Source organism: Cupressus sempervirens, chromosome 6 (genome assembly GCF_028749045.1).
Source record: "Cupressus sempervirens isolate cs-2001-9-10 chromosome 6, ASM2874904v1, whole genome shotgun sequence".
Taxonomy (NCBI): Eukaryota; Viridiplantae; Streptophyta; class Pinopsida; order Cupressales; family Cupressaceae; genus Cupressus; species Cupressus sempervirens.
In genome coordinates this window covers 354,812,560-355,100,917 of record NC_143123.1, presented here as the reverse complement: position 1 = coordinate 355,100,917, position 288,358 = coordinate 354,812,560, and positions in this window count along the sequence as shown.

The window sequence follows — 288,358 nt, the reverse complement described above, 5'->3', positions numbered from 1 at the left end:
CAAGGTTTCATAAAGACTTGCTTTGAAGTCTAAAATTTTATGTGAGGGTGGGGTTTAAAAAGATAGTTATGTTTATGTGTTAAGGTTTATTAGGTAAAGCTTAGGATAAACATAGATATGTTTTTAAATTTTTTATTTTTTATTTATTTTTTATTCATTTCTTTTTATTACATAATTCTCTTTTAAAATGTATCCAAAGATACTAAATGGGATCTTAAAAGGAATATTGATGCAAGAGCATCTTGGGTTGCCTTGTTATCCTACTCATTTTTTGTTCATTATATATGTTGATGCCAAGTTACTATAGTTCTAGTGGATGCCGAGTTAGTGTACCTCTAATGGATTTTGAGTTATTGTGGCTCTAATGTGTGCTAAGTTATTATAGCTCTAGTGGATGTCAAGATCCTATAGCAATCTAGTGTCAATCAAGTGTTCCTTCATGTGTCAAGATACCTAGTGTATGTTGAGTGTCTCTTCATGTGCTGAGTTACCTAGTGTATGTTGAGTGACCCTTCATGTGCCAAGTTTTCCTAATTTTAGGTTTAAGTATATTTTATTTTTGAAGTATAATTGTTCAAGTTTTGAAAATACACAACTCAAAGTTTTAGTTCTATTTTAGTTCAACTAGTTCAAGTTTCAGTTTGTAATGGATATATATAATAGTCTAATTTTTGGTTTTAGTTCAACTAGTTAACAACTAGTAGTGTTCCAATATAACCAGAGCTCCCAATATAGAAACTTAGGCTCTGATACTAGATGTAACACCCCACCAAGGGATCCAAAAGAATTAACCTAAAGCCTTACTAAGTTTTACCAAACATTTTTTTTAAAAGAAGGAATAACATACACTTCAAACATTAAGTAGTGGAAGCAATAACATATAGTCATAATTAAGCAAACAAAATAGATTGCATTCCTTAAGGATCCCAAGACGTTGAATCACATTTAAATATAATTAATACTAAGTCTAATAAATACCACATCCACAAGAAAGAATAATTCAAAGTCCAAAGTCCATATAATAATATACATTTGTTCTAAATGGCACTTGGCAATAAAATTTAGAATACTCAATCATCCACTGTACATGTCATAGGGTATGAAAGGCTAAAAGAATATACAATTATAAAAACAGAATTACATTATCCCATTCAGATCTATGATACAAAGTACAATATAATAAATGAAATAATCCATCATAAAGATATAACTATCCATCATAAAGATACAACCATCCATCATAATACACAAGAATATAATGAAAGGAAATGCAGACAAGGAAACTCTAGCCATGACATCTATAGACGGATCTCAATGGTAAGAGTAACAAGCACTACTACCTGACCACATGGTAACCCAAAAAGGCCCACTCCCACAATGCTAAGGAGATAGTCTCAAGTCCCAAATAGGATATCAATCCAAATATCAAAAGTACTCTCTAAGTCTAGGAAACCCTAAAAGTAATCTAACTCAAAGGTTCCAAGATAAATCAACATTTAGACCTAGCGGCACACAAAACACATAAGAAACCTACTATGTAAGTGGATAAGTGTCATCACAAGAATCAACACCAGAGTTACCCTAGCAATCTCTCAGGACCCCAACCCCATAGTGTTCCTATGTGGCACTAGAATCCTCTCATACTAACAATACAAGGTCACAACCAAGCATTCTCTCTACTCCCTTCCTCATCTATATTAGCACTCAAGGCATGGACAAGAACATACAAAGACTCTTATTAGGTTCATTTTACTCTCATTTAGTGTAGTGTTTTCACTTATTAAACAACTTACAATGGGTTACCCTGGTAACTACTTAGGGCCCCGACCTCCGTTGTGAGCCACTTCTTGACATTACATATAGATAACCTACCCTAAGCTTATGAAATCACAAATCAAAAAATCATAGTAAATCACCTTACTCCTATACAAGTGACTAGAAATCATCAAAAGATAAATCACAATACCCATCAGCTCTCTATTAGCATCTAGAAAGTATCCCAAAAAAATTGATTGAAGACTCAAAATGTTTAAGTCAAGTAGGTCATAACGCTCATCCTGTTATCCCATAATAACACTAAAAACAATAACCAAAAATATAAACAAAATCATCAAGGAGCATACCAATCACATTACCATGGTTGATTTTAAAAGATCAATCAACATAATACCACAATCACATAACTCTCAAGCCTTTGGTAGATGTCCTAAAATTGGTCAACACTCTAGTCAACCCAAACCAAAAACATAGACAACATACATACAACACAGTGTAGGTTTCATAGTTTGGTTTGATTTTAAAAATATATTATTGAGTTAAATGTAAGGTTTTAGTTTTCATTTGAATGTATATTCTAGGTAGATGAGATTCATAGTTTACCATACAATTTAACTCATTCATTTATTCAAATTAACTATAGAATTACCCACTACTAACATTATTCCCCTTTGAAAGTGATGAAATAGAATAACAAAAAAAAAACAACTAAGATGATTTTACTTATAATAATTTTTTAATATAAATCATTAATCAAATATGAAACCATAAAAGGATTGTTGAAAACCTTTTTTGTTTCTAACTTTATAATAGTTAATTTTTCATAACAAAGTCGCAGACTAACATTTGAACAATTCATTGAGAAGCTAAAAATAGAGTCATAGGCTAGCATCAAAAATGATTGAGAAGCCAAAAAATATTATTTTTATTGATTATATTTGAGATTGTACAATGTACATACTATTAATTCATAACATAGATATTTAAAATAGCTGATTAAATTAGCCTAATTTTACTATTTCCTAATTTTCATTAAAGGGCAAGGCCTAATCTAAAGAAAAACAAATATCTTTAAAATATTTTTTGGCCAAAGGGTAAGGGTCAAGGAAATAAGAAATAGGGAACCATAGGACAGGGAGGATTAGCAGGCTAAGGGCTTGAATCCTTCAATTACAAAAGTCTTCAGGCCCCTTTATGAGGAATCTCTTGGAGATGATAATATCACTAAATTCATGCAGCTATGTGAATTCGATGTCACACATAGAGACACCCCTCAAAGAATGGGACAAGGATGTCCCTCAGATAATAGATCCCTTGTACAACAAGGACAAGATCTATGAAAGACCCATTATGAATGCAAAAATTGGGCATGACGGGAACAATGATATTAAACATTAGGGTCAACATGTGGTTAAATTGACAAGTGAATGGATTAGGAAACCTTTTTGGATGAATCCAATTCCTCAAGCCCTACCTCTTCAAGCTACAACCTAACCAAAGAAAGGAAAAGGAATAAAGGTCACCATATCAACTTACCCTACCAAATCACTAGTGAAGCCAAAGATGGTACACTAGCATGACAAGGAGGTTGATTATTTTGAGACACAAAAGGGTAAGGGTAAGAAGATAATGGCATCCCCTAGAAGGAGAGAGAAAGAGGAAGTGGCTCAAGAAAAAATGGCTATTCAAGAAGAACAAGCTCAACAAGAGAAAGAACAGGTACAATAGGCACCAAAAAAAATTTTGCCACCTTGAGCCTAAGCAAAAGAAGACTCCCCATCAGTGCCCAAAAGAGCATGAATAGAGATGATGGTTGTGTATATACTAATATGTTAGCAAAGGAATACTAATATACCAAAAGAACAAAGCATTAACTAACAAAGATTAACATAACATATAAGAGAGACTAAAAGAGGAAACAACTCAAATGAGAATATGAGCCATGGAAGAGGCTCTCTCAATGAGATTGTTCTCTTGATTTGGGGATGAGTCTATTTGCTTAGATTTGGTATGTATGCTCAAGGTTCTCAAAATAGCTTCAATGGAGATGAATGGATAAGGGAAAATTGGTAGCTTTGTGAGCTCTCAATTTGGCATTATAAGGGTATGATTAAAAGGCTTTGTTTCTCAAACTAGCATTATAATTTTAGCTCAAAGGTTGTGATGAAATGGCTTGGGAGGGGATTCAATTTATAGGCTAAGGGCTTGAGGGATGGAGGGCTAAGATGCAAGGAGAGATGAAAGCTTAAGGAGGGCTAGGATGCACTCAAAGGGGAGCACATGGATTGTGCTTGTTTAGCACCAACCAGGGAGTGACACATGTCATAGGGTGAGTGGACGGAGGAAAGAGAAAGGATGAGTAAAAAAAGGAGGCTCAAGGGATAATATATTCATAAAGACCCTTCATAAATGGATTGTAAGAGTAATGAATGGTCTTGTAAGAGTCTTTATGGCTTATGGTTGGGATATTTTGGAGGGAGTTGAGATTGTTGACTTTGCTTGGCTTAGGAAAGTCTTAAGCTTACTTAGGAAATGTGACAAGGTTAGGGGGGGGATTAGAGATAGTTTAGGATTAGACTAAGCTTGTTAGAGATATGCAAGTGAATGGCATTCATGAGGGTGGGTGAGTTAGTGACTAAGCTTAGTTAGTATGGGTGGATGGGGTGGATTAGGCTAAATAGAGGATTAGGGATAGGTTAGGGGTTATTGAGGGCTTTATTTATCAAATAGATTTATTTAATAAATGGGGATTTTGGAATTAGATAGAAGAATAGGATTTAATTGATAAATGATAAGTTATTTGATTTATCAATTAGGACTATAGATGATTAATTAAATTAATCAGCTAGGGGATGGTAAAGGATTAAATAAATAGGAATTTAATTAATGATGCCTTTAGAGATAGCCAAATAGGATTACCAAAGCGGTGTAATCAAATTTAGGTGTCTACATTTTGCCCCTCTTTGACATAGTGTTGAGACAACATTATTTTAAAGAAGTTCGAATGAAGATGACATGAGGAAGATGTTTTAGCAACAAGGTTGTCCTAGTCTCAGATAAGAAGAGGAGAGACTAGATTTAGATGATGCCCCCTCAAGAAGGTGGTAGAGAGAGAAATGAGGCTTGATGACTTCTTGAAAAGCACCAAAAATTGAGATGAGCAAAGACACAGATTGGCAAAGAGAAGGGGCTGAATTAGCTCAAACTCTCACTATGAGAGAATGATAAAGGGAGGTATGATTCACCAAAGGAAGCAAGCTTAAGACATTCCAGGATTGGGGGGAGGAAAGAGCGGAGTGCTATAAAAAGGAATCCAGGATAGGGTGAGGGATGAGGGGATGACAAAGCTGATGCAATAGGATTTCAAAGAGTCAGATTAGCGGAAGATGAGTTTCAGAGATCCCTAGGACTAGGATTGTGGATCTCGAAAGATGAGGCTTGGTGGATTGATTGGATTGGTGGATCCCTAAGACTAGGATTGTGGTTCCCTAAGGCTAAAGGTGAAGATTGATTCAAAGAGATACTGATGCATATGCTGGGGTAGGAGAGACAGATGCTAGATATGGATGGGGGATAATGGAGATGAAGGGAATCCATTAAAGCTTTTTAAGCAGGGGGATACTTCAAAGAGAAGTACCACCATGTAGTTGAGTACTAGATTTTCTATAGGACTATTGGTTAATAGCCAAAGTTACCAAGAACATCAAGGATTTTTCACCAACGGTCCAGAGGACTGAAAAACTAACTCAAAACAAACATGTAAGGATTGCCCCAACATCACACATGAATCCCAGAGGAAGCAGCGTGGAACCGACACTGGGTAACCCACAAGCAGAAAAGAAAAACAAACAAAAGACCTGATCAAGACCTCACACTCAGATTGCCCCATTTGCAGCATACCATGATATGGAAGATCATGGCAACCTTGAGGAGGGAACAAAAATATTTCTTGGAAAAGATATTTCAAGACCCAAAAGGGAAGATTCCAAATCAAAAGAAATCAAAAATCTAAAAGAGAACTGTTTGCCAATGAAATGGGTAGGATGAGGTACTAACAGACCAAGAGCAGACATGAGGAAAGCTATATCCTATAAGGATCTATCAGAGGGTACCTAAGTTGATGGATCTGGATGAGTGATGTGTCTGACAAGCTGAACTAAGAAGGATAACACTTTGGTGACAGGAGCTCTAGCTAAAGGATGCATTAGAATAGCTAACCAAGGGTTGTGTGATGTGTGCAAGATGCTGATCAAGGATGAACTGACACAAAAGATGGATAGATACAATGGTACGAAGCTAAAGAGGATGTACAAGCTGACAGACCAAGATATGTTACAAATGTTCAATGTTGTTTTGGAAAAGATTGGATATACAAGCTATGATACAAGCATGCGATACAAGCATTAGATACAAGATTATTTACAAGCTATATAGGAACTTTGGATGATAAGATAGTGGGATAGCTCAAGTTGGTGCAAGATGCAGAAGCTAAGGATGAGGTGATAGTAGAAGATATGGATTTGGTAGGATGCATCCAACGATGATGATAAATGTGTGACCAAGGATGGGGACAATGCTAAGGTTGGTGGTAGCTGAGCTAATAGAAATTGCTAGAGTGAATGGCTAATGAGAGGATGACATTGGATTTGCATGAGGATACCCTAGAGTGAGATACCAATGACAAGGGAGGATGGACAAGACAAGATCTCCAAGGAATATAGTGCCCCTAGTCAGAAGATGACATGTGGAAGGAGGTCTTACGATGGATGTGATAGGATTTAAGCTAGGATGGCAAAGCTGAAGGCGCTAGGGAGATGGATGATAGCGAGGATGATGGGGTGAGTTTGCAAAAGATAAGTGGATAGTGATAGATAAAAGCTGGAGGATGAAAGATAGGTGGATAAATTGAAAGATGGAGCTAGATGGCAAGATGTGACCAAAAGAATGAGGATGATAGGCTAAGCTGGGGATGGCTGGATTACGCATGATGCTTGTTTGCCAAGTTTTCACCAGTGGACGCTTTATTTTTCTTTTCTTTTTTTGAATTTTTGACATTAGACTTAGCTGGAATGATTTTGGCTTTCTTTAGCTATTTTTCACTGGCTGTTGGAATGTTCAATTTTGTTGCTAGTTGTTGGTACACTAGATGTGTGATTTATGCAATAGATTGGATTAGATGGGATTGATGGTAGGAGATGGAGGGATGAAAAGGCTGGAAAGGAGCATGAGATGGGGATGCTTGCAAGATCAACATTGGCGCATGTTGGGATGGGTGTGAAAAGAGCATATGGGAGATAGATGGTAGATGCGGGCTTGATGGAGGATTTGTGGAAGCGTGCTTGGGGATATAGGCACCAAGGATGGAGTTAGGAGATGGGGGACACAAGTCACTGGATGGGGGATTAGCAATGGTGGATGCCATTATGCATTGGGTTTCAACTTGTTTCTTTGGGATCGACATGGTTTTGGATTTTCTTTTCATAGGCTTTTGCATTGTTTTGCATTCTTTGATTGAATTTTTCCTTTTTGGAGTATGTCTTTTAGAATAGACATATGATTGCCTAGGATGTGGATTTTCAGCTTTGTGCATTTTGAAGTTGGCATTCACATTGCTATGGTAAGCTTTGGGAAGATGGTTAGGGGAAGCCTTACGAGATGGAGAGGATATGTAGGAGCTTATAATTGGAGGATGATGGATAATAGGTAGAGAGGTGTGTCTTTGTTGATCCTGAATAGGAATGAAAGGAGTGGGATTTTTATGCTGGATGATAGGAGGATGGAGGATGGTAGATTTTGGGATATAGGGACCCAAAATAGATTTAGTGGATGAAGGGGGGATATGGTAAGTTGTTTTGGGTTGCAAAGATGGTGGAGGGGGGATGACATAACATTTCTTGAAGGAGTGATGGGAGGCTAGCATGGTGGGCCTGGAGATAGGCTTGCTTTGGGGATGGCATGTACCAACACTTTTAGATGGTGAGCCTTTGGATACATATCCAAGACCATGAAATCCTGGATTCTTTTGTGTAATAATAGGCTTTATGATTCCTTGCTCTTGCGGTCCTAAACCTTGACCTTGATAATGCCATCAATTGAGCATTTGAAGGAGCTAAGGAAACTTTTTTCTTATAGAAAATGGTAGAAGTGCTTTATTAGATGTACTGCAATGGGTAGATACTGTTATTAATTCTTCTGATGAGAGGAGGCCACCATGGATGAATGTAAGTGAACCAAGAGGGTAGATTATAGATGGTGGAATAGCTTGGATAGGTGGTAAGATGGAAGCATGGAGTGGAGGAGATGGTAGGATAGAATCTTGATTTAGTAGTAGAGGAGGTATGGCTTGAGGTTTTTGAGATGGAGGGGATGATGAATACACTATGGATGGAAGACATGGTATGATGATCTCTTCATTTATATTGTGGGGGATGTCAACATGCTTTTGGGTAGGATCTTGATAGGATTGGATTGGAGTGGATGGTGCAATAGGAGGTGAAGGAATGCATTCTTCAAAGGTAGCGAATGGATAGATAGGAGATTCGGTAGTGGAGATGGGTGAGTAGAAGATGGATGCAAAAGGGTCATTATGGGAGATTTGGGAAATGCTTAGAGGTGATGTGGATAGGATTTGGAGGGATTTGATAGGTGGTGGAGTTTTGATGCTTGTAAAAAGTGGAAAGATTTTAAGCAATTTGATGGATGGTATGGGGATGATAGCTATGGGAGATGGAGGTGATATTATATATGGGGAAGCTTCATCAATTACTACTTCACATGGTTGGATTAGATGGCATGGCTTATCGACTATTGGAGGCAGCTTTTCTTGTATTTTCTCTAGGACATTCCTTGGAGACTTATGTGTTGGAGGTGGAGGTGGAGGTGGATTGGTAGGAATAGATAGTGTGACGAAGGTGGAAGATTGGAAGCTTGGTGGATTGGGTGATGGAGGAGAAGCTGGGATATCAGATGGCATGACTAGATAGTTTGGAATAAATCTTGGATTTTGGGGCATGGTTGGCGAAAGGCTTCTAAGACTCTCAAGATACCCGTCATAGTCAATAAGATTTTCATCATCATTATAATAGGATGTAGCAAGAGAAAGGACAATATGACCAAACACATCATGATAGGTTTGGGATTTCATGTTTTGATGATGAGTTGGATGGGGATGGGGTCTTGCATATGGATGAACACGGAAGCTCATGGTTGGATTTGGATTAAGCATTGATTTTGGATTGGCTGATGAAAGATTTCTTAGGGAGAGTCAAAGCTACATGACAGACCTAAAGAGGATTGGCTAGAGATTTTTGGCTTTCCTGTGGATGGAAGACTTCAAGGGCATGCTGTCAAAAAGTAAGAGTTTTGCTTTCCTATGTGCAGGATTGGTGGCTATGTCAACTTGAGGATAGACTAATGATCCTATGGGCATGGCATGAGATTGACCACTTGTGGATCCCAAACTTTAGCTCAAGGTGATGAGGGATACAAGTGACAAAGTTGGATTACCCTAGACAATGCTCTGTCAGAGGGATAACCTTGGTGAGATTGGTTGATTTTGATGGATTGATTGGATAGCAAACTTTGGTAGAGTAACAACAACTCTGAAGGCTTGGGTGATTTTGGATTGGGTTGCTAGTTGGCTGGGGGGATGATTTGGATGGACTTTCTAATGAGGTAGTGACTACACTAAGTATGCCTTGAGCTGGGAGATGTTTTCTTTTCTGGGATTTTCACCGAAGTTGGCAAACATTCATTTCAAAAGCTATGAACAAGCAGACAAAAAGTTTGGAACAAGCACGTCAAACACACCAACATCCTAGGAAGCTTTCTACAAGGATGAAATTTGGTTTAGCTAGGGAGTCCTCAATATACCCAAGGTATGTGAGGCCCAAATCTATAGGTGAAACCAAAAAGATGTCATATAGCCGAGAGGAGCGGTAACCCACTTCTCCTCTTTCACTTCTCAAGGGTATAAAGTTCCTTGAGGCTTAGCCCTCATGTCAAAATCTTGATCCCAAGAGAGGTGTCTTTCAATTCACCTCCCGATTCTTATACTTTGTTGAAAAGCTGGAGTTGAGGTCATCCTAAGGGGTGATGAAATCCACAAGCAGACCTCCTAAAAAGTGTAAAACAAGACTACATACATGATCTTGGTTTTAAAAGACACGTGTTCATTCCAGTTGATGATTTAGATTTTGTAAGCTATGATTGAAGACACTTGTGATTATGGCATACAATGTTCATTCCAATTTGACAGTGTCGGCAACATAATGGAAATCGAGAGATCATGAACATAAGAAATGCAAGCATCATTGAAATGTGTCAAAACTACGCAATGTTCATTGATTTTTAAGCATTCAAGATTGAGTGAACTCTTTTTAAAGCCCAAAGATGAAGTGTTAGCAAGCCTAATGTGCATTCAAAGAATTTTTAAGTTAGAAGAATCACTAAAAACCTAAGTGAGTAGATTTTTATATTTGTAGAGCACTTAACACCCTCTTAGGTGGACCCATCCCCATAGATGGCACTGAGATTGCAACCAATGGTTAAATTGATGGGTGATTAAAGAGGGTGAATCCAATGAAAAACTCACTCAAAGCATTCTTATTTATTTTTATAACTTAGAAGATTACAAAAATGTGGATTTAAATTTTTTTTATGCCCAAAAATTGAAATGTGAGATATTGCAATGGTTAATTGATCTTTTTCATTCAAGATTGAGTTTGTTTGTTTTAAGCATGCATTCTAAGAAAGATTGATTTTAATCCATGGCATTCAAGATTATGTTTGAGCAATATTCATTAAAAAAAAAATGTGTTTAACGATGCAAGTTCATTTCAAGAAAAACCTAAAAAACATGATTAAGTTCATTGCTCCAACCTACAATGAGACAAAAAAGCAATTTGATTAGTCACCCAAAAACTTCCAAAAAGAAAGCTTAACTATGGGAAATTTTTTTTAACTTTTTTTGTTATTTTTCCTAGGCGTAAAAATGCATAGAAAAACCTCTACCCTATGAAACCACCAAAAGTTAAAATTTTATTTATACTCTTTTTTTTTTCTTTTCTTTAAAAAAAATAAAAAGTACAAAAATAGAGATGTTAAAACAGAAATGCAACAAAAACAAGCAAAGATGACAATTCATTAGGTGGAGATGCCAAACTACAAAGATGCTGAAATGTGAAGATGCCAATCTATGTAGATGACAGAGAAAAGGGCAAACATGACAGCTTAGTTTGGCAGTGCAGTTAATTGGAAAACAGACGGTGACCCCGATTTGCAGAGACGATAGTTGAGGTTAGCGACAGCGAAGACGATAAAAGACTAGAGGCGATAATAGAGGCGATAGAGTATCTGGCAGAGGCACTGATCTGCGGAGAAAATAGACAAGGATGCAGAGATGACAGTTTAGTGGCGGCACCGATAGCGAAAGACCAGGCAGAGATGCCAAACTTTAGAGACGTCAGTTTGGTTGTGGAGACGACAGAGTAGCTGACGTAGATGCCAATCTACAAAGATGACACTATGCAAAAAGAACTGAAATGCACAAATTTTTTTAATTTTTTGGTTATTTTTGGATTTTTGAGGGTATTTCTTCTTCCCAAGTGCACCCTTCAACTTGCAAAAATAAGTGAAACACCCTACAACTCACTCAAACAACAAGAAACATTAGATTGTTAGAAAAAACAACATATAGATAGAAATGGATGATTAAATGACCCATAGTGGGGTCCCATCGGGCATACCAAAATGTGTATACTAATATGTTAGCAAGAAACACTAATCTATTAAGAGAACAAAGCATCAACTAAAAATACTAATATAACCTTTAAGAGAGACAAAGAAGAAATCGACTCAAATGAGATTGTGAGCCATTAATAGGATCTATCAATAAGTTTGTTCTCTTGATTTAGGGATGAGTCTATTTGATAAGATTTGGGATATATGCTCAAGCTTCTCAAACTAGCTTCAATTGTGTTCTTTATAGATTTGGCTTGGGTGAATGGATTTGATGTAAAACTTGCTCTCAAAATGGCATTATAAGGGTATGATTAAAAGGCTTTATTTCTCAAACTAGCATTATAACTTTAGCTCAAAGGTTGTGATGAAATGGCTTGGGAGGGGATTCAATTTATAGGCTAAGGGCTTGAGGGATGGAGGGCTAAGATGCAAGGAGAGATGAAAGCCTAAGGAGGGCTAGGATGCACTCAAAGGGGAGCACATGGATTGTGCTTGTTTAGCACCAACTAGAGAGTGACACATGTCACAGGGTGAGTGGATGGAGGAAAGGGCAAGGATGAGTCAACAAAGAAGGCTCAAGGGATAATATCTTCATAAATACCCTTCATAAATGGCTTATAAGAGAAAGGAATAGGCTTGTAAGAGTCTTTATGGCTTATGGTTGGGATATTTTGGAGGGAGTTGAGATTGTTGAGTTTTGTTGGCTTAGGAAAGTCTTAAGCTTACTTAGGGAATGTGACAAGGTTAGGGGGGTGATTAGAGATGGTTTAGGATTAGACTAAGCTTGTTAGAGATATTCAAGTGGATGGCATTCATGAGGGTGGGTGAGTTAGTGACTAAGCTTAGTTAGTATGGGTGGATGGGGTGGATTAGGCTAAATAGAGGATTAGGAATAGGTTAGGGGTTATTGAGGGCTTTATTTATCAAATAGATTTATTTAATAAATGGATATTTTGGAATTAGATAGAAGAATAGGATTTAATTGATAAATGATAACTTATTTGATCTATCAATTAGGACTATAGATGATTAATTAAATTAATCAGCTAGGGGATGGCAAAGGATTAAATAAATAGGAATTTAATTAATGATGCCTTTAGAGATAGCTAAATAGGATTACCAAAGCAGTGTAATCAAATTTAGGCATCTACAAGTTGTAGATGTGAAGAGGAGACTAAAGAATAAGAGTAACCACTTGTCACAAATTCCAAGAAAAATCCCTAAGGTGGAAGATGAGGAGGAAGGGAAAAAAATTAAGTTTGTACCTTTGATTAAGAGAACTCACTCACCTACTATGGCTAAAGAAGGGAGGAGAAGAAGCTCAACTTAGACACCTTCTTCTATCCATAGGGAGCCCATCTAGGTTTAGACCTTTGAAGATGAGAAACATAAATAGATTATAGAAATGGAGGGCAAGGGGGTAGACATTTTTTACCTCTCAAACTTTGATTTCACATTTTTAGGCATCAAGATGGTAGGATAGAAAATATGGGACACCTTAGGAAGGATCCATTGGGGGAAGATTGGAGTCAACTACCTCTACTACCACAAGGACCTCTTGGCATTCCTCCCCCACTAGCACAAGGTATGCCAAAATTAATAGAACAAGGATGAGTGGCTCCACCTCCTCTGATGATTGAATTTGAAAGTCAAAATCTAGAAGAAGGAGAATATGTTACATAATGATGAACTATCCAAGGATAGATAGTAGGAGAAATGCAACAAGATCCTCTGCATACAAAGGCTAGGTCTCCAACCCAACATGATATAGAAACTCACTCTAGAGTTCTTCCTCAACATAAGAAGACTCTAGAGAAGAGTGATAAGGGAAAGGAACCTACAACAGAACCAAACTCTTTAGCACAATATATGTCATAAATTGGCATGACACCATCATGGTTGAAGAAGGAGGTTATGTTCAAACAAAAGAGATAGATGGAATTAAATGAACAAGATGAAATTTTTGAATTAATAAATGTAATCTGGAAACCTGGGCCACTTAAGGGTGATGTTAGAACAATTGCCTTCATAATGAATAATTAAGATCAAGACCTCTTGGCACACATTTTCATTCCACCTCCCCATCCAAACACTAAATAGTTGACTTTGAAGAACTATCACATGAAGGAGATCATAATGGGTAAGTCTATGGTGGATATTGTAAAGCTTTTGACTAACTAAATGAGGTAGTGGAGCCAATAGATTTTTTGTATCATGAGATTTCTCTTGCAAATGCATTGGAAAGGAGGTAGATGAGGCCACAAATGGATTCCTTTTTGGATGCTCTTCAGAAATGGCATCATGATTTTGAGGAAAGGGTAGTTCAAATAATACAAGGTAATTTGAACCTTTTGCACAACATCTAGACTAATATCGATAAATTGGTTGTCATTATTAACCATAATTTTGGGCTGATGGATGAGGTATGTACCTAAGCCAATGAATTGAAAGCACTGAAATCTATTACAATAAAAAGGTATTAGATGTTTATGGAAATATACTTGGTGGAGAAACTAGATAATTTAGATGATGGTATAGAGAAGATATCTTTTGGGAATAAAGTCATGGAAGGACCACATGAAGATATTTAGCAAATAAAGAATAAGACTCGAGAGAAATTTTTGGAAGCAATAAATAATACAACATCGCTAGCCTTGAGATATTTGAAGATGATTCAAACACTAAACTATCCTTAGTAAAAATAGTCGTTCAACAATTTAGGGACACATTTGAGACAACTTCATTAGAAGATGATATTAGACAAGCTTTCAAAATAGAAGAAGCATTATTAGAAATTGATTCTTAGCTTGAGGATTTTGTGGATATGAGGATAGAAGTGAGAAACTATCGAAAAGTAATTCGAAATAAGTATGATTCATTAGATTTACTAGAAGCTAAGGAAGTAACGGAGATAATAGACAAATTCGAAAAAAAGCATCTAGATATCATTTTGGTATAAAAGGGAAGAAAACTTCGATGTTGGAAATCAAGTTTTGATAGTTAGAAGAATTTTTGGATTTTTGAGTCTTGTCACCAAGATGAACTTTTCCAAGGTGCACTTTTTGAAGGTACACTTTTTGAGGGTGAACTTTTCCAAGGATCACTTTTTGAAGGTGCACTTTTTCAGAGGTGCACCAACAATTTTGAATAAGAAGCAATGCGCCGATAATTAACTATCAATTGCTATTTTAGATCATTCTATGCATCAAAAACACATTTTGATGGTGTTCAACTCCTAGAAACACCTAGAGAAGGTTAAGCTTCCATTTTTAGAGCTCTCAGTGACTCCTAGATCATCTCATGGCTTCTATCTTCTTATATCCTTCTTATTTTATTCTTTTAAGTCATGTAGAACCTCATACACCCATTAATTGATAAAAATAAGGGTGGAGACCTACTTAACACCATTTAGAGAGTTAGTTTGTATGTAAATAGACTTATTTTATTAGTTCTTTTAATATGAGTCATATTAGAATAGCTCTCACTCCTAAAACAAAAGGAGGAGAGGATCTATTTTAAATACATTGATGTAATATGTACTCTAAGCTATTATTTTGATGCAATAATAATGTTATTGTTGCTCTCATTTTGAGTGTAGTAACTCTTGTCAGAGTGTGTTATTTTTGTGAATGAATGTTCATGAATAATAGTTGAGCTAATGGTTTTTTTATGTTTTTATGATAATGTGGTCTTTTAGTTCTAATATTTTTCTTATGTTAACAAATTTTGTTGTTGTGACAAATTGGAGAAAGGATCAATATTGTTCTTGGATAGCATTTTATCTCATGTGAACACACTTTTTGTGGCCTCACAATTTGATGAAATGTGAAACATTTTTTGGCTATTATTGAAGTTCCTATCGAAAATTGCATTAGTGGAGTTGAGGATGTTTTACTCCTAATTTTAATGGTTTCCTACCAGATCATTTTGATAATAATTTGTAGACATGTTGTTACTCTAGCTTATATCCATTAGGAATTTCCCTTTCAATAATTTTATTTAGTTTCTTGTTACTTTATCTTCATTATTTTATTTTTAGAACATTCGGTTAAAATAGGAATTTGTATATTTGTATTTTTTAGAAATTTCATTCATCATAAAACATAAAATATAAAAATATATCTCTTTTGTGGTTTCAACAAAGTTCTGCAAATTGGTGGGTACAAGCAAAGGACTTCTTGTGAACATTCACATTTATCTTCAATTGAGTTACCTAGTAGGTTGTAAAATAGCCATCTGGAACCTTGGAGTTGGTCATTAATAAACTTTTCAAGAGAGAGATCTAAAAGGATTTATGTCATTAAGCATTGTGCAAAATAATTTCTCAACAAAGTATTCCATGCAAATTTTTAGTTCCTACAAAGGGAAAAATAGGAATATTTTCACATATTAGTTTCATGCCCAAAATAACAGGGAAAAGATACACAATTTTTTTTTTTAAATGTTAATAAGTCCACTATGTTGATACATGTTTTACTAAGGCTCACATGACAATTGGGGTTTGACATGATTCTAAATATTCATTTTACAAGTTAAATTATAGGTATGTTGAAATGTAGACATAGGCTTCCCTAACAATACCTCAATACATTACCTGAGGATTTATTACTCAAGGATGCATTAATGTTTCATTAAATCAAAGAAAGGAGGAAATACAATTTTCCAATCATAATATGAATTTCATCTTATTGTTAAGTTCATGATACAATTATAAAATGAGATACATTATTTATCCCTAATATAACATCCCCACTAACTAACTCATTTTACTTTTGAATCAAAATAATCAATTATTTAAAATAAAGTAACCATATAAAATTTAATTAGCATTAATACTTTTAAATCATAAACTAATTTTAAAAACTATTGTAACTATTATCCACTTACTAATTTCTAAAATAACATTACTTTCTACTTCTAACCCTTTTCAAATCTTCATTAAATATATATCAAATTAAATTAAAATAGACTAAAATAATACTTCATAAATACTAATTCTAATTACAAAAGAAAGTTAAATAAAACCAAACTTAAATTTTAATATATTATTATTAATTAAAACTAATTATAAATCTAAACACTTAACAATAAAAGTTTATCTAAGACTAAATAATACTAATTAACCAAAAATTAATATTAAAACATTTAAATAAAACTTACTACAACTATCTACAACTAACACCTAACTACACACATATTAACCACTCTACTAACCATATCCTAACAGATCCTAACACCTTAACCCCTTACCTATTATCTAACCTTACCCCCTTAACCCCATTATATTTTCCACAACCCCCTTTCCATGCTACCCTAGGCTCATGTGGACACCCCATACATGGGTCATGTTGCCCAAGGAAGATTGCAGGTGGGTGGGACTTGGAGTGTGTGGAGGGAAAGTCAAGGGTGGTAGATGTACATCTCCTCCCCTCTACCAACTTTAAATATGACCTCATTTTCAGTCAAACTCCCTCCACATGTCATCAGTAGATTGTTTAGAAGGTTTCACATGGACCTAGGCATGTACTGGTAGCCCCCAAGTGCAGACCCTGACCTTAGTATGCAAGGCTTCATAAAGACTTGCTTTGAAGTCTAAAATGTGATTGGAGGGTGGGTTTTAATAAGATAGTTCATTTTATTACATAATTCTCTTTTAAAATGTGTCCAAATATACTAAATGAGATCTTAGAAAGAATATTGATGTAGGAGAATCCTGAGTTGCCTTGTTATCCTATTCATTTTTTTTCATTCTACATGTTGATGTCAAGTTACTATAGCTCTAGTGGATGTCGAGTTACTGTAGCTTTAATGGATGCTAAGTTATTCTGGCTCTAATAGATGCCAAGCTATTGTAGCTTTAGTGGATGTTAAGTTATTATAGCAATCTAGTGTCGATTGAGTGTTCCTTCATGTGCCGAGTTACCCCTAAATCAAGTAGTTTAAAGTAACAAGGTAGCTGCCCTGCATCAATAGGAACAAATCATTGGAATATCAGATAAATGATGGACAGGATGATAGCAGGAGTAGAAACTCCAAATTAGTCACAAGCATGGTGACAGAGGGAGAAGACATCAAGAAGCCAAAGCTTATATTTTGCATGATAAAGATGCTAAATCTTTGGCATTTATGTCAAAGAGGGAGAAATATGTAGAAAAATGATCAATACAAAGCAAGAGGGAGATATATATGAAAGAGGGAGCTATAAGAGATTAGTAGTAAGGATGTAGCAGCCAAGAAAAGTAGCAGACAATGTATACAATCTTGGTGGTAACTAAGTTGATCAATTGATCAGTTTGGTTTGCCATCAATGCCAAAGAGGGAGATTGTTGGAAATGATTGAAAAGATCATGAGGGAGATTGATGTCAAACAATGGAACTGGTAAAGAATGTTCTCAATCATTGTTTTGTCATTAATATCAAACTTGCTACTTGCAGGAATGACAATTGCTTTAGTGATCCAAATACTATCAATTTGTTGGTTGATAAGGAGGAGGCAATTAATAAAGATGTAACTAGAACACCTATAGAAAGGTTGAAGTTATGATGTTACAATTAAGTACAAATATCAGCTAAGTCATTGATGAAAAAGTGTATTGATGACATACTCTAAGACACAGAAAATGGGCACACTGAAACATATCAAAGTGGTAAGGTTTTAGCTAAGACATTTGTAAAGCCTAACTAAGTAAAAAGGAAGCTGAGCAAGCTATTAAGTGTCGAACAGATTCCTAGTTGAAGCTGAGCAAGTTCAACTTCAAGTTCCGAGTAAACTTTAGATGCCGAGCAGATGCAAGTACCGAGTAAAATCAAGTGCCAAGAAAATACAAGTGCCGAGTAAAATCAAGTGATGAAAATAATCAAGCGCTGAGAAAATACAAGTGTCAAGTAACACAGAGGTTCTAAGCATCAGTAAAAAAATAGTGTCGAGTTGCTGCATTATTTCAAAAATTGAAGGTTTGCCAGAACTAAGCCAACAAGATTGTTATCTAGAATTTTGTGAATCAAATAGATGATCAGAATGATGAGCTGGTGGCACAGAACACCATGTAGAACATTTTTGGAGAATACAATTGGACTCTAGATGAATTTTTCTAGATAAAAGCAAGATATGGGGTAGATACATTGTATTCTACCTAATCCATTTGAAACCCTAAAGTTGGAAAGGTAGAATTGAGTAGCAAAGGAAAATTAGATTTCTATTTAAGGAGTCATAAGGTCATGAAGCAAAGTGAGAGAGGAGGTCAAGCATGAAAGCATAATTGCTGAAGGAGGTGCTAAAGAGAAAGAAAGCACATTCACTTCGCTTCAACAGATGACCACAGATATGGATGCATTGGTATGATGAGTAAGAAGACTCAAGGAGACGAACCTTGAGATGTCAAGCTATAAGAATTGAAGTGATTAAAAGCCAAGCAAAAGGACTGAACTAAAGAGTGATCTGAAATTTGCAAAGTATGTTGTAAGTTGTATCAGATCAACAATCCATTATTGTCACTCTCTAGCAATTGTAACAGATAGTTTAAATCCTATGGACTTAGGTTGGTTTAATATCCATGTTGTATATCCTTTAACAGGGTGACATTCCAAGTGAATGTTCTAAAGTCCTTTGATCAGGCCCATTCCTAATAGCATGGTGAAATCCTCTAACAAGGTCACATTTAATAGTGTGTTGTAAGCCTTTAACAGGGTAGGCTTTTAACAGGGCATCACTTTAGAAGAGTGAAAATCAAGTAGCATGTTACTGGTGGTTTTTCCCAAATTGGATTTCCACGTAAATCACTGTGTCATGTGTTGATCTTGCATGTTTTATTCCTGCATATTGATTTACTGTAATTTGCTAAGATGATTATTTTAAGCTTGTATGGATGAAAAGTTTATGGATTAATTATAAGAAGTGAAAAAGTATTATTAGGGCATTTGGACCTTGGATAACTAATTCACCCCCCCCCCCCCCTCTTAGTTATTCTAAAGAATTCTAACAATTCGATCGTGACATTTATGTTATGATCTTTTGTTGGGATGTATCCAGACCATTGTTCTGTCGACCTTTCTCTTATGTAATGTTTTAGAATAATCTATAAGGAACTTTGACAAGCACATATAGAGTGTTTAGACTTAGAGTTAGGGTAGTTTTTGAGGGATTTTGGAGTAGAATGTGAAATTTTGGAAAGTTTGTTGCATATTTATCTGGAGCTACAAACTTGATGTTGGATCTTTGATCTGGAATATATTTTTTATCTATCCATAACCCATAAGGCCTTATATTTGGGCATGTATGCTGATTATTTGATGAATGAACAAGTTTTTTCTTTTCTTCCTTCTTTGGTTGTTGTTCAGTGTATTGTGTTTCTGCTGTGTTAACTCATGAAAGGTGGTTCAAATAGCTAGATGTGCATTTGCCTTAGTTATTCATCCCTCCTTGTGTTAGGTGGTATCAAAGCTTGAGGTTCATCCTTGTGGTGATTGGATCATGTAGAACCTTGAGTGAATTGGGTTGTAGGGTTGCAGATCTATGAATTTGACCTATAACTTGTAGAGGGTTATGATCTTGTAGGAACCTGATTTGTAAAGATTGTTTGAGGTAGAGGAAATGTTAAAAATGTAATATTAAATACATTGAGACAAATTTCAGCCATATTAGATGCTATGAAGACATCCTAGAGGATAGGAGCACATCTAGATGATGTAAGTGATGATGAATTAGTAGCACCAAACTCTAATCTAGAACCTAAAGAAGACCAAGATGAAGCAAGGTTGTTGAGAATGTTGTTTAGGGAAAATTCAAAGCTTGTTGTAGAAGTTGTTCATTATGATTGAAAATTGGATACCAATGTTGTGTTGGATTGGATCTCAAATATGGAGAAGTTTTTTGAGTATGAAAACACTCTTAATAATAAGATGGTGAATATTGCAATTACTAGGTTTAAAGGTCCTACTTCACTATGGTGGGAGCATTTGCAAACTCATAGACAAAGGAGAGGAAAGGAGAAGATCAGAACTTGGCCAAAGATAGTGAATAAGGTAAAGAAAAAATTTCTTCCTATTGATTACCAAGTTAGCTTGCTAAGAACGATGCCAAATTTGAGACAAAGAGACATGAGTGTGAAGGAGTATACTGAGGAATTCAATAGATTGGAGAGGTAATTCTTATTCTAGAGGTGGTTTTCATGGTGATTGTTTTAGATGTGGTAAAGAGAGACATAGATCTTTTAAATGTAGATCCTTTGAAAGTAGACAAGGTAACATAAATGTTATGATTCAAGGAGATGATGAGGGTTCACCAAGTGGACCTAAGGCTGGAGAAAATCTAATGGTAAGAAGAACCTTATGTAATAAGGGAAGTGGTGAGGAACTTGTTTTAAGGAGAAGGCTTTTCAAGACAAGATGTAAGATGGATTGAAAATGCTACAAAGTGATCATTGACAGTGGAAGTTCTACAAATTTGGCATCATAAGAGTTGGTTACAAAGTTGCAATTGTAGAGGCTGAAGCATCCTAAACCCTATCATGTTTCATGGATCAAAGATGAGCACAAGATATTGGCAAGTCAAAAATGCCTTGTGAAGTTCAAGATTGAACATTACTTTGATGAAGTTTTGTGTGATATCATGCCTATGGATTTTTTTCATATTTTGTTGGGTAGACCTTGGCAATACAATAGATATGCTATGCATGATGGAAGATTGAATCAATATACTCTTTTGGTGAATAGGAAGAAGCAAATATATTTTCCTTTAATTAGAAGTCCAACTGAGCTTAATTTTACTGCTATAAAAATTTGTATGGTTAATGGGAAACAATTTGACAATGAAATGAAAAAGAGTCAAGTTTTTTTTTCTATAATTACAAAGAAACTAAGTTATGTCAACACTAACCAAGTGCTAAAAAATAGTGTTAACCGAGTGCCAATCAGTGGTGACCAAGAGATAGCTAGTAGTATTGATCGAGTACTAGAAGAAATTATAGAATTGTTGGATGAGTTTAAAGAGATTATTGTAGAGAATATACCTAATGGTTTACCTCTAATGAGAAGTATAAGTCACTTTATGGATTTGATTCCTGGAGCTAGTTTTTCAAACAAAGCACCATATAAATTTACACCTAGAAAGAATGAAGAACTTAATAGATAAGTGCATGAGTTATTGTCGAAAGGTTTGATCAAAGAAAGCTTGAGTCCTTGTGTTGTACCTATTGTATTAGCACCTAAAAAGAATGGAGAATGGAGAATGTGTACTAATTCTAGAGCTATTAACAAAACCATAGTAAAATATAGGTTTCCTATGCCAAGGATGGATGACATAATTGATTGTTTGAGTGGAGCAAAGTATTTTACAAAGATTGATTTGAAGAGTGGCTATTATTAGATTAGAATTAGAGAAGGTGATGAATGGAAGATTGCTTTCAAGACAAAAGATGGTTGGTATGAATGGTTGGTTATGCCTTTTGGTTTGACTAATGCACCTAATAATTTCATGAGGTTGATGAATTAAGTTCTAAAAAGATTCTTGGGTAAGTTTGTGATTTTTTATTTGAATGATATTTTGATATTCAATGAGACTAAGGTAGAACATCTTAAGCATATTAGACAAGTATTACAGAGGTTGAAAGAGGAAAAGTTTCTGATCAATCTAAAAAAGTGTTCTTTTATGCATGAGGAGATTATGTATTTGGGATTTGTGATTTTAGCTGATGGATTGAAGATGGATCCTTAGAAGGTTAAAGTAATTTTTGAATGGCCTACAACTAAAAATGTGGGTGAGGTAAGATCATTTCATGGTTTGGCTAGATTTTACAGAAAGTTTATAAATAATTTTAGTGTTTTTTGTAATGCTATGACTGAGATAATGAGGGGAGATAAAAAGGAATTCAAGCGGACACATGGAGCTGATAAGAGTTTTGAGACTTTGAAATAAAAGGTTGTTGAATTACTTGTATTGGCTTTGCCTAATGTCAAAAAAGTATTTTAAGCTGAATGTGATGCAAGTGGCAATGCAATCGGAGCTGTATTAAGTCAAGAAGGTAAACCTTTTTCTTTCTTTAGTGAAAAGTTGAATGATGCTGAAAGGAAGTATTCTATGTATGATCAAGAAATTTATGCTATTATTCAACCATTGAAGAAGTGGAGACATTATTTGATTCCTAAGGAGTTTGTGTTGTATACTAATCATAAAGCTTTACAATACTTGGGAAATCAACATAAATTGAATCAAAGACATATGAAGTGGGTTGAGTACTTGCAAAGTTTCACATTTTTAATTAAGCATAAGAGAGGAGTTACTAACAGAGTTGCTGATGTATTAAGTAGAAGACATTCTTTGTTGACTAAAATGAAGGGTGAATTTATTGGTTTTGATGAAATGAAAGAGTTGTATGATGCTGATCCTAATTTTTCTAAGGTGTGGAGAGAGTGCAGAGCACCAAATCTGACATATCACATAACTAAGTATGATGAGTATTTCATTCAAGAAGATATGTTGTTCAAAGGCATTCATTTGTGTATTCCTAGAAGTTCTATGAGGTCAAATCCAATTAAAGAAAAGCATAGTGGTGGATTGGCTAGAAATTTTTGAATTGATAAGACATTGAAATTTCTAAAGGATAAGTATTATTGGCCACAAATGTATAAGGATGTTTAAAAATTTGTAAAGAGTTGTGGAGATTGTCAAGTTGCAAAGGAGTAAGTCAAAATATTGGTTTGTATACACCTATTACTATTCCTGAGAAACCTTGGAGTGATGTCAGTATGGAATTTGTTCTTGGATTATCTAAGATAGTGAAGGGGTATGATTCTATATTTGTTGTGGTGGATAGATTTTTAAAGATGGCTCATTTTATACAATGTAAGAAGATGTTAGATGCTAAGCATGTTGTTAAACTTTTTTTTTAAAGATTGTGAGATTGCATAGTGTCATGCCCAAACTATGAGGGCAAAAACACAAATTTATTTTTTATTTTTTAAAAGTTATAATAATTAATTAAGTGCTCTAAGTTGAAATTATTGTGATAACCATTTAAATACAAGTTCTCTACATTACGTCTTAAGATAATAAACATGAGGATGATTACATCGTTAAGATTTTAGAACTTTTGTTATAAGATTGATATCGATAAATTTATGTTCTTACCTTTCTTATACCACACTATAGTTAAAATTATTTAAATTAAAAAGTGTAGATGACTCCGAGTTAGTTAGGTCAAAATATCTAAAAAAATAGAATCTACTTTAAACTTGTTTTAATTAGCCAATAACCTTTAAATTAATCTAATTAATACTCAAAAATAAAACTAGCTAACTATCTTTAAAATTTAAGCAACTTATCTACACCAATAACAAAACTAACTAAATTTAAAGAAAACTTTATTCCATAAGTAAAGCTTCTAATCTAGAAATATTTTAATACAAATAAAACAACACTAAACAAAATTTTATTAAACACTTAAAATTCTAAACTATCTAAAAAGATACTTAGTTAAAACTAAATACTATTTAACATTTCAACTATCTTAATAAAGAAACTAAAATTGCTAACATTAATTAAAATCTAATATTTTAAAAATATATAAATCAACAATACTACTCCCACTTATTAATTATATTAAAACCTAAAACTTATTATTATTCTCTTTTAAAACTTACTAATACTATTTACTTAACAATAAAAAAAAAGTAAGTTAATCAAACTAAATTACCCAACATCTAGCTTGACCCACTCCACAACTAACATATAATAACAACTTGAGATGATGTAACTCCATAATTTAAAACATTAATTGCATGATCTTAAACTAATAATTCTTTAAGACTTCCCTCCCATTCTTAACAAATTTTTAAAAACCTACTAACAAACTAACTATTGCTAACTCATAACATTAACAACAAACATTATTTGATAAATAAATAACACATGTTAATACTAATCTAACTCAATTAACTAACCACAACATTTAACATACCTAACTCTAACCTATACTAACCCATCCCAAACCATAACACTAACTCATAATCACAACCATCTAGGTATAATCACAACCATAGATATTTAAGATATTTAAGCTATAAAGGTTTTATAACTTAGGCATTTTAATAGATATCATTTACTTTTAATTTCTAAATTTAAACACAAAAATATTTTCAAAATATTCTCTATTTCAAATCAGGAATTATTACATTCTCTCATACAAACTCCAACATCCTGCAGGTGGATATTTGATAATTTGTCTTCTCTCTCTCTCTCTCTCTCTCTCTCTCTCTCTCTCTCTCTCTCTCTCTCTCTCTCTCTCTCTCTCTCTCTTTTGAAAATCATTGTATATTTCTTGGCAACTATATTTCAACAATAGGGTTATTCATTCTCTTATGAATTCTTGATTAATAATTTCCATGAACCTCAAATGCCATGCATTTCAATGAAACCCAAATTACCTCATATATTCATCTACATATTCATTTATCTGTCTATTATAGCTGATGGAGATCATAATTGAATAACATAGTAACTAAACTTATTTTAGGGAAATTGAGAAAATAAGAAGATTAGAATGATAATGTTCTATTCATTTAGAAGGGAGTATCAAACACACAAAGTTCTTTCCTCTATCATGTTTCAAATTTAAGTTTGGATATCTTGACATAATTCTTTCCTACATGTTCTTGCACATTTACTTTCAACACAACCAATCATGAGCTAAATCATTTCAAATTCAATGGAGATACCATACATTTACATGGATTTGAAATATCTCTCTCTATGGACCATATGAATGGAGAAAACACCACACTTTACAAATTGAATCTTGCATAATTGAACATCATCATTTTACCTTATCCTTGATATACATTCATATATTAGAAGAAGAAAAAAAAAATTCAAAACCTCAAGAGAAGCAAAATTACTCAATCACTTATTTTATTTACAACCTGATTCAAAGGCTCAGCTGGGAAAGGACCAGGAAGAAAACTCGGCTTCGTTGCCATTACAACAAACTTATTAAATACAATTTTCCATAGGATTTTAATCCCAAATTTTCAACAATCAAATAATTTCCTTCATGTCCCTTATCAAGGGATCTATATCATATTTTGCAACACATTGCTAAGATCATGGAGAGAATAGAATCTAATCAGGTGTCAACAAGCATGACTAAAAGACAAATCAAACATGCATATTCACACTAGGTTTTCACAATAGGATTCACAATGAATCAAAAACTAGGGAAAGGTGGATTCTTCCAACCAGGAGAAGTCAAGCACAATACCAAACAGATGCCCAATCGGGGCTATATACCAAGAACTTTCGTTCTTCCATTTCAACATACCATAATCATACAAGGTTTGTGCTGATAGGTAGGGGCCCATAACACCCTAGCCTTTCTCCCTCTTCTCATCCCGAGAAGAGACTCTACACTGGTTGGAGTCTGACTAAACAAACCTTTTTCAAAATTGGTCACTTCTGCCCTCTCCAAGGGTGAGTAATACCAAAACACCCATGCAAGAAAAATCTCAAAATTTCAAACACAAGCATGAAAGGAAATCATCCAAAATAACATGGTTTTCAAATCTTCCCAACATACCCACAAACATATAAACATTCAAACAACAACAAGGTAGCATAAGCATGAAACAAGAATGAAATCTGAGCAAAGGATATGAGAATTTCAACCTTCACAAAGAGCTAATGGCAATGAACAAGTTTGAGTAGAGTTTCCTTCTCCTTGCTTCAATCTTCAAGAACTCCTCTCTAAATCTAGAGATTGGGTAACACCCTCCACTAGTCCAAGAAAGCCCTCTAAACAAGCCTCCAACTCAACCACCCAAAAGGAGCAATAACTACTTCCACCCACTAGCAATTCTAGAAACTCCTAACTCAACCCACACTAGGGTTAAACACTAAGTGGAGGTGAGGTGAGGTGACTCAAGATAACTACTTGCAATTTTCACACAAAGGTAAAATGAGACTTTTTGAGTGATCTCAAATGTCAACAAAAGGGGCTTAGGGGTTGGAAAAGACCCCTAACCCATACCCATACCCCTTGGGTATAAAAATTTCATGTTTTAAGGCCTTAAGAATAGGTTTAGAGCCAAACAAAATTTAGGAATAATTAGGACCAACTAACAACTCAAGAAATGCAGATTAAGCACTAATCTAGATTAGGGTGACAAAACTCGATTAAGAACCAAATTAGCAAAAGATACTAACTTAATTTGACTTAGGTCCAAGGGTTACATAGGTAACCCTAACTAGCACGCTAAAGAGCACAAACAATTCACGAGTGTCAGGTGACACTAAAAGAACATAGTTACGAACATTAACATTCGCTGAACACATAAATAAAATACATACATCTCATAGTTAAAATACTTGAATTGCGAATAACAAGGTTTTCAAAATTAACACATAGAGATCAGTTCTATTCCTCCATCAGTTTCCTCGGCTAAAATATCTGTACACTCATTGCACACATCAGTTGTCCCAAAAATCACATGTACATATGTATATATACCTATCAGAAATTCACATAAATTGCAACATACATCAATCAGGGTTTCTTTTATCCTACTTATATCCTTAATCATAAAGATTCCAAAAATTAATGTGTTAATCCTACATTTTACTTAATTAATCGACATACATATACATAAAGCATTAAATGACGGACATCTCAAGTTGTGAGTATCAAAATGATAAAATAACAACTAAGGCTATGAAGGGTCAGGGCGAGGCCTCACATCCTCCCCTAGGCATGAACTTCCTCCTAGAGTTCATCAAAAGACAAGGGTATTGAGATCACATACGTGTTGCATCCTCCCAAGAAATTGTGACCTCTTCATAACATTCCCACTAGACCTTTACTTGGTCTAGCTCTCGACTTCGAGGAGCTAGGGTCTGTCAGGCAATAATAAGGATAGGCTCTAGAGCTAACTGGAAAACCAACTCTATTTGTAGCCCCAATATCTGTAGCCTAATGCTCAGCCTGGCAGTTGTCAACTGCTGCAAAAACTCTGTGGAACCTGCCCATGTCTCCAACTGTCAGCTTTGAAAAAGCCCCTCTCTGACCACTGGATGACTGTCCCTATGGACACTCTCTAGCTATATGAACCATGCCACCACAAGTATAGCATGGCCCTTAGGTAAAAGATCATGTATTTTGTGATCCAAACTGTTGTGGGCCCCCTGACCTGCTAGACCCACTATATCCACCCCTAGAAGATTGTTGAGTCTGTACTGACTGTGACTGTGGTGTATGTACTTCCTAATCCTACTGTAACTGCCACTGCTTGGGCTTGAAGCCCTGGTAACCTTGTGAGAGTTCCTGCTGAGACTATTGGCCCTTAAAGGACCTTGGTGTATAATTCTGATTCCCTTTCCAAGGGGGTTTTTGATGGGCAGAGTTTCGATTTTGAGACCGATCTTGTGATTCTTGTCTACCTCGAGTATCCTCTACCACTAGCGTTATCTCCACTACCTATCTGAAGGTGGTAGGGAAGGCTATCCGGACTGGTCCTTGAAGTGAGAAATTCAGCCCCATGATAAAATGATGTACCCATAGTTTCTCGTCCTTCATGTATTCCACATAAGGAAGGAGCTCGAGGAACCTGCTCTCATACTGTGCCACTGTAAGACGTCTCTGATAAAGAGAATGGAACTCCTCTATCTGTTTCTGTCAAAAATGCTCTAACAAGTACCTCTCTCAAAATCTTTCTAGGAATGATTCCCATGTGAGGGTATCCATCCTCACTCCACCTATGATCTCCTCCTGATGCCACCAATTGGAGGAATCCCCTCTCAACTGATGAACTGCTAGGCATGCCTTTAGATTACTGCCATAGGGTCATAATCCAAAGCACTGTTGTAGGCTCTGCAACCATGCCTCTACTACTATCCCCTTAGTGGAACCCATAAATAATGGTGGCCCAAGTCGAATCAATTCCCTGATATCATCTCCTATATGTCTAGGAGGTCTATCAAGTGGGGGTCTTCTCTGGTGTATTGACTGACCTTCATGCTCATCCTGCCCCTCTAACTGTCTTGGTGGGGGCCTCCTAGTCCTCTCTCTGCCTCTGGCCCACCTCCTCCAGGCCCCTCTACTTCCACTAATGGAATCTGCTGAACTCGCTGAACTATAGGTACTACTCTCTACTGAACACACCGATCAAAGTTTGAAGTGCATCTATAATGTCCTGGTTTGGGTTCGGTGGTGGAGGTGGAGGTGGTCCATCCTCCTGTCTCGCTCTACCACCTCTCACCTTATGACCTCTACCTCGTTGGTTGCTTTGAGTAACAGGAGGCATCCTACACAATTTAATGTTTAGATAAAGTTTCAGAAGTGTAAGGGTTTAAGGTTCCTAGTGTTGAAACACAAGCTCTAATACCAAAATGTCATGCCCAAACTACGAGGGCAAAAACATAAATCTTTTTTTTTTTTAATTATAATAATTAATTAAGTGCCCTAAGTTGAAATGATTGTGATAACCATTTAAGTACAAGTTCTCTACATTATGTCTTAAGATAATAAACATGAGGATGATTGCATCGTTAAGATTTTGAAACTTTTGTTATAAGATTGATATCGATAAACTTATGTTCTTACCTTTCTTATACCACACTATAGTTAAAATTATTTAAATTAAAAAGTGTAGATGACTTCAAGTTAGTTGGGTCAAAATATCTAAGCAAATAGAATCTACTTTAAACTTGTTTTAATTAGCCAATAACCTTTAAATTAAACTAATTAATACTCAAAAATAAAACTAGCTAACTATCTTTAAAATTTAACCAACTTATCTACACCAATAACAAAACTAACTAAATTTAAAGAAAACTTTATTCCATAAGTAAAGTTTCTAATCTAGAAATACTTTAATACAAATAAAACAACACTAAACAACATTTTATTAAACACTTAAAATTCTAAACTATCTCAAAAGATACTTAGTTAAAACTAAATACTATTTAACATTTCAACTATCTTAATAAAGCAACTAAAATTGCTAACATTAATTAAAATCTAATATTTTAAAAATATATAAATCAACAATACTACTCCCACTTATTAATTATATTAAAACCTAAAACTTATTATTATTCTCTTTTAAAACTTACTAATACTATTTACTTAACAAAAAAAAAAAAGTAAGTTAATCAAACTAAATTACCCAACATCTAGCTTGACCCACTCCACAACTAACATATAATAACAACTTGAGATGATGTAACTCCATAATTTAAAACATTAATTGCATGATCTTAAACTAATAATTCTTTAAGACTTCCCTCTCATTCTTAACAAATTTTAAAAAAGCTACTAACAAACTGACTATTGCTAACTTATAACATTAACAACTAACATTATTTGATAAATAAATAACACATGTTAATACTAATCTAACTCAATTAACTAACCACAATATTTAACATACCTAACTCTAACCTATACTAACCCATCCCAAACCATAACACTAACTCATAATCACAACCATCTAATCCTACCTTATTTCCTTGATACCTATACTAGGTTTGTGCTATCCACTCTCCCTTCCCTCATGGTGGCGCCCAACTACCACGTAGATAACCATCATGACCAAGTTTGCAGCGCTTCCCAAGTGTTTTCCAACTTGAACACTCTACCCGATGTGATATGGTGCACTGACCATGGTGGAGTGCAAGGATAATTTAAAAAAAATACTATTCAAGACTTGGCCAAACTCTTACTTCCCCCTGTGCTTTTCCCAAACGCATTGATCAGATGAGGCACTCTGCCCAAGAGTTCCCAGCACTAACCCGAATCTAACAAGAGAAGAGGCAACCAAAGATTGAAAAAGGTGGGAGAAAGTTTTGAACAAATTCTCTCTGACAAAGCATAAACAAAAAGTCACTTCTTAAGATTGCAAGGGCTACGAATTCTTATGGGGAAGCCAGGGTGATGTCACCCTAACATGCTAAAATCTACTAGCAAAAAAAAAAATCGTATCCTTCCTAAATAGCTCGTGCCAAGAAGGAAGTGGTAAATGCAAAAAAGTTTATTTGGTGGATGATAGATATTTAAGATATTTAATCTATAAAGGTTTTATAACTTAGGCATTTTACTAGATATCATTTAATTTTAATTTCTAAATTTAAACACAAAAAGATTTTTAGAATATTCTCCATTTCAAATCAAGAATTACCTCGTATATTCATCTACATATTCATTTATCTGTCTATTATAATTGATGGAGCTCATAATTGAATAACACAGTAATTAAACTTATCTTAGGGCAATTAAGAAAATAAGAAGATCAAAATGATAATGTTCTATTCATTTAGAAGGGAGTATCAAACACACAAAGTTCTTTCCTCTATCATGTTTCAAATTTAAGTTTGGATATCTTGACATAATTCTTTCCTACATGTTCTTGCACATTTACTTTCAACACAACCAATCATGAACTAAATCATTTCAAATTTAGTGGAGATACCATACATTTACATGGATTTGAAATATCTCTCTCTATGGCCCATATGAATGGATACAACACCAAACTTTACAAATTGAATCTTGCATAATTGAACATCGTCGTTTTACCTTATCCTTGATATACATTCATATATCAGAAGAAGAAAAAAAAAAATGAAAACCTCAAGAGAAGAAAAATTACTCAATCACTTATCTTATTTACAACCTGATTCAAAGGCTCAGCCAAGAAAGAACCAGGAAGAAAACCCGGCTTTGTTGCCATTACAAAAAACTTATTAAATACAATTTTCCATAGGATTTTAATCCCAAATTTTCAGCAATCAATTAATTTCCTTCATGTCCCTTATCAAGGGATCTATATCATATTTTGCAACACATTGCTAAGATCATGGAGAGAATAGAATCTGATCAGGTGTCAACAAGCATGACCAAAAGACAAATCAAACATGCATATTCATACTAGGTTTTTGCAATAGGATTCACAATGAATCAAAAACTAGGGAAAGTTGGATTCTTCCAACAAGGAGAAGTCAACCACAACACCAAGAAAATGCCCAATCGGGGCTATATACCAAGAACTTTCGTTCTTCCATTTCAACATACCATAATCATACAAGGTTTGTGCTGATAGGTAGGGGCCCATAACACCCTACCCTTTCTCCCTCTTCTCATCCTGAGAAGAGAATCTACACTGGTTGGAGTCTGACTAAATAGACCTTTCCCAAAATTGGTCACTTTTGCCCTCTCCAAGGGTTAGTAATACCAAAACGCCCATGCAAGAAAATCTCAAAATTTCAAACATAAACATGAAAGGAAATCATCCAAAATAACATGGTTCTCAAATCTTCCCAACATACGCACAAACATACAAACATTCAAACAACAACAAGGTAGCATAAGCATGAAACAAGAATGAAATCTGAACAAAGGATATGAGAATTTGAACCTTCACAAAGAGGTAATGGCAATGAACGAGTTTGAGTAGAGTTTCCTTCTCCTTGTTTCAATCCTCAAGAACTCCTCTCTAAATCTAGAGATTGGGTAACACCCTCCACTAGTCCAAGAAAGGCCTCTAAATAAGCCTCCAACTCAACCACCCAAAAGGAGCTATAACTACTTCCACCCACTAGCAATTCTAGAAACTCCTAACTCAACCCACACTAGGGTTAAACACTAAGTGGAGGTGAGGTGAGGTGAGTCAAGATAACTACTTGCAATTTTCGCACAAAGGTAAAATGTGACTTTTTGAGTGATCTCAAAAGTCAACAAAAGGAGCCTAGGGGTTGGAAAAGACCCCTAAACCATACCCATACCCCTTGGGTATAAAAATTTCATGTTTTAAGACCTTAGGAATAGGTTTAGAGCCAAACAAAAGTTAGGAATAATAAGGACCAACTAACAACTCAAGAAATGCAGATTAAGCACTAATCTAGATTAGAGTAGCAAAACTCAATTAAGAACCAAATTAGCAAAAGATACTAACTTAATCTGACTTAGGTCCAAGGGTTACACAACTAACCCTAACTAGCATGGTAAAGAGCACAAAAAATTCACGAGTGTCAAGTGACACTAAAAGAACATAGTTACGAACATTAACATTCACTGAACAGAGAAATAAAATACATACATCTCACAGTTATAATACTTGAATTACGAATAACAAGGTTTTCAAAATTAACACATAAAGATTAGTTCTATTCCTCTATCAGTTTCCTCAGCTAAAATATTTGTACACTCATTGCACACATCAGTAGTCCCAAAAATCATATGTACATATGTATATATACGTATCAAAAATTCACATAAATTGCAACATACAACAATAAGGGTTTCTTTCATCCTACTTATATCCTTAATCACAAAGATTCCAAAAATCAATGTGTTAATCCTACACTTTACTTAATTCATCAACATACATATACATAAAGCATTAAATGATGGACATCAAATTTCTGAAAATAACATCACACAACATGAAATAATATGATATGTTCAAGTATTTGGTAATGTCTCGACATCTCGAGTCGTGAGTATCAAAATGATAAAATAACAACTAAGGCTACGAAGGGTCAAGGCGAGGCCTCACATCCTCCCCTAGGCATGAACTTCCTCCTGGAGTTCATCAAAAGACAAGGGTATTGAGATCGCATACGTACTGCATCCTCCCAAAAAATTGTGAGCTCTTCGTAACATTCCCACTAGACCCTAACTTGGTCCAGCTCTCAACCTCGAGGAGCTAGGGTATGTCGAGAAATAATAAGGATAGGCTCTAGAGCTAACTTGTCAACCAACTCCATCTGTAGCCCCAATATTTGTAGCCTAATGCTCAGCCTAGCAGTTGTCAACCGCTATGAAAACTCTGTGGAACCTGCCCATGTCTCCAACTATTGGCTCTAAAAAAGCCCCTCTTTGACCACTGGATGACTGTCCTCTTACTCGTTTCTTTCTACAAACCTTGTTTATGTTGTCAAAATTAACATGACATAGCCTTTTGTGACATAAACAAATTCAATTCTTGTAATCAAACATGTATTCTCAATAGAACCCAAGAAAAATAAGTTACCTCTTGAATATTCACTAGTACCCATCAGATTTCTAGCATCATCATATATCTTCACTTTTTGGTTTTGAAATTCTAGTTAGTGACATGTGTTGTTCAGTTGAGCCATACTCAACATATTATTCTTTATTCCTTGTATCCAATATGCATTATCACATTTGATATTCTCATTCAAAATAATATAACCTTTTTCCTTTCATAGGGAACGGATCATCAATTCCAAGTTTAACATATTCACCATCATAGTGTTCTAGACTCTCAGATTTACCAATATCACTAGTCATATGGTGAGTGCAACCACTATCAATAATCCATAAATCATTTTTACTTACTTGAAAAATGAGAGTCTTCCTCCATTGCAATATACAAAACTTCCTCACCATCCTCTTGATTAGAAGTTTATTATTCAATGTCTTCATCTTCAACTATGTAACAAGCCTTCTTTCCTTTATCTTTGTAGTCTCTCTTTTGTCATTCCTTTCATGTTTTTTCTAGACATATATGTACATACAATGTGACCAACCTTTTTAAATTTAAATAAAATAAAAGATAGTTTACCTTTATACTTTCCTTCACCTCTCAGTAGCCTCTTAGACAATAGTACTTCAAGTTCTTCTTGGTCATTATCATCTGACTCATAATCACTGTCATTCGTAGTATGATGAGAACTCTTATATTTCCTTGAACTTCCAATAGTTAGAGATGTCTTAAATGCATATACAATCTTAGGAACTAAACAATAATCAAATTTATTCATCTCAAAATTAGCTAGTTTACCAACCAAAGCATCAAGAGTAATATTATTTCCAAGTATAGATCTCAACTCTTGAATAGAAGAAACTCTAATAGCATAGATAGGTAAAAGTGTTCTAATAACTTTTCCTACCACAACTTCATCACTTATGACTCCACCAACGACTTTGATAACATTAACAACTTCCTTGATTTAGTTATTTTTTTAAATAATGTTCTCACCTTCTTTCATTCTCATGTTGTCAAACTTACCTCTAAATTTTTTGAGCCTTTTCTCTTAGCACATTCTGATCTCCTCCATGGAAAAGTATTGATTTGCTCCACATATCCTTAGTAGTATCACAATAATTGATGTCACCAAAATCAAGATCATTCAAGGAAGAAGCAAGCTCTATCATTAGAGAATTGTGCTCTTTTTTCTCTCTCATCTGCATAATAGTCATAGGACGAGGGGGTGCTGCTAAGTATTGATTTTCTAGGTAGTACAATACACAGTTTCCAATTCTTGATAATGTATAGTCTCATTCTTCTTTGCAATGATGGAAATTTCTCCTTGTCATCTTCAATACCTCCCTCTTAGATATCTTTGGATCTTTAGCTTATGTATGTAAAGCTTGTTACTCCAACCACCAATGCTATGATACCAATTGTTTGATAACTAAGAGAGGGTGGGTAGAAAGTTATCCTAAGGCCCTTTAAAAAAATTCACCACTTTTATAACAACTTATACTTATCAATAATCAACTTATTAAACACGTTAACTTTATCAATATGTAAACTGATATTCTATCTATAACTTCCACTGAGTATCAACATCATTAACCAACTTACATAAATGATAAAATTTTAACATATAAAAGAAAATAACATGAAAAATATCCATAAACATATGAACACCAATATTTTAAACTTGAAAACCCAATTAGGGTAAAATTCACAAGGTACTAGTCCCCAAAATATATTTACTCTTATGAAGTGAGCTTGGTTAAGATCCAACCCTGTTAAAGGTTACAAGTATAGTGTTAGGGGTGACCCTATTAGGGTATTTTTACCAAATTTCATCTAGACCTTTTCACTCTTCAATAAGTGGCCTCTCTAAATGATTTTTAAACATTCAATGGAATATCACCATACAAATAGATTTAAAAATTAAGACTGTTAACACTTCACTTTGTTTCAACTTCGCACTCTAATTTACTTGACAGAATATTCTTTAGCACTTCACATTGACTTATCCATTAACTAGACAAATAATGAATTCCTTCTTGTATCTTCCTCTTATAAACATATTTTTGTTGCTTCAACTCCTTCATATATTTTTTTGATCAACCACAATCGTCGATTAATATTTTCCAACTCATATTCATTGAATTTAGATACACTTTGACCTCAAACTTTGAACTTCTCCTTAGATCACCATGTTGGAAATATTCAATATATGATAGGTTACTGAGAGGGGAGGGGTGAATCAGTAACATCAAAACTTTAAAACAATTTAGCACTTTAACCATATATACTATTCACCATTCATTCATCTAATCTATTGCATATATGAGAGAACAAACATTTATAACACATGTACACAGTGATTTGCAGACCCAGAAACCTTCCAAATAGAAAGTAAAACTGTGGTGGGGATGATACCCACAAAACTTCATTATTGCAGTAAGAAGTTGGCCTATTGAGGCTTACATTTACCACTTCTAGTGATCTTCCTGGTTAGGAGCACAAAGGACTACTAGGTCCACCTTGTTAGAGAATTTTACAAACATACACTGAAGTATGCACTCTATTAGGAGATTTATACAAAAGACTATTAAGTCTACCCTGTTAAAGGATTTACAAAATTGATTCACCCATTAGGATGAATTAGTGGATCTACTTACAAACTTGATTGCTGATTAGATCCTTGAAAGATAGATCACCTCTTGTGAGTAATGAATCTTTACTACTCCTTGTAGACCTTGCTGAATACTCTACTCTGCTAATGATTTGCTTTCATTCAAATATTTTCATATCCATTCCTTCACGTACATATCTGACTTGTAAATGATATATTACATTACATATATACCATTCCAATAATTACAATTGTAAATTCGGCTAAAACACAAGTGACCAAAACATTACTAAGTTGGCCAAACAGTAGAAAACTCAGGTTCTTCAAGCTAACTTGGTGACCTTTAGATACTTGGCATCCACTGCATTACTTGGCATCGCCATGCACTCCGTAGAAGTAGAGGCTCAGTCCATACTAACCACACAATGTAGCTTAAAACTCGATAACCATTGGAGACTCGATAGATATAGTGTCACTTGGTAAAAACTAGATCCTTCGTTTACCTTGATTTCACTTGATAAACACTATACTTCTGTTACTTGGTAAACACTACACTTCCATCACTCGATAAACATTGTGAAGCTTGGTGAACACTGTAAACTTGGTAGACACTGCTAGATTTTACATTCACTCAGGAGCTTCATGAATTTTGGTAAGTGATGAACCTACAAGGTAACCACGAAATGCTTGGTATACACTGTAGATGCTCGGTGTAAACTGCGAAGCTCGGATAACACTAGAATGCTCAGTGTGAATTGTGAACCTTGGTTAACACTAGAATGCTTGGTGGCTATACTGATGTAGATAAGTGTTGTCACTAATGGAAATAATAACTTAATGCCAACAATCTCCCCCTTTGGCATTAGTGACAAAACACTTATAAGCCAAAACATATGTACATAACTTGACTCAATGAATTTTGGCTCTTCAAAATTGATCTTTGTAGAACTATTGCATATACATTTCTATATATCTTCTTGATGACTTATAATTTATATATAAAGATTCTTATGTACACATGCTAACTCTATTGAGTGCTAACTACCCCTATCACTCATAGTGATAACTCTCCTCACTTATTAGGCTAAATCTCTCCCCCTTTTTGATAGTAATGCCAAAGGACTACATATATACAATTTATATGACTACACCAAAGTGAGATAGAAATTCTTGATATACCTTGAGGATGGTGGAAAATGTATTATCCCAAGTCTGTTGCAAGATTTTACAGGTGGAGAGAGAAATTTGAACTTCTACTAATAATTGGATCAAGTGATCAGCCACTAAGAAGTTCTGATCTTGGACCAATGTTTTGCAATGAGTAATATGTTTCTGCATTGTGTCCATGATAGGAAGGATCATGTTTTGGATGTCTATGAGTGTAGACCAGATCCTTGATTCCTCTTTCAATAGTCCTGCTTGTACATTTGCCAAATATCTAATTTTGGTGTGATGGGAGGTTGTACAAGAGGAGTCCACCTTTAGCTTGGAAGCACTTGATTGCATATCAATGTCAATCTTATTTAACTTATCCTTTATTTCTTTGGTAAAACTAGAAACATCACAAAGTTTGGCAAAAAGTGATGCTACATTATTAAATGAATTTTCAAAATTTCTTAAAAATGTTGAGAACTCAACTTGATTGATTGATATCTTTTGAGCAATATGCTCTAGCACCTTATTATCAAATTTCTTATCAGCTTTCTCAATAAGTTTGTCTTGTTTGGAAGAATCTTCATTAAATTTTTGTACAACCTCTTCTAACTAAATCAAAATGTGTTGAGTATAATCTACTTCAACATTTATAGCATCTGTAATTATATTCTTGGCATTTTTAATTATTCTATCTTCCTTATCCCTTTTTGATCTTAACTATTTTTGCGTAGCTTTCATCTCTACGAGGTGAGTGGCTAACCTCATCTCTTCAATGGTAGCATTATCATTGTCAATATTTGGAATCACTATCTCTTTATCTAAGTCAACGTCTTCTGCAATTTCCTTTCCAGTGATCAAAAGTTTTAATGGATGCTTTTGTTTGACTTTTGTGATGACTGGTTTGACCTTAGGAATAGACACAATAGTGGAGATAGAAGGGCTAGCAATGAAAACTGGGATAAGACTTGAGGATTGAATGCCAATAGAAGTACTAACCAGATCAAAAATTGAAACACTTCCCAAAAATGGTATTGCACTCAGTAGAGTACCCATAGTAGTATCTGAACTAAATGTAGTCGAAGTGGATATAGATGATGCTGATAGAAAAAAAATTGTAGAACTTACTAGAACTTGCTAGATGAAGTTCTTGGCACATCTATTTCAGATACCTAGAGCTAGGAGGAGGTTGGTGAAGATTGAGCAATTGATGTGACTATTGTGCTCACAATCTCACTTGCAAAAGCTATCTCCAAAGTAGATGTAACTGTCTTTGGTTGAGAGTGAGGAAGGGATGCAATAACTTTTGCTATAATTTTTACTGGATCTTCTTCATCTATTTCTTCCTCATGTGCTTCTTCCTCCTTGTCCTCTTCCTTTTTTTCTTCCATTAGTGCATGCAACTATCCTAGAGTAACTATGATGGATGGATTGCTATCAAAATCATCACTGTCACTGCTATCATCATCCTTGATTTTGACAGGGTCATCACTGGGCTTGTGTAGATGATAGATGTTCTTCCACATGTTTGGTACATCACTTACAACATGCTCAATGCCCTTAGTTAAAATCAAACATATGTAAAATCTAATCATCATTTTACCTTTATGGTTCTTCATTGCTACCTTTATGCTTGGTTCAGTAAGACTCGGTAGAAGATTCTTTAAGGATTTCTCATATATATCTTTGATCGTTTGGGTGGCTAACTCCCACCTAGGTTGTAATCTCTCCAATAGTTCTTTGGAGATTTGAGGGGCAAGCTAGTCTAGGGAGTATTTCTATTTTCCCATCTTATTCAGCACCAGTTCCTCAATTGGCATTGTCTCTGCATCTGTCCTTGTTTCAAATTCCAATGCATTGAAATTGGTGATGCTAGCTCCTTCTTCCAATTGTTTCAATCTTTCTTGGAAGGTCAGTTGGGGCTTGCTAAATGCTACTTCACCTTTGTTCTTACCTTTTTCTCACCTAGTGAAAATAGTTGTGGAGGCTTTGGTTGGCTTGGTAATGATTACCTTACCTTTCTTTTCAAATGGCTTTACCTTGTTCTCTATTTATTCCTCTCTATCTTTTGGTTCTTGCTTCTCTTCTTCATCTTCACCTTTTCCTTCAGTAAGCATAAGAGGGTCGGTTTCAGTTTTCAACTTGGCTATCTTACTCTTTCTTTTGCTTATAGCCTAGGGTAGCTTGATTTCAAGCTCAATTTTGGCCTTGGCTTCATCAAAGGTGCCAAAGGCAGGAAGCTTAGGATCTATAGGCTCATTTACCAGTGCTTCAATAATTTCCCTAGTTTCATCAAAATTAACTTCATAGGGAAGAGGTTTTACCCATACAACTTGGGGTCTGACTGCTTGAATGTACACTTTATCATAGTCAACCATGAAGCATACATCATTTTTGTAATCTTCAACAAGTTTTGGTGGAATTTGAAACCTATTATTCATCCATTCCTTGAAATCTTCAAAATAATTATCCATGATGCTATCAAAGTTTTCACCCATTTCTGCTACAAAGTCATTTATCTGATATAGAATAGGAATGTCTTTTCTACACACTAAAATTCCTTTTGATGGAAAGAATTTTTGAACATAGAAAAATAAACAAGTCAATAAGGAACCAGATTTGCAGGGACTAATCTTTGAATTCCTTATGCTATCCATGTTCTTGTTCAATTATTTCAACAATAACTCTGATAGGTAAAATTCAAGGTTCTTTTTCACAATTTTGAAAGCCAAATCCATAGCCTCACAGGGCACACTATTCAGACGACTGTAGCTATAAATTTTGTGGGAAATGACGTGAATGCCAAACCTTAATTCAATTTCAAAAATAGTGCTAACCTTTAAACCTCTCCCATCCCACTCAGCTAGGGTTTTCTTCTACAACTCCTCTCGACCTAGGGTTTTGATAGTTTTTGCTTTGCTGAGTATGGGGAGACAAATAATCTTATGAATCATCTTCTTGGTGATTAACACTAGCTACTCTAACCATAGTTTCCCATTGTGAACACGACTAAGTATGCACCTAATCCACTTAGTTTGAAAACTTCTTGGCATATGCGAGCTGTGGGTTAACCCTTTGGTCTCTAGTTGAGATGACATAGTGCTTGACAGGTTGTCATTCACTTGCTTGGTAGAAGCTTGCAACTCGATGATTGAATAAAACTTTTGTTGCTCCCAACGTACCTTGGCAAGGTCTTCAACTGACTTTTCTTGGTAGATGCAACTTAGCAACAGATACACTTTCTTTGATCCTTGTGTATCTAGAATATTGATTTGATCATTTTGCTTTCTTTTATTTTGGAACTGCTTGAGATATCACTAGAAGATGTAGTTCCATGTTCTCCTTTATGAATATAATTGGAAATGGTGGAGTCACCCACTTCTTGAGTGAGATTGCCATCATTTGAACTATCTTGCTCGGTAGCTTTTGGAATCCATTGTTGCCTCATCTACTTCTGAATGTTATCAGCTTTAGTTTTCTTTTCATCTTTGACTCTTCCTATGTTCATTTAGTTTTTAGCTATATGACCATGTTCAGTGCATGTATAACATCTTACAATAGTGTCCTCTTTCCTTAGGTGATGTCTTGCATAGATTATTCTAATATGTCCATATTCTCCACAATGATGACATCTACACTAGGTATTGTAGTCCCATCCAAATATTGCTTTAACAAGTTGTTCTACTGGATTGAATGATTTGGATCTACATTGTAATTTTTTGTGACCATGCTTCTTGCATTTGTGACAATTGCCTTCAAATTTCGGTTTCTCCTTGCATCCATTAGCTTTATGACCATGTGACTACAATTGTAGCATTTACCATTGAATTTAGCTTTTCCATTACTCCAAAATTTGTTTTATGTATGACTTAACTTACCACAGTGATTGCAAGTAGGTCTTTGATTCCTTTGGGCAACTTGTTTGGAGGTTTCTCCTTCTTCCTTATAACCAATTCGAACTTTACCTTTTTTTTTATGAAAATTCTTCTCACTTTGTTGATTTAATTGAGTCATGTTTGCTTGAGATTTCATCATTCTCTCATTGATTTGTTTTTCAGCATTTAGGTCATTTTCCAAACTTTCATTGATTTTTCCAGGCTTTCATTCTCAAATTTTAGATTCATAACTTCTTCATTTACATTAGATAGTTGATCTACAAGATCTTCATGCTGAAGGAATTGACTATTTCTTACCTCTAAGTCTTCATTCGCCTTGTTTCTATGTTCCAAAACTTTACATAGCCTGATTGATTGCATTTCTTGTTCTCTTTTAAGCTTTCTTAACTCTTCCTGCAGAGAGCCATTCTTTGTTAGGAGCTCCTTGATAGCCTCATTTGCTTCATTTGAGCTACTTGATGATAAAAGGTCTTCAATCTTCTCTTCAACATACTGATGGTCATTCATTTGTTTTACAAGTTCCTTCCTTCTCTTTAGGGATTGAGAAAGATGCTCCTTAGCTTCTTTGAGTTGAGCCATGGCCATTTCTAGATCTAGCTTTTCATTTTCAACAACTTTGTTAAGTCTAAATATCTCCATTGTCCTTGATCTTTGCTCAAGTTGTCAAGCTTTAACCTGAGAACCAAACTACTCTAATACCAATTGTTGGAAATATTCAAGATATGATAGGTTACTAAGAGTAGAGGGATGAATTAGTAATGTCAAAACTTTAAAACAATTCAGCACTTTAACCATATATACTATTAACCATTCATTCATCTAATCTACTACATATATGAGAGAACAAATATTTATAACACATGTACACAATGATTTGGTGACCTAGAAACCTTCCAAATAGAAAGTAAAATGGGGGTGGGGATGATACCCACAAAACTTTGTTACCACAATATGAAGTTGGCCTATTAAGGCTTACATTGACCACTTCTGGTGATCTACCTTGTTAGGAGCACAAAGGACTGCTAGGTCCACCTTGTTAGAGGATTTTACAAACATACACTAAAGTATGCACTCTGTTAGGAGATTTATACAAAAGACTATTAATTCTACCCTGTTAGAGGATTTACAAAATTGATTCACCTATTAGGATGAAATAATGGATCTACTTACAAACTTTATTGCTGATTAGATCCTTGAAAGATAGATCACCTCTTATGACTGATGAATCTTTACTGCTCCTTGTAGACCTTGTTGAATACTCTACTCTGCTGATGATTCACTTTCATTTAAATATTTTCATATCCATTCCTTCATAGAAATCTCTCACTTGTAAATGATATATTACATTACATATATACCATTCCAATAATCACAATTGCAAGGTCGGCTAAACACAAGTGAACGAAATATTACTGAGTTAGCCAAACAATAGAAAACTCGAGTTCTTCAAGCTGACTTGGTGACCTTCTGATACTTGGCATCCACTACATTACTCGATATCATCATGCACTCAGTAGAAGTAGAGGCTCGGTCCATACTAACCACACAACGTAGCTTGGAACTTGGTAACCATTGGAGACTCAGTAGATATAGTGTCACTCGATAAAAATTGGATCCTTTGTTTACCTTGATTTCACTCGATAACTTACACTATACTTTCGTTACTTGGTAAACACTGCACTTCCATCACTTGGTAAACACTATGAAGCTTGATGAACACTCTAAACTTGGTAGACACTGCTAGATTGCACATTCACTCGGTAGCTTCATGAATTCTTGATAAGTGATGAACCTACAAGGTAACCACTAAATGCTCAGTATACACCGTAGACACTCGGTGTAAATTGCGAAGCTCGATTAACACTAGAATGCTCGGTGTGAACTATGAAGCTTGGTTAACACTAGAATGCTCGGTTGCTATACTGATGTAGATAAGTGTTGTCACTAATGGCAATAATAAGTTAATGCCAACACACCAAACAAACTTAAAATCTCCATTATCAAATATTGTCTTAATTATTTTGACTGTTGATCTTGCTAAAAAAAATTGTCCTTATCTTAGAAACTTCTTGAACAATCCAAATATTCATACTATATTAGTCATTAATCAATCTTTCACAAACTATACTTTATTTTCCAAACAATGTTCTTGCATCTCAACCTTCTCCATACTTGATTAATATTGCATTTGGTTAATATTACACTTGTCCAGTCAACACTTGACTTTCTTGGTCAATACTGAATTACTTTTCTTTATGACTCCTTCATTTATTGACCACTCTAACTTTCTTCTACATCATCTCAACTCTCCATGAAATCATGTACAACAATCAAACTAACATCATATTGTCATAGACTGATCTATCAATTTTCCAATTAGGTTCTTAGATTATTGCAACTTACATAAATTAGTACTGTCAGATAGCTTGACATTAATGACAATATGATGACTGATCTAACTCTTCTACATATACTTTGTAGCTTGTTTCTGACCTTCATCTTCATTAGCTTCACTTTGTCATGCCCAAAACCTACAAGGCAAAAACACGACAAAAAAATTAAATTAAAAATTGAAGGAACCTTTATGTTATGCAATGGGGTCGGATGGTGTGATGTTAGTTAGATGAAATTTACATTTGCATTGAGTTGGGTTAATTTTTAAAAGGTAAACTATTATACTTAATGTGTATCCATTGCATTCTAAGGTTACGAGTTATGATGGGAATTTAGACATTGGTTGACTACTCTGAATTTCAATAAGAGAGGTAGGGTATACTTCAACTTTGTTAGTTAGTTTAATGTAGTTTTTTTGTAAGTTACATCCAAATTATGAGGTATGGTTATGTTGTTCTTAACCTAATGTATATCATGTTTCAAATACTTCTAAATTGCTTTTATAATTATTGTTACATATGTCTATTAACTAGCAATTAATCCTTGCATGGTGATGATGATTCATTAGTTTTCAATATCGAGTTTTGATACCCTATCTAATCATTAATTGATATCTTATAAAACTTACTAAATTATCATCTCATTACATCACTTCTAACCACAATTTATTGAAGAAATTCATTGCTTCCTAAGTTAACTTTTACACCAAATCAATTTCAAATCTATTTTACTTCTACTCCCTAATTTATTCCAATTTCCTAATTAAACCTTGGTATACTATATGTAAACATTAATTTACTTTTTGTTTAAAAAAAAATCCTTAATATAAATATACATTAAAATTTTCTTTAAAACCTAACTATCCCATTTTAAAATTTCCTAAGAATAATCAACACTAACCTACTACCCATCTACCTATCTTACTACCTTATCATGATAATTCATTTAAAATATCCTACCCATAATATACCATAGATTACATGTACTTACTATTTATTATTTTACCCTTTACATACTAATTTATATCCTATTTTACCTACCGCACATTTTCCTAAGTCTTAGCCCTCCTTTTTCCTAGCTACTTCCCCCCCCCCCCACCTCCTAAGTACCTATGTCCTAAGTACTACCCATGATTTACTTCTTTATAAGGAGATGTAAATCAGCATGGATTTAATATAAGCTAGCTCTTTAAATTAATGCCAAGGTAGGTGGGAGGTGTGGGAAGGGATAAGGGGGTACTAAGGAAGAGTAAAAATTTTAATTCTTCTTTTTTTGAAGGGTACTTGCAAATATTTAAGACCCCCTTGTCCCCTATATATATATATATATATATATATATATATATATATATATATCCTTTTTGTTTGTTCACCTTATAATTGATTTGCTAACATTGTACCTGGTCCCTTCATTTTGATTAACTTCTTGTAAGGCAATATTATTATGATGGGTATTGGTAGGAAAATGTTTATTTTATTTTGATAGTATTATTTTATTAACTGTATTTGAGGAGAGCCTTTTGTTTGAGTTGTCATACATTTTCCAGCAAGTGAATATGCACCTACAGGCCTCTTTTTTTATAGAGTTAAACCTTTTCTCTATGATTGTTTTAAAATTGAGTTGATGATATTTTAACATTGTATAATCCAATCCAATGCATATTCTATATCATAAATCTAATGATTGTGTACATAGAAATTACCTTATTTCTATCAAACTTAATTACAAGACACTTTTATATGAAACATAACTGAAATCTTTTGCATGCAACTTCAAGAAAAAAAAGTATTCAAATTTCATTAATGATTTCCACTTTATGACTATAACTAAATATGAATTACATTAACTATTGAATGCCTATTCTACATCTATATATAACTCAAGATTTATCATATAATACATCTAATTGTTTCTATGAGAATGGAGAATAATATGATACAAGAGATAATTTCCTTTCAATCTTACTAATTTATACAATGATGCTTAATCCTTTTCTCCAATACATTCGTAAGCAAGGTAATGAAACAACAACATCAATACAATGAAATCCTCTTTCATGATCGTCACAAAGCTTCCATCCAACACACTTGTCAAGCATAAGCATAGGGTGGTGAAATCACCATATCAAAATGTAGAACCATGGAGGCTCACCTCCCATCCTAGACCTCAAGGAGGCCACCCACTGAGCTTGGGGAATCAAGGCACAACTGGTTGCACACCTTCAAACTCACATATCATGCATAACCATAACAACACAACTCAACACAACACAACACAATACAATCCATCCCAAGGCTTGCACAAAGATTCAACAATAGAATCAAGAAATGGGGTGAAGGTGGGCTCTCCATGAGGAGAATGCCATATCCATGAATCATATATACTCACAATTTCTTCAAGGGTTAACAATGATTTTCCTTTTCATACACCTCCTTATACCTCCGAAGAATGCAAGTAATCATGAAGTCCATACTCCATTGAAACACATCAAATTCATCTCCACACATGGGAGAGTTTCTCAACTACATGGTTGAGCCCAACTAACCCCTTCACCCAAGCATCTCTTCCCTCACAAGGGTGAGTGATGCTTCACACCCATTTACACAAACAAGCAACAAAAACAAAGCAAGATTCAAGGAAAATATACACATAAACTTCCCACATTCAACAATACATACAACAAGATTCTTCACAAAGCATTCAAGGAAAAGATTCTTCCATTTTCGGATTTAATAAAAAAATGCATTCTTTTTGGGGTCTCCTTGGTCTTCTAGGCACTCTAGTGGTCAATTTTAGCCCCCTAACTTGAAGTATTATCATGGGTAAGATTTATTTTCATCACAAATACACTTTGGAGCTACTTTTTGGCCCTCATAATGCCAATTTCAAATTTCCTATGGTGGTAACCTTTGTTTCCCTTACTAAGTCAAGGCAATATGTCTAATTATTAATTAAGGATTTTAACTTGAGATAAGGTGGCCACATAATCCATCTTAAGAGAACATGTCATTTTCACATAACAAGTACAAGTGTCAAGTGACACACACAAAAATCACTACACAACACACATGACATGTTTTGAATCTACTCATGAAATACATACTACACACATACATCTCACATTTGCAAAATAAACACATCACAATGAGGTTTACAAATCTTCTAAAGATTCACCTTGGCAATGTCATATTAACATGTCTTTATACCTTGTTTCCCCGTTATGTTTCCATGGTTCCTTTCCTGCACACTAAACTCGAGCATTAGTAGACCAATGAAAAGTCACATATAAAATACATATGAAAGTAATGGTACATGATAATTCCATTATTCCGATTCTCCATCATTTGCTTATAAAGCATTTAATTATTAAACCTCAAAAATCTACATATTACTGACTTTCCCAACAAGATCAATTTAAGCATTTTGATTCACGTTATTTTTCCATTTTCTATCATAATAATGAAGTACTGACTAAATATCCATTAATTCATTGACTATGCCAATTAAGTTCTAATACATATCATAATGGAAAATCACAAGATAACTATCATCAGATAAGTAGCAAAATTTACTGTTCATCAAGTCTAAAAATAAATATATGTCAAGATATCTAGTCCTAAGTAACAAAATGAAAATATATTATCTATGTTATGATGGGTCGGGGTGAGGCCTCACACACTTCTATCCAACAATCTACCCTTTACTTTCATCAGCATTAATTGTGTCCAAAAATTTCTTTATAGAGTATCCTTGTAAAGAGCTAATGGTTTACCATAATGGAATAATTTACACCAAATAGATCTATTCCAACAGATGCTCCCGTCCTTCTCCATTAAATTGCTACCACCAATTTCCAGTGCTCTGAATCTTCCAAATGGGTATAAAAATATCAAACTAATGATTTTGATACCCACCCTTATTTAGCATGAGTAGCGACAAACCTAAAAATGTTGTTCCTAATAGGAATCGTCTAGGGCTCATCCCCTTGGCTTGCCATTGACAATCTATTTTGTAGCTAAGACAACCCTTTAAGTCCTCAAGTCCTTTAATCCTAGACTTGCTATTTCTCTACTTCTAGTGCAACAATCCCAACTAATAGCATGCCTCTTTGTATTGCCCTTTCCATCAAAATACAAGAAATATTGGTTATTTTGTTGCAAGAAATTGAACTATCCATGGATAAACAACCAGGATTAGAAGAAATAAATGGAGTAGGAGGGTAGTACCTTCTGATAAATCTAAATTCTAGTAGAAAGAGACATAAATCTATTGTTCAACTTATTGAGTTTCTTCTCAACTTTAATTCTTATCCAGTCCCACACATTCTTCAAATTGGGATTAACTACAAATGGGATGCCTAGATATTTGACCACGCGATTAGGAACCCCCCACTAAATAGAGAACTTACCATACCAAGATAGAAAATTCTCATCCCATATAAGGAGAATGGATTTAGATAGGAAACTTTACTACATGATGCTAAACAACATAGATCCAACTTTTTCATGAGATTTTTCTTGTTTTCTTCATTTAGACCAAACATAATAGTTGTGTCATCTATAAATTGTATATTCAAGGTCTCACTATTGTCTAGAAGGACTATTTCATCCACCTTGGGAGATATGGATTCATCTCTTAGAATATAAGTTTTTGTAATTACATATAGGGAAGGTGTCAGAGGACATCCTTGTCTAATAGATATGGAAAGAGAAAGTTATCCTAATCTAACATCATTGATCTTGATAGCAGCTACTATTTCATTCATAAGAGTAGAGACCATTTTATATAAGGTTGGAGGAAACACAATTCCTTCTAACATTGCAATAACAAAACTCCATTTAATCCTATCATAGGCCACTTCATAGTCTATCGACAACATATTACCACATTTTGACCTAGAGACTTGTCCTAATCCATAGATTCCCAAGAAGTAATGGGATTTTCCAAGATGCATCTATCTTTAAGAAAACCAATTTGAGAATGATTGATGATATTTGGGAGAGATTCTTCCATTTTGATCACCAACACTTTTTCCAAAATCTTATATGATACATTGAGAAGGGTGATTAGCCTTTAGTTCTTGATCAAAGTCTTGTCTTTGCCTTTTGGTAACAACTTAATTAGTCTAGGGTTAATGTCTAAATCCAAGGACTTATTGTTAATTTCTTCAGGTCATAAATCTATAGTAGCTCATCTCTAATCCATTCCAAATTTTTCTTGAAGAACTCCACATGAAGACCATCTAGTCTACATGCTTTATCATTACACATCTTGCATATAGCATTCCTAATCTCCTTAGCTAATATGTCTAGGCCCAACATTCCAACATCTTCCTCCAAGACCTTGGTTGGGATGAGCTCCTTGATATTACACTTAGCCTCATCTATACATCGGCCCTCATCTTCTAACTTAAAAAATCTAATATAGAAAGAAGCAAATGAAAATATGGTATCCTCCTAAGATCAAGAGTTGTCTCATCATCTATAATGAAATATATCATATCCTTGGTTTCCTTAGTTATAAGAGTTTTAAAGAAGAACTATGAATCCATATTCTAAGGGTTGAGATAATGGGTCATGTTCTTAACCTTAGTTATTTGGATCCTCTTTACTAAGCAATCTCCTTTGTGCTTCTCTGATATGTGACAAGAGATCTGTTGATTACATATCAGAAGGGTTGGACTACACTCCTAGTTCAACCTCCTAAAGGGAGGGTAAAAGGAACACCTCATCTTTCCTTGCATCCTTGGCCAACTTCTTACCTACCACTTTGAATACTAATCTCTAAGAAACCACATTCTACTTCCATCTCTCAATGGCACTCTCATGATTGGGAATCTTTTGATTGAACAATTTAATAACATATACTATAGCCAAAACATCATCCTCACACAGGAGAGAGGTATTAAGGTTGAATCCATGCTTACTCCTTCCTTCCATCACATTCAAGTATTTCTAAAATAAAATGAGTTGACAATAGGGTGGTCATCAAATAAAGAATATGAGATCACCTCTACACACCCACCCTTAGATCTATTAGGACAATAAAAAAGTCCTTGTTGATATAGAATCTATCCAACCTATTATACATTCTCTTGGAACCCTTCTGAAAATGGTGAACCAAATATGTTTAGTCTTAAAAAAATTTAAGACTTTTGGTTGTGAAAGGTTAGAATAATTGATTAATTAACACATATACTATTTTTAAATAATTAAAATTTTCATCTAATAGTGCATCATGTTTGTAGTGGCTCATGATACAACTAACTCAATTGGAGTTGAATAATGAGTTTTATAGTGTAGAAATGGTCAACTTATATTATGTGACATATAACCTATGATATCATGGACCATCACCATAGTTGGATAGTTTCTTTCAATGTATTTAGCAATAGGATTGAAATTTGAATTTTTTTTCCCTAATTTTATACAACATATTATAACTTCAAAATTGTTTAGATTATCTAAATTTATATGTTACAAAACTGTATATATAATCTTTTCAATTAACAATAAACCTATAAAGGATCTTCTAAATATAAATAACATATTATTAAATACAATAAATTATTCTCACTTGTAATGTGTATATAAGCCATTTTTTGACATTCTTATAAAAGTATAAATATTGTCAAAATATTGATTTTTTTAAATTTTTTAAATAATTTTTAATATGAAATATAATTTGAATTCATGCATTTAGAAAATTAATTTAGCAATTTCTAATTTTCTTTTGTCGTGATGCTACATGTTACTTTATTTTAGCAATTTTGATCTTGGTTTAAATATAAATTTTCTGCAGTTTGATTGTTTCATAGTATGTTAACTTTCTTATTTTGTCTGCACTACTGCTGCTGATGTTGAACATGGATGGTAACTTTCTTATTACTAAAGTTTGCATTTTTTTTAGGTTTGATTATTACTAAAGTTTTGATAAATATTTCTTTAATTTAAAATTTGATATAATTGATTTAATTCCCTTCTGATTGACTCAATCAATTTTCTCTTATAGGACCCCTTTTTTGGAGGAGTTCTCCATATTCATAATTTTTGGCAAGGTTTTAGGATTTGTTAAATTTTATTTCTCCTTGAAAATCTCTAAATTAATTTTATTTTGCACTAATGCTTTATCTATTGTTTGAATTTGTGGCTATAACTTAAGCTTTTATTAAACTACAACTAGGAGTGTTTTCATGATTTTTAAGTCTTGAATGGTATTAAACAACTAATTTAATTTTTAAATTGAACTATCTTTTGTAATCAATTTTCTCTATTCTTATGATGATAAATTATTAGTATTTAGTAGTTTTTTATTATTAGTATTTAGTAGTTATTTAATTTAACAATTCATATATTCATAATGGAAATATTGCTCATTGTACTTTTCTTGGTAAAATTTATACTACAAACAAAAAAAAATCTAAATTTTGAAACATTGATTATCATAACTTAACTATTACAATTTGACAAAAATCATACTTCAAACAATGTTTAAATTTTAAAATTAAATAGATAATTATTATGTGAATTTTTTTGTTATGTATATATTATTAAATTTTAATGATATTGATAATGTGTATATTTCAAAATAGTAATCACTTTGATTAATTATTTTGATTTTCTTCTTAACATTGTGTGTTTTCTTAACTATATGTTATTAATTTTTTTCAAAATTTAAAAGAAAATCACTTTCTATTCTTATTACAATTTACTATAAGGTAAGTACATGCCACTAGTGGCACTTGTTAACATGGTAATGAGTTTAGAACATGATTGTGCAATATTTTGTATTATTTCACATTTCTTGTCGATGCCTCTAGAATGTCTCACATACTTGTTGTGAGACTACAATCTCATCAAATGTATTATATTATAGTATGAGAAAATCCTAATAAAACTAAAAATTTCTCACTCATTACCAATATATAATATTTTGAAAAATAAATATTTATTATTTTCAACATTTTTTACTTTAATCCGTTTGCTTTTAATAATTTTATTTCTACACACCACTCGACATTTCAACTTCAAATATTGTAGACTTTATAATGAAGACAGACATGAAACGATTTCGTTTGATGATGACAATCATTTTCTTTCTCCTACTAATTTAGTATAGGATACAATTCACCGCTATACTGTGAAATGAGCTTGCCATGTCTTGTAATTAATCAGCGCACAAATATATAATTAACATTTTAGCATTTTATCACTTCCTCAAATGAGAGCAATCTACGTAAAATGACAAATAAAACCGCAATTCAAAATTTCATTCAACCATGAAAATTTCATCAAAATAAGAAAGTTGAAATTATATTTCTTGGTAAGTCGAATGTTGCAGCAACAGTGCAGACGAAAAATGCCATCTACATTCAACACAGAGGGAAACTTGTCATGAACAAAATAAGAAAGTTACCATACTATGAAACAATCAAACTACAGAAAATTTATATTTAAACCAAGATCAAATCTTTCTTGCAGCAACCCATTGCACAACCCAAAAAAATGGAAAAAGAGCAAGAAATTTCAAAGAGTAGAATGGCAATTGGTGAGATAATAATGAGAAGAATCGTGGATCCAACCAAGCATTTTATTAAAGAATATGCTGTAAAATGCTTCAACTTTGTCTCAAGGAAGTGCACATTTGAACAAGCAGTGGAGGAAGATGTGCAAGATGCAGAGCCACAATGGAGAAAAAAGGCAAGGACTGAAAAAAATGTCAGTTTTGCGCTGCAGCATGCAGAGCTATAACAAAAGAAAATGAGGAGGGAAGGAAAACATGTGCATTTTGCTTTAGAGAATGTAGAGCTAGAAAGGAAAGATAAAAATGCCAATTTTAAGAATAGAAAAACAAGTTAGTTTTGTCCTGCAATTGCATGGAATACAATTGCAGAACAAGAACAGGGGAAGCAGGGGCGAGAAATCGATGTTTCTACATCTGATCCTGTCAAAATTGCTAAAGATTACATGGCTGAGCTATCTCATGAGCATTTTGTGAAGAAGCCATTTCAAAGGCATCAAATTGCTGGAAACAGGCCTCAGTTTCTCAAGCATAGCAGCAATTTGTTTACAATTGCAGAGGACACCAATATAAATACCTCAGAATTGGGGAGGGCACCATTGTAATCTCCAATTGTAGGTGAAAGACGGGTGAGAATCTAAATTTCACAACATTTTTCTCAAGTTTTTTCTTTTTCTTTGATTTTGGTTTTACAGATTAATTGTTCACGATTCTCTTTGATTTCAATTTTTGTTTCTAGATTTGATTGTACTTGTTTTCTACAATCAATCTTTTGGATCACACTCTGTGATCCATCATCAAAATAAGAGAATTAACTCAGGATGATAGATGAGCTGCTGGTTATGATTTTCTCTACAGGCATTGAAAAGGAGGAGCAACTTAGAATTTGAAGACCCTTTAAGGATGACTCGACGAAGGATGGGCTCTTACACTTCATGGGGTAATTTTAGTTCATTTTTTTTTCAATTAGGCCAGTATATCACATATTCTTTATCACTTCAATCAAATGAATTATTTTTATCATTATATGTGAACAATTCTTAATCTAAATGAAATGCAAATTGATTGCAGTTAAGAAGAGACCAATGGAAAAGGAGAAGCAAAATGGTCCATGGGCATTTGATTTCAAAGTGCCACCACATTTGAAAGAAACATTTCAAAAAACTTTAGAGAACATGGAGAGTGTTCAATCACTTTCTAAGGAAAAGCCTATGACTGATTATTTTATTTGACATATCTGCGGTTCAATAAAAATTTCTAGATTTCTTCTTTATTTGGAATGCTAAAAATGAGAAGTTTTTCGTGATAGTAATAGCTCAAAAAATTTGTATCTTGAATTGCAAACATTGTTTCTATGAAGGTGCAAAACAAAAGAGATAATATTGAAGGAAGATCCATTGCTGATAGACAAAGTGAAGAATGGGGAATGACAACTAATGACACTGTTTATGATTCTGATGGATGGCCAAGTCATAAAGATGTGAAAGATCAAAAGAAAAATTAATACAGATTTGTACTTTTATTTATTAGCATTGAGGATTTTTGTTCTTTTGGAAGCTTTGTGATCAAATTCAAGTCATACCCATTTGAGATATCTTCAGAAAAAGCTCAGAGACATTGGGAGAAGTCACAATAGGTCAATTTGGTCTTGTGAGATAAGAAAATGAGCCTGATTAGAAAATTAGCTTTCCTATAAATTAGATCTTCTGAATCAAGCATGAAGACATATTCTGTGGAATTAATTTAATTTGGTCTCCTTATATAATCATCTCCAATTGATTAGTAATAAACTAATAAAATCCATACTACATTTGGCCAAGAAGTTAATCTAAAAAAGTTACTATGCAGAACCGATTATAAATTGGCTTTCATTTTCATAGAAGAGAATTAACCTTTCATTTCCAAATCATTCCTTCATTCTTAGACCTGATAGCATTAGCATTTTTTTTAAACTTTTAAAAGGGAGATCCTTTTAATATCAAACATTAAAACTATATTGTAAAATAATATTTAACTCATTTAGTAACAGATTCATGGAACCAATTTATATTCCCATCCATTCAAAGTGGATTTTAGTAAGCCAACTGATAATATCATAATATCAATTTCAAAAAAAGGAATTCCATACTCAATCGGATGAAATTATTGATAAACACTAGAATTGGCTCTAACCCATAATTGCCAGAAATAGTCTTACTATGTCCTTAGATATGGGTCGATACTATCTGGAAATAATATGAAATAAAATTAGAACTCTTAAACAATTCTGGATCAAATCTTGAATAGGCTAATTATAGAAATCTTAAAGTCGATACCATTCAATTCCCAAATTATATTTTTGGGATCTTTGAGGGTAAAAGAGAGTGATCAAATTCTAATTAAAATGGAATTGAAGTTGTGTGTTCTGTAACCAATTTTGGATCGGTCTCCATTCTAAAGTCCACAAAATTTTCAAGTCTCATCAAATCACAGATTAATTTTTAGAATTTGGATTGGTCCAAACCAAGTTTAGCTATTTATCCTTGGATTTTGATTTATCTAAACTGTTTAATAATCTCAGAAAGGAGAAACATATTGGAATAGACTTTTATGATTATGTTTTAAATAGAAAATTGATGATAAATTTGTGCATTTAGAGATGGGCATATACACAGTGTTCATATGCAATTTGTAATCTAGACTTGGTATTTAAATTGGTCAAATGATGAAAACGGGAACACAAGTTTGCAATTCGAAGTTACATTTTAAAACTTCCATAATTGTGCTCCAGTGCTTTGTCATGTCAATAAATATTATACTCACAATTTATGAAAATATATTTTAGGGTTTTCGGTTCCAACTGGTTGAAGAAATTATCTCTGTGCTTCAAATTTAGGGTTGTAGGTGCGAGTTTTTTTCACTGCTCATGGTAGTCCTCAAAAAAATTCTGGATAAACTATGTTAGTTTCGAAATCTGTTGTCAAGAATTTGTGTGGGGTTTCGTATGATTTTTAAAACCTATGATCTCTAGTTAGGGTTTCAAAATTTTGTTGTTTATTTTCTTGATTGATTTATTGGTTTAGATGTAATATTAGATTTTGGGTTCATTATAATCTAAGAAATTTAGTTTGTCTCTTTTCTTTACTTACTGATTCAGAGTTCTGAAATGTGCTTTCAAATTTGTATTGGCTAGTGGCCACTTTTTTTTTTTTTGACTTGATGGTTTTAATATATGTTTTATAATGTTGATGGTTTTAATATATGTTTTATAGTGTTTGGGAAAAATAATTGAGTGTTCCTCTTTTGTATGATTGATTAATTTTGTGGCTGTATAGCTTGTGTGTACAGGAATTCTTTCTAGATGGACTCATCTTTCTGGGTTCTGCATAAGAGAAGAAGGTCTAATTATAATATTTGTCATAGACCACTTTTCCTTCTGAAAATCTATTAAGAGAGATTAGTGAATACCCAAAATAAATCTTACTTTAAGCCATTCACTCATACACAGAGATACAAAAATAAATTGACAAAATCCTTACAATTTAAGATTTCTAGATATATCTTCCCTTCTATTGTTAATTTATACCACTTCAATTTCACAATGATAATTCCCTTCTTAATTAATTCATCCTTTTTATTTCTTGTACATTACTGATGGAGAACAATTTTTTAAAAATAAAATACTAAACTCTTACTTACTGATTGAAGTCTTCAATTTGGAAAAGAACTTTTTTCTATTTTTAAATTAAGCCTCAAATCAATAATAATTATGATAGTATAGTGTGAGTACAATAACATACCTTGGATTCCAGGCTCATTTATAGCATAGAAACTAAAATCACTTATTTTTCGAATATCCAATATCCATAAAACTTCCAATATCCATCTCATTATTCTTCTTGAAATCAATACCACTCTATCTCAAAAGTTCAATAGAATCATTGGCATACAGATCTACGTCAATGGTAAATTCTCTAAAATTGTATTACTAGATACGATACTTATTAGTTATCCATGTGGGAAGGTTTCCATCTTCATTCGAAAAGGGCAGGTCCAATTGAGTAAGCTTGAGCATATCAACACTAGTCTTTAAAGCTTGGTAATGATATTCTAAAGTAGGCTTAAAATTTCCTGTAGGTCTTACCAATATGCCTAGAAATTCTATATCCATGGCAACATAAGGATAATTGTCTACTATCTCCTAGATCAGAGCAATCTCCTTTTCTAAATTATCGACCCACGCCTCCCTAATTCTAGTTTCATCAGTTAAGTCAATTTTGAAGGGATATCATTTGATTGTGAACTCTAAAATCAAAAAAGTTATATTAATTATATCAATGGAATGTTTTAATATTTGGAAAATATTGAGAAAGTAAAATGTAGACAAATTGAATGAGATGAAAAAAAGGAAAATTGTGAGCAAGGAAAACAGTTTCTAAAAACTTAGGAAGAAAGAGAAAGGGAGCAAAATCTATAATTGTATTGCACATTGGTGTCTCGTTTTCCAAAATCTAACCTACATGAAACAAGACCATGGTTTCCAATTTTTGATTATGTTACTGAGCTGGAACGCCCACAAGATTGACTTCTCAGAAACTCTAAGTGTATTTCACATTGGCATCTTCTTTTGGTTGTTCTATGTTTTGAGACTTTCTATATGTTTCGATGATAGATGCTGATTTTCTTCTTTAAATTGTGGATAAGGAACGTCTGGTGGATTAATTAAGTATTTTAAAAAAATTGTTTATATTATTCTTCCATAATTATGCTGCAAAATAGAAAGCATACCCTGTTCTTTTGGTTGTTCTATGTTTTAAGACTTTCTATATGTTTTGGTGATAGATGCTGATTTTTTTCTTTAAATTGTGGATAAGGAATGTCTGGTGGATTAATTAAGTATTTTAAAAAAAAGATATGTTAAAAGATAAGGAACGTCTCATGGATTAATTAACCATTTTTTAATTTTTGTTTTTATAATTCTAAGTTATATTTCAATGAAGGAATAGATATATTAATAGATAAGGAACCTGTGGTGGATTAATTAACCATTTTAAATTTTTTTGTTTTTATTATTCCAAGTTATATTTCAATGAAGTAATAGATATGTTAAAAGATAAGGAACATCTGGTGGATTAATTAATCATTTTTAAGTTTTTGTTTCTATTATTGTAAGTTATATTTCAATGAAGTAATAGATATGTTAAAATCTTAATTCTTGGGAGGACATATAATATTATTCAAATTTTAGTTATGTTTTTAGATTTATGATTGCGTGAAAGTTTTTTTTTTGTCAAAGGACAAGAACAAAAGGGTTATTTTTTATATCAAGAAGCACAACACGAATATTTACTAGTTATCTATTAATATTTTGTGATTTTGCATATTTCAATTTCTATTATTACTAATATAATGTTATCTTTGTAGTCCATCAAAAAATTGTAAAATCAGATTTTAGATTCAACTCTACTCAAACTTAATAAATAATAATTAATCTGAATCAATTATACCCATCAAAATAAATTTGATAGTTTTAGACATATTAATTAAATATTTGAATTTTTTTGAATTGAAAACAAATAAATTCTCACAATTTATAAGATTGCTTCCAATATAGTTTATTTAAATAAAATTCAAATATATATATATATATATATATATATATATATATATATATATATATATATATATATATATATATATATATATATATATATATATATATATATATATATATATATATATATATATATATATATATATGATAGAAAATATATATTAAAAAAAAAATTTGTAAAAATTGGTTTGTAAAAAGAATTGAAAATTTATAATTACTATAGAGTGAAAAAAAAAAAAAGTCATCTAAGTTAAGAAAAAATAGTTATCTTAATTTTTTTCTATCATATGGAAATGCAACTACTTGTATCTATTGAAAATATGTGTTGATAGGATAGGTGATGGTGTTATATTCCTAATTAAGCTCTTGTTGGATCTAGAGGTTTGTTTTTTCCATTTATATTGTATTTGTTTAAATTTGTATGTTTTCAATATTATTTTTAAAATGATCTTTATATGTTCTAGTTATACATTGTGAAAGTTTGATTTTACAATTTTTATTAAATTATTTATGATTTTCATGAATCATCTAAAAACATGTGATATTGATAATTAAATGCAAAAGGGAATGGTACAAATGTAAGTATGTTTCATTCATGAATATTTAGTTTATTTAAAGTAAAAAATTTGACCATAACTATGAGTTAGAATGAGGGATCTTCAAAAAGTCCTAACATAAAGAACAAAAGAGAAAATACAAAAGTTAAAGGATAGTTAAAAAACATTCACATAAGATCAACAAGGAAAAAATAAATAGATATATAGATATATATACATATACATATGTATATATGTGTATGTGTATGTATGCATATATTTTAAATTATTTTTATTATGTTCTAAACAATAATGAGTTGTCCAAAATAGATATCACTTAATCTTTAATTTTTGTTATCTCAATATTTGAGTGGAAAAATAAAAAGTCTCACCTATTCTAGGACCGTCCAAATGTTGATCATTTCTCTTTATCTCTTGATAAATAGAATAAAATTAATCAAAAACCATACTCGTTTAACATAATATATATATGATATTCATAGAGAGAAATTATAATTAGAAATAAATTATTTACTACCATTCATATATCAACAGAGCCCCAAAAAATATTGTTTATCTTAGGAAAACCTATAAGATTAATGTTTGGTAAAGACTGGTCGGTCATTTAATACCTTTGGACATCCTTTCACAGTGATTCCATGGTCAGACAACATCATGTGTTTTACTTAAAATAGTAGACTGACTTCATTTAATTTGTCAACCCAGGAGCATAAACTTGAGAGGATGACTGCAAAGAGTATGCTCTAATTCTCCTTTAAGTCATTACAACTAAAGCAAAGGCAATGCTGAAGGAAATTTATGCTAGCAACTAAAAGAACAACTTAACTCGAAGCTTAAAAGTAATGCTGCAACAGTAAACCTATCTATGCACCTATGCTCTAGGAACAACTCACCGATTCTATCATCAATGGTTGCCGGAGCAACATACTTCTACTTTGCAAGGAAACAAACAAGGAAATGAAATCTACTCTAATGGAATAATTCACTCACCAAGTGGGCCCCCTTGGATGAGTAAAAAAAAAATATAATCAAGATAAAAGAAATAAACTTGAACTACTCATTCTATTCATTCATGGTGAAAAGATTACACTTAATAACAATATCACAATCTGCTGCTATGAAAATCAACTTCTTATTCTTCTTCAAAAATTGTGCTTAAAGCTACAACATATATTATTTAAAGTAAACTACAACTACTCCCTAACTCTAAAGTCACTCCATTAATGAGGATCAATTACAAACTCATAAGGTTTGAAATACAATCAACATTAATCAAGATTACATCCTCCAGGAATGTAGCAAGTTGTGGGAGCTACATTTGTGTGTTGTTCCAACAAAAAGCATAAAATGACTTGCTCCACTCATGATGGTTTAACAATATGGTTGGCTCTAACTTTAATGCTGAGGTGTTGACCCTTGAATATCTATGACAAGTACTTGAAAACCATTCAATGTGCACACAAATTCCACACACACACACATACACACACACATTTCATCATCAATATTAGAAAAGGTATAAGGTTCAAATTACAACTCTTGAAAATCCTATGGTTATAGGAGGAAAACTACCCAAGACATACCATAAATGGAGAAACATTTATTACCATGTAATATTACTTCATTATACCATTTTTGTGCATAGATTCAAGAAAATGTAGCATATTTGAACTATCCATACTTCTACTTCATGTCTTAACACACACACACACACACACACACACACATGCATAAACATAAGTTCATCTTCTTAAAACCAAAATGTCATGACTGTTTCTGCAAGATAACTTCTTAAAAATAAGATAAAAAGATCTTAAAACAATGGCCTTTTAGAGGCCCATCATTCCCCTCAATTGAGTTGTTGTTGGTCCTTAGCAACCATGAAGTTTCTGATTTTGGCCCGAACTCTCCAATCACTAGTTGTCCTCTCCCCTAGCTCATTCTTAACATAGTCAAAGTACCCATAATCTGCCTTGAACCTTCTTCATCACCAAACTTTGGTTGTCATGTCATGATCCTCTGCATTGTCATTTACTACTAGTAGTGGTTGTAGGATAATAGGGGGTTGATACCTTAATGGAAGCCAATATTTGCATTGATTCCTTCCCAAATCAATATACCACAGAATTCTAATAGTAGCAAGGGTTAAATTTTGATGAGAGTGGGGTTCTCTTATCTTTAGGTCATGTGGCATCCATGTCCACTATTTTCTTGAAGCAAGAATAGTTGTCTCAACATCTTGACAAGAGTGCTACTCCCAGTCTACAAAGGCTTGTTCTTTGACTTCAAGCATACTTTACTAACTCTAGCAAGGTTTCCTAGGATAGAAATCGAAACCCTAAATGTCTTTCTAGTGTCTTGAAATTTTGGTCTCATGAGAAAAGGGACTGTCATTTCTTTATTCCTATAAGGCTCAGCTTGATGTTCCCTACTTATTTCATTATGCATCAAAGACATCACTGCTCTCAACTGCACATCCCCTATATACAAGAGTGAGTTCCACTTTGTATAATTAGGTACTGCCAAATTATGGAGATACAACTCACATAGTAAGTTCTTTATTGGCATTGTAATAGATTGGAATGTGTCATAAAACTCATGTGGAGTTCAAATGGAGGGATTAAATCCTTCCACAATTCGAGTTAATTTGAAGTTCAATAGCTGCTCCTTGAGGAACAATGCATACATCGGCGATGGTGATCTACATTCCATTAATTTAGGAATCAATCCTATAACTTGTGCAGTCCTCCTTTTTAAAACGTCATTCTGGTCTATGCTCTATTTCAACTAATAGCTCTATTCATTAATAACATGTTTCAATTTTTATTTTTCTAGCTTCTATTGAGCTCTTTCCCATAACAACTATTGAAACAAATTGATTCCTGCAGACAAAGGTGTAGACAAATTGGGTGGTGGAAATGGTTCCTGGTTAAAACTGTCTATCCATTCAAAGGTCAAATGAGGAATTTTTTTCACACTTTATAGTGTGGAGTATTCTCCTTTGCTTATGACAATTATTGTCACCACATTCTCTTCCCTACTAGATTCAGCCACTGCTATGGCTAGTGTATCTAGTCCATCCTAATTGAGTTTTTCTATTACTTCCTCAACAATTTCTTGCCTAAATTTTTTATAGTCCTCGAAAGGAAGCTCTTCTAGATTATCATCAATTTCCTACATAATAGGGCTTTCTTAAAATTCCTCAGATGTTTTAGGTTCATCAGACTCCTTATCCTTATCAACAAGCACATAGTTAACACTAAGGTCAACTTCAGGTTGTGAAATCTGGTTATTGCACTCATTATCAGTGGCTACATTCTTTTGCAATTTTTCCTCCAAAGAAAATTCCTTCTCTACCCTAGAAGACTCTAGGTCAACCATTAGAATAGGGGTTTCAGTAACCCTACTTCCTTTAGAAAACCTCACACTTCATCTTGTAGGAGGTGTCAGTAGGCACAAAGAATTCTTTCACTTCCTCTTTCTTCTAGATATTTCTATAGTAGGTGCTTCAGGAGGTTTTTGTAAACTTGCTTCTTCTTATGAGTGGAGGGTTTCATTAACATTACTTTCATCATCAGCTTGTCATACTAATTTCTCTTCTTTGGGTCCCATAACTTTACCTTTTCTTTCTCTAATAGTCGACCTAGTCTTAACACACAATGGGGTCTTGGGGATCTAGTCTAGGACTAGAGGAAGAGGCTTCAGGAAAATTTTTAGTCTAGGGGATAACCTTACAAAAACTAGTAAATTTCAAATCCCTTTGTCCAACCCCTTGGCCTCTAGGGCCAACCAACCTAGGTTCTACCTCTTTTAACTAAAAAAACTCTTCCCATGTCCCAATTGATTTTTTGTTCAATTCTTTTTCCACAACTAATTTTATCAAGCAATGATGGGAGATAGATTGATCCTTTTCTGATTGGACTAAAGAAGCTTGCTTCTTAACAATGTTAAATAGGAATTTGGGAAGATTTACCTATCAATAATCATGTCATAGATGAGCCAAAATCTTGAAATGTAGGGCATGTAGATATTTGTAACAACCTTCACAAGTGAAGTATTGAATGATGAATGTTGTTGGCTAGATAAACTCCAAAGGCAATGATAATCTAGAGGTACCCTTCTTTCTTGTAAATGTCCAACGGAGGGTTAGAATGCACACTAAACTATGCCCTAGTCATTCGTAGGTCAAAATCTTTTGCCCTATTTTCTCCTTCCTTGGGTAACCCAATGACTTCGACTACCACATCTTTTGTAAATTAAATTTTGAGACCCTTAACCATTCCCAAGCCATCCTACATGGTTCTCAAGAGTTGAAGAGAACCCTCCTCATCAAATCCTATAAGACCGAGGTAGTAATCTAACCATCCTCTTCTCTGGAACATCTCGCAACTGGTCACATCACCCAACAAAACTTGATAATCAGTAGTTCATATCTCTAGAGACTTCCACCCATTGTCACTCATAGTAGAATTTTGATAGAATTATAGCATTTTCCATAGTTCAATAAAGGCAAGTTAACCAAATTTGTAATATTATGGCACCAAATACAAAAATTGACATACTGTCACTTTTTGGTTCATAAAGATTTTTAATGCATGCAATCTCATGATATTCTTCATTACATCTAGTCTCATAATTTTTTACTCATGTACAAGTCTGTCACCCCGAATACATTGCCAATTGTCATTAAAAGTTAAGCTCAACATTAATGTTCCTAACTCCCTTAATGACTCAATCATAGAAGGATATGTCATCAATATGTGATGATAGTCATATCATAAGACAGTAGCTTTTAAAGTTTACATGTGATTTGAAATTTTGAAAAATGAATATCGCGCCCCCCCCCCCCCCCCCTTTCCAACTAAGTATAGGCATGGGTCCCACCAGGATAGGATATATGCAAGAGTAATAAAGTTAAACAACAAAATTTTTTAATAAAGAGTGAGTAAAATAAAATATATGCAAGAGTATGCGGCACATACCTGGTAGGTGCTGCAAGAAAGTGTGTCAAAAAAGATCATCATAAATGATGGAGTGATGGGATAGAGTGGAATGATAGAAAGAGAGAGGGTGAGATGAAATATGAGGCTGGGAAAGTACTTTAAGAAATAAAATGTTTATTATGAAAATATTGAATGGAATCAAGAGCTAGTAGTAGTCAAGGTAGAAGACCCAAATTGCTCGGCTATAGGAATGAGTATATCTACGTTGTGCTGAAACTACTGCAAGAACTCCTTTCAACTGATTGGCTTTTTGTAGAGCTTGAGGTGATGCCAATTTACAAGTAACTTGAATCGAACATGATCAATACAAGAAAACTAGATGACTCCATTTGGAAATACAACAAAAAATTTATACAGTCTTAACTAATGAGTTTGAAAATTTCCTAGATTTTGTCGATACTTGGAATCATAAAGGAGGGACCAATATCCTATAGCAAACATTTTATCTTTGATAAACTTATCATGCCATTGTTTTTTGTTGATGTTGGATGAGTTTGGTGTTCTTCAATGTAGATTTGCACCATTCATCAAGACCATTTAAACTCAATATGTGGTCTTGTTATGCAATAGTGAGTACCATCCCAAGCTCCAAAGTAGTCCTCAATGTTTTATATTCAAATTCTATAGGCGTTACATATGACCTACCATAAAAATGCTCAAAAGGAGTAAAACCTATTGTAGATTTCTAGGTAGTTCTATAAGCCCAAAGAACTTTAGGAAGGCATGTGGTCCAATCCTTTCTATGGAGTGCTACTATTTTGGTGAGAATGGATTCTAGCTCCATGTTGGTAACTTCTACTTGGTCATTATTTTGCGAGTGGTAAGGTGATGATTTACCATGCTAAATAATATATTCTTTCATGAGAATAGCTATCAGATTACATGTAAACTGAGCTCCTTGATTAGATTTCAACTCCCTAGGAACTCTAAATTTTGTAAAGATGGATTCATACAAGAAATTTGCAATATTTTTATCCCTTGGGTGTTTCATGGATTCGGCCTCTGCCCACTTAGTTACATAATCAATGCAAACTAAGATATAGGATTTACCTTATGAAGAGGATTCAATAGGAGTGACAAAGTCAATCCCCCATTTATCAAAGGGTGCAACAACTGCTTGAGGCTATAGGGGCATTTCATTTGATTTAGTGGGTCTTCCCATATGTTGACACTTATCACATTTCTTAGTGTATCTAGTTGCATGCTTGTGTAAACTTAGCCAATAGTACCCAGTTCTCAATATTATAAAGGCTATCCTTTTGGCTAAAAAATGACCTCCACAAGGCTCATCATGACATGCCCTCAACATATCATATGTTTTATCTTCCCTTATGCACTGATACATTACTTGATCAGGTCTGGTATAAAACATAAATCCAATAATCCAAGAATAGTTAAAACACTTTTTAGAGAGTAACTTCCTTTCTTTGGCACAAAAGTGGGCTAGCATCTTTCTTGTGGTTAGGTAATTTGCAATATCTACATACCATGGATTTTGGGCGGATAATAGGAAAAGGTGTTCATCTAGAAAATTTTCATCAATGGTTGCAAGATCATCAAGGACATGCAATTGAGAAAGAAATTTAGCTACCATATTGGCTTTGTTAGGTTTATCTATTATCGTGATATCAAATTCTTGCATAAGTGACAACTAGCGAGCCAATCTTCCTAATATTGTAGGATTATTCATCAGATACTTTATAGTAGAGTGATTAGTACATGAACAAATATTGCATATCTAGTAATATAGTGCCTAAATTTATTCAGTGCATAAATAATTACATTATGACCTAGTAGCATTTCATCCTCCAAATTTTCATTCTCTAAATTTTCAATCATGGCATTATCATTATCAATTGGTACATTTTCATTCCCCAACTACACATATTCATTATCTAACTCTATAATTTCACCTTCGACCAATTCATCGTCAACTTGATGCACATTTAACATACCTTTCCTTTTCCTTCAATGATTTACCTTGTCCCTTTCCCTATATGCCACAATGTCTTCATTGGATGCCTTCCTTTTGCATTTAGCCTTTCGATGACTACTACTCCCCATTCAGATGACAATATCGAACACCTAATGATATAGTATCAAACATTTTTTGATTGTTTGGGCCCCAAAACATGAGTTTTCCCAAAACCTGTGAAAATGGCCCATAAAAAGTGATGTTGTCGAGTTTGCAGTGATAGGGAATATTTTTTGGAAAATCGTGCCAATTTAATCGGGTATCCGATCTAAGATCAGATACCCAATAATAAATCAGATATCCGATTTCAGATCAGATATCCGATATCAATGCCAAAATTTTGGAGGGAATTAAGGAGAATGTATGATGAGTAATATTATTTAGGATTATTATTATTAATATATATGATTATTATAATATGTTATTATTAAATATAATAATATATGTTATTATTATTATTATCTATAATTATAATAACTATATATATATATATATATTATTATAATATATAAATATAAATATTATATAATTATTATTTTTACTATATTATTGTTAAATATAATAGCATAATATATTATATATATTATATATATTATTATTATTATTAAATATAACAACATATATTATTATTGTTATTATTATTATTATGACCTATGATCCATTTAATTGGTTCTAAAATGCATCGAGAGGAGTCATAGGTTAACCTATGACCCTTATCGATGCATTTCATGATAGCGTATGTCCCTAGGGGCCCTAGGACCCCTAGAGATGCATGTGGTTGGTTCTAATGCATTGAGAGTGACTAATTTCATGAAAATGTATGTCCCTAGGGGCCCTAGGACCCCTAGGGATGAATTTGGTTGCTTCCAATGCGTCGAGAGTGGTTATAGGTTAACCTATGACCCCTCTCAATGCATTTCATGACAACCTATGTCCCTAGGGGCCCTAGGACCCCTACGGATGCATTTGGTTGTTTCTAATGCGTCGAGATTTCGATGCATTTCACAACAATGTATGTCCCTAGGGGCCCTAGGACCCCAAGAGACACATGTGGTTTGTTCTAATGCATCGAGAGGGGTCATAGGCTCTTTGATGAATTTCATGAAAACCTATGTCCCTAGGGGCCCTAGGACCTCTAGGGATGCATGTGATTCATTCTAATGCATTGAGAGGGTTCATAGGTTAACCTATGACCCCTCTCGATGCATTTCATGACAATGTATGTCCCTAGGGGCCCTACGACCCCTAAGGATGCATGTGGTTGGTTCTAGTATGTTGAGCGGGGTCATAGGTTAACCTATGATCTCTCTCGACACATTTCATGACAACGTATGTCCCTAGGGGTCTTAAGATCCCTAGGGATGCATGTGGTTGGTTCTAATGCATTGAGAGGGACATAGAGTAACCTATGACCCCTCTTGATGCATTTCACGACAATGTATGTCTCTGGGGCCCTATGACCCCTAGGGTTCGTTGATTCAAATGCATCAAGAGGGGTCATATGTTAACCTATGACCCCTCTCGACACATTTCATGACAACCTATGTCCCTAGGGGCCCTAGGACACCTAGGGATGCATGTGGTTGGTTCTAATGCATCAAGTGGTGTCATAGGTTAACCTATGACCCCTCTCGACACATTTCATAACAACATATGTCCCTAGGGGCCTTAAGACCCCCAGGAATGCATGTGGTTGGTTCTAATGCATCAAGAGGTGTCATAGTTTAACCTATGACCCCTCTCAATGCATTTCATGACAACGTATGCCCCTAGGGGCCCTAGAAACACTAGGACACATTTGGTTGGTTCCAGTGTGTCGAGAGGCGTCATAGGTTAACCTATGACCCCTCTTGAAACATTTCATGACAACGTATGTCCCTAGGGGCCCTAGGACCCCTAGGGACGTATGTGGTTCATTCTAATATTTCAAGAGGGTTGATAGGTTAACCTATGACCCCTCTCAATGTATTTTATGACAACGTATGTCCCTAGGAGCCCTAAAAACCCTAGGACACATTTGGTTGGTTCCAATGTGTCGAGAGGGGTCATAGGTTAACACATTTCATGACAACATATGTCCCTAGGGGCCCTAGGACCCCTAGGGACATATGTGGTTCATTCTAATATGTCGAGAGGGGTGATAGGTTAACCTATGACCCCTCTCAATGTATTTTATGACAACGTATGTCCCTAGGGGCCCTAGGACCCATAGGGATAGATGTGGTTGGTTCTAATGCATCGAGAGGGGTCATAGGTTAACCTATGATCCCTATGGATGGACTTCATGACAACATATGTCCCTAGGGGCCCTAAGACCCTTAGGGATGCATGTAGTTGGTTCTAATGCGTCAAGACCTCTTAACGCATTTAATGACAATGTATGTCCCTATGGGCCCTAGGACCCCTGGGGACGCATTGAGAATGCGTCGAAAGGGGTCATACATTAACCTATGACCCCTTTCAATGCATTTCATGACAATATTATATTTAATAATAATATAACACTGTATATATTAATATAATAATAATATATTATTAGATTATATAACAATAATAATCATATATGTTACTAGATTATAGATTTGATAATAATAATAACCATATACATTATTATTTATAATAATATTTATCATATATATTACTATATTATATTTATTTATAATAATAATTATTATATTTATAACTATATTAAATTTAATAATTATTATTATACATATTACTATATATAATAATAATTATAATCATATATAATAATAATAGTTAATAATAATAATCATAATCATAATCATATGTAATAATAATATTAATGTCCACATTTCCCCCAAATAAATTTCCCTCTAAAACTCTCTCAAGTTTCCCTCTCAAATTTCTCTCCAAAATTTCAATTGGAAAATTTCATTTCTCTCAAATTTTCCTCCCTCCAAAATTGCAATTGGAAAATCTTTCCTCTCAAATTTCCCTCCAAAATTGCAATTGGAAAACTTGCCGCGAACGGATACCGGATTTCATATTGGAAATCCAAAAGTTGTGTCACATTCTATGCTTCACCTACTATAAGGGAAAAAAAAATTAATTTGGTAAAGTTTTCAATTAGTTAAGGTGGTCAGACACGAGAGTTTTTTTTTCCAAATTTTTTTAGTGGAAAATTCATATTTAGTTATTTATTTGGAATAAAAATATCAAAAAATATGCATCACATCTGTGCATGAGTCTACTTTTTATATCTATAATTATATTTAAAAATATTATCATTTGATTTTGATTAAGGTGGTCAGACATACACCTACTTTTTATTTTTGCCTTGAAATTTTAATAGTACTGCATTAAAATCCAAACTTTTGACCAATCAAATGTTTTCTTCTCCAAATAAGGCCTAGTAGTTTAGAAACTACATTCAATTTCTTATAGATTATTTTCCTACAACTTTTTGATATAAAGTCCAAAACCACTTTAAAATTATGTGTCAAGTTGGCATAACCCTAATTTGCTTGTTTTTCACTGCCACTTAAGGCCATAGTTTGGTTGACCATGATCCTTCACATACCCTCACATAACATATGTAATGTAATGAAGGGCCTCCTTGTGAAACCTAACTACCAATGGTTTCAATTAAGGAATTCTAAGTTCAATAAAACACATTTACTAGATGTTGAATGTAGGAAAGGTGTGTTCATTGTTGTTACTTAGCTATGTATAGATAACAATAATACCTATAACATTGTTTAGTTTCATGACCTATACTTATCGAGTCCTTGCATTACATATACTATGTAAATTCTATTGGCATGCATATTTTGAAACATTTCAAGTCTAAATCAATTTATGCTCCTACATGTTTACATAAAATAAATAGTACCGATCTAAGATAATATACATGACATGTAACATCCAGTAATCACCCAATTAAATTATTATATGTCTTTAAGAAGTATATATGTGTAACATACATGTGGGTACATATATGAGACTACCACACACACACACACACATCGCACAACCTGAGGTGACTAACTGTACTTTATTTTTTTATTGATTATTACAAAATACATTGACTTAATAATAGCATTTATATACACTTATATACCTTCATATATATATATATATATATATATATATATATATATATATGTATGTATATATATATACATACATATATATATATATATACATACATATATATATATATATATATATGTATGTATATATATATGTATGTATATATATATGTATGTATATATATATATATGTATATATATATACATACATATATATATATATACATATATATCTATATATATATATATGTATGTATATATATATATACATACATATATATATATATGTATGTATATATATATATATATATATATATATATATATATATATATGTATATATATATATATATGAAGGTATATTAGTGTATATATACCTTATTATAAGTGTGTGTTTGTGTGTGTGTGTGTGTGTGTCTACATACACACACTTATAATAGGGTATATATACACTTATATCTCTTCTAAATCATTAAAAATCCTAAAGCCTAAAGTTATTGCATTCCCTTATCTATGAATATTAGTGACCTTAGAAGCATGAAATTCATCTTACCAAAACTGTACAAGACTAAATGTAGTTAAAGATAATCTAGGCAAAGTAAGGATTTTTGAATGCTTGGATTTCGAAGATCCTTGTGATTTAGTTTCATAGGAAGATTTTGTTTTAACTAGATACTCCTTTTATGTTTATCTAGATATATTTCTAATATTTTGATATGTATGTGGCTTTAAGAATCTCTATAATTAACAACTTTCAGTACTCTCTACTATATAAATTGTTTAACTTTACCATTAATATTTTATGATGTTACTTTTGTAATGGATAACTTTTGAATAATTTGTAGTTCCAAGTCACATCTATTAGCTAAGGTCATAAGTCTTATATAAAATTGTAATGAATTTATCAATTATCTTTGTTAATAAGATGTTTTATGTTCCCTTCCTTCTTTTCTCTATTACATAATTAGACTCAACACTCTCAACCTATTCATTACTTAGATCTATGTTTCCCTTCATGGGCTCTTCCTCTACTCCTAACTTTAGAAACTATATATGTATTAACATGAAATATTAAGATAAATATTATATATTTAATCTATTAAGTAGTATGAAGTTATTCTCATTAGTTATTATCTCTCAATTTAGATTAATAAAAGGCAGTTTAACATCTCATATATGTATACGATGAACTATTTGAAAATGTAACTCAAATCCTCCATAGCATATAAACTATAACTTCAAACTATATGAAGAAAGTATATCTTCTTTTTAGAATATTTATAATATTACTTAGGTTCCCTAATCAAAATTGACCTCATTGTCAAGGAAAATAGAGGTATGTCTATTCGTAACTATGGACAAGTAATATTTGTAAAATTTAGTTTAAATCTTGATTTATTTCATCAAGTACTACATATTTATAAATGCATTATTCTCTAACAAAGATTTGAGCCAGAGTTTAGTGTGCAAGAAAAAGATGTATCCCTTTGCCAAAGGAAATCCAACAAGTAGCAAGCACAAAGCACTAATTTAAAACAAATATTCTCTAATAGAAATAATTATAATCTATGTATATTAATCCCAAAATTTGGGAAAATATATTCTAAGAATGTATAAGAGAAGGCTTATATTATCCAAATAATCTCCAAAATTAGGATAAATGTACTCTAAAAATGTTTTTATAATTATATGTAAAGGAAGGAATGCCTTCCTAAATCCCCCTTTCCTAATAAGTGGCATATGTATTTTTAAGTAGACAGGACACTATCATCCCAAGCGAGACATGGGGTTTTCTTCCCCATTCTTTTCCCTTGATGCTTGCAATTTAAACACTTAGATGAAAATAATTAGGTAAAATATTTAAATTTATTTAAACTATGGCAATTGCCTTTTATTGATAAAAAAAATACAACTTGAAAAATGCTTTATTGTAAAATTAGAGCTTAATATTTTAAAATAAAGTTGAGTTAAATGACTTAACTAAATGAATTAATTATTAAACTATTTAATTGAGTCTCTTATTTTAGAAAACATGTTGAGTCTTCTATAAATGAGGGTTTTGGGTTATTATTTTGGATTATGTATACCATTTTGAAGAAGAATTTTTGGTGCAAATATTTGAGACTTATTTTGAAAGCTTGGATTTGGAGTTGTGTTTTTTGCTTTGTTTGTTATTTCTATACAATTGTGATTATAGGCAGGGTTTGGAAAACTCATGTTGATATTTTATTTGAAAAGATTGTCTACCTTGCATCTAAATTGGTTAATTTCCATTAAATCATGTTATTGGTTGATTTGGCTTTCCATGTTTACGACAAAATATTAGAGAACAAAAACCTTACTAGAAACCCTAAAGGAAAAAGAAAATTTTATCTCGTAGGGTATCAAATAATTAAAAAATGAGAAAAGCATGTTGGTATATATTTAGGAAATTTAATATTTTCCTTTGAATTTATTTTTTTAATTATTCTTTAATTTTTTTATTTTTTTTATTTTTTCCCCCAATTTGTAAAGTTGTTATTTATTTATTTTAAGAGTTTAAATAAATAAATAAATAAAGTGTATTTTTTAAGATTTATAGAAAGTATAAATTAAGTTTTTATGTAACTTTTTTTTAATTAATGAAAATTAAATTTTGATATTTATTAATGTAAATAAACTTAGAGCTTTATATTAAGTTTTGAATTTAAATAAATGTTCAAATTAGTTTAATATTTATTTAAATAGAATATAAATGGAGTTGTAAACAAAAGAAAGGATATTTAAATGAATAAATTATTCATTAGAGAGTTAATACTTTCTATTAATGAACTTTATTATACAAGGAGAATTAATTGAGACTTTACATTGTTAAATAGTTAAATGGATATGAAATATTAAAATGATATATTTTATAGTCAAGCTAAACCTTTGAAAATAAGTGAACTTTTATTCATTAAGAATATTTTATGTGAAATGCATGTGTTTATGTTGTCTTTGTAGTTGTTGGTTATTGTGGGATTTATGTTGGCTATAGTGGTTGTACATTGAGGCTTAGGGAGGGTTTATTATACTTCATTGTGGTTATGTTAAGTACTTTTTGTTAATGTTTCAGTCATGATTACTTTTTCTCAACCAATTTTCTAAGACCTATAATTTTATCCTTATGAGTGTGTTTTATGTAATTTTTTGAGGGTCAATCTTAGATTTGTTATATTATAGTTTAAGGACCCATATGTACTTATGAGAATTATGATTTGAGGACCAGATTTAGATTTTTCTAAATATAGATTTGAGGACCCATGTGTATTAATGAGAATTGTGGTTTTAGGACTAGTGTGTGTGTTCCAATTACCTTTGTAGTGCCTCTCCCATTTGTTTCTATGGGCAACATTTTATTAGCATGGTGCGACACAAAAATCTATCGCACACCCATTGAAACTTTGTCGTGCATCCCCTAATTCTATCACATGCTTTTTGGAGAAATATCAAGTGATACTGGAAAGTATCGTACCTCCTTATGAGAAATGTCATACAACACCCTAAAAGTGTTGAAAGTCTTTGGGAGAAGTATCGCCCAATCCCTGAAAGTGTCACCCTCCTTTAGAAATGTTGCGCAATACTTTTCTATGCTATATTAAAGTATCGCCTAATTTTTTTAAAAACCTATGCAAGCAGGCAGTAGGCACTTTTTTGTCTGGTTCAAACTTTTTGAGAGTTGATTTGGATACCCTCTTCGGTGTTCTTCAACCCTATAGTGTTTCTTTTTTATTTCTGTTGTGTGTGTTTCAATAGTCTGTCTGTTGGGGTTTAAAATATATTATTTTAAGTATAAGTTGACATATATTTAATTCTGTAATGTATATTTAATTCCTTATACTTAAGATATATTTTAATAGATGCGATGAATCTTTTGAGATAGGTTTCAGACCTCTCCGAGATAAGATAAAGATTCTGGGAAATTTTAGGGCTTAAAAAATGCAGACTTAGCCAAATTTTAGGATTCTGCATTCTCTGTTGAAGAGAAACCTCGTCGTCAAATCCTATAAGACTGAGGTAGTAATCTAACCATCTTCTTCTCTGGAACATCTCGCAACTAGTCACATCACCCAACAAAACTTGATAATCAACTGGTTCATATCTCTAGAGACTTCCACCCATTGTCACTCATAGTAGAATTTTGACAGAATTATAGTATTTTCCATAGTTCAATAAAGGCAAGTTAACAAAATTTGCAATATTATGGCACCAAATACAAAAATTGACATACTGTCACTTTGTGCTTCCTAAAGATTTTTAATGCATGCAATCTCATGATATTCTTCATTACATCTAGTCTCATAATTTTTTACTCATGTACAGGTTTGTCACCTCAAACATAATGCCAATTATCATTAAAAGTTAAGCTCAACATTAATTTCCTTAACTCCCTTAATGACTCAATCATAAAAGGATAGGTCATCAATATGTGATGATAGTCATATCATAAGATAATAGCTTTTAAAGTTTACATGTGATTTGAAATTTTGAAAAATGAATATTCCCCCCCCACCGCCCCCCCCCCCCACCCCTTCCAATTAAGTATAGGCATGGGTCCCACTACGATAGGATATATTCAAGAGTAATAAAGTTAAACAACACAAAATTTTAATAAAGAGTGAGTAAAATAAAATATATGCAAGAGTATGTGGCACATACTTGGTAGGTGCTACAAGAAAGTGTGCCGAAAAAGATCATCAAAAATGATGGAGTGATGGGATAGAGTGGAATGATAGAAAAGAGAGAGGGTGAGATGAAATATAAGGCTGGTAAAGTTCTTTAAGAAATAAAATGTTTATTATGAAAATATTCAATGGAATCAAGAGCTAGTAGTAGTCAAGGTAGAAAACCCAAATTGCTCGGCTATAGGAATGAGTTCATTTGCGTTGTGCTGAAACTACTGCAGGAACTCCTCACAACTGACTGGCTTTTTGTAGATCTTGAGGTGATGCCCATTGACAAGTAATATGAATCGAACATGATCAATAGAAGAAAACTAGACCACTCCATTTGGAAATATAGCAACGATTTTATACAGTCCTAACTAGTGAGTTTGAAACTTTCCTAGATTGTGCCGATACTTGGAAGCATAAAGGAGGGCCCAAACTCCTATAGAAAACATTTTATCTTTGATAAAATTATCATGCCATTTTTTTTCGCTGATGTTGGATGAGTTTGGTGTTGTTCAATGTAGATTTGTGCCATTCATCAAGACCATTTAAACTCAATATGCGGTATTTTTATGCAATAGTGAGTTCCATACCAAGCTCCAAAGTAGTCCTCAATGTTTTATATTCAAATTCTATAGGCATTACATCTGACCTACCATAAAAATGCTCAAAAGGAGTAAAACCTATTGTAGATATCTAGGTGGTTCTATAAGCCCAAAGAACTTTAGGAAGGCATGCGGTCCAATCCTTTCTATGGAGTGCTACTATTTTGGTGAGAATGGATTCTAACTCCCTGTTGGTAACTTCTACTTGGTCATTATCTTGCGAGTGGTAAGGTGATGATTTACCATGCTAAATAATATATTCTTTCATGAGAATAGCTATCAGGTTACATGTAAACTGAGCTCCTTAATTAGATGTCAACTCCCTAGGAACTCTCAATTGTGTAAAGATGAATTCATACAAGAACTTTGCAATATTTTTATCCCTTGGGTGTTTCATGGATTTGGCCTCTGCCCACTTAGTTACATAATCAATGCAAACTACGATATAGTATTTACCTTGTGAAGAGGATTCAATAGGAGTGAAAAATTCAATCCCCCATTTATCAAAGGGTGCAACAACTACTTGAGGCTACAGGGTCATTTCATTTGATTTAGTGGGTCTTCCCATATGTTGACACTTATCAGATTTCTTAGTGTATCTAGTTGCATCCTTGTGTAAATGTAGCCAATAGTACCCAGTTCTCAATATTATAAAGACTATACTTTTGGCTAAAAAATGACCTCCACAAGGCTCATCATGACATGCCCTCAAGATATCATATGTTTTATCTTCCCTTATGCACTGACACATTACTTGATCAGGTGTGGTATAAAACATAAATCCAACAATCCAAGAATAGTTAAAACACTTTTTAGAGAGTAACTTCCTTTCTTTGGCACAGAAGTGGGCTAGCATCTTTCTTGTGGTTAGGTAATTTGCAATATCTACATACCATGGATTTTGGGCAGATAATAGGAAAAGGTGTTCATCTAGAAAATTTTCATCAATGGTTGCAAGATCATCAAGGACATGCAATTGAGAAAGAAATTTAGCTACCATATTGGCCTTGTTAGGTTTATCTATTATTGTGATATCAAATTCTTGCATAAGTGACAACTAGTGACCAATCTTCCTAATATTGGAGTATTATTCATCAGATACTTTATAGCAAAGTGATTAGTATGAACAAATATTGCATATCTAGTAATATAGTGCCTAAATTTATTCAGTGCATAAATAATTACATTATGACCTAGTAGCATTTCATCCTCCAAATTTTCATTCTCTAAATTTTCAATCATGGCATTATCATTATCAATTGGTACATTTTCATTCCCCAACTGCACATATTCATTATCTGACTCTATAATTTCACCTTCAACCAATTCATCATCAACTTGACTCACCTTTAACATACTTTGTCTTTTCCTTCAATGATTTACCTTGTCCCTTTCCCTATATGCCACAATGTCTTCATTGGATACCTTCATTTTGTGTTTAGCCTTTTGATGACTACTGCTCCCCATTCAGATGACAATATCATACACCAAATGATATATTATCAAATATTTTTTGATCATTTGGGCCCCAAAACATGAGTTTTCCCAAAACCTATGAAAATGGCGCATAAAAAGCGATGTTGTTGAGTTTGCAGTGATAGGGAATATTTTTGGGAAAATCATATACATTTAATCGGGTATCCGATCTAAGATCAGATACCCAATAATAAATCAGATATCTAATTTCAGATCGGATATCCGATATCAATGCCAAAATTTTGGAGGGAATTAAGGGGAATGTATGATGAGTAATATTATTTAGGATTATTGTTATGTATTATATATTATTATGACCTATTATTATTAATATATGTGATTATTATATTATATTATTATTAAATATAATAATATATGTTATTATTATTATTATTATCTATAAATATAATAACTATATATATATATTATTATAATATATAAATATAAATATTATATTATTATTATTTTAAATATATTATTGTTAAATATAATAGCATAATAGATTATTATTATTATTATTATTAGTATTATTATTATTATTAAATATAACAACATATATTATTATTGTTATTATTATTATTATCACCTATGATCCATTTAATTGGTTCTAAAATGCATCGAGAGGAGTCATAGGTTAACCTATGACCCCTATTGATGCATTTCATGACAGGGTATGTCCCTAGGGGCCCTAGGACCCCTAGGGATGCATGTGGTTGTTTCTAATGCATTGAGAGTGACACATTTCATGAAAATGTATGTCCCTAGGGGCCCTAGGACCCCTAAGGACACATTTGGTTGCTTCCAATGCATCAAGAGTTGTTATAGGTTAACCTATGACCCCTCTCGATGCATTTCATGACAACCTATGTCCCTAGGGGCCCTAGAACCCCTAGGGATGCATTTGCTTGGTTCTAATGCATCAAGAGTTCGATGCATTTCATGACAACATATGTCCCTAGGGGCCCTAGGACCCCTAGGGATGCATTTGGTTGGTTCCAATATGTCAAGAGTGGTCATAGGTTAACCTATGACCCCTTTCGATGCATTTCATGACAACCTAGGTCCTTAGGGGCCCTAGGAACCCAAGAGACACATGTGGTTTGTTATAATGCATCGAGAGGGGTCATAGGCTCTTTGATGAATTTCATGACAACATATGTCCCTAGGGGCCCTAGGACCCCTAGGGATGTATTTGATTCATTCTAATGCATTGAGAGGGTTCATAGGTTAACCTATGACCCCTCTCGATGAATTTCATGACAACGTATGTCCCTAGGGGCCCTAGGACCCCTAAGGATGCATGTGGTTGGTTCTAGTATGTTGAGAGGGGTCATAGGTTTACGTATGATCCCTCTCGACACATTTCATGACAACGTATGTCCCTAGGGGTCTTAAGAGCCCTAGGAATGCATGTGGTTGGTTCTAATGTGTTGAGAGGGTCATAGAGTAACCTATGACCCCTCTTGATGCATTTCACAATGACGTATGTCTCTAGGGGCCCTATGACCCCTAGGGTTGGTTGGTTTCAATGCATCAAGAGGGGTCATAGGTTAACCTATGACCCCTCTCGACACATTTCATGACAACCTATGTCCCTAGGGGCCCTAGGACCCCTAGGGATGCATGTGGTTGGTTCTAATGCATCAAGAGGTGTCATAGGTTAACCTATGACCCCTCTCAATGCATTTTATGACAACATATGCCCCTATGGGCCCTAGAATCCCTAAGACACATTTGGTCGGTTCCAATGTGTCGAGAGGGGTCATAGGTTAACCTATGACCCCTCTCGACACATTTCATGACAATGTATGTCCCTAGGGGCCCTAGGACCCCTAGGGACATATGTGGTTCATTCTAATATGTTGAGAGGGGTGATAGGTTAACCTATGACCCCTCTCGATGTATTTTATGAGAACGTATGTCCCTTGGGGCCCTAGGACCCCTACGGATAGATGTGGTTGGTTCTAATGCATCAAGAGGGATCATAGGTTAACCTATGATCCCTCTGGATGCATTTCATGACAACATATGTCCCTAGGGGCCCTAAGACCCTTAGGGATGCATGTAGGTGGTTCTAATGCGTCGAGACCTCTCAACGCATTTAATGACAATGTATGTCCCTATGGGCCTTAGGACCCCTAGGGACCCATTGGGAATGCGTTGAAAGGGGTCATACATTAACCTTTGACCCCTTTCGATGCATTTCATGACAAGATTATATTTAATAATAATATAACACTATATATATTAATATAATAATAATATATTAGTATTAGATTATATAATAATATATTATTATTATTAGATTATATAACAATAATAATCATATATGTTACTAGATTATAGATTTGATAATAATAATAACCATATATATTATTATTTATAATAATATTTATCATATATATTACTATATTATATTTAGTTATAATTATTATGATTATATTTATACCTATATTAAATTTAATAATTATTATTATACATATTACTATATATAATAACAATTATAATCATATATAATAATAGTAGTTAATAATAATAATCATAATTATAATCATATGTAATAATAATATTAATGTCCCCATTTCCCCCAAATAAATTTCCCTCTAAAACCCTCTAAAGTTTCCCTCTCAAATTTCTCTCCAAAATTTCAATTGGAAAATTTCTTTTCTCTCAAATTTCCCTCCCTCCAAAATTGCAATTGGAAAATCTTTCCTCTCAAATTTCCCTCAAAAATTGCAATTGGAAAACTCATCGTGATCAAATACCAGATTTCATATCGAAAATCCAAAAGTTGTGTCACATTCTATGCTTCACCTAGTATAAGGGAAAAAGAAAATTAATTTGGTAAATTTTTCAATTAGTTAAGGTGGTCAGACACGAGAGTAGTAAGACATACACCTACTTTTTATTTTTGCCTTGAAATTTTCGTAGTACTGCATTAAAATCTAAACTTTTGACCAATCAAATATTTTCTTCTCCAAACAAGGCCTAGTAGTTTAGAAACTATATTCAATTTCTTATAGATTATTTTCTTACGACTTTTTGATATAAAGTCCAAAACCACTTTAAAATTATGTGTCAAGTTGGCATAACCCTGATTTGCTGGTTTTTCACTGCCACTTAAGGCCATAGTTTGGTTGACCATGATCCTTCACATACCCTCACATAACATACGTAATGTAATGAAGAGCCTCCTTGTGAAACCTACTTACCAATGGTTTCAATTAAGGAATTCTAAGTTCAATAAAAAACATTTAACAGATGTTGAATGTAGGAAAGGTGTGTTCATTGTTGTTACTTAGCTATGTATAGATAACAATAATACCTATAACATTGTTTAGTTTCATGACCTATACTTATCGAGTCCTTGCATTGCATATACTATGCAACTTCTATTGGCATGCATATTTTGAAACATTTCAAGTCTAAATCAATTTATGCTCCTACATGTTTACATAAAATAAATAGTACAGATCTAAGATAATATACATGACATATAACATCCAGTAATCACCCAATTAAATTATTATATGTCTTTAAGAAGTATATACGTGTAACATACATGTGGGTACATATATGAGACTACCACACACATGCACACACACATCACAAAATATTTTGAAAGCTTGGATTTGGAGTTGTGTTTTTTGCTTTATTTGTTATTTCTATTCAATTGTGATTATAGGCAGGGTTTGGAAAACTCATGTTGATATTTTATTTGAAAAGATTGTCTGCCTTGCATCTAAATTGGTTGATTTCCATTAAATCATGTTATTGGTTGATTTGGCTTTCCATGTTTACAACAAAATATTAGAAAACAAAAACCTTACTAGAAATCCTAAAGGAAAAATAATTAAAAAATGAGAAAAGCATGTTGGTATATATTTAGGAAATTTAATATTTTCCTTTGAATTTATCTTTTTAATTATTCTTTTATTTTTTATTTTTTTTTTAATTTTTTCCCCCAATTTGTAAAGTTATTATTTATTTATTTTAAGAGTTTAAATAAATAAATAAATAAAATGTATTTTTTAAGATTTATAAAAAGTATAAATTAAGTTTTAAAGTAAGTTTTATTTAGTTAATGAAAATTAAATTTTAATATTTATTAATGTAAATAAACTTAGAGCTTTATATTAAGTTTTGAATTTAAATAAATGTTCAAATTAGTTTAATATTTATTTAAATAGAATATAAATGGAGTTGAAAAAGAAAGAAAGGATATTTAAATGAATAAATTATTCATTAGAGAGTTAATACTTTCTATTAATGAACTTTATTATACAAGGAGAATTAATTGAGACTTTACATTGTTAAATAGTTAAATGGTTATGAAATATTAAAATGATATATTTTATAGTCACGCTAATCCTTTGAAAATAAGTGAACTTTTATTCACTAAGAATATTTTATGTGAAATGCATGTGTTTACATTGTCTTTGTAGTTGTTGGGTATTGTGGGATTTACGTTGGCTATAGTGGTTGTACATTGAGGCTTAGGGAGGGTATATTATACTTCATTGTGGTTATGTTAACTACTTTTTGTTAATGTTTCAATCATGATTACTTTTTCCCAACCAATTTTCTAAGACCTATAATTTTATCCTTATGAGAGTGTTTTATGTAATTGTTTGAGGGTCAATATTAGATTTGTTATATTGTAGTTTAAGGACCCATATGTACTAATGAGAATTATGATTTGAGGACCAGATTTAGATTTTTCTACATATAGATTTGAGGACCCATGTGTATTAATGAGAATTATGGTTTTATGACTAGTGTGTGTGTTCTAGTTACCTTTGTAGTGCCTCTCCCATTTGACTTTTGTAAGTCATTCTGATGGATGCAACCTTGTTGATCTTTTGTTGTGATGGATCATGATTGTGACCATGAGTGGTCTACACCGTTGAGGTTTTTGGATTTATGTTTATGTATCAGTTGATTTGATTATGCTTTGACTGATTTAGGAGATTGTGATATGATTTATGGTTCATTAAGGTTTCTGCCAGTGCTTACTGAGATCAATGAGGTATCATGAGGTTTTTCCATAATTCCCTTGAGATGTGTGCATAGATTGCACTATGTTCTATTACCATGCTACACTGGATTAGGTTCCTATAGCGGTGGTTAGTCATGTTTATGATTGTGTTCACTTATGTATTTTAAGTGCCTTTTCATGTTGTGTTAACAATCATTATTAAATGCTTAAATTATTGAAATGGATTGTTCATGTTGGATTATTTGGTTATGTGTTGCGGACATTTACCTTGTTATATTTTAATCTGAGAGATATCTATTACTTATGTGATGTTTTATATTTGAGAGGACCTGAGGGTCAGATGTTATACTTTGATTTCAATATCATAAATTTTAGACTACTATGTTGTTCAGTTGATCATATTGCATGATGATGCCTTTTTGAGATGAAACTGAGTTTTATGATGATATCTGGTTATCCGACATTTGGACATATCACTAATTATGTTATATGTTGGATTTAATCCTATGGTTATTTACTCCATTCCTGCATTGTTATGCTTTATGTGAACGTGAGTGATGTAAATATATTATTTTAATATAATTAAATAAATGGTTAAATTGGGTGATTTAATGCATTTATTGCTTTGACTATGTTATTATATGCAATTGCACTTGATTGTGTTGTTTAGTGTGCAAGATCTATATCCCTTGCAGTGACACATGGAGTTAGTGATTCAACCATTCATATTTTACCAATGTCATCCTTGTATGGTCGACATATCCTTATTTTAATTATTTTACTATCCCTTTTAATGATTATTAAATCTGAACTCATTTGCATTATGTGATTAGACCAGTAAGCATGTCTGTGCATTTAGAGGTTCGCATTGTCGCGAAAGTTGTTAAGGCAATTTATGTTTTTTTGGGTTTTCGAGCTTTTTAATTGATTTATATTAATTTTTGGTAGCTTTTTCGTAGATGAATTCTTATTTATAGGAATAGCCTATTTTCATTTGGGTCGATTCTGGGTTTAACTAGGTTGGTTGGTTATTTTCCCTAATTGATTATTCACTTGAAAAGTGAATAAATATCCAAAAAGAAATTTAATTCCTCACTTCTCACTTTTGAATTAGAAAGTTGGAGAGTAAAACCCAAAATCCTCTTCATGAGGATTTACTATTTTGTTCATTGTGGGAGCTACAGGCATAGGATCATCATGAGGTTGAGCTCATTGGATCCAACTCAGGAAAACCTTGGATTGCCACATTTTTTAGCTACTTCTGTGGGCTAGTTATTTTATGGTTTAGATTCTTGTTTTTCCCTTTTGGCTATGAGGTAGGGCTTTCTTGTTTTATTGTTTCTGCTTTTGTTTTTGGTAGCCATTTTTTTTAGGCTAAGAACTAGTGTTCCCCTCCATTTTTGTATGCTAATTCTACCCAGTTGGGAAGGTATGAACATTTCCCTATTTTTCGGGATGAGAGTTTGGGGTTTTATGCTATTATGCTGGCTATTTTTCCATACGGTGTCTAAAGTTGATTATTTTTGGATTTTTGGGGTTTTTGTGCCCAAAGGTCAAATGGGTTTTGATTTTGAAGTTTTCCAAATTTTGAGGTTTCTACCTCATTTTGCGTGCCACCCTATTTTCTTGAGTTTTCTTGGCACAATGTGGGTCATGGACCTTGATGATCCATTTGGATATTAGTCAGACCACTATTGCACTATTATGTTGCATTGGGGTGTATGTCGCATCCGTACTCCTAACACTATAGTTGGTTGAGTGATTTTATACCTGGTTTTATGGATTCTTTTGGACCTTTGTTTTTGTTTTGTGGACACTAGGATTCATGTAGAATCCATATTCTCAAATTGAGGCTAGTTGAGTGAGTTCATGATGTCAGGTTTTGTTGCATCATTGGGATTCGTGTAGAATCCATACTCCTAGATTGAGGCCAGTTGAGAGATTTCATGATGTATGGTTTTATTGGCTTTGGAATTCATGTAGAATCCATCCTTCTTATGTTGCTTTCAGTTGGGTGTTATCTTTCGCATTGTGTTCTCATCCTATCCTTGTGTTTTGATCTTTGTGATGGTGGTGCACCACACATGAGTACATGTGCATACATTTGTTGGGTGACTTGCAAGGCCCGATCTTCCATGGTACTTCCAGAAGTTATGATCATTGGGGTTGGGATGGGAGTATGCATGCCCACGGGCACTTGTCATACAATGAGCATGGGTAGGGTAGGGTAGCATATGGAGGAGGCTTCTATCTCACAGCCTGGTGTCATGATGCCATAGGGTCAACAGAGGAAGTTTTAAGTAAGTGATAACTAAATAAAATGTGTGAGTGTTAATAAAACTAAAGATAATAAAATAGTGCTTTAGTGTATGAGCCTTCTATTGAGGGAGTTGAATCTGCACAAATTTGAGCTTGGGCTTGTCGATGCCAAGTGACTCTCCATGATGTCATCCCCTACTTAGTAGCCTATTGAGTGTCTGACTAGGACTTGTACTCCTTGCATTGTCTTAAGTTCTTGGTTACAACCATCATACTATGTGGCATGAGTGTTAGCCATGGATGCTATTTTTGTGTGTTTGTGGTTGGATCATTATCTCCATCAGCATAGTGGGTGTGGACCTACAGGTGCCATGTGGTTTAGAGGTGTAGCTACCTTCACCATTACTAGGGACTGGTGTACAGAGATGATCTCTTATCCTAGTGCAACCATTGCTGGATGTTTTCACTTAATGCTTCGAGTTTCAGAGTATGCTTTCTTGTGATTTATGCTTTCATTAGAATGCTTGGATATCATGTTTAGCTAATGTTAGTTTATTTGATGCATTCCCATATTATAAATTTTAGCATATGACTAGATGATGTGAATTGTTGTATTGGATTATCTTATGCTTTACTACTAGCATGTTAGATTTCCTTATGCTTATATTGTAGCATTTTTTAGTAGTGACATCCCTATTACAATAGTACCAATGATTTGATCTATGGCTTGGGATGTTATGTGCAGGGGATGGCTAGGGCCCATGATAGTCTTATGATGCCATTGATGGTTGGGAAGAACCGCGTACTTAGTTGTTTTATCATTTCTGTTCATTGTGATGTTGCTTTCTGTATGTTCTTTACTGCTTTGATTTAGATGGATAGATGCTCCTCTTTCTTGTTCCTTGGAATATTGTTGATTATGCTCTTGAGTGTTTGCTCCTCTATCTATGTGGATTCGGTACTCCCGAGTGTGGAGGTTCTGAACTTAGTTTTTCTCTTCTTTTTTCCCCTGTTGTGTTTTCCTTAAGTGTTTTTCTGTTTCTATGGGCAATATTTTATCAGCATGGTGCGACACAAAAATTTATCGCACACCCATTGAAACTTTGTCGTGCATCCCCTGATTCTATCACATGCTTTTTGGAGAAATATCAGGTGATATTGGAAAGTATCACACCTCCTAATGAGAAATGTCGTACAACACCCTAAAAGTGTCGCATGCCTTTGGGAGAAGTATCGCCCAATCCCTAAAAGTGTCACCCTCCTTTAGAAATGTTGTGCAATACTTTTCTATGCTATATTAAAGTATCGCCTGATTTTTGTAAAAACCTATGCGGGCAGGCAGCGGGAACTTTTTGGTCTAGTTCAAACTTTTTGAGAGTTGATTTGGATACCCTCTTCGGTGTTCTTCAACCCTATAGTGTTGCTTTTTTATTTCTGTTGTGTGTGTTTTAGTAGTCTTTCTGTTGGGGTTTAAAATATATTGTTTTAAGTATAAGTTGATGTATATTTCATTCCTTAATGTATATTTAATTCCTTATACTTAAGATATATTTTAATAGATGCGATGAATCTTTTGAGATAGGTTTCAGACCTCTCCGAGATAAGATAAAGATTATGGGAAATTTGATGGCTTCAAAAATCTAGACTTAGCCAAATTTTAGGATTCTGCATTCTATCCCAGCTTGGTGTTTTGTTGATGTGTAGTCATTTCTTCGAGCCCTCATCTTGTGTGTGGTTGTTGTTGGGTTTTGTTTGCATGTGTTAGTTTGGTAGTGGCATTCAGAGATCTGTTGGTTGCTGAGATTGTGGTGAAGTCTTCTGTTGCAATCTTTGTGATCCTTGTATGATGTTGTCATGTGCATTCATGCTTGTAAAAAAAAAATATCTTGGCTTTTATTGAATCCTTGTTGCAAGGATCTTCGAGCAAGGCATTACAACCTTCATATGGACCATACTTGATAATTACATTGATCTAATTTATAACTATTTATGATTTATTAGATTAGGTTAATTTATCTAAGCATATACATGGTAGTGGCTTGTAATAAGCACCGATGCCCACAAGTGGCTACTAGGATCACTTATTGTAAGTAAGTTAATAAATCTATTAGGATAGGAGTATTAATAATACATATGCCTCACCCATGCCTAGCTACTTGATTAAGATCTTGACTATGATGGGAGTGGGAAAAGATACTTGATTAGGTCTTGCACAATTAGTATCCTTGTATGTATGAAAGGTTTATTGATGTCACATGTGTTCACTTTAGTATCAAGGTCTAGAGAGGATACCAAGATGAGACTCAAGGGTTAGATTTATGTGATGACACTTCCCTATATACATGTAAGATTTCCTACATGCGGTGTTGCCTTTGGATTAGCATGTACTAACTTTGCATTTGAGTATTGACTTTGAGATTAGATAAATTTTTAGGATTCCATCCTTGAACTTTGTGATTGTTTTATGGTTTAACATATGTGTGGAGTCTATGGTTATCTTCTTATTATAGAGGAAGTGGGCCTTTTTGGGTTCTATGAGGTCGGGTGGTATTGTGACCTTTATCAATGAGATATGTTCTAGATTCCTATTCTAGTGTTGGATGATCCTTGTAGAAGTTATGTTATCATGATTCATCTTTAGAGACTTGTTTTATCTTCTTATATTATTCTTGTATATTAATTTATGTATTGGTCATAAAAACTATGGTGTATCTATACTAAATTATCTATAACTCATGCCCTGTGACATGTGTCGTGGATGTAGAGTCTTTATGTGTTTCGATATTGTATCAATTTGATTTGGGATTCTCATACGTGGTGATGTTCTTATTGATTCATCTATATTAGGTGTAGTTGTATATATCATTTGTATTTAGTAGATTTTAATATATATGTAATTCTATGTTATGGAACCCTTGAGATTTGTAATCTATGTTTTGACTTGTAGTGTATGCACATGTTATCTTATTGTTTCTTACTTCCACATTATTTTACATTATTGTTTGTAAACTCCTAAGGAAAAAAAAAATCAATAAACTTAGTTTCACTATTTACGTTAATCTCTCTTTGGTTCCCTAGCGAGGTGTTATAAGGGACCCTTGTATATTTTTGTAGAAATTAACACCTTGTTTGATATTTACTAGGAAGGAAGTTAATGTCCTAATAGTTTCCAAAAAGAACCTAGGAAATAAATTACTTTGGGAATTTGAAATAATGTTAATAATTGTTATTCATTTGAAAAGATACAATCTAAGCAAGGCATTTGTAATTTTGATCAAGCATTCTAATGCAACTTGAGAAGGCATTCAAATTTGAGTAGGTATCTATTATATATGAAGTTATAATATAGCTAAAAAATAAGAAATACATAGAATTATTTATTTTTTGAAATGATAGAAATCAGTTGCTTCACTTATATAGTGTTGGTAAGTGATCTATTTGCCTAGTTGTGTAACAATGAATGGGATCTTATAAAACTTGAAAGGTCAAGCTTCTTGCAGATGTCATCTTCAAGAATGATGAGATTGAAGAAGAAGATGTAAAGGAATTAGATTTGTTGTTATCAGTACATTGCATAAGAAAATTCAATGGATTATTTCATTTATTTGGATGAGTTTTTGTGAATTGTATTATAGCAGAAAATAATGAAATCAAAGAAGAAAAGGAAGAAATAGTTGCAATTGATAGCAGTCTAGTAATAATAAAGATTAAGGAAAATTGTAGAATGATTATTATGTCTCCTCTCACTCGACTTCAAATTTGTAATAGATTTTCCATAAATATTTCAAAATGTATTCTTAATCCTATAAACTATAAATTCTGAGCCTTGTTTATGTAATAAGATGTATCATTAAAAATTTGTGCTAAAATTTTAGGGTTTATGTTTTATGGTTATATATTATATTCGGTTCAAAAATATTTTATTTTAATAGTACTCTAAATGTAGAGAGAACTAAAATTAAAAATATCTAAAGTAAATGATATGTTATATTGATTATATGTAATTTTTGTGAATATCATCCTTGCAAGAAAAAACATTTTGTGAAATGCAAATGATTGTTGTGAGAGAATGTGAAAAAGTACAACTTTAAAACATAGAACATGACTTTAAAAAATTTATGCAAATCTAATGTTATAGAATAATTAAAAATACCAATATGCATAAACAGATTTAGAAATTTTCATAGGATGAAATTTGGCTTTTTGTAAGAAGTTGTAGTTATTACAATTTATGAAGCCATGTTTGTTTAGAATATCTATTTTTAAACTGTTGTGAACGGTTTGCCACACACTCTGTTGGGAAAATTCTACTATGAAAAATCTATTTACCAATAGATTTTTGGTGACTCCTCTGGGGAGACTGAACAAGAAGATTGACAGTCACCTGTTATGAAGCATGATGGTGCTACCACATGAGAACATTTTTCTAGTTCTCCAACCAAACCTTGGTTTCCAAGACACCCAAGAAGATATTATTTCAGATTTGAACAATTTAGCCTAGAGGTGTAGATGAAGTGCTCAATAATACCATCTGGTGAATCAGTTCTTGAAGAAGAAGAAGAGTTTGAAGAAATCTTGCGAAGGGCTCCTATTGGTTAGAATTTTGTAGTTATAGAAATAATAGTAGTCATTCCAAGAAGAAATAGGAAAAATCTTGGTCAAATCCAAAACCAAGTGAACAATAATCAATAACATGATTAATAAAAGGTACCTTCCCTAGAACGAAGGTTGGTGACTCTATTTTAGAGATTGATAATTGACGACTCTTTGAAAGCAGCAACTCAGAATCATGGTTTGGTACAAAGGAAAAGTTTAAAGTGATAGTGATAGTGATAGTGATGATGAATACTTTTTGTATCCCAGAAATAGATTCCTAATGAGCCTCTGCAAGTTGAATTCTTGAAGAATTTCTATGGTGGCAAGAGGTTGGACCCTAAAATGGTTCATCCCCACTTACTTCGAGTTTTTCAAAAGATTGAAGAAGAGGATGGAAAGAATTATGGCTTTATTTTTCATGATCAAAAATCCTTTTTGGAAAAATATTCAGCGTATAGAGTTAAAGAAGGCTTTGCTGAAAAATTTACTTCATCTAAATCAACAATGAAGAATACTAAAAATGTCTCTCATGCACCTATATCTCAAAAAAATCAGATTGATCCTAAGCAGGCAAGCTTCTTGAAAAGTTTCTATGGTGGACAAAAACTAGACCCAGGAGGGATTCATCCATCTTTGCTCCGAACTTTGCAAAAAATAGATGAAGAAGATGGTAAAGATAATCATTTTTTCTCTCACAGACCCAAATAATTTTCGGAAGAAAGTTCCACATGTGAGCATAAGGAAGAACTTGATAAAAAAAGTGTTTCTTGTCAATCGAAAATGGATCTAGTGGTGGTTAAAAAAGGTGTCCCCATACTCGCACCTATTGCTCATCAAAGTCATACTTCCTTTGATCCCAGTCAGGTTGAATTTTTAAAAAGCTTCTATGGAAATGCACACCTAGATCCTAACAAAGTACATCCTTCTTTACTTCAAACATTATGAGAACTTGAGAAAGAAGACCCATGGAAGAATTATTTTCTTGATAGTAGAACATATTCCAATCAAAATATTAAAAAGGAGTCATCTAAATCTTCATGCTTGAAAGAAGACATGGATCCTATGTGTAATAAAGGAGATGGTCGAGAAAGAGAGGTTATAGGAGAAGAAGGGTTTTTAAATGTATCAAGACATGACTATGAAGATTTCAAAATCGAGGAGAAATTATTCAATCATCTCAATCCTAATGGGAAAGAAAAAGAAATATTCAAATCTCGGGAAACTACACAACATATGATTGAAGATGAGGAAAATGTGGATCAAGGTGAATTTCATACAACTTTTACTCCTTCTTGGTGCCTAGATGTTTTAGATGATGACTTCCTATGTGGATAAAATATTCCAAATCATCCTTTGATGACCATTCATGATGATGAATCTATTGATGACATCAATACATTAGTTGTCATGAGACAATCAGAAACCACTACCATTGATGGAGATAAAAGCAGCCATGAACTTCTACAAATATTTGCTTTCCCTGAGGAAATGGAGACCTTTACATTTGATGAATTTATGAACTTGTGATTAAACAGTCAATTGGTGAAAAAGTTAAAAATCAGCTTCTAGGAGAAGAAGATGAACCATGTAATCTTAATTCTTTATCATGCATGCCAACTTTCACAGTTCATGAAAATTGTCTTGGAGAAGAAATGATGATTCTAGAGGAGATAGATATCATTGAACATATTGAAGATGAAAGTGATATGGATATGAAGAGAAGTTCCCCTATTCCAATGAAAGTGAAATTAAATTCCTATGGATCATTCAAAGTTCAAGGAAATCCTCTTTTTGAGTCTTTTCATCAAATAGGAAATTCTATGCCAAATAACTTCTATGAGAAGAATAATCCTGATGAAGAAAGTAATGAGTTAGTAGGTGATCTCATGGAGGAATTTGAGGAAGGAAACTCTAATGATTATTTTATCCCAAGTTTGTGCTCAAAAGCTTTGGATGGTAACTTCCTCTATGGAGAAAGTGTTTACTTTAATCCTTTATTCTTAGAGAAAAGCATTTCTATTGATGATTCTCAAGTTGGTATTCAAAGACAAGGTTTGCTGGCCATAACTCCACAAGTTGCTTCACACCATAGATTAGATGAAGGCAATCCAATATGAGGTTTGATATCTTTGAGTCTTAGTCACCAAAAGGATCTTCAGAAGGAGAATTTTGATATTAATGGAAGGGAAATTGAAGTGATGACCAACCATGTTGACCGTGATATTAGTATAACTTCACCGTACTTAAGACTTCAAGACAATCTTTTGGAAGATAAGGAAGAAGAAATAGATCATGGGAAAATTCAATATAACATGGATGTGCATCCTAGTCGGAATAATTTTATAGAGGATTCAACCATGACCATTCCCATGGAAAAGAAGAGGGTTCTCCAAGCACAAGAGAAGATAAAAAATGCATTAAGAAACTTGAGAGCCTTATACTTCAACTCTTTCAAAATGAAGTCATCTATGACATGCAACATGAAGCATATTTGATTTTAAAGTCAGAGATTTTTGATGAAGCCTAGTTATTTAGATATGCTCTCTCATCCAGAGATGTGGGGTGTGCTATGAACTTTAGAGTTAGTATTCAAGTAGCACACTTATATTCGAACCCATGGAAGCTTAAGAATTGTCACATTTGGTGCACCATGGTATTTATTTTCCCTGCCCTGTGAATCGATTTGCATGATTATACGTTGAGTCACTAGAGGTAGGGAAACCTACCTTGTACATAGTCTAGTTAGGAAGGCTGCATACCAAGGGCCTCTCCAACTCTTGTGAACGGTTTGCCACACACTCCATTGGGCAAATTCTACTGTGACAAATTTGTTTACCAACACCACGTCAGTGAAAATTTGGAGTATTCATGATGCATGGATGGGAGCTCTGTATTCACAGGGATATGAAGTTCAAACTATTGCGTTGAGTGCTGATCTTTTCAATGATGGGTTGAGTTGTGGGGGTGTGTGTTGAATAATATTTATTCTTAATTTTAATGAAACGTAAAACATCTTTACAAAATTTGCATCTCAATTTTGAGAAGGCAAAAGAAACAGTTTCATTTTCTTTAATCTCACCTATTTGTGTTAGTTAAAGTTCTCCAAATTTATCTTACAAAGTCTAAGAATGTGTGAAGGAAGTATCATTTCTTTGGTTAAAGACTTCATAGTTTGAGTATTGTAGTATTATTATAATTATTATAAGGTTGAAATTTGACTATTTTTTGGGAAATAAAATTCTTCATGGAATGTTTTTATAAATTTCCTAGTTTGAGTAATGTAGTATTATTATAATATTCAAATTGTAGATTATAAGATATGTTATATCTAATAACTAGAATTTAACAAAAAAAAAATTAGAAAATTTTTAAGTTTTTTAAATTCTAATTATACAAATTAAAAAATATAATATTGATATATTGTTATCTTAAATCTTGAAATATTTTATACATTTAGAAATTTATTTTATCTTAAAATTTTCTTGGAATCCTTGGTAATTATTAAAATTTAAATTACATGACACATTTTCAGAGTTTTCATATTTTTTTGTCAAGAATAGTTGGAAAATATTTTAATGGTGTGTACAATGGTAAAACTTTAACAACTTTAATAGTTTTCCATAGTAATGAAAAAAGAGTGTTATCTATCAGACTTTGAAAATAATTTTATCAAATAACCAATTCAAAAATTGAGAAATGGTGTAGATAAAATCTTCTCATAAGGTGTGTCAAATTTGCATCTTAGTTAAAGTATATGTGTTCTAATTACTTCCTTATTATAATATTGGATTAAGTCTTGCCTTGATAATTCAAATTTAAGATGTACAACTTCAATTCAATAGTTCATATAATAATGAATGAATTCTAAAATTAAATTTTAATGGTTTTGGTTAAAAAGAATGCTTTATTTAGACTTCATTATTTATTATTAATGTTGTTTCATATTCTTATTATTTGTAGATGAGAACTTTGAAAAATTTAATAATTTAATACAAAAAATATATAAACTCATCATTTTTAATGAAAATAGAAATTTTTTTTTGACAAAGATGAGATGGTGAAAAATTAAATAGAAAATCTAAAGATAGAACATTTAGAATTAGAAGGAAATTACATATTACAACTTTACAAGTATGAATTGAAGAAACTAATGTAAAAGAGGGTTAGAATAAAAATACTTATATTTCCATCCAATCGTGAAACACTTTAACTTTGAAGTGAAAATACAAAATGGAGTGACTATTCTTAGTACTTACAAAAAAAATGCAAAGAAATTTTAAAGATTTTTCATTTTCACCCAAAATTCTAAGAGCTTTATTGTAGAGATATTTTTCATTGATGTGTGTCTATGTGTATGTGTGTGTGTGTGTGTGTGTGTGAGAGAGAGAGAGAGAGAGAGAGTTATATAGAGAGAAAATTAGAGAGGGGGGGTTAGAGTGTCAAAGAAATAATTAAATTGATACAAAGGGATATATGAAAGAAAATATAGATTAATAAATATTATTCTAATATTAGTACATAGTGTGCTCATGAAGAAGCCTTCTTACATCTTATATTTTATTTTTTGATTATGATATGTGATGCGGAATGAGATGGGGTTATAAAGGAGTAGATATATTCAAAGAAATAATTGAATAAAGACAAAAAAGATTATGTAGACATGCAAGAGGTTTTAGAGATGACATAGGACATAAATATACATAGAAAATTTGTTGGCAGCGTGTTTTTGTAAATGTCCAAAATGAAGAGAAAGCAATAGTAAAAGATAACATTAATCATTGATTAATTTTATTTTATATTCTAATGGGACTATTTTTTGCAAGCTAGTATTATTCTTAATGATCATTTGTTGAAGTTATCTCTTTGTCTCACTTTCCTCTCTAACTTTAATTTCTAAAATATATGTTTAACTAAGAGTAAAGAAAAACAATGCTTTCCATTTTGTGTGTAATGAATGACAACAATTCCTTGTGTTGTGGATTTCTAAGTTAAAGAAATCTTTAGATCAAATACTTCTACTTAAATAAAGTTGCACCAGATTATAGATAGTGGTAGGATAGAAAACACTATGGAAATAAGATACTAGATAAGTCAAGGCTTACAATAATTAGGCATCCATGTCCTTATAAAGTTTCATGGTTGCAAAAAGGTCAACAATTGTTGGTAAGTAAATAGGTTCATATTGATTTTCAGATTTTTGGAGATAACAATAGTGTTTAGAGTTTGACAAAGGTTTTTCATACTCTATGCAAAGTCAAATAGAAAAGTTAAAGATTTCAATTCCTCAGTCATTCTATGAAAATAGAATCCTATTCCACCATTTTAGATTTTTTCATATTCCCTTTGTAGTAAAACCCTACAAAATATTTATTCATATATTTTAATTTTATTTTGATAGATTTTGAATAAGATTAAGAAATAAGATTTATGAGTAATGATTAATTAAAATTATGGTTTTTTAGTTTTACTAATAGTTTAAGTTAGGGTACATGTCAATTAAATTCAAATAAGTCAACCTTTGATATGGTTAGAGAATTAAATGAAGAAAGAAGAGAGATAAAGAGGTGAAATTTTGGAAATGATAAGACATAGGGAGGGAAAAATAGTGAAAGAATGTGTGAAGGGAAAGATTAGAAACTAGAAGTTGGAGGGATATGAATAGAAAGAGGAGAGCGGGGAGATGAAGATATAGAATAAAGATATTTGAGGTGATAGATAGTATAAGATAGATACATATATAAGATCAAAGAGAAATTGAGAAAATATAATATAGATAGTGAGATCTAAATGGTAAAGAGAGGGGTAAGACAAGATAGAGATAGCAATAAAGGAAATGATAGGGAGGTAGATAGTAAGAATTTTCAAAATAGAGAGATATACAAATATAGAGTAAGATAGAGAGGAAGAGATTGATGAGAGTTAGAGGGATAGATAATTATAATGACAGGGTGAGGGAGACAGGGGAGAGTGACCAAGATGAATAAAATATAAGTAGTTGAAGTGTGTTATGGTCTCACAATGCACACCCCATTTTGAGTCACAAAATGGGGAATCCCTATTTTCAAAATAATCTTAGATCACCCAATTAGGTGCCTCAGTCATCTAGGACCCTCCTCTAGGTTTGCAATTAGGTAGTATCGTGCATGTGAAAAGGGGTAAAATCCAATTTTGGGGTTTTTTAAGTGTTGAAGTGTGCACTTGCACACATGTGCTTAGTGTGCACCTACACACTCACCTCCTTTAAAGGATGTGCACATGCACACTTTCTCATGTGTACACCCTCAGATGTGTGCACATCCACAAGTGTGCAACCTTGGAGGTGTAAATTAGAACCCTAGGTCTATAAATATCCCCCCCATGCTCTCTCTCTCTCTCTCTCTCTCTCTCTCTCTCTCTCTCCTCACTTTTCTTCTCTTCTCTTTCTCATCAATGCACCTATGCACCCTCTTATGCCCTACACGTCCACATCTCCAAACCTTCACATCACCAAACCTTTTACCTTTTCTAAGGTATGAACACCACCTATTGAGGTATGTACATACACATGTGCATACCCTCAATAGGTGCACATGTACACATCCTCAATAGGTGTGCATGTGTATAACTAAAAATTGACAAACCCTTTAAAGACATAGACAAACACATCTGCATGTGCGTAGGTGCACAATGTGAACAACTGTGCACACTGTTTTAAAATTGCAAATTTACAAGAACACTTGTGCACCTTGTGCACCTATGTAATTGTGTATTCTAGGAACTTAATGGGATTTTTGGTCTATTTTAGCCTATTTTGGGTTGGTTAGTTGTCAATCTGGGTCCCATCTAAGTGTCATCATGATTTTTATAACATTAAGATATTGGCATTCCTTCCTTTTTGCAAATATAATGGTGGCATCCTCATCCTCCATGGAAGCAAAGATGGCATCGAATTTGGTGGCTTTCATGTATCAAGGAGCATCGAAGAAATCCCAATTCCAAAATAAATACATGAATATCTAAGACACTAAATTGAGGCACACTGATTGGAACATATTTTTCATGTTGTGCAAGAACCATAAGGAGAAGTTAGGTATGGTTTCATCTCTAATCTAAAATGGGTTGATGGACATGGCTTCTCACCCAACATCAGTTCAATCATTTGAATTAATCATGACCTTAGCACATCACTACGTGCCTAAGGAGAAGGTCACCAAGAGTGTAATAGGAGAGATAGTCCTAGATCTCATGTCATAAAATATTGAGAAGGTCTTCCACCTTCCACAAATAGATCAATATCTTCAAATCTCCTATAAGGGTGTAGACAAGTGGTATAGGGAAGATTAAATAGAGGCCAAGGATTTGGTACAATCAAAGTACCTAATTGACAGAACACCCTCAGACTAAAGATTGGGGAAAGTTGATATGACAATATATGATTGATGATATTGGATACTCAATAGTTCTCGTGAGTAGAGCTGTGGACAAATGCCAAAAACCATCCATGAGGTGGAATATGAGGAGGATTGGAAAAAAATAAATTTGTACCTTTGAGTAAGAGAACTCGCTCAACTACTATGGTTGAAGAAGAGAGGAGAAGAAGTTCAACTTAGATACCTCCATCTATCCATAGGGAGCCCATCTAGGTTTAGACCTTTGAAGATGAGAAAAAAAAATAGATTTTAGAAATGGAGGGCAAGGGGGAAGAAAATTTTAACCTCTCAAACTTTGATTTTACGTCTGTAGGCATTGAGATGGTAGGACAAAAAATATGGGACACCCTTAGGAAGGAGCCATTGGGGTAAGATTGGAGTCAACTACCTCCACTACCACAAGGACCTCTTGGCATCCCCCCCGCCCCTGCCCCCCCCAACTAGCATAGGGTATGCCCAAATTAATAGATCAAGGATGAGTGGCTCCACCTCCTCTGGTGATTGAATCTAAATGTCAAAATCTAGAAGAAGGAGAATATGTTGAATGTCAATGAAGTATCCAAGGAAGCATAGATAGTAGAAGAAAGGAAATAAGATCCTCTACATACAAAGTCTAGGTCTCCAACCCAACATGATATAATAACTTGCTCTAGAGTTCTTCCTCAACATAAGAAGACTCTGGAGAAGAGCAATAAGGGAAAGGAACCTATAGCAGAACCAACCTCTATAGTACAATATATGTCATCAATGGGCATGAAATCATCATGGTTGATGAAGGAGGTTATGTTCAAAAAAAAGAGATAGATAGAATTAACCAAAAAAGAGGAAATTTTGGAATTAATAAAGGCAGAAACTAGAGCCACCTAAGGGTGATGTTAGAACACTTGCCTTCATAATGAATAATCAAGATCAAGACCTCCTGGCACACATTTTCATTTCACCTCCCCATCCATACATTGAAGAGTTTACTCTAAAGGACTATTATATGAAGGAGGTCATAATGGGTAAGCCTATGGTGGATATTTTAAAGCTCTTGATTACCTAAATGAGGTAGTGGAGCCAATAGACTTTGTGTATCTTGAGATTTCTCTAGAAAATGCATTGGAAATTAGGGAGATAGGGCCACAAATGGATTCCTTTTTGGATGCTTTTCAAAAATGGCATCACAGTTTGGAGGAAAGGGGAGTGCAAATAATACAAGGTAATTTGAACCTTTTGCACAACATCCAGACAAATGCTTACAAATTGGTTGTCGTTATTAACCATACTTTTGGGCTGATGGATGAGGTATGTACCTAGGCCAATGAATTGAAAGCACTCAAATCTATTAAAGGGAAAAAGTACTGGAAGTTTATGGAGATATAATTGGTGAAGGAACTAGATAATTTAGATGTCTGGATAGAGAAGATATCTTTTGGGAATAAAGTCATGGAAGGACTACACAAGGATATTCAAAAAATAAACAATAAGATTCGAGAGAAATTGTTGGAAGTGGATAAATAATACAACATTGCGAGCCTTGAGATTTTTGAAGGTGATTCAAAGACTAAACTGTCCTTAGTACAAATAGTAGTTCAACAATTTAAGTATAAATTTGAGAAAACTTCATCAGAAGATGATATTAGACAAGCTTTCAAAATAGAAGAAGCATTATTAGAAATTGATCCTTAGCTTGAGGATTTTATGGATATGAGGGTAGAAGTGATAAACTATTGACAAGTAATTTGAAATAAGTATGATCCATTAGATTTACTAGAGGCTAAGGAAGTAATGGAGATAATAAAGAAATTCAAAAGAAAGCATCCGAATATCATTTTGGTATAAAAGGGAAGAAAACCTGGATGTTGGAAATCAAGCTTTGATAGTTAGAAGAATTTTTGGATTTTTGGGTCCTGTCACCAAGGTGCACTTTTCCAAGGAGCACTTTTTGAAGGTAAACTTTTCCAAGGAGCACTTTTTTAAGGTGCACTTTTTTTAGAAGTGCGCCAACAATTTTGAATAAGAAGTAGTGCATCAATAGTTAACTTTCAGTTACTATTTTAGATTGTTCTATGCATCGAAAGCACATTTTGATGGTAGTTCAACTCCCATAAACACCTAGAGAATTTTAAGCTTCCATTTTTAGAGCTCTCAGTAACTCCTAGATCATCTCATTGCCTCTATCTTCTTATATCCTTCTTCTTTTATTCTTTTAAGTCATGTAGAAGCTCATACACCCAGTAATTGATAAAAACAAGGGTGGAAACTTGCTTAACACCATTTAGAGAGTTAGTTTGTAAGTAAATAGATTTATTTTATTAGTTCTTTTAGTATGAGTCATATTAGAAGAGCTCTCACTCCTTTAAAAAAAGGAGGGGAGGATCTTTTAAAAATACATAGATGTAATATGTACTCTAAGCTATTATTTTGATGCAATAATATATGTTATTATTGCTCTCTTTTTTAGTGTAGTAAATCTTGTTGGAGGGTGTTATTTTTTGTGAATGCATGTTCATGAATAATAGTGGAGCTAGTGGTTTTATTATGTTCTTATGATTGTGTGACCTTTTAGTTCTAATATTTTCCTTATGTTAACAAATTTTGTTGTTGTCACAAATTGGAGAAAGGATCAATATTGTTCTTGCATAGCATTTTATCTCATGTGAACTTTTTGTGGCCTTGTGATTTGATGAAATGTGAAACATCTTTTGGTTACTGTTGAAGTTCCTATAAAAAATTGTATATGTGGTGTTGAGGAGTGTTCCTCCAATTTGCAATGGTTTCCTACCAGATCCTTTTGATAATAATTTGCAGACATGTTGTTACTTTGGCTTATATCCATTACGAATTTCCTATTCAATAATTTTATTTAGTTTTTTGTTACTCTATCTTCATTATTTTATTTTTAGAACATTTGATTAAAATAGGAATTCATATAGTTACATTATTTAGAAATTAACAGAAAATACAAAAATATATCTCTTTTGTGGTTACATTTAAGCAAAGTTTTGCAGATTGGTGGGCACCAGCAAAGACCTCCTTGTGAACATTCACATTTATCTTCAATTGAGTTACCTAGCAGGTTGTAAAATAACCATCTAGAACCTTGGAGTTGGTCATTGATCAACTTTTCAAGAGAGAGATATGAAAGGATTTCTTTCATTAAGCATTGTGCAAAATGATCACTCAATAAAGTGTTCTCATGCAGATTTTTAGTTCCTACAAAGGGAAAAATAGGAATATTTTCCTATATTAATGTCATGCCCAAAATAATGTGGCTAAGATACACGTTTTATTTTTTAAAGGTCCATAAGTCCACTATGTTGATGCATGTTTGACTAAGGCTAACATGACAATTGGGGTTTGACATGATTCTATATATTCATTTTACAAGTTAAACTATAGGTATATTAAAATGTAGACATAGGCTTCCCTAACACTACCTTAATACATTACCTAAGGATTTATTACTCAAGGATGCATTAATGTTTCATCAAATCAAATAAAGCAGCAAATACAATTTTCCAATTGTAATATGAATTTCATCTTATTGTTAAGTTCATGATACAATTATAAAGTGAGATACATTATTTATCCCTAATATAACATCCCCACTAACTATCTTCACTAACTAACTCATTTCACTTTCAAATCAAAACAATCGATTATTTAAAATAAAGCAACCATATACAATTTAATTAAAAAGATCTAAAGCATTAATACTTTTAAGTCATAAACTAATTAAACAAACTATTGTGACTATTATCCACTAACTAATTTCTAAAATAACATTACTTTCTACTTCTAACCCTTTTTAAAGCTTTATTGAAAATATATCAAATTAAATTATAATAGGCTAAAATAATGCTTCATAAATACTAATTCTACTTACAAAAGAAAGTTAAATAAAAACAAACTTAAATTTTACTATATTACTATTAATTAAAACTAATTATAAATCTAAATACTTAACAATAAAAATTTATCTAAGACTAAATAATAATTACTAACCAAAAATTAATATTAAAACATTTAAATAAAACTTACTACAACTATCTACAACTAACACCTAACTAGATACATATTAACCATTCTACTAACCAAATCTTGACATATCCTGACACCTTAATCCCTTACCTATTGTCTAACCTTACCCCCTTAACCCCATTATATTTTCCACAGCCCCCTTTCCATGCTACCCTAGGCTCATGTGGACACCCCATACATGGGTCATATTGACCAAGGAAGATTGCAGGTGGGTGTGACTTGGAGTGTGTGGAGGGAAATTCAAGGGTGGCAGATGTACGTCTCCTCCCCTCTACTAGCTTTAAATATGACCTTGTTTATAATGTTGGACCCCCCCTTTCCTCAACCAGACTCCCTCCACATGTCATCAATAGATTGTTTAGAAGGTTTCACATGGACCTAGGCATGTACTAACAGCCACCAAGTATAAACCCTAATCTTAGTACGCAAGGTTTCATAAAGACTTGCTTTGAAGTATAAAATTTTATTGGAGGGTGGGGTTTAAAAAGATAGTTATGTTTATGTGTTAAAGTTTATTAGGTAGAGCTTAGGATAAACATAGATACGTTTTTAAATATTTTATTTTTTATTTATTTTTTATTCATTTCTTTTTATTACATAATTCTCTTTTAAAATGTATCCAAAGATACTAAATGGGATCTTAAAAGGAATATTGATGCAGGAGCATCTTGGGTTGCCTTGTTATCCTACTCATTTTTTGTTCATTATATATGTTGATGCCAAGTTACTATAGTTCTAGTGGATGCTGAGTTATTGTACCTCTAATGGATTTTGAGTTATTGTGGCTCTAATGTGTGCTAAGTTATTATAGCTCTAGTAGATGTCAAGATCCTATAGCAATCTAGTGTCAATCAAGTGTTCCTTCATGTGTCGAGATACCTAGTGTATGCTGAGTGTCTCTTCATGTGCTGAGTTACCTAGTGTATGTTGAGTGACCCTTCATGTGCCAAGTTTTCCTAATTTTAGGTTTAAGTATATTTTAGTTTTGAAGTATAATTGTTCAAGTTTTGAAAATATACAACTAAAAGTTTCAGTTCTATTTCAGTTCAACTAGTTCAAGTTTCATTTTGTAATGGATATATATAATAGTCTAATTTTTGGTTTTAGTTCAACTAGTTAACAACTAGTAGTGTTCCGATATAACTAGAGCTCCCAATATAGAAACTTAGGCTCTAATACTAGATGTAACACCCCACCAAGGGATCCAAAAGAATTAACCTAAAGTCTTACTAAGTTTTACCAAACATTTTTTTAAAAAGAAGGAATAGCATACACTTCAAACATTCAATAGTGGAAGCAATAACATATAGTCATAATTAAGCAAACAAAATAGATTGCATTCCTTAAGGATACCAAGATGTTGAATCACATTTAAATATAATTAATACTAAGTCTAATAAATACCACATCCACAAGAAAGAATAATTCAAAGTCCAAAGTCCATATAATAATATACATTTGTTCTAAATGGCACTTGGCAATAAAATTTAGAATACTCAATCATCCACTGTACATGTCATAGGGTATGAAAGGCTAAAAGAATATACAATTATAAAAATGGAATTAAATTATCCCATTCAGATCCATGATACAAAGTACAATATAATAAATGAAATCATCCATCATAAAGATATAACTATCCATCATAAAGATACAACCATCCATCATAATACACAAGAATAGAATGAAAGGAAATGCAGACAAGGAAACTCTAGCCATAACATCTATAGATGGATCTCAATGGTAAGAGTAACAAGCACTACTACCTGACCACATGGTAACCCAAAAAGGCCCACTCCCACCATGCTAAGGAGATAGTCTCAAGTCCCAAATAGGATATCAATCCAAATATCAAAAGTACTCTCTAAGTCTAGGAAACCCTAAAAGTAATCTAACTCAAAGGTTCCAAGATAAATCAACATCTAGACCTAGAGGCACACAAAACACATAGGAAACCTACTATGTAAGTGGATAAGTGTCATCACAAGAATCAACACCAGAGTTACCCTAGCAGTCTCTCAGGACCCCAACCCCCTAGTGTTCCTATGTGGCACTAGAATCCTCTCATACTAACAATACAAGGTCACAACCAAGCATTCTCTCTACTCTCGTCCTCATCTATATTAGCACTCAAGGCATGGACAAGAACATACAAAGACTCTTATTAGGTTCATTTTACTCTCATTTAGTGTAGTGTTTTCACTTATTAAACAACTTATAATGGGTTACCCTAGTAACTACTTAGGGCCTCGACCTCCATTGTGAGCCACTTCTTGACATTACATATAGATAGCCTACCCTAAGCTTATGAAATCACAAATCAAAAAATTATAGTAAATCACCTTACTCCTATACAAGTGACTAGAAATCATCAAAAGATAAATCGCAATACCCATCAGTTCTCTATTAGCATCCAGAAAGTATCCCAAAAATACTGATTGAAGACTCAAAATGTTTAAGTCAAGTAGGTCATAACGCTCATCCTGTTATCCCATTATAACACTAAAAACAATAACCAAAAATATAAACAAAATCATCAAGGAGCATACCAATCACATTACCATGGTTGAGTTTAAAATATCAATCAACATAATACCACAATCACAGAACTCTCAAGCCTTTGGTAGATGTCCTAAAATTGGTCAACACTCTAGTCAACCCAAACCAAAAACATAGACAACATGCATACAACATAGTGTAGGTTTCATAGTTTGGTTTGATTTTAAAAATATATTATTGAGTTAAATGTAAGGTTTTAGTTTTCATTTGAATGTATATTCTAGGTAGATGAGATTCATAGTTTACCATACAATTTAACTCATTCATTTATTCAAATTAACTATAGAATTACCCACTACTAACATTATTCCCCTTTGAAAGTGATGAAATAGATTAACAAAACAAAACAACTAAGATGATTTTACTTATAATAATTTTTTAATATAAATCATTAATCAAATATGAAACTATAAAAGGATTGTTGAAAACCTTTTTTGTTTCTAACTTTATAATAGTTGATTTTTCATAACAAAGTCGTAGACTAACATTTGAACAATTCATTGAGAAGCTAAAAATAGAGTCATAGGCTAGCATCAACAATGATTGAGAAGCCAAAAAATATTATTTTTATTGATTATATTTGAGATTTTACAATGTACATACTATTAATTCATAACATAAATATTCAAAATAGCTAATTAAATTAGCCTAATTTTACTATTTCCTAATTTTCATTAAAGGGCAAGGCCTAATCTGGAGAAAAACAAATATATTTAAAATATTTTTTTGGCCAAAGGGTAAGGGTCAAGGAAATAAGAAATAGGGAACCATAGGACAGGGAGGATTAGTAGGCTAAGGGCTTGAATCCTTCAGTTAGAAAGGTCTTCAAGCCCCTTAATGAGGAATCTCTTGGAGATGATAATATCACTAAATTCATGCAGCTATGTAAAGTCAATGTCACACATAGAGACACCCCTCATAGCATGGGACAAGGATGTCCCTCAAATAATAGATCCCTTGTACAACAAGGACAAGATCTATGAAAGACCCATTATGAATGCAAAAATTGGGCATGACGGGAACAATGATATTAAACATTGGGGTCGACATGTGGTTAAATTGACAAGTTAATGGATTAGAAAACCTTTTTGGATGGATCTAATTCCTCAAGCCCTACCTCTTCAAGCTACAAACTAACCAAAGAAAGGAAAAGGAACAAAGGTCACCATATCAAATTACCCTACCAAATCACTAGTGAAGCCAAAGATGGTACACTAGCATGACAAGGAGGTTGATTATTTTGAGACACAAAAGGGTAAGGGTAAGAAGATAATGGCATCCCCTAGAAGGAGAGAGAAAGAGGAAGTGGCTCAAGAAAAAATGGCTATTCAAGAAGAACAATCTCAAAAAGAGAAAGAATAGGTGCAATAGGCACCAAAAAAATTTTTGCCACCTTGAGCCTAAGCAAAAGAAGACTCCCCATCAGTGCCCAAAAGAGCATGAATAGAGATGATGGTTGTGTATATACTAATATGTTAGCAAAGGAATACTAATCTATCAAAAGAACAAAGAATTAACTAACAAAGATTAACATAACATATAAGAGAGACTAAAAGAGGAAACAACTCAAATGAGAATATGAGCCATGGAAGAGGCTCTCTCAATGAGATTGTTCTCTTGATTTGGGGATGAGTCTATTTGCTTAGATTTGGTATGTATGCTCAAGGTCTTCAAAATAGCTTCAATGGAGATGGATGGGTAAGGGAAAATTGGTAGCTTTGGGAGCTCTCAATTTGGCATTATAAGGGTATGATTAAAAGGCTTTGTTTCTCAAACTAGCATTATAATTTCAGCTCAAAGGTTGTGATGAAATGGCTTGGCAGGGGATTCAATTTATAGGCTAAGGGCTTGAGGGATGGAGGGCTAAAATGCAAGGAGAGATGAAAGCTTAAGGAGGGCTAGGATGCACTCAAAGGGGAGCACATGGATTGTGCTTGTTTAGCACCAACCAGGGAGTGACACATGTCATAGGGTGAGTGGACGGAGGAAAGAGCAAGGATGAGTCAACAAAGGAGGCTCAAGGGATAATATATTCATAAAGACCCTTCATAAATGGATTGTAAGAGCAATGAATGGGCTTGTAAGAGTCTTTATGGCTTATGGTTGGGATATTTTGGAGGGAGTTGAGATTGTTGACTTTGCTTGGCTTAGGAAAGTCTTAAGCTTACTTAGGGAATGTGACAAGGTTAGGGGGGGGATTAGAGATAGTTTAGGATTAGACTAAGCTTGTTAGAGATATGCAAGTGAATGGCATTCATGAGGGTGGGTGAGTTAGTGACTAAGCTTAGTTAGTATGGGTGGATGGGGTGGATTAGGCTAAATAGAGGATTAGGGATAGGTTAGGGGTTATTGAGGGCTTTATTTATCAAATAGATTTATTTAATAAATGAAGATTTTTGAATTAGTTAGAAGAATAGGATTTAATTGATAAATGATAAGTTATTTGATTTATCAATTAGGACTATAGATGATTAATTAAATTAATCAGCTAGGGGATGGTAAAGGATTAAATAAATAGGAATTTAATTAATGATTCCTTTAGAGATAGCCAAATAGGATTACCAAAGTGGTGTAATCAAATTTAGGTGTCTAAATTTTTCCCCTCTTTGACATAGTGTTGAGACAACATTATTTTAAAGAAGTTCGAATGAAGATGACATGAGGAAGATGTTTTAGCAACAAGGTTGTCCCAGTATCAGATAAGAAGAGGAGAGACTAGATTTAGATGATGCCCCCTCAAGAAGGTGGTAGAGAGAGAAATGAGGCTCGATGACTTCTTGAAAAGCACCAAAAATTGATATGAGGAAAGACACAGATTGGCAAAGAGAAGGGGCTGCATTAGCTCAAACTCTCACTATGAGAGAATGATAAAGGGAGGTCAGATTCACCAAAGGAAGCAAGCTTAAGACATTCCAGGATTGTGGGGAGGAAATAGTGGAGTGCTGTAAAAAGGAATCCAAGATAGGGTGAGGGATGAGGGGATGACAAAGCTGATGCAATAGGATTTCAAAGAGTCAGATTAGCGGAAGATGGGTTTCAGAGATCCCTAGGACTAGGATTGTGGATCTCGAAAGATGAGGCTTGGTGGATTGATTGGATTGGTGGATCCCTAAGACTAGGATTGTGGATCCCTAAGGCTAAAAGTGAAGATTGATTCAAAGAGATACTGATGCATATGCTGGGGTAGGAGAGACAGATGCTAGATATGGATGGGGGATAATGGAGATGAAGGGAATCCATTGAAGCTTTTTGAGTGGGGGGATACTTCAAAGAGAAGTACCACCATGTAGTTGAGTACTAGATTTTCTATAGGACTATTGGTTAATTTCCAAGGTTACCAAGAACATCAAGGCCTTTTCACCAATGGTCCATAGGACTAACAAAGTGACTCAAAACAAACACGTAAGGATTTCCCCAGCATCACACATGAATCCCAGAGGAAGCAGCATGGAAACGACACTTGGTAACCCACAAGCAGAAAAGAAAAACAAACAAAAGACCTGATCAAGACCTCACGCTCAGATTGCCCCATTTGCAGCATACCATGATATGGAAGATCATGGCAACCTTGAGGAGGGAACAAAAATATTTCTTGGAAAAGATATTTCAAGACCCAAAAGGGAAGATTCCAAATGAAAAGAAATCGAAAATCCAAAAGAGAACTGTTTGCCAATGAAATGGGTAGGACGAGGTACTAACAAACCAAGATCAGACATGAGGAAAGCTATATCCTATAAGGATCTATTGGAGGGTACCTAAGCTAATGGATCTGGATGAGTGATGTGTCTAGCAAGCTGAACTAAGAAGGATAACACTTTGGTGACAGGAGTTCTGGTTAAAGGATGTATTGGAATAGCTAACCAAGGGTTGTGTGATGTGTGAAAGATGTTGATCAAGGATGAATTGACACAAAAGTTGGATAGGTACAATGGTACAAATCTAAAGAGGATGTACAAGTTGATAGACCAAGATATGTTACAAATGTACAATGTTGTTTTGGACAAGATTGGATATACAAGCTATGATACAAGCGTGTGATAAAAGAATTAGATACAAGATTATTTACAAGCTGTATAGGAACTTTGGATGATAAGATAGTTGGATAGCTCAAGTTGGTGCAAGATGCAGAAGCTAAGGATGAGGTGATACTGGAAGATATGGATTTGGCAAGATGCATCCAACGATGATGATAAATGTGTGACCAAGGATGGGGACAATGCTAAGGTTGGTGGAAGCTGAGCTAATAGAAAGTGCTAGAGTGAATGACTAATGAGAGGATGACATTGGATTTGCATGAGGATAGCCTAGAGTGAGATACCAATGACAAGGGAGGATGGACAAGACAAGATCTCCAAGGAATACAGTGCCCCTAGTCAGAAGATGACATGTGGAAGGAGGTCTTACGATGGATGTGATAGGATTGGAGCTACGATGGAAAAGTTGAAGGCGCTAGGGAGATGGATGATAGCGAGGATGATGGGGTGAGGTTGCAGAAGATAAGTGGATAGTGATAGATAAAAGCTGGAGGATGAAAGATAGGTGGATAAATTGAAAGATGGAGCTAGATGGCAAGATGTGACAAAAAGAATGAGGATGATAGGCTAAGCTGGGGATGGCTGGATTATGCATGATGCTTGTTTGCCAAGTTTTCACCAATGGACGCTTTAATTTTCTTTTCTTTCTTTGATTTTTTGACATTAGACTTAGCTGGAATGATTTTGGCTTTCTTCAGCTATTTTTCACTTTTTTGGGATTTTTCACTGGCTGTTGGAATGTTCAATTTTGTTGCTAGTTGTTGGTACACTAGATGTGTGATTTATGCAATAGATTGGATTAGATGGGATTGATGGTAGGAGATGGAGGGATGAAAAGGCTAGAAAGGAGCATGAGATGGGGATGCTTGCAGGATCAACATTGGCACATGTTGGGACAGGTGTGAAAAGAGCATATGGGAGATAGATGGTAGATGCGGGCTTCATGGAGGATTTTTGGAAGCATGCTTGGGGATATAGGCACCCAAGATGGAGTTAGGAGATGGGGGACACAAGTCAATGGATGGGGGATTAGCAATGGTGGATGCCACAATGCATTGGGTTTCAACCTTTTTCTTTGGGATCGACATGGTTTTGGATTTTCTTTTCATAGGATTTTGCATTGTTTTGCATTCTTTGATTGGATTTTTTCTTTTTGGAGTATGTCTTTTAGAATAGACATATGATTGCCTAGGATGCGGATTTTTAGCTTTGTGCATTTTGAAGTTGGCATTCACATTGCTGTGGCAAGCTTTGGGAAGATGGTTAGGAGAAGCCTTGCGAGATGGAGAGGATATGTAGGAGCTTATAATTGGAGGATGATGGATAATAGGTAGAGAGGTGTGCCTTTGTTGATCCAGAATAGGAATGAAAGGAGTGGGATTTTTATGCTGGGTGATAAGAGGATGGAGGATGGTAGATTTTGGGACATAGGGACCCAAAATAGATTTAGCGGATGAAGGGGGGATATGGTAGGTTTTTTTGGGTTGCAAAGATGGTGGAGGGGGGATGACATAACATTTCTTGAAGGAGTGATGGGAGGCTAGCATGGTGGACCTGGAGATAGGCTTGCTTTGGGGATGGCATGTACCAACACTTTTAGATGGTGAGCCTTTGGATACATATCCAAGACCATGAAATCCTGGATTCTTTTGTGTAATAATAGGCTTTATGATTCCTTGCTCTTGTGGTCCTAAACCTTGACCTTGATAATGCCATTGATTGAGCATTTGAACGAGCTGAGAAAACTTTTTGGCTATAGAAAATGGTAGAAGTGCTTTATTAGATGTACTGCAATGGGGAAATACTGTTCTTAATTCTTTTGTTGAGAGGAGGCCACCATGGATGAATGTAAGTGAACCAAGAGGGTAGATTATAGATGGTGGAATAGCTTGGATAGGTGGTAAGATGGAAGCATGAAGTGGAGGAGATGGTAGGATATGATCTTAATTTAGCAGTAGAGGAGCTATGGCTTGAGGTTTTAGAGATGGAGGGGATGGTGACTGCACTATGGATGGAAGACATGGTATGATAATCTCTTCATTTATGCTTTGGGGGATGTCAACATGCTTTTGGGTAGGATCTTGATAGGATTGGATTGGAGTGGATGGTGCAATACGAGGTGAAGGGATGGATTCTTCAAAGGCAGCGGATGGATAGACGGGAGATTCAATAGTAGAGATGGGTGAGTAGAAGATGGATGCATAAGGGTCATTACGGGAGATTTGGGAAATGCTTGGAGGTGATGTGGATAGGATTTGGAGGGATTTGATAGGTGGTGGGGTTTTGATGCTTGTAGGAAGTGGAAAGATTTTAAGCAATTTGATGGATGGTATGGGGATGATAGCTATGGGAGACGGAGGTGATATTATAGATGGGGAAGCTTCATCACTAACTACTTCACATGGTTGGATTAGTTGACATGGCTTATCAGCAATTGGAGGTAGATTTTCTTGTATTTTCTCTAGGAGATTCCTTGGAGACTCGTGTGTTGGAGGTGGAGGTGGAGGTGGATTGATAGGAATAGCTAGTGTGATGGGGTTGGAAGATTGGAAGCTTGGTTGATTGGGTGATGGAGGAGAAGTTGGGATATCATATGGCATGACTAGATAGTTTGGAATAACTCTTGGATTTTGGGGGATGGTTTGTAGAAGGCTTCTAAGACTCTCAAGATACTTGTCATAGTCAACAAGATTTTCATCATCATTAGAATAGGATGTAGCAGGAGAAAGGACAATATGACCAAACACATCATGATAGGTTTGGGATTTCATGTTTTGATGATGAGTTGGATGGGGATGGGGTCTTGCATATGGATGAACACGGAAGCTCATGGTTGGATTTGGATTAAGCATTGATCTTGGATTGGCTGATGAAAGATTTCTTAGGGAGAGTCAAAGTTGCATGACAGACCTAAGGAGGATTGGCTGGAGATTTTTGGCTTTCCTGTGGATGGAAGACTTCAAGGGCATGCTGTCAAAAAGTGAGAGTTTTGCTTTCCTATGTGCAGGATTGGTGGCTGTGTCAACTTGAGGATAGACAAATGATCCTATGGACATGGCATGAGATTGACCACTTGTGGATCCCAAACTTTAGCTCAAGGTGATGAGGGATACAAGTGACAAAGTTGGATTACCCTAGACAATGCTCTATCAGAGGGATAACCTTGGTGAGATTGGTTGATTTGGATGGATTGATTGGATAGCAAACTTTGGTAGAGTAACAACAATTCTGAAGGCTTGGGTGATTTTGGATTGGGTTGCTAGCTGGCTGGGGGGATGATTTGGATGGACTTTCTAATGAAGCAGTGACTACACTAAGTATGCCTTGAGCTGGGAGATTTTTTCTTTTCTGGGATTTTGACCGAAGTTGGCAAACATTCATTTCAAAAGCTATGAACAAGCAGACAAAAAGTTTGGAACAAGCACATCAAACACACCAACATCCCAGGAAGCTTTCTACAAGGATGAAATTTGGTTCAGCTAGGGAGTCCTCGATATACCCAAGGTACGTGAGTCCCAAATTTGTAGATGAAACCAAAAAGATGTCATATAGCCGAGAGGAGCAGTAACCCACTTCTCCTCTTTCACTTCTCAAGGGTATAAAGTTCCTTGAGGCTTAGCCTGAGTGAAAAAATCTTGATCCCAAGAGAGGTGTCTTTCGATTCACCTCCTGATTCTTATACTCCACTGAAACGCTGGAGTTGAGGTCATCATAAGGGGTGATGAAATCCACAAGCAGGCCTCCTAAAAAGTGTAAAACAAGACTACATACATGATCTTGGTTTTAAAAGAAACACGTTCATTCCAATTGATGATTTAGATTTTGTAAGCTATGATTGAAGACACTTGTGATTATGGCATACAATTTTCATTCCAATTTGACAGTGTCATCAACATAATGAAAATCAAGAGATCGTGAACATAAGAAATGCAAGCGTCATTGAAATGTGTCAAAACCACACAATGTTCATTGATTTTTAAGCATTCAAGATTGAGTGAACTCTTTTTAAAGCCCAAATTTGAAGTGTTAGCGAGCCTAATGTGCATTCAAAGAATTTTTTAAGTTAGAAAAATCACTAAAAACCTAAGTGAGTAGAGTTTGATATTTTTAGAGCACTTAACACCCTCTTAGGTGGACCCATCCCCATAGATGGCACTAAGATTGCAACGAATGGTTAAATTGATGGGTGATTAAAGAGGGTGAGTCCAATGACAAACTCACTCAAAGCATTCTTATTTATTTTTATAACTTAGAAGATTACAAAAATGTGAATTTTAATGCCCAAAAATTGAAATATGAGATATTGCAATGGTTAATTGATCTTTTTCATTCAAGATTGAGTTTGTTTGTTTTAAGCATGCATTCTAAGAAAGATTGATTTTAATCCATGGAATTCAAGATTATGTTTGAGCAATATTCATTCAAAAAAAAATGTGTTTAACCATGCAAGTTCATTCCAAGAAAAACTTAAAAAACATGATTAAGTTCGTTGCTCCAACCTGCAATAAGACAAAAAAGCAATTTGATTAGTCACCCAAAATCTTCCAAAAGGAAAGCTTAACTATGGAAAAAAAAAATTTGAACTTTTTTTGTTATTTTTCCTAGGCCTAAAGATGCTTAGAAAAACCTCTACCCTATGAAACCACCAAAAGTTAAAATTTGATTTATACTCTTTTTTTTTTCTTTTTTCTTTTTTAAATAAAAAGTACAAAAATAGAGATGTTAAAACAGAAATGCAATAACAACAGGTGGAAATGATAGTTCATTAGGTGGAGACGCCAAACTATGAAGATGTTGAAATGCAAAGATGCCAATCTGCGTAGACGACAGAGAAAAGGGCAAAGATTACAGCTTAGCTTGGCAGTGCAGTTAATTGGAAAACAGATAGAGACGCTGATTTGTAGAGATGACAGTTGAGGTTAGCAGCGACAGAGATGACAAAGGACTAGAGGCAATGGCAGAGACGACAGAGTATCTGGCAGAGGCACTAATCTATGGAGAAAATAGACAAGGATGTGGAGATGACAGTTTAGTGGCAGCGCCGATAGCGAAAGACTAAGCGAAGACACCAAACTAAAGAGATGTCAGTTTGGTTGCAGAGACGACAGAGTAGCTAATGTAAATGCCAATTTGCAGAGACGAAACTGTGCAAAAAGAATTGAAATGTGCAGAATTTTTAAAATTTTTGGTTATTTTTGAATTTTTGAGGGTATTTCTTCTTCCCAAGTGCACCCTTCAACTTGCAAAAACAAGTGAAACACCATAAAACTCACTCAAACAACAAGAAACATTAGATTATTAGAAAAAACAACATATAGATAGAAATGGATGATTAAATGATCCATAGTGGGGTCCCACCGGTGTACCAAAATGTGTATACTAATATGTTAGCAAGAAACACTAATCTATTAAGAGAACAAAGCATCAACTAACAATACTAATATAACCTTTAAGAGAGACAAAGAAGAAACCAACTCAAATGAGAATGTGAGCCATTAATAGGCTCTCTCAATAAGTTTATTCTCTTGATTTAGGGATGAGTCTATTTGATAAGATTTGGGATGTATGCTCAAGCTTCTCAAACTAGCTTCAATGGTGTTCTTGATAGATTTTGGCTTGGGTGAATGGATTTGATGTAAAACCTACTCTCAAAATCGCATTATAAGGGTATGATTAAAAGGCTTTATTTCTCAAACTAGCATTATAACTTTAGCTCAAAGGTTGTGATGAAATGGCTTGGGAGGGGATTCAATTTATAGGCTAAGGGCTTGAGGGATGGAGGGCTAAGATGCAAGGAAAGATGAAAGCTTAAGGAGGGCTAGGATGCACTCAAAGGGGAGCACATGGATTGTGCTTGTTTAGCACCAACCAGAGAGTGACACATGTCACAGGGTGAGTGAATGGAGGAAAGGGAAAGGATGAGTCAACAAAGAAGGCTCAAGGGATACTATCTTCATAAAGACCCTTCAATACTGGCTTCTAAGAGCAATGAATGGGCTTGTAAGAGTCTTTATGGCTTATGGTTGGGATATTTTGGAGGGAGTTGAGATTGTTGACTTTGCTTGGCTTAGGAAAGTCTTAAGCTTACTTAGGGAATGTGACAAGGTTAGGGGGGTCATTAGAGATGGTTTAGGATTAGACTATGCTTGTTAGAGATATGCAAGTGGATGACATTCATGAGGGTGGGTGAGTTAGTGACTAAGCTTAGTTAGTATGGGTGGATGGGGTGGATTAGGCTAAATAGATGATTAGGAATAGGTTAGGGGTTATTGAGCGCTTTATTTATCAAATAGATTTATTTAATAAATGGAGATTTTGGAATTAGATAGAAGAATAGGATTTAATTGATAAATGATAAGTTATTTGATTTATCAATTAGGACTATAGATGATTAATTAAATTAATCAGCTAGGGGATGGCAAAGGATTAAATAAATAGGAATTTAATTAATGATGCCTTTAGAGATAGCTAAATAGGATTACCAAAGTAGTGTAATCAAATTTAGGCATCTACAGGTTGTAGATGTGAAGAGGAGACTAAAGAATAAGAGTAACCACTCGTCACAAATTCCAAAAAAAATCCCTAAGGTGGAAGATGAGGAGGAAGGGAAAAAAATTAAGTTTTTACCTTTGAGAAAGAGAACTCACTCACCTACTATGGCTAAAGAAGGGAGGAGAAGAAGCTCAACATAGACACCTTCTTCTATCCATAGGGAGCCTATCTAGGTTTAGACCTTTGAAGATGAGAAACATAAATAGATTATAGAGATTGATTGCAAGGGGGTAGACATTTTTTTACCTCTCAAACTTTGATTTCACATTTGTACGCATCAAGATGGTAGGATAGAAAATATGGGACACCTTAGGAAGGATCCATTGGGGGAAGATTGGAGTCAACTACCTCTACTACCAAAAGGACCTCTTGGCATTCCTCCCCCACTAGCACAAGGTATGCCAAAATTAATAGAACAAGGATGAGTGGCTCCACCTCCTCTGATGATTGAATCTAAAAGTCAAAATCTAGAAGAAGGAGAATATGTTGCATAACGATGAACTATCCAAGGATAGATAGTAGGAGAAATGCAACAAGATCCTTTGCATACAGAGGCTAGGTCTCCAACTCAACATGATATAGAAACTCACTCTAGAGTTCTTCCTCAACATAAGAAGACTCTAGAGAAGAGCGATAAGGAAAAGGAACCTACAACAAAACCAACCTCTTTAACGTAATATATGTCATCAATTGGCATGAAACCATCATGGTTGAAGAAGGAGGTTATGTTCAAAAAAAAAAGATAGATGGAATTAATTGAACAAGATGAAATTTTGGAATTAATAAAGGTAATCTGGAAACCTGAGCCACTTAAGGGTGATGTTAGAACAATTGCCTTCATAATAAATAATTAAGATCAAGACCTCTTGGCACATATTTACATTCCACCTCCCCATCCAAACACTAAATAGTTGACTCTGAAGAACTATCAGATGAAGGAGATCATAATGGGTAAGTCTATGGTGGATATTGTAAAGCTTTTGACTAACTAAATGAGGTAGTGGAGCCAATAGACTTTGTGTGTCATGAGATTTCTCTTGCAAATGCATTGGAAAGGAGGCAGACGAGGCCACAAATGGATTCCTTTTTGGATGCTCTTTAGAAATGGCATCATGATTTTGTGGAAAGGGTAGTGCAAATAATACAAGGTAATTTGAACCTTTTGCACAACATCTAGACTAATACCGATAAATTTCTTTTCATTATTAACCATAATTTTGGGCTGATGGATGAGGTATGTACATAGGCCAATGAATTGAAAGCACTCAAATCTATTACAGTGAAAAGGTACTAGATGTTTATGGAGATATACTTGGTGGAGAAACTAGATAATTTAGATGATTGGATAGAGAAGATATCTTTTGGGAATAAAGTCATGGAAGGACCACATGAAGATATTTAGCAAATAAAGAATAAGAATCAAGAGAAATTTTTGGAAGCAATAAATAATACAACATCGCTAGCCTTGAGATATTTGAAGATGATTCAAAGACTAAACTATCCTTAGTACAAATAGTCGTTCAACAATTTAGGGATACATTTGAGACAACTTCATCAGAAGATGATATTAGACAAGCTTTCAAAATAGAAGAAGCATTATTAGAAATTGATTCTTAGCTTGAGGATTTTGTGGATATGAGGATAGAAGTGAGAAACTATCAAAAAGTAATTCGAAATAAGTATGATTCATTAGATTTACTAGAAGCTAAGGAAGTAATGGGGATAATAGACAAATTCAAAAAAAAGCATCTAGATATCATTTTGGTATAAAAGGGAAGAAAACTTCGATGTTGGAAATCAAGTTTTGATAGTTAGAAGAATTTTTGGATTTTTGGGTCTTGTCACCAAGATGCACTTTTCCAAGGTGCACTTTTTGAAGGTACACTTTTTGAAGGTGAACTTTTCCAAGGATCACTTTTTGAAGGTGCACTTTTTCAGAGGTGCACCAACAATTTTGAATAAGAAGAAATGCGCCGATAGTTAACTATCAATTGCTATTTTAGATCATTCTATGCATCAAAAACACATTTTGATGGTGTTCAACTCCTAGAAACACCTAGAGAAGTTTAAGCTTCCATTTTTAGAGCTCTCAGTGACTCCTAGATCATCTCATGGCTTCTATCTTCTTATATCCTTCTTATTTTATTCTTTTAAGTCATGTAGAAGCTCATACACCCATTAATTGATAGAAACAAGGGTGGAGACCTACTTAACACCATTTAGAGAGTTAGTTTGTATGTAGATAGACTTATTTTATTAGTTCTTTTAATATGAGTCATATTAGAAGAGCTCTCACTCCTAAAACAAAAGGAGGAGAGGATCTATTTTAAATACATTGATGTAATATGTACTCTAAGCTATTATTTTGATGCAATAATATATGTTATTGTTGCTCTCATTTTGAGTGTAGTAATTCTTGTCAAAGTGTGTTATTTTTGTGAATGAATGTTCATGAATAATAGTGGACCTAGTGGGTTTTTTTATGTTTTTATGATAATGTGGTCTTTTAGTTCTAATATTTTTCTATGTTAACAAATTTTGTTGTTGTGACAAATTGGAGAAAGGATCAATATTGTTCTTGGATAGCATTTTATCTCATGTGAACACACTTTTTGTGGCCTCACAATTTGATGAAATATGAAACATTTTTTGGCTATTATTGAAGTTCCTATCGACAATTGCATTAGTGGAGTTGAGGATGTGTTACTCCTAATTTTAATGGTTTCCTACCAGATCCTTTCAATAATAATTTGTAGACATGTTGTTACTCTAGCTTATATCCATTAAGAATTTCCCTTTCAATAATTTTATTTAGTTTCTTGTTGCTTTATCTTCATTATTTTATTTTTAAAACATTCGGTTAAAATAGGAATTTGTATATTTGTATTGTTTAGAAATTTCATTCATCATAAAACATAAAATACAAAAATATATTTCTTTTGTGGTTTCAACAAAGTTGTGCAAATTGGTGGGTACAAGCAAAGTCCTCCTTGTGAACATTCACATTTATCTTCAATTGAGTTACCTAGTAGGTTGTAAAATACCCATCTCGAACCTTAGAGTTGGTCATTAATCAAATTTTCAAGAGAGAGATCTAAAAGGATTTATGTCATTAAGCATTGTGCAAAATAATTTCTCAACAAAGTATTCCATGCAAATTTTTAGTTCCTACAAAGGGAAAAATAGGAATATTTTGATATATTAGTGTCATGCCCAAAATAATAGGGAAAAGATACACAATTTTTTAATAAAAATGTTAATAAGTCCACTATGTTGATACATGTTTGACTAAGGCTCACATGACAATTGGGGTTTGACATGATTCTAAATATTCATTTTACAAGTTAAATTATAGGTATGTTGAAATGTAGACATAGGCTTTCCTAACAATACCTTAATACATTACCTAAGGATTTATTACTCAAGGATGCATTAATGTTTCATTAAATCAAATAAAGGAGCAAATACAATTTTCCAATCCTAATATGAATTTCATCTTATTGTTAAGTTCATGATACAATTATAAAGTGAGATGCATTATTTATCCCTAATATAACATCCCCACTAACTATCTTCACTAACTAACTCATTTTACTTTTGAATCAAAACAATCTATTATTTAAAATAAAGCAACCATATAAAATTTAATTAGAGATTAGTAGTAAGGATTCAGTAGCCAAGAAAAGTAGAAAACAATGTATACAATCTTGGTGGTAACTAAGTTGATCAATTGATCATTTTGGTTTGCCATCAATGCCAAAGAGGGAGATTGTTGGAAATGATTGAAAAGATCATGAGGGAGATTGATGTCAAACAATGGAATTGGTAAAGAATGTTCTCAATCATTGTTTTGTCATTGATATCAAACTTGCTACTTGCAGGAATGACAATTGCTTTAGTGATCCAAATACTATCAATTTGTTGGTTGATAAGGAGTAGGCAATCAATAAAGATGTAACTAGAACAGCTATAGAAAGGTTGAAGTTATGATGTTACAATGAAGTAAAAGGATTAGCTAAGTCACTGATGAAAAAGTGTATTGATGACATACTCTAAAACACAGAAAATGGGCACACTAAAACATATCAAAGATGTAAGGTTTTAGCTAAGACATTTGTAAAGCCTAACTAAGTAAAAAGGAAGCTGAGGAAGCTATTAAGTGTCCAACAGATTCCTAGTTGAAGCCGAGCAAGTTCAACTTCAAGTGCCGAGTGAACTTCAGATGCCGAGCAGATACAAGTGTCCAAGTTTTAGTTGGAAACACATTCCATAATAAAAATTCTTAGTACATATTAGTGATCCTTGAAAATGAACAGATCTTACTAATCAATTAGAAGAGCCAAGTGACTAGGAATCCTACCAAGAAAATACTTGAAGTATTTTTTGAAACTTGATTTTGAAAAATGGCTTGCCAAATAAGATCAAGTGCCAAGAAAATACAAGTGCCGAGGAAAATCAAGTGCCGAGAAGAATCAAGTGCTGAGAAAATACAAGTGCCGAGTAACACAGAGGTTCTGAGCATCAGTAAACCAATAGTGTCGAGTTACTACATTATTTCAAAAATTGAAGGTTTGCCAGAACTAAGCTGACAAGATTGTTATCTAGAATTTTGTGAATCAAATAGATGATAAGAATGATGAGCTAGTGGCACAAAACACCATGTAGAAAATTCTTGGAGAATACAACTGGACTCTAGATGAAGTTTTCTAGATAAAAGCAAGATATGGGGTAGATACATTGTATTCTACCTAATCCATTTGAAACCCTAAAGTTGGAAAGGGAGAATCGAGCAACAAAGGCAAATTAGATTTCTATTTAAGGAGTCATAAGGTCATGAAGCAAAGTGAGAGAGGAGGTCAAGCATGAAAGCATAATTGCTGAAGGAGGTGCTAAAGAGAAAGAAAGCACATTCACTTTGCTTCAACAGATGACCATAGATATGGATGCATTGGTATGATGAGTAAGAAGACTCAAGGAGACGCAGCTTGAGATGTCAAGCTATACGAATTGAAGTGATTAAAAGCCAAGAAAAAGGACTGAACTAAAGAGTAATCTGAAATTTCCAAAGTATGTTGTAAGTTGTATCAGATCAACAATCCATTATTGTCACTCTCTAGCAATTGTAACAAATATTTTAAATCCTATAGACTTAGGTTGGTTTAATAGCCATGTTGTAAATCCTTTAACAGGGTGACATTCCAAGTGAATGTTCTAAAGTCCTTTGATCAGGCCCATTCCTAACAGTATGGTGAAATCCTCTAACAAGGTCACATTTAATAGTGTGTTGTAAGTATTTAATAGGGACAGCTTTTAACAAGGCATCACTTTAGAAGAGTGAAAATCAAGTAGCATGTTACTGGTGGTTTTTCCCAAATTGGGTTTCCACGTAAATCACTGTGTCATGTGTTGATCTTGCATGTTTTATTCCTGCATATTGATTTACTGTAATTTACTAAGATGATTATTTTAAGCTTGTATGGATGAAAAGTTTATGGATTCATTATAAGAAGTGAAAAAGTATTATTAGGGCATTTGGACCTTGGATAACTGTTTCACCCCCCCGCTCTCAGTTATTCTAAAGAATTCTAACAATTCGATCGTGACATTTATGTTATGATCTTTTGTTGGGATGTATCTAGACCATTGTTTGGTCAAACTTTCTCTTATGTAATGTTTTAGAATAATCTATAAGGAATTTTTACAAGTACATATAGAGTGTTTAGACTTAGAGTTAGGGTAGTTTTTGAGGGATTTTGGAGTAGAATGTGAAATTTTGGAAAGTTTGTTGCATATTTATCTGGAGCTACAAACTTGATGTTGGATCTTTGATCTGGAATATATTTTTTATCTATCCATAACCTAGAAGGCCTTATATTTGGGCATGTATGCTGATTATTTGATGAATTAACAAGTGTTTTCTTTTCTTCCTTCTTTGGTTGTTGTTCAGTGTATTGTGTTTCTACTGTGTTAACTCATGAAAGGTGGTTGAGATAGCTAGATGTGCCTTTGGCCTTAGTTATTCATCCCTCCTTGTGTTAGGTGGTATCAAAGCTTGAGGTTCATCTTTGTGGTGATTGGATCATGTAGAACCTTGAGTGAATTGGGTTGTAGGGTTGCAAATCTATGAATTTGACCTATAACTTGTAGAGGGTTATGATCTTGTAGGAACTTGATTTGTAAAGATTGTTTGAGGTAGAGGAAATGTTTAAAATGTAATATTAAATACATTGAGACAAATTACAGCCATATTAGATGCTATGAAGACATCCTAGAGGATAGGAGCACATCTAGATGATGTAAGTGATGATGAATTAGTATCACCAAACTCTAATCTAGAACCTAAAGAAGACCAAGATGAAGCAAGGTTGTTGAGAATGTTGTTTAGGGAAAATTCAAAGCTTGTTGTAGAAGTTGTTCATTATGATTGAAAATTGGATACCAATTTTGTGTTGGATTGGATCTCAAACATGGAGAAGTTTTTTGAGTATGAAAACACTCTTAATAATAAGACGGTGAATATTGCAATTACTAGGTTTAAAGGTCATGCTTCACTATGGTGGGAGCATTTGCAAACTCATAGACAAAGGAGAGGAAAGGAGAAGATCAAAACTTGGCCAAAGATAGTGAATAAGGTAAAGAAAAAATTTCTTCCTATTGATTACCAAGTTAGCTTGCTAAGAACGATGCCAAATTTGAGACAAAGAGACATGAGTGTGAAGGAGTATACTGAGGAATTCAATAGATTGGAGAGGTAATTCTTATTCTAGAGGTGGTTTTCACGGTATTTTTTAAGATGTGGTAAAGAGAGACATAGATCTTTTAAATGTAGATCCTTTCAAAGTGGACAAGGTAACATAAATGTTATGATTCAAGGAGATGATGAGGGTTCACTAAGTGGACCTAAGGCTGGAGAAAATCTAATGGTAAGAAGAACCTTATGTAATAAGGGAAGTGGTGAGGAACTTGTTTTAAGGACAAGTCTTTTCAAAACAAGATGTAAGATGGATTGAAAATTCTACAAAGTGATCATTGATAATGGAAGTTCTACAAATTTGGCATCATAAGAGTTGGTTACAAAGTTGCAATTGTAGAGGCTGAAGCATCCTAAACCCTATCATGTTTCATGGATCAAAGATGAGCACAAGATATTGGCAAGTGAGCATTGCCTTGTGAATTTCAAGATTGAACATTACTTTGATGAAGTTTTTTGTTATATCATGCCTATGGAATTTGTCATATTTTGTTCGGTAGACCTTGGCAATACAATAGATATGCTATGCATGATGGAAGATTGAATCAATATACTCTTTTGGTGGATAGGAAGAAACAAATATATTTGCCTTGAATTAGGAGTCCAACTGAGCTTAATTATACTGCTGTAAAAATTTGTATGGTTAATGGGAAACAATTTGACAATGAAATGAAAAAGAGTCAAGTTTTTTTTTCTATAATTACAAAGAAACTAAGTTATGTCAACACTAACCAAGTGCTAAAAAATAGTGTTAACCGAGTGCCAATCAGTGGTGACCAAGGGATAGCTAGTAGTATTGATCGAGTACCAGAAGAAATTATAGAATTATTGAATGAGTTTAAAGAGATTATTGTAGAGAATATACCTAATGGTTTACATCTAATGAGAAGTATAAGTCACTTTATGGATTTGATTCATGGAGCTAGTTTTTCAAACAAAGCACCATATAAATTTACACCTACAAAGAATGAAGAACTTAATAGATAAGTGCATGAGTTATTGTCGAAAGTTTTGATCAGAGAAAGCTTGAGTCCTTGTGTTGTACCTATTGTATTAGCACCTAAAAAGAATGGAGAATGGAGAATGTGTACTAATTCTAGAGCTATTAAAAAAACCATAGTAAAATATAGGTTTCCTATGCCAAGGATGGATGACATAATTGATTGTTTGAGTGGAGCAAAGTATTTTACAAAGTTTGATTTGAAGAGTGGCTATTATTAGATTAGAATTAGAGAAGGTGATGAATGGAAGACTACTTTCAAGACAAAAGATGGTTTGTATGAATGGTTGGTTATGCCTTTTGGTTTGACTAATGCACCTAATACTTTCATGAGGTTGATGAATTAAGTTCTAAAAATGTTCTTGGGTAAGTTTGTGATTTTTTATTTGAATGATATTTTGATATTCAATGAGACTAAGGCAGAACATCTTAAGCATATTAGACAAGTATTACAGAGGTTGAAATAGGAAAAGTTTCTGATCAATCTAAAAAAGTGTTCTTTTATGCATGAGGAGATTATGTATTTGGGATTTCTGATTTCAGCTGATGGATTGAAGATGGATCCTTAGAAGGTTAAAGTAATTTTTGAATGGCCTACAGCTAAAAATGTGGGTGAGGTAAGAGAATTTCATGGTTTGGCTAGATTTTACAAAAAGTTTATAAATAATTTTAGTTTTTTTTGTAATACTATGACTGAGACAATGAGGGGAGATAAAAAGAAATTCAAGCGGACACATGGAGCTGATAAGAGCTTTGAGACTTTGAAATAAAAGGTTGTTGAATTACTTGTATTGGCTTTGCCTAATTTCAAAAAAGTATTTTAAGTTGAATGTGATGCAAGTGGTAATGCAATAGGAGCTGTATTAAGTCAAGAAGGTAAACCTTTTTCTTTCTTTAGTGAAAAGTTGAATGATACTGAAAGGAAGTATTCTATGTATGATCAAGAAATTTATGCTATTATTCAACAATTGAAGAAGTGGAGACATTATTTGATTCATAAGGAGTTTTTGTTGTATACTGATCATAAAGCTTTATAATACTTGGGAAATCAACATAAATTGAATCAAAGACATATGAAGTGGGTTGAGTACTTGCAAAGTTTCACATTTTCCATTAAGCATAAGAGTGGAGTTACTAACAGAGTTGCTGATGTATTAAGTAGAAGACGTTCTTTGTTGACTAAAATGAAGGGTGAATTTATTGGTTTTGATGAAATGAAAGAGTTGTATGATGCTGATCCTAATTTTTCTGAGGTGTGGAGAGAGTGCAAAGCACCAAATCTGACATATCACATAAGTAAGTATGATTAGTATTTCATTCAAGAAGATATGTTGTTCAGAGGCATTCATTTGTGTATTCCTAGAAGTTCTATGAGGTCAAATATAATTAAAGAAAAGCATAGTGGTGGATTAGCTAGACATTTTTGAATTGATAAGACATTGAAATTTCTAAAGGATAAGTATTATTGGCCACAAATGTATAAGGATGTTTAGAAATTTGTAAAGAGTTGTGGAGATTGTCAATTTGCAAAGGAGTAAGTCAAAATATTGGTTTGTATACACCTATTACTATTCCTGAGAAACCTTGAAGTGATGTCAGTATGGAATTTGTTCTTGGATTACCTAAGATAGTGAAGGGGTATGATTCTATATTTGTTGTGGTGGATAGATTTTTAAAGATGGCTCATTTTATACAATGTAATAAGATATTAGATGCTAAGCATGTTGTTAAACTTTTTTTTAAAAGATTGTGAGATTGCATAGTGTCATGCCCAAACTACGAGGGCAAAAACACAAATCTTTTTATTTTATTTTAAATTATAATAATTAATTAAGTGCTCTAAGTTGAAATGATTGTGATAACCATTTAAATACAGGTTCTCTACATTACGTCTTAAGATAATAAACATGAGGACGATTACATCGTTAAGATTTTAAAACTTTTGTTATAAGATTGATATCGATAAACTTATGTTCTTACCTTTCTTATACCACACTATAGTTAAAATTATTTAAATTAAAAAGTGTAGATGACTCCGAGTTAGTTGGGTTGAAATATCTAAGCAAATAGAATCTACTTTAAATTTTTTTTAATTAGCCAATAACCTTTAAATTAAACTAATTAATACTCAAAAATAAAACTAGCTAACTATCTTTAAAATTTAATCAACTTATCTACACCAATAACAAAACTAACTAAATTTAAAGAAAACTTTATTCCATAAGTAAAGCTTCTAATCTAGAAATACTTTAATACAAATAAAACAACACTAAAAAAAATTGTATTAAAAACTTAAAATTCTAAACTATCTAAAAACATACTTAGTTAAAACTAAATACTATTTAACATTTCAACTATCTTGATAAAGCAACTAAAATTGCTAACATTAATTAAAATCTAATATTTTAAAAATATATAAATCAACAATACTACTCCCACTTATTAATTATATTAAAACCTAAAACCTATTATTATTCTCTTTTAAAACTTACTAATACTATTTACTTAACAATAAAAAAAAAAGTAAGTTAATCAAACTAAATTACCCAACATCTAGCTTGACCCACTCCACAACTAACATATAATAACAACTTGAGATGATGTAACTCCATAATTTAAAACATTAATTGTATGATCTTAAAATAATAATTCTTTAAGACTTCCCTCCCATTCTTAACAAATTTTAAAAAAAACTACTAACAAAATGACTATTGCTAACTCATAACATTAACAACTAACATTATTTGATAAATAAATAATACATGTTAATACCAATATAACTCAATTAACTAACCACAACATTTAACATACCTAACTCTAACCTATACTAACCCATCCCAAACCATAACACTAACTCATAATCAAAACCATCTAATCCTACCTTATTTCCTTGATACCTATACTAGGTCTGCGCTATCCACTGTCCCTTTCCTCATGGTGGTGCCCAACTACCACATAGATAACCATCATGACCAAGTTTCAGCGCTTCCCATGTGTTTTCCAGGTTGAACACTCTACCCGAGGTGATATGGTACATTGACCAAGGTGGAGTGCAAGGATAATTTTAAAAAAATACTATGCAAGACTTGACCAAAAACTTACTTCCCCCTGTGCTTTTCCCAAATGCAATAACCAGATGAGGCGCTCTACCCAAGAGTTCCCAACACTAACTCAAATCTAACAAGAGAAGAGGCAACCAAAGATTGAAAAAGGTTGGAGAAAGTTTTGAACAAATTCTCTCTGACAAAGCATAAATAAAAAGTCACTTCTAAAGATTGCAAGGGCTACGAATTCTTATGGGGAAGCCAGGGTGATGTCAACCTGACAAGCTAAAATATACTAGCAAAAAAAACAAATTGTATCCTTCCTAAAGAGCTCGTGCCAAGAAGGAAGTGGTAAATGCAAAAAAGTTTATTTGGTGGATGATAGATATTTTAGATATTTAAGCTATAAAGGTTTTATAACTTAGGCATTTTACTAGATATCATTTACTTTTAATTTCTAAATTTAAGCACAAAAAGATTTTCGAAATATTCTCTGTTTCAAATCAAGAATTATTACATTCTCTCATACAAACTCCAGCATCTTGTAGGTGGATATTTGATAATTTGTCTTCTCTCTCTCTCTCTCTCTCTCTCTCTCTCTCTCTCTCTCTCTCTCTCTCTCTCTCTCTCTCTCTCTCTCTCTCTTTTGAAAATCATTGTATATTTCTTGGAAACAATATTTCAACAATAGGTGTATGCATTCTCTTATGAATTCCTAATTAATAATTTCCATGAACCTCAAATTCCATGCATTTCAATGAAACCCAAATTACCTCGTATATTCATCTACATATTCATTTATCTGTCTATTATAACTGATGGAGCTCATAATTGAATAACATAGTAACTAAACTTATCTTAGGGAAATTGAGAAAATAAGAATATCAGAATGATAATGTTCTATTCATTTAGAAGGGAGTATCAAACACACAAAGTTATTTCCTCTATCATGTTTCAAATTTAAGTTTGGATATCTTGACATAATTCTTTCCTACATTTTCTTGCACATTTACTTTCAACACAACCAATCATGAACTAAATCATTTCAAATTCAATGGAGATACCATACATTTACATGGATTTAAAATATCTCTCTCTATGGCCCATATGAATGGAGACAACACCACACTTTACAAATTGAATCTTGCATAATTGAACATCATCGTTTTACCTTATCCTCGATATACATTCATATATTAGAAGAAGAAAAAAGAAATACAAAAACCTCAAGAGAAGAAAAATTACTCAATCACTTATTTTATTTATAGCCTGATTCAAAGGCTCAGCCAGGAAAGAACTAGGAAGTAAACTCGGCTTCTTTGCCATTACAAAAAACTTATTAAATACAATTTTCCATAGGATTTTAATCCCGAATTTTCAACAATCAAATATTTTCCTTCATGTCCCTTATCAAGGGACCTATATCATATTCTACAACACATTGCTAAGATCATGGAGAGAATAGAATCTAATCAGGTGTCAACAAGCATGACCAAAAGACAAATCAAACATGCATATTCATACTAGGTTTTCACAATAGGATTCACAATGAATCAAAAACTAGGGAAAGGTGGATTCTTCAAACCAGGAGAATTCAAGCATAACACCAAATAGATGCCCAATCAGGGCTATTTACCAAGAACTTCCGTTCTTCCATTTCAACATACCATAATCATACAAGGTTTGTGCTGATAGGGAGGGGCCCATAACACCCTACCCTTTCTCCCTCTTCTCATCCTAAGAAGAGACTCTACACTGGTTGGAGTCTGACTAAACATACCTTTCCCAAAATTGGTCACTTCTGCCCTCTCCAAGGGTGAGTAATACCAAAACACCCATGCAAGAAAAATCTCAAAATTTCAAACATAAACATGAAAGGAAATCATCCAAAATAACATGGTTTTCAAATCTTCCCAACATACCCACAAACATACAAACATTCAAACAACAACAAGGTAGCATAAACATGAAACAAGAATGAAATCTGAACAAAGAATATGAGAATTCCAACCTTCACAAAGAGGTAATAGCAATGAACAAGTTTGAGTAGAGTTTCCTTCTCCTTGCTTCAATCTTCAAGAACTCCTCTCTAAATCTAGAGATTGGGTAACACCCTCCACTAGTCCAAGAAAGGCCCCTAAATAAGCCTCCAACTCAACCACCCAAAAGGAGCAATAACTACTTCCACCCACTAGCAATTCTAGAAACTCCTAACTCAACCCACACTAGGGTTAAACACTAAGTGGAGGTGAGGTGAGGTGACTCAAGATAACTACTTGCAATTTTCGCACAAAGGTAAAATGAGACTTTTTGAGTGATCCCAAAAGTCAACAAAAGGGGCTTAGGGGTTGGAAAAGACCCCTAACCCATACCCATACCCCTTGGGTATAAAAATTTCATGTTTTAAGGCCTTAGGAATAGGTTTAGAGCCAAACAAAAGTTAGGAATAATTAGGACCAACTAACAACTCAAGAAATGAAGATTAAGCACTAATTTGGATTAGGGTGACAAAACTTAATTAAGAACCAAATTAGCAAAAGATACTAACTTAATATGACTTACGTCCAAGGGTTACACATCTAACCCTAACTAGCATGCTAAAGAGCACAAAATTCACGAGTGTCAAGTGACACTAAAAGAACATAGTTACGAACATTAACATTCACTAAACACAAAAATAAAATGCATACATCTCATAGTTAAAATACTTTAATTACGAATAACAAGGTTTTCAAAATTAACACATAGAGATCTGTTCTATTCCTCCGTCAGTTTCCTTGGCTAAAATATCTGTACACTCATTGCACACATCAGTAGTCCCAAAAATCACATGTGCATATGTATATATAGGTATCAGAAATTCACATAAATTGCAACATACATCAATCAGGGTTTTTTTCATCCTACTTATATCCTTAATCATAAAGATTCCAAAAATCAATGTGTTAATCCTACATTTTACTTAATTCATCAACATACATATACATAAAGCATTAAATGACAGACATCAAATTTCTGAAAATAACATCACACAACATGAAATAATATGATATGTTGAAGTATCTGATAATGTCTCGACATCTCAAGTCATGAGTATCAAAATGATAAAATAACTAAGGCTATGAGGGGTCAGGGTGAGGCCTCACATCCTCCCCCCCTAGGCATGAACTTCCTCCTAGATTTCATCAAAAGACAAGGGTATTGAGATCTCATACATGCTGCATCCTCCCAAGAAATCATGTCCTCTTCGTAACATTCCCACTAGACCCTAACTTGGTTCAGCTCTCGACGTCGAGGAGCTAGGGTCTGTCGAGCAATAATAAGGATAGGCTCTAGAGCTAATTGGCCAAAAAACTCCATCTGTAGCCCCAATATATGTAGCCTAATGCTCAACCTGGCGGTTTTCAACCACTACAAAAACTCTATGGAGCCTGCCCATGTCTCCAACTGTCGGCTCTGAAAAAGCCCCTCTATGACCACTAGATGACTGACCCTGCGGACACTCTCTAGATATATGACCCATGCCACCATAAGTATAGCATGGCCCACAAGTATACATCACTAGATGAGTAAGACTTAGTTTTGAAACTTGACTTAGTCATTTTCCTAATTTAACATTGCTTACACATCACTTTATCAATTTTTGATAAGCTTAACAATCCTCTTACTCTTTTCTTACTACAAACCTTATTTATGTTGTCAAAATTAACATGACATAGCCTTTTGTGACATAGATAAACAAATTCAATTCTTGTAATAAAAAATGTATTCTCAATAGAACCCAAGAAAAATAAGCTACCTCTTGAATATTCACTAGTACCCATCAGATTTCTAGCATCATCATATATCTTCACTTTTTGGTTTTGAAATTCTAGTTAGTGACATGTGTTGTTCAGCTGAGCCATACTCAACATATTATTATTTATTCCTTGTATCCAATATGCATTATCACATTTGATCTTCTCATTCAAAATAATATAACCTTTTTCCTTTCATAGGGAATGGATCATCAATTCCAAGTTTAACATATTCACCATCATAGTGTTCTAGACTCTCAGATTTACCAATATCACTAGTCATATGGTGAGTGCAACCACTATCAATAATCCATAAATCATTTTTACTTACTTGAAAAATGAGAGTCTTCCTCCATTGCAATATACAAAACTTCCTCACCATCCTCTTGATTAGAAGTTTATTATTCAGTGTCTTTATCTTCAACTATGTAACAAGCCTTCTTTCCTTTATCTTTGTAGTCTCTCTTTTGTCATTCCTTCAATCTTTTTTCTAGACATATATGTACATGCAATGTGACCAACCTTGTTAAATTTAAATAAAATAAAAGATAGTCTAACTTTATACTTTCCTTCACCTCTCAGTAGCCTCTTAGACAATAGTACTTCAAGTTCTTCTTGTTCATTATCATCTGACTCATAATCACTGTCATTCTTAGTATGATGAGAACTCTTATCTTTCCTTGAACTTCCAATAGTTAGAGATGTCTTAAATGCATATACAATCTTAGGAACTAAACAATCATCAAATTTATTCATCTCAAAATTAGCTAGTTTACCAACCAAAGCATCAAGAGTAATATTATTTCCAGGTATAGATCTCAACTCTTGAATAGAAGAAACTCTAATAGCATAGATAGGTAAAAGTGTTCTAAGAACTTTTCTTACCACAACTTCATCACTTATGACTCCACCAAATGCTTTGAGAACATTAACAACTTCCTTGATTTAGTTATTTTTTTAAATAATGTTCTCACCTTCTTTCATTCTCATGTTGTCATTACCTCTAAATTTTTTAAGCCTTTTCTCTTAGCACATTCTGATCTCCTCCATGGAAAAGTATTGATTTTCCCCACATATCCTTAGTAGTATCACAATATTTGATGTCACCAAAATCAAGACCATTTAAAAAAGAATCAAGCTCTATCATTAGAGAATTGTGCTCTTTTTTTCCTCTCATCTGCATAATAGTCATAGGACAAGGGGGTGCTGCTAAGTATTGATTTTCTAGGTAGTACAATACACAATTTCCAATTCTAGATAATGTATAGTCTCATTGTTCTTTGCAATGATGGAAATTTCTCCTTGTTATCTTCAATACCTCTCTCTTAGACATCTTTGGATCTTTAGCTTAAGTATGTAAAGCTTGTTACTCCAACCACCAATGCTATGATACCAATTGTTCGATAACTAAGAGGGGGTGGGTAGAAAGTTATCCTAAGGCCCTTTAAAAAAATTCACCACTTTTATAACAATTTATACTTATCAATAATCAACTTAGTAAACACGTTAACTTTATCAATATGTAAATTGATATTCTATTTGTAACTTCCACTGAGTATCAACATCATTAACCAACTTACATAAATGATAAAATCTTAACATATAAAAGAAAATAACATGAAAAATATCCATAAACATATGAACACCAATATTTTAAACTTGGAAACCCAATTAGGGTAAAATCCACAAGGTACTAGTCCCCAAAATATATTTACTCTTATGAAGTGAGCTTGGTTAAGATCCAACCCTGTTAAAGGTTACAAGTACAGTGTTAGGGGTGACCCTATTAGGGTATTTTTACCAAATTTCATCTAGACCTTTTCACTCTTCAATAAGTAGCCTCTCTAAATTATTTTCAAACATTCAATGGAATATCACCATACAAATAGATTTAAAAATTAAGACTGTTAAGTCTAATTGGTTAGTCATTTTTTGCTACAATGGTTACAAAGCAAAAATCAAATGAACTATTAAAAATAACAACTCACTTTTTTTGATAAGATCTTCATTTTTCTCAATATCTCTTCTCATTTTTTGACCATCACAATAACACTTCACTTTGTTTCAACTTCGCACTCTGATTTACTTGATAGAATATTCTTTAGCACTTCCCATTGACTTATCTATTAACTAGACAAGTAATGAATTCCTTCTTGTATCTTCCTCTTATAGACATATTTTTGTTGCTTCAACCCCTTCATATATTTTTCCAGTCAACCACAATTGTCGATTAATATTTTCCAACTCATATTCATTGAATTTAGATACACTTTGACCTCAAACTTTGAACTTCTCCTTAGATCACCATGTTGGAAATATTCAAGATATGATAGGTTACTGAGAGGGGAGGGGTTACTGATAGGTCTCTGACTTGTAAATGATATATTACATTACATATATAACATTCCAATAATTACAATTGCAAGGTCAGCTAAAACACAAGTGACCAAAACATTACTAAGTTGGCGAAACAGTAGAAAACTTGAGTTCTTCAAGCTAACTTGGTGACCTTCTGATACTTGGCATCCACTGCATTACTCAGCATCGCCATGCACTCCGTAGAAGTAGAGGCTTAGTCCATACTAACCACAGAATGTAGCTTGGAACTTATTAACCATTGGAGACTTGGTAGATATAGTGTCACTTGGTAAATACTAGATCCTTCATTCACCTTGATTTCACTCAATAAACACTATACTTCCGTTACTTGGTAAACACTACACTTCCATCACTCGGTAAACATTGTGAAGCTTGGTGAACACTGTAAACTTGGTAGACACTACTAGATTTCACATTCACTCAAGAGCTTCATGAATTCTAGTAAGTGATGAACGTACAAGGTAACCACGAAATGCTCGGTATACACTGTAGATGCTCGGTGTAAACTGTGAAGCTCGATTAACACTAGAATGCTCGGTGTGAACTGCAAAGCTTGGTTAACACTAGAATGCTCGATGGCTATACTGATGTAGATAAGTGTTGTCACTAATGGAAATAATAACTTAATGCCAACAATATCCCCCTTTGGCATTAGTGACAAAACACTTATAAGCCAAAACATATGTACATAACTTGACTCAATGAATTTTGGCTCTTCAAAATTGATCTTTGTAGAACTTTTGCATATACATTTCTATATATCTTCTTGATGACTTATAATTTATATATAAAGATTCTTATGTACACATGCTAACTCTATTGAGTGCTAACTCCCCCTATCACTCATAATGATAACTCTCCTCACTTATTAGGCTAAATCTCTCCCCCTTTTTGACAGTAATGCCAAAGGACTACATATATACAATTTATATGACTACACCAAAGTGAGATAAAAATTCTTGATATACCTTGAGGATGGTGGAAAATGTATTATCCCAAGTCTGTTGCAAGATTTGATAGGTGGAGAGAGAAATTTGAACTTCTACTGATAATTTGATCAAGTGATTAGCCACTAAGAAGTTCTGATCTTGGACCAATGTTTTGCAATGAGTAATATGTTTCTACATTGTGTCCATGATAGGAAGGATCATGTTTTGGATGTCTATGAGTGTAGACCAGATCCTTGATTCCTCTCTCAACAGTCCTGCTTGTACATTTGCCAAATATCTAATTTTGGTGTGATGGGAGGTTGTACAACAAGAGTCCACCTTTAGCTTGGAAGCACTTGATTGCATATCAATGTCAATCTTATTTAACTTATCCTTTATTTCTTTGGTAAAACTAGAAACATCACAAAGTTTGGCAAAAAGTGATGCTGCGTTATTAAATGAATTTTCAAAATTTCTCAAAAATGTGGACAATTCAACTTGCTTGATTGCTATATTTTGAGCAATATGCTCTAGCACCTTATTATCAAATTTATTTTCAGCTTTCTCAATAAGTTTATCTTGTTTGGAAGAATCTTCATTAAATTTTTGTACAGCCTCTTCTAACTAAATAAAAATTTGTTGAGTAGAATCTACTTCAACATTTATAGCATCTGTAATTATATTCTTGGCATTTTCAATTATTCTATCTTCCTTATCCCTTTCTGATCTTAACTATTTCTGTGTAGCTTTCATCTCTATGAGGTGACTAGCTAACCTCATCTCTTCAATGGTAGCATTGTCATAGTCAATATTTGGAATCACTATCTCTATGTCTAAGTCAATGTCTTCTGTAATTTCCTTTCCAGTGATCAGAAGTTTTAATGGATGCTTTTGTTTGACTTTTGTGATGACTGGTTTGACCTTAGGAATAGACACAATAGTGGAGATAGAAGGGCTAGCAGTGAAAACTGGGATAAGACTTAAGGATTGAATGCCAATAGAAGTACTAACTAGATCAAAAATTGAAACACTTCCCAAAAATGGTATCGCACTCAGTAGAGTACCCATAGTAGTATCTGAACTGAATGGAGTCGAAGTGGATATAGATGATGCTGACAGAAACAAAACTGTAGAACTTACTGGAACTGACTGAGACAAAATTGTAGGACTTACTGTTACACTTACTGATGATGAAAGGGTTAAGAAGGCTGAATGGGTGGCTAAAGAAGTGATAGACAACTTAGTAGATGAAGTTCTTGGCACATCTATTTTAGATACCTAGAGCTGGGAGGAGGTTGGTGAAGATTGAGCAATTGATGTGACTATTGTGCTCACAATCTCACTTGCAAAAGCTATCTCCAAAATAGATGTAACTGTCTTTGGTGGATAGTGAGGAAGGGATGCAATAACTTCTGCTATAATTTTTACTGGATCTTCTTCATCTATTTCTTCCTCATGTGCTTCTTCCTCCTTGTCCTCTTCCTCTTTTTCTTCCATTAGTGCATGCAACTCTCCTCGAGTAACTGTGATGGATGGAGTGCAATCAAAATCATCACTGTCACTGCTATCATCATCCTTGATTTCAATAGGGTCATCACTGAGCTTGTGTAGATGATAGATGTTCTTCCACATGTTTTTTGCATCACTTACAACATGCTCAATGCCCTTAGTTAAAATCAAACATGTATAAAATCTAATCATCATTTTCCCTTTATGGTTCTTCATTGCTGCCTTTATGTTTGGTTTAGTAAGACTTGGTAGAAGATTCTTTAGGGATTTCTCATATATATATTTGGCCGTTTGGGTGGCTGACTCCCACCTAGCTTGCAATCTCTCCAATAGTTCTTTGGAGATTTGAGGGGCCAGCTAGTCTGGGGAGTATTTCCATTTTCCCATCTTATTGAGTACCAGTTCCTCAATTGGCATTTTCTCTGCATCTGTCCTTGTTTCAAATTCCAATGCCTTAAAATTTGTGATGCTAGATCCTTCTTCCAATTGTTTCAATCTTTCTTGGAAGGTCAGTTGGGGCTTGCTAAATACTACTTCACCTTTGTTCTTACCTTTTTCTCACCTAGTGAAATTAGTTTTGGAGGCTTTGGTTGGCTTGGTAATGATTACCTTACCTTTCTTTTCAAATGGCTCTACCTTGTTCTCTATTTCTTCCTCTCTATCTTCTGGTTCCTGCTCCTCTTCTTCATCTTCACCTTTTCCTTCAGTAAGCATAAGAGGGTCGGTTTCAATTTTCAACTTGGCTATCTTCCTCTTTCTTTTGCTTATAGCCTAGGGTAGCTTGATTTCAAGATCAATTTTGGCCTTGGCTTCATCAAAGGTGCCAAAGGCAAGAAGCTTAGGATCTATAGGCTCATTTACCAGTGCTTCAATAATGTCCCTAGTTTTATCAATATTAACTTCATAGGGAAGAGGTTTTACCCATACAACTTGGGGTCTGACTGCCTGAATGTACACTTTATCATAGTCAACCATGAAGCATACATCATCTTTGTAATATTCAACAAGTTTTGGTGGAATTTGAAACCTATTATTCATCCATTCCTTGAAATCTTCAAAATAATTATCCATGATGCTATCAAAGTTTTCACCCATTTCTGCTACAAACTGATTTATCTGATATAGAATAGGAATGTCTTTTCTCCACAATACAGTTCCTTTTGATGGAAAGAATTTTTGAACATAGAAAAATAAGCAAGTCAATAAGGAACCAAATTTGCAGTGATTAATCTTTGAATTCCTTATGCTGTCCATGTTCTTGTTCAATTATTTCAACAATAATTCTGACAGGTCAAATTCAAGGTTCTTTTTCACAATTTTGAAAGCCAAATCCATAGCCTCACAGGGCACACTATTCAAACGACTGGAGCTATGAATTTTGTGGGCAATGACATGAATTCCAAACCTTAATTCAATGTCAAAAATAGTGCTAACCTTTAAAATTCTTGAGATATCACTAGAAGATGTAGTTCCATATTCTCCTTTATGAATCTAATTGGAAATGGTGGAGTCACCCACTTCTTGAGTGACATTGCCATCATTTGAACTATCTTGCTCAGTAAATTTTGGAATCCATTGTTGCCTCATCTGCTTCGGAATGTTATCAGCTTTAATTTTCTTTTCGTCTTTGACTCTTCCTATGTTCATTTAGTTTTTAGCTATATGACTATGTTCAGTGCATGTATAACATCTTACAATAGTGTCCTTTTTCCTTAGGTGATGTCTTGCACAGTTTATACCAATATGTCCATATTCTCCACAATGATGACATCTACACTAGGTATTGTAGTCCCATCCAAATATTGCTTTAACAAGTTGTTCTACTGGATTGAATGATTTGGATCTGCATTATAATTCCTTGTGACCATGCTTCTTGCATTTGTGACAATTGCCTTCAAATTTTGGTTTCTCCTTGCATCCATTAGCTTTATGACCATGTGACTGCAATTCTAGCATTTACCATTGAATTTAGCTTTTCCATTACTCCAAAAAAAATTTGATGTATGACCTAACTTACCATAGTGATTGCAAGTAGGTCTTTGATTCCTTTGGGCACCTTGTTTGGAGGTTTCACCTTCTTCCTTATAACCAAGTCCAACTTTACCTTTTTGTTTATGAAATTTCTGCTCACTTTGTTGATTTAATTGAGTCATGTTTGCTTGAGATTTCATCATTCTCTCATTGATTTGTTTTTTGGCATTTAGGTCAATTTCCAAACTTTTATTGATTTGTCTTTCAGTGATTATATCATTCCTCAGGCTTTCATTCTCAAATTTTAGTTTCATAACTTCTTCATTTGCATTAGATAGTTGATCTACAAGATCTTCATGCTGAAGGAATTAATTATTTCTTACCTCTAAGTCTTCATTTGCCTTGTTTCTCTGTTCCAAAACTTCACATAGCCTGATTGATTGCATTTTTTGTTCTCTTTTAAGCTTTCTTAACTCTTCCTGCAGAGAGCCATTCTTTGTTAGGAGTTCCTTGATAGCCTCATTTGCTTTATTTGAGCTACTTGATGCTAAAAGGTCTTAAATCTTCTCTTCAACATACTGATGGTCATTCATTTGTTTTGCAAGTTCCTTCCTTCTCTTTAGGGATTGAGAAATATGCTCCTTAGCTTCTTTGAGTTGAGCCATGACCATTTCCAGATCTAGCTTTTCATTTTCAACAACTTTGTCAAGTCTAAATATCTCCATTGTCCTTGATCTTTGCTCAAGTTGTCAAGCTTTGTCCTGAGAACCAAACTGCTCTAATACCAATTGTTGGAAATATTCAAGATATGATAGGTTACTAAGAGGGGAGGGATGAATTAGTAATGTCAAAACTTTAAAACAATTTAGCACTTTAACCATATATACTATTCACCATTCATTCATCTAATCTACTGCATATACGAGAGAACAAACATTTATAACACATGTACACAGTGATTTGGTGACCTAGAAACCTTCCAAATAGAAAGTAAAATGGGGGTGGGGATGATACCCACAAAAATTTGTTACCGCAATATGAAGTTGGCCCGTTAAGGCTTACATTGACCACTTCTGGTGATCTACCTTGTTAGGAGCACAAAGGACTGCTAGGTCCACCTTGTTACAGGATTTTACAAACATACACTAAAGTATGCACTCTGTTAGGAGATTTATACAAAAGACTGTTAAGTCTACCCTATTAAAGGATTTACAAAATTGATTCTCCTATTAGGATGAAATAATGGATCTACTTACAAACTTGATTTCTAATTAGATCCTTGAAAGATAGATCACCTCTTATGACGGATGAATCTTTACTGCTCCTTGTAGACCTTGCTGAATACTCTACTATGCTAATGATTCACTTTCATTTAAATCTTTTCATATCCATTCCTTCACAGACATCTCTCACTTGTAAATGATATATTACATTACATATATACCATTCCAATAATTACAATTGCAAGGTCAGAAAAACACAAGTGAACAAAACATTACTGAGTTAGCCAAACAATAGAAAACTCAAGTTCTTCAAGCTGACTTGGTGACCTTCTGATACTCGGCATCCACTACATTACTCGATATTGTCATGCACTTAGTAGAAGTAGAGGCTCGGTCCATACTAACCACACAACGTAGCTTGGAACTCGGTAACCATTGGAGACTCAGTAGATATAGTGTTACTCGATAAAAATTGGATCCTTCGTTTACCTTGATTTCACTCGGTAAGTTACACTATACTTCCGTTACTTGGTAAACACTGCACTTCCATCACTTGGTAAACACTATGAAGCTTGATGAACACTCTAAACTTGGTAGACATTGCTAGATTGCACATTCACTTGGTAGCTTCATGAATTCTTGATAAGTGATGAACCTACAAGGTAACCACTAAATGCTCAGTATACACTGTAGAAACTTGGTGTAAATTGAGAAGCTCAATTAACACTAGAATGCTCGGTGTGAACTGTGAAGCTTGGTTAACACTAGAATGCTCGGTTGCTATACTGATGTAGATAAGTGTTGTCACTAATAGAAATAATAAGTTAATGCCAACACACCAAACACACTTAAAATCTCCCTTATCAAATATTGTCTTAATTATTTTGACTGTTGATCTTGCTAAAAAAAAATTTCCTTATCTTAGAAACTTCTTGAACAATCCAAATATTCATACTATATTAGTCATTAATCAATCTTTCACAAACTATACTTTATTTACCAAACAATGTTATTGCATCTCAACCTTCTCCATACTTGATTAATATTGCATTTCGTTAATATTACACTTGTCCAGTCAACACTTGACTTTCTTGGTCAATACTAAATTACTTCTCTTTATGAATTCTTCATTTATTGACCACTCTAACTTTCTTCTACATCATCTCAACTCTCCATGAAATCATCTACAACAATCAAACTGACATCATATTGTCATAGACTGATTTATCAATTTTCCAATTAGGTTCTTAGATGATTGCAACTTACATAAATTAGTACTATCAGATAGCTTGACATTAATGACAATATGATGACTGATCTAACTCTTCTACATATACTTTGTAGCTTGGTTATGACCTTCATCTTCATCAGCTTCACTTTGTCATGCCCAAAACCTACAAGGCAAAAACACCACAAAAAAAAAAAATTAAAAATTGAAGGAACCTTTATGTTATGCAATGGGGTCGGATGGTGTGACGTTAGTTAGATGAAATTTACATTTTCATTGAGTTGGGTTAATTTTTAAAAGGTAAACTATTATACTTAATGTGTATCCATTGCATTCTAAGGTTACGAGTTATGATGGGAATTTAGACATTGGTTGACTACTCTGAATTTCAATAAGAGAGGTAGGGTATACTTCAACTTTGTTAGTTAGTTTAATGTAGTTTTTTTGTAAGTTACATCCAAATTATGAGGTATGGTTATGTTGTTCTTAACCTAATGTATATCATGTTTCAAATACTTCTAAATTGCTTTCATAATTATTGTTACATATGTCTATTAACTAGCAATTAATCCTTGCATGGTGATGATGATTCATTAGTTTTCAATATGGACGTTTGATACCCTATCTAATCATTAATTCATATCTTATAAAACTTACTAAATTATCATCTCATTACATCACTTCTAACCACAATTTATTGAAGAAATTCATTGCTTCCTAAGTTAACTTTTACACCAAATCAATTTCAAATCTATTTTACTTCTACTCCCTAATTTATTCCAATTTCCTAATTAAACCTTGGTATACTATATGTAAACATTAATTTACTTTTTGTTTTAAAAAAAATCCTTAATATAAATATAAATTAACATTTCCTTTAAAACCTAACTATCCCATTTTAAAATTTCCTAAGAATAATCAACACTAACCTACTACCCATCTACCTATCTTACTACCTTATCATGATAATTCATTTAAAATATCCTACCCATAATATACCATAGATTACATGTACTTACTATTTATTATTTTACCCTTTACATACTAATTTATATCCTATTTTACCTACCCCACATTTTCCTAAGTCTTAGCCCTCCTTTTTCCTAGCTACTTTCCCCTCCCCCACCCCGCCCCCCCCTACCTCCTAAGTACCTATGTCCTAAGTACTACCCATGGTTTACTTCTCTTATAAGGAGATTTAAATCAGCATGGATTTAATATAAGCTAGCTCTTTAAATTAATGCCAAGGTAGGTGGGAGGTGTGGGAAGGGATGAGGGGGTACTAAGGAAGAGTAAAAATTTTAATTCTTCTTTTTTTGAAGGGTACTTGCAAATATTTAAGACCCCCTTGTCGCCTATCTATATATATATATATATATATATCCTTTTTGTTTGTTCACCTTATAATTGATTTGCTAACATTGTACCTGGTCCCTTCATTTTGATTAACTTCTTGTAAGACAATATTATTATGATGGGTATTGGTAGGAAAATGTTTATTTTATTCTGATTGTATTATTTTATTGACTGTATTTGAGGAGAGGCTTTTTTTTGAGTTGTCATAAATTTTCCAGCAAGTGAATATGCACCTACAAGCCTCTTTTTTTATAGAGTTAAACTTACTCTCTATGATTGTTTTAAAACTGAGTTGATGATATTTTAACATTGTATAATCCAATCCAATGCATATTCTATATAGTAAATCTAATGATTGTGTACATAGCAATTACCTTATTGCTATCAAACTTAATTACAAGATACTTTTATATGAAACATAACTGAAATCTTTTGCATGCAACTTCATGAAAAACAAGTATTCAAATTTCATTAATGATTTCCACTTTATGACTATAACTAAATATGAATTACATTAACTATTGAATGCCTATTCTACATCTATATATAACTCAAGATTGATCATATAATACATGTAATTGTTTCTATGAGAATGGAGAATAATATGATACAAGAGATAATTCCTTTCAATCTTACTAATTTATACAATGATGCTTAATCCTTTTCTCCAATACATTCGTAAGCAAGATAATGAAACAACAACATCAATACAATGAAATCCTCTTTCATGATCCTCTCAAAACTTCCATCCAACACACTTGTCAAGCATAAGCATAGGGTGGTGAAATCATCATATCAAAATATACACAATGGCAAGAACTTTTTACAATACATGGAGGATTCACAACCTCTGATGAGAACAATAACAATACTCTTACAAATACAAATAAATCACATAATAAGATGGAGCTTATTTCTCCATTTTCAACACAAATACAATAGTATCCTCCCTTCCTATGCAATGGAGAATCTTCAAGAACTCCAAAATTCCAAGGCCTTACTAAAACTTGCAATAAGAGACAAAATGTAGAACCATGGAGGCTCACCTCCCATCCTAGGCCTCAAGGAGGCCACCCACTGAGCTTGGGGAAACAAGGCACAACTTGTTGCACACCTTCAAACTCACATATCATGCATAACCATAACAACACAACTCAACACAACACAACACAATACAACCCATCCCAAGGCTTGCACAAAGATTCAACAATAGAATCAAAAAATGGGGTGAAGGTGGGCTCTCCATGAGGAGAATGCCATATCCTTGAATCATATATACTCACAATTTCTTCAAGGCTTAACAATGATTTTCCTTTTCATACACCTCCTTATACCTCCTAAGAATGCAAGTAATCATGAAGTCCATATGTCATTGAAACACATAAAATTCATCTCCACACATGGGAGAGTTTCTCAACTACATGGTTGAGCCCAACTAACCCCTTCACCCAAGCATCTCTTCCCTCCCAAGGGTGAGTGATGCTTCACACCCATTTACACAAACAAGCAACAAGAACAAAGCAAGATTCAAGGAAAATATACACATAAACTTCTCACATTCAACAATACATACAACAAGATTCTTCACAAAGCATTCAATGAAAAGATTCTTCCATTTTCGGATTTAATAAAAAAATGCATTCTTTTTGGGGTCTCCTTGGTCTTCTAGGCACTCTAGTGGTCAATTTTAGCCCCCTAACTTGAAGTATTATCATGGGTAAGGTTTATTTTCATCACAAATACACTTTGGAGCTACTTTTTGGCCCTCATAATGCCAATTTCAAATTTCCTATGGTGGTAACCTTTGTTTCCCTTACTAAGTCAAGGCAATATGTCTAAGTCTTAATTAAGAATTTTAACTTGAGATAAGGTGGCCACATAATCCATCTTAAGAGAACATGTCATTTTCACATAACATGTACAAGTGTCAAGTGACACACACAAAAATCACTACACAACACACATGACATGTTTTGAATCTACTCATGAAATACATACTACACACATACATCTCACATTTGCAAAATAAACACATCACAATGAGGTTTACAAATCTTCTAAAGATTCACCTTGGCAATGTCATATTAACATGTGTTTATACCTTGTTTCCTCATTATGTTTCCATGGTTCCTTTCCTACACACTAAACTCGAGCATTAGTAGACCAATGAAAAGTCACATATAAAATACATATGAAAGTAATGGTACATGATAATTCCATTATTCAATAATTTACATATAACACATTTCATAATTAACTTCCTATTCTCCATCATTTTCTTATAAAGCATTTAATTATTAAACCTCAAAAATCTACATATTACTGACTTTCCCAACAAGATCAATTTAAGCATTTTGAATAACGTTATTTTTCCATTTTCTATCATAATAATAAAGTACTGACTAAATATCCATTAATTCATTGACTATGCCAATTAAGTCCTAATACATATCATAATGGAAAATCACAAGGTAACTATCATAGGATAAGTAGCAAAATTTACTATTCATCAAGTCTAAAAATAAATATATGTCAAGATATCTAGTCCTAAGTAACAAAATGAAAATATAGTATCTATGTTATGATGGGTCAGGGTGAGGCCTCACACACTTCTATCCAACAATCTCCCCTTTACTTTCATCAGCATTAGTTGTGTCCAACAATTTCTTTATAGAGTATCCTTGTAAAGAGCTAATGGTTTACCATAATGGAATAAGTTACACCAAATAGATCTATTCCAATAGATGCTCCCATCCTTCTCCATTAAATTGCTACCACCAATTGCCAGTGCTCTGAATCTTCCAAATGGGTATAAAAATATCAAACTAATGATTTTGATACCCGCCCTTATTTAGCATGAGTAGCGACAAACCTAAAAATGTTGTTCCTAATAGGAATCGTCTAGGGCTCATCCCCTTGGCTTGCCATTGACAATCTATTTTGTAGCTAAGACAACCCTTTGAGTCCTCAAGTCCTTTAATTCTAGACTCACTATTTCTCTACTTCTAGTGCAACAATCCCAACTAATAGCATGCCTCTTTTTATTTCCCTTTCCATCAAAATACAAGAAATATTGGTTATTTTGTTGCAAGAAATTGAACTATCCATGGTTAAAGAACCAGGATTAGAAGAAATAAATGGAGTAGGAGGGTAGTACCTTCTGATAAATCTAAATTCTAGTAGAAAGAGACAGAAATCTATTGTTCCACTTATTGAGTTTCTTCTCAACTTTAATTCTTATCCAGTCCCACACATTCTTCAAATTGGGATTAACTACAAATGGGATGCCTAGATATTTGACCACGCGATTAGGAACCCCCCACTAAATAGAGAACTTACCATACCAAGATAGAAAATTCTCATCCCATATAAGGAGAATGGATTTAGATAGGAAACTTTACTACATGATGCTAAACAACATATATCCAACTTTTTCATGAGATTTTTCTTGTTTTCTTCATTTAGAACAAACATAATAGTTGTGTCATCTGTAAATTGTATATTCAAGGTCTCACTATTGTCTAGAAAGACTATTTCATCCACCTTGGGAGATATGGATTCATCTCTTAGAATATAAGTTTTTGTATACAAATAGGGAAGGTGTCAGAGGACATCCTTGTCTAGTAGATATGGAAAGAGAAAGTTATCCTGATCTAACATCATTGATCTTGATAGTGGCTACTATTTCATTCATAAGAGTAGAGACCATTTTATATAAGGTTGGAGGAAACACAATTCCTTCTAACATTGCAATAATAAAACTCCATTTAATCCTATCATAGGCCATTTCATATTCTATCAACAACATATTACCATATTTTGACCTAGAGAGTTGTCCTAATCCATAGATTCCCAAGAAGTAATGGGATTTTCCAAGATGCATCTATCTTTAAGAAAACCAATTTGAGAATGATTGATGATATTTGGGAGAGATTCTTCCATTTTGATCACCAACACTTTTTCCAAAATCTTATATGATACATTGAGAAGGTGATTAGCCTTTAGTTCTTGATCAAAGTCTTGTATTTGCCTTTTTGTAACAACTTAATTACCATCCACGTTCAAAATAAGAAAGTTACCATCCACGTTCAAAATCAGCAGCAGCAGTGCAGACAAAAAATGCCATGAACAAAATAAGAAAGTTACCATCCACGTTCAACACAGAGGGAAACTAGTCAGGAACAAAATAAGAAAGTTACCATACTATGAAACAATCAAACTACAAAAAATTTATACTTAAACCAAGATCAAACCTTTCTTGTAGCAACCCATCGCACAACCCAAAAAAAGGGAAAAAGAGCAGGAAATTTCAAAGAGTAGAATGGAAATTGGTGAGATAATAATGAGAAGAATCGTGGATCCAGCCAAGTGTTTTATTAAAGAATATGCTATAAAATGCTTCAACTTCATCTTGAGGAAGTGCACATTTGAACAAGCAGTGGAGGAAGATGTGCAAGATGCAGAGCCACAACAGAGAAAAAAGGCAAGGACTGTCAGTTTTGCGCTGTAGCATGTAGAGCCAGAACAAAAGAAAGTGAGGAGGGAAGGAAAACATGTTCGTTTTTCTTTAGAGCATGTAGAGCCAGAAAGGAAAGATAAAAATTCCAGTTTTAAGAACAAAAAAACAAGTCAGTTTTGTCCTGCAATTGCATGGAATGCAATTGCAGAACAAGAACAGGGGAAGCAGGGGCAAGAAATCGATGTTTCTACATCTGATTCTGTCAAAATTGCTAAAGATTACATGGCTGAACTATCTCATGAGCATTTTGTGAAGAAGCCATTTCAAAGGCATCAAATTGCTGGAAACAGGCCTCAGTTTCTCAAGCATAATAGCAATTTGTTTACAATTGCAGAGGACACCAATATAAATATCTCAGAATTGGGGAGGGCACCATTGCAATCTCCAATTGCAGGTGAAAGACGGGTGAGAATCTGAATTTCACAACATTTTTCTCAAATTTTTTCATTCTCTTTGATTTTGGTTTTACAGATTAATTGTTCACGATTCTCTCTGATTTCAATTTTTGTTTCTAGATTTGATTGTACTTGTTTTCTACAATCAATCTTTTGAATCACACTCTGTGATCCATCATCAAAATAAGAGAATTAACTCAAGATGATAGATGAGCTGCTGGTCATGATTTGCTCTGAAGGCATTGAAAAGGAGGAGGAGCTTAGAATCTGAAGACCCTTTAAGGAAGACTTGATGAAGGATGGGCTCTTACACTTCATGGGGTAATTTTAATTCATATAATTCAAAATTTGTAATTCTGTTTAGTTAAGTTTCAATCAAATGAATTCTTTATCATTACATAGGAATAAATCTTAATCTTCATAAAATGTAAACTGATTGCTGTTAACAAGAAACTAATGGACACAAACAAGAAGACTATTTTGCCAGCAATTGGACGGGGAGTGCCACAACAGTCGAAAGAAAATGCTCAAAAAATTTTAGAGCATGTGGAACAAGCTCAGTCATGTTTTAAGGAAAAGTCTCGAAGGTTGTACACTGATGATCTTCCAATTTTATCACAATCTTCAAAACCTTTGGATTTAACATTTAAAGGTAGGTGTGTCTTCTTCATCTATACAATTATTGACATATTTTTTAAAGGTAGGTGCATTTGAAGTTCATATGTACAATTACAGAGGACACTAATATGAATACACCCATAAACACCCTAGAATCTGAGAAGGTACCTCAACACTCTACAATTACAGGTGGAAGACAGGTGAGAATCCATGTTTGACAACATTTTGCCCAAAAATTTCTTTGATTCTCCTTAATTTTGGTTTTAGAGATTAACTATTTGTTTATGATCTATGGATATTAAAAAGAGGAGTGGATTCGAATTCAAAGATCTCTTAAGGGAGACCCAACAAAGAATGAGCTCGTTCACCTCATTGGGTAATTTTAGTTCATTTTTTTTTCAATTAGGCCAACAACTACATTCAACAATATATCACATATTCTTTATCACTTCAATCAAATGAATTATTTTTATCATTATATGTGAACAATTCTTAATCTAAATGAAATGCAAATTGATTGCAGTTAACAAGAGACCAATGGAAAAGGAGAAGCAAAATGTTCCATGGGCATTTGATTTTGAAGTGCCACCACATTTGAAAGAAACATTTCAAAAAACTTTAGAGAACGTGGAGAGTGTTCAATCACTTTCTAAGGAAAAGCCTATGACTGAGTTGAACTTGAAAGATCATCTTCAAATTTTAGAACGTTTGGCTTTCATATATAAAGGTAGATGCATCTCTTTCAGATATTCAATTATCAACATATGCTAAAATAAAGCTGCATATCACAGTTAAGAAGTGGAAAAAACAAATGTTTTGATTTTTTTTTGGCATTTGAACAAATTATACTTTATTTATTTTCTAATAATGTCTTTTTATTTAAAAATGTTTGTTTTCCACAATCTATAATTTATTTTGTATTGTTTCTAAATTTGATTTATTTACAATCATAGTCAATGATCATATTCAATTTTGCTTCTTGTTTGTTTGGCAGAAAACTTGAGTCTTGATTCAACTTCAATGGATATCTCTACATCAACTTTTATAGCACCTGCATCTACAACTTCGGAGGAGGAGGTAGCAAGACATTTGACTAGAGTACAACTTGAGTTAGGTCATTAGATTTTGGGAAAAATGTTTGAGAACTTGACCCCAATATCAAGTTCAAGTGAAAAGGCTACAAGACATTTGACTGAATTAAAATGTGAGCTAGGTCGTAACATTTTAGAAAATCTAGATGCAATTACATATTCTCTCAAAGAAAATTCTCAAGAAGCCATTGGATCTGGGAAAATTATAGAAGAAAATGTCAGACTTCCCTTGACAAATTCTCAGGAAGCAACTACATCCCATACAATTGAGGATATAGCTGTCCAACATTCTGATGTAAGTTTTGTTAAGGTAGATACAGCATTACATGTTCTAGATAGTGTTCTCTTGTTCTAGAAAAGATGAAAAATGTGATGTTCTAGTATTTTATTTTACATGTGCTGTTAAATAAAAAATCTAGATTTCTTCTTTATTTGGAATGCTGAAAATGAGAAGTTTTTCATGATAGTAATAGCTCAAAAAATTAGTATCTTGAATTGCAAACATTGTTGCTATACAGGTGCAAAACACAAGAGATAATATTGAAGGAAGATCCATTACTGACAGACAAAGTGAAGAATGGGGAATGACAACTGATGACACTATTTATGATTCTGATGGATGGCTAGTTCATAAAGATGTGAAAAATTAACAGCAAAATTAATATAGATTTGTATTGTTATTTATTAGCATTGAGGATTGTTGTTCTTTTGGAAGCTTTGTGATCAAATTCAAGTCATACCCATTTGAGATATCTTCAGTAAAAGCTCAGAGACATTGGCAGAAGTCACAACAAGTCAATTTGGTCTTGTGAGATAATATAGATTCACTCCAAAGGAGGACTGAATATGCAAATGTTGAAGATTAGTTACTTGAAAGTTTGTTGTTTCTACATCTCTGTGAGAAAATAGGGTTGTTAACAGTACTCAGAATTCCAAGTCTCGTTGCTTTGGAATCTTTGTGGGAAAGTTACAAAATTTTTGTAAGTATTTCAGAAGCCTAGTCTATGACAATAACAATGATAGAAATAGTTGTTTTTTTTATAGATTTTGCATAGTTTTAAATATGGAGACTAGGAAGCAATGCAAAATTAAAGAATAAGCATCAGCATATTATTAGCTATAAAGCTGAAGGACCCATTTGATTTAATGAACTGTTGTCACTCAAATCATACACTACAATAGCAAGTTGATATCTTAATTGATATTGCAAGCCTTTTGTTGTGGAATAAAACAAAACCTCAAATTAAAATTTATAAGAGGGACATCTATATGTCATCAGATCCAATGCATATATCCAAAGTTTATAATAACCAGATTATATTCAAATCCCATGGGTGTACAAACAAGCTTGTTTTTGGATTCACTAACTAAGCCAAAACTACTCAATCTTAACGTTAATGATAGAGACAAATGTGACCTCTCTAGAGACTATTCCTCATTTAATAAATTAATTTTTGGTGTTCAACAAATCAGAGTTAAAAGGAAGAATTGGGAAATTTTATTCTTTACATTTATGTGGTTTTAACTTACATACTCTTGGTCATGGTTAATTAGAAAAATTGAAGCGAGAAAATGCAAGACCTGTGAATTCTATATAAGAGTTCAAACAATAAAAATATTTTTTCATACCTAAATTATGTGTATTATATATCTGCCTATAGTATTTGCATTAGCAAAAGTACTTGTAGATGGATTTTCTGTGAATACATTTCCTTTTCTAATAATGTTAGTGGTGAAAATCTCCGCCAAAAGCTTAGTAGACAGATGGGCATCATACCTTATTCACCAGCTATTGTTATTGATCTTCCCCTAGTAATGAGAGGCCCAAGGCTCGGTAATCCCGTAGATGCATGTGTCTATAAAATTGGGAATCGCTAACTATCATAATTTGATAACCAAAAGGCTTCAATTTTTGCACCCTTCTTTATGTACGAGCCTTCTCTTGCATAGAAATCTTCAGAGCCTTCAATTGGACCAATGGAAACTATCCAACATTCATAGTGCCAAGAATTCTGTTAAAACTCGAACAACTCCTCCTAACAAACATAGGAAATAAATATAACATTCATAAATGAGAACAATAGTATTGGATGTCAAAAAAATCATTAATCACAGTTTAATGTTTAGCCTTGGCAATAGTTCTCTATGTTGGTAGAAACTAAAATTGTTACTTGCCATCATCTCTGACATCAAGTTCACATTTTGTGAAATCGGTGTTTTTTTTAATTGACCTCCGATGTTGTCAAAATGAAGAGAAATTCAAGTAAAACAATTATTGTGAAGAATCCATTGAATTTCAGAGCTTAAAGATATATACAGTGAATATATACCTATGAAATTCATTGCTCTGACAAGGCTTTTATAATCTAGACTTGGTATTTAAATTTGTCAAATGATGAAAACGAGTTTGCAATTCGAAGTTACATATGAAAACTTCCATAATTGTGCTCCAAAATAGAAAGCTTACCCTCTTCTTTTGGTTGTTATGTGTTTTAAGACTTTCTATATGTTTCAGTGATAGATGCTGATTTTCTTCTTTAAATTGTGGATAAGGAATGTCTGGTGGATTAATTAAGTACTTTTTAAAATTTTGTTTTTATTATTCTAAGTTATATTTCAATGAAGTAGTAGATATGTTAAAAGAGAAGGAACGTGTGGTGGATTAATTAACCATTTTTAAATTTTTGTTTTTATTATTCTAAGTTATATTTCAATGAAGTAATAGATATGTTAAAAGATAAGGAACCTGTGGTGGATTATTTAACCATTTTTAAATTTTTGTTTTTATTATTCCAATTTATATTTCAATGAAGTAATAGATATGTTAAAAGATAAGGAATATCTGGTGGATTAATTAATCATTTTTAAGTTTTTGTTTCTATTATTCTAAGTTATATTTCAATGAAGTAATAGATATGTTAAAATCTTAATTCTTGGGAGGACATATAATATTATTCAAATTTTAGTTATGTTTTTAGATTTACGATTGCGTGAAAGTTTCTGTTTTTTTTTTGTCAAAGGACAAGAACAAAAGGGTTATTTTTTATATCAAGAAGCATAACACGAATATTTACTAGTTATATCTTAATATTTTGTGATTTTGTATATTTCAATTTCTATTATTACTAATATAATGTTATATTTGTAGTCCATCAAAAAATTGTAAAATCAGATTTTAGATTCAACTCTACTCAAAATTAATAAATAATAATAATTAATCTCAATCAATAATGCCCATCAAAATAAATTTGATAGTTTTAGACATATTCATTCAATATTTGAATTTTTTTGAATTGAAAACAAATAAATTCTCACAATTCATAAGATTTTTTCCAATATTATTTTTGAATTCCATTGTGTAACTATTTTTGCAAAAAATAGTTTATTTAAATAAAATTCAAAAAGTAAAATAAAATATATATGATAGAAACTATATATTAAAAGAAACATTTGTAAAAATTGGTTTGTAAAAAGAATTGGAAATTTATAATTACTATAGAGTCACAAAAAAAAAAAAGTCATCTAAGTTAAGAAAAAATAGTTATCTTAATTTTTTTCTATCATAAATGGAAATGCAACTACTTGTATCTATTGAAAATATGTATTGATAGGATATGTGATGGTGTTAGATTCCTAATTAAGCTCTTGTTTGATCTAGAGGTTTGTTTTTTCCATTTATATTGTATTTGTTTAAATTTATATTGTTCAATATTATTTTTAAAATTATCTTTATAGGTTCTAGTTATACATTGTGAAAGTTTGATTTTACAATTTTTATTAAATTATTTATGATTTTCATGAATCATCTAAAAACATGTGATATTGATAATTAAATGGAAAAGGGAATGGTACAAATGTAAGTATGTTTGATTCATGAATATTTAGTTTATTTAAAGTAAAAAATTTAACCATAACTATGAGTTAGAATGAGGGATTTTCAAAAAGTCCTAACATAAAGAACAAAAGAGAAAATACAAAAGTTAAAGGATAGTTAAAAAACATTCACATAAGATCAGCAAGGAAAAAATAAAAGACAAGCAATAACCCTCTATCAAAACAATTAGGAATTGCAACATTCCACCACTTGAGGTAGCTTCAAGTAACTCTATACCCTACAAGCAGTATATCCTTACCTTCGATCAAAACATGACTACTTTGATTCTAAGACTTAAATCCAATGGAGAGGGAGGACCTTAAATTTCTCCTCATTGAGTTATCTTCTTATTCTCCTTAATCAAGGCCTTAAATAAGATCCCCTAGACCCTAAATAGTTGGGTTGATATTATTAAGGCATGCCTCTCTAACAAAAAATCCTTACCAAGCTCATTCCCTTATCTTTGCACAAGAAAATCGAAACCAAGAATGAAAATTTCAAAATGTGACTTTCAAGAAAAGTTGTCTTCCTTCCCATTGAGGGATGTTAAACTAAAATCTAAAGGAACAATGCCATCCTATTTATTTATATATGGAGATGATCGCTAGCCCTATACCCCTGAGAAACATGGATAAGCATGAAACAATTATTTTAGAAACTAAAGAGACCATATATTTGATTTATTAAACTTAAGCTCCCAACTTCAAAAATAATGTGATTAGAGAAGGAACCACCTTCTCCATGATATCCACAGGAGTGTAGAACTTTGAATGTGTGTGTGTGTGTGTGTGTGTGTGTGTGTGTGTGTGTGTGTGCACGCGCGCACACACATGTGCACATGTGTACACACACACACATATACATATGTATAGATATATAGATATATATACATATACATATGTATATATGTGTATGTGTATGTATATATATATATTTTTAATTATTTTTATTATGTTCTAAACAATAATGAGTTGTCCAAAATAGATATCACTTAATCTTTAATTTTTGTTATCTCAATATTTGAGTGGAAAAATAAAAAGTCTCCCCTAGTCTAGGACCATCCAAATGTTGATCATTTCTCTATATCTGTTGATAAATAGAATAAAATTAATCATAAACCATACCCCTTTAACATAATATATATATATGATATTCATAGAGAGAAATTATAATTAGAAATAAATTATTCACTACCATTCATATATCAATGGAGCCCCAAAAAATATTGTTTATCTTAGGAAAATCTATAAGATTAATGTTGGGTAAAGACTGGTCGATCACTTAATACCTTTGGAAATCCTTTCACAGTGATTCCATGGTCAAACAACATCATGTGTTTTACTTAAAATAGTAGACTGACTTCATTTAATTTGTCAACCCAAGAGCATAAACTTGAGAGGATGACTGCAAAGTGTATGCTCTAATTCTCCTTTAAGTCATTACAACTAAAGCAAAGGCAATGCTGAAGGAAATTTATGCTAGCAACTAAAATAACAACTTAACTCGAAGCTTAAAAGTAATGCTGCAACAGTAAACCTATCTATGCACCTATGCACTAGGAACAACTCACCGATTCTGTCATCAATGGTTGCAGGAGCAACATACTTCTACTTTGCAAGGAAACAAACAAAGAAATGGAATCTACTCTAATGGAATAATTCACTCACCAAGTGGGCCCCCTTGGATGAGTAAACAAAAAAGATAATCAAGATAAAAGAAATAAACTTGAACTACTCATTCTATTCATTCATGGTGAAAATATTACACTTAAAAACAATATTACAATCTTTTGCTATGAAAATCAACTTCTTATTCTTCTTCAAAAATTGTGCTTAAAGCTACAACATATATTATTTAAAGGAAACTACAACTACTCCCTAACTCTACAATCACTCTATTAATGAGGATCAATTACAAACTCATAAGGTTTGAAACAGAATCAACATTAATCAAGATTAAATCCTTCAGGAATGTAGCAAGTTGTGGGAGCTACATTTGTTTGTTGTTCCAACAAAAAGCATAAAATGACTTGCTCCACTCATGATGGTTTAACAATATGGTTGGCTCTAACTTTAATGCTGAGGTGTTGACCCTTGAATATCTATGACAAGTACTTGAAAACCATTCAATGTGCACACAAATTCCACACACACACACACACACACACACACACACACATATTTATTTATTTCATCATCAATATTAGAAAAGGTGTAAGGTTCAAATTACTACTCTTGCAAATCCTATGGTTATAGGAGGAAAACTACCCAAGACATCATAAATGGAGAAACAATTATCAACATGTAATATTACTTTATTATACCATTTTTGTGCTTAGATTCAAGAAAATGTAGCATATTTGAACTATCCATACTTCTACTTCATGTCTTAACACAGACACACACACACACACACACACACACACATAACATATGCATAAACATAAGTTCATCTTCTTAAAACCAAAATGTCATGACTGTTTCTACAAGATAACTTCTTAAAAATAAGATAAAAAGATATTAAAATAATGGCCTTTTAGAGGCCTATCATTCCCCCCAATTGAGTTGTTGTTGGTCCCTAGCAACCATGAAGTTTCTGATTTTGGCCCGAACTCTCCAATCACTAGTTGTCCTCTCCCCTAGCTCATTCTTAACATAGTCAGAGTACCCATAATCTTCCTTGAGCCTTCTTCATCACCGAACTTTGTTTGTCATGTCATGCTCCTCTGCATTGTTATTTACTACTAGTATTGGTTGTCGGATAATAGGGGGTTGACACCTTAATGGAAGCTAATATTTGCACCGATTCCTTCCCAAATCAATATACCATGGAATTCTAATCGTAGCAAGGGTTAAATTTTAATGAGAGTGGGGTTCTCTTATCTTCAGGTCATGTGGCATCCATGTCCACTATTTTCTTGAAGCAACAATAGTTGTCTCAACATCTTGATAGGAGTGCTACTCCCAGTCTACAAAGGCTTGTTCTCTGACTGAGCATACTTTACTAACTCCAGTAGGGTTTCCTAGGATAGAAATCCAAACCATAAATGTCTTTCTAGTGTCTTGAACTTTTGGTCTCATGAGAAAAGGGACTATCATTTCATTATTCCTATAAGGCTTAGCTTGATGTTCCCTACTTATTTCATTATGCATCTAAGACATCACTTCTCTCAACTGCACATCCCCTATATACAAGAGTGAGTTCCACTCTATATCATTAGGTACTGCCAAATTATGGAGATACAACCACATAATAAGTTCTTTAAAGGCATTTGAATAGATTGGAATGTGTTATAAAACTCACGTGGAGTTCAAATGGAGGGATTAAATCCTTCCACAATTCTTGTTAATTTGAAGTTCAATAGCTGCTCTTTGAGGAACAATGCATACACAGGCGATGGTGATCTGCATTCCATTAATTTAGGAATCAATCCTATAACTTGTTCAATCCTCCTTTTTAAAACTTAATTCTGGTCTGATCTCTATTTCAACTGATAGCTCTATTCATTAATAACATGTTTCAATTTTAATTTTTCTAGCTTGTATTGAGCTCTTTCCCATAACAACTATTGAAACAAATTGATTCCTACAAACAAAGGTGTAGACAAATTGGGTGGTGGAAATGGTTCCTGGTTAAAACTATCTATCCATTCAAAGGTCAAATGAGGAATTTTATTGACACTTTTTGGTGTGGAGCATTCTCCTTTTCTTGTGACAATTATTGTCACCGCATTCTCTTCCTTACTGGGTTTAGCCACTATTATGGCTAGTGTATCTAGTCCATCCTAATTGAGTTTTTCTATTACTTCCTCAACAATTTCTTGCCTAAATGTTTGATAGTCCTCGAAAGGAAGGTCTTTTGGATTCTCATCAATTTCCTACATAATAGGACTTTCTTCAAATTCTTTAGATGTTTCAAGTTCATCAGACTTCTTATCACTATCAACAAGCACATAGTTAACACTAAGGTCAACTTTAAGTTGTGAACTTTGATTATTGCACTCATTATCAATGGCTACATCCTTTTGCAATTTTTCCTCCAAAGAATTTTCCTTCTCTACCCTAGAAGACTCTAGGTCAACCATTAGAATAGGGGTTTCAGTAACCCTACTTCCTTCAGAAAGCCTCACACTTCATATTGTAGGAGGTGTCAACAAGCACAAAGAATTCTTTCATTTCCTCTTTCTTACAAATATTTCTATAGTAGGTGCTTCAGGAGGTTTTCGTAAACCTCCCTCTTCTTATAAGTGCAGGGTTTCATTAACATTACTTTTATCATCAGGTTGTCATACTAATTTCTCTTCTTCAAATCCCATAACTTTACCTTTGCTTTCCCTAATAGTAGACCTAGTCTTAACAGACGATGGGGTCTTGGGGGCACTAACAACTTCCCTATTTATTTTTTCTTTTTTCTAGAAACAAAGGTATTAGCTTTATAAATCCTCTTCTTAGCTAGTCTAGGACTTTCCAGAGGAAGAGGCTTCAAGAACATTTTCAGTCTAGGGGATAACCTTACAAAAACTAGTAAATGTCAAATCCCTTTGTCCAACCCCTTGGCCTCTAGGGCCGACCAACCTAGGCCCTCTACCTCTTTTAACTACAAAAACTCTTCCCATGTCCCAATTGATTGTTTGTTCAGTTCTCTTTTCAAAACTAATTTTATCAAACAATGATGGGAGATAGATTGATCCTTTTCTAATTGCACTAAAGAAGCTTGCTTCTTAACAATGTTAAATAGGAATTTGGGAAGATTTACCTATCAATAAACATGTCATTAAATTAACCTATTGACTTCGGCTACCAAATCTTTTGTAAATTAAATTCTGAGGCCCTTAACCATTCCAAAGCCATCCTACAGGGTGCTTAGAAATTGAAGAGAAACCTCCTCATCAAATCCTGTAAGACTGAGGTAGTAATCTAACCATCCTCTTCCCCAGAACATCTCGCAACTCATCACATCACCCAGCAAAACTAGATAATCAACTTGTTCATATCTCTAGAGACTTCCACCCATTGTTACTCATAGTAGAATTTTGATAGAATTATAGCATTTTTTAGAGTTCAATAAAGGTGAGTTAACAAAATTTTCAATATTATGGCACCAAATACAAAAATTGACATACTGTCACTTTGTGCTTCATAAAGATTTTTAATGCATGCAATCTCATGATATTCTTCCTTACATCTAGTCTCATAATTTTTTACTCATGTACAAGTATGTCTCCCCAAACACATTGCCAATTATCATTAAAAGTTAAGCTCAACATTAATGTCCTTGACTCCCTTAATGACTCAATCACAGAAGGATAGGTCATCAACATGTGATGATAGTCATATCATAAGACAATAGCTTGCTAAAGTTTACATGCGACTTGAAATTTTGAAAAATGAATATTACCCCCCCTCCAACTAAGTATAGGAATGGGTCCCACTAGGATAGGATATATGCAAGAGTAATAAAGTTAAACAACATATATTTTTAATAAAGAGTGAGTAAAATAAAATATATGCAAGAGTATGTGGCACATACCTTGTAGGTGCTGCAAGAAAGTGTGCCGAAAAAGATCATCAGAAATGATGGAGTGATGAGATAGAGTGGAATGATAGAAAAGAGAGAGGGTGAGATGAAATATAAGGTTGGGAAAGTACTTTAAGAAAGAAAATGTTTATTATAAAACTATTGAATGGAATCAAGAGCTAGTAGTAGTCAATAGAAGACGCAAATTGCTCGGCTGTAGGAATGAGTATATCTACGTTGTGTTGAAACTACTACAAGAACTCCTCACAAATGACTGGCTTTTTGTAGAGCTTGAGGTGATGCCCATTGACAAGTAACTTGAATTGACCATGATCAATAGAAGAAAATTGGAACACTCCATTTGAAAATACAACAACAATTTCATACAGTCCTAACTAGTGTGTTTGAAACTTTCCTGGATTGTGCTGATACTTGGAATCATAAAGGAGGGCCCAATCTAATATAGCAAACATTTTATCCTTGATAAAATTATCATGCCATTGTTTTCATTGATGTTGGATGAGTTTGGTGTTGTTCAATGTAGATTTGTGCCATTCATCAAGACCATTTAAACTCAGGATGTGGTCATGTTGTGCAATAGTGAGTTCCATACCAAGCTCCAGAGTAGTCATCAATGTTTTATATTCAAATTCTATAGGCATTACATCTGACCTACCATAAAAAAGCTTAAAAGGAGCAAAACTTATTTTAGATTTCTAGGTGGTTCTATAAGCCCAAAGAACTTTAGGAAGGCATGTGGTCCAATCCTCTCTATGGAGTGCTACTATTTTGGTGAGAATGGATTCCAGCTCCCTATTGGTAACTTCTACTTGGCCATTATCTTGCAGGTGGTAAGGTGATGATTTACCATGCTAAATAATATATTCTTTCATGAGAACAGCTATCAGGTTACATGTAAACTGAGCTCCTTGATCAGATGTCAACTCCATAGGAACTCTAAATTGTGTAAAGATGGATTCATACAAGAACTTTTCAATATTTTTATCCCTTGGGTGTTTCATGGGTTTGGCCTCTGCCCACATAGTTACATAATCAATGCAAACTACAATATAGGATTTACCTTGTGAAGAGGGTTCAATAGGAGTGACAAAATCAATCCCCCATTTATCAAAGGGTGCAACAACTACTTGAGGCTACAGGGGCATTTCATTTGATTTAGTGGGTCTTCCCATATGTTGACACTTATCACATTTCTTAGTGTATCTAGTTGCATCCTTGTGTAAACTTAGCCAATAGTACCCAGTTGTCAATATTATAAAGGCTATCCTTTTGGTTGAAAAATGACCTCCACAAGGCTCATCATGACATTCCCTCAAGATATCATATGTTTCATCTTCCCTTATGCACTGACACATTACTTGATCAGGTTTAGTATAAAACATAAATCCAACAATCCAAGAATAGTTAAAACACTTTTCAGAGAGTAACTTCCTTTCTTTGGCAGAGAAGTGAGCTATCATCTTTCTTGTGGTTAGGTAATTTTCAATATCTACATACCATGGATTTTGGGGCGATAATAGGAAAAGGTGTTCATCTGGAAAATTTTCATCAATGGTTGCAGGATCATTAGGGAAATGCAACTGAGAAAGAAATTTAGCTACCATATTGGCCTGGTTAGGTTTATCTATTATGGTGATATCAAATTCTTGCATAAGTAACAACTAGTGAGTCAATCTTCCTAATATTGCAGGATTATTCATCAGATACTTTATAGCAGAGTGATTAGTATGAACAAATATTGCATATCTTGTAATATAGTGCCTAAATTTATTCAGTGCATAAATAATTACATTATGACCTAGTCCTCCAAATTTTCATTCTCTAAATTTTCAATCCTGGCATTATCATTATCAATTGGTACATTTTCATTCCCTAACTACACATATTCATTACTTGACTCTATGATTTCACCTTTGACCAATTCATCATCAACTTGACTCACATTTAACATACCTTGTCTTTTCCTTCGATGATTTACCTTGTCCCTTTCCCTATATTCCGCAATGTCTTCATTGGATACCTTCCTTTTGCTTTTAGCCTTTCGATGACTACCGCTTCCCATTCAGATGACAATATCGAACACCTAATGATATATTATCAAACCTTTTTCAATTGTTTGGGCCCCAAAACATGAGTTTTCCCAAAACCCATGAAAATGGCCCACAACAAGTGATGTTGTCAGTTCTACAATGATAGGGAATATTTTTTGGAAAATCATGCCAGTTTAATTATAATAAATTAGATATCCAATTTCAAATTAGATATCCAATATCAATGCCAAAATTTTGGAGGGAATTAAGGGGAATGTATGATGAGTAACATTATTTAGGATTATTGTTATGTATTATATATTATTATGACCTATTATTATTATTAATATTTGTGATTATCATATTATATTATTATTAAATATAATAATATATGTTATTATTATTATTATCTATAAATATAATAATAATATATATATTATTATTATAATATATAAATATAATATATATATTAATATTATATTATTATTATTTTTAATATATTATTATTAAATATAATAACATAATATATTATATGTTATTATTATTATTAAATATAACAACATATATTATTATTGTTATTATTATTATTATGACCTATGATCCATTTAATTGGTTCTAAAATGCATCAAGAGGAGTCATAGGTTAACCTATGACCCTTATCAATGCATTTCATAATAGCTTATGTCCTTAGGGGCCCTAGGACCCCTAGGGATGCATGTGGTTGGTTCTAATGCATCAAGAGGGGTCATAGGTTAATCTATGACCCCTCTCGACACATTTCACAAAATGTATGTCCCTAGGGGCCCTAGGACCCCTAGGGACACATTTGGTTGGTTCCAATGCATCGAGAGCAATTATAGGTCAACCTATGACCCCTTTTGATGCATTTCATGACAACCTATCTCCCTAGGGGCCCTAGGAACCCTAGGGACACATTTGGTTGGTTCTAATGCATCGAGAGTTTGATGCATTTCATGACAATGTATGTCCTTAGGGGCCCTAGGACCTCTAGGGATGCATTTGGTTGGTTCTAATGTGTCAAGAGTGGTCAAAGGTTAACCTATTACCCCTTTCGATGCATTTCATGACAACCTATGTCCCTAGGGGCCCTAGGACCCCAAGGGACTCATGTGGTTTTTCTAATGCATCAAGGAGGCTCATAGGCTCTTGAAAAATTTCATGACAACCTATGTCCCTAGGGGCCCTAGGACCCCAAGGGATGCATGTGATTCATTCTAATGCATTGAGAGGGGTTGTAGGTTAACCTATGAGCCCTCTCGATGCATTTCATGACAATGTATGTCCCTAGGGGCCCTAGGACCCCTAGGGATGCACGTGTTTGGTTCTAATACATCGAGAGGGGTTATAGATTAACCTATGATCCCTCTCGATGCATTTCACAACAACGTATGTTCCTAGGGGCCATAGGAGCCCTAGGGACACATGTGGTTAGTTCTAATGCGTCAAGAGGGGTCATAGAGTAACTTATGACCCCTCTTGATGCATTTCATGACAACATATGTCTCTAGAGGCCCTATGACCCCTAAGGTTGGTTGGTTCCAATGCATCAAGAGGGGTCATAGATTAAGAGGGGTCATAGATTAACCTATGACCCTTCTCAATACATTTCATGACAACCTATGTCCCTAGGGGTCCTAAGACCCCTAGGGATGCATGTGGTTGGTTCTAATGAGTCAAGAGGTGTCATAGGTTAACCTATGGCCCCGCTTGACACATTTCATAACAATGTATGTCCCTAGGAGCCTTAGGACCCCTAGGAATACATGTGGTTGGTTCTAATGCATTGAGAGGGGTCATAGGTTAACCTATAACCCCTCTCAATGCATTGCATGACAACGTATGTCCCTAGGGGCCCTAGAACCCCTAGAGATGCATTTGGTTGGTTCAAATGTGTTGAGAGGGGTCATAGGTTAACGTATGACCCCTCTCAACACATTTCATGACAATGTATGTCCCTAGGGGCCCTAGGACCCCTAGGGACACATGTGGTTCATTCTAATGTGTCGAGAGGGGTGATAGGTTAACCTATGACCCCTCTCGATGTATTTTATGACAACGTATGTCCCTAGGGGCCCTAGGACCCCTAGGGATAGATGTGGTTGGTTCTAATGTATCAAGAGGGGTGATAGGTTAACCTATGATCCCTTTGGATGCATTTCATGACAACATATGTCCCTAGGGGCCCTAGGACCCCTAGGGATGCATGTCGTTGGTTCTAATGTGTCAAGAGGGGTCATAGGCTAACCTATGACACCTCTCAAGGCATTTCATGACAATGTATGTCCCTAGGGGCCCTAAGACCCCTAGGGATGCATTTGGTTAGTTCCAATGTGTTGAGAGGGGTCATATGTTAACCTATGACCCCTCTCGATGCATTAGAACAAACTACATTCATCCCTAGGGGTGACAACCTATGTCCTTAGGGGCCCTAAGACCCTTAGGGATGCATTTAGTTGGTTCTAATGTGTCGAGAGGGGTCATAGGTTAATGCATTTCATGACAATGTATGTCACTATGGGCCTTAGGACCCCTAGGGACCCATTGGGAATGCATCAAAAGGCGTCATATGTTAACCTATGACCCCTTTCGATGCATTTCATGACAAGATTATATTTAATAATAATATAATACTATATATTTTCATATAATAATAATATTTATCATATATATTACTATATTATATTTAGTTATAATAATAATTATATTTATAACTATATTAAATTTAATAATATTTATTATACATATTACTATATATATTAATAGTTATAATCATATATAATAGTAATAGTTAATAATAATCATAATCATAATCATAATCATATGCAATAATAATATTAATGTCCACATTTCCCCCAAATAAATTTCCCTCTAAAACCCTCTAAAGTTTCCCTCTCAAATTTCTCTCCAAAATTGCAATTGGAAAATTTCTTTTCTCTCAAATTTCCCTCCCTCCAAAATTGCAATTGGAAAATCTTTCCTCTCAAATTTGCCTTGAAAATTGCAATTCGAAAACTTGTTGTGATTGGATACCAGATTTCATATCGAGTATCCGATTACAAATTGGATACCCAATTTTATTTTGGTTATCCGATTAGGCTCGATATTTACCAAGCCTATTTGGTCAACCCAAAAAACATGTTTGAGAAGGGTTTCACTAACACTCAGACTTTCGGTAGCCATGTAAAAATGTTATTTTCATCGAAATTGAATGAAATGAAAAGGGTTTTTTTATAACACTCTTGAGATTCCATCGATATAATTGCTGTCAAATTTTGAGTTCGATAAGTATTTATTAGTTAATTTTCAATGAAGATGATTGTAAAGTGTTGATTGACATACTGATTGAAAAATAGCTATAACTTTCAAATGGTATAACATTTTTTAAATCCAAAAGTTGTGTCACATTCTATGCTTCACCTAGTATAAGGGAAAATAAATAAATTAATTTGGTAAAGTTTTCAATTAGTTAAGGTGGTCAGACACAAGAGTTTTTTTTTTTAAAATGTTTTAGTAGAAAATTCATATTTAGTTATTTATTTGGAATAAAAATACCCAAAAATATGCATCACATCCGGGCATGAGTCTACTTTTTATATTTATAATTATATTTAAAAATATTATTATTTAATTTTGATTAAGGTGGTCAGACATGCATCTACTTTTTATTTTTGCCCTAAAATTTTTGTAGTACTGCATTAAAATCCAAACTTTTGACCAACCAAATATTTTATTCTCCAAATAAGGCCTAGTAGTTTAGAAACTACATTCAATTTCTTATAGATTATTTTCTTACAACTTTTTGATATAAAATCCAAAACCACTTTAAAATTATGTGTCAAGTTGACATAACCCTGATTTGCTAGTTTTTCACTGCCACTTAAGGCCATAGTTTGGTTGACCATTATCCTGCACATACCCTCACATAACATATGTAATGTAATGAAGGGCCTCCTTGTGAAACCTACTTACCAATGGTTTCAATTAAGGAATTATAGGTTTAATAAAACACATTTACCAGATGTTGAATGTAGGAAAGGTGTGTTCATTATTGTTACTTAGCTATGTATAGATAACAATAATACCTATAACATTGTTTAGTTTCAAGACCTATGCTTACCAAGTCATTGCATTGCATATACTATGCAACTTCTATTGGCATGCATATTTTGAAACATTTCAAGTCTAAATCAATTTATGCTCCTACATGTTTACATAAAATAAATAGTATAGATCTAAGATAATATACATGACATGTAACATCCAGTAATCACCCAATTAAAATATTATGTCTTTAAGAAGTATATGTGTGTAACATACATATGGGTACATATATGAGACTACCACACAGACACAGACACACACACACACACACACACACACACACACACACATATACATATCGCAAAACATGGGGTGACTAATTGTACTTTATTTTTGTATCAATTATTAAAAAATACATTGACTTAATAATAGGGTATATATACACTTACATACCTTCACACACACACACACACACACACACACACACACACACACACACACACACACACACACACATATATATATATATATATATATATGAAGGCATATAAGTGAACATATACCCTATTATAAGTGTGTGTGTGTATATATATATATACACACACTTATAATAGGGTATATATACACTTATATCTCTTCTAAATCATTAAACATCCTAAAGCCTAAAGTTATTGCATTCCCTTATCTATGGATATTAGTGACCTTGGAAGCATGAAATTCATCTTACCAAAACTCTACAAGATTAAATGTAGTTAAAGATAATCTAGGCAAAGTAAGGATTTTTGAAGGCTTGGATTTCAAAGATCCCTATGATTTAGTTTCATAGGAAGATTTTGTTTTAACCAAATACTCCTTGTATGTTTATCTAGATATATTTCTAATATTTTTATATGTATGTGGCTTTAAGAATCTCTATAATTATCAAATTTTAGTACTCTCTACTATATGAATTGTTTAACTTTACCATTAATATTTTATGATGTTTTTTATTAGATAAATAGGTTTTATAGGGACCTTAAAACCCAAGAGTTAAAACAATAACAAGGCTAATAATAAGCCCAAGGCCTAGCCTAAAAAAAAAGATCATAGAAAATACTGGGAATAGAAACTACTTAGAAATGACAAAGGAAAAAGCCCAGACAAAAAGCCAAAAAATAGATTGAGACAAAAGAACATGCAATGGATTAGTCCTCATTCTTTCTCTCCAGGTCTTGCATGGCCTGAATAGCCTCATAGGCCATCTGGTTCTCCTCAGCTTCTTGCTAGTGTGCCCTTTGATCCTCCTAGTCCTGACCATTTTTGATGTTGTCCTTTGCAGTGTTAACCACTAGTCTAGATTTTTCCCTGACTTTTCCTTCCTCTTCTTCCTTCATAACTTTATCTTTGATCCAGCCAATTAAAGAAATAATGTTGTTGTTAATGGAGCTTAGCAGCGAAATCATCTAGTTCGAGAGATTATGATTGTAGATTTCAAGGTTTTTAATCCTTCTCTCTGCTAGACTAAGCCTCTCACCATTGTCATCTCTATTATAAAAATCCACTCCATTCCTGTTATCCTCCATATGACCCACCTGCTCTTTGACCTCCTCTAGCTCATGGAAAAGCCACTTGATTGATCTGAAGTTATCAATCATATTGTTGTGGGCATCGTTCAAGAGGTTCAGCCCAAATTCCCTTACATTATCCGAAATAGCCACAATCATTGGGTCTATAAGTTCTTCAAGCTGTGCCTCTTCTTGGTTTTCCACAAGGACCTGCGGGTTCATGGCCTCTCTAAAAATGCCCATTTTCAAGGTCCTAACATTACATTTTTTCCAAGCTTTCCTCTTGTCTTTAACCTACACCTCCCCACCCTTAGTCTCAGAATCCATTTTTTGCTCCTTAGGTTGGGCTTGAGTATGGATATGAGAAAGAGGCAGTGAAGACATATCCTATTCTTGCTGCAATCTCTCATCCTCTAGACCCTCCCTCTTGTGTTTCTTCCCTCCCCAATCTTCCTTATTTTCCTCCTGCATCTCCTTTTCCTCCTCTTTCATCTCCACATCCTCCTCATCATTGCCATCAACCTTCACATCCTTCATAGGTTGCTTCTGCCCATGAGCCCTAGGACTTTTCCTAATTGGGGTAATGGAAGAAGGTGAATGCTTGACCTGAAGGGTGATAATTTTATCAATGGAAGAAATCCTGCCATCCTTAGAGCTAAAGCTCTGAATATCATTCGAGTCTGAAGAGAAGCTAGAGCTTCTAGAGGTCACATTCTTAGTCTAAGGAGGAGCATTGCTTATATTCTGAGCCTTAAAGTGCTCACAAATGAGTAGAAAGAGCCCCTCATGTAGAGCGAGGTTATTAGTGGGCTTCTTTTTGAAGCTAACCACCACCTTGCTCATGAAAGTTAACAAGTAAAAAGGAAAAGAAATTTACAGCTGTGCCGAAAATGATTCAAAAGAACAAAGTGGTGGGTACAAGCCCGATCAAAGCTAGAGTCTAGAGTAATGTACTCGATTATAGCTCTTAGAACATACCTCCATAGTTTCTTCATGGTATCAAGAACATAGTACATGTCAATCTTCTTCAGGGCTTTTAGTTCCTCTATATCCTTCACAAAATCCTGCATAGCATTAGTTGAGAGCTTTTTGTCCCTGAAAAACTTAAAATCCTCAATCGAGATTTCAAAAATGGTCAATATCACCTCCTGAGTGATCATGAAATAAACCCCGTTCACCTTAACTCTGTCGTCCTTCCATGAACCAACCATACTCTTGGTCACCTCCTAATCAAAACCATACAATTTCACAATGTATCTAGTAATCCCGCCCTGATCCAGCTACTCCCAAACTTTTTTCGTACTCCTCCATTTCTCTATTTCACCAACCGGCTCCTTTTTGCACCTTTTGCCTACCATATCTACACTCTGTGCACCCTCAATTGTCATATGCACATTGAACTGTGACTGATAGGAACCTCTTTATTTGATCAAAATACAGAAAGAAATAACCTTTCTATTCCTCCTATTGTAGATGCAAAAAATGACCTGGAAAGCATGTTGAAAAGTCTATAATAAATTACAGCAATTACAATTTCCCATGCTACCTTGTTGGGAAGTACCCTTTCCCCTTGATCCATTCATACTCATAATTGCACATTGATCTTCTCCATACTTCCTTGGATCTTGTCTAGTTCAACCATGCTTTTGACATCCATAGGAAAAATATTTTCGAGATGCCAAGTCATAATTTGGTTTGCGCCAACCCTTATATTAGCAAACTTATCAGCAACCAAGTTAGCTTCCCAAAAAATATGAGTGACGTGGGCTCTACTAAATTTGGCAAGAGTCTCACAAGTCTCGTCAATAAGATTTCCAATCAACCATGATGGCTGAGAGTTTCCATTAATACAGTTTATAATGTTGTTTGAATCCCCTTCAAGCCAAAGGTTAGTAACTCTGATTTCAAATGCCAGTTTGACAACATTACACGCAGCATTTGCTTCCACAAAGTGGTTGGTTTGAAATCCAAATGATAGGGAAAAAGCCACAATACCATCACCATTTTCATTCCTTATTGTGTCTCCACTTCTTGAGGAGCCAGGATTTCCCTTGGATGCTCCGTCGAAGTTGGCTTTATGCCATCCTTCTAGGGGGAGAAACCATTTGGCTTCCTGTCTTTTCATCATTTTGTCTTTTGCCTTCTCCTTTTTTCTACCACCTAATTCTATATCTCCCTCTTTCCTTACTAAATAGTTTTTCTTAATGTTTGCAAATATTTTCTTTCCTATCACTATAGCCGGCTCCTCTTTATCTCTAAAGATTTTGTTATTTCTCTCCTTCCAGATGCTCCAACAAAAATGAGGCAAGATCTAGGAACTTAATTCCTACAAATCAGACCTATTGAACATGCATTTCCATTGACAAAAGAAATCTAGAAGGTTAAAAGGCACACACCAGCTGAAGCCCAAGTCTTGGGTTAGGAAAACCCAAACCTCCTTGGAGAAAGAGAAATGAATGAACAAATGATTGCTAGTCTCCATCTGATCTTTACATAACACACATCTGCTGAGCATAATATGACCTCTTTTAATGAGGTTATCTTGGGTGAGGATTTTTTCTTGTAGAGCCAACCAATAAAACATATTAATTTTTGGAATGAGGCTAGGAAGCCAAGCCCTTGACCGAGGAGGAATCTCATTTAATCTCCACATGGCTGAATACCTAGAGGCAACAGTATATAGCCCATTGGCATTATCTCCCCAAACCAATTCATCCCTCTTGTTATTTAGGGTCATAGAGTTTAGCATTATCATAATAGGATTAAGATCTTCAGAGATGATAGATAGGTCTATCAATCCCTGGTCATTCCTATAGTTACTAACTTTCTGCCCAAAATGGTTGATGCAGTCATTCACCCAGACCTCATAGTTGGGGTTTTTCATAATAGGGCCCTAAATAATCTAGCTATTAGACCAAAACTAGATATCCTCCCCATTTCCTAATTTTCAAGAGATTCTAGAATTTGCTAGGTCCCTGGCTTTTAAAAAACCATTCCAAACAATGGAACCTCTTGGGATATCTTCACTGAAGAGGGTAAACTATTTAGAGGGCCTCTTTATATACTCATAGTATCTCTCCATTCCCCTATGCTACTAGAGATATGCCATATTTTCTTAGCCAAAAGAGCCTTGTTGAGATGAGTAAGCTTCCTGACGTCTAGACTTCCATATTTCTTGGGGAGGCAAACTTTTTCCCAAGCAATGAGAGGATACATTTTATTCTTTTTAGCCCCCATCCATAAGAATTCTCTCTAAATTTTTTCCATCCTTTCAACAAATTTCCCAGGGATCACAAAAAGGCTCAAATCATAAATAGGCAAGTTGTGAAGGGTGGATTTAACTAGTTGGCATTTTCCAGCTTGGCTAAGAGAGGCCCCTTTCCAACCAACTAGCTTCTTATTGAATCTATCCATAATGTCATTCTAGAAAGAATTAGGAGGATTTGTGCCCAAAGGAAGCCCAAGATAGGTAGAGGGAAGCTTCCCCACACTACATCCCATAATTCTACAGATTTTCTTCTGTCTGTCCTCAAGAGTGTTGATATAGAAAACATAACTCTTTTCCCTATTGATGGACTGTCCTGACCCTCTGGAGTAGATATCCAACATTTCCTTCATTTCTTTTACCTCCTTAACAGAAGGCTCCCCTCCCATTATAGTATCATCAACAAATTGTTGATGCATAAAAGGGGCATTTTTAGAAGAAGGTTTAAAACCTTTGAATCTCCTTTCCTTATTATTCTTCTTTATAAGTCTGCCTATGCATTCTACCAAGATTATAAATAGAATAGGTGAGAGAGGATCCCCCTGACGAAGACCATGAGAAGGTTTGAAAAAATCGGAGAGCGATACATTGACTAAGATAGCAAGTGAGGATGTAGTAACGAGCTAAGAGATTAGCTTACAAGTTTTATCATCAAACCGAAAAGCCTTAAGCACCATATCTAGGAAAGACCAATCAACCTTGTCATAGGCTTTTGAGAGGTCCAGTTTAAGTAAAATCCCTTCCCTTTTTCTAGCTTCCATAGAGTGAATCACTTCATGCACCATCATTCTGGAGTCTAAAATTTGTCTGCTCGGGATAAAACCAATTTGATTTTGAGAAATAATCAAAGGGAGGAGTTTAAGAAACCTGGAAGTAAGAACCTTCAAAATGATCTTGTAAAAAGAATTGCAAAGACTAATTGGTCTAAACTTGTCCAAGGAATTGGCTCCAAGAACTTTAGGAATGAGAACTAAAAAAGTAGAGTTCATCTCCTTGAGAATGCTTCTAGCCCCAAAGAATTCCTGAATAGCCTTCACCACATCCTTCATCAAAACATGCCAAAAAAATTAGGAAAAGAAAGAAGGGAAACCATTAGGGCCAAGAGATTTATCTGCCAGTAGAGAGAAGAGAGCTTCTTCAACTTTCAAATCAGAGGGAATGGCTCGAAGTAGTTTATTATGGTGAGGAAGGATGATCTAAGGGATGTAGGAAACAATATAATCCTGATCCACTTTGGATAGCATAGGATCCCAAGACAATAGGGAGGAGAAGAAAGAAATAGCCTCAATTGAGATTTCCTCATCCTTGGTCAACGTTCCCTGACCTTTCTTTAAACCTATGATTCTATTATTAGCACGATGTTTTAGAGTAGTAAAATAAAAAAACTTTGTATTCTGGTCTCCCTCTTTGAGCCAGTTAACCCTTGATATTTGTCTCTAGAACTTCTCCTCTTTACTGATAATATTGTGTAAATTTGAAAGGATAGATAGCTCAGCCTCCCTGTTTAACTTGTCATACCCATCCTCCTGAATTGAGGCTTGGATAGAAGAAAGATTGTCAGACAGGACTTCCTTCCCAAAAAATATGTGGCCAAAATCAGACTTGTTCCAAGCTTTAACCATCCTTTTAACATTCCTTAGTTTTCTAGCTACCTTGTACATAGTTGTGCCTTCCACCTCAATACTCCACCAGAGCTTAATCTTGTCTAAAAGATCAGGGTGGGAGGTCCACTCACATCTATTGATTAGGGTGGTAGGTCCACTCACATCTATTGATCAGGGTGGGAGGTGCCTTAATTTTATGATGTTACTTTTGGTAATGGATAAATTTTGAATAATTTGTAGTTCCAAGTCACATCTATTAGCTAAGGTCATAAGTCTTATCTAAAATTGTAATGAATTTATCAATTATCTTTGTTAATAAGATGTTTTATGTTCCCTTCCTTCTTTTATCTATTACATAATTAGACTCAACACTCTAAACCTATTCATTACTTAGATCTATGTTTCCCTTCATGGGCTCTTCCTCTACTCCTAACTTTAGAAACTATATATGTATTAACATGAAATATTAAGATAAATATTATATATTTAATCTATTAAGTAGTATGAAGTTTTTCTCATTAGTTATTATCTCTCAACTTAGATTAATAAAAGGTAGTTTAAGATCTCATACATGTATACGATGAACTATTTGAAAATGTAACTCAAATCCTCCATAGGATGTAAACTATAACTTCAGACTATATGAAGAAGGTATATCTTCTTTTTAGAATATTCATAATATTACTTAGGTTTCCTAATCAAAAGTGACCTAATTGTCAAGGCAAATATAGATTAGTCTATTTGTAACTATGGCCAAGTAATATTTGTAAAATTTAGTTTAAATCTTAATTTATTTCATCAAGTACTACATATTTATAAATGCATTATTCTCTAACAAAGATTTGAGCCATAATTTAGTGCGCAAGAAAAAGATGTATCCCTTTGCCAAAGGAAATGCAACAAGTAGCAAGCAAAAAGTACTAATTTAAAGCAAATATTCTCTAATAGAAATAATTATAATCTATGTATATTAATCCCAAAATTTGGGAAAATATATTCTAAGCATGTATAAGAGAAGGCTTATATTATCCAAATAATCTCCAAAATTAGGATAAATGTACTCTAAACATGTTTTTATAATTATATGTATAGGAAGGTATGCCTTCCTAAAGACCCCTTTCCTAATAAGTGGCATATGTATTTTTTAGTAGAGAGGACACTATCATCCCAGGTGAGACATGGGGTTTTCTTCCCCATTATTTTCCCTTGATGCTTGCACTTTAAACACTCAGATGAAAATAATTATGTAAAATATTTAAATTTATTTAAACTATGGCAATTGCCTTTTATTGATAAAAAAATACAACTTGAAAAATGCTTTATTATAAAATTAGAGCTTAATATTTTAAAATAAAGTTCAGTTAAATGACTTAACTAAATGAATTAATTATTAAACTATTATTTTTTTCTATTTTTACATAATTGAGTCTCTTAATTTAGAAAACATGTCGAGTCTTCTATAAATGAGGGTTTTGGGTTATTATTTTGGATTATGTATATCATTTTGAAGAAGAATTTTCGGTGCAAATATTGGAGACTTATTTTGAAAGCTTGGATTTGGAGTTGTGTTTTTTGCTTTGTTTGTTATTTCTATTCAATTGTGATTACAAGCAGGGTTTGGAAAACTCATGTTGATATTTTATTTGAAAAGATTGTCTACCTTGGATCTGAATTGGTTGATTTCCATAAATCATGTTATTGGTTGATTTGGCTTTCCATGTTTACAACAAAATGTTAGAAAACAAAAACCTTACTAGAAACCCTAAAGGAAAAAGAAAATTTTATCTCGTAGGGTTTTAAATAATTAAAAAATGAGAAAAGCATGTTGGTATATATTTAGGAAATTTACTATTTTCCTTTGAATTTATTTTTTAAACTATTCTTTAATTATTTTTAATTTTTTAATTTTTTCCCACAAATTTATAAAGTTATTAATTATTTATTTTAAGAGTTTAAATAAATAAATAAATAAATAAATAAAATGTATTTTTTAAGATTTATAAAAAGTATAAATTTAGTTTTAAAGTTTTATTTAATTAATGAAAATTAAATTTTGATATTTATTAATGTAAATAAACTTAGACCTTTATATTAAGTTTTGAATTTTAAATAAATGTTCAAATTAGTTTAATATTTATTTAAATAGAATATAAATGAAGTTGCAAACAAAAGAAAGGATATTTAAATGAATAAATTATTCATTAGAGAGTTAATACTTTCTATTAATGAACTTTATTATACAAGGAGAATTAATTGAGACTTTATGTTGTTAAATAGTTAAATGGTTATGAAATATTAAAATGATATATTTTATAGTGAAGCGAAACCTTTGAAAATAAGTGAACTTTTATTCATTAAAAATATTTTATGTGAAATGCATGTGTTTACGTTGTCTTTGTAGTTGTTGGGTATTGTGGGATTTATGTTGGCTATAGTGGTTGTACATTGAGGCTTAGGGAGGGTCTATTATACTTCATTGTGGTTATGTTAAGTACTTTTTCCCAACCAATTTTCTAAGACCTATAATTTTATACTTATGAGAGTGTTTTATGTAATTGTTTGAGGGTTAGTCTTAGATTTGTTATATTGTAGTTTAAGGACCCATATGTACTTATGAGAATTATGATTTGAGGACTAGATTTAGATTTTTCCAAATATAGATTTGAGGACCCATGTGTATTAATGACAATTATGGTTTTAGGACTAGTGTGTGTGTTCCAGTTACCTTTGTAGTGATACCATTTGACTTATGTAAGTCATTATGATGGATGCAACCTTGTTCATCTTTTGTTGTGATGGATCATGATTGTGACCATGAGTGTTCTACATCATTGAGGTGTTTGGATTTATGTTTCTGTATTAGTTGTTTTGATTATGCTTTTACTGATTTAGGAGATTGTGATATGATTTATGGTTCATTGAGGTTTGTGCCAGTGCTTACCAGGATCAATGTGGTATCATGAGGTTGTTCCATGATTACTTTGAGATGTGTGCAAAGATTGTACTATGTTCTATTACCATGCTACACTGGACTAGGTTCCTGCAGCAGTGGTTAGTCATGTTTCTGACTGTGTTCACTTATGTATTTTAAGTGCTTTTTCATGTTGTGTTAAAAATCATTATTAAATGCTTAAATTATTGAAATGGATTGTTGATGTTGGATTATTTGGTTATGTGCTACAGAGATTTACCTCGTTATATTTTGATCTGAGAGATATCTATTTCTTATGTGATGTTTTATATTTGAGAGAACCTGAGGGTCAAATGTTATACTTTGATTTCAATATCATAGATTTTAGACTACTATGTTGTTCAGTTGATCATATTGCATGATGATGCCTTTTGAGATGACAGTGTGTTTTATGATGATATCTGGTTATCCGGCATTTGGACATATCACTGATTATGTTATGTGTTGGATTTAATGCTATGATTATTTACTCCATTCCTGCATTGTTATGCTTTATGAGAACATGAGTGATGTAAATATATTATTTTAATATAATTAAATAAATGGTTAAATTAGGTGATTTAATGCATTTATTACTTTAGCTATGTTATTATATGCAATTGCACTTGATCATGTTGTTTAGTGTGTAGGATCTATATCGCTGGTAGTGGCACATGGAGTTAGTGATTCAACCATTCATATTTTACCAATGTCATCCTTGTATGGTCAACATATCCTTATTTTAATTATTTTATTAAACTTTTTGGTGATTATTAAATCTAAACTCATTTGCATTATGTGATTAGACTAGTAAGCATGTCTCTGCATTTAGAGGTTTGCATTATCGCGAAAGTTGTTAAGGCAATTTATGTGTTTTTGGGTTTTCAGACTTTTTAATTGATTTATTTTAATTTCTAGCAGCTTTTCCATAGATGAATTCCTATTTATAGGAATAGCCTATTTTCATTTGGGTTGATTCGAGATTTAACTAGGTTGGTTGGTTATTTTCCCTAATCGATTATTCACTTGAAAAGTGAATAAATATCGAAAAAGAAATTTAATTCCTCACTTCTCACTTTTGAATTAGAAAGTTGGAGAGTAAAACCCAAAATCCTCTTCATGAGGATTTACTGTTTTATTCATTGTGGGAGCTACGGGCGTAGGATCATCATGAGGTTGAGCTTGTTGGATCTAGCTCGAGCAAAACTTGGATTGCCACAATTTTTAGCTACTTCTGCAAGCTATTTATTTTATGGTTTAGATTCTTGTTTTGCCCTTTTGGTTGTGAGGTAGGGCTTTCCTATTTTATTGTTTCTGCTCTATTTCTACTTTTATTTTTGGTAGCCATTTTTTTGGAGGCTAAAAACTAGTGTTCCCCTCCATTTTTGTATGCTAATTATACCCAGTTGGGTGGGTATGAACATTTCCCTATTTTTTGGGATGAGGGTTTGGGGTTTTACATCGTTATGCTAGCTATTTTTGCATACCGTACCTGAACTTGATTATTTTTGGATTTTTGGGGTTTTTATGTCCAAAGGCCAAATGGGTTTTGATTTTGAAGTTTTCCAAACTTTTGAGTTTTTACCTCATTTTGGGTGTCACCCTATTTTCTCAAATTTTCTTGGCACAATGTGGGTCGTGGACCTTGATGATCCTTTTGGATATCAGTCAGACCACTATTGCACTTTTATGTTGCATTGGGGTGCATGTCGTATCCATACTCATGACACTGTGGTTGATTGAGTGATTTTATACCTGGTTTTATGATTTCTTTTGGACCTTTGTTTTTGTTTCGTGGACACTAGGATTCATGTAGAATCCATACTCTCGGATTGAGGCTAGTTGAGTGAGTTCATGATGTTTGGTTTTATTGCATCATTGGGATTTGTGTAGAATTCATACTCCTAGATTGAGGCCAATTGAGTGATTTCATGATGCATAGTTTTATTAGCTTTGGGATTCATGTAGAATCCATGCTTCCGGTGTTGCTTTCAGTTGGGTGTTATATTTTACATTGTGTTCTCATCCTGTCCTTGTGTTTTGATCTTTGTGATGGTGGTGCACTGCACACAATTATGTGTGCATACATTTGTCAGGTAACTTGGGAGGCTCGATCTTCCATGGTACTTCTAGAAGTTATGATCATTGGGTTTGGGATGGGAGTATGCATGCCTACAAGAACTTGCTATAGGATGAGCATGGCTAGGGTAGGGTAGCATATGGAGGGGGCTTCTATCTCATAGCCTGGTGTCATGATGCCATAGGATTGGCAGAGGAAGTTTTAAGTAAGTGATGACTAAATAAAATGTGTGAGTGTTAATAAAACTAAAGATAATAAAATAGTGCTTTAGTGTATGAGCCTTCTATTGAGGGAGTTGAATCTACACAGTGTATGAGCCTTCCATTGAGGGAGTTGAATTTGCACAAATTTGAGCTTGGGCTTGTCGATACCAAATGACTCTCCATGATGTTAGCCCCTACTTAGTAGCCTATTGCATGTTTGACTAGGACCTATACTCCTTGCATTGTCTTAAGTTCTTGGTTACAACCATCATACTATCTGGCGTGAGTGTTAGCCATGGATGTTTTTTTTGTGTGTTTTTGGTTGGATCATTATCTCAATTAGCATAGTGGGTGTGGACCTATGGGTGCCATGTGGTTGGGAGGCATAGCTACCTTCACCACTACTAGGGACCAGTGTACAGAGACGATCTCTTATCCTAGTGCGATCATTACTGAATGTTTTCACTTGATGCTTTGGGTTCCAGAGTATGCTTTCTTGTGATTTATGCTTTCATTGGAATGCTTTAATATCATGTTTAGTTGATGTTAGTTCATTTGATGCAATCTCATATTATGATGTTTAGCATATGGCTAGATGATGTGAACTGTTGCACTGGATTATGTTATGCTTTACTACTAGCATGTTAGATTTCCTTATGCTTATATTGTAGCATGTTTTAGTAGTGACATCCGTATTACAATAGTACCAATGATCTAATAAATGGCTTGGGATGTTATGCACAAGGGATGGCTAGGGCCCACAATGGTCTTATGATGTCATTGACTGTTGGGAGGAGCCATGTACTTAGTTAGTTATTTTATCATTTCTATTCGCTCTGATGTTGCTTTCAGTACGTTCTTTACTACTTTGATTTAGATGGATAGATTTTCCTCTTTCTTGTTCCTTGGCATATTGTTGATTATGTTCTTGAGTGTTTTCTCCTCGATCTATGTGGATCCAGTACTCCCCAGTGTGGAGGTTCTAAACTCAGTTTTTCTCTATTTTTTCCCTATTGTGTTTTCCTTAAGTCTTTTTTTGTTTCTATGGGCAACATTTTATCAGAATGGTGCGACACAAAAAAGTATCGCATGCCCATTGAAACTTTGCCGTGCATCCCCTAATTCTATTGCACACTTTTTGGAGAGATATCATGTGATACTAGAAAGTATCGCACCTCCTTATGAGAAATGTTGTACGACACCCTAAAAGAGTTGCATGCCTTTGGGAGAAGTATCGACCAGTCCCTGAAAGTGTCACTCTCCTTCTTTAGAAATGTTGCGCAATACTTTTCTATGCTGTATTAAATTATTGCCTAATTTTTGTAAATCTCTTTAACTTTGAAGTGAAAACAAATAATGGAAATACTTTCACTTTGAAGTGAAAATACAAAATGGAGCGACTATTCTTAGTACTTACAAAAAAAATGCAAAGAAATTTTGAAGATTTTTCAATTTCACCCAAAATTGTAAGAGCTTTATTATAGAGATATTTTTCTTTTATGTGTGTCTATGTGTATGTGTGTGTGTGTGTGTGTGTGTGTGTGTGTGTGTGTGTGTGTGTGTGTGAGAGAGAGAGAGAGAGAGAGAGAGAGAGAGAGAGAGAGAGAGAGAGAAAGTTATATAGAGAGAAAATTAGAGAGGGGGAGTTAGAGTGTCAAAGAAATAATTAAATGGATACAAAGGGATATATGAAAGAAAATATAGATTAATAAAAATTATTCTAATATTAGTACATAGTGTGCTCATGAAGAAGACTTCTTACGTCTTATATTTTATTGTTTGATTATGATATGTGATGTGGAATGAGATGGGGTTATAAAGGAGTGGATAGATTCATAGAAATAATTGAATAAAGACAAAAATGATTATGTTGACATGCAAGAGATTTTAGAGATGACATTGGAGATACATAGAAAATTTGTTGGTAGTGTGTTTTTGTAAATGTCCAAAATGAAGAGAAAGCAATAGTAAAAGATAACATTAATCATTGATTAATTTTATTTTATATTCTAATGGGAATATTTTTTGCAAGCTAGTATTATTCTTAATGATCATTTGTTGAAGTTATCTCTTTGTCTCACTTTCCTCTCTAACTTTAATTTCTCAAATATATGGAGTAAAGAAAAACAATGCTTTTCATTTTGTGTGTAATGAATGACATCAATTCCTTGTTTTGTAGATTTCTAAGTTAAAGAAATCTTTAGTTCAAATACTTCTACTTAAATAAAGTTGCACCAGATTATAGATAGTGGTAGGATAGAAAACACTATGGAAATGAAATGCTAGATAAGTCAAGCCTTACAATTATTACGCATCCATGTCCTTATAAAGTTTCATGGTTGCAAAAACGTCAACAATTGTTGGTAAGTAAATAGGGTCATATTGATTTTCAGATTTTTAGAGATAACAATAGTGTTTAGAGTTTGACAAAGGTTTTTCATACTCTATGCAAAGTCAAATAGAAAAGCTAAAGATTTCAATTCCTCAATCATTCTATGAAAATAGAATCCTATTCCACCATTTCAGATTTTTTCATATTCCCCTTGTAGTAAAACCATACAAAATATTTATTCATATATTTTAATTTTATTTTTATAGATTTTGAATAAGATTAAGAAATAAGATTTATGAGTAATGATTAATTAAAATTATGGTTTTTTTAGTTTTACTAATAGTTTAAGTTAGGGTACGTGTCAATTAAATTCAAATAAGTCAACCTTTAATATGGTTAGAGAATTAAATGAAGAAAGAATAGAGATAAAGAGGTGAAATTTTGGAAATGATAAGACATAGGGAGGGAAAAATAGTGAAAGAATGTGTGGAGGGAAAGATATGGAAACTAGAAGTGGGAGGGATAGGAATAGAAAGAGGAGAGTGGGGAGATGAAGCTATAGAATAAAGATATTTGAGGTGATAGATAGTATAAGATAGATACATATATAAGATCAAAGAGAAATTGAGAAAATATAATATAGATAGTGAGAGTTGAATGGTAAAGAGAGGGGTAAGATAAGATAGAGATAGCAATAAAGGAAATGATAGGGAGGTAGATAGTGAAAAATTTCAAAATAGAGAGATATACAAATATAGAGTAAGATAGAGAAAAAGAGATTGATGAGAGTTAGAGGGATATATAATTATAATGACAAGGTGAGGGAGGCAAGGGAGAGTGACCAAGATGAATAAAATATAAGTAGTTGAAGTGTGTTATGGTCTCACAATGCACACCTCATTTTGAGTCACAAAATGGGGAACCCCTAATTTCAAAATAATCTTAGATCACCTAGTTACATGTCTCAGTTATCTAGGACCCTGCTCTAGGTTTGCAATTAGGTAGTATCGTCCATGTGAAAAGGGCTAAAATCCAATTTTGGGGTTTTTTAAGTGTTGAAGTTTTCACTTGCACACATGTGCTTAGTGTGCACTTACACACTCACCTCCTTTAAAGGATGTGCACATGCACACTTTCTCATGTGTGCACCCTCAAATGTGCACACGTCCACAAGAGTGAAACCTTGGAGGTGTACATTAGAACCCTAGGTCTATAAATATCCCCCCCATGCTCTCTCTCTCTCTCCTCACTTTTATTCTCTTCTCTTGCTCGTCAATGCACCTTTGCACCCTCTTATGCCTTGCACGTCCACATCTCCAAACCTTCACATCACCAAACCTTTTACCTTTTCTAAGGTATAAACACCACCTATTGAAGTACGCACATACACATGTGCATACCCTTAATAGGTGCACATGTAAACATCCTCAATAGGTGTGTATTTGTATACCTAAAAACTATCAAAACCCTTTAAAGACATAGAAAAACACATTTTCATGTGCATAGGTGCACAATGTGCACAACTGTGCATATTGTTTTAAAATTGCAAATTTACAAGAACACTTGTGCACCTTGTGCACCTATGCAATTGTGTATTCCAGGAACTTAATGGGATTTTTCATCTATTTTAGCCTATTTTGGGTTAGTTAGTTGTCAATTTGGGTCCCATCTAAGTGTTGTCATGGTTTTAATAACATCAAGATATTGATATTCCTTACTTTTTGCAGATATAATGGTGGCCTCCTTATCCTCCATGGAAGCAAAGATGGCACCGAATTTGGTGCTTTCAAGTATCAAGGAGCATCAAAGAAATCCCAATTCCAAAATAAATACATGGATATCTGAGACACTAAATTGGGGCACACTTATTGGAACATATTTTTCATGTTGTGCAACAACCATAAGGAGAAGTTAGGTATGGTTTCATCTCTAATCTGAAATGGGTTGATGGACATGGCTTCTCACCCAACATCAGTTCAATCATTTGAATTAATCATGACCTTAGCACATCACCACATGCCTAAGGAGAAGGTCATCAAGAGTGTAATAGGAGAGATAGTCCTAAATCTCATGTTGTAAAACATTGAGATGGTCTTCCACCTTCCACAAATAGATCAATACCTTCAAATCTCCTATAAGGGTGTAGACAAGTGGTATAGGGAAGATGAAATAGAGGCCAAGGATTTGGTACAATCAAAGTACCTAATTTATGGGACACCCTCAGACTGAAGAGTGGGGAAATTTGATAAGACACGTGGATATATGATTGATGATATTGGATACTCAATAGTTCTCTTGAGTATAGCTGTGGACCCTGCCGCATCAAGTCACTTGGAAACATGGATAGTACACTTTATAGAAACCATTAGGATGAGAAAGATGCCTATTGATTGGGCCATAATTCTCAATGAAAATTTTCATGAGTAATTGATCTTAATGAAGAATGAGCCCCATTTTTATATGATCTCATACATGGTGTATCTCTTGGCAACGAGGACTATGGGTTATTCGAGATTGTATAGAAATAGAAACATATAGGATGCAAATACTTTGCCTTATGTAGTATATCCATAGCTGGTAAACAAGAAGATCCCACTACAAAGTGTGGAATACAGGGTGGTTAATGATGGTTTCATATTTGTTAATATCAAGTTCATTGAGAGGGAATATGCAAATATGATGTGAGTAGAAGTTGTAACATGGATAACAGAGGTTGGTGCTTACTACATCTAGTTTAAGACCTTCAGATATCTCTAGGTAGTTGGTACTCTCTTGTGCCCAAAGAGGCTCATGTTATATCCATCTAAAAGGTTGATATTACTTGAAATAGTCTGACAAGTTACCTCTACATATGACAGGTAAGAAAAAACACAAGAAGACATGGGTGTGGTTGATCACTATCAAAGCCTTTGAGGTGAAGCAAAAGCAAGATATTGCTACATTTGATTCAAAATGGGATCACTATCCTCTTGAGGATTATCAAGCACCTCATCCATGGTTTCACAACATCGAGATGGTAAAACATTAGGTGGGGAAGAAATTTGTAAATGAAGAGGCCTTGGAAGTCCATTGGCTGAATGCAATAGATGACTATGATATTTGCATTAGGGACTATTGTAAAATGAACCTACAGCTAGCAAAAAAGTTGCTAAACATGCAGACAGCCCTCAAAGCATGGGACAAGGATGTCCCTAAGATAATAGATCCCTTGTGCAACAAGGACAAGATCTATGAAAGACCCATTACAAATATAGAAATTGGGTGTGAGGGGAATGATGATATTAATCATCAGGGTCAACATGTGGTTCAATTGACAAGTGAATGGATTAGGAAACCTTTTTGGATGGATACAATTCTTCAAGCCCTAACTCTTTAGGCTACAACCTAACCAAAGAAAGGAAAAGGACCGAAGGTCAACATACTAACTTACCCTACCAAATCACTAGTGAAGACAAAGATGGTACACTAGCATGAGAGGGAGGTTGATTGTTTTGAAACACAAAAGGGGAAGGGTAAGAAGATAAAGGTAGCCCCTAGAAGGAGAGAGAAAGAGGAAGTGGCACAAGAAAAATTAGGTATTCAAGAAGAACAAGCTCAACAACAGAAAGAAAAGGTGCAACAGGCACCAAAAAAAATTCTACCACCTCAAGCCTTAGAAAAAGAAGACTCCCCATTAGGGCCCAAAAGAGCCTGAATAGAGATGATGGTTTTAGGTGTGAAGAGGAGACTAAAGAAGAAGAGTAACCCCTTACCACAAATGCCAAAAACCATCCATGAGGTGGAAGATGAGAAGGAAGGGAAAAAATTAAATTTGTACCTTTGAGTAAGAGAACTCACTCAACTACTATGGTTGAAGAAGAGAGGAGAAGAATTTCAACTTAGATACCTCCATCTATCCATAGGGAGCCCATCTAGGTTTAGACCTTTGAAGATGAGAAACAAAAATAGATTGTAGAAATGGAGGGCAAGGGGGAAGAAAATTTTAACCTGTCAAACATTGATTTTACGTCTGTAGGCATCAAGATGGTAGGACAAAAAATATGGGACACCTTTAGGAAGGAGCCATTGAGGTAAGATTGGAGTCAACTACCTCCATTGCCACAAGGACCTCTTGGAATCCCTCCCCCACTAGCACAGGGTATGCCCAAATTAATAGATCAAGGATGAGTGGCTCCACCTCCTCTGATGATTGAATCTGAATGTCAAAATCTAGAAGAAGGAGAATATGTTGCATGTCAATGAAGTATCCAAGGAAGGATAGATAGTAGAAGAAAGGAAATAAGATCCTTTGCATATAGAGGATAGGTCTCCAAACCAACATGATATAGAAACTTGTTCTAGAGTTCTTCCTCAACATAAGAAGACTCTGGAGAAGAGCAATAAGGGAAAGGAAACTACATTAGAACCAACCTCTTTAGTACAATATATGTCATCAATGGGCATCAAACCATCATGGTTGAAGAAGGAGGTTATGTTCAAACAAAAGAGATAGATGGAATTAACTGAACAAGAGGAAATTTTTGAATTAATAAAGGCAACCTAGAAACTTGAGCCACTTAAGGGTGATGTTAAAACACTTGCCTTCATAATGAATAATCAATATCAAGACCTCTTGGCACACATTTCCATTCCACCTCCCCATCCATACATTGAAGAGTTGACTCTAAAGGACTATTATATGAAGGAGGTAATAATGGGTAAGCCTATGGTGGATATTTTAAAGCTCTTGATTATATAAATGAGGTAATGGAGCCAATAGACTTTGTAAAATGCATGGGAAAGTAGCGAGACAGGTTCACAAATGGATTCTTTTTTGGATGCTTTTTAGAAATGGCATCACAATTTGGAGGAAAGGGGAGTGCAAATAATACAAGGTAATTTGAACCTTTTACACAACATCCAAACAAATGCTTACAAATTGGTTGTTGTTATTAACCATAATTTTGGGATGATGGATGAGGTATGTACCTAGGCTAATGAAATGAAAGAACTCAAATCTATTAAAGGGAAAAGGTATTGGAAGCTTATGAAAATATACTTGGTGAAGGAACTAGATAATTTAGATGGCTGGATAGAGAAGATATATTTTGGGAATAAAGTCATGGAAGGACTACACAAAGATATTCAACAAATAAACAAAAAGACTCGAGAGAAATTTTTGGAAGTGGATAAATAATACAACATCGCTAGCCTAGAGATTTTTGAAGGTGATTCAAAGACTAAAATATCCTTAGTACAAATAGTAGTTCAACAATTTAAGGATACATTTGAGACAACTTCATTAGAAGATGATATTAGACAAGCTTTCAAAATAGAAGAAGCATTATTAGAAATTGATTCTTAGCTTGAGGATTTTTTGGATATGAGGATAAGAGTGAGAAACTATCGACAAGTAATTTGAAATAAGTATGATTCATTAGATTTACTAGAGGCTAAGGAAGTAATGGAGATAATAGAGAAATTGAAAAGAAAGCATTCGAATATCATTTTGGTATAAAAGGGAAGAAAACCTGGATGTTGGAAATCAAGTTTTGATAGTTAGAAGAATTTTTGGATTTTTGGGTCCTGTCACCAAGGTGCACTTTTCCAAGGAGCACTTTTTGAAGGTGCACTTTTTGAAGGTGAACTTTTCCAAGGAGCACTTTTTAAAGGTGCACTTTTTTCAGAGGTGCACCAACAATTTTGAATAAGAAGGAGTGCATCAATAGTTAACTTTCTGTTACTATTTGATATTGTTCTATGCATCGGAAGAACATTTTGATGGTAGTTCAATTCGCAAAAACACCTAGAGAAGTGCCCTTAGCTTTTTGACATATGACACAGCTTTCCACATACCTCCAAACATCAAGATTCATTCTAGGCCAGTAGTGAAACCTTGAAACAAGATCTTAGATTTTAGTAATCACAAAATGACCACTCAAAGCTCCATTATTATTTTATTGTATCAAATTCTCTCTAATAGAGCCTCTAGGAACACACAACTAATTCCCTTTGAAAAAAACATCACTTTGTAAAGTATATGCAACATACCTACTATGAAAATGTTTTTTTTATGTAGCACATACCTTATATATGTCAGCAAAGTCCTCATCATCTTCATACATCTCCTTGAAATTATCTATCCCCATGCTTTTCAACTAAATTTCTTGGAGAGTGAGTTCCCTTCTAGACAATGCATATGCCACCTTGTTTAGAACACCCTTCTTGTGCTTGATATTGAATGTATATTCTTGTAGGTATTAAACTCACTTCATGTGCTTGTGACTTAACTTCTCTTGTGAATTAAAGAAACTTAGTGCTTAATTGTCTGAATACACTATGAATTCCTTGGGAAGAAAATAATGCCTCCACTTTCTTAGAGCTTGGACCAATACATACATTTCTAGGTTATAGGATGAGTATTTCCTCTCGGCTTCGCTCAACTTTTCAGAATGAAAGGCTACTAGTTTTGCCTCTTATCTTAAAATAGTCCTAATTGTTCCATTGCTAGCATCACACTCAATAGTGAAAAGAAATTTAAATCTTGGTAACACTTAAATAGGTTGATTAGATGTCTTTTCCTTGAGTAACTCAAATCTCTTTTTAGCATGATCATTCATGTCAAGTTGTTCTAAGTGCCCACTCCTTGTCTTGCTATAAATTAGTTATCATCTAGATACACTACTACAAACTTTCCTATGTAGTCCTTGAGAACTTCATTCATGAATATCATGAATATGGAGGGGGCATTAGACAATCCAAATGGCATGACAAGTCATTCATACAACCCTTGATTGGTCTCTAAGTTTGTTTTCCAATCATCTCCTTAATGTATCCTTATTTGGTGATAACCTCTCTTCAGGTCTATCTTGCTATAGTACTTGGCTTCACTTAGACAGTCCATTAGGTCTTCAATCCTAGGAATAGGGAACCTATACCTAATGGTTATCTTATTTAGTGTCTCTTGAATCCAGCATACTACATGAATCCATCATACTATTTTGGATCATACTACATGATCCATCATCAGGATGCTAGAGTATCAACATCATTAATTGACTTACAAAAATGATAACAATTTTATCATATAAAAGAAAATAACATGAAAAACATCCATATACACATGAAAACCAATATTTTTATCATGGAAAACAAATTCGGGAAAAAACCACCGAGTACTCATCCTCAAAGTATTTTCAATCTTCTAAAGTGAGCCTAGTTAAGAGCCACACATGTTAAAGATTAAAAGTACACTGCTAGCTAGTGTGAGTCTGTTAGGAGATTTTCACCAAAGACCATTTATACCTTGTGACTCTTCAATAATTGGCCTCTCTAAAGGACTTACACATAGTCAGTGGAGTGTTACCATACAAATGGATTTAAAAATTGAGACTATTAAGTCCACTTGGTTAAGATATTTTCTGTTATAATGGTTAGAAAGTAATAGTCAAATAATTTGTTAAAATTAGAAACTCACTTTGCTTCATAATATCTTCATTCTACTCAATACTCTACTTTTCAACTACCCATCACATAAACACTTCACTTCACCTCAACTTCACACTCTGATATGCTTGGTAGAATCTTCTTCAACACTTCACATCAAATGGACCAACAATGAACTCATTCTTGTCTCTTTCTTATATAGATAGATTTTTCTACTTCACCTTCTTCACAAATTTTCCCACCTACCCACAATTATTAGTTAAATATTTTCCATCTTAGATTCATTGAACCTAGAAATGCTTTTACCTCAAACTTTGAACTTCTCCTTGAATCACCAAACATGCTTAAAATCTCCATCATTAGATCTTATCTTAATTATTATGGTCATTGTTCTTGCTAAAAAAATTCATCCTTATCTTAGAATTTTTTTCAAAAATATAGATCATTTCACTATGTCAATCTTTAATAAATATTTCACAAAGTATTCTTTATTTACTGAATAGTGATCTTCTTTTACTAACTTCCCCCATACTTGGTTAATAGTACACTTGGTTAACATTATGCTTGCTTGATTAACTCTTGACTTTCTTAATCAATACTAACTTACTTCTCTTTATAAATTCTTCATTTACTAACTACTCAAGCTTTCTTCAATATTATCTCAAGTCTATATTAAATCATGTAAAATAATCAAACCAACATTATACTATCATAGAATTATTCATGAGTTTCTCAATTAGGTTCTCATACTTAACATTACTTCTTCATCTTATGTTCATAATCTACTTTCCACTTCTCTATACAACATCACATCCTTTCGATGATTGCAACTTACATTAATTAATAGTTTCAAATAGCTCGAAATAAATCACAATATAACAACTAATCTAATTCTTCTACATATACTTTGCATCTCAATTCTTATCTTCATCTTCATTAGCTTCACTTCTATTCAAAAATCTCCCCTTTACTTTCACCAATATTAGTTGTGTCCAACAATCTCCCCCTTTGGCATTGATGGAAAAACATTATGAAACATATCATCCAATACCATACATCATCATCTTCTACAACAATTCATGAATTCTACCCCACTCGATCTTTCTTCTTTAACTCTGTTATGTTCTTTATCAGGTTCTGATCTAATTTTTTCTTCTACAACTTATATCTCCATTCAAAAAATTCTCTCTCTTTTCTTATATACTCCCCCTTAGGGTATATATCATTCAATTTTCAACATCTTCTTCTCTGGCAATAATCTTCTTCACTAATTAGCCCCCCTTTGAAAATAATTCTCCTTTATACTTTCTCCCCCCTTTACTCATTCTCTCCCACTTTTACAACAATGCTAAATGTAACAATAAGCTTCAGTTGGAAACTTATATACCTTGTATTTATACATTGTATCTTGCATGTATTGATCACTTCTGCTTCATTACATCCTCTTCACAAATTTAGGGCAGCCTTAAGAGTAAATTCCTGCATCATATTCACTTTTTAAGTATAGATTATTGTTCTCACCAATTCTAAAAAAACTAATTCTCATCAAATATGAATGTAATCTTTCATACCATGCTTAGGTTATGTGTTTCAATCCATATAGTGCCTTGTGTATCTTTCATACCATGTTCCTCTGATTTGGATCAACAAAAAATTATGTTTGTTCAATGTAGACTTCCTCTTCTAGTATTGCATTCAATAATCTAGACTTGATATCCATCTGAAAAAGTTTAAATCCCTTTAAAGGAACCTATACAATTAGTATCATCACTCCTTCTAGTCTAGAATGTTTCCCCACAATAAATTCCTTCTTCTTGTGCATATCCATTACAAACTAGTCTAGCATTATTTCTTGTTACTTCTCCATTTTCATTCAACATATTTCTAAAATTCCATTTAGTACCAATCACATTCTTGTTCTTGGGTGTTGGTACCAATGTCAATATATTGTTCTTATCTATTTTCTCAATCTTCTCATTCATAGCATTAATCCAGTCTTCATTCTCAAATGCATCCTTAATTTTTCTAGACTCAAACTCACAAATTAAGCATGTATTGTCTCTTAACTTACTTCCTTTCATCACTCCAACATCTTTATCTATAATAATCTATCTAGGTGAATGGTTCTTTCTAACATACTTTTCTAAAACTGGTTTGGTTCTATGTTCTCTGGTATTTTCTTCACTCAGTGTGTACTCAATAGGTTGCTTCGTAGTAGGTTGTTGTTTTTGAAGTATTTTTTTCTATCACTTGGTGACTTCTTTCTATTTCTCAATTAGTTTACTTGCTTCTCCTTCTTGAGCATAGAAAAATATTTTTTAATCTTCATGTTATTTTTTTCCTTCTTCATTTTTCCTTTTTGCAAACTCATCAATCCTCACATTTTCACTCTCAATCATTTTGTTAGTAGCCTTGTTCAAACATTTATATGCCTTAGTCATGGTGGAATATCCTAGGAATATACCTTCATCACCTTTAGAAACAAATTTCCTATTTTAAGCATCTTTCAAAATATAACACATACTTCCAAATATTTTAAAATAACTTACATTTACTGTATGCCCATACTAGAGTTTATAAGGTATCTTGTTTGTACCTTTCTTAAATTGTACTTTGTTTAGTGTGTAAAATACAATGCTAATTACCTCTCTCCACTATATTTATGCAACCTCCTTCTCAATTAATAGTGTTCTAGAAAAATTAAGAATGGGTCTATTTCTTCTTTGAACAATTTCATTCAATTGTGGTATCCTTGGGGATGATAATTATTCCATAATTTCATTCTCATTAGAAAAGTCAATAAATTCATCGAAAATGAATTCACCTCCTCTATTAGATCTCAAACATTTAATCTGTTTACCATTTTCTTTCTCAACTCTTTCCATATACCATTCGAATGTTTGAAATGTAACACTTTTTTCTTTCAAAAAATTAACACACGTCTTTCTTGAGAAATCATCAACAAATATGAAAATACTGATCACCATAGTAGCTTTGAACTTTCATAGGATCACATAGATCAGCATGAACCAATTTCAATACATCACTAGATGAGTAAGACTTAATTTTGAAACTTGACTTAGTCATTTTCCTAATTTAACATTGCTTACACATCACTTTATCAATTTTTCATAAGCTTAACAATCCTCTTACTCTTTTCTTTCTACAAACCTTGTTTATGTTGTCAAAATTAACATGACATAGCCTTTTGTGACATAGATAAACAAATTCAATTCTTGTAATCAAACATGTATTCTCAATAGAACCCAAGAAAAATAAGCTACCTCTTGAATATTCACTAGTACCCATCAGATTTCTAGCATCATCATGTATCTTCACTTTTTGGTTTCGAAATTCTAGTTAGTGACATGTGTTGTTCAGCTGAGCCATACTCAACATATTATTCTTTATTCCTTGTATCCAATATGAATTATCACATTTGATCTTCTCATTCAAAATAATATAACCTTTTCCTTTCATAGGGAATGGATCATCAATTCCAAGTTTAACATATTCACCATCATAGTGTTCTAGACTCTCAGATTTACCAATATCACTAGTCATATGGTGAGTGCAACCACTATCAATAATCCAAAAATCATTTTTACTTACTTGAAAAATGAGAGTCTTCCTCCATTGCAATATACAAAACTTCCTCACCATCCTCTTGATTAGAAGTTTATTATTCAATGTCTTCCTCTTCAACTAGGTAACAAACCTTCTTTCCTTTATCTTTGTAGTCTCTCTTTTGTCATTCCTTTCATCTTTTTTCTAGACATATATGTACATGCAATGTGACCAACCTTGTTAAATTTAAATAAAATAAAAGATAGTCTACCTTTATACTTTCCTTCACCTCTCAGTAGCCTCTTAAACAATAGTACTTCAAGTTCTTCTTGGTCATTATCATCTGACTCATAATCACTGTCATTCTTAGTATGATGAGAAATATTCTCTTTCCTTGAACTTCCAATAGTTAGATATTTCCTAAATGCATATAAAATCTTAGGAACTAAACAATCATCAATTTTATTCATCTCAAAATTAGTTATTTTATCAACCAAAGCATCAAGAGTAATATTATTTCCAGGTATAGATCTCAACTCTTGAATAGAAGAAACTCTAATAGCATAGATAGGTAAAAGTGTTCTAAGAACTTTTCTTACCAAAAATTCATCACTTATGACTCCACCAACTCCTTTGATAGCATTAACAACTTCCTTGATTTAGTTATTTTTTTTCATAATGTTCTCACCTTCTTTCATTCTCATGTTGTCAAACTTACCTATAAATTCTTTAAGCCTTTTCTCTTAGCACATTCTAATCTCCTCCATGGAAATCTATTGATTATCCCCACATATCCTTAGTATTATCACAATATTTGATGTCACCAAAATCAATATCATTCAAGGAAGAATCAAGCTCTATCATTAGAGAATTGTGCTCTTGTTTTTCTCTCATCTGCATAATAGTCATAGGATGAGGGGGTGCTGCTAAGTATTGATTTTCTAGGTAGTACAATACACAGTCTCCAATTCTAGATAATGTATAGTCTCATTATTCTTTGCAATGATGGAAATTTCTCCTTGTCATCTTCAATACCTCTCTCTTAGATATCTTTGGATCTTTAGCTTAAGTATGTAAAGCTTGTTACTCCAACCACCAATGCTATGATACCAATTGTTGGATAACTAAGGGGGGGTGGTTAGAAAGTTATCCTAAGGCCCTTTAAAAAAATTCACCACTTTTATAACAACTTATACTTATCAAAAATCAACTTAGTAAACACGTTAACTTTATCAATATGTAAACTAATATTCTATCTTTAACTTCCACTGAGTATCAACATCATTAACCAAATTACATAAATGATAAAAATTTAACATATAAAAGAAAATAACATGAAAAATATCCATAAACATATGAACACCAATATTTTAAACTTGGAAACTCAATTAGGGTAAAATCCACAAGGTACTAGTCCCCAAAATATATTTACTCTTAGGAAGTGAGCTTGGTTAAGATCCAACCCTGTTAAAGGTTACAAGTACAGTGTTAGGGGTGACCCTATTAGGGTATTTTTACCAAATTTCATCTAGACCTTTTCACTCTTCAATAGGTGGCCTCTCTAAATGATTTTCAAACATTCAATGGAATATCACCATACAAATAAATTTAAAAATCAAGACTGTTAAGTCTAATTGGTTAATCATTTTTTGCTACAATGGTTACAAAGCAAAAATCAAATGATCTATTAAAAATAACAACTCACTTTTTTTGATAAGATCTTCATTTTTCTCCATATCTCTTCTCATTGTTTGACCATCACAATAACACTTCACTTTGTTTCAACTTCACACTCTAATTTACTTGATAGAATATTCTTTAGCACTTCACATCAACTTGGCTACTAACTAGACAAGTAATGAATTCCTTCTTGTATCTTCCTCTTATAGACATATTTTTGTTGCTTCAACCCCTTCATATATTTTTCTGATCAACCACAATCGTCAATTAATATTTTCCAACTCATATTCATTTAATTTAGATACACTTTGACCTCAAACTTTGAACTTCTCCTTAGATCACCATGTTGGAAATATTCAAGATATGATAGGTTACTGAGAGGGTAGGGGTAAATCAATAACATTAAAACTTTAAAACAATTCAACACTTTAACCATATACACTATTCACCATTCATTCATCTAATCTACTACATATATGAGAGAACAAACATTTATAACACATGTACATGGTGATTTAGTGACCCAGAAACCTTCCAAATAGAAAGTAAAACTAGGGTGGGGATGATTCCCACAAAACTTCATTACTGCAGTAAGAAGTTGTCCTATTAAGGCATACATTGACCACTTTTGGTGATCTTCCTAGTTAGGAGCACAAAGGATTGCTAGGTGCACCTTTTTAGAGGATTTTACAAATATACACTAAAGTATGCACTATGTTAGGAGATTTATACAAAAGACTGTTAAGTCTACCTTGTTAAAGGACTTAAAAAATTGATTCACCTATTAGGATGAAATAGTGGATCTACTTACAAACTTGATTGTTGATTAGATCCTTGAAAGATAGATCACCTCTTATGACTAATGAATCTTTACTGCTCCTTGTAGACCTTGCTAAATACTCTAATCTGCTGATGATTTGGCCAAATAGTAGAAAAGTTAGTCTTATTAGATTTTTTAATTCTTTAATATAATAGTTTATAGGAAGTGATTTCTAGGGTTGGACTTAAATTGTAATGTTGTACGAATCTTTTCATATTCTAAGGTGGGGGGCCCATATGATTATTATACTGGATATATTTCATATCCATAGGCCTATGAGTGTGTACATGCATCAATCTAGTTGGATAAGTTTGGAGTGACCCAGTTCCCACATGTTAGGAATATTAAGTAGAAAGTACTTTTCATAAGCTTTATAGCTATATATATTATGATTATTTTTAATATGCTTTTTAATTATTGATATTTTCAAAGATTAGAATGCTTTCATTATTCATTATTAAATTTTTGATATGCTTTTTAATCTTCTTCTTCTTTTTTCCAAATTTGTGTTCAGGTTTGCAATCTCCATATGCTAGGTGGTAAGGCACTAGAGGATTGGTAGCCAGTGAGATCATCTGAAATGGGTCACATGCGTAGATCCATCTTAGATCATTCAAACAAAAGCTTTATAATGAACATACCAGAACTACTTAATCTCTATGTAGCTAACATTTTTGGTCAGGTTATTCTAAGCAAGAGAGTCTTTGAAAGAGAAGGAGACGAAGCCAATGAATTCAAGGACATGGTAGTTGAGCTCATGACAACTGGTGGTTGGGAGGCATAGCTACCTTCACCACTACTAGGGACCGATGTACAAAGACAATCTCTTATCCTAGTATGACCATTGTTGGATGTTTTCACTTGATGCTTCAGATTTCAAAATATGCTTTCTTATGATTTATGCTTTCATTAAAATGCTTGGATATCATGTTTAGCTGATGTTAGTTTATTTGATGCATTCCCATATTATGATGCTTAGCATATGACTAGATGATGTGAATTGTTGTATTGGATTATCTTATGCTTTACTACTAGCATGTTAGATTTCCTTATGCTTATATTGTAGCATGTTTTAGTAGTGACATCCCTATTACAATAGTACTGACAATTTGATCGATGGCTTGGGATGTTATGCACAGGGGATGGCTAGGGCCCATGATAGTCTTATGATGCCATTGATGGTTGGGAGGAACCATGTACTTAGTTGTTTTATCATTTCTGCTCACTATGATGTTTTTTTTAGTATGTTCTTTACTACTTTGATTTAGATGGTTAGATGTTCCTCTTTCTTATTCCTTGGCATATTGTTGATTATGCTCTTGAGTGTGTGCTCCTCAATCTATGTGGATCTGGTACTCCCTGGTGTGGAGGTTCTGAACTTAGTTTTTCTCTTCTTCTTTTGCCCTATTGTGTTTTACTTAAGTGTTTTTTTGTTTCTATGGGTGACATTTTATCGGCATGGTGCAATGCAAAAATGTATCACACGCCCATTGAAACTTTGTCATGCATCCCTTGATTCTATCACATGCCTTTTGGAGAAATATCACGTGATACTGAAAAGTATTGCACCTCCTTGTGAGAAATGTCATATGACACCCTAAAAGTGGTGCATGCCTTTGGGAGAAGTATGGCCCAGTCCCTGAAAGTGTCACCCTCCTTTAGAAATGTTGTGCAATACTTTTCTATGTTGTATTAAAGTATCACCTAATTTTTGTAAAAACCTGTGTGGGCGGGAAGCAAGCACTTTTTGATCTGGTTCAAAATTTTTGAGAGTTGATTTGGATACCCTCTTTGGTGTTCTTCAACCCTATGGTGTTGCTTTTTGATTTTTGTTGTGTGTGTTTCAGCAGTTTGTCTGTTGGGATTTAAAATATATCATTTTAAGTATAAGTTGATGTATATTTAATTCCTTAACATATATTTAATTCCTTATACTTAAGATATATTTTAATATATGTGACGAATCTTTTGAGATAGGTTTCAGACCTCTCTGAGATAAGATAAATATTTTAGGAAATTGCAGGGCTTCAAAAATGCAGACTTAGCCAAATTTTAGGATTCTGCATTCTATCCCAGCTTGGTATTTTGTTGATGTGTGGTCATTTCTTTGAGCCCTCATCCTGTGTGTGGTTTTTGTTGGCTTTTGTTTGCATGTGTTAGTTTGGTCGTGGCATTCAGAGATCTATTGGTTGTCGAGATTGTGGTGAAGTCTTCCGTTGCAATCTTTGTGATCCCTGTATGATGTTGTCATGTGCATTCATACTTGTAAAAACAAATATCTTGGCTTGTATTGAATCCTTGTTGCAAGGATCTCCGGGCAGGGCATTACAACCTTCATATGGAGCCATACTTGATTATTACTTTGATCTAATTTATGACTATTTATGATTTATTAGATTAGGGTAATTTAACTAAGCATATACATGGTAGTGGCTTTTCATAAGCATCGATGCCAACAAGTGGCTACTAGGATCACTTATTGTAAGTAAGTTAATAAATCTATTAGGATATGAGTATTAATAATACATGTGCCTCACCCATGCCTGGCTACTTGATTGAGATCTTGACTATGATGGGAGTGGGAAAAGATACTTGATTAGGTCTTGCACAATTAGTATCCTTGTATGTATGAGAGGTTTATTGATGTCACATGTGTTCACTTGAGTATCAAGGTCTAGAGAGGATACCAAGATGAGACTCAAGGGTTATATTTATGTGATGACACTTCCTTATATACATGTAGGGTTTCCTACATGTGGTGTTGCCTTTGGATTAGTGTGTACTAACTTTGCATTTGAGTATTGACTTTGAGATTAGATAAATTTTTAGGATTCCATCCTTGAACTTTGTGATTGGTTTATGCTTTAACATATGTGTGGAGTCTATGGTTATCTTCTTATTATAGAGGAAGTGGACCTTTTTGGGTTCTATGAGGTCGAGTGGTATTGTGACCTTTATCATTGAGATATGTTCTAGATTCCTATTCTAGTGTTGGATGATCCTTGTAGAAGTTATGTTATCATTATTCATCTTTAGAGACCATTTTTATCTTCTTATATTATTCTTGTATAATAATTTATGTATTGGTCATAAAACCTATGGTGTATTTATACTTTGATCTGTAACTCATGCCCTGTGACGTGTAGTGGACATAGAGTCTTTATGTGTTTCGATATTGTATCAATTAGATTTGGGATTCTCATATGTGGTGATGTTCTTATTGATTCATCTATATTAGGTATAGTTGTATATATCATTTGTATTTAGTAGATTTTAATATATATGTAATTCTATGTTATGGAACCCTTGAGATTTGTAATCTATGTTTTGACTTGTAGTGTATGCACATGTTATCTTATTGTTTCTCACTTCCACATCATTTTACATTATTTTTTGTAAACTCCTAAGGAAAAAAAAATTCAATAAGCTTAGTTTCACTATTTAGGTTAATCTCTCTTTGGTTCCCTAGCGAGGTGTTATAAGGGACCCTTGCATATTTTTGTAGAAATTAACACCTTTTCTGATATTTACCAGGAAGGAAGTTAATGCCGTAATAGTTTCCAAAAAGAACCTAGGAAATAAATTACTTTGGGAATTTGAAATAATGTTAATAATTTTTATTCATTTGAAAAGATACAATCTGAGCAAGGCATTTGTAATTTTGATGAGGTTGAAGAAGAAGATGGAAAGGAATTAGATTTGTTGTTATCAGTACATTGCATAAGAAAATTCAATGGATTATTTCATTTATTTGGATGAGTTTTTGTGAATTGTATTATAGGAGAAAATAATGAAATCAAAGAAGAAAAGGAAGAAATAGTTGCAATTGATAGCAGTCCAATAATGATAAAGATTAAGGAAAATTGTAGAATGATTATTATGTCTCCTCTCACTCGACTTCAAATTTGTAATAGATTTTCCATAAATATTTTGAAAAATGTATTCTTAATCCTATAAACTTTAAATTCTTAGCCTTTTTTATTTAATAAGATGTATCATTAAAAATTTCTACTAAAATTTTAGGGTTTATGATTTATGATTATATATTATATTTGGTTCAAAAACATAGTATTTTAATAGTACTCTAAATGTAGAGAGAACTAAAATTAAAAATATCTAAAGTAAATGATATGTTATATTGATTATACATAATTTTTGTGAATATCATCCTTGCAAGAAAAGACATTTTGTGAAATGCAAATGATTGTTGTGAGAGAATGTGAAAAAAAACATCTTTAAAACATAGAACATGACTTTAAAAAAATTATGCAAAAGTAATGTTATAGAATAATTAAAAATACCAATATATATAAATAGATTTAGATATTCTCATAGGATGAAATTTGGCTTTTTGTAAGCAGTTGTAGTTATTACAATTTATGAAGCCATGTTTCTTTAGAATATCTATTTTTAAACTTTACATTCAATTATCAGGTTCATGATGTTTATTAAGCCGATAGGTTTATTGGGTCAATAAGCACTGATGTGGATGTCAGTAAGGAGTTGAACCATAGATGATCGTCAATAAATATCCACGTCCATGAAAATTTGGAGTATTCACGATGCATGGAGGGGAGCTCTATATTCACAATGATATGGAGTACAAACCGTTGCGTTGAGTGTTGTTCTGTTCAATGATGGGTTGAGTTGAAGTATTATTATAATTATTATAAGGTTGAAATTTGACCTTTTTTTTTGAAATAAAATTCTCCAAGGAATGTTTTTATAAATATTTTATATATTTAGAAATTTATTTTATCTTAAAATTTTCTTGGAATCCTTGGTAATTATTAAAATTAAAATTAAATATGATGCATTTTTAGAGTTTTCATATTTTTTGTCGAGAATAAATGGAAAATATTTTAATGGTGTGTACAATCGTACAAATTTAACAACTTTAATAGTTTTCCATAGCAATGAAAAAAGAGTGTTATTTATCAAACTTTGAAAATAATTTTATCAAATAACCGATTCAAAAATTGAGAAATGGTGTAGATAAAATCTTCTCATAAGGTGTGTCAAATTTGCATCTTAGTTAAAGTATATGTGTTTTAATTACTTCCTTATTATAATATTTGGTTAAGTCTTACCTTAATAATTTAAATTTAAGATGTACGACTTCAATTCAATAGTTCATATAAGAATGAATGAATTCTAAAATTAAATTTTAATGGTTTTGGTTAAAAAGAATGCTCCATTTAGACTTCATTATTTATTATTAATGTTGTTTCATATTCTTATTATTTGTAGATGAGTACTTTGAAAAATTTAATAATTTAATACATAAAATATATAAACTCGTCATTTTTAATGGAAAAAGAAAGAAAATTTTAACAAAGATGAGATGGTTAAATAGAAAATCTAAAGATGGAACATTTAGAAATAGAAGGAAATTACATATTACAACTTTACAATTACGAATTGAAGAAAATAATGTAAAGGAGGGTCAGAATAAAAATACTTATATTTCCATCCAATCATGAAACACTATAACTTTGAAGTGAAAAAAAATAATAAAAATACTTTCAATTTGAAGTGAAAATACAAAATGGAGCAACTATTCTTAGTACTTACAAAAAAAATGGAAATAAATTTTGAAGATTTTTCATTTTTACCCAAAATTCTAAGAGCTGTAATGTAGAGATATTTTTCTTTTATGTGTGTGTGTGTGTGTGTGTGTGTGTGTGTGTGTGTGTGTGTGTGAGAGAGAGAGAGAGAGAGAGAGAGAGAGAGAGAGAGAGAGAGAGTGTTATATAGAGAGAAAATTAGAGAGGGGGAGTTAGAGTGTCAAAGAAATAATTAAATAGATACAAAGGGATATATGAAAGAAAATATAGATTAATAAAAATTATTCTAATATTAGTACATAGTGTTCTCATGAAGAAACCTTCTTATGTCTTATATTTTATTGTTTGATTATGATATGTGATGTGGAATGAGATGGGGTTATAAAGGAGTGGATAGATTCAAAGAAATAATTGAATAAAGACAAAAATGATTATGTAGACATGCAAGAGATTTTAGAGACGACATTGGACATAAATATACATAGAAAATTTGTTGGTAGTGTGTTTTTGTAAATGTCCAAAATGAAGAGAAAGCAATAGTAAAAGATAGCATTAATCATTGATTAATTTTATTTTATATTCTAATGGGACTATTTTTTGCAAGCTAGTATTATTCTTAATGATCATTTGTTGAAGTTATCTCTTTGTCTCACTTTCCTCTCTAACTTTAATTTCTCAAATATATGGAGTAAAGAAAAACAATGCTTTCCATTTTGTTTGTAATGAATGACATCAATTCCTTGTGTTGTAGATTTCTAAGTTAAAGAAATCTTTAGATCAAATACTTCTACTTAAATAAAGTTGCACCAGATTATTGATAGTGGTAGGATAGAAAACACTATGGAAATGAGATGCTAGATAAGTCAAGCCTTACAATAATTAGGCATCCTTGTCCTTATAAAGTTTCATGGTTGCAAAAAGGTCAACAATTGTTGTTAAGTAAATAGGGTCATATTGATTTTCAGATTTTTAGAGATAAAAATAGTGTTTAGAGTTTGACAAAGGTTTTTCATACTCTATGCAAAGTCAAATAGAAAAGCTAAAGATTTCAATTCCTCAATCATTCTATGAAAATAGAATCCTATTCCACCATTTCAGGATTTTTTTCATATTCCCCTTGTAGTAAAACACTACAAAATATTTATTCATATATTTTAATTTTATTTTGATAGATTTTGAATAAGATTAAGAAATAAGATTTATGAGTAATGATTAATTAAAATTACGGTTTTTGTAGTTTTAATAATAGTTTAAGTTAGGGTACATGTCAATTAAATTCAAATAAATCAACCTTTAATATGGTTAGAGAATTAAATGAAGAAAAAAGAGAGATAAAGAGGTTAAATTTTGGAAATGATAAGACATAGGGAGGGAAAAATAGTGAAAGAATGTGTGAAGGGAAAGATATATAAACTAGAAGTGGGAGGGATAGGAATAGAGAGAGGAGAGTGGGGAGATGAATATATAGAATAAAGATATTTGAGGTGATAGATAGTATAAGATAGATACATATATAAGATCAAAGAGAAATTGAGAAAATATAATATAGGTAGTGAGAGCTGAATGGTAAAGAGAGGGGTAAGACAAGATAGAGATAGCAATAAAGGAAATGATAGGGAGGTAGATAGTGAGAATTTGCAAAATAGAGAGATGTACAAATATAGAGTAAGATAGAGAGGAAGAGATTGATGAGAGTTAGAGGGATAGATAATTATAATGATAGGGTGTGGGAGGCAAGGGAGAGTGACCAAGATGAATAAAATATAAGTAATTGAAGTGTGTGATGGTCTCACAATGCACACCTCATTTTGAGTCACAAAATGGGGAACCCCTAATTTCAAAATAATCTTAGATCACCCAGTTAGGTACCTCAGTTATCTAGGACCCTCCTCTAGGTTTGCAATGAGGTAGTATCATGCATGTGAAAAGGGGTAAAATCCAAGTTTGGGGTTTTTTAAGTGTTGAAGTGTGCACTTGCACACATGTGCTTAGTGTGCACCTACACACTCACCTCCTTTCAAGGATGTGTACATGCACACTTTCTCATGTGTGCACCCTCAAATGTGCACACATCCACAAGTGTGCAACCTTTGAGGTGTACATTAGAACCCTAGGTCTATAAATATCCCCCCCATGCTCTCTCTCTCTCTCTCTCTCTCTCTCTCTCTCTCTCTCTCTCTCTCTCTCTCTCTCTCTCTCTCTCTCTCTCTCTCTCTCTCTCTCTCTCTCTCTCTCTCCCTCCTCACGTTTATTCTCTTCTCTTGCTCGTCAATGCACCTCTGCACCCTCTTATGCCCCACACGTCCACATCTCCAAACCTTCACATCACCAAACCTTTTACCTTTTCTAAGGTATAAACACCACCTATTGAGGTATGCACATACACATGTGCATACCCTTAATAGGTGCACATGTACACATCCTCATTAGGTGTGCATGTGTATACCTAAAAACTAAAAAAAACCCTTTAAAGACATAGGCAAACACATTTGCATGTGCATAGGTGCACAATGTGCACAACTGTGCACATTGTTTTAAAATTGTAAATTTACAAGAACACTTGTGCACCTTGTGCACCTATGCAATTGTGTATTCCAGGAACTTAATGGGATTTTTCGTCTATTTTAGCCTATTTTGGGTTAGTTAGTTGTCAATCTCTATCCCATCTAAGTGTCATCATGGTTTTTATAACATTCAAATATTTATATTCCTTCCTTTTTATAGATATAATGGTGGCATCCTTATCCTCCATGGAAGCAAAGATGGCATTGAATTTGGTGGCTTTCAAGTATCAAGGAGCATCAAAGAAATCCCAATTCCAAAATAAATACATGGATATCTGAGACACTAAATAGGGGCACACTTATTGGAACATATTTTTCATGTTGTGCAACAACCATAAGGAGAAGTTAGGTATGGTTTCATCTCTAATCTGAAATGGGTTGATGGACATGGCTTCTCACCAAACATTAGTTCAATCATTTGAATTAATCATGACCTTAGCACATCACCACATGCCTAAGCAAATGGTCATCAAGAGTGTAATAGGAGAGATAGTCCTAGATCTCATGTCGTAAAATATTGAAGTGGTCTTCCACCTTCCACAAATAGATCAATACCTTCAAATCTCCTATAAAGGTGTAGACAAGTGGTATAGGGAAGATGAAATAGAGGCCAAGGATTTTGTACAATCAAAGTACCTAATTTATAGGACACACTCAGACTAAAGAGTGGGGAAAGTTGATATGACACGTGGATATATGATTGATGATATTGGATACTCAATAGTTCTCTTGTGTACAGCTATGGACCTTGCTGTATCAAGTCACTTGGAAACATGGATGGTACACTTTATAGAAACCATTAGGATGGGAAAGATGCCTATTGATTGGGCCATAATTCTCAATGAAAATTTTCATGAGTAATTGATCTTAATGAACAATGACCCCCATTTTTATATGATCTCATACAAGGTGTATCTCTTGGCAGCAAGGACTATGGGTTATTCAGGATTGTATAGAAAGGGAAGAATATAGGATGCAAACACTTGGCCTTATGTAGTATATCCACAGTTAGTAAAAAAGAAGATCCCACTACAAAGTGTGGAATATAGGGTGGTTAATGATGGTTTCATATTTGTCAATATTAGGTTCATTGAGAGGGAATATGCAAAGATGATGTGAGTAGAAGTTGTAACATGGATAACAGAGGTTGGTGCTTACTACATCTAGTTTAAGACCTTCACATATCTCTAGGTAGTTGGTACTCTCTTTTGCCCAAAAAAGCTCTTGTGATATCCATTTTAAAGGTTGATATTACTTGAAATAGCCTGAAAACTTACCTCTACATATGATAGATAAGAAAAAACACAAGACATGGGTGTGGTTGATCACCATCAGAGCCTTTGAGGTGAAGCAAAAGCAAGATATTGCTACATTTGATTCAAAATGGGATCAATATCCTCTTGAGGATTATCAAGTACCTCGTCCATGTTTTGAAAACATCAAGATGGTACAACATTAGGTGGGAAAGAAATTTGTATATGAAGAGGCCTTGGAAGTCCATTGGCTGAATGCAATAGATGACTATGATATTTGCATTAGGGACTATTGTAAAATGAACCTACAGCTAGCCAAAAAGTTGCTAAACATGCAAAAACCCCTCAAAGCATGGGACAAGGATGTCCCAAAGATAATAGATCCCTTGTGCAACAAGGACAAGATCTATGAAAGACCCATTATAAATGCAGAAATTGGGTGTGAGGGAAATGATGATATTAATCATCAGCGTCAACATGTAGTTCAATTGACAAGTGAATGGATTAGGAAACCTTTTTGGATGGTTAAAATTCCTCAAGCCCTAACTCTTTAGGCTACAACCTAACCAAAGAAAGAAAAAGGAACAAAGGTCACCATACTAACTTACCCCACCAAATCACTAGTGAAGCCAAAGATGGTATGCTAGCATGAGAGGGAGGTTGATTGTTTTGAAACACAAAAGGGTAAGGGTAAGAAGATAAAGACAGCCCCTAGAAGGAGAGAGAAAGAGGAAGTGGCACAAGAAAAACTAGTTATTCAAGAAGAACAAGCTCAATAAGAGAAATAAAAGGTGCAACAGGCACCAAAAAAAATTCTACCACCTCAAGCCTTAGAAAAAGAAGACTCCCCATTACTACCCAAAAGAGCCTGAATAGAGATGATGGTTGTAGGTGTGAAGAGGAGACTAAAGAAGAAGAGTAACCCCTTACCACAAATGCCAAAAATCATCCATGAGGTGGAAGATGAGGAGGAAGGGAAAAAATTAAATTTGTACCTTTGAGTAAGAGAACTCACTCAACTACTATGGTTGAAGAAGAGAGGAGAAGAAGTTCAACTTAGATACCTCCATCTATCCATAGAGAGCCCATCTAGGTTTAGACCTTTGAAGATGAGAAACAAAAATAGTGTAGAAATGGAGGGAAAGGTGGAAGAAAATTTTAACCTGTCAAACTTTGATTTTATGTCTATAGGCATCGAGATGGTAGGACAAAAAATATGGGACACCTTTAGGAAGGAGCCATTGAGGTAAGATTGGAATCAACTACCTCCACTACCACAAGGACCTCTTGGAATCCCTCCCCCACTAGCACATGGTATGCCCAAATTAATAGATCAAGGATGAGTGGCTCCACCTCCTCAAATGATTGAATGTGAATGTCAAAATCTAGAAGAAGGAGAATATGTTGCATGTCGATGAAGTATCCATGGTAGGATAGATAGTAGAAGAAAGGCAATAAGATCCTCTTCATATAGAGGATAGGTCTCCAAACCAACATGATATAGAAACTTGTTCTAGAGTTCTTCCTCAACATAAGAAGACTCTAGAGAAGAGCAACAAGGGAAAGGAACCTACAACAGAACCAACCTCTTTAGTACAATATATGTCATCAATGGGCATCAAACATGGTTGAAGGAGGTTATGTTGAATCAAAAGAGATAGATGGAATTAACTAAACAAGAGGAAATTTTGGAATTAATAAAGGCAACCTAGAAACTTGAGCCACTTAAGGGTGATGTTAGAACACTTGCCTTCATAATGAATAATCAAGATCAAGACCTCTTGTCACACATTTTCATTCCACCTCCCCATCCATACATTGAAGAGTTGACTCTAAAGGACTATTAGATGAACGAGGTCATAATGGGTAAGCCTATGGTGGATATTTTAAAGCTCTTGATTACCTACATGAGGTAGTGGAGCCAATAGACTTTGTAAAATGCATTGGAAAGTAGAGAGATAGGGCCACAAATGGATTCCTTTTTGGATGCTTTTTAGAAATGGCATCACAATTTGGAGGAAAGGGGAGTGCAAATAATACAAGGTAATTTGAACCTTTTGCACAACATCCAAACAAATTCTTACAAATTGGTTGTTGTTATTAACCATAATTTTGGGATGATGGATGAGGTATGTACCTAGGGCAATGAATTGAAATCACTCAAATCTATTAAAGGGAAAAGGTATTGGAAGCTTATGGAAATATACTTGGTGAAGGAACTAGATAATTTAGATGGCTAGATAGAGAAGATATCTTTTGGGAATAAAGTCATGGAAGGACTACACGAAGATATTCAACAAATAAACAAAAAGACTCGAGAGAAATTTTTGGAAGTGGATAAATAATACAACATCAATAGCCTGGAGATTTTTGAAGGTGATTCAAAGACTAAAATATCCTTAGTACAAATAGTAGTTCAACAATTTAAGGATACATTTGAGACAACTTCATTAGAAGATGATATTAGACAAGTTTTCAAAATAGAAGAAGCATTATTAGAAATTGATTCTTAGCTTGAGGATTTTGTGGATATGAGGATAGAAGTGAGAAACTATCAACAAGTAATTTGAAATAAGTATGATTGATCAGATTTACTAGAGGCTAAGGAAGTAATGGAGATAATAGAGAAATTCAAAAGAAAGCATCTAAATATCATTTTGGTATAAAAGGGAAGAAAACCTGGATGTTAGAAATCAAGTTTTGATACTTAGAAGAATTTTTTGATTTTTGGGTCATGTCACCAAGGTGAACTTTTCCAAGGAGCACTTTTCCAAGGAGCACTTTTTTCAGAGGTGCACCAAGAATTTTGAATAAGTAGTGCATCAATAGTTAACTTTCAGTCACTATTTTAGATTGTTCTATGCATCAGAAGCACATTTTGATGGTAGATCAACTCCCAAAAACACCTAGAGAAGTGCCCTTAGCTTTTTGACATATGACACAACTTTCCACATACCTCCTAATATAAAGATTCATTCTAGGACAATAGTAAAACCTTGAAACAAGATCTTAGATTTTAGTAATCACAAAATGACCACTCAAAGCTCCATTAGTATTTTCTTGTATCAAATTCTGTCTAATAGAACCTCTAGGAACATACAACTAATTCCCTTTGAAAAAAAATCACTTTGTAAAGTATATTCAACATACGTACTATGAAAATGATTTTTGTATTCAGCACATACCTTATATATGTCAGCAAAGTCCTCATCATATACATACATATCCTTTAAATTATCTATCCTCATGCTTTTCAACTAAATTTCTTGGAGTGTGCATTCCCTTCTAGACAATGCATATGCCACCTTGTTTAGAACACCCTTCTTGTGCTTGATATTGAATGCATATTCTTGTAGATATTAAACTCACTTCATGTGCTTGTGACTTAACTTCTCTTGTGAATTAAAGAAACTTAGTGCTTAATTGTCTAAATACACTATGAATTCCTTGGGAAGAAAATAATGCCTCCACTTTCTTAGCGCTTGGACCAATACATACATTTCTAGGTCATAGGATGAGTATTTCCTCCTGGCTTCACTCAACTTTTCAGAATGAAAGGCTACTAGTTTTGCCTCTTGTCTTAAAATAGCCCTAATTGTTCCATTGCTAGCATCACACTCAATAGTGAAAAGAAATTTAAATCTTGGTAACACTTAAATAGGTTGAGTAGATATCTTTTCCTTGAGTAACTCAAAGCTCTTTTTAGCATGATCATTCATGTCAAGTTGTTCTAAGTGCCCACTCCTTGTCTTGCTATAAATTAGTTGTCATCTAGATACACTACTACAAACTTTCCTATGTAGTCCTTGAGAAGTTCATTCATGAGTCTCATGAATATGGAGGGGGCATTAGACAATCCAATTTTGAAGGACAAGCCATTCATACAACCCTTGATTTATCTTGAAGATTGTTTTCCAATCATCTCCTTAATGTATCCTTATTTGGCGATAACCTCTCTTCAAGTCTATCTTACTATAGTACTTGGCTTCACTTAGATAGTACATTAGGTCTTCAATCCTAGGAATAGGGAACCTATACCTAATGGTTATCCTATTTAGTGGCTCTTGAATCCATACAAATCCTCCAAGTTCCTCCTTTATTCGGTGCAATTATAGTAGGTATGACACATGGACTAATACTTTTCCTAATTAGGCCTTAGTTTAGGAGTTCTTGTATTTGTCTTTCTATTTCCTCATTTTGTAAATGTCCTATTAATCTCTTTCTCTACTTTTAATGGATACAAATGCTTTTATCAATCATATAAGCAAGTTACAGTAAATCAACATGCAAAGATCAACACATGACACAATGATTTACGTGGAAACCCAATTTGGAAAAAATCACTAGTAACATGCTACTTTATTCTCACTCTTCTGAAGTGATGCTATGTTAAAGGCTTACAACACACTGTTAAATGTGACCTTGTTAGAGGATTTCACCAAACTATTAGGAATGGGCCTGGTTAAAGTTCTTTAGAACATTCACTTGGAATGTCACAATGTTAAAGGATTTCTCTTATGGCTATTAAACCAACCTAAGTCCATAGGATTTAAACTTACTATTACAATTGCTAGAAAGTAATGATAATGGTCTTTTGATCTAATACAACTTCCAACATACTTTGCAGATTTTAGATTACACTTTTAGTTCAAACCTTATGCTTGGCTTCAATCACTTCAGCTCTGTCTGCTTGTCTTCCTCTCAAGCTTCGTCTCCTTGAGTCTTCTTACTCATTCTGCCAATACAATCATCCTTGTGGTTGTCTATCCAAACAAAGTTTATGTGCTTTTCTTCTCCTTAGTACCTTCTTCAGTACTTCATGCTTTTATGCTTGACCACTTCTCTCTCTCTATCCCCTCTTTTTCATTAACTTGTGTCTTCTTAAATAGAAAACTAATTTTCCTTTGCCACTCAATTCTCCCTCTCCAATTTTAGGGTTTCAAAATGGATTAGGTAGGATACAATGTATCTACCCCATATCTTGTTCTCTTCTAGAAACTTTGTCAGTTGTATCCTTAAAAATGTTCTACATGGTGTTTTGTGCCACCAGCTCATCATTCTTATCTTCCTTTTAATTTACAAATTTCTAGATAACAACCTTGTCGGCTTAGATCTGGAAAATCTTCAATTTCCAAAATAATGCAGCAACTCATCATTATTGAGTTACTGGTGCTCGGTACCTCTGTGTTACTCGGCACCTATACTTGCTCGGCACTTGATTCTGCTCGGCACTTGATTTTTCTCGACACTTGATCCTGCTCAGCACTTGATAAACTCTATGTCACTCAGCATCTGAACTTTCTCAGCATCTAAAGTTTAGTTGGCATCAACTAAGATTTTTCTCGGCTCTTACTAGCTTGCTCAACTAATTCTTTCTAATTTACTTAGTTGAGCTTTACAAAAAGACTTAGCTAAAGCCTTAAATCTTTGATATATTTCAGTGTGCCCATTCTTTGTATCTTATAGTATGTCATCAAATACACTTTTTCATTAATGGCTTAGCTGATCCTTGTACTTCATTACAACATCATAACTTCAACCTTTCTCTAGGTGTTCTAGTTACATCTTATTGATTGCCTCCTCCTTGACAATCAACAAATTGATAGTATTTGGATCACTAAAGCAATTGTTATTCCTGCAAGTAGCAAGTTTGACATCAATGACAAAACAATGATTGAGGACATTCTTTACCAGTTCCATATATTATTCCAACAACTTTACTTATGATCATTTCAATCATTTCCAAAAGAGTCATCTTGTAGGCTACTTTGTTAGGTAGGGTAGCTCCTAGAATAAAGTCTATCGTATGGCTTATATCTCTTTTAGGAGGTAAGATTGATGGTTGTCCATCACTTACAATACCTTGGTAAGCTTGTAGCATCCCTTGAAGGTGATTATGCCCTCTTAGTCTCCTTATCTTCATTTCTCTCCTTTGGTCTCCACACTAATGCAAAACCTACACCTTCACTTTCTTCCATGGTTTGTAGGAACTACTTTTCACTCACCATGAGAACATTTGGACTAGTTTCCTTTGCTTTAGCATCTTCCATCAATGATTATATTTTAAAATTCATATTTTACTTCTTAAAGGTATAGGAGTTCTTTCCTCCATCATGGATAGCTTGGAAATCAAATTTCCATGGTCTACCTAGGAGAAAATGACATGCATCCATAGGTAACACATCACATAAAACTTTATCCTTATACCTCCCAATTGAGAAATCCACCCATGCTTGTTCATTTACTAAAAAATTTTGGCCTTTTTTAAGCCATGTGATCTTATAAGGATTGGTGTGGGGTATCCTTATCAATTTTAGCTTATTGACTATTTCCTCTTACACACTATTGTTAGTAGACCCTAACTCAATAATGACTCTAGACACTTTTCCCATCATTTTGCACTTTATCCTAAATAAAGATCTTCTTTGGCTTAGTTCCTCCTTTACTAGCTCTTTGATCAAAGTTCTCCTCATCATGAGGTTCTCCCCTTCTTCTAAATTTAGTGGTACTTCAGCATGCTTGTCTATTGTATTTGACTCATCTTGAACTAGATTTGTCCTCTTTTCACATCCTTGTGATGAACTACTTTTCTCTGGACATCTATAAGTTGGGTGCCCCATTTGATTACAATGGTAACACTTCATAACAGAAAAGTAGTTTCCTCTTCCTCCTTGTCCACCACTTCTTCCTCTATAATTAGAGTTTCTTCCTCTATCACCTCTACTTGAGCTTCCTTCTTTTTGTTCATTGAATTTTACCTCACCTTGAGTCCTTGAATCTAAAACTTTTCTACCATAACCACCTCTTTTACCTCTATTGTCCTTTCTCTTAGCCTTACCTTTAGAGGTTTCTTGCTTCCTCTTACTTTTCTCTTCTATATTTAAGGCCATTTGATAGCATCGCCTAATGGTTTTGAAGTTCACTTGGGTCATCTCATCTTGAATGGACCATTTAAGGCCATTCAAGTACCTTACAATCTTAATGCTTTCCTCTTCAACTACCTCAGACCTCAAACATAATTTTTGAAATTCCTTGATTTATATTTGGACATCTAAATATTTTTGTCTAAGATTTTGTCTTCCCCTATGAAGCTGAATTTCATAGTCATGAAAAAGATAGTTTTCTTCACTTTGTTTACCATACCTTTCCATATAATAATAGGACCTTTTCCATCCTTTTCTCTCTTAGTTTTAACAAACTTCCACCAAGTAAGAGATGAAACTCTTAATATAGATGTGGCCACCAAAAATTTTTGTGCTTCAAAGATACTATCACATTCAAAATGGTTCTCAATGATGTCAATCTAGTCCACAATTGAATCTGGATCCATTTGTTAACTAAAAAGTGGTAATCCTTCTAGAGCTTTTCCACTCAATGCTTTTGATGCCTTTGAAAATGGTTCTTTAGGAAGAACAGGGTTAGGGGTTGGTGCTTCATCTTCCAACTCTAGTTCCTTCTCCTTTGCTTCTCTTTCTTCCTTTAGGTCAATTTTCTCTTTGACCCTATCATCTTTGTCTTGGACTTCACCCAAGGGTTGCTCTATTTGAGCTATTCTTTCCCTTAGTGGCTTGTTATCTTCTTCTTATTCTTCAACCTTCTTGGCTAACTCAATGTTAGTCACCATAGTTGTGTCTTCTACTATTCTACTTAGCATATTATCTCCCACTAATTATGTAGGCTAAAACATGAACCACAAGCCTAATCTAAATAGGCTCCAATAGCAATATGGTGTGTGTTCCAAGGGTTTCTTGCATTGCTCTTCAAGAGACCTAGTTATCCCTTCTTGGAACCTAGTACACCTAGGTTCCTAATTGGTTCATATGATTAATTAACACCAATCCAAACTAGTCTTCAAGAGTTTGATCCTTTGTTCTTCCCCTCAAAAGACTAACACACTAATTTTAGTATTCTTCTCCACCCACACTTAGAGGGTTCTAAGTGCAACTTGCTCTCTAACTTCATCCTTCTTTGTAGGATCATCCAATATAATGAGATCACTTCACTTTATTAAATTTTTGGCCATTTGGAAATATCTTTACACCTCTTCCTTAACAATTTCATGTTTTTGACTCAAGAAGCCTAATTAGGGCTAGTTCCAATTAGCCATAGTAATCCACTAATTCCTCTTTCTTGCAAAATGTCTCCAAAAAATAGAAAAATAGAATCTAGATTTGAACACATTTTTGGATTCCCTAAAATATTTTTTAGGTCTTAAAATCTAAGTTATCCATAGAGGTGATTCCTATTATGTAGGTCAAATAGGACTAAAAGGCCTATTTCCTAGGGATAGACCACAAACTTGTTTGGAAACTTACCTAAGTGGATTGGTAAGACCTCAATCTCTAGGATATGTCAAGGTATAACTATTCCCTTCCTATAATTGTACTTTTTTTGTACCTCCCATTCATTCCCTACACCTAAACATTGGTTTCAACACTTTTCAAACCTCTAACCAAGCCTTCCTAGCTTTCATAGGGCTTGAGTTTAAAAATATCTTCCCAAAATTTCACAACTCCAACTCCTATACATATGTACATTGATGAATCCCCTAACCATTCCTTCTACCCTTAGGTGTTTCCTATGGTTAGATTTCATGGGGGAGCCATTTCTTCACAGACTAGTTAACACGACTCCAATGAACAGTCTGCGTACAAAACAATTTACTAAAGCAACTAAACTAACTCTACATTCAAAGTAAAAAAAATGAAAAATACTTAAAACTAATCCTATTACATTAATTTAGTTCAATTTTTACTCCTTTAGTCCATATAGCATCACATAAGAAGAAAATGCTCAGTTTGTACTATTAATTACACTCACAATCACTATATTTCTTTTCAAAACTTCTTACAATGCCTCTACCCCTCAAGATTGAGCCTTTCATTAGTAATAGATGGCTTTTCCCTAGTTTTTAGTCAATCTTAATGGATTTTCCACCCTTCATTTTTATGGGATCCAAGGTAACCGACCTTTATTTACCTCTCTTCATTTTCCACTCTTCATTTTTAGGGGATCCTCTCTTCAGATATCTTTATTATTTCATTGATTTATTTTTCATATCTCAATTTATTTTTCAATTGACTATTTTATGATCTTTGGTTTGCAATCTCTTCCACCCTCCTACAAATTTCATGATTAGTTCTTAATAATTAATTGATTATGTCAATTTTATTGTATGTCAAGCTTTGTATTTTGATACCCCTTTCATCATGTCTTCTATCCATTTTCCTTGTATCTTTATCAACCATTGTCTTATCATCTTCAACTTATCTCTTTTTTTCCATTCTTTCACATAGCCTTACTGAGCACATTTCATATTCTCTCTTTAGTTCTCTTCTTGTCCAATAGATCCACTATTTTTGCATTATATTCACTAGATCTGCCTTCATCACATATGTCTCTAGTTCTTTCTTCCTAGTATTGTCTATCATTTTGTTGGATTTCCATCTCCTTCCTTCTCTTCAATGATTTCCTTAGTTCCTTCTTTCCAACCATTACTTGTTCTAATGCAATCTACAAATTAGGCTTCTAATTTTTAATCACTTTTCCTAGTTTGTAGGCATCCATCTCCAAGACTTTGACTCTCAAGTGGTTAGACTTCTTTCTTAGAGATCTAAACTCTGATACCAATTGTTGGAATCCTAATGTGAAAGTGATATGATGAGGGAGAGGGGGGGGGGGGGGGGGGGGAATCACAATCTCCTAAAGACTTTTACCACTTCACACATTAACCATAGTAAACATAATTAACCATACACCTCATTAAAATTAACCTTGTATGTAATCAGACATTACTTGACACAATATTTGGTAATGGAGAACCCCTCCAACATGAAGGTAAAATGTTAGTAGGGATGATTCCCACAAAACCTTCAAGACCCTATGAGGGGTCCACATTTCTAAAATCATACAAGACTATTAAGTTTACCTTTACGAAAGGAGTTAAACTTCACAACTAAGTGAGTACTCCCTTAAAGGATTTACTCTATTAAGAGATTTACCTGATATGCTAGTTTGAATGTAATGGTACTATGATCATTTTTTCTACATTGATTTATTTATAAAAGATATTATCTCTCCAATATCTAATCACCTCAATTTGACTACTTTGCAATATCTCCTCACTGTACTATTTTCTCACCTTTAGTACTTCAACACTTAATAAAGACTAATTCCACTCCATCTTTACATACATAATTCCTTGAACTCACAACCACATATTCAACTTTGAATACTTTCTTATAGAGTCATCTTAAGAATCTTCCATATTATAATCAATGATTTTCATTCATCCTTTTTATCACTTAAGATCTTCTATTTTTTTATTATAATTTTACACTACATAGGGATTAATGATATAGGATTATAGGTACAATCACCTCCTTGATCTTCACCTTGATCATAGAAATACATTACATATTTGACAAAATGCTTTACATAATACTTTTTTCCATTCCAAACTCATAAACATTAACTACATAGCTCAGCACATATAGCCTTTAATGTTTGATCATGCTTGATTCTTCTTACTATGTTTGGCTTAAACTATATTTCCTCTTTGAATCACTTAGCTCATGTGACACTTGGATTATATCATGTGTTACCTTATAAATAGCTCAACAATTATTAAATGGTTGATGACTATTATGTTCTTGACACATATTAAAGTTGTACACATTTTCTCTTTGTAGCTTGACCTATGTTGTGGCTCAGTGGTGGTGTTGACTGACCAACTCTACATTGTAAATGACTAAGTATTTTCACTAATAGACAATACCAATATTTCCTTTAGGTTTAAAATATATAACCACCTAGGTCTCCCTTTCTCTCAACCAATAAATCATAATATCTTTCCTCATCGTAAAAACTATTTCTCAAGTTCTACACCAGATTTCAGAGATTTGGGACCTATTTTGGGACCCCAAAGGAGTCTTGAGGGTTTTATGCCCTATTTGATTGGGATGTATGATTACCTTTTTGGTTTAATTAGGGACTCAATGCACCATTACTGAGGCCCTATTTTGGTTTCATTACCTAAGTCTTGTGTTTGGATTATTTTGAGGTATTAACTTCTAGGAAGGTTGACCTATAGGAGTAAGCTATTTTGAGCCCTTTATAAACCCATACAATTTGTCCATTTCTTATCTATAATCTCACTCATCCAATTTATCAAGAGATCAAGCCAAGCTTCTAAATTATCAAGCATTCTTAAAGAATTTAAGGAATTTCAGAAATTTCTTCATTAAAGATAAAGGATTCATGCATTAAAGCTTTTGAACGAGATTATGCTAGATCTTTCATTCCATTTTGAAAATTTGAGATCTCCCTTCATACATTCAAGATCTTTTGTTGCATATTTTCTACTCACCTCTCAAGATCTACATTCATCTATAGTCATTCCGAAGGACGATTTCAAGCATATTGATTAATGAAGGTCTCAGTTTCACTTTGATTTCCTTTTCTAGGGTTTTGAATTGATTCAAAGTTATTTCATCTACATACTTGATTACCTTCTAAATTCAAGAGCACATTCATAGATTTACATTACTTCATGTTAGATCTATCACTACTACTTGCTATCATTATATATTTATTTCAATTCAAAGTTAATTCAAAAATTGGTTTTGACTAAGACAAACCCTCCCCTCATCTCCCAAAAAAAAAAAAAAAACAAAACCATTTATTTGCAAGTTTCAAATCCTGGATTGGTGAACATGTTGTAGATTCAAATGCCCCTTTTTAGCTTTCTTCAGAACTGTGAAATCAAAATCAATGCCTAATATAGTTTTGCAAGGATATAGAGGTCACCCTTACAAATAAGGCCGTGGAGGTCACCCTTGTTAGATTGCCAAACAATTTATATATTTTATAGATATTTTTGTTTTCAGCCTAGATTAATGGAATTAGTGAATTTGGAGCTCATTTGGTAACCCATTTTCAAGTTTATATTTCATAGGGTATATCATCTTCCCCTTTTCCATTTTTATGCATTGGAAATAAATTTTTGAGTTATTCAATCCTTTAACATTAGGTTACACATTGACACTTCCTTTTGCATCAATCGAACCTAATTAAAGGCGTGGATCTTGATATAATTATTAAATGTCACTAATACATACATTTCTATCTTAAGAGAGAAATAAATGTAACTTAATGATAAAGTCAAGTTGACTTAATATTTTATTTATTTATTTATTCTAATAGTAAATCCCTAGACCGGGTGGCACTTAACAGTGCCTATATAAAATCCTAGCAAGGATAAGCTCCTACCTGGGCATACTTTAGAAGAGTACACAATTTTTCAGTAGTAATTCCTACCATGGGTTTCATCCAAGTTGGGTTTCCATGAGATAAAAATATATGTGTCAAGTGTTGCATTATTGTTTAGATGTGTTTACATATTTAATGATTTCATCTTCCTTTATTAAGCTTATGTTGTGATAAGGGTTCAGTGGTTGAAATATTGCATAATCAATTGATTACTAATTCTCCCCCCATCTTCTCAACAATCTGGCCCCTTAGGAGTAACATTCTTAGCTTCAACATCTTATAATGTCAAGTAATTCGTAGGAAAGATATACACTTAAGAAAACTAAAATTTTGTAACTAGATAAAAAATGTGAAACATAAGTAACAATTTATAAAACTATATATATCAAAGTTTGTAGATGTCACAATAAAGTATAAATAACCACAATAACAAAATAAGAGTCTTGTCCTGTGCTTCATGAAGTTTTAATATTACTTATTGAAAACTTTTGTAAAAATAAGGCTATAAAGCCCTCTTCAATTCTAGAGAAGAGGAAAGGGACTAGTTATGATTCCCACTCTAAGAGAATAAAGGTTGAAGAAGAGACTAGTAATAGCAAGAAGATTTTCAAATGGGAGAGGAGTAAGAAAAATGTTGAGGAAATTAAAGAATCTGAGAATTTTGATAATCATGAGAAAACAAAAATGGGGGAACTTAGTTCTAACTTGGATACTTACTCTAGGAGAAAAGGGGTCTCATCTAGTAAAGATAATGAAGAGGGAAGTAAAGATAGAAATATTGATTCAAATGTTAGGTTGGAAGCTCTTGGGGAGGATGAAGAAAAACTCACCCTTTTCATATGAAGAGTAATGCCAATGAGGAGAAAATAGAGGAGGATATTGGTAAGAAATTGAAGATAAAGGCCTTATCAGTAAGGAAAATAGCTAGAGAAAGGAAGAAAAGGAGGAGAGGATGGAGAGTATGGATATTAATATTGATACCCAGATTAAAACTATGACTAGTGTGGTTGGTTTTGAGCCTAGGGTTTTGGTTGATGGGAGGGATGACTCTTAGGATGCAAAAATTTCCTTTCTCCACACTGCTAAGCTTAAAGTGAAGACTTCCCTTTAGGGTGATTCTTGGTTGTATAAAGAAATAATGATTCTCAAGAAGAAATTGGGGGTTATGTAGAAAGAATTGGTTGTTGAACACACTAGGAGAGCTTAAATAGAAGTGCAATTTGGTAATATGCTTGAAAAGCTTAAAGAATATGAGTAGGAGCTTTGTTACATAATTAAGGAAAGTGGTCAAAAAATGGAATAGGTCACTTCTAGTCTATGTTTTGTGGTGGCTAGTTTGGATAAGAAGAGTAATGAGGAGATATTGTCTCTTGGTAATGCAGAGATGGGGAGTACAGGAGGACCCACTAAGAGAACTAGGTAGAGCATATGGAAAATGGTTGTTGAGGCTCTTGACGCTCCTTTTCTTACTCTGGGTAACATTATCTAGAGTACTACAAAAGTAGGTAAAGAGGTGGTGAACATTATCAAAGAGTTATTGTAGGTGTTGGTTGTGGAGCAGGTGTGTTAGTTGCTAGTCTAGGTGAGATTTTTGGTTTTTACCTTTTGCTTTCCAGCTTGTTTAAACTCTAGGTTCTAGGTCCTTGTAAAACCTAGTTTCTTTTTTTCATTTTAAACTTTTAGTTTTAGGTCCCTGGAAAACCTAGTTTTGATGTTTTAAACTTTAGGTTTCAGGTCCTTGTAAAACTTGGTGGTGTTTTAATGTTTATCTTTAGTTTTTTGTAAAGGTTTTTTTGACCCTTCAAAACTTGCTTTTACCATAATCTAAAACATAAATGATGATCCTAATATTTTCCCTTTTTAGTAATTAACTTGATATTTTAAATGTTTTTAAGTGTGGGGTTGGCAACAAGATACATCATTGACCATACTTTTTAATTCATTAAAAGTTAATAGTAACAATTCTTTTATTTTTAATGCTTTTTCTATTAATTATCATTTAGACAAAACAAGATCATATATAAGTATCATTGTTTTAGCTCACTAAGAGGAGCTCATATATTACAAATTGAACCTTAAATCAAAATACAAAAATTCCATATTTTATTATATTTAATCACATGGAAATATATTTAGTTAAAGGGATCATTCCATTCATCTTCATAATCATCCTCTACTAGATAGTCTTCAAGATTGATCCAATATTGGAAACCCCTTCTCTCAAGCCTGAAGAGCTATTTATATGATCATCAATACATACCATTTGTTGAACTTTGAAGAAATTCTATGGTCAAGAGCCTCTGATTTCTCTACTCCAATATCTATGGTCCCAAGTAGTCCTTTGTCCTTTTTTTTTCTTCCATTTTCCATTATCTTTGAGCTTCTTGTAAATTTCTTTAGTGTAAGTTCAAACTCAAGTTTTGTGATTATTGTAGCGTGCCCATATTCTAGTTCTTTAATGATGTATTCATTCTTTCCCTCTCTCAACAACTTGAGAAATTTTTTATTCTAAGAACTTGAATATTTCTATTACTTGTAGAGAAATAATAGAGTATACAAGTCTTTAAAGAGACTTAGTTAGGTACCTAGCCTTCCCATTAAAAATATAATCATTCCTAGCTTTCTAAATGAGCTAAAGCACATGACCAGTGAAAATTGATGAAAACATATTAAAAAAAATTCTATTATCAATAATATAAGTTGATAGAATGTCATGGGATAAAGTAAAATTATAGTTCAGATAAAGAGAAAACATACCCTAGATCTCTATGGAAAATATGCAATCAAAGAACATGTGGTTGGTGGATTCAAAGATTTTCACATAGAACATATATTAGGCTCAAGTCTCAATCTCTTGAAAGGCAATTTATGTGTGAAAAGGTGCCATAAGAAGCATGAAACTTTAGGCTCAATGGGTTGGTGCCACATATTTTCTATATATTTCCCTCATGTAACATAGTGCAAGTTTAGGCTCCACTTATGGTTGAAGTGATCATAAATATCAAACTTGTGAGTGAGGAGGGAATAGAAGTATTCTAATTTAATGCAATGCAAGATAGAATCATCTAGCCACCTCAAGATTACATCATACACTCCCAACACACAACATGGTTTAGGGAGAGAAAGTTTACAACAAGTCTCCTTTAACATAAAGTGCATTCTCCATTGAGTATTAGACATGTAAAAATTTGACATAATCACCTCCCAGTTCACTTGTTCATTGTGGTAGATGATATCTTTAAAACATTGAATACTCTATGCTACCCATTTCTGTTAGATAACTAACTAATACTTATCATTGATAAACTTGGTAAATACATTGACTTCATCAAACTATAAACTAATAAACTAACTTGCAGTTCCTAGCGAGTATCAACATGAGATCTATTAGATTTCCATAATCCATGTTAATGCTTTCAAATTTTTGGATCTAATTGTGTATAGTTTTTTTTACATCATTGTTTTGGATCATACTACATGATCCATAATCAAGATGCTAGAGTATCAACATCATTAACTGACTTACAAAAATGATAACAATTTTAACATATAAAAGAAATAACATGAAAAACATCCATATACACATGAACACCAATATTTTTATCATGGAAAACAAATTAGGGCAAAAACCACTGTGTACTCATCCTCAAAGTATTTTTAGGCTTCTAAAGTGAGCCTGGTTAAGAGCCACCCATGTTAAAGATTACATGTACATTGGTAGCTAGTGTGAGTCTGTTAGGATATTTTCACCAAAGATCATCTATACCTTGTGACTCTTCAATAATTGGCATCTCTAAAGGACTTACACATAGTCAGTGGAGTGTTACCATACAAATGGATTTAAAAATTAAGACTATTAAGTCCACTTGGTTAAGATATTTTCTATTATAATGGTTAGAAAGTAATAGTCAAATAATTTGTTAAAATTAGAAACTCACTTTGCTTCATAAGATCTTCATTCTACTCAATACTCTACTTGTCAACTACCCATCACATAAACACTTCACTTCACCTCAACTTCACACTCTGATATGCTTGGTAGAATCTTCTTCAACACTTCACATCAACTGGACCAACAATGAACTCATTCTTGTCTCTGCCTTATGTAGATAGATTTTTCTACTTCACCTTCTTCACAAATTTTCCCACCTACCCACAATTCTTAATTAAATCTTTTCCATCTTAGATTCATTGAACCTAAAAATGCTTTTACCTCAAACTTTGAACTTCTCCTTGAATCACCAAACATGCTTAAAATCTCCATCATCAAATCTTATCTTAAATATTGTGGTCATTTCTCTTGCTAACAAACTTCATCCTTATCTTAGAAATTTCTTCAAAAATATAGATCTTTTCACTATGTCAATATTTAATAAATATTTCACAAAGTATTCTTTATTTACTGAATTGTGATCTTCTTTTACTAACTTCCCCCATACTTGGTTAATACTACACTTGGTTAACATTATGCTTGCTTGATTAACTCTTGACTTTCTTAATCAATACTAACTTTCTTCTCTTTATAAATTCTTCATTTACTAACTACTCAAACTTTCTTCTATATTATCTCAAGTCTATATTAAATCATGTACAATAATCAAACCAACATTATACTATCACAGAATTATTCATTAGTTTCTCAATTAGGTTCTCATACTTAACATTACTTCTTCATCTTATCTTCATAATCTGCTTTCCACTTCTCTATAAAACATCACATCCTTTAGATGATTGCAACTTACATTAATTAATAGTTTCAAATAGCTTGAAATAAATCACAATATAAAAACTTATCTAATTCTTCTACATATACTTTGCATCTCAATTATAATCTTCATCTTCATTAGCTTCACTTCTATTCAAAAATCTCCCCTTTACTTTCATCAATATTAGTTGTGTCCAACAATCTCCCCCTTTGGCATTGATGGAAACACATTATGAAACATATCATCCAATACCATACATCATCATCTTCTACAACAATTCATGAATTCTACCCCACTCGATCTTTCTTCTTTAACTCTGTTATGTTCTTTATCAGGTTCTCATCTAATTTGTTCTTCTACAACTTATATCTCCATTAAAAAAATTCTTTCTCTTTTCTCATATACTCCCCCTTAGGGTATATATCATTCAATTTTCAATATCTTCTTCTCTGGCAATAATCTTCTTCACTAATTAGCCCCCCTTTGAACATAATTCTCCTTTATACTTTCTCCCCCCTTTACTCATTCTCTCCCCCTTTTACAACAATGCTAAAGGTAACAATAAGCTTTAGTTGGAAACGTATATACCTTGTATTTATACCTTGTATCTTGCATGTATTGATCACTTTTGCTTCATTACATCCTCTTCACAAATTTAGGGCAGCCTTAAGAGTAAATTCCTACTTTTTTTCTTACTTATCCATGTTACAAGCATTTTTTGTAAAAAGAGAGCTCCACTGCTAGTACTCTTTTGGTCATCAACATTTCTAGCCCAATCAAAACCAATATAAAATCTTAGCTCCAAATCTTCATCTTTATTTGCCCATAAACCATAATCTTATATCCCTTTAGATATCTAAAGATTCTATTCACAAAAATCATGTTTGTTTCCATAGAAATAGAAGAAAATCTCGCCACTATTCCTACAACATGAGTAATATCTAGTCTTCTATGGACAACATATTGTAGCTTTCCAATAATACATCTATAAAGTGTCTGATTTACCTCAGTAGTATCATCCTCATTTGGTAGTTTATACCCTATGACAATCAGTGTACCAAATGGTCTTGTGACTTCCATGCCAAATATCTTCAAGATCTCCTTGATATACTTGGACTCTGTGATGTATATGTCATCCTTTACTTGTTCGACTTGCAATCCAATCAAGAATTCAATCTCTCCAAACATTGAAATTTTATATTCTTTCCTCATTTCATCAAAAAATATCTCACAAATCAATTCACGTTCTCCAAATATAATATCATCAATAGATATTTCAACAATCAAGATCTTATGATCATATTCACTTTTTAAGTATAGATTATTGTTCTCACCAATTCTTAAAAAACTAATTCTCATCAAATATGAATGTAATCTTTCATACCATGTTCCTCTAATTTGGATCAACAAAAAATTATATTTGTTCAATGTAGACTTCCTCTTCTAGTATTGCATTCAAAAATCTATACTTGATATCCATCTAAAAAAGTTTAAATCCCTTTAAAGGAACCTATACAAGTAGTATCATCACTCCTTCTGGTCTAGAATGTTTCCCAACAATAAATTCCTTCTTCTTGTGCATATCCATTACAAACTAGTCTAGCATTATTTCTTGTTACTTCTCCATTTTCATTCAACATATTTCTAAAAGTCCATTTAGTACCAATCACATTCTTGGTCTTGGGTATTGGTACCAATGTCAATATATTATTCTTATCTATTTTCTTAGTCTCCTCATTCATAGCATTAATCCAATCTTCATTCTCAAATGCATCCTTAATTGTTCTAGACTCAAACTCACAAATTAAGAATGTATTGTCTCTCAACTTACTTCTTTTCATCACTCCAACATCTTTATCTATAATAATCTAGCTAGGTGAATGGTTCTTTCTAACATACTTTTCTAGAACTAGTTTGGTTCTATGTTCTCTGGTATTTTCTTCACTCCGTGTGTACTCAATAGGTTGCTGAGTAGTAGGTTGTTGCTTTTGAAGTATTTTGTTCTATCACTTGGTGACTTCCTTCTATTTCTCAGGTAGTTTACTTGGTTCTCCTTCTTGAGCATAGACAAATATTTTTTAATCTTCATGTTATTTCTATCCTTCTTCATTATTCCTTTTTGCAAACTCATCAATCCTCACATTTTCACTCTCATTCATTTTGTTAGTAGCCTTGTTCAAAAATTTATATGCCTTAGTCATGGTGGAATAGCCTAGGAATATACCTTCATCACCTTTAGAAACAAATTTCCTATTTCTAGCATCTTTCAAAATATAACACCTACTTCCAAATATTTTAAAATAACTTACATTTACTGTATGCCCATACTAGAGTTTATAAGGTATCTTGTTTGTACCTTTCTTCAATTGTACTTTGTTTAGTGTGTAAAATACAATGCTAATTACCTCTCTCCACTATATTTGTACAACCTCCTTCGCAATTAATAGTGTTCTAGAACAATTAAGAATGGATCTATTTCTTCTTTGAAAAATTTCATTCAATTGTGATATCCTTGGGGATGATAATTATTCCATAATTCCATTCTCATTACTAAAGTCATTAAATTCAGCAGACATGAATTCACCTCCTCTATTAGATCTCAAACATTTAATCTGTTTACCATTTTCTTTCTCAACTCTTTCCATATACCATTTGAATGTTTAAAATTTATCACTTTTTTCATTCAAAAAATTAACACACATCATTCTTGAGAAATCATCAACAAATAAGAAAATACCGATCACCATAGTAGCTTTGAACTTTCATTAGATCACATAGATCAGCATGAACCAATTTCAATACATCACTAGATGAGTAAGACTTAATTTTGAAACTTGACACAGTCATTTTCCTAATTTAACATTGCTTACACATCACTTTATCAATTTTTCATATGCTTAACAATCCTCTTACTCTTTTCTTTCTACAAACCTTGTTTATGTTGTCAAAATTAACATGACATAGCCTTTTGTGACATAGATAAACAAATTCAATTCTTGTAATCAAACATGTATTCTCAATAGAACCCAAGAAAAATAGGCTACCTCTTGAATATTCACTAGTACCCATCAGATTTCTAGCATCATCATATATCTTCACATTTTGGTTTTGAAATTCTAGTTAGTGACATGTGTTGTTCAGCTGAGCCATACTCAACATATTATTCCTTATTCCTTGTATCCAATATGCATTATCACTTTTGATCTTCTCATTCAAAATAATATAACCTTTTCCTTTCGTAGGGAATGGATCATCAATTCCAAGTTTAACATATTCACCATCATAGTGTTCTAGACTCTCAAATTTATCAATATCACTAGTCATATGGTGAGTACAACTACTATCAATAATCCACAAATCATTTTTACTTACTTGAAAAATGAGATTCTTCCTCCATTGCAATATACAAAACTTCCTCACCATCCTCTTGATTAGAAGTTTATTATTCAACGTCTTCCTCTTCAACTAGGTAACAAGCCTTCTTTCCTTTATCTTTGTAGTCTCTCTTTTGTCATTCCTTTCATCTTTTTTCTAGACATATATATACATGCAATGTGACCAACCTTGTTAAATTTAAATAAAATAAAAGATAGTCTACCTTTATACTTTCCTTCACCTCTCAGTAGCCTCTTAGACAATAGTACTTCAAGTTCTTCTTGGTGATTATCATCTAACTCATAATCACTATCATTCTTAGTATGATGAGCACTCTTCTCTTTCCTTGAACTTCCAATAGTTAGAGATGTCTTAAATGCATATACAATCTTAGGAACTAAACAATCATCAAATTTATTCATCTCAAAATTAGTTAGTTTATCAACCAAAGCATCAAGAGTAATATTATTTCTAGGTATAGATCTCAACTCTTGAATAGAAGAAACTCTAATAGCATAGATAGGTAAAAGTGTTCTAAGAACTTTTCTTACCACAACTTCATCACTTATGACTCCACCAACTCCTTTGATAGCATTAACAACTTCCTTGATTTAGTTATTTTTTTTCATAATGTTCTCACCTTCTTTCATTCTCATGTTGTCAAACTTACCTCTAAATTTTTTAAGCCTTTTCTCTTAGAACATTCTGATCTCCTCCATGGAAATCTATTGATTTTCCCCACATATCCTTAGTAGTATCACAATATTTGATGTCACCAAAATCAAGATCATTCAAGGAAGAAGCAAGCTCTATCATTAGAGAATTGTGCTCTTGTTTTTCTCTCATCTGCATAATAGTCATAGGACGAGGGGGTGCTGCTAAGTATTGATTTTCTAGGTAGTACAATACACAGTCTCCAATTCTAGATAATGTATAGTCTCATTCTTTGTTGCAATGATGGAAATTTCTCCTTGTCATCTTCAATACCTCTCTCTTAGATATCTTTGGATCTTTAGCTTAAGTACATAAAGCTTGTTACTCCAACCACCAATGCTATGATACCAATTGTTGGATAACTAAGAGGGGGTGGGTAGAAAGTTATCCTAAGGCCCTTTAAAAAAATTCACCACTTTTATAAAAACTTATACTTATCAATAATCAAATTAGTAAACATGTTAACTTTATCAATATGTAAACTGATATTCTATCTGTAACTTCCACTCAGTATCAACATCATTAACCAACTTACATAAATGATAAAATTTTAACATATAAAAGAAAATAACATGAAAAATATCCATAAACATATGAACACCAATATTTTAAACTTGGAAACCCAATTAGGGTAAAATCCACAAGGTACTAGTCCCATAAATATATTTACTCTTATGAAGTGAGCTTGGTTAAGATCCAACCCTGTTAAAGGTTACAAGTACAGTGTTAGGGGTGACCCTATTAGGGTATTTTTACCAAATTTCATCTAGACCTTTTCACTCTTCAATAGGTGGCCTCTCTAAATGATTTTCAAACATTCAATGGAATATCACCATACAAATAAATTTAAAAATCAAGACTGTTAAGTCTAATTGGTTAATCATTTTTTGCTACAATGGTTACAAAGCAAAAATCAAATGATCTATTAAAAATAACAACTCACTTTTTTTGATAAGATCTTCATTTTTCTCCATATCTCTTCTCATTGTTTGACCATCACAATAACACTTCACTTTGTTTCAACTTCACACTCTAATTTACTTGATAGAATATTCTTTAGCACTTCACATCAACTTGGCTACTAACTAGACAAGTAATGAATTCCTTCTTGTATCTTCCTCTTATAGACATATTTTTGTTGCTTCAACCCCTTCATATATTTTTCTGATCAACCACAATCGTCAATTAATATTTTCCAACTCATATTCATTTAATTTAGATACACTTTGACCTCAAACTTTGAACTTCTCCTTAGATCACCATGTTGGAAATATTCAAGATATGATAGGTTACTGAGAGGGGAGGGGTGAATCAGTAACATCAAAACTTTAAAACAATTCAACACTTTAACCATATATACTATTCACCATTCATTCATCTAATCTACTCCATATATGAGAGAACAAACATTTATAACACATGTACATAGTGATTTGGTGATCCAAAAACCTTCCAAATAGAAAGTAAAACTAGGGTGGGGATGATACCCACAAAACTTCATTACTGCAGTAAGAAGTTGGCCTATTAAGGCATACATTGACCACTTCTAGTGATCTTCCTGGTTAGGAGCACAAAGGATTGCTAGGTCCACCTTGTTAGAGGATTTTACAAACATACACTAAAGTATGCACTCTGTTAGGAGATTTATACAAAAGACTGTTAAGTCTACCCTGTTAAAGGATTTACAAAATTGATTCACCTATTAGGATGAAATAGTAGATCTACTTACAAAATTGATTGTTGATTAGATCCTTGAAAGATAGATCACCTCTTGTGACTAATGAATCTTTACTACTCCTTGTAGACCTTGCTGAATACTCTGCTCTACTGATGATTCGCTTTCATTCAAAGCTTTTTATATCCATTCCGTCACATACATCTGTGATTTGTAAATGATATATTACATTACATATATACCATTTCAATAATTAAAATTGCAAGGTTAACAAAAATACAAGTGAAAAAAACATTACTGAGTTGGCCAAATAGTAGAAAACTCGGGTTCTTCAAGCTAACTTGGTGACCTTCTGATACTCGGCATCCACTGCATTACTCGGCATCACCATGCACTCCATAGAAGTAGAGGCTTGGTCCATACTAACCACACAATGTATCTTGGAACTCGATAACCATTGGAGACTCAGTAGATATAGTGTCACTCGGTAAAAACTAGTTCCTTCGTTTACCTTGATTTCACTCGGTAAACACTATACTTCCATTACTTGGTAAACATTGCACTTCCATCACTCGGTAAACTTTGTGAAGCTTGGTGAACACTGTAAACTTGGTAGACACTGCTAGATTTCACATTCACTTAGGAGCTTCATGAATTCTAGGTAAGTGATGAACCTACAAGGTAAACACTAAATGCTCGGTATACACTATAGATGCTCGGTGTAAACTGCAAAGCTCTGTTATCACTAGAATGCTTGGTGTGAACTGCGAAGCTTGGTTAACACTAGAATGCTCGGTGGCTATACTGATGTAGATAAGTTTTGTCACTAATGAAAATAATAACTTAATTCCAACAATCTCCCCCTTTGGCATTAGTGACAAAACACTTATAAGATAAAACATGTGTACATAACTTGACTCAATGAATTTTGGTTCTTCAAAATTGATCTTTGTAGAACTGTTCCATATACATTTCTATATATCTTCTTGATGACTTATAATGTATATATAAAGATTCTTATGTACACATGCTAACTCTATTAAGTGCTAACTCCCCCTATCGCTCATAGTGATAACTCTCCTCACTTATTAGGCTGAATCTCTCCCCCTTTTTGACAGTAATGCCAAAGGACTACATATATACAATTTATATGACTACACCAAAGTGAGATAGAAATTCTTTATATACCTTGAGGATAGTGGCAAATGTATTATCCCAAGTCTTCTACAAGATTTGACAGGTGGAGATAGAAATTTGAACTTCTACTGATAATTGGATCAAGTGATCAGTCACTAAGAAGTTTCGATCTTGGACCAATGTTTTGCAGAGAGTAATATGTTTCTGCATTGTGTCCATGATAGGAAGGATCATGTTTTGGATGTCTATGAGTGTAGACCAGATCCTTGATTCCTCTCTCAATAGTCCTACCTTTACATCTACCAAATATCTAATTTTTGTGTGATGGGAGGTTGTAGAAGAGGATTCCACCTTTAGCTTGGAAGCACTTGATTGCATATCAATGTCAATCTTATTTAACTTATCCTTTATTTCTTTTCTAAAACTAGAAACATCACAAGGTTTGGAAAAAAGTGATGTTGCATTATTAAATGAATTTTCAAAATTTCTCAAAAATGTTGACAATTCAACTTGCTTGATTGCTATCTTTTGAGCAGTATGCTCTAGCACCTATTATCAAATTTCTTTTCAGCTTTCTCAATAAGTTTCTCTTGTCTAGAAGGATCTTCATTAAATTTTTGTACAACCTCTTCTAACTAAATCAAAATGTGTTGAGTAGAATCTACTTCAACATTTATATCATATGTAATTATATTCTTGGCATTTTCAATTATTCTATCTTCATTATCCCTTTCTGATCTTAACTGTTTCTGTGTAGCTTTCATCTCTATGAGTTGACTGGCTAACCTCATCTCTTCAATGGTATTCATTTCCTTTCCAGTGATCAGAAGTTTTAATGGATGCTTTTGTTTGACTTCTGTGATGAATAGTTTGACCTTAGGAACAAACACAATAGTGGAGATAGAAGGGCTAGTAATGAAAACTGGGATAGGACTTGAGGATTGAATGCCAATAGAAGTACTAACTAGATCAAAAATTGAAACACTTCCCAAAAATGGTATTGCACTCAATAGAGTACCCATTGTAGTATCTAAACTGATTGGAGTCAAAGTGGATACAGATAATGTTGACGGAAACAAAATTGTAGAACTTACTGGAACTGATGGAGACAAAATTGTAGGACTTACTATTACACTTACTGATGATGAAAGGGTTAAGGAGGCTAACTCAGTGGCTGAAGAAGTGACAGACAGCTCGGTAGATGAAGTGCTTGTCACATCTATTTTAGATACCTAGAGCTGGGAGGTGGTTGGTGAAGATTGAGCAATTGATGTGACTATTGTGCTCACAATCTCACTTGCAAAAGCTATCTCCAAAGTAGATGTAACTGTCTTTGGTGGAGATTGAGGAAGGGATGCAATAACTTTTTCTGTAATTTTTACTAGATCTTCTTCATCTATCTCTTCCTCGTGTGCTTCTTCCTCCTTGTCTTCTTCCTCTTTTGCTTCCATTAGTGCATGAAACTCTCCTAGAGTAACTATGATGGATGGAGTGCTATCACAATCATCACTGTCACTATTGTCATCATCCTTGACTTCAGCAGGGTCATCATTGGGCTTGTACAGATGATAGATGTTCTTCCACATGTTTTTTGCATCACTTACAACATGCTCAATGTCCTTAGTTAAAATCAAACATGTGTGAAATCTAATCATCATTTTACCTTTATGGTTCTTCATTGCTACCTTTATGTCTGGTTCAATAAGACTCGGTAGAAGATTCTTTAAGGATTTCTCATATATATCTTTGGCCATTTGGGTGGCTGACTCCCACCTAGGTTTCAATCTCTCCAACAGTTATTTAGAGATTGTAGGGGCAAGCTGGTCTGGGGAGTATTTCCATTTTTCCATCTTATTGAGTACTAGTTCCTCAATTGGCATTTTCTTTGCATTTGTCCTTGTTTCAAATTCCAATGCCTTGAAATTTGTGCTGCCAGCTCCTTCTTCCAATTGTTTCAATCTTTCTTGGAAGGTCAGTTGGGGCTTGCTAAATACTACCTCACCTTTGTTCTTACCTTTTTCTCACCTAGTGAAAATAACTGTGGAGGTTCTGGGTGGCTTGGTAATGATTACCTTACGTTTCTTTCTTAATGGCTCTACCTCCTTCTCTATTTCTTCCTCTCTATCTTCTAGTTCTTTCTCCTCTTCTTCATCTTCACCTTTTCCTTCAGTAACCATAAGAGGGATGGTTTCAGTTTTCAACTTGGCTATCTTCCTCTTTCTTTTGCTTATAGCCTAGGGTAGCTTGATTTCAAGCTCAATTTTGGTCTTGGCTTCATCAAAGGTGCCAAAGGCAGGAAGGTTAGGATCTATAGGCTCATTTACCAATGCTTCAATAATGTCCCTAGTTTCATCAATATTAAATTCATAGGGAAGAGGTTTTACCCATCCAACTTGGGGTCTAACTACCTGAATGTACACTTTATCATAGTCAACCATGAAGCATACATTATCTTTGTAATCTTTAACAAGTTTTTGTGGAATTTGAAACCTATTATTCATCCATTCCTTGAAATCTTCAAAATAATTATCCATGATGCTATCAAAGTTTTCACCCATTTCTTCTACAAACTCATTTATCTGATATAGAATAGGAATGTCTTTTCTCCATACTACAGTTCCTTTTGATGGAAAGAATTTTTGAACATAGAAAAATAAACAAGTCAATAAGGAACCAAATTTGCAGGGATTAATATTTGAATTCCTTATGCTATCCATGTTCTTGTTCAATTATTTCAAAAATAATACTGATAGGTCAAATTCAAGGTTCTTTTTCACAATTTTGAAAGCCAAATCCATAGCCTCATAGGGCACATTTTTTAGATGACTAGAGATATAAATTTTGTGGGCAATGACGTGAATGCTATACCTTAATTCAATGTCAGAAACAGTGCTAACCTTTAAACCTCTCCCATCCCACTTAGCTAGGTTTTTCTTCTACAACTCCTCCTGACCTAGGGTTTTGATGGTTTTTGCTTTGCTGAGTATGGGGAGACCAATAATCTTATGAATCATCTTCTTGGTGATTAACACTAGCTGCTCTAACCATAGTTGCCCATTATGAACATGACTGAGTATGTACCTAATCCAATTAGTTTGAAAAATTCTTGGCATATGTGAGATGTGGGTTAACCCTTTGGTCTCCAGATGTTTATGCTCAGGTTTCAAAGAACAATAAACACTCATTTCTCCTAGGGAATTATCCATCTCTAAGTTTCCAATCTCTTGAACAGAACATTTGAAATGATTATGAATGTCATTTATGAGAAGTAGCTTTGGTGGAGTTTGTGATTGAGCTCCATTGGGGTTGAGTGATTCTGCAATTGTTGGAACTAGTTTGAAATTTGGTGTCTTCCACTCTACACCTTTAACTAGCAATTTTGAACCTCGTTTTACCTTGGTGCTACTGCTACTCCCGGATGCCATTGTTTCTCGATAGGTGTAAGAAAATTTTGAACAAATTCTCCTCTTAAAAATTTCTTGAAATTACTTTAGAATTTTCTTTAGAATCGCTAGAAATTTCTTAGCTCTGTAATCGTGGTGAAAAATGAAATAAAATTCTGCCCTTTTGATGAAAATTTTGTCATAAATTCTTAGTACAAAGGTAGCTGAGATGACAAAGGTAGGCTAAAACACAAGTGAACAAAACATTACTAAGTCAGCCAAACAATAGAAAACTTGGGTTCTTCAAGGTGTCTTGGTGACGTTCTGATACTCGACATCCACTACATTACTTGGTATCATCATGCACTTAGTAGAAGTAGAGGCTCAGTCCATACTAACTACACAACATAGCTTGGAACTCAATAGCCATTGGAGACTCGGTAGATATAGTGTCACTCAATAAAAATTGTATCCTTCGTTTACCTTGATTTCACTCAGTAAATAGTATACTTTTGTTACTTGGTAAACAATGTACTTCCATCACTTGGTAAACACTGTGAAGCTCAATGAACATTGTAAACTTGATAGACATTGTTGGATTGCACATTCACTCAGTAGCTTCATGAATTCTCGATAAGTGATGAACCTACAAGGTAACCACTAAGTGCTTAGTATACACTATAGACGCTCGGTGTAAATTGTAAAGCTCGATTAACACTAGAATGCTTAGTGTGAACTGCGAAGCTTGGTTAACACTAGAATGCTCGGTTGCTATACTGATGTAGATAAGCGTTGTCACTAATGGCAATAATAAGTTAATGCCAACACACCCAACACACTTCAAATCTCCATTATCAAATATTGTCTTAATTATTTTGACTGTTGATCTTGCTAAAAAAAATTGTCCTTATCTTAGAAACTTCTTGAACAATCCAGATATTCATACTATATTAGTCATTAATCAATCTTTCACAAACTATACTTTATTTACCAAACAATATTCTTGCATCTCAACCTTCTCCATACTTGATTAATATTGCATTTGGTTAATATTACACTTGTCCAGTCAACACTTGACTTTCTTGGTCAATACTGAATTACTTCTCTTTATGACTTCTTCATTTATTGACCACTCTAACTTGCTTCTACATCATCTCAACTCTCCATGAAATCATGTACAACAATCAAACTAAAATCATATTGTCATAGACTAATTTATTAATTTTCTAATTAGGTTCTTAGATGATTGCAACTTACATAAATTAGTACTGTTAGATAGCTTGACATTAATGACAATATGATGACTGATCTAACTCTTCTACATATACTTTGTAGCTTTGTTCTAACCTTCATCTTCATCAGCTTCACTTTGTCATGCCCAAAACCTACAAGGCAAAAACACCACAAAAATAAAAAATAAAAAATTGAAGGAACCTTTATGTTATGCAATGGGGTCAGATGGTGTGATGTTAGTTAGATGAAGTTTACATTTGCATTGAGTTGGGTTAATTTTTAAAAGGTAAACTATTATACTTAATGTGTATCAATTGCATTCTAAGGTTACGAGTTATGATGGGAATTTAGACATTGCTTGACTACTCTGAATCTCAATCAGAGAGGTAGGGTATACTTCAACTTTTTTAGTTAGTTTAATGTAGTTTTTTTGTAAGTTACATTCAAATTATGAGGTATGTTTATGTTGTTCTTAACCTAATGTATATCGTGTTTCAAATACGTCTAAATTTCTTTTATAATTATTGTTACATATGTCTATTAACTAGCAATTAATCCTTGCATGGTGATGATGATTCATTAGTTTTCAATATCGAGGTTTGATACCCTATCTAATCATTAATTCATATCTTATAAAACATACTAAATTATCATCTCATCACATCACTTCTAACCACAATTTATTGAAGAAATTCATTGCTTCCTAAGTTAACTTTTACAGCAAATCAATTTCAAATCTATTTTACTTCTACTCCCTAATTTATTCCAATTTCTTAATTAAACCTTGGTATACTATATTTAAACATTAATTTATTTATTTTTTAAAAAAAATCCTTAAGATATATATAAATTAACATTTCCTTTAAAACCTAACCATCCCATTTTAAAATTTCCTAAGAATAATCAACACTAACCTACTACCCATCTACCTATCTTACTACCTTATCATGATAATTCATTTAAAATATCCTACCCATAATATACCATAGATTACATGTACTTACTATTTATTATTTTACCCTTTACATACTAATTTATATCCTATTTTACCTACCCCACATTTTCCTAAGTCTTAGCCCTCCTTTTTCCTAGCTACTTCCCCCCCCCTCCCCCCCCCCGACCTCCTAAGTACCTATGTCCTAAGTACTACCCATGCTTTACTTCTCTTATAAGGAGACGTAAATCAACATGGATTTAATATAAGCTAGCTCTTTAAATTAACACCAAGGTAGGTGGGAGGTGTGGGAAGGGATGAGGGGGTACTAAGGAAGAGTAAAAATTTTAATTCTTCTTTTTTTGAAGGGTACTTGCAAATATTTAAGACCCCCTTGTCCCCAATATATATATATATATATATATATATATATATATATATATATATATATATTTCCTTTTTTTATGTTCACCTTATAATTGATTTGCTAACATTGTACCTGGTCCCTTCATTTTGATTAACTTCTTGTAAGGCAATATTATTATGATGAGTATTGGTAGAAAAATGTTTATTTTATTCTGATTGTATTACTTTATTGACTGTATTTGAGGAGAGGCTTTTGTTTGAGTTTTCATACATTTTCCAGCAAGTGAATATGCACCTACATGCCTCTTTTTTATAGAGTTAAAATTATCCTCTATGATTGTTTTAAAATTGAGTTGATGATATTTTAACATTGTATAATCCAATCCAATGCATATTCTATATAGTAAATATAATGATTGTGTACATAGCAATTACCTTATTGCTATCAAACTTAATTACAAGATACTTTTATATGAAACATAACTGAAATATTTTGCATGCAACTTTATGAAAAACAAGTATTCAAATTCCATTAATGATTTCCACTTTATGACTATAACTAAATATGAATTAAATTAACTATTGAATGCCTATTCTACATCTATATATAACTCAAGATTGATCATATAATACATCTAATTGTTTCTATGAGAATGGAGAATAATATGATACAAGAGATAATTTCCTTTCAATCTTACTAATTTATACAATGATGCTTAATCCTTTTCTCCAATACATTCGTAAGAAACATAATGAAATAACAACATCAATACAATGAAATCCTCTTTCATGATCCTCTAAAAGCTTCCATCCAACACACTTGTCAAGAATGAGCATAGGGTGGTGAAATCACCATATCAAAATATACACAATGGAAAGAACTTTTTACAATACATGGAGGATTCACAACCTCTCTATTGACAAAGGGATGAGAACAATAACAATACTCTTACAAATACAAATAAATCACATAACAAGATGGAGCTTATTTCTCCATTTTCAACACAAATACAATAGTATCCTCCCTTGCTATGCAATGGAGAATCTTCAAGAACTCCAAAAGTCCAAGGCCTTAGTAAAACCTGCAATAAGAGACAAAATGTAGAACCATGGAGGCTCACCTCCCATCCTAGGCCTCAAGGAGGCCACCCACTAAGCTTGGGGAAACAAGGCACAACTGGTTGCACACCTTCAAACTCACATATCATGCATAACCATAACAACACAACTCAACAAAACACAACATAATACAACCCATCCCAAGGCTTGCACAAAGATTCAGAAATAGAATCAAGATATGGGGTGAAGGTGGGCTCTCCATGAGGAGAATGCCATATCCATGAATCATATATACTCACAATTTCTTCAAAGCTTAACAATGATTTTCCTTTTCATACACCTCCTTATACCTCCTAAGAATGCAAGTAATCATGAAGTCCATACTCCATTGAAACACATCAAATTCATCTCCACACATGGGAGAGTTTCTCAACTACATGGTTGAGCCCAACTAACCCCTTCACCCAAGCATCTCTTCCCTCCCAAGGGTGAGTGATGCTTCACACCCATTTACACAAACAAGCAACAAGAACAGAGCAAGATTCAAGGAAAATATACACATAAACTTCTCACATTCAACAATACATACAACAAGATTCTTCACAAAGCCATAACAACACCATATCAAAACCTACAATACAATGAAGAGAACACCCTTGATCATGGATACCAACCTTACTCTAAGCAATGGAAATGGAAGTTGTTGTAGAGCTCCTTATCCTCCTTCCTTCAAACCCTAAGTGTCTCTAAAATTAAAGAGTAGGTAAGTGGGTTCCTAATTTGGCCAATCCTCTATATAAGACTTCCATTTTCGGATTTAATAAAAAAATGCATTCTTTTTGGGGTCTCCTTGGTCTTCTAGGCACTCTAGTGGTCAATTTTAGCCTCCTAAATTTAAGTATTATCATGGGTAAGGTTTATTTTCATCACAAATACACTTTGGAGCTACTTTTTGGCCCTCATAATGCCAATTTCAAATTGCCTATGGTGGTAACCTTTGTTTCCCTTACTAATTCAAGGCAATATGTCTAATTCTTAATTAAGGATTTTAACTTGAGATAAGGTGGCCAAATAATCCATCTTAAGAGAACATGTCATTTTCACATAACAAGTACAAGTGTCAAGTGACACACACAAAAATCACTACACAACACACATGACATGTTTTGAATCTACTCATGAAATACATACTACACACATACATCTCACATTTGCAAAATAAACACATCACAATGAGGTTTACAAATCTTCTAAAGATTCACCTTGGCAATGTCATATTAACATGTGTTTATACCTTATTTCCCCATTATGTTTCCATGGTTCCTTTCTTGCACACTTAACTTGAGCATTAGTAGTCCAATGAAAATTTGCATTTAAGCATTTTGAATTACATTATTTTTCCATTTTCTATCATAATAATGAAGTACTGACTAAATATCCATTAATTCATTGACTATGTCAATTAAGTCCTAATACATATCATAATGGAAAATCACAAGGTAACTATCATCGGATAAGTAGCAAAATTTACTATTCATCAAGTCTAAAAATAAATATATGCCAAGATATCTAGTCCTAAGTAACAAAATGAAAATATAGTATCTATGTTATGATGTGTCAGGGTGAGGCCTCACACACTTCTATCTAACAATCTCCCCTTTACTTTCATCAGCATTAGTTGTGTCCAACAATTTCTTTATAGAGTATCCTTGTAAAGAGCTAATGGTTTACCATAATGAAATAAGTTACACCAAATAGATCTATTCCAATAGATGCTCCCATCCTTCTCCATTAAATTGCTACCATTAATTGTCAATGCTCTGAATCCTCCAAATGGGTATAAAAATATCAAAACTAATGATTTTGATACCCACCCTTATTTAGCATGAGTAGCGACAAACCTAAAAATGTTGTTCCTAATAGGAATCATTCAGGGCTCATCCCCTTGGCTTGCTATTGACAATCTATTTTGTAGCTAAGACAACCCTTTGAGTCCTCAAGTCCTTTAATCCTAGACTTTCTAGTTCTCTACTTCTAGTGCAACAATCCCAACTAATAGCATGCCTCTTTGTATTGCCCTTTCCATCAAAATACAGGAAATATTGGGTATTTTGTTTCAATAAATTGAACTATCCATGGTTAAACAACCATGATTAGAAGAAATAAATGGAGCAGGAGGGTAGTACCTTTTGATAAATCTAAATTCTAGTAGAAAGAGACATAAATCTATTTTTCCACTTATTGAGTTTCTTCTCAACTTTAATTCTTATCCAGTCCCACACATTCTTCAAATTGTGATTAACTACAAATGGGATGCCTAGATATTTGACCACGTGATTAGGAACCCCCCACTAAATAGAGAACTTACCATACCAAGATAGAAAATTTGCATCCCATATAAGGAGAATGGATTTAGATAGGAACCTTTACTAAATGATGCTAAACAACATAGATCCAACTTTTTCATGAGATTTTTCATGTTTTCTTCATTTAGACCAAACATTATAGTTGTGTCATTTGTAAATTGTATATTCAAGGTCTCACTATTGTCTAGAAAGACTATTTCATCCACCTTGGGAGATATGGATTCATCTCTTAGAATATAAGTTTTTGTAATTACAAATAGGGAAGGTGTCAAAGGACATCCTTGTCTAATAGATATGGAAAGAGAAAGTTATCATGATTTAACATCATTGATGTTGATAGTGGCTACTATTTCATTCATAAGAGTAGAGACCATTTTATATAAGGTTGGAGGAAACACAATTCCTTCTAACATTGCAATAATAAAACTCCATTTAATCCTATCATAGGCCATTTCATAGTCTATCGACAACATATTACCACATTTTGACCTAGAGACTTGTCCTAATCCATAGATTCCCAAGAAGTAATGGGATTTTCCAAGATGCATCTATCTTTAAGAAAACCAATTTGAGAATGATTGATGATATTTGGGAGAGATTCTTCCATTTTTATCGCCAACACTTTTTCCAAAATCTTATATGATACATTGAGAAGGGTGATTAGCCTTTAGTTCTTGATCAAAGTCTTGTCTTTGCCTTTTGGTAACAACTTAATTAGTCTAGGGTTAATGTCTAAACCCAAGGACTTATTATTAATTTCTTTAGGTCATAAATCTATAGTAGCTCATCTCTAATCCATTCCAAATTCTTCTTGAAGAAGTTCACATTAAGACCGTCTAGTCTACATGCTTTATCATTACACATCTTGCATATAGCATTCCTAATCTCCTTAGCTAATATGCCTAGGCCCAACATTCCAACATCTTCCTCCAAGACCTTGGTTGGGATGAGCTCCTTGATATTACACTTAGCCTCATCTATACATCGACCCTCATCTTCTAACTTAAACAATCTAATATAGAAAGAAGCAAAGGAAAATATGGTATCCTCCTAAGAGTCAAGAGTTGTCTCATCATCTATAATGAAATATATCATATCCTTGGTTTCCTTAGTTATAAGAGTTTTAAAGAAGAACTATGAATCCATATTCTAAGGGTTGAGATAATGGGTCATGTTCTTAACCTTAGTTCTTTGGATCCTCTTTACTAAGCAATCTCCTTTGTGCTTCTCTGATATGCGACAAGAGATATGTTGATTACATATCAGAAGGGTTGGACTACACTCCTAGTTCAACCTCCTAAAGGGAGGGGAAAAGGCACACCTCATCTTTCCTTGCATCCTTGGCCAACTTCTTACCTACCACTTGGAATACTAATCTCTAAGAAACCACATTCTACTTCCATCTCTCAATGGCACTCTCATGATTGGGAATCTTTCAATTGAACAATTTAATAACATATACTATAGCCAAAACATCATCCTCACATAGGAGAGAGGTATTAAGGGTGAATCCATGCTTACTCCTTCCTTCCATCAAATTCAAGTATTTCTAAAATAAAATGAGTTGACAATAGGGTGGTGATCAAATAAAGAATATGAGATCACCTCTACACACCCACCCTTAGATCTATTAGGACAATAAAAAAGTCCTTGTTCATATAGAATCTATCCAACCTATTATACATTCTCTTGGAACCCTTCTGAAAATGGTGAACCAAATATGTTTAGTCTTAAAAAAATTTAATACTTTTGGTTGTGAAAGGTTAGAATAATTGATTAATTAACACATATACTATTTTTAAATAATTAAAATTTTCATCTAATAGTGCATCATGTTTGTAGTGGCTCATGATACAACTAACTCAGTTGGAGTTGAATAATGAGTGTTATAGTGTAGAAATGGCCAACTTCTATTATGTGGCATATAACCTATGATATCATGGACCATCACCATAGTTGGATAGTTTCTTTCGATATATTTAGCAATAGGATTGAAATTTGAATTTTTTTTTTCCTAATTTTATACAACATATTATAACTTCAAAATTGGTTAGATTATCTAAATTTTTATGTTATAAAAATGTATATATAATCTTTTCAATTAACAATAAACCTATAAAAGATCTTCTAAATATAAATAACATATTATTAAATACAATAAATTATTCTCACTTGTAATGTGTATATAAGCCATTTTTTGACATTCTTATAAAAGTATAAATATTTTCAAAATATTGATTTTTTTAAATTTTTAAAATAATTTTTAATATGAAATATAATTTGAATTCATGCATTTAGAAAATTAATTTAGAAATTTCTAATTTGCTTTTTCCGTGATGCTGCATGTTACTTTATTTTAGCAATTTCTAATGTTTTTGCTCTCGTGCTCTTAATTTAGAAAATGCTAAAATGTTAATTATTAGTATTCAACCTAATTATTAGTAACATATTATTTATTTATCCAAAAGTATTCAACCTAAGTATTCATATATACCACAAAAATATATATTAGAGATAAAACATATAATATAAATCTTATAATACTCTTGAATAGATTGAATGCAAATGATAACAAGACTATTGTAAGCATGAAGGAGTAAAAATTAATCCAAAAATTGAAGATTGTAGGGATCAATTAATTCATCTTCATTCGAGTAAAACACTTATCAATAAAACAAAATAATAAAATATGTCTTGTATGTTTGAGTAAATATAAAATAATTTTTTATATGATTTTACTAATATAAGAAAATCTTATTTAGATATAAAAAGAATTTAATATTTGAATAATCTGCATTATAAATCTAGATATACATTTAATATTTTTTAAATTAATGAAAGTGTTATTCTAATAATATATAAAATTATTTACATAAAAATATATTTTGAAATTTTAGAAATTTTCCCTATTACTAACATTACCATTTTATTCATATAAGAAAATTATAATTCAAATATAACAAAGATTTACAATACTATTTGTCTACAAGTATTCATAACAGTCAAAAGAATCTCCTAATATAGACATGTGGATTGAAAGAGGGTTAATTGTGGATGAAAATCATGTCAATTAATTATTAATAATATTTTTCTATATGGAAATAATCTTAATTATAATTGTAGGGTTTTTCGCTGACGGTCTCATTCGCCTGTAGTTTGTTTTGTTATTCACGGGGAAGATAGTTTTTTAAGAAAATGCTAAAATGTTAATTATTAGTAGCAATAGCAAAATAAGAAAGTTACCATCCATGTTCAACATCAGCAACAGCGGTGCAGACAAAAAATGCCATCCACGTTCAACACAGAGGGAAACTTGTCATGAACAAAATAAGAAAGTTACCATACTATGAAACAATCAAACTGCAGAAAATTTATATTTAAACCAAGATCAAACCTTTCTTGCAGCAACCCCATTGTACAACTAAAAAAAATGGAAAAAGAGCAGGAAATTTCAAAGAGTAGAATGGCAATTGGTGAGATAATAATGAGAAGAATCATGGATCTAGCCAAGCATTTTATTAAAGAATATGCTGTAAAATGCTTCAACTTCGTCTCGAGGAAGTGCATGTTTGAACAAGCAATGGAGGAAGATGTGCAAGATGCAGAGCCACAATGGAGAAAAAAGGCAAGGACTAAAAAAAATGTCAGTTTTTCTTTAGAGCATGGAGAGCCAGAATAAGAGAAAATGAGGAGGGAAGGAAAACATGTTCGTTTTGCTTTAGAGCATGTAGAGCCAGAAAGGAAAGATAAAAATAACAATTTTAAGAACAGAAAAACAAGTCAGTTTTGTCCTACAATTGCAGAACAAGGACAGGGGAAGTAGGGGCAAAAAATCGATGTTTCTACATTTGATCCTGTCAAAATTGCTAAAGAATACATGGCTGAGCTATCTCATGAGCATTTTGTGAAGAAGCCATTTCAAAGGCATCAAATTGCTGGAAACAAGCCTCTATTTCTCAAGCATAGCAGAAATTTATTTACAATTGCAGAGGACACCAACATAAATACCTCAAAATTGGGGAGGGCACCATTGCAATATCCAAGTGCAAGTGAAAGATAGGTGAGAATCTAAATTTCACAACATTTTTCTCAAGTTTTTTCATTCTCTTTGATTTTGGTTTTACAAATTAATTGTTCATGATTCTCTTTGATTTTGATTTTTGTTTCGAGATTTGATTGTACTTGTTTTCTACAATCAATCTTTCAGATCACACTATATGATCTATCATCAAAATAAGAGAATGAGTGTGATCCATCATCAAAATAAGAGAATTAACTCAGGATGATAGATGAGCTGTTGGTTATGATTTGCTTTGTAGGCATTGAAAAGGAGGAGTAGCTTAGAATTTGAAGACCCTTTAAGGAGGACTCGACGAAGGATGGGCTCTTACACTTCATGGGGTAATTTTAATTCATATAATTCAGAATCTGTAACTCTATTTAGTTAAGTTTTTATCAAATGATTTCTTTATCATTACATAGGAATAAATCTTAATCTTCATAAAATGCAAAGTGATTGCAGTTAACAAGAAACTAATGGACACAGAGAAGCAGACTACTTTGCCAGCAATTGGATGGGGAGTGCCACAACAGTTGAAAGAAAATGCTCAGAAAATTTTAGAGCATGTGGAACAAGCTCAGTCACATTTTAAGGAAAAGTCTTGAAGGTTGTACACTGATGATCTTCCAATTTTATCACAATCTTCAGAACCTTTGGATTTAACATTTAAAGGTAGGTACATCTTCTTCATATATACAATTATTGGCATATTGTTTAAAGGTGGGTGCATTTGAAGTTTATATGTACAATTACAGAGGATACTAATATGAATACACCCATAAACACCCTAGAATCTAAGAAGGTACCTCAACATTCTACAATTATAGGTGAAAGACAGGTGAGAATCTATGTTCAACAACATTTTTCCCAAAAATCACTTTGATTCTCCTTAATTTTGGTTTAAGAGATTAACTATTTGTTTATGATCTATGGATATTAAAAAGAGGAGTGGATTAGAATCCAGAGATCTCTTAAGGGAGACCCAACAAAGAATGAGCTCGTTCACCTCATTGGGTAATTTTAGTTCTTTTTTTTCAATTAGGCCAAAAACTACATTCAACAGTATATCACATATTCTTTATCACTTCAATCAAATGAATTATTTTTATCATTATATGTGAAAAAATCTTAATCTAAATGAAATGCAAATTGATTTCAGTTAACAAGAGACCAATGGAAAAGGAGAAGCAAAATGTTCCATGGGCATTTGATTTCGAAGTGCCACCACATTTGAAAGAAACATTTCATAAAACTTTAGAGAACGTGGAAAGTGTTCAATCACTTTCTAAGGAAAAGCCTATGACTGAGTTGAACTTGAAAGATCATCTTCAAATTTTAGAACCTTTGGCTTTCATATATAAAGGTAGATGCATCTCTCTCACATATTCAATTATCAACATATTCTAAAATAAAACTGCATATCACAGTTAAGAAGTGGAAAAAACAAATGTTTTGATTTTTTTTTTATGCATTTGAAAAAATTTTACTTTATTTCTTTTCTAATAATGTCTTCTTATTTAAACATGTTAGTTTTCCACAATCTATAATTTATTTTGTATTGTTTCTAAATTTGATTTATTTACAATCATAGTCAATGATCATATTCAATTTTGCTTCTTGTTTGTTTGGTAGAAAACTTGAGTCTTGATTCAACTTCAAAGGATATCTCTACATCAACTTTTACAACACCTGTAGCTACAACTTCAAAGGAGGAGGTAGCAAGACATTTGTCTAGAGTACAACTTGATTTAGGTCATCAGATTTTGGGAATTTTTTTTGAGAACTCAACCCTAATATCAAGTTCAAGTGAAAAGGCTACAAGACATTTGATTGAATTAAAATGTGAGCTAGGTTGCAACATTTTAGAAAGTCTAGATGCAATTACATATTCTCTCAAAGAAAATTCTCAAGAAGCCATTGGACCTGGCAAAATTATAGAAGGGAATGTCAAACGTCCCTTAACAAATTCTCAGGAAGCAACTACATCCCATACAATTGAGGATATAGCTATCCAACATTCTGATGTAAGTTTTGTTAAGGTAGATACAACATTACATATTCTAGATAGTGTTCTCTTGTTCTAGAAAAGATGAAAAATATCTTGTTCTAGTATTTTATTTGACATATGTGTTGTTCAATAAAAAAATTCTAGATTTCTTCTTTATTTGGAATGTTGAAAATGAGAAGTTTTTCGTGATAGTAATAGCTCAAAAAATTAGTATCTTGAATTGCAAACATTGTTGCTATGCAGGTGCAAAACAAAAGAGATAATATTGAAGGAAGATCCATTGCTGATAGACAAAGTGAAGAATGAGGAATGACAACTGATGACACTGTTTATGATTCTGATGGATGGCTAGTTCATAAAGATGTGAAAGATTAAAAGCGAAATTAATATAGATTTGTATTGTTATTTATTAGCATTGAGGATCGTTGTTCTTTTGGAAGCTTTGTGATCAAATTCAAGTCATACCTAGTTGAGATATCTTCAGCAAAAGCTCAGAGACATTGGCAGAAGTCACAACAGGTCAATTTGGTCTTGTGAGATAAGAAAATGAGCCCAATTAGAAAATTAGATTTCCTATAAATTAGATCTTCTGAATCAACCATGAAGACATATCCTGTGGAATTAATTTAATTTGGTCTCCTATATAATCATCTCCAATTGATTAGTAATAAACTAATAAAATCCATACCACATTTGGCCAAGAAGTTAATCTAAAAAAATTACTAGGCAGAACCGATTATAAATTGGCTTTCATTTTCATAGAAGAGAACTAACCTTTCATTTCCAAATCATGCCTTCATTCTCAGACTCGATAGCATTAGCATTTTTTTAAAAACTTTTAGAAGGGAGATCCTTTTAATATTAAACATTAAAACTATATTGTAAAATAATATTTAACTCATTTAGTAATAGATTCATGGAACCAATTTATATTCCCATGCATTCAAATTGGATTTTAGTAAGCCAACTGATAATATCATAATATCAATTTCAAAAAAAGGAATTCCATACTCAATCAGATGAAATTATTGATAAACACTAGAATTGGTTCTAACCCATGACTGCCAGAAATAGTGTTACTGTGTGCTTCAATATGGGCTGATACTATTTGGAAATAATATGAAATAAAACCAGAACTCTGAAACAATTCTAGATCAAATCTTGAATAGGCTAATTATAGAAATCTTAAAGTCGATACCATTCAATTCCCAAATTATATTTTTGGGATCTTTGAGGGTAAAAGAGAGTGATCGAATTCTTATTAAAATGGAATTGAAGTTGTGTATTCTGTAACCAATTTTGGATCAGTCTCCATTCTAAAGTCCACAAAATTTTCAAGTCTCATCAAATCACATATTAATTTTTAGAATTTGGATTGGTCCAAACCAACTTTAGCTATTTATCCTTAGATTTTGATTTATCTAAACTATTTAATAATCTGACAAAGGAGAAACATATTGGAACAGACTTTTATGATTATGTTTTAAATAGAAAATTGATGATAAATTCATGCATTTAGAGATGGGCATATACACAGTGTTCATATGCAATTTGTAATCTAGACTTGGTATTTAAATTGGTCAAATGATGAAAACGAGAATACAAGTTTGCAATTCGAAGTTACATATTGAAACTTCCATAATTGTGCTCTAGTGCTTTGTCATGTCAATAAATATTATACTCACAATTTATGAAAATATATTTTAGGGTTTTCGGTTCCAACTGGTTGAAGAAATTATCCGTGTGCTTCAAATTTAGGTTTGTAGGTGCGATTTTTTTTCACTGCTCATGGTAGTCCTAAATTTTTTTTTGGATAAACTGTGTTAGTTTCGAAATGTGTTGTCAAGAATTTGTGTGGGGTTTCGTATGATTTTAAAAACCTATGATCTCTAGTTAGGGTTTCAAAATTTTGTTGTTTATTTTCTTGATTGATTTATTGGTTTAGATGTAATATTAGATTTTGGGTTCATTATAATCTAAGAAATTTAGTTTTTCTCTTTTCTTTACTTACTGATTCAGAGTTCTGAAATGTGCTTTCAAATTTATTTTGGCTGGTGGCCACTTATGTTGTTTTTGACTTGATGGTTTTAATATATGTTTTATAATGTTGATCGTTTTAATATATGTTTTATAATGTTTGGGAAAAATAATTGAGTGTTCCTCTTTTGTATGACCGATTAATTTTGTGGCTGTATAGTTTGTGTATATAGGAATTCTTTCTAGATGGACTCATCTTTCTGGGTTTTGCATAAGAGAAGAAGGTCTAATTATAATATTTGTCATAGACCACTTTGCCTTCTCACAATCTATTAAGAGAGATTAGTGAACACCCAAAAGAAATCTTACTTTAAGCCATTCACTCATACATAGAGATACAAAAATAAATTGACAAAATCCTTACAATTTAAGATTTCTACATATATCTTCCCTTATATTGTTAATTTATACCACTTCAATTTCATAATGATAATTCCCTTCTTAATTAATTCATCCTTTTGATTTCTTGTACATTACTAATGGAGAACAATTTTTTTAAAATAAAATACTAAACTCTCACTTACTGATTGAAGTCTTCAATTTGGAAAAGAACTTTTTTCTATTTTTAAATTAAGCCTCAAATCAATAATAATTATGGTAGTACAGTGTGAGTACAATAACATACCTCAGATCCTAGGCTCATTTATAGCATAGAAAATGAAATAACTTATTTTTTGAATGTCCAATATCCATAAAACTTCCAATATCCATCTCATTATTCTTCTTGAAATCAATACCACTCTATCTCAAAAGTTCAATAGAATCATTGGCATACAGATCTACGTAAATGGTAAATTCTCTAAAATTGTATTACTAGATATGGTACTTATTAGTTATCCATGTGGGAAGGTTTCCATCTTCATTCGAAAAGGGCAGGTCCAATTGAGTAAGCCTGAGCATATCAACACTAGTCTTTAAAGCTTGGTAATGATATTCTAAAGTAGGCTTAAAATTTCCTGTAAGTCTTACCAATATGCCTAGAAATTCTATATCCATGGCAACATAAGGATAATTGTCTACTACCTCCTAGATCAGAGCAGTCTCCTTTTCTAAATTATTGACCCATGCCTCCCTGATTCTGGTTTCATCAGTTTGCGACAAAATACTCCTAATTAAGTCAATTTTGAAGGGATATCATTTGATTGTGAACTCTAAAATCAAAAAAGTTATATTAATTATATCAATGGAATGTTTTAATATTTGGAAAATATTGAGAAAATAAAATGTAGACGAATTGAATGAGATAAAAAAAAAGGAAAATTGTGAGCAGGGAAAATAGTTTCTAAAAACTTAGGAAGAAAGAGAAAGGGAGCAAAATCTATAATTGTATTGCACACTGGTGTCTCATTTTCCAAACTCTAACCTACATGAAACAAGACCATGGTTTCCAATTTGTGATTATGTTGCTGAGCTAAAACGCCCACAAGATTGACTTCTCAAAAACTCTAACTGTATTTCACATTGGCATCTTCTTTTGGTTGTTCTGTGTTTTAAGACTTTCTATATGTTTCGGTGATAGATGCTGATTTTCTTCTTTAAATTGTGGATAAGGAACATTTGGTGGATTAATTAAATATTTTTAAAATTTTTGTTTATATTATTCTTCCATAGTTATGCTGCAAAATAGAAAGTGTACCCTCTTCTTTTGGTTGTTCTGTGTTTTAAGACTTTCTATATGTTTCGGTGATACATGCTGATTTTCTTCTTTAAATTGTGGATAAGGAATGTCTGGTGGATTAATTAAGTATTTTTAAAAAAAGATATGTTAAAAGATAAGGAATGTCTCATGGATTAATTTACCATTTTTAAATTTTTGTTTTTATAATTCTAAGTTATATTTCAATGAAGTAATAGATATATTAAAAGATAAAGAACCTATGGTGGATTAATTAACCATTTAAAAAAAAATTGTTTTTATTATTCCAAGTTATATTTCAATGAAGTAATAGATATGTTAAAAGATAAGGAACGTTTGGTGGATTAATTAATTATTTTTAAGTTTTTGTTTCTATTATTCTAAGTTATATTTCAATGAAGTAATAGATATGTTAAAATCTTAATTCTTGGGAGGACATATAATATTATTCAAATTTTAGTTATGTTTTTAGATTTACGATTGCGTGAAAGTTTTTTTTTGTCAAAGGACAAGAACAAAAGGGTTATTTTTTATATCAAGAAGCACAACATGAATATTTACTAGTTATATCGTAATATTTTTTGATTTTTTATATTTCAATTTCTATTATTACTAATATAATGTTATCTTTGTAGTCCATCAAAAAATTGTAAAATCAGATTTTAGATTCAACTCTACTCAAACTTAATAAATAATAATAATTAATCTCAATCAATAATACCCATCAAAATAAATTTGATAGTTTTAGACATATTAATTAAATATTTGAATATTTTTGAATTGAAAACAAATAAATTCTCACAATTCATAAGATTGCTTCGAATATTATTTTTGAATTCCATTGTGTAACTATTTTTGCAAAAAATAGTTTATTTAAATAAAATTCAAAAAATAAAATAAAATATATATGATAGAAAATATATATTAAAAGAAAAATTTGTAAAAAATGGTTTGTAAAAAGAATTGGAAATTTATAATTACTATAGAGTGACCAAAAAAAAAAAGTCATCCAAGTTAAGAAAAAATAGTTATCTTAATTTTTTTTCTATCATATGGAAATGCAACTACTTGTATCTATTGAAAATATGTATTGATAGGATAGGTGATGGTGTTATATTCCTAATTAAGCTCTTGTTGGATCTAGAGGTTTGTTTTTTCCATTTATATTGTATTTGTTTAAATTTGTATGTTTTCAATATTATTTTTAAAATGATCTTTATAGGTTCTAGTTATACATTGTGAAAGTTTGATTTTACAATTTTTAAAAAATAATTAATGATTTTCATGAATCATCTAAAAACATGTGATATTGATAATTAAATGGAAAAGGGAATGGTACAAATGTAAGTATGTTTCATTCATGAATATTTAGATTATTTAAAGTAAAAAATTTGACCATAACTATGAGTTAGAATGAGGGATTTTCAAAAAGACCTAACATAAAGAACAAAAGAGAAAATACAAAAGTTAAAGGATAGTTAAAAAACATTCACATAAGATCAACAAGGAAAAAATAAAAGACAAGAAATAACCCTCTATCAAAACAATTAGGAATTGCAGCATTCCACCACTTGAGGTAGCTTCAAGTAACTCTATACCCTACAAGCGGTATATCCTTACCTTCGATCAAAACATGACTACTTTGATTCTAAGACTTAAATCCAATGGAGAGGGAGGACCTTAAATTTATCCTCATTGAGTTATCCTCTTATTCTCCTTAATCAAGGCCTTGAATAAGATCCCTCAGACCCTAAATAGTTGGGCTGATATTATTAAGGCATGCCTCTCTAACAACAAATCCTTACCAAGCTCATTCCCTTATATCTTTGCACAAGAAAATCGAAACCAAGAATGAAAATTTCAAAATGTGACTTTCAAGAAAAGTTGTCTTCCTTCCCATTGAGGGATGTTAAACTAAAATCTAAAGGAACAAACCCATCCTATTTATTCATATATGGAGATGATCTCTAGCCCTGTACCACTGAGAAACATGGATAAGCATGAAACAATTATTTTAAAAACTAAAGAGACCATATATTTGATTTATTAAACTTAAGATCCCAACTTCAAAAATAATGTGATTAGAGAAGGAACCACCTTCTCCATGATATCCACAGGAGCGTAGAGCCTTAAATGTGTGTGTGTGTGTGCGCATGCGCGCGTGTGTGTACACACACACATATACATATGTATAGATATATAGATATATATACATATACATATGTATATATATACATATGTATATATGTTTATGTGTATGTATGTATATATTTTTAATTATTTTTATTATGTTCCAAACAATAATGAGTTGTCCAAAATAGATATCACTTAATCTTTAATTTTTGTTATCTCAATATTTGAGTGGAAAAATAAAAAGTCTCACCTAGTCTAGGACCATCCAAATGTTGATCATTTCTCTATATCTCTTGATAAATAGAATAAAATTAATCAAAAACCACACCCCTTTAACATAATATATGTTGGAAATGATTGAAATGATCATAAGAACAATTGTTGGAATAATATATGGAACTGGTAAAGAATGTCCTCAATCATTGTTTTGTCATTGATGTCAAACTTGCTACTTGCAGGGATGACAATTACTTTAGTGATCCGAATACTATCAATTAGTTGATTGTCAAGGTGGAAGCAATCAATAAGATGTAACTACAACACCTAGAGAAAGGTTGAAGTTATGATGTTTTAAATGAAGTATAAGGATCAGTCAAGTCATTAATGAAATAGTGTATTAGATGACATACTAAAAGATACAAAGAATGAGCACACTGAAACATATCAAAGATCTAAGGTTTTAGCTAAGTCTTGTGTAAAGCTTAGAGCAAGTTCAAGTGCTAAGCAAGTTCAAGTGCCGAGCAAGTTCAAGTGCTGAGAAAGTTCAAGGGTCGAGCAAGATCAAGTGCCAAGCAGGTATAGGTGCCGAGTAACATAGAGATGTCGAGCACCAGTAACTCAATGATGCCGAGTAACACAGAGGTGCCGAGCACCAGTAACTAAATAATGCTGAGTTGCTGCATTATTTAGAAAATCAAAGATTTGTTAGATCAAAGCCAACAAAGTTGTTATCTAGAAATTGGTGAATTAAAAGGAGGATAAGAATGATGAGTTGGTGGCATAGAACACCATGTAGAATGTTTTTAAGGTACAGTTGGCAAAAAAAACAAGATATGGGGTAGATGCATTGTATCCTACCTAATCCATTTTTGAAACCCTAAAATTAGAGAGGGAGAATTGAATGGCAAAGGAAAATCAGACTTGTATATAAGGAGACATAAGTTAAGAGAGAAGAAGTGTGGAAGAGAGTGAAAAAGAAGGGATAGTGAGAGAGAGAGCCCTGGTCAAGCATTAAAGCATGAAATGCTGAGGAACTCTGTTTGGATAGATGAACACAAGGATGATTGCATTGGAAAAATGAATAGGAAAACTCAAGGAGACGAAGATTGAGAGAGAGACAAGCAAGTCAGAACTAAAGTGATTGAAGCCAAGCATAAGGTTTGAACTGAAAGAGTGATCTAAAATCTGCAAAGTATGTTGTAAGTTATGTCAGATCAAAAGACCATTATCATTACTTTCTAGCAATTATAACAGTAAGATAAATCCTATGGACTTAGGTTGGTTTAATAGCCATTAGATAAATCCTTTAACAGGGTGACATTCCAAGTAGATGTTCTAAAGACCTTTAACTAGGCCCATTCCTAACAGTTTGGTGAAATCCTCTAACAAGGTCACATTTAATAGTGTGTTGTAAGCCTTTAACAGGGCAGGCTTTTAATAGGGCATCACTTCAGAAGAGTGAGAATCAAGTAGCATGTTACTGGTGGTTTTTTCCAAATTGGGTTTCCACGTAAATCATTGTGTTATGTGTTGATCTTGAATGTTTTATCTTTGCATGTTGATTTACAGTAATTTGCTTACATGACTGTTTTAAGTTTGAATAGATGAAAAGGGTATAAAAGTATTAGAAAGGTATTAATAGGGCATTTTGGACCTTGAATAATTGATTCACCCCCCCCTTAGTTATTCTAAAGAATTCTAACAATTGGTATCAGAGCCTGACTATTGATTCAGTTTAAAGGGACTACTAGCAGAAAAGATCAAAATGCCAAAGAGAGAAGTTCCCAAGCTCAACAAAGACAACTTTTTTGCATGGAAAAGTTTGATGAAGCTACATCTTGGATCCATAGGTGATTATGCCAAAAATTCAATTGTCATTGAACATGTAGATCCAACAGGTGCTCCTACTACTGAAGACATGAAAAACAAACAAGAACACAACCAGACAATGCTGGAGATTGCCTCTACACTCAACTATGTTGAATTTGATGATATTGAAGGATGTGACAATGCATTAAAAATGTGGAAAGCCCTATCAAACATTTATGGAGGAGATCAGAATGTACAAAGAGCAAAAAGAGAAAGTCTCAGAGGAAAATTTGATGACATGAAAATGGAAGAAAATGAGAATGCTGCTCAGTATGGTGCAAGAATAAAGGAAGTGGTAAGTGAAATAAGATGCTTGAATGGTCAACTGGATGAAGATACTATTAATAGTAAGTTCTTAAGAACCTTACTACCTATCTATGATATTAGAGTATCAGCAATACAGGAGCTAAGATGTATACCAGGAAATAATCTAAGCTTTGAAGGTATAATAGGTAAACTCACTGCATTTGAGTTATCTAACTTTGACAATTACAAACCTAAAAATGTTGAATCTACTTTTAAGGCCAAGTTATCACTAAAAGATGTCAAACAGGTGAAATCAAGGAAAGGAAGAAAAATGAAGTATGTATCTAGTGATAGTAGCACTGATGAGGAAGATGTGGAACAAGTGGAAGCATTGCTCGCTAGAAGATTTCACAGGGGCAAAGGAAAATTCAAAGGTAAGATGCCTATCATTTGTTTCAATTGCAATGAAGTAGGTCATATTGCTACAAGATGTCCACAGAAAAAGGATTCCAAGGAAGGCAACAAATACAAGAAAAGAAGAGATGATGACAAGAGAGATTACAAAGAAAAAGGTAAGAAGTGTTATATTGTTGAAGAAAATTCTAATGACAATGATGATGAAGTTGTTTATGTAGCCATGAAGGACCAATTTGATGAAGAAGAAGCCATAACACTGGTGACATGTATAAAAAAGAATGATAGATCGATCATAGATAGTGGATGCTCACATCACATGATAGGAGACAAAAGTAAGTTTGTTAACTTTACTCAGTATGATGGAAATAGTGTTAGATTTGGTAATGATGCTCCATGTCAAATCAGAGAAAAAGGTTCCATTAAGCTCACAGACCAAATTTCATGTGACAATGCATACTATGTTGAAGGATTAAACTACAATTTACTGAGTGTCTCACAATTAGGCAATATAGGTTGCAAAGTGGAATTTGAAAACAAAACTGCAAAAATCTATGACAATGATGGTAAACTAATAGGAAAAGGTGATCAAACAAAGAGTAGTTTGTTTTACCTTGATGATGCTTCTTGTCTATTTGCAAAATTTGATGATGAATGGCTATGGAATAGAAGATTATGTCATGTCAACTTTGACAATCTGGTCAAAGCCAGTAAAATGAAGAAAGTCAGAGGTCTACCAAAATTGAAGAAGCCTGATAATATCATGTGTAAACAATGTCAGCTAGGAAAGATGACAAAGTCAAGTTTCAAAAGCAAAAACTATACATCTAAAGAGATACTTGAGTTAGTTCACACTGACTTATGCAGTCCAATGGAAATACAAAGCTATAGAGGAGATAAATACATAATGTTATTTGTTGATGACTATTCCAGGATGATGACTGTTATGTTCTTAAAAAAAAAATATGATGTTTTTCAAATGTTTAAGTGGTATGTGGCTAGAGTTGAAAAGGAAACTGGAAAAATCTTGAAATGTCTAAGATTAGATAGAGGTGGTGAATTTACATCAAATGAATTCAAGATATTTTGTAATGAGAATGGAATCAAAAGACAGACATCAACTCCTAGAACTCCCCCACAGAATGGAATTGCTGAAAGAAGAAATAGATCTGTAATTGATTGTGCTAGAACATTAATGATGGAAAAGAAAGTTTCTCTAAAATACTGGAGAGAAGCTGTAAGTGTAGCTGTTCATACATTGAACCGAGTACAAGTCAAGAAAGGTACAAATACAACACCCTTTGAATTATGGTATGGTTACTCACCAAATGTAAAACATTTCAAATTATTTGGTTGCAAATGTTTTATCTTTAAAGATGTTAGAAATGGAAAATTTGATGCAAAAAGTGATGAAGGCGTATTTCTTGGTTACTCCACGAGAAGTAAGGCATATAAGTGTTTGAATGTTAACACTAACAAAATTGTGGAAAGTGCAAATGTAAATTTTGATGAGCACGCAAAAGTCCAAGTTGAAGAACCAAAGAAAATGGAAGAATACAGAACCTTTGTATATTCTTATGAAGGAATAACTACTGATGAGGATGATGTCAATCAAATTGAAAGTCAACAACAAGTGTCAGTTTCAGCTGATTCACAACTAGTGAATGCCAAGCTGCATTCAAAAGCCAAGTTACAGAATGAAGAAAATACACAATCTGATTCAGAAGACAACATACATGATGAAGAACAACCTGATAATGAAGAGCATAGTGATCCTGAATCCGAAAGATCAAATAGGGAAACAAGGAAAGAGCCAAGATTATCCAAATATGTAAAATGACATCACCCTGCTGAACAAATAATTGGTGACAAAGATGCAAGTCCAATGACAAGGAACAAACTAAGACATGAATCATGTCTGATCAGAAAATCTAAACCCAAGATAGTATACAGTGCATTACAAGATGGGGACTGGTATAAAGCTATGGAAGAAGAAATTGATCAAATAAGAAAAAATAAAACCTGGAGTTTGGTTCCCAGACCAACTAACAAGAATGTGATTGGCACAAAATGGGTATTCAGAAACAAACTAGATGAGAATGGTGAGATTACCCAAAATAAAGCCAGATTAGTATGCAAGGGTTATGCTCAAGAAGAAGGAATAGATTATGGAGAAACATTCACTCCTGTTGCAAGAATGGAAGGAGTAAGAACTTTACTTGCATATGCTGCCGACAAAGATTTCAAAGTCTATCAGATGGATGCAAAATCTACCTTCTTAAATGGTATACTAGAAGAAGAAGTCTACATTGAACAACCAAAAGGATTTTTTGATGAAAACAATAGGGATATGGTGTGTAAGTTACATAAAGCACTCTATGGTTTGAAACAAGCACCTAGAGCATGGTATGAGACACTTCACAAGTATCTAGTGCAAATTGGATTTGAAAGAACTGATGATAACAGCAACATGTACATCAAAGCAGAAGAAGGTAAAGACATTATTGTATCTGAAATTTTTGTGGATGACATAGTATTTGGTGGTAAGGAAGTACTTTGCAAAGACTTTGCTGACAAAATGAAACATGAATTTGAAATGTCTATGTTTGGTGAAATCAAATTTTTTGTTGGATTGCAAGTTCATCAACTCAAACATGGAATATTTATTACACAATCAAAATACATCAAAGGAATTCTTAAAACATTTGGATTGGAGGAATCCAAACCAGTCAGCAGACCAATGGCCACAGGGAATAAGCTATCCAAAAATGATGAGTCAGCTAAAGTTAATCAAACAATGTACAGATCCATGATTGGAAAACTACAATATGTTGTACATAGTAGACCAGACATAGCATTAGCAGTCGGAATAGTGGCTAGGTTCTCTGCCAATCCTAAAGCAAATCATCTAATAGCAGTAAAAAGAATAATGAGATATCTCAAAGGGACTGATGATTTTGGTCTATACTACAAAAAGAATGGAAAATTTGAACTCAACGCATATATAGATGCAGACTGGGGAGGAAACATTGATGACAGAAAAAGCACAAGTGGAGGTGCATTATTTTTAGGCAAAAGGCTAGTTACCTAGACTAGCAAGAAACAAACATGTATATCCCAGTCCACTACAGAATCAAAATATGTGGTACTTGCAGTCAATTGTACAAACATTGTATGGCTCACACATCTATTGAATGGAATGAAAGAAGAAGTAACAAAATCGGTGATATTATATTGTGATAATACAAGTGCTATAAACATATCCAAAAATCCAGTGATGCATGCAAAAACAAAGCACATTGCAATCAAATATCATTATGTTAGAGAATTGGTAGAAGAAAAAAAAGTAAAGTTGGAATACATTCACACAAAGGAACAAATTGCAGATATCTTCACCAAACCATTGCCCAAGGATGCCTATGAATATCTTAGAGGCAATCTGGGGGTTATACCCCTAACTCAAGTAGTTTAAGGAAACAAGGAAGCTACCTTGCATCAACAAAAATAAATCATTGAAATATTAATAGGTTGATGCCAAGGATGACAGCAAGAACAGAAACTCCAAATCAGTCACAAGCATGGTGATAGAGGGAGAAAGACAACAAGATGCCAAAGCTTATATTTTGCATAATAAAGATGCTACATCTTTGGCATTTATGTTAAAGAGGGAGAAATATGCAAAAAACTGATCAATGCAAAGTAAGAGGGAGATATATATGAAAGAGGGAGATATATGTGATTAGTAGTGAAAATCCAGACAATCTTGGTGGTAACTGAATTGATTACTTGATCAGTTTGGTTTGCCATCAATGCCAAAGAGGGAGATTGTTGGAATAATATATGGAACTGGTAAAGAATGTCCTCAATCATTGTTTTGTCATTGATTTCAAAATTGCTACTTGCAGGGATGACAGTTGCTTTAGTGATCCAAATACTATCAATTAGTTGATTGTCAAGGTGGAAGCAATCAATAAGATGTAACTAGATTACCTAGAGAAAGGTTGAAGTTATGATGTTGTAAATGAAGTATAAGAATCAGTCGAGTCACTAATGAAATAGTGTATTGGATGACATACTAAAAGATACAAAGAATGAGCACACTGAAACATATCAAAGATCTAAGGTTTTAGCTAAGTCATGTGTAAAGCTTACACCAAGTTCAAGTGCCGAGCAAGATCAAGTGCTGAGCAGGTATAGGTGCTGAGTAACACAGAGGTGTCGAGCAATAGTAACTCAATGATGTCGAGTAACACAAAGGTGCCGAGCACTAGTAATTAAATAATGTCGAGTTGCTGTATTATTTAGAAAATCAAAGATTTGTCAGATCAAAGCCAACAAAGTTGTTATCTAGAAATTAGTGAATTGAAAGGAGGATAAGAATGATGAGTTGGTGGCACAGAACACCATGTAGAATGTTTTTAAGGTATATTTGGCAAAGAAAACAAGATATGAGGTAGATACATTGTATCCTACCTAATCCATTTTTGAAACCCTAAAATTAGAGAGGGAGAATTGAGCGGCAAAGAAAAATCAGACTTGTATATAAGGAGACATAAGTTAAGAGGGAAGAAGTGTGGAAGAGAGTGAAAAAGAAGGGATAGTGAGAGAGAGAGCCCTGGTCAAGCATTAAAGCATGAAATGCTAAGGAACTATGTTTGGATAGACGACCACAAGGATGATTGCATTGGCATAATGAATAGGAAAACTCAAGGAGACAAAGCTTGAGAGAGAGACAAGCAAGTCAGAACTAAAGTGATTGAAGCCAAGCATAAGGATTGAACTGAAAGAGTGATCTAAAATTTGCAAAGTATGTTGTAAGTTATGTCAGATCAAAAGACCATTATCGTTACTTTCAAGCAATTGTAACAGTAAGATAAATCCTATGGACTTAGGTTGGTTAAAAGCCATTAGATAAATCCTTTAATAGGGTGACATTCCAAGTGGATGTTCTAAAGACCTTTAACTAGGCCCATTCCTAATAGTTTGGTGAAATCCTCTAACAAGGTTGCATTTAGCAATGTTTTGTAAGCCTTTAATAGGGCAGGCTTTTAACAGGGCATCACTTCAGAAGAGTGAGAATCAAGTAGCATGTTAGTGGTAGTTTTTCTCAAATTGGGTTTCGACATAAATCATTGTGTTATGTGTTGATCTTGAATGTTTTACCTTTGCATGTTGATTTATAGTAATTTGCTTACATGACTGTTTTAAGTTTGAACAGATGAAAAGGGTATAAAAGTATTAGAAAGGTATTAATAGGGCATTTTGAACCTTGAATAACTAATTCACCCCCCCTCTTAGTTATTCTAAAGAATTCTAACAATATATATATTATATTCATAGAGAGAAATTATAATTAGAAATAAATTATTCACTACCATTCATATATCATTAGAGCCCCAAAAAATATTGTTTATCTTAGGAAAACCTATAAGATTAATGTTGGGTAAAGATTGGTCGGTCATTTAATACCTTTGGACATCCTTTCACAATGATTCCATGGTCAGACAACATCATGTTTTTTACTTAAAATAGTAGACTAACTTCATTTAATTTGTCAACCCAAAAGCATAAACTTGAGAGGATGACTGCAAAGTGTATGCTCTAATTCTCCTTTAAGTCATTACAACTAAAGCAAAGACAATGCTGAAGGAAATTTATGCTAGCAACTAAAATAACAACTTAACTCAAAGCTTAAAAGTAAGGCTGCAATAGTAAACCTATCTATGCACCTATGCTCTAGGAACAACTCATTGATTCTGTCATCAATGGTTGTAGGAGCAACATACTTCTACTTTGCAAGGAAACAAACAATGAAATGAAATCTACTCTAATGGAATAATTCACTCACCAAGTGGGCCCCCTTGGATGAGTAAACAAAAAAGATAATAAAGATAAAAGAAATAAACTTGAACTACTCATTCTATTCATTCATGGTGAAAAGATTACGCTTAAAAACAATATCACAATCTGCTGCTATGAAAATCAACTTCTTATTCTTCTTCAAAAATTGTGCTTAAAGCTACAACATATATTATTTAAAGGAAACTACAACTACTCCCTAACTCTACAATCACTCCATTAATGAGGATCAATTAAAAACTCATAAGGTTTGAAATAGAATCAACATTAATCAAGATTAAATCCTCCAAGAATGTAGCAAGTTGTGGGAGCTACATTTGTGTGTTGTTCCAACAAAAAGCATAAAATGACTTGCTCCACTCATTATGATTTAACAATATGGTTGGCTCTAACTTTAATACTGAGGTGTTGAACCTTGAATATCTATGACAAGTACTTGAAAACCATTCAATGTGCACACAAATTCCACACACACAGACACATATTTCATCATCAATATTAGAAAAGGTATAAGGTTCAAATTACCACTCTTGCAAATCCTATGGTTATAGGAGGAAAACTATGCAAGACATACCATCAATGGAGAAACATTTATTTGCATGTAATATTACTTCATTATACCATTTTTGTGCATAGATTCAAGAAAATGTAGCATATTTGAACTATCCATACTTCTACTTCATGTCTTAACACACACACACACACACACACACACACACACACACAACATATGCATAAACATAAGTTCATCTTCTTAAAACCAAAATGTCATGACTGTTTCTACAAGATAACTTCTTAAAAATAAGATAAAAAGATCTTTAAAAAATTTCCTTTTAGAGGCCCATCATTCCCCTCAATTGAGTTGTTGTTGGTCCCTAGCAACCATGAAGTTTTTGATTTTGGCCTGACCTCTCCAATCACTAGTTGTCCTCTCCCCTAGCTCATTATTAACATAGTCAAAGTACCCATAATCTGCCTTGAACCTTCTTCATAACCAAACTTTGGTGGTCATGTCATGATCCTCTGCATTGTCATTTACTACTAGTAGTGGTTGTAGGATAATAGGGGCTTGATACCTTAATGGAAGCCAATATTTGCATTGATTCCTTCCCAAATCAATATACCATGGAATTCTAATAGTAGCAAGGGTTAAATTTTGATGAGAGTGGGGTTCTCTTATCTTTAGGTCATGTGGCATCCATGTCCACTATTTTCTTGAAGCAACAATAGTTGTCTCAACATCTTGACAGGAGTGCTACTCCCAGTCTACAAAGGCTTGTTCTTTGACTGAGCATACTTTACTAACTCCAGCAAGGTTTCCTAGGATAGAAATCCAAACCATAAATGTCTTTCTAGTGTCTTGAACTTTTGGTCTCATGAGAAAAGGGACTGTCATTTCATTATTCCTGTAAGGCTCAGCTTGATGTTCCCTACTTATTTCATTATGCATCTAAGACATCACTTCTCTCAACTACATATCCCTTATATACAAGAGTGAGTTCCACTCGGTATCATTAGGTACTGCCAAATTATGGAGATACAACCACATAGTAAGTTCTTTAAAGGCATTGGAATAGATTGGAATGTGTCATAAAACTCATGTGGAGTTCAAATGGAGGGATTAAATCCTTCCACAATTCTAGTTAATTTGAAGTTCAATAGCTACTCTTTGAGGAACAATGCATACACCGGCAATGGTGATCTACATTCCATTAATTTAGGAATAAATCGTATAACTTGTTCAATCTGCCTTTTTAAAACTTCATTCTAGTTTGTGCTCTATTTCAACTGATAGCTCTATTCATTAATAACATGTTTCAATTTTTATTTTTCTAGCTTCTATTGAGCTCTTTCCCATAACAACTATTGAAACAAATTGATTCCTGCAGACAAAGGTATAGATGAATTGGGTGGTGGGAATGGTTCCTAGTTAAAAATGTCTCTCCATTCAAAGGTCAAATGAGGAATTTTTTTGACACTTTTTGGTGTGGAGCATTCTCCTTTTCTTATGACAATTATTGTCACCACATTCTCTTCCTTACTGGATTCAGCCACTGCTATGGCTAGTGTATCTAGTCCATCCTAATTGAGTTTTTCTATTACTTCCTCAACAATTTCTTGCCTAAATTTTTTAAAGTCCTTGAAAGGAAGGTCTTCTGGATTCTCATCAATTTCCTATATAATAGGGATTTCTTCAAATTCCTTAGATGTTTGAGGTTCATCAGACTCCTTATCACTATCAACAAGCACATAGTTAACACTAAGGTCAACTTTAGGTTGTGAAATCTGATTATTGCACTCATTATCAGTGGCTACATCCTTTTGCAATTTTTCTTCCAAAGAGGATTCCTTCTCTACCATAGAAGACTCTAGGTCAACCATTAGAACAGGGGTTTCAGTAACCCTACTTCCTTCAGAAAACCTCGTACTTCATCTTGTAGGAGGTGTCAGTAGGCACAAAGAATTCTTTCACTTCCTCTTTCTTGTAGATATTTCTATAGTAGGTGCTTCAGGAGGTTTTTGTAAACCTCCCTCTTCTTATGAGTGCAGGGTTTCATTAACATTACTTTCATCATCAGGTTGTCATACTAATTTCTCTTCTTTAGCTCCCACAACTTTACCTTTGCTTTCCCTAATAGTAGACCTAGTCCTAACAGATGATGGGGTCTTGGGGGCACTAACAACTTCTCTATTTTTTATTTTTTTTTTCTAGAAAAAAAGGTATTAGCTTTATAAATCCTCTTCTTAGCTAGTCTAGGACTAGAGGAAGAGGCTTCAGGAACATTTTCAGTCTAGGGGATAACCTTACAAAAACTAGTAAATGTCAAATCCCTTTGTCCAACCCCTTGGCCTCTAGGGCCGAACAACCTAGGCTCTACCTCTTTTAAGTACAAAAACTCTTCCCATGTCCCAATTGATTGTTTGTTAAATTCTCTTTCAACAACTAATTTTATAGAGCAATGATGGGAGACAGACTGATCCTTTTCTGATTGCACTAAAGAAGCTTGCTTCTTAACAATGTTAAATAGGAATTTGGGAAGATTTACCTATCAATAATCATGTCATAGATCAGCAAAAATCTTGAAATGTAGGGCATGCATATATTTGTAAAAACCTTCACAAGTGAAGTATTGAATGATGAATGTTCTTGGCTAGATAAACCCCAAAGGCAATGATAATCTAGACGTACCCTTCTTTCTTGTCAATGTCCAATGGAGGGTCAAAATGCACACTAAACTGTGCCCTAGTCATTCGTAGGTCAAAATATTTTGCACAATTTTCTCCTTCCTGGGGTAACCCAATGGCTTCATCTACCACATCTTTTGTAAATTAAATTTTGAGGCCCTTAACCATTCCAGAGCCATCCTACAGGGTGCTCAAGAATTGAAGAGAAACCTCCTCATCAAATCCTATAAGACTGAGGTAGTAATCTAACCATCCTCTTCTCTAGAACATCTCGCAACTGGTCACATCACCCAACAAAACTTGATAATCAACTGGTTCATATCTCTAGAGACTTCCACCCATTGTCACTCATAGTAGAATTTTGAAAGAATTATAGCACTTTCCATAGTTCAATAAAGGCGAGTTAAAAAAATTTGCAATATTATGGGATCGAATACAAAAACTGACATACTGTCACTTTGTGCTTCATAAAGATTTTTAATTTAGTAATCTCATGATATTCTTCATTACATCTAGTCTCAAAATTTTTTACTCATGTACAGGTCTATCACCTCGAACACATTGCCAATTATCATTAAAAGGTAAGCTCAACATTAATGTCCTTAACTCCCTTAATGACTCAATCATAGAAAGATAGGTCATCAATATGTGATGATAGTCATATCATAAGACAATAGCTTTTAAAGTTTACATGTGGTTTAAAATTTTGAAAAATGAATATTCCTCCCCTTCCAACTAAGTATAGGAATGGGTCCCACTAGGATAGGATATATGCAAGAGTAATAAAGTTAAACAACACAAATTTTTAATAAAGAGTGAGTAAAATAAAATATATGAAAGAGTATGCGGCACACACCTGGTAGGTGCTACAAGAAAGTGTGCCGAAAAAGATCATCAGAAATGATGGAGTGATGGGATAGAGTGGAATGATAGAAAAGAGAGAGGGTGAGATGAAATATAAGGCTGGGAAAGTACTTTAAGAAAGAAAATGTTTATTATGAAAATATTGAATGGAATCAAGAGCTAGTAGTAGTCAAGGTAGAAGACCCAAATTACTTGGCTATAGGAATGAGTATATCTGCATTGTGCTAAAACCACTGTAGGAACTCCTTACAACTGATTGGCTTTTTGTAGAGCTTGAGGTGATGCCCATTGACAAATAACTTGAATCAAACATGACCAATAGAAGAAAAATGGACCACTCCATTTGGAAATACAACAACAATTTTATATAGTCCTAACTAGTGAGTTTGAAACTTTCCTGGATTGTGCCGATACTTGGAATCATAACGGAGGGCCCAATCTCCTATAGAAAACATTTTATCTTTGATAAACTTATCATGCCATTGTTTTTCATTGATGTTGGATGAGTTTGGAGTTGTTTAATGTAGATTTGTGTCATTCATCAAGACCATTTAAACTCAATATGCGATCTTGTTATGCAATAGTGAGTTCCATACCAAGCTCCAAAGTAGTCCTCAATGTTTTATATTAAAATTCTACAGGCATTACATCTGGCTTACCATAAAAATTCTCAAAAGGAGTAAAACCTATTGTAGATTTCTAGGTGGTTCTATAAGCCCAAAGAACTTTAGGAAGGCATGTGGTCCAATCCTTTCTATAGAGTGCTACTATTTTGGTGAGAATGGATTCTAGCTCCATGTTGGTAACTTCTACTTGGTCATTATCTTGTGGATGGTAAGGTGATGATTTACCATGCTAAATAATATATTCTTTCATGAGAATAGCTATTAGGTTACATGTAAACTAAGCTCCTTGATCAGATGTCAACTCCCTAGGAACTCTAAATTGTGTAAAGATGGATTCATACAAGAACTTTGCAATATTTTTATCCCTTGGGTGTTTCATGGATTTGGCCTTTGCCCACTTAGTTACATAATCAATGCAAACTACGATATAGGATTTACCTTGTGAAGAGGATTCAATAGGAGTGACAAAGTCAATCCCCCATTTATCAAAGGGTTCAACAACTACTTGAGGCTATAGGGACATTTCATTTGATTTAGTGGGTCTTCCCATATGTTGACACTTATCACATTTCTTAGTGTATCTAGTTGCATCCTTGTGTAAACTTAGCCAATAGTACCCAGTTCTCAATATTATAAAGGCTATCCTTTTGGCTAAAAATTGACCTCCACAAGGCTCTTCATGACATGCCCTCAAGATATCATATGTTTTATCTTCCCTTATGCACTGACACATTACTTGATCAGGTCTAGTATAAAACATAAATCCAAAAATCCAAGAATAGTTAAAACACTTTTCAGAGAGTAACTTCCTTTCTTTGGCATAGAAGTGGGCTAGCATCTTTCTTGTGGTTAGGTAATTTACAATATCTACATACCATGGATTTTGGGTGGATAATAGGAAAAGGTGTTCATCTAGAAAATTTTCATCAATGGTTGCAAGATCATTAGGGGCATGCAACTGAGAAAGAAATTTAGCTACCATATTGGCCTTGTTAGGTTTATCTATTATCATGATATCAAATTCTTGCATAAGTAACAACTAGCGAGCCAATCTTCCTAATATTGCAGGATTATTCATCAGATACTTTATAGTAGAGTGATTAGTATGAACAAATATTGCATATCTAGTAATATAGTGCCTAAATTTATTTAGTGCATAAATAATTACATTATTACCTAGTAGCATTTCATCCTCCAAATTTTCATTCTCTAAATTTTCAATCATGGCATTATCATTATCAATTGGTACATTTTCATTCCCCAACTACACATATTCATTATCTGACTCTATAATTTCACCTTCGACCAATTCATCGTCAACTTGATTCAAATTTAACATACCTTGTCTTTTCCTTCAATGATTTACCTTGTCCCTTTCCCTATATGCCACAATGTCTTCATTGGATACCTTCCTTTTGCGTTTAGCCTTTCGATGACTACTGCTCCCCATTTAGATGAGAATATCGGACACCTAATGATATATTATCAAACATTCTTTTATCATTTGGGCCCCAAAACATGAGTTTTCCCAAAACCTATGAAAATGGCCCATAAAAAGAGATGTTGTCAGGTTTGTAGTGATAGGGAATATTTTTGGGAAAATCATGCCAGTTTAATCGAGTATTCGATCTAAGATCGGATACCCAATAATAAATCAGATATCCGATTTTAGATCGGATATTTGATATCAATGCCAAAATTTTGGAGGGAATTAAGGGGAATGTATAATGAGTAATATTATTTAGGATTATTGTTATGTATTATATATTATTATGACCTATTATTATTATTATATATAAATATAAATATTATATTATTATTATTTTTACTATATTATTGTTAAATATAATAGCATAATATATTATATATATTATTATTATTATTATTGAATATAACAACATATATTATTATTGTTATTATTATTATGACCTATGATCCATTTAATTGGTTCTAAAATGCATCGAGAGGAGTCATAGGTTAACCTATGAACCTTATTGATGCATTTCATGACAGTGTATGTCCCTAGGGGTCCTGAGATGCATGCGGTTGGTTCTAATGCATCGAGAGCAACACATTTCATGAAAATGTATGTCACTAGGGGCCATAGGACCCCTAGGGACACATTTGGTTGCTTCCAATGCGTCGAGAGTGGTTATAGGTTAACCTATGACCCCTCTTGATGCATTTCATGACAACCTATGTCCCTAGGGGCCCTAGGACCCCTAGGGATGCATTTGGTTGGTTCTAATGCATCGAGAGTTCGATGCATTTCATGACAACGTATGTCCCTAGGGGCCCTAGGACCCCTAGGGATGCATTTGGTTGGTTCCAATCTGTCAAGAGTGGTCATAGGTTAACCTATGACCCCTTTCGATGCATTTCATGACAACCTATGTCCCTAGGGGCCCTAGGACCCCAAGAGACACATGTGGTTTGTTCTAATGCATCGAGAGGGGTCATAGGCTCTTTGATGAATTTCATGACAACCTATGTCCCTAGGGGCCCTAGGACCCCTAGGGATGCATGTGATTCATTCTAATGCATTGAGAGGCTTCATAGGTTAACCTATGACCCCTCTCGATGCATTTCATGACAACGTATGTCCCTAGGGGCCCTAGGACCCCTAGGGATGCATGTGGTTGGTTCTAGTACATTAAGAGGGGTCATAAGTTAACCTATGATCCCTCTCGATGCATTTCATGACAACGTATGTCCTTAGGGACCTTAAGAGGCCTACAGATGCATGTGGTTGGTTCTAATGCATTGAGAGGGTCATAGAGTAACCTATGACCCCTCTTGATGCATTTCACGACAATGTATGTCTCTAGGGGCCCTATGAACCCTAGGGTTGGTTTGTTCCAATGCATCAAGAGGGGTCATAGGTTAACCTATGACCCCTTTTGACACATTTCATGACAACCTATGTCCCTAGGGGCCCTAGGACCCCTAGGGATGCATGTGGTTGGTTCTAATGCATCAAGAGGTGTCATAGTTTAACCTATGACCCCTCTCGACATATTTCATAACAACGTATGTCCCTAGGGGCTTTAGAATGCCTAGGAATGCATGTGGTTGGTTCTAATGCATCAAGAGGTGTCATAGGTTAACCTATGACCCCTCTCAATGCATTTCATGACAACGTATGCCCCTAGGGACCCTAGAACCCCTAGGACACATTTGGTTGGTTCCAATGTGTTGAGAGGGGTCATAGGTTAACCTATGACCCCTCTCGACATATTTCATGACAACGTATGTCCCTAGGGGCCCTAGGACCCCTAGGGATGCATGTGGTTCAATCTAATATGTCGAGAGGGGTGATAGGTTAACCTACGACCCCTCTCAATGTATTTTATGACAACGTATGTCCCTAGGGCCCTAGGACCCCTAGGGATGGATGTGGTTGGTTCTAATGCATCGAGAGGGGTCATAGGTTAACCTATGATCCCTCTGGATGCATTTCATGACAACATATGTCCTTAGGGGCCCTAAGACCCTTAGGGATGCATGTAGTTGGTTCTAATGCGTCAAGACCTCTCAACTCATTTAATGACATTGTATGTCCCTATGGACCCTAGGAACCCTAGGGACCCATTGGGAATGCGTCGAAAGGGGTCATACATTAACCTATGACCCCTTTCGATGCATTTCATTACAAGATTATATTTAATAATAATATAACACTATATATATTAATATAATAATAATATATTATTAGATTATATAACAATAATAATCATATATGTTACTAGATTATAGATTTGATAATAATAATAACCATATATATTATTATTTATAATAATATTTATCATGTATATTACTATATTATATTTAGTTATAATAATAATAATTATATTTATAACTATATTAAATTTAATAATAATTATTATACATATTACTATATATAATAATAATTATAATCATATATAATAATAATAGTTAATAATAATAATCATAATCATAATCATATGTAATAATAATATTAATGTCCACATTTCCCCCAAATAAATTTCCCTCTGAAACCCTCTAAAGTTTCCCTATAAAATTTCTCTCCAAAATTGCAATTCGAAAATTTCTTCTCTCAAATTTCCCTCCCTCCATAATTGCAATTGGAAAATCTTTCCTCTCAAATTTCCCTCCAAAATTGCAATTGGAAAACTCACTGTGATTAGATACCTGATTTCATATCAAAAATCTAAAAGTTGTGTCACATTCTATGCTTCACCTAGTATAAGGGAAAAAAAAATTAATTTGGTAAAGTTTTCAATTAGTTAAGGCAGTCAAACACGAGAGTTTTTTTTTCAAAATTTTTTAGTGGAAAATTCATATTTAGTTATTTATAAATATCAAAAAATATGCATTACATCTGGGCATGAGTCTAATTTTTATATCTCTAATTATATTTAAAAATATTACCATTTGATTTTGATTAAGGTGGTCAGACATACACCTACTTTTTATTTTTGCCTTGAAATTTTCGTAGTACTGCATTAAAATCCAAACTTTTGACCAATCAAATATTTTCTTCTCCAAATAAGGCCTAGTAGTTTAGAAACTACATTCAACTTCTTATAGATTATTTTCTTACAAATTTTTGATATAAAGTCCAAAACCACTTTAAAATTATGTGTCAAGTTGGCATAACCCTGATTTGCTGGTTTTTCGCTGCCACTTAAGGCCATAGTTTGGTTGACCATGATCCTGCACATACCCTCACATAACATACGTAATGTAATGAAGGGCCTCCTTGTGAAACCTACTTACCAATGGTTTCAATTAAGGAATTCTAAGTTCAATAAAACACATTTACTAGATGTTGAATGTAGGAAAGGTGTGTTCATTGTTGTTACTTAGCTATGTATAGATAACAATAATACCTATAACATTGTTTAGTTTCACAACCTATACTTATCGAGTCTTTGCATTGCATATACTATGCAACTTCTATTGGCATGCATATTTTGAAACATTTCAAGTCTAAATCAATTTATGCTCCTACATGTTTACATAAAATAAATAGTACAGATCTAAGATAATATACATGACATGTAACATCCAGTAATCACCCAATTAAAATATTATGTCTTTAAGAAGTATATATGTGTAACATACATGTGGATACATATATGAGACTACCACACACACACACACACATCGCAAAACATGAGGTGACTAATTGTACTTTATTTTTGTATCGATTATTACAAAATACATTGACTTATTAATAGCATATATATACACTTATATACCTTCATATATATATATATGAAGGTATATAAGTGTATATATACCCTATTATAAGTGTGTGTGTGTGTGTGTGTACACACTTATAATAGGGTATATATACACTTATATCTCTTCTAAATCATTAAAAATCCTAAAGCCTAAAGTTATTACATTCCCTTATCTATGAATATTAGTGACCTTGGAAGCATGAAATTCATCTTACCAAAACTCTACAAGACTAAATGTAGTTAAAGATAATCTAGGGAAAGTAAGGATTTTTGAAGGCTTAGATTTCGAAGATCCCTGTGATTTAGTTTCATAGGAAGATTTTGTTTTAACCAAATACTCCTTTTATGTTTATCTAGATATATTTCTAATATTTTGATATGTATGTGGCTTTAAGAATCTCTATAATTAACAACTTTCAGTACTCTCTACTATATGAATTGTTTAACTTTACCATTAATATTTTATGATGTTACTTTTGGTAATGGATAACTTTTGAATAATTTGTAGTTCCAAGTCACATCTATTAGCTAAGGTCATAAGTCTTGTATAAAATTGTAATGAATTTATCAATTATCTTTGTTAATAAGATGTTTTATGTTCCCTTCCTTCTTTTCTCTATTACATAATTAGACTCAACACTCTCAACCTATTCATTACTTAGATCTATGTTTCCCTTCATGGGCTCTTCCTCTACTCCTAACTTTAGAAACTATATATGTATTAACATGAAATATTAAGATAAATATTATATATTTAATCTATTAAGTAGTATGAAGTTTTTCTCATTAGTTATTATCTCTCAATTTAGATTAATAAAAGGCATTTTAAGATCTCATATATGTATACAATGAACTATTTGAAAATGTAACTCAAATCCTCCATAGCATATAAATTATAACTTCAAACTATATGAAGAAAGTATATCTTATTTTTAGAATATTTATAATATTACTTAGGTTCCCTAATCAGAATTGACCTCATTGTCAAGGCAAATAGAGGTATGTCTATTCGTAACTATGGACAAGTAATATTTGTAAAATTTAGTTTAAGTCTTGATTTATTTCATCAAGTACTACATATTTATAAATGCATTATTCTCTAACAAAGATTTGAGCCAGAATTTAGTGTGCAAGAAAAAGGTGTATCCCTTTGCCAAAGGAAATGCAACAAGTAGCAAGCACAAAGCACTAATTTAAAGCAAATATTCTCTAATAGAAATAATTATAATCTATGTATATTAATCCCAAAATTTGGGAAAATATATTCTAAGCATGTATAAGAGAAGGCTTATATTATCCAAATAATCTCCAAAATTAGGATAAATGTACTCTAAAAATGTTTTTATAATTATATGTAAAGGAAGGAATGCCTTCCTAAAGACCCCTTTCCTAATAAGTGGCATATGTATTTTAAGTAGAGAGGACACTATCATCCCAAGCGAGACATGGGGTTTTCTTCCCCATTCTTTTCCCTTGATGCTTGCACTTTAAACACTTAGATGAAAATAATTAGGTAAAATATTTAAATTTATTTAAACTATGGCAATTGCCTTTTATTGATAAGAAAAATACAACTTGAAAAATGCTTTATTGTAAAATTAGAGCTTAATATTTTAAAATAAAGTTTAGTTAAATTACTTAATTAAATGAATTAATTATTAAACTATTTAATTGAGTCTCTTATTTTAGAAAACATGTTGAGTCTTCTATAAATGAGGGTTTTGGGTTATTATTTTGGATTATGTATATCATTTTGAAGAAGAATTTTTGGTGCAAATATTTGAGAGTTATTTTGAAAGCTTGGATTTGGAGTTGTGTTTTTTGCTTTGTTTGTTATTTCTATTCAATTATGATTATAGGCAGGGTTTGGAAAACTCATGTTGCTTTTTAATTTGAAAAGATTGTCTACCTTGCATCTAAATTGGTTGATTTCCATTAAATCATGTTATTGGTTGATTTGGCTTTCCATGTTTACAACAAAATATTAAAAAACAAAAACCATACTAGAAACCCTAAAGGAAAAATAAAATTTTATCTCGTAGGATTTTAAATAATTAAAAAATGAGAAAAGCATGTTGGTATATATTTAGGAAATTTAATATTTTCCTTTGAATTTATTTTTTAAATTATTCTTTAATTATTTTTAATTTTAAAAATTTTTCCCCCAATTTGTAAAGTTATTATTTATTTATTTTAAGAGTTTAAATAAATAAATAAATAAAATGTATTTTTAAAAATTTATAAAAAGTATAAATTAAGTTTTAAAGTAAGTTTTATTTAATTAATGAAAATTAAATTTTGATATTTATTAATGTAAATAAACTTACACATTTATATTAAGTTTTGAATTTAAATAAATGTTCAAATTAGTTTAATATTTATTTAAATAGAATATAAATGGAGTTGTAATCAAAAGAAAGGATATTTAAATGAATAAATTATTCATTAGAGAGTTAATACTTTCTATTAATGAACTTTATTATACAAGGAGAATTAATTGAGACTTTACATTGTTAAATAGTTAAATGGTTATGAAATACTAAAATGATATATTTTATAGTCAAGCTAAAACTTTGAAAATAAGTGAACTTTTATTCATTAAGAATATTTTATGTGAAATGCATGTGTTTACGTTGTCTTTGTAGTTGTTGGGTATTGTGGGATTTACGTTGGCTATAGTGGTTGTACATTGAGGCTTAGGGAGGGTCTATTATACTTCATTGTGGTTATGTTAAGTACTTTTTGTTAATGTTTCAGTCATGATTACTTTTTCCCAACCAATTTTCTAAGACCTATAATTTTATCCTTATGAGAGTGTTTTATGTAATTGTTTGAGGGTCAGTCTTAGATTTGTTATATTGTAGTTTAAGGACCCATATGTACCTATGAGAATTATGATTTGAGGACCAGATTTAGATTTTTCTAAATATAGATTTGAGGACCCATGTGTATTAATGAGAATTATGGTTTTAGGACTAGTGTCTGTTTTCCAGTTACCTTTGTAGTGCCTCTCCCATTTGACTTCTGTAAGTCATTCTGATGGATGCAACCTTGTTGATCTTTTGTTGTGATGGATCATTATTGTGACATGAGTGGTCTACACCATTGAGGTGTGTGGATTTATGTTTATGTATCAGTTGTTTTGATTATGCTTTGACTAATTTAGGAGATTGTGATATGATTTATGGTTCATTAAGGTTTGCGCCAGTGCTTACTAAGATCAATGTGGTATCATGAGGTTGTTCCATGATTACCTTGAGATGTGTGCACAGATTACACTATGTTCTATTACCATGCTACACTGGAATAGGTTCCTGTAGCAGTGGTTGGTCATTTTTATGACTGTGTTCACTTATGTATTTTAAGTGCCTTTTCATGTTGTGTTAACAATCATTATTAAATGCTTAAATTATTTTAATGGATTGTTCATGTTGGATTATTTGGTTATGTGTTGTGGACATTCACCTTGTTATATTTTGATTTGAGAGATATCTGTTACTTATGTGATGTTTCATTTTTGAGAGGACTTGAGGGTCAGATGTTATACTTTGATTTCAATATCATAAATTTTAGACTACTATGTTGTTCAGTTGATCATATTTCATGATGATGCCTTTTTGAGATCACAGTGATTTTTATGATGATATTTGGTTATCCAACATTTGGACATATCACTGATTATGTTATGTGTTGGATTTAGTGCTATGGTTATTTACTCCATCCTTGCATTGTTATGCTTTATGCGAATGTGAGTGATGTAAATATATTATTTTAATATAATTAAATAAATGGTTAAATTAGGTGATTTAATGCATTTATTGCTTCAACTATGTTATTATATGCAATTGAACTTGATTGTGTTGTTTAGTGTGTAGGATCTATATCCCTGGTAGTGGCACATGGAGTTAGTGATTCAACCATTCATATTTTACCAATGTCGTCCTTGTATGGTCAACGTATCCTTATTTTAATTATTTTATTATCCCTTTCAATGATTATTAAATTTGAACTCATTTGCATTATGTGATTAGACCAGTAAGCATGTCTATGCATTTAGAGGTTCGCATTATCGCGAAAGTTGTTAAGGCAATTTATGTGTTTTTGGATTTTCGAGCTTTTTAATTGATTTATTTTAATTTCTGGTAGCTTTTCCATAGATGAATTCTTATTTATAGGAATAGCCTATTTTCATTTGGGTCGATTCGAGGTTTAACTAGGTTGGTTGGTTATTTTCCCTAATTGATTATTCACTTGAAAAGTGAATAAATATCCAAAAAGAAATTTAATTCCCCACTTCTCACTTTTGAATTAGAAAGTTGGAGAGTAAAACCCAAAATCCTCTTCATGAGGATTTACTATTTTGTTCATTGTGGGAGCTACGGGAATAGGATCATCATGAGATTGAGCTCATTGGATCTAGCTTGGGCAAACCTTGAATTACCACGATTTTCAGTTACTTCTGTGGGCTATTTATTTTATGATTCAGATTCTTGTTTTGCCCTTTTGGCTATGAGGTAGGGCTTTCCTGTTTTATTGTTTTTGCTTTTGTTTTCAGTAGCCATTTTTTTTTAGGATAAGAACTAGTGTTCCCCTCCATTCTTGTATGCTAATTCTACCTGGTTGGGCGGGTATGAACATTTCTCTATTTTTCGAGATGAGTGTTTGGGTTTTACGTCGTTATGCTAGCTATTTTTGCATACGGTGTCTGAAATTGATTATTTTTGGATTTTTGGAATTTTTGTGCCCAAAGGTCAAATGGGTTCTGATTTTGAAATTTTGCAAATTTTGGGCTTTTTACCTCATTTTGCATGCCACCCTATTTTCTCAAGTTTTCTTGGCACAATGTGGGTCATGGACCTTGATGATCCATTTGGATATTAGTCAGACCACTATTGCACTTTTATGTTGCATTGGGGTGCATGTCGCATCCTTACTCCTAACACTGTGGTTGGTTGTCTGATTTTATACCTGGTTTTATGGATTCTTTTGGACCTTTGTTTTTGTTTCGTGGACACTAGGAATCATGTAGAATCCATACTCTCAAATTGAGGCTAGTTGAGTGAGTTCATGATGTTTGGTTTTGTTGCATCATTGGGATTCGTGTAGAATCCATACTCCTAGATTGAGGCCAGTTGAGTGATTTTATGATGTATGGTTTTATTGGCTTTGGGATTCATGTAGAATCTGTCCTTCCTGTGTTGCTTTCAATTGGGTGTTATCTTTTGCATTGTGTTCTCATCCTGTCCTTGTGTTTTGATCTTTGTGGTGGTGGTACACCACACACAAGTACATGTGCATACATTTGTTGGGTGACTTGCAAGGCCCGATCTTTCGTGGTACTTCCAAAAGTTATGATCATTGGGGTTGGGATGGGAGTATGCATGCCCACGGGCACTTGTCATATGATGAGCATGGGTAGGGTAGGGTAGCATATGGAGGGGGCTTCTATCTCGTAGCCTGGTGTCATGACTACATAGGGTTGGTAGAGGAAGTTTTAAGTAAGTGATAACTAAATAATATATGTGAGAGTTAATAAAACTAAAGATAATAAAATAGTGCTTTAGTGTATGAGCCTTCCATTGAGGGAGTTAAATCTACATAGTGTATGAGCCTTCCATTGAGGGAGTTGAATCTACACAAATTCAAGCTTGGGTTTTTCGATGCCAAGCAACTCTCCATGATGTAAGCCCCTACTTAGTAGCCTATTAAGTGTCTGACTAGGGCCTGTACTCCTTGCGTTGTCTTAAGTTCTTGGTTACAACCATCATACTATCTAGCATGAGTGTTAGCCATGGATGTTGTTTTTGTGTTTTTGTGGTTGGATCATTATCTCCATTAGCATAGTGGGTGTGGACCTATGGGTGCCATGTGGTTGGGAGGTGTAGCTACATTCACCACTACTGGGGATCGGTGTACAAAGACGATCTCTTATCCTAGTGTGACCATTGCTAGATGTTTCCACTTAATTCTTCGAGTTTCAAAGTATGCTTTCTTGTGATTTATGGTTTCATTGGAATGCTTGGATATCATGTTTAGATGATGTTATTTTATTTGATGCATTCCCATATTATGAAGTTTAGCATATGACTAGATGATGTGAATTGTTCTATTGGATTATCTTATGCTTTACTACTAGCATGTTAGATTTCCTTATGCTTATATTGTAGTAGTTTTTAGTAGTGACATCCCTATTACAATAGTACCAATGATTTGATTGATGGCTTGGGATGTTATGTGTAGGGGATGGCTAGGGCCATAATAGTCTTATGATGCCATTGATGGTTGGGAGGAACCGCATACTTAGTTAGTTGTCTTATCATTTCTGTTCACTACGATGTTGCTTTATGTACGTTCTTTACTGATTTGATTTAGATGGATAGATGTTCCTCTTTGTTGTTCCTTGGCATATTGTTGATTATGCTCTTGAGTGTTTGCTCCTCAATCTATGTGGATCTGGTACTCCCCAGTGTGGAGGTTCTGAACTTAGTTTTTCTCTTCTTTATTCCCCTGTTGTGTTTTCCTTAAGTGTTTTTTTGTTTCTATGGGCGACATTTTATCAACATGGTGGGAAACAAAAATGTATCACACGCCCATTGAAACTTTGTCGTGCATCCCCTAATTCTATCACATGCCTTTTGGAGAAATATTAGGTGATACTGGAAAGTGTCGCCCCTCCTTATGAGAAATGTTGTACAACACCCTAAAAGTGTTGCACGTCTTTGGGAGAAGTATCGCCCAATCCCTAAAAGTGTCACCCTCCTTTAGAAATGTTACGCAATACTTTTCTATGCTATATTAAAGTATTGCCTAATTTTTGTAAAAACTTGTGTGGGCAGGCAACGAGCACTTTTTGGTCTGGTTCAAACTTTTTGAGAGTTGATTTGGATACCCTCTTCAGTGTTCTTCAACCCTATAGTGTTGCTTTTTGATTTTTGTTGTGTGTGTTTCAGTAGTCTGTCTATTGGGGTTTAAAATATATTGTTTTAAGTATAAGTTGACGTATATTTAATTCTTTAATATATATTTAATTCCTTATACTTAAGATATATTTTAATATATGTGATGAATCTTTTGAGATAGGTTTCAGACCTCTCTGAGATAAGATAAAGATTCTGGGAAATTTCAGGGATTCAAAAATCCAGACTTAGCCAAATTTTAGGATTCTGCATTCTATCCCAGCTTGGTGTTTTGTTGATGTGTGGTCATTTCTTCGAGCCCTCATCTTGTGTGTGGTTGTTGTTGGCTTTTGTTTGCATGTGTTAGTTTGGTAGTGGCATTCAGAGATTTGTTGGTTGCCGAGATTGTGGTGAAGTCTTCCATTGCAATCTTTGTGATCCTTGTATGATGTTGTCATGTGCATTCATACTTGTAAAAAAATCAAATCTTGGCTTTTATTGAATCCTTGTTGCAAGGATCTTCAGGCAGGGCATTACAACCTTCATATGGAACCATACTTAATAATTACTTTGATTTTATTTATGACTATTTATGATTTATTAGATTAGGGTAATTTATCTAAGCATATACATGGTAGTGGCTTGTAATAAGCACCAATGCCCACAAGTGGCTACTAGGATCACTTATTGTAAGTAAGTTAATAAATCTATTAGGATAGGAGTATTAATAATACATATACCTCACCCATGCCTAGCTACTTGATTGAGATCTTGACTATGATGGGAGTGGGAAAAGATACTTGATTAGGTCTTGCACAATTAGTATCCTTGTATGTATGAAAGGTTTATTGATGTCAGATGTGTTCACTTGAGTATCAAGGTCTAGAGAGGATACCAAGATGAGACTCAAGGGTTAGATTTATGTGATGACACTTCCCTATATACATGTAAGGTTTCCTAGATGTGGTGTTGCCTTTGGATTAGCGTGTACTAACTTTGCATTTGAGTAGTGACTTTGAGATTAGATAAATTTTTAGGATTCCATCCTTGAACTTTGTGATTGGCTTATGGTTTAACATATGTGTGGAGTCTATGGTTATCTTCTTATTATAGAGGAAGTGGGCCTTTTTGGGTTCTATGAGGTCGGGTGGTATTGTGACCTTTATCATTGAGATATGTTCTAGATTCCTATTCTAGTGTTGGATGATCCTTGCAGAAGTTATGTTATCATGATTCATCTTTAGAGACTTGTTTTATCTTCTTATATTATTCTTGTATATTAATTTATGTATTGGTCATAAAACCTATGGTGTATTTATACTTTGATCTGTAACTCATGCCATGTGACATGTGTAGTGGATGTAGATTCTTTATGTGTTTTGATATTGTATCAATTAGATTTGGGATTCTCATATGTGGTGATGTTCTTATTGATTCATCTATATTAGGTGTAGTTGTATATATCATTTATATTTAGTAGATTTTAATATATATGTAATTCTATGTTATGGAACCCTTGAGATTTGTAATCTATGTTTTGACTTGTGGTGTATTCACATGTTATCTTATTGTTTCTTACTTCCACATTATTTTACATTATTGTTTGTAAACTCCTAAGGAAAAAAAAATCAATAAGCTTAGTTTCACTATTTAGGTTAATCTCTCTTTGGTTCCCTAGCAAGGTGTTATAAGGGACCCTTGTATATTTTTGTAGAAATTAACACCTTGTTTGATATTTACTAGGAAGGAAGTTAACGTCCTAATAGTTTCCAAAAAGAACCTAGGAAATAAATTACTTTGGGAATTTGAAATAATGTTAATAATTTTTATTCATTTGAAAAGATACAATCTGATTGTTGTGAGAGAATGTGAAAAAATACAACTTAAAAACATAGAACATGACTTTAAAAAATTTATGCAAATCTAATGTTATAGAATAATTAAAAATACAAATATGCATAAACAGATTTAGAAATTTTCATAGGATGAAATTTGGATTTTTGTAAGAAGTTGTAGTTATTACAATTTATGAAGCCATGTTTGTTTGGAATATCTATTTTTAAACTTTACATTCAATAAGCACTAATGTGGACATCATTAAGGAGTGGAAGCATAGATGATCATAAATAAATATCCATGTGTTTGTTCCCTCTTTTACAAAGTGATTCCTCCAGTGACTCTATAGCCCCATGGATAAAGCACTGCTTTAATTATTCTGGATTTGAGCTTCATCCTTGTCAGTGCTTGTCCCCAGTTAGAGCCAGCTGTTAGTCGGTTATAAAATTGTTTCAATTTTATAAGCCATGATTAATTTTTGAAAATTTCCTATTTTATGCTTTAAATTGGCCATTTTATCTTTGAATTTTTGAGTGTCTAAAAACTTTCATGTCTCTGGCTCATTCTCAGCTTTGCACAACATTTGAAATGTTTAAAATCTGACTTCTGAGCCTCAAGTTATTAAAGGTTAATGATAGCTATCAAAAACACGTTTCCATTAACCTCTCAAAAGGTTAATCATAACCATCAAAAACATGTTTTCACTAACCTCTCAAAAGGTTAATGATAACATCCAAAAACATGTTTTTCTTAACCTGTACAAGGCAGTTATTAACTTGTTTGAAAACTCTCCCATAAGAAGTCAGACATGTACATGGGAGCAATTGGAAATAACCATGGAAATGAATCAGACATAGTCCTTGGTGATTCATCATGTAAAATAAAAGATGGTTTAAATTACATAAACAATGAGAAGCTTCTTAGCTGCATATTTGAGTTCTGAATGAATTATAAAGGTGATTAATTGGGTACCTGCCAAATAAAAACCAAGGCATCAAATCAGTAAATTAGTCTCAAGGGAAGTAAGAGTTTATAAGCCTCCAAATAATAGGGCAGACTGTACAAATAGCATAAACCATGGAAAACTAAAATACTCCTACAATGTGCAATATAAAGCCTTCAAATTTTTGGTTTTTGGATTGCGATAGATATTATTATTCTATCATTTCAGAACTCACTAAAAAGGTTGCTTGACTCCTGCTAAATGTGTGATTGGTGCGGATGTTGGTAGATGCTCAGGAAATTTTCAAACTGTTTCAAGTTTCAAGTTTTATAAAGGAACACACTATTCTATCCATGTGAGGAAGAGAAATGATCATATAAAATCCATCTTGTATGTCACCATGGGTGAACATAAATGGCTTCCACTTCTAGGCTGATCGCTATACATTCATTTGATAATGAGACTATATAATAATACATTCACAGTGGATTTTTAGATTACCGCAACATGCACAAAAGAGTGCATTATTATCTTTAAGCTTGTAGGGCAGAGATAGTTTAAGGAAAAGGAAACTAAGCCTAAGGTTTCTTCAAATATTTATATGTCAACTATCAACTCTATTGCCAAATCTCAACCTTAAAGGTGCCGATGGGGAAGGCTTCTTAAGAGCTTTCCTGGCAGAATGTTTGTAGTTATCAGTCACAATTGGTGCTAGACAAATGTTTGATAGATTTCCCAATTGATAGAATGTTAAGGAATCAAATGATTTTTGGTATGAGCCTGATATGGATGAATTGGAAAGGTTCTTGATGCCTTTAGTAAATCCAATTCAATAGGTGTAAAGGTAAATATCATTGTAGCTTGAGAAGAAAATATAGAAGGAGCCACTACCTACGTAGATGATGGTGTGTAAAGCTATATCTCACATCAATTGCTAATAGCCTCTCTATGCATGCCCAATTGGAGCAACACATAGACCTGTGTTAGATTGTAAATTATAGAGGACAAAGTATAATGCTATTTAATGGAGGGCTGTGTAAGTTTTGATAGAGTACCCAAGAAAAATTTGGTGTCTTGATCAACAATAGTTACATCATATGCTCAAAATGGGCAGGTTGATAAAGCTCAAAGTATGTTTGACCAAATGCCTGGAAGGAACTTGGTTTTGTGGAATCAATCAATTCCAGCATATGCTAAAAATAAATGAGTTGGTGATGCTCGAAAACTCTTTGAGGATATGCCCAGATGAGACTTGGTTTCATGGAACATAGTGATTTCTAGATATACACAGAGTGGACAGCTTGATGAGGCCTTGGTGGTTTTTGAAGAACAACTGCCTTAGAGAGATATTTTCTCTTGGAATATAATGATTTTATGATATACTCAAAGTGGATGTTTTGAGGAAACTTTGATCCTCTTCAAGGAAATGAGGAAAGTAGGTATGAAGCCATGCCCTCTTGCCTTTGCAAGTGTTCTCCTAGCATATGCCCACGTAGGGGATATTCAACAGGAGAAGGAGGTCTACAAGGAAGTACATAGATGATCACAAAGAAGTGTCTGCATCAAATAAATCAACAAGCTAATGATTCAATCATCTATAGACATATTCCAAGCTATACATTCTGACTAGTGGTCATTGCTATTTGAGGTTAATTTTATTGAGGGTAATTAACCTCACCCAAATCATGTATTTGGGAGGTAGTTATTAACCACAAAGAGGTAGTTATTAACCTCTATGTCTATATAAGGGCTCTTTTGAGCTTTGTAAAGGGACCTTTTGGTTTGAAAAATAAGGGAACACTATGCTAAAATTTTGATTAAGAGATAAATTTTGGAAAGTATGTACACCTTTTATCTCTGAAATTGAAAATATCTTTTGTCTTCTTGGTGCAAGGAAATGGAATGAGATATGCTTTGGGTTTCTTATTCTAAAATAAAAATTGTTATCTATTTTAGTAAAAATTCTCATGGTACTATGCGAGTGTTTAAAAATGTTAATCAATGTGCCTGGTAATACTGGTTGGTTTCTAGTGTAGTCCTTGATCACCTTTGTTATCAATCTTGTTTACCAAAGAAGGTTGTAAGGGCGTGTGGTGCATTCATCTTGAACGATTTTCTCCTGATCTTTGAAGTTTTTAGATTCTTTATTTCAAAATCCTTTAAAAATTATATCATATGAGGGAGCTACCCCTCTAAACGCAGAGGAAGGTGGCATACCAAGGGCCTCTCCAACTCTTGTGAACGGTTTGCCACACACTCCATTGGGAAAATTCTCCTATGACAAATTTGTTTACCAACACCACGTCAGTGAAAATTTGGAGTATTCATGATGCATGGATGGGAGCTCTATATTCACACGGATATGAAGTCCAAACTTTTGAGTTGAGCACTGATCTTTTCAATGATGGGTTGAGTTGTGGGGGTGTGTGTTGAATAATATTTATTCTTAATTTTAATGAAACGTAAAACATCTTTACAAACCTTGCATCTCAATTTTGAGAAGGCAAAAGAAACAGTTTCATTTTCTTTAATTTCACCTATTTGAGTTATTTAAAGTTCTCCAAATTTATCTTACAAAGTCTAAGAATGTGTGAAGGAAGTATCATTTCTTTGGTTAAAGACTTCATAGTTTGAGTACTGTAGTATTATTGTAATTATTATAATGTTGAAATTTTGGGAAATAAAATTCTCCATGGAATGTTTTTATAAATGTCCTAGTTTGAGCAATGTAGTATTATTATAATCTTCAAATTGTAGATTATAAGAAATGTTATATTTAATAACTAGAATTTAACAAAAAAAAAAATAGAAAATTTTTAAGTTTTTTAAATTCTAATTATACAAATTAAAAAATATAATATTCATATATTGTTATCTTAAATCTTGAAATATTTTATATATTTAGAAATTTATTTTATATTAAATTTTTCTTGGAATCCTCTGTAATTATTAAAATTTAAATTACATGACACATTTTCAGAGTTTTCATATTTTTTTGTCAAGAATAGTTGGAAAATATTTTAATGGTGTGTACAATGGTATAACTTTAACAACTTTAATAGTTTTCCATAGTGATGAAAAAAGAGTCTTATCTGTCAGACTTTGAAAATAATTTTATCAAATAACCAATTCAAAAATTTAGAAATGGTGGAGATAAAATCTTCTCATAAGGTGTGTTAAATTTGCATCTTAGCTAAAGTATATGTGTTTTAATTACTTCCTTATTATAATATTGGGTTAAGTCTTACCTTGATAATTTAAATTTAAGATGTACAACTTCAATTCAATAGTTCATATATGAATGAATGAATTCTAAAATTAAATTTTAATGGTTTTGGTTAAAATGAATGCTTCATTTAGACTTCATTATTTATTATTAATGTTGTTTCATATTCTTATTATTTGTAGATGAGTACTTTGAAAAATTTAATAATTTAATATGTAAAATATATAAAATCGTCATTTTTAATAAAAATAGAAAGAAAATTTTGACAAAGATGAGATGGTGAAAAATTAAATAGAAAATCTAAAGATAGAACATTTAGAATTAGAAGGAAATTACATATTACAACTTTACAAGTACGAATTGAAGAAAGTAATATAAAAGAGGGTCAGAATAAGAATACTTATATTTTCATCCAATCATGAAACACTTTAGCTTTGAAGCAAAAACACAAAATAGAAATACTTTCACTTTGAAGTGAAAATACAAAATGGAGTGACTATTCTTAGTACTTACAAAAAAAATACAAACAAATTTTAAAGATTTTTCATTTGCACCCAAAATTCTAAGAGCTTTATTGTAGAGATATTTTTCATTTATGTGTGTCTATGTGTATGAGAGAGAGAGAGAGAGAGAGAGAGAGAGAGAGAGGGGGGGCGGGGGGGGTTAGAGTGTCAAAGAAATAATTAAATAGATACAAAGGGATATATGAAAGAAAATATAGATTAATAAAAAGTATTCTAATATTAGTACATAGTGTGCTCATGAAGAATCCTTCTTACGTCTTATATTTTATTTTTTGATTATTATATGTGATGTGGAATGAGATGGGGTTATAAAGGAGTGGATAAATTCAAAGAAATAATTGAATAAAGACAAAAAGGATTATGTAGACATGCAAGAGGTTTTAGAGACGACATAGGAGATAAATATACATAGAAAATTTGTTGGCAGTGTGTTTTTGTAAATGTCCAAAATAAAGAGAAAGCAATAGTAAAAGATAACATTAATCATTGATTAATTTTATTTTATATTCTAATGGGACTATTTTTTGCAAGCTAGTATTATTCTTAATGATCATTTGTTGAAGTTATCTCTTTGTCTCACTTTCCTCTCTAACTTTAATTTCTCAAATATATGTTTAACTAAGAGTAAAGAAAAACAATGCTTTCCATTTTGTGTGTAACGAATGAAAAAAATTCCTTGTGTTGTAGATTTCTAAGTTAAAGAAATCTTTAGATCAAATACTTCTACTTAAATAAAGTTGCACCAGATTATAGATAGAGGTAGAATAGGAAACACTATGGAAATGAGATACTAGATAAGTCAAGCCTTACAATAAAGGTCAACAATTGTTGGTAAGTAAATAGGGTCATATTGATTTTCAGATTTTTAGAGATAACAATAGTGTTTAGAGTTTGACAAAGGTTTTTCATACTCTATGCAAAGTCAAATAGAAAAGCTAAAGATTTCAATTCCTCAATCATTCTATGAAAATAGAATCCTATTCCACCATTTCAGATTTGTTCATATTCCCCTTGTAGTAAAACCCTACAAAATATTTATTCATATATTTTAATTTTATTTTGATAGATTTTGAATAAGATTAAGAAATAAGATTTATGAGTAATGATTAATTAAAATTATGGTTTTTGTAGTTTTAGTAATAGTTTAAGTTAGGGTACATGTCAATTAAATTCAAATAAATCAACCTTTAATATGGTTAGAGAATTAAATGAAGAAAGAAGAGAGATAAAGAGGTGAAATTTTGGAAATGATAAGATGTAGGGAGGGAAAAATAGTGAAAGAATGTGTGAAGGGAAAGATATAGGAACTAGAAGTGGGAGGGATAGGAATAGAAAGAGGAGAGTGGGGAGATGAAGATATAGAATAAAGATATTTGATGTGATAGATAGTATAGGATAGATACATATATAAGATCAAAGAGAAATTGAGAAAATATAATATAGATAGTGAGAGCTGAATGGTAAAGAGAGGGGTAAGACAAGATAGAGATAGCAATAAAGGAAATGATAGGGAGGTAGATAGTGAGAATTTGCAAAATAGAGAGGTATACAAATATAGAGTAAGATAGAGAGGAAGAGATTGATGAGAGTTAGAGGGATAGATAATTATAATGACAAGGTGAGGGAGGCAGGGGAGAGTGACCAAGATGAATAAAATATAAGTAGTTGAAGTGTGTTATGGTCTCACAATGCACACCTCATTTTGAGTCACAAAATGGGGAACCCCTAATTTCAAAATAATCTTAGATCACCCAGTTAGGTGCCTCAGTCATCTAGGACCCTCCTCTAGGTTCGCAATCAGGTAGTATCGTGCATGTGAAAAGGGGTAAAATCCAATTTTGGGATTTTTTAAGTGTTGAAGTGTGCACTTGCACACATGTGCTTAGTGTGAACCTACAAACTTACCTCCTTTAAAGAATGTGCACATGCACACTTTCTCATGTGTGCACCCTCAAATGTGTGCACGTCCACAAGTGTGCAACCTTGGAGGTGTACATTAGAACCCTAGGTCTATAAATATCCCCCCCATGCTCTCTCTCTCTCTCTCTCTCTCTCTCTCTCTCTCTCTCTCTCTCTCTCTCTCTCTCTCTCTCTCTCTCTCTCTCTCTCTCTCTCTCTCTCTCTCTCTCTCTCCCCCCACTTTTATTTTCTTCTCGTGCTCGTCAATGCACCTTTGCACCCTCTTATGCCCTGCACGTCCACATCTCTAAACCTTCACATCACCAAACCTTTTACCTTTTCTAAGGTATAAACACCACCTATTGAGGTATGCACATACACATGTGCATACCCTTAATAGGTGCACATGTACACATCCTCAATAGGTGTGCATGTGTATACCTAAAAACTAACAAAACCCTTTAAAGACATAGACAAACACATTTGTCTGTGCATAGGTGCACAATGTGCACAACTATGCACATTGTTTTAAAATTGCAAATTAACAAGAACACTTGTGCACCTATGCAATTGTGTATTCCAGGAACTTAATGGGATTTTTGGTCTATTTTAGCCTATTTTGGTTTAGTTAGTTATCAATCTGGGTCCCATCTAAGTGTCATCATGGTTTTTATAACATTAAGATATTGATATTCCTTCCTTTTTGCAGATATAATGGTGGCATCCTTATCCTCCATGGAAGCAAAGATGACACCGAATTTGGTGGCTTTCAAGTATGGATATCTGAGACACTAAATTGGGGCACACTTATTGGAACATATTTTTCATGTTGTGCAACAACCATAAGGAGAATTTAGGTATGGTTTTATCTCTAATCTGAAATGGTTTGATGAACATGGCTTCTCACCCAACATCAGTTCAATCATTTGAATTAATCATGACCTTAGCACATCACCATGTGCCTAAGGAGAAGGTAATCAAGAGTGTAATAGGAGAGATAGTCCTAGATCTCATGTAGTAAAACATTGAGAAGGTCTTCCACCTTCCACAAATAGATCAATACCTTCAAATCTCCTATAAGGGTGTAGACAAGTGGTATAGGGAAGATGAAATAGAGGCCAAGGATTTAGTACAATCAAAGTACCTAATTTACAAGACACCCTCAGACTGAAGAGTGGGGAAATTTGATATGACATGTGGATATATGATTGATGATATTGGATACTCAATAGTTCTCTTGAGTAGAGCTATGGACCTTGCCACATCAAGTCACTTGGAAACATGGATGGTACACTTTATAGAAACTATTAGGATGGGAAAGATGCCTATTGATTGGGCCATAATGCTCAATGAAAATTTGCTTGAGTAATTGATCTTAATGAAGAATGACCCCCATTTTTATATAATCTCATACATGGTGTATCTCTTGGCAGTGAGGACTATGGGTTATTGGAGATTGTATAGAAAGGGAAGCATATAGGATGCAAATACTTGGCCTTATGTAGTATATCCACAGTCGGTAAAAAAGAAGATCCCACTACAAAGTGTGGAATATAGGGTGGTTAATGATGATTTCATATTTGTCAATATCAGGTTCATTGAGAGGGAATATGCAAAGATGATGTGAGTAGAAATTGTAACATAGATAACAAAGGTTGGTGCTTACTACATCTAGTTTAAGACCTTCACATATCTCTAGGTAGTTGGTACTCTCTTTTGCCCAAAGAAGTTCCTGTGATATCCATCTGAAAGGTTGATATTACTTGAAATAGCCTGACAACTTACCTCTACATATGATAGGTAAGAAAAAACACAAGAAGACATGGGTGTGGTTGATCACCATCAGAGCCTTTGAGGTGAAGCAAAAGCAAGATATTGCTACATTTGATTCAAAATGGGATCAATATCCTCTTAAGGATTATCAAGAGCCTTGTCCATGTTTTGACAACATCAAGATGGTACAACATTAGGTGGGGAATAAATTTGTATATGAAGAGGCCTTGGAAGTCCATTGGCTGAATGCAATAGATGACTATGATATTTGCATTAGGGACTATTTTAAAATGAACCTAAAACTAGCAAAAAAGTTGCTAAACATATAGACACCCCTCAAAGCATGGGACAAGGATGTCCCTAAGATAATAGATCCCTTGTGCAAAAAGGACAAGATCTATGAAAAACCCATTACAAATGTAGAAATTGGGTGTGAGGGGAATGATGATATTAATCATCAGGGTCAACATGTGGCTCAATTGACAAGTGAATGGATTAGGAAACCTTTTTGGATGGATACAATTCCTCAAGCCCTAACTCTCTAGGCTACAACCTAACCAAAGAAAGGAAAAGGAACAAAGGTCACCATACTAACTTACCCTACCAAATCACTAGTGAAGCCAAAGATGGTACACTAGCATGAGAGGGAGGTTGATTGTTTTGAAACACAAAAGGGTAATGGTAAGAAGATAAAGGCAGCCCCTAGAAGGAGAGAGAAAGAGGAAGTGGCACAAGAAAAACTAGGTATTCAAGGAGAACAAGCTCAACAAGAGAAAGAAAAGGTGTAATAGGCAACAAAAAAAATTCTACCACCTGAAGCCTTAGAAAAAGAAGACTCCCCATTACTGCCCAAAAGAGCCTGAATAGAGATGATGGTTGTATGTGTGAAGAGGAGACTAAAGAAGAAGAGTAACCCCTTACCACAAATGCCAAAAACCATCCATGAGGTGGAAGATGAGGAGGAAGGGAAAAAATTAAATTTGTACCTTTGAGTAAGAGAACTCACTCAACTATTATGGTTGAAGAAGAGAGGAGAAGAAGTTCAACTTAGATACCTCCATCTATCCATAGGGAGCCCATATAGGTTTAGACCTTTGAATATGAGAAACAAAAATAGATTTTAGAAATGGAGGGCAAGGGGGAAGAACATTTGAACCTCTCAAACTTTGATTTTACGTCTGTAGGCATCAAGATGGTAGGACAAAAAATATGGGACACCTTTAGGAAGGAGCAATTGAGGTAAGATTGGAGTCAACTACATCCACTACCACAAGGGCCTCTTGGAATCCCTCCCTTGCTAGCATAGGGTATGCCAAAATTAATAGATCAAGGATGAGTGGCTCCACTTTCTCTGATGATTGAATCTGAATGTCAAAATCTAGAAGAAGGAGAATATGTTGCATGTTGATGAAGTATCCAAGGAAGGATAGATAGTAGAAGAAATGCAATAAGATCCTCTACATACAAAGGATAGGTCTCCAAACCAACATGATATACAAACTTGTTCTAGAGTTCTTCCTCAACATAAGAAGACTCTGGAGAAGAGCAATAAGGGAAAGCAACCTACAGTAGAACCAACCTCTCTAGTACAATATATGTCATCAATGGGCATGAAACCATCATGGTTGAAGAAGGAGGTTATGTTCAAACAAAAGAGATAGATGGAATTAACTGAACAAGAGGAAATTTTGGAATTAATAAAGGCAACCTAGAAACTTGAGCCACTTAAGGGTGATGTTAGAACACTTGCCTTCATAATGAATAATCAAGATCAAGACCTCTTGGCACACATTTTCATTCCACCTCCCCATCCATACATTGAAGAGTTGACTCTAAAGGACTATTAGATGAAGGAGGTCATAATGGGTAAGCCTATGGTGGATATTTTAAAGCTCTTGATTACCTAAATGAGGTAGTGGTGCCAATAGACTTTGTAAAATGCGTTGGAAAGTAGGGAGACAAGGCCACAAATGGATTCCTTTTTGGATGCTTTTTAGAAATGGCATCACAATTTGGAGGAAAGGGGAGTGAAAATAATACAAGGTAATTTGAACCTTTTGCACAACATCTAAAAAAATTCTTAGAAATTGGTTGTTATTAACCATAATTTTGGGATGATGGATGAGGTATGTATCTAGGCCAATGAATTGAAAGCACTCAAATCTATTAAAGGGAAAAGGTACTGGAAGCTTATGGAAATATACTTGGTGAAGGAACTAGATAATTTAGATGGCTGGATAGAGAAGATATCTTTTATGAATAAAGTCATGGAAGGACTACACGAGGATATTCAACAAATAAACAATAAGACTCGAGTGAAATTTTTGGAAGTGGATAAATAATACAACATCGCTAGCTTGGAGATTTTTGAAGGTGATATCAAAGACTAAACTATCCTTAGTAAAAATAGTAGTTCAACAATTTAAGGATACATTTGAGACAACTTCATCAGAAGATGATATTAGACAAGCTTTCAAAATGGAAGAAGCATTATTAAAAATTGATTCTTAGCTTGACGATTTTTTGGATATGAGGATAGATGTGAGAAACTACCGACAAGTAATTTGAAATAAGTATGATTCATCAGATTTACTAGAGGCTAATGAAGTAATGGAGATAATAGAGAAATTCAAAAGAAAGCATCTGAATATCATTTTGGTATAAAAGGGAAGAAAACCCGGATGTTGGAAATCAAGTTTTGATACTTAGAAGAATTTTTGGATTTTTGGGTCCTGTCACCAAGGTGCACTTTTCCAAGGAGCACTTTTTGAAGGTGCACTTTTTTCAAAGGTGCACCAACAATTTTGAATAAGAAGTAGTGCATCAATAGTTAACTTTTAGTCACTATTTTAGATTTTTCTATGCATCAAAAGCACATTTTGATGGTAGATCAACTCCCAAAAACAACTAGAGAAGTGCCCTTAGCTTTTTGACAGATGACACAACTTTCCACATACCTCCTAACATCAAGATTCATTATAGGCCAATAGTAAAACCTTGAAACAAAATCTTAGATTTTATTAATCACAAAATCACTTTGTAAAGTATATTCAACATACCTACTATGAAAATGATTTTTGTATTCAACACATACCTTATATATGTCAGCAAAGTCCTCATCATTTACATACATATCCTTGAAATTATCTATCCCCATGCTTATCAACTAAATTTCTTGGAGTGTGCGTTCCCTTCTAGACAATGGATATGCCACCTTGTTTCGAACACCCTTCTTGTGCTTGATATTGAATGTATATTCTTGTAGGTATTAAACTCACTTCATGTGCTTGTGACTTAACTTCTCTTGTGAATTAAAGAAACTTAGTGCTTAATTGTTTGAATACACTATGAATTCCTTGGGAAGAAAATAATGCCTCCACTTTCTTAGAGCTTGGACCAATACATACATTTCTAGGTCATAGTATGAGTATTTCCTCTTGGCTTCACTCAACTTTTTAGAATGAAAGGCTACTAGTTTTGCCTCTTGTCTTAAAATAGCCCTAATTGTTCCATTGCTAGCATCACACTCAATAGTGAAAAGAAATTTAAATCTTGGTAACACTTAAATAGGTTGAGTAGATATGTTTTCCTTGAGTAACTCAAAGCTCTTTTTAGCATGATCATTCATGTCAAGTTGTTCTAAGTGCTCACTCCTTGTCTTGCTATAAATTAGTTATCATCTAGATACACTACTACAAACTTTCCTATGTAGTCCTTGAGAACTTCATTCAAGAGTCTCATGAATATGGAGGGGGCATTAGATAATCCAAATGGCATGACAAGCCATTCATACAACCCTTGATTGGTCTTGAAGGTTGTTTTCCAATCATCTCCTTAATGTATCCTTATTTGGCGATAACCTCTCTTCAAGTCTATCTTGCTATAGTACTTGGCTTCACTTCTACAGTCCATTAGGTCTTCAATCCTAGGAATAGGGAACCTATACCTAATGGTTATCTTATTTAGTGGCTCTTGAATCCATACAAGTCCTGCAAGTTCCTCCTTTCTTTGGTCCAAGTATAGTAGGTATGACACATGGACTAATACTTTTCCTAATTAGGCCTTAGTTTAGGAGTTCTTGTATTTGTCTTTCTATTTCCTCATTTTGTTGAGGGATCATCTTGTAGGCTACTTTTTTAGGTAGTGTAGCTCCTAGAATAAAGTCTATCCTATGGCTTATATCTCTTTTAGGAGGTAAGATTGATGGTTGTCCATCACTTACAATACCTTGGTAAGCTTGGAGCATCCCTTGAAGGTGATTATACCCTCTTAGTCTCCTTATCTTCATTTCCCTCCTTTGTTCTCCACACTAATGCAAAACCTACACCTTCACTTTCTTCCATGGTTTGTAGGAACTACTTTCAACTCACCATGAGAACATTTGGACTAGTTTCCTTTGCTTTAGCATCTTCCATCAATGATTATATTTTAAAATTCATATCTTACTTCTTTAAGGTATAGGAGTTCTTTCCTCCATCATGGATAGCTTGGCAATCAAATTTCAATGGTCTACCTAGGAGAAAATGACATGCATCCATAGGTAACACATCACATAAAACTTTATCCTTATACCTTCCAATTGAGAAATCCACCCATGCTTGTTCATTTACTAACAATTTTTGGCCTTTGTTAAGCCATGTGATCTTATAAGGATTGGTGTGGGGTATCCTTATCAATTTTAGCTTGCTAACTATTTCCTGTTACACACTATTTTTAGTAGACCCTAAGTCAATAATGACTCTACACACTTTTCCCATCTTTTTTCACTTTATCCTAAATAAAGATCTTCTTTGGCTTAGTTCCTCCTTTAATAGCTCTTTGATCAAAGTTCTCCTCATCATGAGGTTCTCCCATTCTCCTAAATTTATTGGTACTTCAGCATGCATGTCTCTTGTATTTGACTCATCTTGAACTAGATTTGTCCTCTTTTCACCTCCTTGTGATGAACCACTTTTCTCTGGACATCTATAAGTTGGGTGCCCCATTTGATTACAATTTTAACACTTCATAATATCAAATTAATTTCCTCTTCCTCCTTGTCCACCACTTCTTCCTCTATAATTAGACTTTCTTCCTCTATCACCTCTACTTGAGCTTCCTTCTTGTTGTTCATTGAATTTTACCTCACCTTGAGTCCTTGAATCTGAAACGTTTCTACCATAACCACCTCTTTGACCTCTATTGTCCTTTCTCTTAGCCTTACCTTTAGAGGTTTCTTGCTCCCTCTTACTTTTCTCTTCTATATTTAAGGCCATTTTATAGCATAGCCTAGTGGTTTTGAAGTTCACTTGAGTCATCTCATCTTGAATGGACTATTTAAGGCCATTCAAGTACCTTGTAATCTTAATGCTTTCATCTTCAACTACCTCATACCTCAAACACAATTTTTGAAATTCCTTGATTTATATTTGGACACCTAAATATTTTTGTCTAAGATTTTGTCTTCCCCTATGAAGCTGAATTTCATAGTCATGAGAAAGATAGTTTGCTTCACTTTGTTTACCATACCTTTCCATATAATAATAGGACCTTTTCCATCCTTTTCTCTCTTAGTTTTAACAAAATTCCACCAAGTAAGAGATGAACCTATTAATATAGATGTGGCCACCACAACTTTTTATGCTTCAAAGATACTATCACATTCAAAATGGTTCTCAATGATGTCAATCTAGTCCACAATTGAATTTGGACCCATTTGTTAACTAAATAGTGGTAATCCTTCTAGAGCTTTTCCACTCAATGCTTTTGATGCCTTTGACAATGGTTCTTTAGGAAGAACAGGGTTAGGGGTTGGTGCTTCTTCTTCCAACTCTAGTTCCTTCTCCCTTGCTTCTCTTTCTTCCTTTAGGTCAATTTTCTATTTGACCCTATCATCTTTGTCTTGGACTTCACCCAAGGGTTGCTCTATTTGAGCTATTCTTTCCCTTAGTGACTTGTTATCTTCTTCTTATTCTTCAACCTTCTTGGCTAACTCAATGTTAGTCACCACAGTTGCATCTTCTACTATTCAACTTATCATATTATCTCCCACTAATTATGTAGGCTGAAACATGAACCACAAGCCTAATCTAAATAGGCTCTAATAGCAATACGGTGTGAGTGTTCCAAGGGTTGCTTGCATTGCTCCTTAAGAGACCTAGTTATCTCTTCTTGGAACCTAGTACACCTAGGTTCCTGATTGGTTTAAATGATTAATTAACACCAATCCAAACTATTCTTCAAGAGTTTGATCCTTTGTTCTTACCCTCAAAAGACTAACACACTAATTTTAGAACTCTTCTCCACCCACACTTAGAGGGTTCTAAGTGCAACTTGCTCTCTAACTTCATCCTTCTTTGTAGGATCATCAAATATCATGAGATCACTTCACTTTCTCAAATTTTTGGCCATTTGGAAATATCTTTAGACCTCTTCCTTAGTAATTTCAAGTTTTTGACTCAAGAAGCTTAATTAGGGCTAGTTCCAATTAGCCATAGTAATCCATTAATTCCTCTTTCTTGCAAAAAGTTTCCAAAAAAATATTAAAATAAAATCTAGATTTGAACACATTATTGGATTCCCTAAAATATTTTTTAGGTCTTAAAACTTAAGTTAGCCATACAAGTGATTCTTATTATGTAGGTCAAGTAGGACTAAAAGGCCTATTTCCTAGGGCTAGACCATAAACTTTTTTGGAAACTTACCTAAATGGATTGGTAAGATCTCAATCTCCAGGATATGTTAAGGTATGACTATTCCTTTCCTATAATTGTACTTTTTTTGTACCTCCCATTCATTCCCTACACCTAAACATTGGTTTCAACACTTTTCAAACCTCTAACCAAGCCTTCCTAGCTTGCCTGCAGCTTGAGTTTAAAAATATCTTCCCAAAATTTCACAACTCCAACTCCTATACATATGTGCATTGATGATTCCCCTAACCTTCCCTTCTACCCTTATTTGTTTCCTATGGTTAGATTTCATGGGGGAGCCATTTCTTCATAGACTAGTTAACACGACTCCAATGAACAGCCTGCGTACAAAACAATTTACTAAAGCAACTAAACTAACTCTACATTCAAAGTAAAAAAACTGAAAAAGACTTAAACTAATCCTATTACATGAATTTAATTCAATTTTTACTCCTTTAGTCCATATAGCATCACATAAGAAGAAAATGCTCAGTCTGCACTATTAATCACACTCACAATCACTATATTTCTTTTCAAAACTTCTTACAATGCCTCTACCCCTTGAGATTGAGCCTTTCCTTAGTAATAGATGCCTTTTCCCTAGTTTTTAGGCCATCTTAATGGATTTTCCACTCTTCATTCTTATGGGATCCAAGGTAACCAACCTTTGTTTACCTCTCTTCATTTTCCACTCTTTATTTTTAGGGGATCCTATCTTTAGATATCTTTAATATTTCATTGATTTATTTTTCATATCTCAATTTATTTTTCAATTGACTATTTTATGATCTTTGGTTTGCAATCTCTTCCACCGTCCTAAAAATTTCATGATTAGTTATTAATAATTAATTGATTATGTCAATTTTATTGTATGTCAAGCTTTGTATTTTGATACCCCTTTCATCATGTCTTGTAGTCATTTTCCTTGTATCTTCATCAACCATTGTCTTATCATCTTCAACTTATCTCTTTTTTTCCATTCTTTTGCATAGTCTTACTGAACACATTTCATATTCTCTCTTTAGTTCTCTTACTTCTTCACTCAAATTATTGTTCTTGTCAAATAGATCCACTATTTTTGCATCATATTCACTAGATCTTCCTTCATCACATATGTCTTCAGTTCTTTCTTCCTAGTATTGTCTATAATTTTGTTGGATTTCCATCTCCTTCCTTCTCTTCAATAATTTCCTCAGTTCCTTCTTTCCAACCATTACTTGTTCTAATGCAATCTACAAATTAGGCTTCTAATTTTTAATCACTTTTCCTAGTTTGTAGGTATCCATCTCCAAGACTTTGACTCTCAAGTGGTTAGACTTCTTTCTTAGAGATCTAAGCTCTGATACCAATTGTTGGAATCCTAATGTGAAAGTGATATGATGAGGGGGAGGGGGGGAATCACAATCTCCTAAAGAGTTTTACCACTTCACACATTAACCATAGTAAACATAATTAACCATACACCTCATTAAAATTAACCTTGTATTTAATCAGACATTACTTGACACAATATTTGGTAATGGAGAACCCCTCCAACATGAAGGTAAAATGGTAGTGGGGATGATGCCCACAAAACCTTCAAGACCCTATGAGGGGTCCACTTTTATAAAATCATACAAGACTATTAAGTTTACCTTTACGAAAGGAGTTAAACTTCACAACTAAGTGAGTACTTTCTTAAAGGATTTACAATAGGTCTATTAGGACCACTCTATTAAGAGATTCACCTGATACGCTAGTTTGAATGTAATGGTACTATGATCATTTTGTCTAAATTGATTTATTGATAAAAGATATTATCTCTCCAATATCTAATCACCTCAATTTGACTACTTTGCAATATCTCCTCACTGTACTATTTTCTCACCTTTAGTACTTCAACACTTAATAATGACTAATTCCCCTTCATCTTTACATACATAATTCCTTGAACTCACAACCACATATTCAACTTTGAATACTTTCTTATAGAGTCATCTTCATAATCTTCCATATTATAATCAATGATTTTCATTCATCCTTTTTATCACTTAAGATCTTCTATTTTTTTATTATATTTTTACACTACATAGGGATTAATGATATAGGATTACAAGTACAATCACCTCCTTGATCTTTACCTTGATCATAGAAATACATTACATATTTGAAAAAATGCTTTACATAATCCATTGTTCCATTCCAAACTCATATACATTAACTACATAACTCAACACATATAGCCTTTAATGTTTGATCATGCTTGATTCTTCTTACTATGTTTGGCTTAAACTATATTTCTTCTTTGAATCACTTAGCTCATGTGACACTTGGATTATATCACGTGTTACCTTCTAAATAGCTCAACAATTATTAAATGGTTTATTACTATTATGTTATTGACACATATTAAAGTTGTACACATTTTCTCTTTGTAGCTTGACCTATGTTGTGGCTCAGTGGTAGTGTTGACTGACCAACTCTACATTGTAAATGACTAAGTATTTTCACTAATAGACAATACCAAGATTTCCTTGAGGTTTAAAATATATAACCACCTAGGTCTCCCTTTCTCTCAACCAATCACTCATAATATCTTTCCTCATTGTAAAAACTATTTCTCAAGTTCTACACCAGATTTCAGAGATTTGGGACCTATTTTGGGACCCCAAAGGAGTCTTGGGGGTTTTAAGCCCTATTTGATTGGGATGTATGATTACCTTTTTGGTTTAATTAGGGACTCAATGCATCATTACTTAGGCCCTATTTTGGTTTCATTACCTAAGTCTTGTGTTTGGATTATTTTGAGGTATTAACTTCTAGGAAGGTTGACCTATAGGAGTAAGCTATTTTGAGCCCTTTATAAACCCATACAATTTCTCCATTTCTTATCTCTAATCTCACTCATCCAATTTATCAAGAGCTCAAGATTAAGCTTCTAAGTTATCAAGCATTCTCCAAGCATTTAAGGAATTCAAGCAATTTCTTCATTAAAGATCAAGGATTCATGCATTAAAGCTATTGAAGGAGTTTATGCTAGATCTTTCATTCTATTTTGAACATTTGAGATCTCCCTTCATACATTCAAGATCCTTTGTTGCATATTTTCTACTCACCTCTCAAGATTACATTCACCTATAGTCATTCCTAAGGAGGATTTCAAGCATATTGATTCATGAAGGTCTTGGTTTCACTTTGATTTCCTTTTCTAGGGTTTTGAATTGATTCAAAGTTATTTCATCTACATACTTGATTACCTTCCAAATTCAAGAGCACATTCATAGATTTACATTAATTCATGTTAGATCTATCACTACTACTTTCTATCATTCTATATTTATTTCAATTCAAGGTTAATTCAAAAATTGGTTTTGACTAAGACGAACCCTCCCCTTGTTTCCCAAAAAAAAAAAAAAAAAAAAAAACAAAACCCTTTATTTGCAAGTTTCAGATCCTGGATTGTTGAACATGTTGTAGATTCAAATGCCCTTTTTTAGCTTTCTTCAGAACTATGAAATCAAAATCAATGCCTAATATAGTTTTGTAAGGATATAGAGGTCACCCTTACAAACAAGGCCATGTAGGTCACCCTTGTTAGATTGCCAAACAATTTATATATTTTATAGATATTTTTGTTTTCAGCCTAGATTAATGGAATTAGCAAATTTGGAGCTCATTCGGTAGCCCATTTTCAAGTTTATATTTCATAAGGTATATCATCTTCGCCTTTTCCATTTTTATACATTGGAAATAAATTTTTGAGTTACTTAATCCTTTCACATTAGGTTACACATTGACACTTCCTTTTGCATCAATCGAACCTAATTAAAGGGGTGGATCTTGATATAATTATTAAATGTCACTAATACATACATTTCTATCTTAAGAGAGAAGTAAATGTAACTTAATGATAAAGTCAAGTTGACTTAATAATTTATTTATTTATTTATTCTAACAGTAAATCCCTAGACTGGGTGGCACTTAACAGTGTCTATATAAAATCCTACCAAGGATAAGCTCCTACTAGGGCATACTTTAGAAGAGTGCATAATTTGTGAGTAGTAATTCCTACCATGGGTTTCATCCAAGTTGGGTTTCCATGAGATAAAAATAAATGTGTCAAGTGTTGCATTATTGTTTAGATGTGTTTACATATTTAATGATTTCATCTTCCTTTATTAAGCTTATGTTGTGATAAGGGTACAGTGGTTGAAATATTGCATAATCAATCGATTACTAATTCTCCCCCCATCTTCTCAACAATCTAGCCCCTTAGGTGTAACATTCTTAGCTTCAACATTTTATAATGTCAAGTAATTCCTAGGAAAGATATACACTTAAGAAAACTAAAATTTTGCCACTTGATAAAA